This window comes from Phallusia mammillata, chromosome 2 (genome assembly GCF_965637545.1).
Source record: "Phallusia mammillata chromosome 2, kaPhaMamm4.hap1.1, whole genome shotgun sequence".
Lineage (NCBI taxonomy): Eukaryota > Metazoa > Chordata > Ascidiacea > Phlebobranchia > Ascidiidae > Phallusia > Phallusia mammillata.
Genome location: NC_137253.1, coordinates 29,153,548 through 29,439,357, shown reverse-complemented (window position 1 = coordinate 29,439,357; position 285,810 = coordinate 29,153,548). Strand labels below are relative to the sequence as shown.

Genomic DNA, 285,810 nt, shown 5'->3' with positions numbered 1-285,810 from the left:
ATACGAAGCGCTGATCGTACGGTTTAATTTTGCGCAATGATTTAAACAGGAAACATCGCCGGCGTATGTCGCTTATGGCCTCGCCTCGCAGATTTATTTGCAAAGCACTGAAGGCCAGCAACGTAGCCTTTTCGTTTATGACCTTGGTAGCACCCACCGTGAGGTCTTGATGACCTGAGAAATTCATTACACACGGCATTTTGATCCTGATTCGCAGTATTGCTCGTGAAAATCGATTATTTCCAAATGCCGCGACTTCTACGACTTAACCACTGTTCGTCAGGCAGCTGCGTGTTTTTATCGTTTTGCAGTGTATATATTATTTTTACAGGGATCCCTGTCATTCTGCGGCGTCATTTTAGCAGCCAAACAGAGATATTTAATATTTTTTTTACTCATCTTAAACCTCAGCCTCCATTTTATACATCTACACTGGTATTAAAATCACTTTAAAAAAATAAAACACAATTTGGAGTAGATGGGATTCGAACCCACGACCCCTTGGTTTGTGGCTCATCGTACCTGAGTTTCGGTGAGCTGGAGCGAGGTTGCGACTTCGAAGCGCTTCGGCCTTGAGAGATACTTATTCAGCTTGAACTGTCTTTCGAGCTCCAAGAGCTGCTGTGACGTAAATGCAGTTCGCGGGCGTCGGGATTTGCTCAGCAGACCCGGGTGAGCGACACCTAACGGAAGAAAAATATAGTTTTTACTGGTTTGGTTGAAATTAGACAAAAAAACGCCGTTTGCACTACGTAAAAATGTCTTTGTGTTTTTTTTCCTTTAAGTTAGCTTTTTTCCACTTTAAAATTATAATGTGCCTAATCTTTGTGGTAATTGAAAAAGCGAGAAGAGTTTCCAAATTGACAGCAGAGAACGAAATTAGCTGGAATCATAAATAAACATTTTTCCCAAGAAATTTGTTCCGGTGGTGATTGGGTCGCAAATCGAAAGTAAAATAGGATTGCATGACACAAGATTTACGTCTTCATTAGAATAGCGTGCGCACTCAGGATATATGAGCATTGCCGTTATGTTGAACAAATTGTCAAATAAAACAACCCTGCCGTTTATTTATCGCCTCAATCGTAAAACGAAAATAAACAGGGCTAAATTTTGATTAAACCGCCAAAAACATATTGTTACAACATTTTCGTGTTGACTTTGAGGGGAGGGGGGATTAAAATGTAAGATGAAAGCTTATCTTGGCGCAAGTAGGATCGAAAATCTACTTTCGTATTCGACCGTGTGATTGACACTTTAAGGAGCGAACGCGTAACACTCTACCGTTGCCCGTATAATCAGCGTTTTCTATTGCCCATATTACACATGTGTCACACTTACGCACTTACGGACATACTGTCAAGCTGTTAGGCCTTAAATAAACGGAACAAGCTATTAGGCCTTAAATAAACGGAACAAGCTATTGATTTACCCATTTTTGCAAGATTTTTTGCGGCATTTAAACTGAAAACAGCGAAAATGGCAACATATGATGGAATATTTTTACAGTGTTTGTTACCTATCACATTGCAATGCAACGTTTTGCAGAAAAATGTTAAATACAAATCTACATTGAGCAAGATCATCTTGCAATTATATCGCAAAAGTTGCAAAATCGTTCAAACATTTCGAAACTGCGGTCACCTTTGGCAAAAAACTTTAATATTTTAAACAAGCATTACTACTTTGTTTCGAATTTAAAAAACATGGCGGATTTGGTAAGAAAATTAGTTTGTTAAAATCAGCGCAGAATAAGGAGAGCGGTGTTTTATCACTTAGCTGGATCGAAAGCGTAATTGGCACGTATCCCAATCCTCTTAAGTGTCATATTTGTCGGGTATTTGTGCCAACATGTTTCCTGTGCCAATAAATCGATCGAAAATTCTGGCTACACTCGAGCGCTAAACAGACTTGTTTAGATTATCAACCCAAACAGAGAAAAACGCTGATTGGACTCTTAGTTTACGCACGATTTCATCACTTTTCCGCTCGATTTGCGCCAATTTCTGCCTTGTTTTCAACTCATAAGCTTTTTCGCCTCTGTTTGGTCACAACGATTTCTGTATGAATGTTTGCGAATGGGAGTACGCCTAATTAGACAAAATCAATTTGACTTGTGTTTGTCACACCATTGGAGATTGCCTAATTGATCTGTTACAGATTTGTCAATTTTCGTGATTGATGAACAGATATTTCGACAACGCGTGTCTAAAACGCCTTTTGCGGCATTTGGTATTTTAAAAAGCGCAAACAATTTTGCTATAGCACTTTTCGCACAAAAAATAATTTTGTTTTTTTTTTAAATACGAAAATAAAAGCATTCTATTTGAAGTTTAATATTGTGCGAACAAGCCAAATATTATCAGAGTGAAATTAATAGTATTTTGGTGAACAACTTGTACTGTATAATAAAACAGATTGAAAAAGTCCATTATATTTTTCAAATTAATAATTATTACATGTTGACAAAAATTGTTGCACTGACTTTGAATGCAATTTCAGTGTCTCACCTTATAGTTTAACTCATTAGTTTTTTTAACACTGTAAAAAGTGCATAGGTGTTTCGGTAAAAATAAAAACCATTTATTTCACCCAGCTTGAGTTGTCTGTGATCACGTGGGTGTCAGTTTGAAATCGCCAGAATTTTAACAATACAAATCCCTTGCGTTTGAAGCGACGGCCCAATTTCAACCCCTAGCCCAGCGCCATACTTTGCTCGATCGTGACAAAATGTCCACTAATCTAATTAGCAAGAAAGTGACGGTATTTGTTGTGGCATATGTTGGGTTTTGACCAACTGTTGGTCCTCAGTGGCAGAATTGCTTTGTTATAATTTGACACCCCAGCGCAATGCGACAAATTAATTACCATGCTAAGTCGTTTCCACCTTGATTAGCTATGATCGTGCGAATTACTGCTATCAGACAATTAACGAAAAAGTTTGTTTAATATAGTTCTTGCAAAATAAGTTTTTTGGGACATAAGTTATATGCTTTTTATTTTATTTTATCGGATATTGTTTAGATTTTTTGCGAATGGGCATTGTTATGTAAATTTGAAACGTTTTTTTGAAAGGTGTATCATATTTGCGACGTACAATTATTTGCCAGAAAATTGGCCTCAAAATCTTTAAATTTTGATGGAATTTGGACTTTTTTGAGCATTTTTGGACATTTAATGGAAGCATAAATCAAGAATATTTTTACTTTTTTCAAATTCAAAAGTAAAATTTTGTGAAATTTACCTGCAAACTCACTGAGGCTTCTCAACATCGCTTCATTCCATATTGGGATTTGGGATCGGAAGGGATTCACGGCATACGATGTCGGAAGAGGAACGGGCGGAAATCTTCCCCCCATGGAGTAAGGAAAACCAAAATGACCTCCTGGAAGATGATGTGGAAGAGCTCCTCCCGGTAGGAAAGATTCCACCGGAGGATGGGAGTAAAATCCCATTGTAATCGGATTCGATTCTTCTCTTTGAAGATGGGATGACTGTGATCCCGGGGAGTGGGAGCCGGATGGAGATTGCAGAGGAGATGAGGAGGATGGGGATACAGAGGAAGGCATTGCGAGATCTGGGGAATTTTTTGCAAGGTTTAAACTTGAGTAGTTGTGATGGAATGATCCCGGGGATGTCGAAGAGTACATAGGGATCGGTCTTGAGATTCTCTCCCTTTCAAAACTGCTCTTGGATGCTGTTGGGAGCAAACTGTGATGTGGATAGTTCTGAAGCAGTGAAGGGAGTTTAATTTTTTCTGCATCTGATGACTTTGGGGCATCGTTTCTCAACAAAGCATCTATAGAAAAGCTCGTAGTTTTCGGTTCAGGCTCGCTCTTGAATCCGGGGCGGCAGAACCTGCTCAAATCCGCGGCGTTGGCGTCCCTCTGAGGAGATATGTCGGATTGCGGAGACACAGAAAGTCTTCTAGACGCGGAGGATTTTGCGTCCGTATCAGAGTCATAGGCGTTTTTTATTTCCGGCGGAGATCCGAATCTGGCTTCGGAAACCGACGCAGAGGCTGTGACGTCATCATCATGACGTAATCTGACGACGAAAGGCGTGTTGGATGTGCTTAGCATCATAGCTATACTGGTTGAAATTAGTTAGAAAAGTTGAAAAAAATCTAAACAGCGAAAAAACAAAAAAACATTTGTAACTTTTTCAAGTCAAAAATAATATTGTCGAAAATTATGTTTAAAATCAATAAATTGTAATCTTCCTTAAAATAATATTAATTTTGGCAAGCTGGTTCAAATTATAACATTTCTCAAACTGATATAAATTCCTCGCTAGTAGTTTGAAACGTAAGGATATTCAACTGACGATAAACTTGGAATCTTCGCTGTTGCGCGGGCGCTAATGTTGACATACGTATTCGATTTGTCAAACAATATGGCGGATTTGCTTAATCTGACGTTAGCCAACCTTTTCCAACCAGCTGACATGCGGTAGTTTTTAAACTGGTTCATGTCTGTTCATACACAGCGATTTCTAAAAGTTACTAATTTCACGCCTAAAGTTTTGTATCTTATTTAACTTATAGTATCTGTATCGTGTATACAGAATTGATTTTGCGATGTTTTTCTCAAATTTTGCAAAGACAAACTTTGTCTGGCCTGACAATAATCAAGTAAAATTTAATTAAATAATGCCTTGAGTCATACCTAAACGACCTCCAAAAGCGTAAAAAAACATTATAGTCGAAGTTACACCAATCTACACAACTCAGTATTTCAAAATACCAAGTAACTTTTCAAAAATCTTAACTTGTTGCTTCCAACTGCATTAATAACTGTTTTCAAAACCTAACAACTTGGTCATATATGTACCTACGTTTTTTCTCAATTCACTTATAACTGTCGTCTTTCTCTTAATTAACCCACTACGTCCAAGCAAACTAATTGATCGGTGCTCGGCCGCTCAACCAGCCAACGAATGATGGTTTGCCGTCGAGCAGTCCGCTTTATCAAGTCGCGAACACGGTTTCAGCGACTTTTTCGCCTCTCGAGTGAAAGGGCCAATATGGCGCTGCGTCGGAAGGTGAAATGAAATTGACCCTGCGGGATAACATAGCGATCGACGAGCCATTGTTTGTCTTTGAATTAGAAATGGGAAATTGCACTTGTTGTCGATTTCTTTGCATTGATTTGTCACAGTTTGTCATTGTCCTAACGACTTTTGTGTTTCGGAAGTGGTCTAACATACATTTGAGCACATGTTTGGTTTACTTTATGTTTACATGTCTGTATTGCGTTTTAAAGTATTTTAAAGTTTCATGTTTAAATTGATTTTTGGTACCTTAGTTGAAAACATAGGTTCGTTAATATTTTCGGGTTGATTCATTTGACTGTCGTCTATATTCAAATCAATGAGCTTAAATTTACTTCTTTATCAAAGGATTAAGTGTGATTTACGTTTCGTGTCAATTACTTAGAAAAGTCATGAAACTGTTTTTTTTCTAAGTCCTTTAAATTGCTGATAATTTTCATCCGTATTTGGCGGACTGTATTGATTTGGTTGAACTCTATAAGCTTTGTTCTAGAACACAAAACGCTCAACCTTTTGACTTATGCTTGTCATATTATTATTTTTACACCTTTTTACTATTGACATATTGTCACATTTTGGTTCCTATTTAGTTAAAACATGGTAAAATTGAGAACATGGACCTATGTCAACATCCAGACGAAATTTTTTTTTTGTTTATAAAATATTAAGGATATCTTGTCTCCATACAAAAACATTAAGTGTCAATTACCCTAAATTTCAAACTAGCTTCATTCTTCTCTCCAAGAACAACTTGTTGTCACTTTCACTTCATCTCGGCGTTAAGTGTTTGCATTAACAGATAAGCTGGCAGATGTGTTCGGTAATTGTTTGTAAGCTGGTCAAGCGAGTGACCACTACGATTGACCGCTGTTTTCTATTATCACTCAGCCAAGCGAATTCAGGGGTCAAATTTATTTGCACGTTCGTCTTGTGATCTGTCGCGGCTAATTTGCTTAACAATGGTCTGTTTGTAATTAATTGTGTTTGTGTGAATTTGTCGTGTTTTGAAGTTTGTTCTTTTCTGGTTATTTTTTAGGAAGCCCTAAAGTTTTGGGTTTTAGCTTGCACAAATATAAAAATGTACATTACAGATGTTTGTTTTTGCGAAAAAAATCATACCTCCCTAATTCACAAACACTTTTTCAGCAATACTTAATTGAACAAAAATTATGTTTTTGTATTTTATTTTGATAACATAATTAAATCCATACTTTTTATTGTTATACTATTCTTATCTTTACATACCCCCTATCTTTACATATTCCATTGTTTAAAATCTATTGTTACCCTTAAAAACGGATACATTTCATTTTAATTGTGTCTTATTGTTAAACAACAATTACACACATCGCAGAACAATAAAACTGTTCCTTGTCACTTGCAGGTGTTACGTTACAAACCTGCCATTGTTACGTAGAGCAAACAGACAAAGACGCCGGGAGAGGGCTGCAAGTGTAAACAGAAAGTGACACCTGAATTGTGGCACGTGACCTGACGAAACAATAGGCGATGCGGCACGTGACCAGGTACGTAACAATAACTTACATTGTGAGGTGACAAAAAGCGGAAACGCATTTGTTACATTTTTTGTTTGTATTAAGGCACGTGGGGTATCCCGCTATGTTTTGGTTTAATTACGCAAATTAGGAAATTTGGTATGTTGTGACAAAAGCGTTTGTTGATTAAAGCAAAAGGTATTCGCTGCTATCATGCAAATTGTTTTAGCGATTTTGTGTGTGAGTTTTAAAGTGTCAGTATTGTTAGATAGTGAATACTAATTAGTATTATTTCAGGGAAAATGCTAATTATATGGGACTGATGTTATGTAGACTTCATTACCATCTTACAAAAGACTAAAAAATGATGATTACATTGTACGTTAAAGTGTTTTTTTTTAGTTTTGAGTAAACCCGTTTTTCAAAAAAATATACATGTACAAATAAATAAACAATCGAAAGGTAACTTAACGCAATAAGTTACCATCAGTGAAAAACAATTTGCTGTGGTAATCCCGAAATTGTGTCACTGACACAACGGGACCCTTAGCGAGTGGAATTAACCGCGCATCAGCTGATCAGTTTCCAGCCAATCACAAATCGTCACGTCGCTTTAACAGACCTCCAGTTCCCCGAACCTCAATCTGCTAATTAAAAATCCGCCAAAAGAGAAGCCTACTCACTTACAATCAATCCCAACTCTAATCTGTTGCTTAATTAAGCAAAGCAAAAAGGCTCTAACAGCCCTACTGATAGCTTTAGTCGCTTCATTTGATAAATCAATGGCCGCCGGTCGCCAGAAATCGATTTTCGGTCGCTAGTTGCTAATTGGAACGCTTGAGTAAATGCGGTATTTTGTCAACGCTTATTCCCTAAGGTGCACTTGGCAATGAACTAATTGAATTATCGCCTTCAGGAACTGGTTTCTTCCGATCGAAGAACAATGAAAGCCATTGCGGTTTTCTGGAACACGACCGCTTCTAATTTGGGTTATTATCTGCGCCAGATTGCGGGAAATACCCGAAGGTGATAGTCGACTGCTTTTACGATGTATAGAGGGACATACGGGCAATTAATTCTAATTAGAAATGCGGACTTGAAAAGTGGTTGTAAGCAGGCCCGAATCTTAAAGTACAAGCCCGAGATGAGGTCTAAACTCAAATTTTTCAAAAAGTCTAAAATAGGCCCAAAAGTTGGTGAAACCGGGTCACAAATGATATTGGGTGTAAAGTCAGGCCCGATTTAAGTCATTTTTTAGAACTTTGTGCGATTTATATTAGAGTGTGTCATTATTGTTGATCCGCAAGAACGCTTTAGGGCTGATGCTAGTAATGAGTTTTCGCTATAAATGCATATTCTTAATTGTTATCGGGTGTAAAATTTTATATCAAGGCTCTGTGAAGCTAAGGCGACGATTATTTGCGGTCTGAAAACAGTAGCCGTTATTTTTCTGTGCTCGTAAAACCGTCCATTCTGGGTTTGTGCGAATGTACCAACTTCAAAGAAGTACCGAAATGTAGAACAATATTCTTTATTTATATAACGGACATTTTAAACCAAATTTATTATTGGCATACAAGTACGTTTAAGGAAGTTATTTTTGACGTTAAAATGGATCATTTATCAACGTTTTACTAGTTTCCACCTTTGTATAAGCTTGTATTCATACGACTAATAATTTGCAACAATAATACACATCAAATAAATTATAATAATCCACAGGTTAGTATTAGACGCAACCACTTGACAAAATGCATCAAGTTTTTATCCTAAAATAATTTTGTAGTTGTTAACCTACCATACTTCTGGAACACGTAATTAAAAACCTTAAGTTTGCATAATGTCATTTCTCCGTGCTGTTAGCGAATGTGAACTCATGCAATGAATGGAGATCATTGTTCACCGGACAAACAACGAATTGATACAACAGCGACCGTAACTGCGGCGCCTTTCTCTCGCTCGGTGTGTCACAATGTTGATTTGCAAGTTACCTTGTGGCGTGTAAAACGTGCTCCAAGCCCTTGGCGATCCGTGGCTCACTTTCGGGGGGATTTTCGACGTTGCAAAATGGGTAGGGGCAATAAAGAGCTTAAGCACAAAAAATTCAAAAATATTAAGTTAAAACTCTACTTGTTTTGTGTTTATGTGTGCAACAAAAAACAAAACAAAACAAAAACTTTCGTAAGACGATACATTTTGATGAAGTGCTTAACGGACTAGTTCTGAAGTTTCCAATTAGACTTTGTTTGTGGTGACAACTGCGTCGCAAAATTTTGAGGGAACAATAATGTCTGAATTTTTTAATGCAGTTTGACAAAGTTTGTAGACGTAGGTTTGCAGTGCAGTGTTTCTTAACCTCAAATAACTTCGTAAAAGGTTTTTCGTAAGTTTATGACCATCTATAGCCACATAAAATTGTGCTTGTGCTCAATACTATATTGTTTTCGGTAAATCACTTTTTAATGTTCGCTAGTGGTTGTGTTAAGGTGGAATAGTCAGACGTATTAAAAAGCATTGTTTTTAGTGTAATGGGTTTTAGTGTAAATTGAAAACCACGAAATAAATACAAACCCTAACCTATACCTATACCCAAATCAAAAAAATACTTTGCCCGAACTAATTGTATAGTTGTCAATTAATCACGTCTATTGCATCCAAGGTCCTAAATAGGGAGTCAAAACGCATCGGCGTGTGTATTGTCGCTCCATTGTGACGTTACAGTAAAGAACAAACAGAGCGTTCCAAAGTAAAAAAGTCAAATCGTACCCTTGGGATCGTGTGTTACGTCAAGGTAGCGAGCAAACACGAAACACCTGAACAACCCGTGCTAATGAGTCACATAGCCTTTTAAGATTGGACGTGACATAATAGCTGATTCCCTGTCGGACTATGGCGTTATCGGGTCGGCAGGAGCGCCGTGCCACCCTGTAATTTCACCCTAACGTGCTTTTTGCCGATGAGCCCCCTGGTAATATATCGGGTTATCGCTTCGCTTTGAGTGAGGCGACTTCATTAAGGCCCAGAGTGGTTGATCAGCACTACTGCGGGTTTTATTCTGTTAGGGTTTGGACGTTGGAAGTCTGGAGCCTTGTAAGAAGAAATTCCATGTTCAAAGGATCACATATACACGTCCACTTGTAAAAATGTATATTTTTCGAGTATTTCAATCAAAGCGCCGTTTACAACAGTCTCAACAGTTTACACATGGAAAAAAAAACATAAGAATTTTAAAAAACATAAAAGTAAAAATTTCAAACTGTTATGTAATTTTAAACTACTTTAAAATCTATTTTAAAGCAACCAATCAAGTCCCGTATAATGGTCAAGTTCATATTGTTGTATGCCATTTTCTGATTTAATTTATAAACCAACTAAGTTTTTACCCATACCTCATTGTTTACAAACAAATTTAAATATTTGAAATCTCATCAAAGTCATTTCCCGCCAAAACTTAACTGTTATTTATAAGTTTGAAACTAAACCTTAGGAAATCAAACTGAGCTACAAATATACTTGTTATGAAACAATCGATCGTTTGTTACGACACCATCACTGGAGTAGAGCGATAAGTTCGTGGATAATGAGCAATTAGAACGATACATTTCAAAACATCGTTAAATTTATGCCGGTTTTGTGTATTAACATCGTATGTTGATCTGTCATTCAAAATTTGCTGAATAAGCATTCTGTGGTTTAGAATAATGTCTGAAACCAATTGAATCTCGCTCCCGTAGTAGGCGAAACAGTCTACGTTTAAATAAGTGTTGGTACGAGTATACGTGTACTCTTTGAATACTCGGTACTGGCTTGTTACTGCTTATTGGAGTTAAGTGGGTAACAGTAGAGCTGTCAAAAACTCGGTTAAATTTGACAAATTTTTAAATAAGGATCGCACTTTTGAAGTGATATGGGGTCCTCTCGGCACTCAACCAATGCAAATTATACCACGAAATACCCGTTACAGCAAGTTAAACGTTACTTGTTTTTAGTTTCACATTAAAAAGTTAATATTCGGCTAAAATATATCTAGGTTGAAATTGATACTCGAATTAATCAGAGTTTTCTGCGGGAGCCACACACCTAATAAGTTTTGACGAAAAACAGTGTTTGGCTAAATTTTTGTCACGAAAAAAATAATCAACCCCCAAAGTTGGTAAAGTCCTGTTGGTTATCTGGTCAGAATTTATTTTACTGATCTCTGGAAGCAAATTCATAATTCCAATGCCAACAAAACATCCTCACCGACTTTTTGGGAAGGCGTGTTTTGGCGCTAGTTAATCATGTGATGATTTAGCCTGTCGTGATTGGCCGACTACTTCGGCGAAATATTGTGTAAACACAGATGGTGCGTCGCTGACCGAATGATGGAAAATAATCGACGCGTGATAAGGTTTTAAATCTCCGCAACGAGTTTATCGAAGGTTAACGTAGCACAACATACCAGAAATGTGCCATAGCTTCTCCCACCTGTGCCTATAGAGTGTACGTTGATTTGTAGATGATTAATGACGACAGCAGCTGCTAACTATGGGGCGATTGTTCGTGTGGGAACAAGCAAGTCGGTGTGTTGGTACGTTTTTGCACGAGGAAATAGAGAATGTTTTGTCAATTAGCTGTGTGTACTTCAAATTGTGTATTGTGACAACAAATGGGAAAACTGCTAACGTTTCTTTTTTTTTTCGAGATGAATTTGAACTAGAAATTTCATTTAATGTTACAAACGCAAGTTCAAAATATATCATTCCTGCACTCTTAAATTGTGTAAAAATAAGTTATAAAAAACTGTGCGCTGCATACCAAGCGAGAATTTTAGGTTTATATACATAACACATACAGTCATACACAATATCACCATAAACTTTTTTTAATCTAAATTTCCTGGTGTGCTCTTACGAAAAATAAGCGCTGAAGTGTCGGTAAGGCGTTCAACTTTCGCATGTAATCACAATACGATTGATTGCGTTACAATATGTAACCAGTCTTAGCGGGGGAGTTAGGGCAAATCCAGCAATCCATTACGGCTTACTTGAATCCCTACAACACCTGCTAGAGGTCCCGCAAGCACGTTCGACTGTTGTTTCTGCGATAAGAATGGAGGTATTAGCTGCCGTATCGCATCAATTAGTTGTTTGCCTTCAAAAGTCGCCCGAGCCGGCAATGTTTTATCGCTTTAACGAACGTGCTTTTGCTTGGTTGGTGATTCCCGTCTACAGCTAGACACAGGTGTGTCATGATAGGATGTCCAAACACTGGTGCTTTCGAGCCGATTGTCACTTAATTGATACATTTGTTTGTTTAATTTGTTTCCGATTTGAGATATATGCACGTGCTGTGTTTTGCTCACTGTGTATTCATGCATAACATGTGCTCACTCCCTGCCTTTGAACATTTTAATGTTGTGAATTTTTTCCTAGTTTAGCGAAAGTTTAATCCTATTATGCCGCTATTATTGCATTTATCGCGTAAAAACGCTTGGAAAGCAAATTGTCAAAAAATTACCAAACAATTCTGTAGAAACGAAATTAGGCCCATAAATTTACTTTATTACAAAAGAAAAATTAAATATATACCAATCGATAAAACCCGAAAAATTATATGTATATATGCATCCCGGTATATATTACAAACGAGCTTTCTTTGGGTACTAAATATTGGGTACTAAATATATGCGGCTGGTGGTCATCGAGAGTCATAAACGGTTTAAGTTGCTACACCTAATACTCTAACCACTAAACCACCCGGTTTTAAGCCCTTTGCACCCCAATTAACGTAAGCGAATGACCCAACATCCCACAGGGGGGAAGACAAAACCAATTGCAACATAAACTCGTCTCGTTTACCAAAGGTCGCAGATCCTAATGTGATCATCCAATCATGTTTAGCCAAGTGGCATCGTCGTACTGGCTGTAATTTTGACCAACAGGTCGTGCCCTTGTCCTGTCAGTATATTAGTAATTTTGACGTTGCCGTCAAGTGATTAATGACTTGTCCACAAGCGGTTAGGGCCAGTGCAATGCTGGCTTATTAAGGATTTCTTCTCGTAAGTTTGAGAGCCGTCACCTGTGCTACTATTGTGAATCACGTTCGAGTTGAAGTACCTAATTTGCCTTGTGTGTAGTGAGCAATTAATAAGTCTATTTCATTATGACTTTCATTAGCGAATAAGTTTTGTGCCAACAGTAGCTAATTTTGTGGCGCCGTTGTGACAATACTTTGACTAATACTACTCGAAACACGTGACATAGACAGCCAATCAGATTCACAATCCGTTTTGCAAACCGGTTTTGTGCTGTATTTTGTGGCTTCTTTTTCATGTTAGCTTAAACTTACAACATAAACTATTGCATGATTGAGGTTTTCGCGTTGGTTTAATATAAGAGCTAATTTTAGTTTGAAATTTTTCAGAAGCATTTGTCCAGACACATTTAGCTAAGCAATAATCATGGATTAATGTATGTCGCATTGGGCCAACTAATCTGTAAAGTGTCTGTCGTCCTTATAAAATTTACGTTACAAGCTAAAAAAGGACAAAAATTATGGTCCAAGTGCAAAATGTTCTAAACATTGCGAAAAAAACAATGTAAACTTTTTGTTCGCATAGGTATGCCGAGATAATGGCAAGCAAAGATACGAGTGTTTTTCTTCTTTTTCTAGGAGTTTATCCCCAATTGCTTCTTTACTGTCCTCTAACGGGAAGTTGCCTTTCTCAAACGCGTCACCAGGTGGCCCTCACACCACACGAATGGCCTGACACAGTGCGAAAACGTGTGACTAGGGCAGGAACATGGCTGACTCATATACAGACATAAAAAAATTCATCAGGATTCGTCCTGGGTTCGAACCAGTGATGCACCAAAGTTTCGGTTGGCCGAAACATTTCGGCCAAATACGCTGTTTTCCGATGTTTCGGTTTTGGCCCAAAAATTCGGCCGAAACCGAACTTTTTGGTTGCATGGAATTAATGCGTAAACTATCATAACTATATGTTGCATCTATAAAGTACGAGTCACGTTGTCCGCAAAATATTAGAAGTTTAGTAAAGCTTTGTAAAAGTGAACTTGGTTTGTCATAATTGAATTCACTTGCATCAACAACACAAGGTTCAGTTGAAAACATCCATAAGAACGGGATTTTAGGTTCGGCCTGATTCGGCCGAAATTCCAGGAGGGTCCCAAAGCCGAATATTCGGTTTCGGCCCGAATCTTTTTAGGCTGGTTCAGTGCATCACTAGTTCGAACCCCGTGAAAAAAGAAAACGTGTAACCAGAGTCCGACGCCAAATACCTAATCCTATTAACTTACAATTAGAGTTATATTTTCATTAACAGTTTAAACTTGATATAACCTGGTAATGGAACGCGCATAAAACGGAATAAACATCGAAAGCAATGACAATTAAATTCAAAGAGACAGTGTGTGCAAAAAGATATTAACAAAAAGAAATTCAACAACAAAAAGAACACTAGGAACTGCAACAAAATAAAACGACACCAAACTTGACAATATCTAGAACTATATCAACAAAGTAAAAGGCCGCTCTGTCTTAACATCAAAACTTTAAACCGCCTGTTTTTATAATGCTTCTATTAACCAAGTTATAGTGCTTTCACCAGGCCAAACCTGTGCATCAGTGTTAAGCCCTCAACACGTAAATTGTGGAAACAAAATGTTTTCGACCAACACGAATATTTGAAATACTATGTTTGGCAAGTGTTACATTGTGAAAAATTGTAAGTAACACATTTATGGTAATCTACATAATAGGGCCATTTCAATGCTAAAAAACACAAAACGTGGTAACCTGTACATTGTGGTCTATTTTTTTATTCACTAAGGTACGAGTTACTGTTTAAAAGGCTTCTTCGCATAATTCTTCGCATATAAAATAAAAAAGTTATTTGAAACACAATTGGTGGTAACAAGACTTCAAACATTCCGCAACTACAGCGGGCATCTCCAAAACATAGGACGTTGCGGTAGATTAAGAGCTCCTCTCACTGCCAGGCACGTGATTCTGGCTACACCAATGACGTCATCCTTTGCGTTTAACTTGCATGGTCACGTGGCAGTTATTCTTTCGCCTTGGCCACCAAATTGCTCTCTATTTCCGCATGCTTTCGCGTAATCACTGGGGTGAAGCGTGTTGTTTCCTGAAAACAGTTGTTTTAGAGAATTAATGACGTCACAATTTGGGCAATGACGTCACTATGTTGGCAAATCTATCATCGTGTGTTTTTTTTACTTTGAGGCATGCATTTTACTGTAGCCCGAAATAGGGCAAAAATTTAATTCGCCTACTAAACATCTTCTGTTGAGAAGAAATCACATTTCGACGGTATATAAGAGTTTTTTTGCAACTTCCTAGCTTTAATGCACGAACCACACCACAGACAACACAAAAACACAAACGTGGAAGCTGTACGTTGACAGTTATTAGGTTTCCATGCATTTGTTAGCCACTACACCGAAATACCTGTTTTCTTTTTCTCTGTAATTTGTAACATGCGAAAATGTGAACAGGATTCGAAAATTTAAGATTAACAATACAAGGTAAAGATCAATCACTATTTTTTTGTTTTCTGTGCTTCCTATACAGTCGCACAAATGTAATCTAATTTTAATTGACCACTTGACCAACATATATATAACTTATATAAGTTTGCAACTTCAGTATTTCTGGAATTTGACACTAATAAGTGGTTGTCAAATTTAGTTGGATATTTGAGATAATACAAATCCTGGTATTCACAGCCTTATTATGAAATAGTATCAAGTATAACCCCACCTGTATTGAAGGGACCATCGAGTTTGAATTACCCAATCCGTTGCCAGCCGCCAACTGTAAAAAAACGATTTTAGATTTTTGAAAAAATATTTATTAAAGTAAATGATATGTTAGAATGGACTGGCTATTTTTTGCCACGAATCTGCGATATGTGGACATAATATACCTCTTACTACCGTAGTGCGAGGAAAAAGATGACCTTTACTTTTGCATCGTTATTTAAAGTACGCGGTTATGGAAATTAGAAAATTAGATAAATGAATGTATATATCAATTACTGCGCCGGTTTTCACATCGGGTTTGCCAAGCGTTTTTGCGCAAATTCCCGGAAGTCAGACATCGCGGACCTGCGTTCAATAAAATAAACAATGTGTGGTGCAAGTAAACTCATATAACGCATCAGTCATCATGACACTAATACCGTGTATTGGAGGCACAGAGTTGTTTTGCTTTAACAAATGCTTAGAGGTGATAATAGTCAATGACGTTTGCACTGTGTTTCTTATGCCAATCTTACATATTGCATTTTTTTATGAGCAGCCCGATAACAAACGCCTTACGGACCGGTATGTGTCGAATTATGTTTAAGATAGCGGAAACTGTGTTAACAAGAGTGGGTTTCTAACTAGTTTCACATCATTGGTTATTTGTGTTGGTACTTACAGGCCCCTTTCTTCTCCTGATCGTTGAGCCGAGACTGTTGTTTTCTGATGATTTGATCAATCTGTCGAAAAGTATCAAAATATTATTAGAAAGTCTTCTAACTAAATATAGCAACAAAGTGTACTTAGTTCCTCAATATGGAGACAGTTTTCAATTAAATTATGTGTTGCTTTGGAAGTTGAACGTATTTGCGCATAGTTTTAAAAGGTAAACTTTTTGTGCTTTGTCCACCCACTCATTCTAATGTAGAAAAGTAGCTAGCTAAATTTAACTATTATTGTCAACAAACCATGGTTCAATCTAATAAAAGCACGAAATTTCGAGTTAGAATGCTAATCGCATGCAGCATAACATATAATATACTTGAACTGGTATTTTTAGGTTAGTGCGTGTAGAAAAATTAAGCCTCGAATGAGTTCCAATCTTTACTATCCGTATCCAATCGTAATTGCCGAAACTTTTTGAAGCAAGTATCTGGTTATTGTCTGTCTTTAAATAGAAAACCTCAAAATATACGTTTTCGTGGTCCGGTCGTGCACTGATGAATATTGTTTATCCTGTTGAAGTATGTTTTTGAAATCACCAGTTCTTATCAAAACTGACGCTACGGGTAATAGCTTTTTCTGTAACAATTTACCACAAAAAAAGTGATTTTAGCGGCAACTAATTGTCAACCGCTGAACAATTAGCAATCGTTTTTGATGATAAGCACACCGTCGGTTGCTGTAGCCATACACTAAAAAAAATGGGTCAACAGTACCAAAAACTGTTGGATTTTTGTCAAGGAGGAATTTAGGTTTGTTTGTGGTGTCACCCAACAAATATTTTTTGGTAAATTACGCCCCAACAAACCAGCCTGTGGGTAAGTCCACCTAATGACATTTTTTGGTTGAACGTTTCTCTATTTTGGAGTATTTATGATCCTCGTTTTTTAATTAGGTACTAATTTTACGTTGTCATCACTCAGTAACTTCATTGCGGAAGTTAAACTTGCAAACTTTTATTAAAACACCACAATTAAAGTGGCACACACACAATGAAAGGTGCCAACCGTATTGCACGCCAAACTAATGCTTTAAAAGCCCAATACCATAAAAGCCAAACTTCTTTTACCTTTTCTTTAAACCAGAACAGCACACAATCCTGGATAAGAACGCCATGTATCCTTGTCTGTATACGGGGTTGGTCACTCCGTATATGATGAAGTTCATGCAGGAATTGGTCAAAGCGAGGTAACCACAAACCTGTAACAAATATGCGCAAATTTGAAACATAAATCTTAAGACTTAGTGTCATTTGTAATAACCAAACGGAAGTCACAGTTTTGAAAAGTCAACAAAAAACAGCCAATATAGTTATGTTAAGTATAGTTTATCAAAGAGTTGTCAAAATTTAGGGATCAATTTTAAATTGTATCTGATGAGAAGTAAATTAGAAAAAAATGTGCCTTGTTATATATTTGTTAAACATGATTTGTCAACGAGTTGTCGAAATGTCGAAAGAAGTAATTTAGAAAAAATGTACCTTATCTGCTACTGGATTTGAATTCGGCCCGAAAACTATACTCATAATTCCATAGGGTGTCCAGGACACAAGAAACACCACAGTCGTAATGAAGAGGGTTTTGAGAAGGTTTATATCACGTTGTACTGATTTTTGATACTGGTTCATGTTGCCCGCCGTCTTGCTGATATCTCGAACCCATTTGCCCTGTTCTCTTGCAGTGCTGAACACACAAAAAAAACATATATTTGTCAGGAAAAGTAATTGCTTGTGATTTGACTTTAGGCGGGATTATCACCAAGCCTGTGTGGTTCAGTTGGGGTTGTAAGTCCCGGAAAGGCTTCTGCTGTGAGTTCGAATCCCATCCCAGGTAGATTTTTCGGGAGTGCAACTTACAGTATTGGTGTGATGTCTAACAGACCTGGCGTAAAGTAATTTGTAGGGGCTGGCCCCAGTAATGAACACATGTTTGCCTTACTTCTACAAAAAAGGGAACTCCTTTTTACAAACGCTAGTTGTTGCGCAACTTACAACAGATGTAACACCTGCGTTTGTAACACCCAAAACACGTGATGTTTTAAGCTCACTTAACTTACGGCTTGGCCTAAAAAACTAAACGACCCAGATGAATACGTCTCATCATGTCGACCGGTGTTGTTGTAGCAACAAAACGCTCAAGTGCCACTACACTTTGTGGTTTACCGGTATCGGAAATAGCATTTTCGGTTGGTCACGGTGGCGTGAATTTTGTGCGCTTTGCATTTGAAAAATGTGTTTATAATACAATCTCGATTTTGGAAACTGCGTGTTATACAAGGCCGATGATTTAATTACTGTTAACAGTTGGTTAAGCGGTGCTTTTTAACCTTACAATTCACCAGGCTATGTTTTGCCCCAGCATATTTTTTTGCATCCTCACGAAACATTTATGTTCATAAAACAGAAAACAAATGAAAAACATTTTTGTGTTTCGTAAGGCGGCTGCGGCATCCCGTAAAATTTCACGGACTCATTTAAGACTGCATGCTCGGTGAATACTTGGTTTAGAGCTATCCAGTTATAATCATCTTTGACACTTTTGTAATTCTTATTCCAACGCACAAGTGTTATAGCTTTTATTCAGGTGATAAAAAATTACCATTGCCTAACCTTCTATTGGTAACCAGCTGACTATAAACATTATAGAACATATAATTTTTTTAGTTTGTAGAATTAGAGTAGAAACGAAGTCTTAGCAATCAAACACTAAACATGTTGACAAAAACATCTGTAAATTGACAATAAACTCCTATTTACCGTTTAGCTATGTTTATTGTACAAAATTGATTTTTAGTGCAATTTCATTCGTCTTTTTGGACGAATTTTATGCTTTAAAACCTGACATAGTCACGTATTTGTTGTTAACATACACACAGCCGTACTTACTTGTAAAGTTTAACATAGCAGACGATCAGGCCGCAGAGGGGAACAAATATTGCGAAGAAAACGGCGAATATTGAATAGGAGATTGACACTTCATCCGACCATGTACACACTTGCATTTTCCTGTCGTACCTGAAAAGCAATTATATAACTTGCCTAATCATTTGTGGGATATAACACCTTGCCTGCTAAGCCGATCAATGGTTATCTAATTGTGTTTTTGCAACGGAGTTGTAAGTCGGGCCGGGATATTCGGGTTCAGGGTCAAGTTTGGACAAACTGGCTTGATTTGGGCTTGACTTTACACTCATTTGTGCCGCAATGGTTACCAACATTCAGACCTAAGACGGGCTGCTTAGTTAAAAACAGATTCGGCCGACAACACTGGTTTGAAAGGCTACGGGTTCTAATCCAATATTATGTGTATTTTTTTTAAATTGGAACCGTTAAATAGCAGTTATAACATTTTTTATGAGTGGGTTGCTTTAGCTTGTCTGTTACGACTGTGTTGTCTGTATATAGCGGCAAAGTGGCACAAAAATAGTATCCAAACTGGAAACATCTTGCGTAACGCTGAATGGGGACCCCCAACGGTGGAACGCGCCGTTAACGCAACTGCAGTGTACGTATAGGCCTAAGCCTTCAATGATATTGTAATAAAAAACCAAGCCCTATTCGGAGAGCACACAAATATTATTTGACCTTGAGTGTGCTAATCTAAGAAAAACCGCGCGGCCAAACTGAATTTATTCCAGTGGTAAAGACGAGATAAACAATAAATGCTGTAAGTTTCTAATATTATGGGCGCAGTTGCAATGTCATGGGTTTTGTTGACTTATGTAACCTTGCTAGTGTGTGCAGCATGTCTGGCATATATATTATTTATGACTACGACTGCAATGGTTTATCTTGTATGTGTCTATCAATCTACTTCATGCACCAGTTGTTAAAGGTGGTTGTATGCATAGTGCTTGTCCGATATATTCGAAAACATATTTTTTAAACCGGCTGTTTTTACTGTCCTTCACTAAATAAATTACTTTAGTTTTCTGGGAATTCGATTACTTTGCTTGAATTACTTTCGAATGTTAGCAGATGTCGTATGACGCAATGTTAATGTATGTGCGTTAAAACGACGTATCACTTGATAACGTTTGGAAAAATTTGTAAAAATTGGGGAAGGACTAAATTATGCAGTAGTATGGAAAATTCAGGACTTTCGGTTCTTATGCAATAAGTTGGGTTCAGCTGGAGTTCATAAAATCCTTACATTAATTTTGTTTCGGTTTTGAATGAACGACTATAGGAGATTTAACCTTTATGTTGTGTAGGACTGTAGGTGATTTATTTGACAAACTTCTATTGACACGCTTAGGAAACCATAATAAAGTACAATTATTAAAGCTTAGTTTTTATTTTTGCAAAGTTTGCAAATTAGTTTATTTTTTTCAAAATTCTTATTTAGGGGAAAGCGGGGTATAATGGGACACTTAAGCGGAAACCGTCGTAGCTTCGTTAACACTGGTAATATTGAACCCAAACTTACCTGACAGGTAGTTTAATCTATCTCCTACAGAAACCAACCCAAATAGCCAAGCTTTACTTTACAAACAACAAGTTATTTTAAATTTCCCAAGGGTCCATTTTTTCCCATTTTGCCCCATGGGTGGGGTAAAATGAGGTTTTGTCAAACTGCACTAAAACGAAAAAGAACAAAACACACAAAATAGCAACAAATTGTTTTTTGCATTTAAAAACAAAGTATTTGCGAAAAACAACAACAAATCCAACCAATGAACACTTTTTTTCAGTAACAGGCCTAATCACTGACATAAATCGCAAATATAGCGAATACACCTTTCACACTCATCAACTCCAGCACACGAGTAATGTGCCCACCTATGACAGATACAGCAACAAATCCATCCTTCTGTAGAAGTGGAATATAATTCCTCACAAAATAAGCAGGCTGCATCTTCTTCCTGATCAACTTTCACATTGTTTGCAGCTTTTTTATACTTCAAAGACTTCTTGCAGTGTTTTCCTTTTTTAGGTTGTTTTTCTTTGTTTGGTGTTTGTAACTTCAGCTTTGACAGGTAAGGGGAGCTAGTTAAAATACTTGTTGAACCTCTCTTTCTTTTTTTTCTAATAGTTGTTTGTTTGACTTTTGGAATTGGCATCACATCACAAATAGATTGGGCAAATGACAAATCAAGATTTGATGTAGTATCAGTGATACTGGCCGCATTGTCCATGTTTGGCTCAGCATTTAGCACTAGGTTATTTGAAGGCAGATCTTCTAGAGGTGTTGTGACTGAAGGAGTGGTTATCGTAGATGGGATAATATCAGTGGTTGTCGAGGGGGCATAATCTGCCTCATCGAAGACATTTTCATTTACTGGCCAAATACCGGTTGTTTTGAATCCATTAATAGCAGTACGCATAGTTGCTGCTTGCAAAAATGCCTCACTGACCAGCTTTGCTATTTGAAAAGCAGATACTACTCTACCCGGATTGCTTCTTAACCACTGTTTGACCATTTGAGCATAATAAGTGCTCAGTGGCTTCATAAAGCTCACATCAAGAGGCTGCAGCCGATGAGTGCAATGCGGTGGAAAACAAAGCATTATGACTCCATTGTTCTTAGCCAAATCAATAACGTCAATGTTCATCGTATGTGTGGAATGACCATCAAGTAATAACAAAACTTTAGAGTTCAGTGAAGCATGACTAAATATAATAAATTTTTTCATCCATTCAACAAATAGATCTGACTGCATCCATCCTGAGGGGTGGCATGTTGCCCATGCCCCAGACATTGCACCATCCATAAGCTCTGGTTTCATCCGCTTTCTGGGGAATATAAACATGGGTGGCATGTACTTTCCATCTGCGCACATGCATAATTCCAAGGTAATGGTTTGGCCTCTTTCTGCTGATGTTAATGTACCGACTTGGCGTTTACCTTTAATTGAAATTATTTTGGATAGGGACTTTGGTACGCTTGTTACACCTGTTTCATCACAATTATAAATTGAACCAGCCGTTAACTGATTTTCTTCAATAACTTTAACTAACAATGCAAAAAATTTGCCCACAACTACTTTGTTGAAACCAGCAGCACGAGCAGCAGATGTAGCTTCAGGTTTACGAACAGAGAGGCTTTGGTGTCTTTTTAAAAATCCTCGAAGCCAATCTTTGCCGGCTAAGCCAGTGTTTTGATTAAATTTGTTTTCTATGTTGTTTCTTTTAGCAACTTGAAATGCTAGTCCACGAAGTTCTTTTGGAGTAAGACCAAACAGTGATGCTTCCAAAATTTTGACATATTTAACCAATTGCTTTTCTTGTACAACAGAAAAAATTGGTCTGTATCTTCCAAGTTCTGCAAAATTTTAGTATTGGTAACATTTAAAAAACACAGTGACAGTGAAAAGTAACCTAACATTAATCGGTAAATGCAGCTGATATACTGAAAAATCTGGGATAGTATGTCTAGATCTAAATATCATGATCTGTTACAGTCATACCTTTCCTGCATGCTGTATTTAATGTCTGGCTTTTTCGGAACCATGACACCCTTCTTTCAAGTGTACTTTTTGGAATATGGAAACTTTCTGATGCTTCTCTGTAGCTCATATGTTTGTTTGTCACCTCTAATACTGCTGATTGCATGGCTTGCTTGGACCAGTTTTGCCTATTAGTTTTTCTTTTATATATTCTTGCCATGGTGGTTGTCTAATAAAAATACGAACTGCAATAGCTTACATTTAAATAAAAAATAATACAATTTCCAAATCCTAAACCAATTCTTTGTTTCTCAACTGTTTAGCAGCTAGCCAGCTATGCTATACCAATAAAAATACTACATTGCTTGCCATTGTAATAGCCGAAAACAATAAATATGGGTTAGTTGTATTGCAATACCACAGTGGGGTAAAATGAAGTGGGGTACTTCATTTTGCCCCCCGCCTGTACTGAACAGAAAAAGCTTTCACAAAAAATATTAGTAACTGGAAAACTTTTTGATTCATTACCAATTATTTTGTCTCAGCACTAACCAGTCCAAAATAAAGAATTTTTATTTCTAAACTGTGTATGTCTTGGGAAAAAAAGGATCAAACTTATGTCACTCATTTTAAGAAACAGGCTATTTTTAATTTTTTTGCTCCAAACTTTTTAAAGAACCGCCTAAATCAAAATCTTTCTTTGACAAGATTGATACTCAAAATGGCCGCCTAAACACAGATTCGGCGCACGGTGGCGTAAGTAGGTCGCCTAAAAACGGTCAACTTCATTTTACCTCACCACCTCATTTTACCCCGCTCTCCCCCCTACTAAACATTTTTTGTTTTTTTACAAACTTTCCAATTTTTTAGAACAACAAGCATTATATTTTCCCTGTTATTTTTTACCAAAATATATTACTTGCTATTTTTTAGAATTCAACTGCTCCCCGAGTAAAAATAAAAATTCGACTTACCCGACAGCGCTCCATCCAGCGACAGTGGGAACAGTTAGGAGGACCGCGTAAAACCACGTGGCAAAAACCAAGAGACGAATTCGGGTTTTTGAGAAGACCTTCGGATATTGGTGATGGTGAACAATAGCAACATACCTAAAAACAGGTAACTCTTAGATTTTGGTAGTAGATATTGATACATTTTTGGGTTTGTTGTATTTTGTGTAGGCACTGGGAGTTAATATGCAATAAGTTTATCTAAACTTGCTATGAAACTAGATTAAGATTTTTCGACACGACTTTTTATGCTTACATGCCACGCTAAAGCCTTGAAGGTAATTGATAGTTGCATGGTTAAACGTGCCTAACGGTTTGCAACAAGAGCAAAACAAGAATCAAAGATTGAAAAAGTCAAAATAAAGCCGTAATACACACAACTAAAACGTAGGTATTAAGCTATATATTTTCGAAACTTATGACCGCGTGTGGCCCGCGCAACGAATGCACTCAAGTATTTATACATTCTTTTTTGTAGTGACAAAGCCCCGGGTTGTATCGAGTTTTAATTCTAACATTGCGTGTTGGGTGTTTGTCTTTACAATCGAGCAAGGCCTAGCATTTTCTTACTCTTAAAAATTGATTGTACATATGTACTCAACTAACATAAACCACATCACACCAGGCCCATTAATAGCAGCATATACCACATTAAGCCGGGCTCCCAAGCATTCCCAAGCGGCAAAGCATATATGCTAGGCTAGAAAATCTAATCCCAGACACGAGTACATGTTCATAGTTGTTAACTTGCGCAACGTTCAAACAGTCCGATTAAAACATAGATTCATTATCTTTCTAGCGCGCAGAAAATCCTGATTTTCTAAGCCAGTATTTTCAACCCCGAGTGGACACGAAAGAGTCCGCAAAAGGTTTTTGTGAGTTCGCCATTGTTTTGAGGCATAAATATTCTGACACTGAAAAAGTTAGGGAAACACTGGTATTATAGCTTACCTGTTTGCGGCAATAGCGAATAAGTTGCTGAGCGAAACGGTGCACAAGACTGTAACGAGAAAACCCACAACCTGACAACTAGTTTCGGTAAAAATATTTCCTTTTTGAAACACTGCTGCGATAACCGACGGAATTGCGAAACCGGTAACCTGCAAAAACGAAAATAAAACCACTTAAAGAATAATCAAAAAGTGCTGCATTTTTTAAGCTTTTAAATTTTTCTCGTACAATGAAAGATTTGGCATTCTTAATTCTTTTAGAATAAGGAACTTAAATTCTTGGTAACTTTCCGCACAAATTTTACCCTAATTAAAACACACGAGTAAGATCTGACAAATAACGACAAAACTTACCAACAAATCGGCGAATGCGAGGTTTACCAGAAACATGTTTCCATATTTATTAATCCGTCTCAGTAGTACAATAGAGAATATGAGCACAAGGTTGCCTACCGTGCCGACCACGGACACGAGGCTTAAATATACGACTTCCACTATAACCAACTCCAACGGTTGATCACAGAAGGGACTGACTGTTGTGTCGCATGCAAGGCTTGTATTTGTAACAGTTGCGTTCATATTTATGTTTCTTATCAACAATAATTGACTAAATTGACCTCTGCGAATAAAACAAAGGTTATAATTTTGGATTATACAACAAAAAAGATGTGAACCCCGTAGATTTAATTTAATTCCTTTCTTCTGGAAAAGTATATCACACTGCAAAAAATCTTGCATTTGTAACATTTAGGCTCACATTTACGTTTCATATTGACATTTATTACCTTAATATTCTACTGCAAAAATATAGATACATCATTTGGTTAAGTCAGCTACAGTATAGGTGGTAGATCCCATTATCACATTACTACATTGTACAACGTACAAAATGGTATTTGTAACAGTTATTTTCATATTCGCGTTTCTCGACAATAATTGTATTATCCCTGTGTAAACAATGCAGAAAGTTTAAAAAAATCTCTTCAAATTTTTAAAAGCGTATATATTTTAAGTATTACACTACAAAAAACATATAAAACATCTCAACATTATTGTTATTAATTCCCAACCGCAGTTTCAATAAAGAACGAGTTCAATGAACACGCCGTCATGAAAACGTAGTTCTATTTATAGAATATAGGAAACAAGGTTAAGGAAAAGGTTTGTGGTAAACCGTAACCAACAATCACCACAGTTTACCACAAATATTCAAGTATGCGGGATGTAAAGGTTTTCTCCGTGTTCCATATGTTACAATGCATTTAAGAATAATGCAATATTTATGCTTAACAGTACAAACGTTCAAAAAAGTCGTAGCATTTATAAAGCGAGTCATGTAAAACGTTACATATTATAACATATGTTACAATGTTTTGGCTTAGTCCAAAATGGAGCGTACACATTGGTCATCCCCAATTCCATATGCTGACATGGTGCTTATGTCAATTAGAGATAATACTAAAATTACTTGTGTTTTCAGATTTTAGAATTTGTGCCAACAAAAACAGCGCACAGTTAAGGCATTTTTGGTACATAAGTCACCACACGGTTGCACAAAATAGAGCATTTCAAATTTAAACGGGTCGGCGTCAAGCCAACTTCTAAATGTTAGCTGTGCGTACACGCATGTCACGAATATGTAACCTACGTCTATACAATGCAGATAGGAAATACCGGTCATTTACTATCTGTTGTAAACTGGTCAGTTTAGTTTCATCACACGCTGTATAACATCCGTCCATTCACTCAACTTCCTTTTTAAACTGTTTACTTATACTGCATTAAAATGACCTTTCCCTCTTGCGGCTTATCTATCTTGGTTAAATCTTACATTTTAGTGTTTATGTATGTAACTCAGTAGTTCTCAAACTCGGTTTTCGGGGCCGCATGCGGCTCCCAACTACTTATTCTGCGGCTCGCACCTGACCTCAGAAAACCACCAAAGATTGCTATTTTAGCTTTTAAAGTCATAATCTTTAGTGATTTTCTTAAGGTTTGGTTTTTTTGCGGCTCCCTACACACTTAAAAAATACCATTTGGCCCCGACAATAAAAAAGTTTGAGAACCACTGATTGTAACTTACTATGTAACGTTCAAAGCCGCACACATAAGGTACTGATAATTACTCAGCTTCGTACTAAACTTGCATGAAATTACTTTAGCTTGTTAGAGGACAACCTTTCGTATATTCATCCTAGGTTTGTTATAGGTAGGCCCTATTCAACATGAGCACTGGCATTGTAATTGCTTTAAATCTGTTGTTTTTGTGCCTATTGTATGGCATCCTTTTAGATTTATATCATATGCTACCAATAATTAAAACACCGAGGAGTTATAGTTAGGTCTACTCATTTTAGGTCACTACACCTTAAACATTACATGCCAGTCAGCTCTTAAACAAGCACTACAAACGCATAACACCGGCCTTATTACAAACCAAAGCCTCTGTTACCGATTTGCTTTGTGAGGAGATGTCTGCTCCAAGACCCTTTCTTAACGCTGGCACGCAACATAGACCAAAACGCGGCAATAACTGCGCATGACAAACATTGCTTCATAGACATTCATCGAAACTGGCAGATTGTCACAAGGCCGATATTGACTTGTGTTGTCATCTCTCAAACCGATGACCCTAAACATTGCGACGTGTCATTGAAATTGAGAAGGCAATCGACTGTAACCACCTCAAACACCCCGCGTCAAAACAACAACTAAAGACAGAACCGCAAATTTAAACTATAATTTTTGCCATGGTTGCTGTTCTATATCATGAGACGAACTACCTTATGGGTTTTGACCACTGAACGTTAACACAAACTAACTTTTAGTAAAATTAAATATTTTGTCGTAAAAGTACACCTGAAATATGTCAGTTAGCAATATGCCCGTTAGACAACAATTTTTTTCTGGGCTTGAACATTTATGCTTGCGCTTTCGTCTGAATAAACCCGATTCTAAGTAACAATTAGAAATAGGTTTGCAAGGCTTACCACGCGTATCTACCGACAACATAACGAAAGCAATTTTTTTCTATCATAAATTTTTGCGAACCTGTGGCATGGAGCGGGTATTTTGCACTTGACTGAAGACACAATTGCCCCAAAACAAAAGGCGTAAGTCCTAGGTATTTGCTACAGAGTTAAGCTGATAACTTAAGTTTATGACTTAACTCAAATTAAAACCTACATTCCGATTTTTTTGCTCAGTTCGAAAACGACTCTTTGTTTAGAGCAGTGGTTCCCAAACTTTTTTCTTTTAAGGCGCATTTTAGAAAAAAACAAAAATTATTTGGCGCACTTCGAACATTTGAATAAATTTTTTAGCTGACAAAGGCACAAACTATGAGGTCATAAAGCCGCTATACAGGTCACTCTCATAGTTAAATAGCATCTCAGAGACGTGGAGCATGTTGGCCTAGTGGTCTAAGCACCTGGTACTACTACTCTACTTGATTGATTTTAATTTCTATATTTTTTGCGGCACACCTAATTACATCTCGCGGCACACAAGTGCGCCGCGGCGCATAGTTTGGGAACCACTGGTTTAGAGTATCAAAATTTCAGATCAAAAACATTTCTTTGGGGGCGTAAACACTCCATAAGCAAACTAAAACAATCTCGTATTTCCACTACATGTGCTGTAACCCAACATCATAACCAAAAACAAAGTCCACAAAACAGATGTTTTTTTTCCGTAACCTTATATACCTATGATTCAGAAACCAGGAGGCTTTTACCTTATTACCATCGATTAAAATTATTTATGTTCAATTTGGAAGACTACAAAAGGCGTACACCTGGTCTAGAAATTAGTACACGGGTCACAGGCACGCGAAAGGTCGTGTTGTCTGTGGAACGCGACTCCAAAGGCGTGCTGTTCGCGGAATACGATAACGTTGATTAAGCAATCCTGGTCCTGTTACATAGATTTCGTCGAATGCTTGGTTAAGAGGGCGAAACCTGTTAAGTGTAAAAGGGAGAAAATTTCAAAAACTTATCTCCTGATGCGAGTTATGTAGTTTTTTTTTTACAATTTTGTAAAAATACAATCCAGAATTGTAATTCGAGCCGGGTTTTTAGGTCAGGTTCAGGTTTGGCGAGTTTTAGTTAAATCGGGTTAATTCGGACCTGGTTCAAACTCGGCCATGTTTGTGTCCTTATCTTACTTCGCCAAATCTTTACTTCGGGCTTAAAATACAAAAAATTGGGTTTAAGCAAAAATAAAACCATACAACTCTATGTTGCAATGCATTTATAATGGATCCTAAAAGTAAAAATATATAGATTCCGAATTTTCTTTTTGACAGAAATTGTTTCGGCAACTATTATATTTGAGTCAATCGCACAGCCTTTGACATTTCTTCGTTACTTTTCTTAAATCACAAAGTTTCTTAACAATTGCGAACACACGAGTACTTTCACTTGAAGGGTAGAAAAAAAATTGTAATTTGCGGCACCGAAATTGTCTGAACCGGGTACTTACGCATCAGCTGTAAGCGAACCAAACTCAAATAATTGCAGCTATGCCAAAGATAAATTCAAAACACGAAACATTTTGCAAAGCGCCACTTTTTCAAAATCTGTAACAAAGTTTTTATGTTTAAATCAACTTCAATTAAAACTTTAACACATTGCCCGAGTTCTAAACCAAATAAGTGAAGCAAAACTTTCTATGATTAAGGGATTTTTTCGTAAACATCCGTTATGAGCAACGCTGCTTCAGCCCCGAAACGCTCTTTAAAGGGGAACCGAAAGTGCGTTTAAAATAAATCGAAAACCATGTTTGAAACTAAACCAAACCAAACGCATAACTTTAAATTACCCAACTTTAAATTATTTCAAATGTAGTTTTGATTTATTATTTCGTACTATTTGTTTTAAAACAAATTTTTAAGTTTTCCTTTGAAGTCACACAACCATTACGATCGGAGCGTTTCTTTTATCACAAAGCACATCCGTTCCGAATGATGGCGAACAACACGTATAATGCGCCACCCCAGAAGTTAGATGTATTACTTCCTGTGACGTCATACACGATTATACGACATGGTTTGCCTCGCATTCAGAAATGTCACGTAAAGTGCAAGACAAACACAAGATTGCTGTTAATGTCAATGGCTTTGTTTTTTTAGTTGATTGACTTCTCGATACAAATGGTTTAGCTATGAACTTTGATTAAAATAAAACTGTTGCATTTGGCGTCAATGCACAATCAGTCAGCTCTACGCGATATATGTATAAATATATATGTTTCTCCCAATTAAATTCTTCAGGTCTTTATTCAAATGGAATCAATTGAATTAAAGGCCTAACCGTTCCAATGCTTTATCGTTGCAAAAAAACGGGTAGGCTACATATAACTTTTATCCAACCGTCGTTAAAAAAGTAAATAAAAAAAATAATCATATATTCTTGTGAGAAAAGCAAAAACGCACCGGTATATTAGACCCTCGCCCCTCTTGATATATAACTTATTTTCTTTTTTGAGTGATATTTTAGCGGTCATACTTTTATGCCAATAACGTTTATTAGAGACTTAAAAGTTACACCAAAACTGCGTTTGTCGCTGGGTTCAAAATTTTTGCCGTGATTTTTAATGGAGCTTCTGACACAAAACAAATTGCTGCAAATCTTTTTTTACTTTCATTAAAGACAAGAAATTGCAGACTCGCAGACCGACAGACAGATCTTTCAATTCACTCCAATTTATGTCTCAATCCTTTACAATTTCTTGCAACACAATAGTGGTTTAATGCAATATTGAGTTCGACATAAAGTCGATTTGGCTCCTTGAATAATGCAAATTCTCATCAATATTCACCTTTTCGCGGTAACTGGGTCGAATTCGGGTATTTTGGATTCGAAATAGTCCGAATTGGATCGTTGATTTCGTCGGATCAACGTCGTTGTTGCCGAGACCGTTGTCCCTGGACTTAAACCCGCTTTTTGCCAGAAATAGGACCAAGAAGCTTTTGCTTCACGTAGGTGACTTTGAACCTTGTATGGATTCAAACTCAATATTCTCTGGTATTAATCCTAAAACCGAGGATAAAATGTCCGATTTTTCGTAAAATCATGAAAATGTTTTGAGAGTTAATAAAAACCAAACTGTCGGAGAACTTGTTAAATACATCTTGCAGACGTTTCAATAAATTGCTGTTCATTTGAATTAAACCACTTTTTTGAAGTCCGTATATAGTGTTCTTATTTTGCACTTTATTTCTATATAACTCGTAGAGTAGCGTTTTCCAAAATGTGTTACGCGAATAGCTTTTGTAAGTATTACGCCAGGTTGCTTTAGTTGACGAGTTTCAAGAGTTTCATCAAAATAATATAATCAGCATTAACTTTAAAATTGTACATTGTGCAATCTTCAACCAAACTGTTTTTTATTCACGTAGCTCACATTGTCAAAATAAGACAAAAGCTAAGGGAATGGTCAATCGTGTTTGTTTAGTTTCCCTTGTTTGTTTAGACCACATTTTAAATTCATTTGATACAAAAACGTATTTAATTGAACTGCTATTAGTGAAAAGCAATGGAAGACAGAACTGGGATTAGAACCACAAACCTCATAATCACTAACCAACGGAAAACTTCCAAGGCCTATTTTTACACAACAGCTAAACTTTAAACGCACCTGTCCGCCTCTTTTATCCCACGTAAAGTTGACCTCCACGGTCACTTGCGTTAGCGTAAGCCGCAAAATTCTTCGCAAATTCTATCAACGCGTGCTTTTGAATCAGTGGTTCTCAACCTTGTACTGATCGCGTACTACTTGACAACTTTTTCTATCGTTGCGTACCACCTAAACCATGTTTGAATGTGTAGACCAAGAGATAGCTCCACTTTTCTTTGACTGGAACAGTGTATTCTAATACCAACAAGGTTAGCAATTCCAAAAGAATTTTCAAGACTTTTTGCCCCAACCAGGACTGGCCATTTGGTCAGTTACGTTGCATTTCCTGTTCTGACTTGAATTAGTTATAGCAGAAAACTACTCGCGTACTACCTTAAAAGTTCCAGCTTCCCACTAGTTGTATGCGTACCACTAATTGAGAAACACTGTTTTGAAAAACTCCTTGCCTTCACTTTAAGCGTTACGTTGTAGTTGATTCACGTTTTGAAAAATTAAGAATTGTTTCTAAGAAACGGAATCAGTACATGTAGATAATTGGGATATATAGATATTTCGCCTTAAAGACTTTTCCAGTTCCTGTGGTATTATAGGAACTGGACAAGTCAATTAGCCGAAATTTGTATTTCAGTTAACTACATTGGCCGATTCTATGGAAACGAATTTTCAGTTTTAGTTTTTTTGTTTACAAAAATACATTGATCGTCAATGACCATGTTGCCAGTTGAAGTTGGTTTAGGTCTTTTTATGTGTCTTGTGGGGGCAGTTACGTCACCTGAGTTCATTATGGGCGGCGATATTGGTCTAATTCGACGTTGGTTATTATTTTAGCGCAGATAAAGCTGAATTGCGATTCTAGCAGTATTTTACAACCACGAACGTTTAAAGTTTGTTTAAGCTCGACCTTAGGGGCGGATAATTCTACAGTGACAAATTTTGCAATGAAAAAAAATCTAGAATAAAAAATAATATAATACTATACAGTATAAAAAGGTTTTTGCAAGGATACGTCCAAAAGACTTTGCATTATGCCTAGCCTTTTTTTCGTGGATAGTTAGTCGACCAACAGCTATTAAATTCCTCCGAAAAACTGTTTGTGACTAAACGCTTCTTTACATCTCCAACAGCTAACAACGATCTTATGTGCGTTGTGTACTGTTTCATACACACACACACACACTTAAACAATAACACTAAATTACAAACCGCCCAGATAACAAAAAGTCAACTTTCATGAGTTAAAGGCTCCAACACAACTACAAATATCACCAAATATCAAACAATGTACTTTTCCTTAATCCTGCTTTCGTTACTACGTTCTCTCTAAATCAAATACGACTACATATCATCTGCCTGTAGCGCATGTTATATATATACGAAGGCCTTTTTACTTTCAATCCGCCTTGCACGCAACGCATGATAAACGGATGAGCGTAACGGAAACTTCACGACACGAATCTACAGCTATTTATCACTGCATCTATAGCTGACGATTATAGAACTTGGTTTGGTCATCGTGTGACCTTTCAAGTCACGTGATCATAATTGTTGACGCAGCGACGTCATTTCCCACGTGGCCCGAAAGTCCCTTGTGACATCACAGCGGATGCAAGACGTGACGTTAAAAGCGTAGACATGATTTTTATCACGCCTTTAGAAGTTCGTCCCTTGCCTTTCAAGATAATTTTGTTCTAATAGAACTGATGTTATTATTGTTCGTAGAAAAACGGAAATTCAGTTCTGGTCAGACTGTTTGTCCTAAATTTATTAGAAAAAAAGCTTCTTAATGTGGGCGGGGGCCTCTCATCTATGGGCGTTTAGTAAAATTCGGTTAAGAGTTTATTTCCTTTGGTGAAAGAATACATAGCGACACAATTACAGAAAATAAACACCAGAATAGCCACGTTGAAACGTTATGGAGCGCAAGAACGGTGGAGGGCGTCATTCGTGGATCATGACTAAACGCGCTGCAGCTACACCGTATGATAGTGTGTATGTTACATAAACTTTTATCATCTGAAAACAACCAATAACAAACTGTTAAATGGGTGAAGAGTGACTCGGCAATAAAAGTTTGGACCTACAATAACAGCTTTTGTCGTATCATGTCATACAAGCCTAATTTACAGGTTTTACACATTATTATGCGAATATTTAAAAGTTGATACTCAATTTATTCAACACTGTGAGCAGTACAAAAAAAATTTCTTTCATGTTGGAATAAAGCGCGCAGTGCTTTTTTAAGGTGTTTTCAAATTTCTCCAGCGGTTTCCCAAAATTTGGACTTGCAACTACAACTACAGTTTTTGGTATTTAAATGAAACACTTGCGGTCTCTTAAAACTACTTAGCGGTCACCCAAACCAAACCTTAAAAAAAACCTGAAAGCGCGATTGATGTATGGATGACAAAACTTTATTTGTTAGGGGAAGTTACGCTTGTTTGAGAGTTTCCGCTGCAAAGCGTACTTGCGTTAAAGGCACGCACTTGATGCTTCGTGCGGTCAACCATAGAGCGGGGGGTTAAGCATTAATGCAGGGGGCTTTGGTGAAAACGTGACCTGGTTTACATTTAGAGTATCAAAATCTTATTGTGGATATTCTACAAAGTCGTGGGGGGTATTTCACAGCATGTGCCTCCACACACTTACACTATTTTTTTAAAAAATCGCCGATTTTTTTTCTGTTTATCATTTTTTTAAAAGATAGTAAACGTTAAACAAATGTTCAATGAAGTTTAAATAAACTCAACTTACAACCTTTGATTTTTTAAACCTAAAACGGAGTTTTCCAATCTTTTTAGGCTTACTCGCAAGCGATTTTTTTGGCCTTTCGGGATGGGTTCGGGCTTGGGCTTGGGTTTCTTGAAAAAAAAAACGGGCTGGATTCGGGCATGACTTTACACTCTGTGTCATTAATTTCAATAAATTTAACTATCTAAGTAGCCAGTTGCTGGACCTGACCTCATATCGAACAGCCCTATAAAACGGCTTGTTTGAGACCAATTTACTATTGTATATGTTGTCTTGGTCTTTCGTAAGGACATAATGTATAGACCTGTCAATCAAACCTTCGGGTCGAAACTGACTTTTCAAAAAAAAACGTTTAGGGTTCGGGCCGGGTTTCGGGTTATGACCGGGTTTCGGGCTTCAATTTCAGGCCAATTTACAACTCTGAGCGAAATATCGAAACAACATATTGACAACCTCTATGCGTTAGATACGACACGTACCATCGAAAAAGAGATGTGTCGATGTCATGTACATCAAAATTCTGTCATCAAGTCGAAAACATAAGATAATAGTTTTGCTCTTCGAGTACGAAATTTGAAAATCTTTCACTGCGCGCTATAATGTGCCGTGATGCAGTACTTGTGACAAAAATAGCGAGTAACACTTTCTCAGTAAAATCTGCTGCGGTTGGCGTGTTTCGCATTTACTCGACACCAGTGTACTCTGGCTCTTCTAGGCAAAAAGCATGTAAGATTTTCATAATGTCTGATTTGACATGATACGTTCGGCTAAACGTTGCACTGCTGAATTTTTCTTCCAAATTGTCTAATAACGACAAACATATTCATACTGGGATCAGCCCTGAAGCGTCGATGCAGACCAGCGATCACGGCATACATGTCGATAAATCATAGTACGTCAGGCCTGTTAAAAGCTGTTTCGGTACACGCCTTTAACAGGCCTGGCGTACTATGATTTGTCTAATAAACAAATATTTTCTGCCACGCCGAGTATAAGTAAAAAAAGCCCTTTGTCAAGACGAATCTGACACTCTTGTCCAATGTAGGCTAAATCTAGTTTACTCCACGAAAAATAAAACCGTAACCTGACTTGGTGTTTTATTTCTATTGACAACTCCAGGGCATTGCGACCTGGTCTGAATCCAGGTGCAATGTTCACGAACTTATGTTTGCATTTTCAAGGTTCCGACTTAAGATTTCATGCACTACGAACCGTATCTGGCACACACGCCGCCCACTATCACAACCTTTTCACCTCAGCATAAACGGCAAAGTGAACAACACTTCAAATCAATTGCGTTAGCAGCTAAGTCATAAACACAGTTGAATCACAACTGGACCAATAAAGTATATTTCTTTTGATTTTAAAACTAATGGTTGGTACAGAGCTTTCCCTCAGCATTTTTTGCGTAGCGTTTTTCATTCTAAAGCAAAAGCAACTTTTTTAAGTTAGAACAGAGCTTCAAAAACGTTTTTATACCTTTAGACACTAGGTTCGTCTACCCATTTTTCACAGAAAATCTGTACTACATACATTCGGAAATTGAGGGATACTAAAAGAGTTATACCTTCACGACAGAAATTTTTGAAATGTGTTTAAAAGTAATTATGACACATACTAGCAAAATGGCAAAGCATAATTTCATAGCAACTATATCACTTTTTTATCTCTGGTCAAATACATTAAACTTGCATGCCACTTGAAGGCCTTCGCTTACGACAAACAGTACGCGTACCACAGTTTGAAAACCACTGGTTTCAGTGGTTGATCCCCCCGTTGCACACGAATAAACGTTGGCACTGACCCCATTAAGAACCCATTTCGCCCATCAACTCATGCAAAGGGCGCCATGGTTCACTGGGTTGTCGTCTAGCAAGCCCTATCGGGTGAACTTAAGTTTCTACGAAAAGTGATTCTTGTTAACTGCAGTAAAAATAATCTCGAATTCACTACGGCCAAAAACGAAAACTTAAAGCATTTTATTGCGCACTCTTGAGTATATTCACAATTAAAATATGTCTACACTGCCTATACGGTCAATGTCTTGTCACCAACAGCACTAATGATGACACCTTATTGATCGAAAGTACATTGTTCACTGTATGTAGCTTATCTATAACCATGTAATGCAGGAGTGAGCAACCTGCGGCCCGCGGGCCAAATGCGGCCTTTCATTAAAGCTTGTGCGGCCCGCAGGATTTCAAAAGTACTGGCAAACGGGTCCAATTATTACATATTTTTGAGCTGATTAATGCGCCTGATGCTAGTTTTCTGCGATCTGGTAAAATGTGGCTAGAATCAAATACGAATTATACTTGTAGTTGAGCATATTTGGTAAGAAACAAAGCAAAATCACTTTGTGTGATGCACATGTGCGGCCCTCGATCCAATTTTGACATTTATAATTGGCCCTACAGTAAAAAAGGTTGGCCACCCCTGATGTAATGGCTCCATGCTCTCAGAAATTTGATTTTGACAAACCCTTGGCCGACCAACAAGCATCTAAATCAGTGAATTGTAAACGTTTTAACCTATAAGAAACGAACTTTTTATTTGGGCACAGACAAGGCTAATTTGCTTAAAAGTGATATTTTTTCACTGAAATACAATGGGTGATTTTCGGTTGGTGTCGTATTAGTTAAAAACGAGGTTCTAGCGTTGTCATGGAAACCCGCATTTTGTCATTAACCACTAAAACAGCGGTTCTCAACCAGTGGGCCATGGAAGCATTTTGATTGGGACACAGACCTATCAAATAGAAAGCTGTGTTTTAAGAATTTACTTTCATTTATGTCGCTACACTCAGTTTTACAAAAATATTGGCTTGGGGGGAAATTGAGAAGGGATGTAAATTAATTTGAATTTAACTATTTACGGTATAAAGTTACTTTGAGTTTCTGCAATACTTTATGTTTATGATGTAATAAACTACTTTGGGATTACAATAAAGCCAGACAATAGCAGCATATCCATTGTCCAACTACTCGGTCATAACTAAAAGTGCTTGATTAAAGAAGGGATAGTGCTGTTTTATGAATTTTTTTGCATTAAGTTATTTTGAACTCATAATCTGTTTTAAATATGCTCTGCTTTTTTCTAAACCTATTTTATAGTTGTTTTTTCTTTCATAAAAATTTACTGGGCCACCACTGCATAAAAATTTACTGGGCCACCACTGTTGAGAACCACTGCACTAAAACAATGAGGACTTCAAAAGGCGATTAAGTCTGACATGAAAATCACATACAATAAACAGTTAAAAGTATCACTGAATTGTAATTGGACCCGATACGGAAAGTGCAAGCCCCGAAGCCAATATTTTTAAATAAAGCCCAAAACGTAGATGTGACAGAGTGAAATTAAGACACTATTGTGGTCAAATATAAAATCAAGTTCTTGCAAAAAAGGCTCAAAATACCTGACCCGACTTCCAGCTTTGACTCGACAGTGGCGCTGTTAGGCATTGAACTCAACAAGCATAAACTTGGTGCTGTTCAAGTCATGGCCTGGCTATAAGCCTGATTGACAGCTCTGGCAGCATACAGCGCATGACGGATTCAGTCATCGCGTAGGCGCCACTAAATGCTAACATGTCCCTAAGGCACAACTTTCAAAACAATGCCAACTACGACGTCATAATTATAAAGTTTCATAGCAATTATCGCGTGGGTTATAAGTTGTAAACACTGTTACGCAATGGACTTTAATCCTGCTTCTTTCTTTGTTCTGTGCTGCCGCTGACAGTGAATTGAATTTGTGGGGCTTTCCGTTAGGCTATTTGCTATTTGTCTTATGTCATTAACGCATCTAAATGTAGTTTTAACTAGGCCGAATGGTCCGGCCCGCCTGGCCCATATACAAACATAAAAAAACGCCTAATAGGGATTCTTCCCCGGAAGCATGCTGGGTTCGAACCCCCTGAAAAAATGTAGTTTTAGACCGAATGCGTTCATTTATGTGACAATTTATATCGGTAACTTCGTTTAGTCTAGTGGTTCCAAACCTTTATCGACGAGTTCCATACTTTAAACCAAATTAAAACATTCCCATTCCTCTCCAATAAACTACATAGTAGATGATAACCCATACAAAGATAATTTAAAATTGGGTATTTTATCAACTTCTCAAGTCATATTCCCAGAGTTGAAGTGTCTGTTTACAAACCACACACACAGACTATCCAGTTCACAACTGCATGTTCATTTGAAGCAAGGCTTGCCATCGTGGGTTCGAATCCCACCGCATTCCACATTTTTAGCCTGCCTGCTGGTAGTTGTGTTTTTTTCGAGAGTTAAGAAACTGTCAATTGCAATCTACAAGTCTCAAACAAAGGTTAACAACGATTCACGGGGAACCACCAGGTACTTACCCGTTTCCGCCACTTGTCACAGCAAAAGATTAGAGACTCTTAAAACAACAAACAAAACTAATAACAGCACAATGGATTGGGTTGCTTCCCGCAGACCACAGCCACTAAAACAGACTCTCTCAGTCGGGGATTGGGTGCAAATATAATTCCACGAAAATTTTGCGAAAAAGGCGTGTTAAAGAAGTTTTGGGGTAAATTTCCGGAAGTAAAGTGGTTATAGAGAAAACTGAGGTTTAAAACATAGCAACAACAGAATTGTCACTTAATAATCGGTTACCAATTGAGAATGCTGTAGACTTCCGTAGTTAGAGCCGAACGTTTTTCATTCAAGGCAAAAAAAACAGAAGCTGCTTATTAATTATTTTTTCAAACAAAAACTTATTTCATTACCAACAGTGCCAAACAATTAAAAACACTACCTTGTACTAGCTTTTTAAAGAGCGTTACTCTAACGATTATAACTTTTTCGTTTCAAACACAAGTCTCTTAACTGCTTATGTTCGTACAACATATGTAGGTCTACTTCGGTAAACTACTGATTTCACCTAAAAGTGAAGACTCGCAAATAATCCATTTTCAAAATGTCGAAAAGAAGTTTAAGACTTGGGCATTAAGCTTATTTAAACCCCCAAAGACTCAAAGCAAACCCTTCACCAAGACAACATTTTCACAGTTTTTCCTGGCACTAAACTAACCAGCAGTACTACGACTTTTAACTGACAAAAAATGTTCCTGACAACTTCTTCAAACATCTTTTCTACCTCCTTACAGCAGCTGCTTTGCATCAAATATTACAATCTCGGCCTTGATGTACGTGAACCGACTGGATGTAGATTTGACTATATGAAACTTAACGGTTTGAACAAGCCCAAATTGTCACTTAAACTACGACCTACAGGCAATAAACGCTTGTAATAAATGGTGACCACCTTTTAATTGCGCCAAGGCCCGTAGCTCAATTAAACAGTCGTCTGACGATTGAGCCTCGTCGCTAAGTTTCGGCGAATCTTAGTGGGTTTGTGACGTAACAAACGAGTCTTTTATGCAAATGACGTCAGGATGTGTAGACTTTAATCGAAACACTTTAATTTTCGTTTGAAGTTTAGATTTTTGCCGGTATTAGAACGGAAGTGCGTTAACTAAACTGGCATAAACTACCCTATCTCTTAAAATAGTTACAAACCCGAATATACACGTAACTATATCACATGGCGTTTGTTGAAGCGTTAAAAAAGCAACGTTGGATTTTACAAACGGGATTCAATTTCGAAAACATGAATCTAAATAAGCTATACTTCAACCTTAACGACGTACTCTTTTCATTTTAACTGCAGATGTATTTCACAAATAAAAGCGTCGTGTCAATTGTAATGTCACTTAATTTTCGTCAATGATTTGTTTCGATGTTTTTGATTTTTACCTGTTTGTTACACTTAAAAAAAAAAATCTTATGTATTTTTTGCATTTGACATGATTTTTTTCAAAACAGCTACCTTAAATAAAATAAGCCAGAAGCACTGTACTGTATCAGGCCCAAAACGACATATATTTTACACAAAACACAACACATCTGTATCAAGTGTAATTTTGCCCTTGGACTCCACCTTTCAACCTTGACTTTGTACTATTGACCTTGAACTCAAGTTGACCTCTTTATAACCCCTGCAATTCTTGTGGCCAAATGTCACTACATTATGTTCACTAGAAGTTAAACTTCAGTTTCCGACATGTTTAACGTGGTGACGACATTTCCACGTGGTTAAAACGGCACATATACGTCACTTACTCATAAATGTTCCGAAAATGCGAAATGAATTCCAGGTAAAATAACTATACTGCTACTATTGGAAAATTATAAGGTGCTACATCTAGCAGTTCATTTAGGGTTCAGTTTGGTTTCCATAAGAGCCAGTTTTGACATCAAAATAGATGATGGATTGTCCGAGCAGCAGCCAAAAGTCGCTTTGAAAAGGATGTTGGTGCTGTAACCTAACTTGTAGACTATAAGTAGCAGTTCAGGAAGTCACATAATAACGACTTACTGGTGGTTTGACCTTTGATCTTTCGACCACTTACATAAAAGACATTTGCACTGAAAAGTTTTATGTAATATTAATAAATTCAAATTTGAATCGGTATCCGTCTTCAATCTTTAATGTTTGTTCAGAGAAACTAGGCTTTAAATTTTTATCGGATTTCAACAAAAATCTATCTATTTGAGGGCTTTTAACTTATTTCTACTAAAGCGCCATCACTAAACAGGTTCTTGTCAGGATCTCATCACTGAGCAGAATGTTCATGTCAATGCCGGTTTCGTTAAAGGCACATCGCAGGCAAGACGAACTGTGATTATACTTGACTATACGTGTTTTAACTGAACTGTTTTGAAATTCGCAATCGTTTATTGGGAGAAATGTTTAAGAACTCACCATAGAAAATGAATGCATGATCTACAGATGCATGATAAGATGACCCACCAGGAGTACTGCGATTTGTAAAATCGGTGACATTTTCGCTTTCCTTTTTCTGCATTAGTTACCAAAAGCGCCCGTTGATCGCCTGATACCATACATTACAAACATGGTTCTAACCACGAATCCATAATCTCCTTCCAAGCTTTTAAATTGGAGGAAATATCAAATACAAAACAGGACATGTTTTTCAAACTGCATTTTTTATCGGTGCAACGAACGGACAGTAAACAGTGTACAAACCAAGAAAGCTAAAAAGTAATCTACATTACAACGACAAGTTCTATTCACAGTATAAGGCACATTTAACAGGCAGTAATGCAGAATACACTATAAAGGAAGAATACTTCATACTACGTAAGAATAAACTTAATGCAGATGTAAAGCAGCATGAATATAAACATATCGAGCAGAGATAATATGGACAGACATCACAAAGCAAAAGGATGCGTAGTGACACCTAACGGTCATATTTTAGGGGTTTGGTGAGGCATGAGGCACTTAAGAAAATGCCTATGATTTTGCACATGAGCATGTGACTAAAGCTAAACCACTATTTATTGTGAAATGTCAGCAAAGCATTTCAACATCACGAGTAAAACAGGTTTCATAATGTAACAAAGCAGTCATGTTTAGAAATACACAAATTTCAACTAAAAAAGATTTTAGGACTACTTTGTTTTATGAAAACAAAACTAAAGGAGTTTCTGGTTTGAGCCAAATATGGAGATTGCACAAGAATTCTTCCGACAATTTAGTTTTGTGTCATACATTCAAGAATGTTACTTGAATTGAGTGCGCGCAAAATACAACACTTAAACATAGCAGCATTACAAAAAATGCTTTTGCTAGTTTTACCGCCACAAAGCCTTCGAAAACGTTTTGCCTATAACACTGGTAATAATCATAAGAATTGTTTTCAAACAACACAATGACAAAAGCCCGAAAAGAAACCTGTTTTTATAACGTGACACATTGTAATGTGAATTTGTTGAGCTTTTGCCTAATAGCGCTGGAATATCATAAAAATTGGCTGTGCGTCACGTTTTTTTTCCTGATATTTGATTTGATCTTATTTGTCTTTCGCCTTCCAGTAAAAGAATCTGCATTGATTTTAACACGAGGTAGGTGCCGTAGCGGCGCACGCGAGGTCCGTCCCAATCGGCCGCGTCGCCGTAACATTTTCCCCGCATACTGTTCGTCAAATGCCCGAGGCCGAGCGCTTCAATCATGGCGGCTTCTCGTGTAAAGGCTTCGCATGCCATCACGTTCTGAAAGACGTGCAGTGATATAACGCCACAGTTGGCCGACCAAATGTCGTGGATGTGTTGGATTTTTGAACTTGCTTTGGTGGTCTGAAATATAAAGAAACACACTTATGTAAAAATGAAGGTACGCCTATTGAAGGAGTAATACCGAATCAGCCGGTCATTAAGCATTTCTATATGGCAAGGCGTAAGCTAGAACAATCTACTGCGATGGGATTCGAACTCACGACCGGTACTCGCGCTCTACCAACTGAGCTACAGACTCAGCGGTGAGCCCATCGAAAGTCGAACCACAAACACCGCTGCCTGCCTTGCATGCTGCACATGTCAGTTTTATAATTTTTTTAGCCGCCTTAATAGGAATTGGTTGGGGTCAGGGAAATTATAACACCAAAAGGACCATGTTATAGTGTTACAATTGAGCAAAGCAGAATTTCTGAAAACTATGCATAATAACGTTTTCATCATATTTTGACTATTTAGTTATTCTTATTAAAAGGTCCTCATAGAACATAGATTTATAATTTCATGGTTTTTGTGCTTTTTAGTATCAATTCCCAAATTGGAAAAACACCAACTATTAGTTCTTGGCGGCAGAGGTGAAGATCTGTGATATTGTAGTTTAGTTCGCCGTTGCCATTCCAACAAACATTTTTTGTACGATCACAACGCTATAAAACAACCTACCGATTTTTTCAAGGCTTCTTTAAAATGAGCGTAGGGTCGCGACTTTTTTCCCTTTCCCACGTAAAACACAGCCCCAGAAAAAACTTTCAGGCACTCTGTTTCGGATAAATACTTCGCTCTGTTAGGCAGCTTGTTCGTTACTCTGAAAAACAACACAGGTTTTGTGATCCTGGGTTTGCAGTTCAAAAGCACAAGACTTTATACAGACTAAAAGCTATACTAAAAACAGTCACTGTACGCGCCAATGTTATGCCAAGATCACTTTTTGTACAGAAACCTCGGTTAATCCGGACCCGTTTGAAACAAAAAAATTGTCCGGATTATGCGAAGATCCGGATTAACCGATGTCGATTAGTTCAAGCCTTACCACATTACAAATCATTTGCACCTCAAGTTTTGTTCAAATCACGAAAATGGATTAACCGACGTTTACTATGTGGCTATTAAGTACAAACCGTGAAAGATACGATTTTTGTCACTTGTCTTAATGTGAAACTTGATCATTAACATGTACCCGTTTAGTGATTAAAAACGCAACGCTGTGAACATTTTCAAAACAACTTAGAACAACTTATTCTCAATCTAAAATTTATTTAAGTGTAGACGAGTGGACCTAACCAGCGTCCATAAAATGTTTACGTTTTAGTTGTGAAAGTGAAACCTTACCGCGGATCAAGTAGCAAATAATTGAAACTATCTTTCGTGGTTCCTCCCCTCCACTTTAAACCGGAAGTGGGATTGTCAAATTCGCTTCTGACGTCATGGTCATCGTCAATCACCGAATCGGGAAGCGGTTTTCCCAACAGCAAACTTCTCAATTCGTGAGAAAACAAGGCGTCTAAAAACAAATAAAGAAAATATAATGCCAGTTTTTGTTCGTTGAAAAAGTTTCTTATTAAAGTACAGACACGTGTAGGTTTTTACCCTGTTACTCCCAACAAACTGGAGTGTCGCTGGATGGCTACACTAGCCAATACGGCCGATCTCTCGTCACTAGCTGCACTGATGAGACCTTATAAGTCGAAACAGTGCAGTGCCTGCAGCTTAACATATTATTTGCTCGATGATTTAACATTCCTACATAGTTGTTTTGATAGTTTAATTTGTAATTGCGAATAAGTAAGCAAATAATTGGGCAAAATTAAATATATAAAAGTACTACATGAAAGACAACATCTAAAATAAAGAATTTACCTTTGTGTGTTGGTTGTCCTAGATGAATACCTCTTTCCAGGAGACACAGTCGCTTCATATACAAAGCACGTGCACACGAAATTGGTCCTGGCCTCTGACCATGACCTAACAACTTTTGTCTGACAAGACAAAACATGAAATTAAAACAAAACTAAACACACAAAGCATTAGGGAACCTTTTCAGTACTTGCTAAAACACAAACTGGCAACAATAACCATTGTTTGTAATAGTGATGTCACAATGACAGGAAAGGATCTAGTTACTCATTGTTTTTTTTATGTTAATTTCCACAAACATTATAAAAACTACGAATAAACGTCTTGTTGTAAACGGCTCTAAAATTACAAATGCTCCATTTTCCAATTTCGATGGTTTTGTTTAGAAAATAGAAGGGTGACTTAGCTCATTTTAAACAACTCACCCATTTTAGGGGGTTAGTGGGGTAACTGATGGGGTTTTACACCCAGAAGTATAAAATATGAAACCACAATGACCCAATCAACAGTTATGTAAAATTTTATCCAAATTGGCCAATGTTTAAAATTCTGACCACTAGAGTAGTTATTAGCAACATTCGTTAACGCTTCTGACGACATAAGGCTGTTAACATCCCTCTAACTGACATGTGCAAAAACGTCCATCAAGTAATGCACAAACACAAGTAGCGTATGCTCTGTTGCCTTTATTACACTATACACCACAGAAATATTTCGTTTATGGTGCACAGCAACATACAGAAACGTTTTACACTTTGGGGTCTAGCGGGGTAGATACTGGAGTTACCAAGTCAAGCTATTTCTACCTATCTGTGAAAGTTTTATCCAAATCCACCAAAGATTTCATGCCAAAAGTACATGGACAAACTTCAAAAGAAAAAAAACTGAGTGAAATCAAGATGCGTTCCCCGTCAGAGAAGGGTACCAATAATATTAACCATTAAATAAAGGTGTACTAATACAGAAATCGTCCTGACCCACACATGCTCAACAAACGATTCCAGTTACATATATTGACATTACTTAGCTGACAAATTCAGCACACACTTAAATCAGGCTGTGTATTTCTTATAACAAACCACTGCGTTTTGGCCCCAAAATATGGCATCATCGGTCCTAAACAGGAAATAAATAAATCACGATACAAAACGATAAAAATGTGAATTATGAAAAGAGTGGAAACGGATACAGGTATGTTGCAGTTAAAAGCCTACTGCTTCGGCTGCAACACCACTTCTGATGTGAGACAGAGCTTACGCGGGGAAAAACGATAAGATAATTGCGTTACCATAGGACGCAAGGAAAACAAAACAACACAAATCAGTGCCTCTTTTGAACGGTGCCTTGTGGACTACTTAAACTGTGGTAAAATTATTTGGCAATGTTAATAGTGGCATCAAGTTTTTCAAACCATTTGTCCTCGCTTATATTGAACAAGTGCATTTCGGGCTGCTCCAAGTTACACAAAAGCATTGTTCGATTCAGTTTTTTTTCTCTTTAAAACCGACGAGTGGTTGTGGTTGTTACGGTGAAGCATTGCTGCCGTGTCGTTTGAGACAGTTTGAGGCCGACACATACATTCAAAACCAACAACAAAGTGTTCAAACTTCGGCAAAACTTAACCTGTCGGAATTACGGTATGTACGTGACTACGTCCAGTCTCTGCAATCAAAACTACGTGGGCCAAACAAAGAACAAGTTTTCAACACATTGGAATGCACACAGGTCTACCTGAAATACACGCGACCTCTCTGTCTCAAACGACAGGGCAGCAATGCTCCACCATTACAACCACAACCACTCGTCGGTTTTGAAGAAAAACCCCGCAATCGAAAAATGCTTTCGTGTAACTTGGAGCAGCCCAAAATGCATTTGTTGGATATAAGCGTGGACAAATGGTTTGGTAAATTTGATGCTGCTATTAACATTGCCAAAATGATTTTACCACAGTTAAGTAGTCCACAAAGCACCGTTCAGAAGAGGCACTGATTTGTGTTGTTTTGTTTCCATTGCATCCTATGGTAATGCTCTTATCTTATCGATAAGTCTTACATCAGAAGTGTTGCAGCCATTGTAGTAGGGTTTTGGGTATTTTAACTGCAGCATACCTGTATCCGTTTTTATTCTTCTAATAATTTATATTTTTATCATTTCATATCATGATTTATTTATTTCCTGTTTATAGGACTGATAATGCCATATTTTTGGGCGAAAACGCAGTGGTTTGTTATAAGAAATACACAGACTGATTTGATTGTGCTGAATTTTTCAGCTTAAGTAATGTAATAATTAACCACTTGAGCCCTGCTTACAAGATAAGCGTTAGCTAAAAGTGTCCCACCTTATTTCATCGTTGGTAAGAACCTGTATATGTTTTGGGATTTCAACAGTTTCTTCTGAATCAGGATCATACTGGCATCCACTTATAACTTCATGTCCATCATCCAACAAAGACTACAACAAAACATATTTACATGATACTTTTAGAACAGAGTCCAAGGGACCATACCCCAAAAAACACTGGCTTACAGCAGGAATTTTTGCCCTCAAACATTTTTTTCTTACCAGCAACCATTACTTAATGAATTTTTATGAATATAAGCAAAAAGAGATTTACACACAAAATTTCTAGGCACTATTATATGTTGAGTCAAATTAATTTCGTAAATGGCCATCTCTATATATCACCTAACCTTCCAATCGTAGATCATTGTACTGTCGGATGAAACATCAAATGTTGCATCACAAGAGACAGAAAGTTTTATAGGAGGTGACAAAACTTCTTCCATCGAGCGAGGGCTGTAACTACATATTGGAAATGAAGTAAAAAGTAACAATTATGCTATAACAGGATGTATTAATTTTTTCCTGACCTTTTTGGGGGTATACATCGATGTTCGATAAGGGTACTTCCGTCAGAGTCAGAATAAACAAATATTTGGTCATCAGCTGTTCAGTGCAAAAAGGTTTAGTGTCCCCATTCCTACTAACATATATATACAGTAGATCAGCACTGCCATTTGGACCGAAAAATTTTCTAGTTAGGCCGAAGATCCAAATTAACTGATGGTGATTACAAAGATTAGTATAATTTTTACCACATTACAAATGATTTGACCACATTACAAATGATTTGACCACATTACAAATGACTCATGTTTGTCCGAATTAGGCTAAGATCTGGATTAACCGAGGTTTACCTGTTCAAATGTTATCAGAACCAAAAAGTTTCAAATAACCTGGGATCTTTAATTTCACATTAACAATGCGAAAAGGCTTTAATAGAGAAAATACCTAGATAAATTTGAACAGCTAGAGTAGACACACATGTGCTGTATTTACCTGATATTTGACTGACATCGAAACTTTCTGGGAGGGCATCAGTAAAATCCTCATGGCACGTTGACTGTAGCCTTTCACGAACTTTGCTTTGTTTGTTCATTGAAAACTTCTCAGGATGATGTTCAGGTTCAAACACATTCGATGGCATGGTGGCTATTTGTGTTTGATCATTACTGCACTCTAGTGGCAAAGTAGAGTCCGCAAAGGTAAAAAAAGAGTCATCTGAAATTGATAGCTCTGGTATTATTGTCTGTTGTTTCTTGTTACACGGTGATTCTGTTTCTTTTGTTTTCTTAGGCAGTAATTTGGCTTGAGATGATGGACTGGATTTCTCAACGTTCAATTTTGTAGCTTTTAACATTTGCTTACACCGTTCAGCTGAAATTACATCTAGAGCCGATACAGCTTGATTATTCTTATTCAAAGTTTTTTCATGCAAACTTTTCAGGCCACATGTATCACCTATTGTATCCGAAATCTGTGTTTGCTCATTGCTACACTCTAGTGGTACAGTTGATTCAGCAAAAGTAAATGAAGAGTCATTATTTTTTGACAATTCATGCTTACTTGAAGAATACAAGGGTGCGTTTGTAACATCATTAAACAACAATCTTGGTGTTGTTTCTGTTTTTTGTTCGCACCTTACTGGAGACGATAAACCAACTGGACTTGACTTGCAAATTTCCTTTTTTGTACCTCTTAACATATGCTGCCGTTGTTCTAAAGTGATAAAATTTCTTGGGGATCTCGTTTCTGAAGGAGATTGAGTAAAAGAGTGTGGACTTTTCAAAGAACTGCTATCTTTAGATAGTCCAGATATGCATTGGGGACTTTTACTGGGTTGTTTAGAAAATGACACAGTCTTATCACATATTTCCATGTTGTTGGGCCTTTTATGGGACTGAACAAATAAATAACAGTTGTCTGGTGATGTGACATCAATTCCTGCGTTGAATGATCCAGGATCTAAATAGATACGATCACCGGTACTTGGTTTAGCTGTGGGGAACTTTGATGAAGAACTGCAGTCAATAATAGGTAAATCTTGTTCATTTTTTACTTTTGAGTTGTGTTTTTTCACTTTTGGAGATAAAGTGCCAACTGAAATAAGTGATGTTTCAGTGTCTTGTTTAGAAATAAGTTGATCACGCCCAGATGGGGGTGTGGAGAAGCTCATTTCATTTTTAGAACCAGGAATTTGTGTCTTTAGCGTGATGTTATTATTGTAGTTAACAGGTGTTCCTTTCTTTATTTTGCCACAGTCATCACAGTAGTTTTGATATTTTAATCTGGCTGGATTGATTTGTTGTACTTCGAAAGCTGTGAAAATTATAAAAAAATGCAAAAGTAACTAAAAAGTGCCTAAAAGCTTTCATGACACCACAACTTACAAAATGGATCATTTGTTGATTCATTAAACTCGTCAAGAATGATCAGGCAGTTTTTATTGTCCTGTGCAAAACTAAACAACAACAAAAATTGTGATTAGGGGATTTGATGGTTTTAACTGTTAACAAGTGGTAAAAAACATTATCACTGAAAACATATATTTAACACTGCAACATTAGCATGATAAATTTGCTAACACAAAACTTAGTGAAAAAAAAGTCACATGATGGTGAAAGTTTCATGCAAGTGTAAAACCTGTATTTCTTACTATTTAGTGTCTCGTCCTTCTTTGTCTTGTATCGTCGGGTCAGCACCACATTGCAACAGAAGTTGAAGACAGTCAGCCTTTCCCCACTGTGCTGCAATATGTAGAGGTGTAAGGCCTTCCGTATCACTGTAAAAATGCATTATTATTTCATTTGATCTTTATGTATATATATATATATATATATATATATATATATGTCTGTAGCATTACTAGCTGCCATACCTGATAATTTTGAGTACACACTGATATTCAGTAATTAGTTCTGGTATTTTCGTAACTTTTTACAAATAGATTATTTTTTTAAAGATTTTTATTTCACAACATACAAAACATTTGGGTTTCCACTGTATTGAAGAATAAGCTTCACATATTTGTATGATGACGTTGAGTCTGCTCCCACAGCCAGATGGAAGGGAGTAATTCCATTTAGCAACAATCGATTTGGGTTTGCACCAGCTTCAAGTAGTTGCTTTACAAGCCTAAGAACAGTAATTTAAAGTATGGCAACATGATTTTGCTGGACAGAATACCATTAGATAGGAAATAATAAATTCTTATACTTAATAAACAAATAACTATCGTAAAATCACTGTAGTTGGTCTGCTGTATTTCTAGAAACTGCAAATTTCTGATCATATATACTAATTTTGTTGTTTTCTAGTTTAAATACATGTATATATTTTTCTTGAAATATATGTTTAATTTGCAAATGCCTGCAAATACAATATAGAAAGATTTGGTTAATGTTATCTATTGAGGTTTTTGTATTATTATTTGGACTATGGCTATGCAATAAATTTAAAAAACTTCATTACTTTATGCACACATGTAATACAGCTAAAGCTAAGAGAAGTTTGAGAACTATGTGGATAAGATTGAGATAAAAAGTTTTCGCAAATAAACAAAAACAACTTACATAAAGTTACTGTTTTGAATTGCATTAAACAGTTTGTCAGACTTCACTTGAGCACTCATCATTAGTTTTCCATTAAATACACAAAAGCAACAGAAAATATTTCTGCAAAAAACTAAGCAAAACATTTGCATTTCAGAAAAGCCATCCAAAATCCCGCGAAAGTTAAAACAAGATGAGCTCTAGGAAAAACACAGCGAGAACGTTTAAAAAATGCTCGCAGATGCAAAAACAATATATATTTCACTCACTAATCCTTTCCTTAAGGACAACAATTTTTTTTATCATTGAAAAAATCCAGCTTAACCAACTATCGTGAGTAAAAACTGCTCTATCATCTTACATAATTCCCGTCGAAAAAAGCACGTGCGTGTTTGTTTTTTGTTATTGCTAAAATGCGCCACAAATTGCCATGAAGGTCCACGAAAAAATGTCGCAGTCTAATTACCTTTTCTCTTTTTCTGTTTTGTTTAACACACATGTAGTCATTAGTCTAGCACATTTGTGTTTACAAAGCGGTCTAAACCAGTTAACGTTTTCTAATGAGGCAACTTGCGCAAAGTTTGCGCCGCAAACAGAGATCCAGTCACGGAATTGTAATAAACTATAAGCTTTGGTTCAAAGAATTATTTGTTTAATTAACACGCATTTTCTGTTGTATGGCTTTAGGATTTTACTCTGGTACACGATAACAAGTTGTAGATGAAAGAAAGCACAACGGGTTAGGCTATCTGCAGTATCCTGCAAATCCTGGGTCACTTACCCAAAGACCTAATTCGAACATATCTCACCAGTGACTTGAGTTGGCACGAAATATTACGTTCTGTTCAAATTTGTCGGACTTATGTGATTTAATTCGGCAGCACTTTCAAACTAGGGCTGGTGCTAGGCTTGTTTTATTAGACTAACCAGAACCTGCCAGTTCGACCACCTCTTTATGTATAAGCTATGGTTGTACTCCTGGTGTGATGCTAAAAAAAACTGGTTGTTTTTCAAGATCTCGTAATTTTGCTGACGTTTCGCCCACCAGAATAGCAGGGCTTCTTTAGAGCAGTGATTGAATGAAGGGAAATATTGCGAGCACACAAGCGAAAATGCGCAATAGCAGCGGGATATGATAAAATAATTTCATTAGAACAAAGGCTTTCCGTGAAGAGTTACGTGAGCAACAATGCAACAGTACGTACATAATTAATGTCCGATAGTTGGTGGGGAAGTTGGACGTAATATGTCGCGGAAAACAGGGCTTATGTTTTTGCAATCATATGTAAATTCTTTGGAAGTACTCCGCTAATGTGCCCAGAGGTTATAGAGGAGTTGGTTTCCCTCCTGGTCAAGAAACTTAAACAGCATTGCTCAAACATAGTAGAATCTGATTAGTTAAACTAGATTGAAGTCACCAACTGCCTAAGTCGAAAAATTCTAATAAAGAGAAATTCACCAGACATGCAAGCAAAACAGGGAGCTCGACGGCGAACGCATTATAAACCCAACGCAGTGTGTCGTTATGAGCTCACCGAGGATAAAAATTAAACAAACAACCTTTTATTGTTTTCATTCAACCTGAAACACAACAAAAACATATTGCGACTTATATTTTTACGGGTCAGGATACGCATGGCTGTGTCTGTGATTTTTATCAACTTTGGTTGTATTTTGTATTTCATTTGGTTGTATTTTTACGTTATTAACAGAAAAAACATTCAAATGATCAAATTGGTTGAGAAAGCATGTAAAAGTTTTTTGTGTGGATCAAAGGTCGCGTCGCACGTGTTTGAGATAAATTAGTTACAAAAACGTTCGGGGTCAGAATTTCAAAACTATAATAATTTTAATATTTCAGCAAAATTTATTTCTGTTGCCAACTGTGCATGGTCTGTTAACCAGACCTACCATCAATTAAAGAGCAACTTACAATTCACCCACAAACCATCCCGTTTGTTTATTATTTCAAAGTGTCCGCAAACTTTTGCTCCCTAATCGTTTTTTTTTTTCGCGCCACATCGACAATTCACACGCATGAATAGGCAAAACCAATCAGCGATCTTCTAATTTTTGGCGTGTCAAAGTCATTCCCAGCAAAGTCATTTGGTTCGTGGTTCGTGGCGTGCGGAGGTGGAAAGATTTAAAGGTAAATCTAAGTTCTATTCTTGTTAATTTTACCAAAGTAGGAAGATATATGACAATATTGTAAAGATAGCGAATATTTAAGCCGATATGTACACATTTTATCTGGAACTTAATTCATTTTAAATACTGGTTGTGTTGCACATTTAAACTGAATAATATGTATGTACTGTGAATACCTCGAATAACTAGCATTTGAAAGCGTTTTTTTTTACAAATCACAATTGCAGTTACAAAACTCACTGAACTAGCAACTATAGAAGCCAAAAAATACAGTTCACTATACTGGGCAGCGCAACGCGCTTTAGGCATTGTGACGTCACAAACCCGTGCGTGCTTTTTGAAATCGGCGCCGTTTTGTCAAATCTGCAAGGCGTGTTTATACTTACAGGGTTGGGGATTAATTGTTTTTTAGATTTGGTGCAGCATTTTAGACTGTACTTAACGGGTTACATTTATTGCAGAAAAGTAAGATCTTCTATTCTACGATCTCGTCAACCTTCATTCATCGTCAATATTCTTCAACTTCAAATATTAATTTGTATGTAAACATAGGAGTCTGTCGTGGGTCAACCGGGATTGCGGAACTGTTAGGCCTAACTTAGGCTAACTGGCACTAGGGTTGAGTGACCTATTCTTTGTCCGAGGAGGACCCGTAAAGGAAGTCTTCCTCGGTCAAAGAAAGGCCCAAGTCGGTAGGAGTGCTACTATGTCAGCAAGTTGGCGCTAGGGCTAGATACAGAGTAGCACTCTTTAACTAGGGTTAGGTTAGATAACGTAGGTGGGGTACGTTTGGGATTAACGCGCCATGTAGGGCCTTAGCTTAGATCGATTTCTAGTTAGATGTGGCGCGTTGCTAAATGGCTTTAGCTAAAATATAGGTGCGCATAGAAACACGGTCTGGGTACGGCCTCCACCGCATTGCATTGGCCGCGGTGTAGGCGGGGCCAGAGTAGGGACACAGCTACCCCCAATGATAGCTCAGGCTCGTGAGCTGGAGGGGGCCGGCATAGCATTTTGCCCGAAAAGTCCCGTGAGCCACCCCGTAGGGCGCAAACTGTTGTTAACTTTCCCAGCCCTGCCTTTGCGTAAAATCAGTGGGTCCTTGTGGGGGGACTCGAAGGGTCAGGGGCAGTGACGCGATGTTGCTGAGTTATACGCCTTAAAACGCAACTGCCCTTTCAAACAAACTTTTGCGCCTATGCTAACTGTAAAATTAGGGACGTTGTGAATTTTTTATCGGGTTTTGACCAGCTTGTATTATCCATGCTTGTACATCCGTTTCAAAGTTTTCTTTATTAAGAAGAGACTGCGAATTGGATATCAAGCATGTGATGTAACAATTCCTATTATTCGCGTAACAGTTTTTGCATTATGTTAAAATTTCGCATATTTAAAGCCCCAAACTCTCCCTTTAGCTGGTCAAACCCATTTTTGAGTGGATTTAGGCCTATTTATTACGACTAATATCAGTTTCGTTTTCCTGCTTGACCCGGTCATCCAGTCATTACGGGGCAATGACATTTTGGGTGGTTGTAAAACATGACAGACTCACCTTCTACTTTTCTAGGCTAATTTGCGGCGGATGTATGTAGGGCAGTTAGTTGAGGCAAGCTTGCGTTGTGTACTTTTACGTCGCGCGCGCAGGGACGATGACGGTTCCAACGTTTTTTCAGATACTTATTAAACGAAGCAGACGAACAACTTGTTTTTCTGTCGAAGTTTAACGATATTTCTACTGCTTCTAATGTAGTTATTTTCAAGTTTAGCATTTTTTATCACCAATTAACTAAAAGTGCAATTAGAATTTTCTGTCGTTTTCCCTCTTTCATCAACAAAACTGTGTGCGGAGTCCACTTTTTCTATCCTTTCATTTCTAGTTTAGGTAGACCAGTTCTTGGGGGGTGTTGTGCCTTTTTACATCAGCCGACAGGTTCTTCATGTTATTGTTGTGGTTTTTTTATCGCCCGTCGCTCGCTCTAACCATGCGAACCGCCATCGTCAAGCGTTAGAACAAGAAAATGTGTAGTTGTCAGGTTTTGCTGTTGTAGCCTTCAAAGTCGACTTATCTTAACTTAAGGTATGTTTCTTGTTGTTTGTCTTGTTATTTCAAAAAACTAATTTTGTTCTTGTTTTTCAGGGTTGGCATCCAATATTGTTTTTGTTGTAAATTTATGGAAATGTAAAAATATATATGTACATATATAAAAAACAATCATTTGCAAAACCATGGAATACATAACAGGGTGTATGAGGTATTTTGAAATTTGTGATTTAATTAACCTTCTGTTTTCTTTTACAGGTTCAAACTTGCTCTGTTTTGTTTTTCAGGTTTTTATATTTTTCCACAGGTTTAACAAACTGTTTTGTTTTTCAGGTTTCGGCAACTTTTTAAAATAATTAGATTTCTTAACAAGTACTGTTTTGTTTTTCAGGATTTAGGATTTTTTGAAACCTTTTCAAGGGGATAGGAACTCATAACATTAACTTATTTTGTTTTTCAGGTTTCAGTAACGTTATTTTTTTCTATTTCAGAGATAATAGGAAACTTTTTATTATTTTGCTTGTGGTTGTTAAACCAGCATTTTAATTTTAAGCATTTACGTTTTTTTGCAGACTTTACGATTGTTTATGACTTTAATACCTTAGTAAGAAGTGTTTTACAGTTTTCTGAATCGAGTAGGTTTTTTCAATAACTACGTTTTTGTCTCTTTTGCAGGTTTTACCAAATTTGTTTTTGTTTTTCAGCTTCCTAAGGCTTTTTTAGGTTAAAAAAATAGATTTTCTGTTTTTACAGGTTCCACTTCGTCAATTTTACTGTTAAAACTAAGAGTAATAAGGAAAAGCACTGGCCCTTTAAAAAAATCAAACGTAAGTATGCCAAACGTTTTTTAACTAGCTTTCATGTCCATAAACGTTTCAAATTTTGTTTTCCAGGATTGATAGTCATAGACCAAGTACACGCTGCAGCCGAGAATGACGTCATAAGTCGAGCAAGCTAACGACGACGACCATGACCATCTTCGTACAAAGGCAAAAGGTAACTAAAATATACTAATTTACGTAGGCCTAGCCGTTTTTCTTGCGTGGTCCTTCATTGTTGTAAGTTAATCTAGTTGTCTGCTTTTGTATTTCTCGTTTAAAACGTGTTTTGTCATTTTTTAGAAGCCATTTCACGCCACACCCGTGTCCGACGAACAGCAACCTTTCATCACGGGACTTTCCTATGACGTCACCACCGTCGTTCTTGCAACATCGAACTCAAAAGAGCATTTCTTCCTGCCATCGCAACTTCCTACGTCACACTGACGTAAACCATGTGACGTCACCGACTATCCGAAAGAGCATTTCATCTCCACTTTCAAGATTTACGTCACTGAGGGCATAAACATGACGTCATGAAACGATCCCGTTCAATCATCGGGGCCAGGCGACGTTATGCGAGGATCTGTCGCTCCTAGATCACGGGGACGTAGATTCCTGACGTCACGTTGACAATTGCAACCGATGGAAAAACTGTGGTTGGTAAAAATTTTGACTGAGCAGTACGAGATGCTATCGCAAGCGTTCACACAGTAACTCGCAAATATTAACACAGCGCGAGAAACTTATATGGTTTTCACAACAGCGCTACCTATGCAACGTATCGCCGTGTTTTGAGATGTGTTTTATCTGTGCCAGATACATGTTTAAATGTTGGTTTCGAAAACTACCATTTTGAACGGACAAAATGCATTATTTCACTTCTGTACGATGTTGTGTATGCGAAAGTCTATCTAACGTGCAATACTTTTAAGCTGTTATAATATTTTAGTCGTTTTATATTTGCATGTTAACTTACTTGTAACGTAATTTAATTTTACTCCTACATTCCCCTGTATTGTATCTAATTCGGGTTTTGATTATTGGTGTGTTGGTTTAATTTGTTGCCTTTTTTTGTTTGTTTTTGTGTCTTGGCAATGCCCACTTTAAATGTAAAGCATTTTTTTTGTTTCGTTATTCTCTGTTCTGGTCCCCTTGTTTCTGGGTTCTTGGCCGCTTACATATCTGAAGAAATATCTGGGTTGTCAAACCATTAAATGTTTATCATTCGGAAAATCGCTTTCAATTTATCATCGAAAATCCTCTCTTAATTACATTAGTAACGCTCTTTTATTGAACCGATTTAAACAAACCTTTTGCTACAAGGCTTAATGAAAGTAGTGTAACTCTCCTGACAAATGTGTTTTGTGCTGTTTAACGGATTCCACCAGTAATAACGGCATTTTATAATTTGGCTGTCATTCGTGCATTCATGCTTTTGTCATTCACAAGGCACCCATCCAAAACTAAACCCACCCAAAACCGGATTTTTCTTCAATTTTTTGGCGCCAAAAATCGAAAAAACGGAAAGACTATAGCCTTAGGGTTTTTTCAAAAATCGGGTCAAAATTTTGTCTCTCCGATTCCGGTTTAAACCGGTTTGGAGGTTCGGTAGGAGGCAGAAACCGGTCTAAACCAGTTTGAAACTGGAATATTCCGGTGAAAACCCACCCAAAACCGGATTTTTCTTCAATTTTTTGGCCCCGAAAATCGAAAAAACGGAAAGGCTATAGCCTTAGGGTTTTTTCAAAAATCGGGTCAAAATTTTGTCTCTCCGATTCCGGTTTAAACCGGTTTGGAGGTTCGGTAGGAGGCAGAAACCGGTCTAAACCAGTTTGAAACTGGAATATTCCGGTGAAAACCCACCCAAAACCGGATTTTTCTTCAATTTTTTGACCCCGAAAATCGAAAAAACGGAAAGGCTATAGCCTTAGGTTTTTTTAAAAAATCGGGTCAAAATTTTGTCTCTCCGATTCCGGTTTAAACCGGTTTGGAGGTTCGGTAGAAGGCAGAAACCGGTCTAAACCAGTTTGAAACTGGAATATTCCGGTGAAAACCCACCCAAAACCGGATTTTTCTTCAATTTTTTGACCCCGAAAATCGAAAAAACGGAAAGGCTATAGCCTTAGGTTTTTTTAAAAAAAATCGGGTCAAAATTTTGTCTCTCCGATTCCGGTTTAAACCGGTTTGGAGGTTTGGTAGAAGGCAGAAACCGGTCTAAACCAGTTTGAAACTGGAATATTCCGGTGAAAACCCACCCAAAACCGGATTTTTCTTCAATTTTTTGACCCCGAAAATCGAAAAAACGGAAAGGCTATAGCCTTAGGGTTTTTTCAAAAATCGGGTCAAAATTTTGTCTCTCCGATTCCGGTTTAAACCGGTTTGGAGGTTCGGTAGGAGGCAGAAACCGGTCTAAACCAGTTTGAAACTGGAATATTCCGGTGAAAACCCACCCCAAACCGGATTTTTCTTCAATTTTTTGACCCCCGAAAATCGAAAAAACGGAAAGGCTATAGCCTTAGGGTTTTTTCAAAAGTCGAGTCAAAATTTTGTCTCTCCGATTCCGGTTTAAACCGGTTTGGAGGTTCGGTAGAAGGCAGAAACCGGTCTAAACCAGTTTGAAACTGGAATATTCCGGTGAAAACCCACCCAAAACCGGATTTTTCTTCAATTTTTTGACCCCCGAAAATCGAAACAACGGAAAGGCTATAGCCTTAGGTTTTTTTTTAAAATCGGGTCAAAATTTTGTCTCTCCGATTCCGGTTTAAACCGGTTTGGAGGTTTGGTAGAAGGCAGAAACCGGTCTAAACCAGTTTGAAACTGGAATATTCCGGTGAAAACCCACCCAAAACCGGATTTTTCTTCAATTTTTTGACCCCGAAAATCGAAAAAACGGAAAGGGTATAGCCTTAGGGTTTTTTTAAAAATCGGGTCAAAATTTTGTCTCTCCGATTCCGGTTTAAACCGGTTTGGAGGTTCGGTAGAAGGCAGAAACCGGTCTAAACCAGTTTGAAACTGGAATATTCCGGTGAAAACCCACCCAAAACCGGATTTTTCTTCAATTTTTTGACCCCGAAAATCGAAAAAACGGAAAGGCTATAGCCTTAGGGTTTTTTCAAAAATCGGGTCAAAATTTTGTCTCTCCGATTCCGGTTTAAACCGGTTTGGAGGTTCGGTAGGAGGCAGAAACCGGTCTAAACCAGTTTGAAACTGGAATATTCCGGTGAAAACCCACCCAAAACCGGATTTTTCTTCAATTTTTTGACCCCGAAAATCGAAAAAACGGAAAGGCTATAGCCTTAGGTTTTTTTGAAAATCGGGTCAAAATTTTGTCTCTCCGATTCCGGTTTAAACCGGTTTGGAGGTTCGGTAGAAGGCAGAAACCGGTCTAAACCAGTTTGAAACTGGAATATTCCGGTGAAAACCCACCCAAAACCGGATTTTTCTTCAATTTTTTGACCCCGAAAATCGAAAAAACGGAAAGGCTATAGCCTTAGGGTTTTTTCAAAAATCGGGTCAAAATTTTGTCTCTCCGATTCCGGTTTAAACCGGTTTGGAGGTTCGGTAGGAGGCAGAAACCGGTCTAAACCAGTTTGAAACTGGAATATTCCGGTGAAAACCCACCCAAAACCGGATTTTTCTTCAATTTTTTGGCGCCAAAAATCGAAAAAACGGAAAGACTATAGCCTTAGGGTTTTTTCAAAAATCGGGTCAAAATTTTGTCTCTCCGATTCCGGTTTAAACCGGTTTGGAGGTTCGGTAGGAGGCAGAAACCGGTCTAAACCAGTTTGAAACTGGAATATTCCGGTGAAAACCCACCCAAAACCGGATTTTTCTTCAATTTTTTGGCCCCGAAAATCGAAAAAACGGAAAGGCTATAGCCTTAGGGTTTTTTCAAAAATCGGGTCAAAATTTTGTCTCTCCGATTCCGGTTTAAACCGGTTTGGAGGTTCGGTAGGAGGCAGAAACCGGTCTAAACCAGTTTGAAACTGGAATATTCCGGTGAAAACCCACCCAAAACCGGATTTTTCTTCAATTTTTTGACCCCGAAAATCGAAAAAACGGAAAGGCTATAGCCTTAGGTTTTTTTTAAAAATCGGGTCAAAATTTTGTCTCTCCGATTCCGGTTTAAACCGGTTTGGAGGTTCGGTAGAAGGCAGAAACCGGTCTAAACCAGTTTGAAACTGGAATATTCCGGTGAAAACCCACCCAAAACCGGATTTTTCTTCAATTTTTTGACCCCGAAAATCGAAAAAACGGAAAGGCTATAGCCTTAGGTTTTTTTAAAAAAAATCGGGTCAAAATTTTGTCTCTCCGATTCCGGTTTAAACCGGTTTGGAGGTTTGGTAGAAGGCAGAAACCGGTCTAAACCAGTTTGAAACTGGAATATTCCGGTGAAAACCCACCCAAAACCGGATTTTTCTTCAATTTTTTGACCCCGAAAATCGAAAAAACGGAAAGGCTATAGCCTTAGGGTTTTTTCAAAAATCGGGTCAAAATTTTGTCTCTCCGATTCCGGTTTAAACCGGTTTGGAGGTTCGGTAGGAGGCAGAAACCGGTCTAAACCAGTTTGAAACTGGAATATTCCGGTGAAAACCCACCCCAAACCGGATTTTTCTTCAATTTTTTGACCCCCGAAAATCGAAAAAACGGAAAGGCTATAGCCTTAGGGTTTTTTCAAAAGTCGAGTCAAAATTTTGTCTCTCCGATTCCGGTTTAAACCGGTTTGGAGGTTCGGTAGAAGGCAGAAACCGGTCTAAACCAGTTTGAAACTGGAATATTCCGGTGAAAACCCACCCAAAACCGGATTTTTCTTCAATTTTTTGACCCCCGAAAATCGAAACAACGGAAAGGCTATAGCCTTAGGTTTTTTTTTAAAATCGGGTCAAAATTTTGTCTCTCCGATTCCGGTTTAAACCGGTTTGGAGGTTTGGTAGAAGGCAGAAACCGGTCTAAACCAGTTTGAAACTGGAATATTCCGGTGAAAACCCACCCAAAACCGGATTTTTCTTCAATTTTTTGACCCCGAAAATCGAAAAAACGGAAAGGGTATAGCCTTAGGGTTTTTTCAAAAATCGAGTCAAAATTTTGTCTCTCCGATTCCGGTTTAAACCGGTTTGCCTTCTACCGAACCTAAAACTTAGTTGGCAATTTAGAGTAATCTTTCGTTGTATATTTTTCACCACACTATAGGCTGGTAGCCTTTAGCGAAGAAACGCAGTACTACATGACTATGGTTTCCTAACGTGCCTAAAAATAGAATTCCAAATGCCATCAGAACCTAACATTTTAAGTCCGTGCCAGGCCGAAAATTCGCTTTTTCCAATGTAAATTGATGTAGTATATTGACGTTTAACACCCTGTCCGACGTATAAATCGTCATGAACTCTCAAATTTAAAGTTTATCTTCTCTGATTTGATTCTGAACTATACTACATCGTTTCATTGAACAAAATAAAGCCTTTTCTTTGTTTGGAATTCTTTTCTTGCGATAAAAACAATGAAATACACATTAGACAAACTTATCATGCGTATTTATACTTGACATTTCTGCAACTAAATCTGAAAACATTTATTTCCACAGATACTAAAAATGTAATATTGTAATCTTTTAATGCTATATAAACGCACTACGTAATAGTATTTATTACTTTAATTTTAAATTAAATATATTTGTTAAGATATGTTTTTTCCTGTATTGTTTCCATGCGAATGTAAAAACAACAAGCTCTTGAAAAGTAAACGAAATTAGTAGTAATTGAATAAATATCATAAGTAAACGCATTTATAGAAAAGCTCATGATTTAGGTGACTCGGTATGCAACGTAAAGCATTAAGCATAGCATGGTGAAACGTAGTAAGTTAAATCAAAAATATACAAATACCAAAGAATGGATGCCAAAGCATATTACTAATTGCATGTAAAATATGTTTGTGTTAAGATGTGTTTTTCGTATATTATTGTTTGCATGCAAATGTAAATACAATAAGCTTTCAAGAAGCAAAACGAAACATCAGAAATAAACTGGCGAACATATATGAAAGAAAGACTGGAGAAATATCGGTTTAATATCGTTGCGTTGTAATGATTATTGATAAGAGCTCTTATACAATAAACCACACTTGTGTTAAAAAAGGTCACAAAAAAGCTCAGTTGGTCCACACGGTATGCAAGGTAAAGAATTAAGCAAAACATGGTAGAATGAGAGCAGTAATGAGCAGTCAAAAAGAAATCAAAAACATGCTTTCAAATAACGGATGCACAAGCTTAATAACACGAAAGCAATTGTCTTGCGTACAAACCGTGAACTACAGCCAAACTAAAAAAATGCCAGAATCCACAGGAAAAAAATAGGAAAAAACACGTTAAACAGGAAAAAACACATTTGTCAGGGGAGTTGGATTACATATTATGCCTGGTAGCAAAAGGTTTGTTAAAATCGGTTAAATAATAGGTCGTTACTAATATCATTAAGGGAGAATTTTGTCATGATAAATTGAAGCGATTTTCCAAATGATAAACATTAAATGGTTGGCCAACCCAGACTTTTCTTGACCATAAGAACTACCAAGCGTTCTAAGCGGGCAAAAACAGATCTATACAAATGTATACAAAGAAAAAGAAACAAAAGCATGCTTTACATTTAAGGTGATCGTTGGCCAGGCACAAAAAACAAATTTAACCAACACAATAATAATCAAAACAGGATTTAGAAGCAATACAGGGGTATGTGAGAGTAAAAATGAATTACGTCGATTGAACACTCAAGTTAACATGCATATATGAAACGACTAAAATATTTTAACAGCTAGAAGTATAGCACGTTAGATAGGCTTCCGCATACACAACATCGTATAAAAGTTGAATAATGTTTTTTTTTTTTAAATGGTAATTTTCGAAACCAACATTTAAGCATGTATCTGGCACAGATAAAACACATCTCAAAAACACCTCGACACGTTGCATAGGTAGCGCTGTTGTTAAAACCAAATATGTCCGCATTTAACAATCCGCTATGTTATTGTTTGAGTTATTGTGTGAAAATGTGACGTCGAGAATCTACGTCACTGTGATGTAAGAGAAACAGATCCTCGTCATAACGTTGCCTGGGGCCGATGGCCGAATGGACCGTACCATGACGTCATGTTTATGCCGTCACAGTGACGTAAAATGTTGAAAACGTGGATGAAATGCTGAACTGGATTGTCAATGACGTCACGTGGTTTGCGTCACTGCAACGTAGGAAGTTGCGATGGCAGAAAGAGATGCTCTTTTTAGTTCGATGTTGCAAGAACGACGGTGATGACGTCATGGGAAAGTCCCGTATAGAAAATTGCTGTTCGTCGGTTACGAGTGAGTGCAGAAGACTTCTGAAGAATAACAAAATTAGTTTTATACGACAAATACAAAAACAGACAAATGAAGTATGTAAAATGAAGGACAATGGTCCCAAGTCGATAACCTAAATATGTCAATCAGTTCATTTTACCTTTTGCCTTTCTACGGATGGTCGTCGCTGTCGTCGTTTGCTTGCTCCACTTATTTATCGGCTGCAGCGTCTGCATCGTCTATGACATCATCCTGAAAAACAAATTTGAGACGTTTATGGACATGAAAGCTAGTAAAAAAACGTTTGGCATACTTACGTTTGATTTTGTAAAGGGTCAGTGCTTTTCCTTTCTACTATTAGTTTTAAAGGTCAAAATGACGAAGTGGAACCTGTAAAAACAGAAAATCTATTTTTTTTTCACAAAAAGCCTTAGAAAGCTGAAAAACAAAAACAAATTTGGTAAAACCTGCAAAAGAGACAAAAACGTTAGTTGTTAAAAACACTTATTCAGAAAACTGGTAAAACAATTAAAACTATTGTATTGAAGTAGTCAACAGCTTAACCTTATCTGAACAAAATAACTAAAAAATCTGCATTAAAATTAAAATGATTGTTTAACAACCTCAAGCAAAACAATAAAACATTTCCTAATATCTCTGAAATAGAAAAAAAAAACTTTCCTGAAACCTAAAAAACAAAACAAGTTAGTGTTGTGAGTTCCTATCCCCTTAAGTCATTTTATGTTTAAGGTTTCAAAAAATCCTAAACCCTGAAAAACAAAACAGTATTAGTTAAGGAATCTAATTATTTTAAAAAGTTGCAGAAACCTGAAAAACAAAACAGTTTGTTAAACCTGTGGAAAAATATAAAAATCTGAAAAACAAAACACAAGTTTGAACCTGTAAAAATACAAAAGGTTAATTGAATCACAAATTTCAAAATACCTTATAAATTCTATACTGTATTGCATGGTTTTGCAAAAGATTGTTTTTTATATTTTTTCCCTGAATTTCAAACAACAATATATGTGATGCCAAACCTGAAAAACAATAACAAAATTAGTGTTTTTTGAAATAACAAGACAAACAACAAGAAAAATTTAAGATAAGTCGACTTTGAAGGCTACAACAGCAAAACCTGACAACTACACATTTTCTCGTTCTAATACTTGACGATGGCGGTTCGCATGGTTAGAGCGAGCGACGGGCGATAAGAAAATACACAACAATAACATGAAGAACCTGTCGGCTGATGTCAAAAGGCACAACACCCCCCAAGATCTGGTCTACTTAACTAGAAATAAAAGGATAGAGTGTGGACTCCGCACACAGTTTTGTTGATGAAAGAGGGAAAACAACAGAGAAATCTAATTGCACTTTTAGTTAATGGTGATAAAAATACTAAACTTTAAATTAATTGCAACGGAAATTGTAGAAATATCGTACACTTAGACAAGTTGATCGTCTGCTTCTAAGTTTCTGAAAAAACGTTGGAACCGCCATCGTCCCTGCGCGCGCGACGTAAAAGTACACAATACAAGCTTGCCTCAACTAAATGCCCTGCACACATCCGCCGCAAATTAGCCTAGAAAAGTAGAAGGTGAGTCTGTCATGTTTTACAACCACTCAAATGTCATTGCCCCATAACGACTAGATGGCCGGGTCAAGCAGGAAAACGAAACTGAAATTAGTGGTAATAAATAGTCCTAAATCCACTCAAAAATGGGTTTGACCAGCAAAAGGGAGAGTTTGGGGCTTTAAATCAAAAAAATATTTTTTAAGTTTAATGCAAAAACTATTAGTGAAAAGACTTTGGAACGGATGTACATGCATGGATAATACAAGCTGGTCAAAACCCGATAAAAAAATCCACAACGTCCCTAATTTTACAGTTAGCATAGGCGCAGAAGTTTGTTTGAAAGGGATAGTGACGTTTTAATTCGTATAACTCAACAATAGTGTGTCACTGCCCCTGACCCTTCGAGTCCCCCCACAAGGACCCAATGTTTTTACGCATAGGTAGGGCTGGGGAAAAATTTAACAACAGTTTGCGCCCTACGGGGTGGCTCACGGGACTTTTCGGGCAAAATGCTATGCCGGCCCCCTCCAGCTCACGAGCCTGAGCTATCATTGGGGGTAGCTGTGTCCCTACTCTGACCCCGCCTACACCGCGGCCAATGCAATGCGGTGGAAGCCGTACCCAGACCGTGTTTCTATGCGCACCTATATTTTAGCTAAAGCCATTTAGCAACGTGCCACACCTAACTAGAAATCGATCTAAGCTAAGGCCCTACGTGGCGCGTTAATCCCAAACGTACCCCACCTATGTCATCTAACCTAACCCTAGTTAAAAAGTGCTACTCCATGGTTCTAGCCCTAGCGCCAACTTGCTGACAATAGTAGCACTCCTACCGACTTGGACCATTCTTTGACCGAGAAGGACTTCCTCTACGGGCCCAACTCGAAAAAAGAATAGGTCACTCAACCCTAGCGCCAGTTAACCTAAGTTAGGCCTAACAGTTCCGCAATCCCGGTTGACCCACGACAGACTCCTATGTTTACATACAAATTAATATTTGAAGTTGAAGAATATTGATGATGAATGAAGGTTGACGAGATCATGGAATAGAAGGTCTTTTGTTTCTGCAACAAAAGTAACCGTTAAGCACAGTGTATGCACCAAATGTAGAAAACAATTAATCCCCAACCCTTTAAGCATAAACACGCCTTGCAGATTTGACAAAACGGCGCCGATTTCATAAAGCGCACCCGGGTTTGTGACGTCACAATGCCTAAAGCGCGTTGCGCTGCCCAGTATAGTGAAGTGTATTTTTTGGCGTTTATAGTTGCTTGTTGAGTTAGCTTTGTAACTTAAACATAACAAAGCTACACTTTGCAGATAAAGACTTTGCTGCTAATTAACCGATTAACAGTTCAAACAGGCAACGCGAACAGTCTATACCAGTGGTTCCCAACCTTTCGTGGACCGTGGCCCCCTAAAAGTAACTTTTGGGCTTCATGGCCCCCCTCAAGTAACCCTACAGGACCTGTGGCCCCCCTAAAAATGTAAATGGAAATCTCGTGTTGAAATTTGGTACTAATTTCGGCTTTAAACAGGTTCAGTAGCGTAAATAAGAATCTGTATTTGTAAAAAACCTCACTATAGACAAATAGTATGTGAAATAGTCGATTAAATTGGGGAATGATGTTAAAAAGAAAATGGTTTTTAGTGGGTGTTTCTGGTGAATCTACGCCCGTGGCCCCCCGGACCACAGCTCGTGGCCCCCTTGGGGGGCCAAGGGCCCTGGTTGGGAACCACTGGTCTATACAGTGAATTAGGTTGCGGATAAAATGTGTACATTTAGATTTAAATATCCGCATGCTTTGCAATATTGTTACAACAATTGCTACTTTTGTAAAGTTAACAAGAATAAAACTTGGATTTACCTTCTAGATCTTTCCACCTCCGCACGCCACGAAACCACGAACCAAATGACTTTGCTGGGAATTACTTTGGCACGCTAGAAAGCCGAAGATCACTGATTGGTTGTGCCTATTCATGCGTGTAAATTGTCGATGTGGCGCGAAAAAAAAAACGATTAGGGAGCAAAAGTTTGAGGAAATTTTGAAACAATAAACAATCTGTATGGTTTTAGGCAGGGTTGGTAACCAGTAACTAGTCCTATTAGCGTCTTAGGTCAAGTCTAAAGAGGTTCGACGCCTCAAGTCTGTTTCGGGCGGGTTTCGCCTGAATATTTCAGTTTCAAACTGGTTTTGACCGCTTTCTTCCTCCTAGGGTGTGATCACATACGGCCACGTGGTATATTATTGACATAGAAATTATGTAATACTGTATGTTTATAAACGCTACGCTAGCTTTGCTATGCACAGCGCTACAATAGGTCCGTTATTTCGAATAAAATACCCGAATATTGTGTGCCTCACAGGTTAAGAATCTCAAACCATGATATTAATCTCAAGGCAAAAGCTATTGCTTCCTTTCTTGAATACAAGGCAATGCACTTTACTTCCACAAGAACGTGACATTGAGAAACTTGCCTGATTTCACGCTTCGAGGTGATTCATGTGTCCAGGTTTTTTTTAAGGTTTGGTTTGGGTGACCGCTAAGTAGTTTTAAGAGACCGCAAGTGTTTCATTTAAATACCAAAAACTGTAGTTGTAGTTGCAAGTCCAAATTTTGGGAAACCGCTGGAGAAATTTTGGGGACCGTTTCGGTCCCCCAAAACACCTTAAAAAAACACGGAATGTGTCGTATGCGAAATTATAAACAGTGCCCAGTTATATTAATCGTTATGTTGCACTAAAACTGTTGGTCTCTGCATCACAACAATGTGTAAAGCTGACTGTTTCCAATGAACAAGTCAGGCATCAAACATCTATTTTCAAATAAATCAAAGTAAATGCGCCACCAAAATTGTAAACTTTGTCATGTGATGTTTCTTTAAGGTGATTTATCTTTGTGATGAATTTTAATACACTTGAAATTATAGTTTAGTTATCAGAGGCGATTTCTTGTATATAGCTGATGTTTGAAGTATTTGTGCTTTAGCACCAAAAAGCTTTTTGCAAAGTAATTACTGCGTCAAGAAACTTACAGGCCACAATGCATGATATCTCTTAAAGCAAACTGTTTTTATTTTGTTTCTTAGGATAATTTATTTTTGTGACAAATTTTAACGCTTAAAATCACATTTTACTTGTCAAAGGTGGTTTCTTATAAATAGATGATGTTTAAACTATCTGGTCTGTTCGTCTTATCAGGAAGAACTGATCGTTTCTGTGGTCCAGCCATCTCATGTTATTGTGGTAAGAAAATAATACGCGGTCATCGGTTTTCGTTGCTCTGTATATTTTCATTTCGGACGTACATGGCATCGTCGTTTCCCAATAAAGAAAGGACCACAAATTACCAAAAATGATGACCAAAATGGGCTATTACATAACTTTTGACTTTCCTTATCCAGCCTTAAACAGGTAGATTGACGGCTCGTGGTGATTTGTGCATAGAAGTACGAATGATTTCGGTGGGATAAAGGAGTTATTTTATGTAAATTGCCATTTTGTAACTGTATGTCCAACCATGCTTAAAAGTGTGTAGATAGCAAGTGCCTCGAACAGGCCTACCTTACAATACATAAACCATATGTCTGTGTGCAGTACGTACGTAGCTCTATAATATGCCCAAAAAGTAATTACAAAGTTAGTTTTTTTGGTAAGCTAGCTTTTTTACAATGGTGTATAAAATAGGTGATTTTTTAAGAGTATATTTAACATTGAAAAACATTAGTTGACCGTCCTTAAAATTTGGAGATATAGGCCTACGTAGCTTGCTTTAACAGCATCTGTAAGCATGTAGTGCAAAAACTACCATAAGATTCATGATAGTCAGAGTGATTCTATCTTACAGTTTGCGGTGGGCTACATTTATGTGTAGAGTAAAGAAAATTAAGAAAGACTTCAGCATTGTCCCACACAACAAGCATTTCGCGACACATATGACTCAATGGGTAAGAAAACATTCCTAACCTCCCTAATAAGCTTAAACAGGCAAGGGTCTTGTCGTTCTTGCTTCACAGCGTCTTATTTGCCCCTCAAATCGATGGTAATCAGGTTTTCGCAGACCCATAGTCGCCATAGCTAGCTTCGAAACGCTGAAGGCACCAGCACATTATTATCGGCGAAAATCTATAAGCTCGCCAACGCCTGTGCCCTGCTTTGATCCGCAATATCTCTTTAAACTTCACAATTCACTTCAAAGCGTTTACCCGCAAAAATATGAAAATTTAGGTTTCCTGAAAGTGAGAATTACGAAATACAAGCCTAAAATGTTGAAGTTACGGCCTGAGGAAACTATTCGTTTAAGTTATGATTCACAACAAATTGTTAAATTTAGAGCGGTATTTATATTTGCCCTGAAAGCGTTTTCAATTATTTGATTAGTCTTCAAAATTTGTTCATTTTATTTGTACCAATTGAGCGGGCACACTATGCTAATTACGTGCTGGTGTTTAATTACCTTTTTCATTTGTTTATCGTGCACTGTACTTCTCGCATTCAGTGTTATTTATCCTAAAGAAGGCGACCTGTATGGGACGTTGAAACGGCGAAATTAGTTTTTGGAAACACTGCAAACTTTTTGTTTAGACTTTTTTCCGTGAAATTTCGCGTGACGATTGATTTCATCGATGCTCAACTTGTCTAAAATCGCGTTTTCCAGCGAGCTTATTGCCTCCTAAGCTCTAGGCAATGTGACATTTCACAAGGATAGCCATTAACTTCATCGCCGGTGTCTGTTTATTGTTCCAAAGCTGATAAACATGAAACTATACGATTCTTTAATACATTTGAAAGACCCGATAGACGCCCATGAGTGACGCAATCTGCTCAGAATCTCAGTTAATATTAAGATTTGGTAAAGTAGTTGGATTTGTGGGTTGACAATTTAGCATGAGTAACTGTCAAAACGTAGTCTAACTTTGTGTTCGTAACTGCTTCTTTTTTCTTGCTTGGTTAAAAAACATTTTTGGTAACTATTTTAGGATTTAAGTTATATGTTTTTTTTTGCTGTATACAATCACTATATTTAACATGCAGTTTTGGCTTTGTGAACAAGGCTTACATGTTCTACGTAAAAGTCAACAAAGGTTTTTGAAACTTTAACATGCTCCCTTGCACTTTCAAACTTCTCAGTACTAATAATTGAAATACTGAAAAATAATATTCTTGCAAAATAATGCGTTTACTTTTTAATAGTGAAATTCTAAATGTTTTACACCTAAAAAAACATTTTCTTTCTTTCAAATATTGACAGCCTTGCTCACTTGTTGGAACGTAGTGTATTTTAATGCGAAAAAAAGAAAACTGAAAAATACTAAAAAATGAACGAGGACAATAAACGAAAAATATTTGAAAACAAATAAATGAAAAAAAAACGAAAAACAAAGAAAAGAACCAACGACCTTTCGATGACCTTCAATTCAAATGGAATGTGATTTGGGGAGAAACGAGTTCCAAAATGTGCTGAATCAGCAAATCGATTTTCACTTGCTGTGTTTTTTGCATAAGGATTGAGGTAATGGGTTAATGCAAGGTATACGGGTCAAAATATAACCCCTGAATATACAATGACATGACGCGACGTTCTTTAAAGCAAGAAAAATTATACATTTTAACCTGGTTTGTGGGATTACAAAAACGTGGATTAAGAGACATTTTTCTCCATAATTTGGCTTTAGGATAAGTCGATATTTTTGCTGGTTGACCTGTGACAAAAACGTTTGTCAAATTTCTACGGGTTTTCACTTTTTCGTCGCATTGTCGCGGGGCAATTACGTTCACGTCACCTTGTTCAACGATCGAGTAAAAGAAACAAACAGAAGGAAGATGCCGCGGGCAGCAAGCACGATTCGAGAATGATACGCGGCATATTGGCGCCGCGATTGTTATGCTGGGGTTAGGAAAGGCGGGCTCAACTTTTTTGTTATCCCACGAAAAACGCGAAAAATTTGTATCAGCAAAATGCTTGCATGTGCAGGATTGAAACCGTGATGACGTAACAAAGTGGACATGACGTCATACGTGATGACGTCACTCACGATAATAATCTCTCGGTGAAAGAACGAGCAGCAAAATATTTTAACAAGAGCAGCAGCAAAATATGATGGGGCGTCAGGAAATTCACCGGGGTAAATGGGGGTCTGGGTGGGTGACCGGCCCCACGCAGGTGTTAGGGAGCAAGTGGGGTGATGTAAGCAGGTAGTGGGCTGCGCTGTATAACTTAAATCGACATTTATCGGGTTTCTTGAAGTGCAACGTCGGCTATCACGTGGCTGGAATCGTTCGAAAACCAGTTTGTTGGTGAGTCCGCCTTGCGCGTGACGTCATAGTTTCACGTGACTGTTGGAATGACGCAAGATTTACAAGTAGGCTGAACGCCACGCAAAGCGCCAGCATTGTTGACGTCACTGAGACGCGCGCCCCCGAACCCGTTCCAGAGGGGGTAGGGGTGATTTCCGTGGGGCAGTCCCGCCGACTGTTGGGGTCAGTGGGCTCCCAAAGTTTAACGACCTCTAGCGAGACGCCAGGAGCGTTCCCTCTTAACGCGTGCATTCTTCTCACATCTTCCAAAGCTGCTCGAGCTGCTAAGGTAAAGTTGACATCGCCAGTCGTTACGAGGTCGAAAACACACGAGTCAAAATAAAAGTTTGAGGAGACGGCGTCTTTATTCGCGCAAGGCGTGGTATGGCCGCCTTCTGATGATCTGGTTTGCCGTCGTGACTTCTTCCTCCTACCGCGTCGTCTCCTCTGCATCTCGTGATCCTCATCCCTAGCTCGCCGCGTTCCTTGCTTCCCGCTGGTCGAGTCCGGGATCAGGGAAGAGAATGATGCACGATTTTTGGAGGCGTCACCTCCGATACTTGCTCCTCCATCAAGGATAGGGTATTGCACTGTTCCTGTAACAGCGAGGATAATTTCCTTACACTTCTTTCTCGCTTCCAGCTCTGTAAACATTCTCTCAGTTCCCGTTACTGTTTTATCCGGAGGAGCTAAGAGTTCAAGACCCGTTTCTAGTTCATTGACCTCCGATGGAGTGGTTTCTGGCTCTTTCCTATCATCCGTTATTGTTTCTAGATGTTGGGATGGTGAGATCTTTTCCGAGGTTGTGCATCCCACAACACAAAGTTGGGTTTGAGATCCGATCCCATGGACAAACTCTTCAGGCATTTGTATTGCAAACGTAAGAAAACGTCCGACTCTTCGTATAATCACGGTGGTATCAATGAATTTCGCCTCGATTTCAACGTGTTTTCCGGCGCGGACTTCTTTAATATTAACACTCCCAGTGCTCACTGAGCCGTCGGTGAAGGCACGAGGAAGACTTTTACTTGTCGCCGAGTAATGTCGTCTTCCAGCGCATTTTCCTGCCTCTTTAATGAGGACCGTGATCTGCCAGTAAACAAACTTCGTTAAATACTCATTCAAATAAAATTTTATCAGTTTTTTTTATTCAAATAGAGCTATTTGAGATCCTTTTTTTAGAACTTATTACGGTCCTTCTTAAAATAGACCTTTTTCTGCATATTATTCGAAAAAAACTTTGAAATCTATTAGCTTTTTATTTATATGGAACTTTTTTTGATCGCCTGTCTATAACGAAACGAAATTTGCACGAAGCGTTAATTTGCTCAACCCCCAAAATATCCAGTTTATCTATAATATGACAACACTAATATTGACAATTTCACACGCATCTATTTGTGCCTCACTTGAATCATGGATTTTAGTAGTTAAAGTAGATATTATTTTTGCAAAGCCCTTAAAATTCCCAAACCAGAGAATAGCGACACCTAATTCGGTAGCTCAACAGTAAACTTTCCCATTCTAATGAACAACAAAAATTCTCAGTTGAAACATTGGTCTAAAAGGTCACGATTTGACATTGATCAGCATTAACCAACAACTGCTAAGTACAACGAATAACTGCACATAAGTAAGGTGCAAAACAAGACCAAACACTTCATATAGAACCACATTGACCTGAACACACAACACCAGCCGCCGGTATTTCACCGCAAAATTAAACTTCTTTTACGCTTGAAGGGCTGGGAAAATTCAACACGGAAGCTTTAGGGCAGATTGCGTGCGAAAATCGGGAAATATCAACAAGGTTGTCCTGAGTCAATTCTGTGCTGTTTTGGGCGACCACGGATTAGGGGCAATGTGGTTTGTGGCGGGACAACCAGAAATGTCGTAGCCCGCGTGGTACGAATATTTTTGGTAACCCTAGCATGGTTTACCCTTTGCAACGGCGACTTTAGGATCGTATATAAGTCGAGGATTGGCTCCCAAACTACCAAGTTGTTGACTAAATCTTTGAGGGAAATGTTATGTGTAAAAATACGAACAATGCCAACTCTGTGTACAAGGTTTGTTAAAAGTAAATTGTCAAGCGTCTATTGCAGAAACTATCTGTCCCTGTCACATCACCACTCACAAACGTACATTTAAAAACATCCTTAAAAGTAAGACACTTTTCAACTTGACAAACAGTATTTAAAAGTAGTGTCGTTAGGAAGAAGATTTATTGGTTTTAGACATTTTTAAAAAAATGGTAGAGATAATTGACTTGAAAAACGTTCTTTAGTGTCCGCTTAGACGAGAGAAAATGTGGATCTTTTGAAGTGTGAAACATTACGCTATACTTCATTGCACAACTAAAAACCCATATAATCGGCAAAGTTAAAGACCATATCCCAACACAAATGCCATCCACGCGCTGTGCTGCACACATATGCCAAAAGAATTCGCTTCTAAAACAGACCAAAAAAGAGAAGAAGCTTCAAGTATTTTCCTCCACTAACCACAAAAGCCCACAGTCTACACTACAGCGTAAGCAAAGTGCTTTGCTGCGCGTTAGAGCGTTGCGTTGTTTACAGTCGGCCGAGCAAAAGATGCCCCAAAATTGTGTTGCGGCCGTTTCAAATGTGTGTGCTCGCAGCGCAAGGAAACCAGTGGCACAAAGCACATCACTCAGCACTCAGCATGTTCACTGCAAACGTTTTCACGCCTCTACTAGACGAGTTTCAGTAGTTTTTACCACAGCTTGGTAGCCACACAGCAGGTTACGTTTGTAGGGCGGTACACAAAATGTTGTTCACAGGTGCTTATCGGAACTTATAAAAGAATGTACAAAATCAAATTAGATTTTAACACCTAAATATGGCCACCAATTTCGGATGTATGTTAAATTTCCCTTCATTTGATAGTTTGTTTGACTTTTGCATTTCTGAACAAAGGTACCATAAACCCATGAAAGCCACAATCCTATTAATGTAGTTTTCAAACAAATGCCTCCATACCATGTTCTTTTGATGGGCACCTATTTGCCACAAAACCAATACAACTCGAGTTATATCACATAAACCGCACACACAACAAAATATCGTTCCCCATTCCTTTTGTTTAAGCACAACCAAACGATAAACGAGCTGCTACAGCACAAGAGCCAGTCCTCTTTAATCCAGCGCATTGCATAACGGACATACCCAAATCTAAACGACCCTTGAACGGTGATTAATCCCAGGTCGCCACTTCACTAGCAGGCCCAACGATGACAAATTTACGCGCGTTCGGTTCAAGATGTACTCCACTAACGGGCCTGCTATCGCTACAGCGGGCGTCAACACACCTCAGTTACGTCATAAGTGCGCATGAGCACCCCCTCGTGGCAATTGAGAGTGCGGAGTTGGGTGCTAACTTCACACCGACGGCTTGTATAAGCTTTTGAGGGGTTTGGCACGGATGTTCTGAAGTGTGTTTTTAGTATTGCAGCTATAGTGCAGTGCACAATGGGTGTTGCTGTTGCCAGTGTTATGCAACCAAATGTTGGCATTTGAAAACCAAATGTTGCTAGTGTTATGCAACCAAATGTTGGCATTTTGAGTCTGGCATTGAAAGGAAATACGCACATTAGCTCAACTAAGCCAGTTTTAAAGCGTGACAGGATGACATAAGTGCAATAAAACCAAAGTGTTGATGATGAATGATATTTGTACTTAAACGTAGGCTGTACCTTGTAGGTTATACCTTGTATGGCACTTTTAGCTTATTCTCAAAACACACATAAACACATTTAAACCTTTGTAAATGAATGCCAATTTTAAGTTAAATCAGTAAAGTTCCCAAATCACTATACGTGATGCCAAACTCCTAATTCCAACCAATCCAAGGCGCATATTTCCCATGTAAACCAAAATTAAACTAAAGGACCTCCTCTTCAGGCCTAGTATTACAAACCTGTCTAGCCCCGCAATCAACCCAATGACGATACACCTTCGACTCGTCAATTGACTGCTTTGAGGCTTATTATCTTTATTCGTAAATCGACACCTTTTGATTGTGTTCAACCCAAGAATATACAACATTCCCTGTGTATGGCGTAACATGATCTAAGGAATTCAAGCCAATATTGCAGAGTCTCTCAGGCACAAAGTCTGGACATCTGCGAAGGTTTAATTAATTTCGTTTTTTGCGAAACGCTGGTAGCAACACCTGTGCTCTTCGCATAAACACAGGTGAACAGGTGCGCTGGCGTAATCGCAGAACGTATGTTATTACTGTCCATGAATACATGCGATTGTGACTATGTTTGTTCGGCGTTTGTTTTAAGATGTGTCAAACCAGTTTAAACAGCTGGGTGAAAACGGTTTCTTAATCACGTTTCCCATAAAGTTTACGATTACAATACGTTGGTTCACTATTTGTTTTGTATGTTTCTTTTCCAGAAGGCTCCTATAAGGTGTTTGTTGCAAGGTAATTGTAATCATTGTATTTTGGTAACTTTTGTTATTCGAAACGGCAGCAAAAACATATTTTTGGCCAACAAATAAAGCTTCCATTGATCTCAAACACCTTCTGTTTACTTTGCAAATTGCCAGAACTAAAAGCAACGAACAAAATATGACGTTAAAGGTTCGAAAAAATGCGTATGTTAAACCCTCGAACAACCCACAGTCGTTAATCTTACGGCACGCAAAACGAAAACAATCTGACAGCAAGCCCTTAAATTTCCGACAAGCCAACACCATGTAACAATGTACCATGTTTCAAGTCACCACTTAACTTAATGCACAGTAACAGTGTCAGACACGCATGAACTAACACACAAGTGCCAGGGTGTCATAGCTTTAATTAAGCGCATTTAGGGTTTGATTTATTGCGACCCAATTCCCAGGTTCCTATTCCCCGAAGTAGGGTAAATGACACCCCAGAAATAGACAGCCACTGGGCTAATGACGTGGCTAGAGTGGGTGAGTCGGAACTTGCCCCAAAAGCAAATAAATGAGACAGGCTACGGAGCCACATTTGCAGCAGTCATGTCTGGGGGCAAGGGTCTCAGTAAACATTGGTCAGTAAACCCAAATTTGTACAAAATAGTCGCAGCTAGTAGGGTGATGGCTTGACTCATATTGCCATTGCACATACGCATGGGTCTAAAAAATAGATTATTTTACCCATATCTGACATTATTATTATTTTATAATAGGCAGAAACAAACGGCTGGTAACACGCAAAGTTGGTCAGTATCATTTCACAGGAAAAAGTTTTTCGAGGTGGCACTTAAATTAAACTTTTTGTCCATATCTGTTGTTTTCCTATTCAAACGTTTGACATTTTTACACTGTTAACACACCAGGTGTACTTGAGCATTTTTGTCAAACGTCGCACCATTTGGCGTAATTGAACGTTTCAAAAAGCCACTTCATTATACACACAGAATTACATGCATGCAGCACATTTCACCGACGTTAACAACATGTACCACGAACAAAAGGTTTGTTTAAGTTTAATCCGAGATCGCTACCACATCCGGGCCTTCAACACGTGCACTATTGGAAAATTACAACCCGTCAAAACGTAATTACATCTTTGCACCCGGAACGCCGTTACCAATGGCCTGGTGCTTCGACATTCCAACCAAGCCCGGCAATTAATACACTTGAAATCAAAACGAATCTCGTAACGTACAAGGTATTCAGTGCCAAATGCGCCGCATTGATTTCAAAGTTGTTGACGCAAAGGTGGGTCTTCACTTGCGGTCACGTGGGTTGTCATGACGACAGCGCCAGATCAAAGCAGCCGGCTGATAGTTACAAAGTTAAGTACATCAAGGCATGCGTTATTTTGGGTTTTTGTTGCTCATTGACGACGGACTGTGTTGGCCAGGAAAGGAAGTAAGACAGTTGACAAATCGTGTCGGAAAGAGTTACGGAAACCGAGAATGATTTGCTCTTAATACACTATTTGCCAAAGCTATGAACAATCGGCTACGATATACCAGTAAAACAAATGGAAACACCACTTCACACATGTAACCATGGATTAAATTGTTTTGTTTTAAACGAAAATATTTCTTTAAAAGATTGATCAAGTTTTGACTTATTATTTTTTTAAAAACAAGGATTTTCGTAACTTCAAAACGACATGCTTTTTTCGAATATATACCGTTATTATATTTTTATAGCGTACATTGACTTTCAATTGAGTTTTTAGAGCGGTTAAATGAGTGCCGTACTTTTCAAAACATAGTGATTAATCATCATAGTAAGACACCAATTCTGCTAAACCACATTAAAGTTTCCCAATGCAATAAACCACAGGTAGTATGGCGCCGCGGCTCAGCAGTTTATTCAGCTCCTAAATGACTTGTATATTGCTGGGCGGGTACAGGAGCACTTTCGCATAGAGTGAGCGCCACTACCTTGTTGGAGTTCAATATTTGCGGACCCTTACGCGCCTAGCTCATTGTTTGAACACTGATCACTTGCTAAATATCACTCCTGCGTTTTAACTGAGGAAAGGAAAGGTTTTAATAGCCATGGACCCCTGAATGTTGGATCAATATTTGTCGTGTGTTGTTACGGAACACCGGTAAACTATTACTGTATGTTGAACATGGACATTTTTGTCCCTCCTTATCATGCTCCATCCTATAAGGTCAACCAACGGTTCAATATTTTTATAGTTTGTTTGAACTTTACCTTAATCTAGTCTTTCCGAACAGTAAAGTGTTTATAATTAGAGTATATTAGAGAAGAAACTCTCATGTTATCCTAGAACAAATAAAATGGACTTTCATTAACAAGTTTGGTTAACAAAGAGGAAATCTTGTGACAGGCAAAACACATATCACCGCACATTTGCATTTGAGATAGTGAAGCAAATGCGCTCTACCCTTCTTAAACATATTACTAGCCCCATACCACAAAAGCTATCAAAATACAGTAGCTTGAAACAAGCTGTGTAAGAAATGACATCATTCACTTTTTGAAACCACTTGGTGAAACGCTGTATCCAAAAACATATTCTTTAGTAGCACATTGTTTGTATAGGCCGGAATACACAACTACAGTTAATAACGTAACTCCACGCAACTGACCAAACCAACCCGACATTATGGTATTCGCGATTACGTGAGCAGGTCAATAAAAAACCCAAGGCTTTTCCGAATTCAAAATCCCGCAGTTGATTAAATTCAGATGAGTAGATAGGAGAGCATACAATTGGTTGCCCAGCTTATCATAGGCATCCGGTGGAAACCATGAAAGCCGACGAAAGGGGAAAAACCTTAGTGTGCCATACGATGATTGTAATTGCTCGGTACACAATTGCTGAACAATCTCTTAGATCTGATCGAAGGGCAAATAGTGAGGCTGGATTGAACGCTTTGGAAAATCTAAAGCTGATTCCCACTTCGTTAATGGTTAACTATAGCTTGGAGCAGTTGTTTGGCGGCATATGGCCTAAAATAGGTGTTCCACAGGGTTCGAACCTAGGTCCCCTATTGTGAATTCCAATCATAGTTTTTGTGAACAACAATATATGTCGCAACCAACTTTCTGGTGTGGGAGTTACAACTTACGGTGACCAAAGGTAATATCTACTAATTTGCAGACAGTTATTATCCGGTTTAGTATGAAAATCAACACATGTTCGGAAGGGATTAATACAAATAAAATGTTAATTTGCATTCGAAACATCAGTATCCAGCAATTATTGTGCACATTTTTAAGGCGAGGCAAATCCACATATTTTCTTAACTGTCAGGCAAGAGGTTTAAGAAACAATTAATTACGTCCAATTAACGAGTTTCTTAACATGACATTGGTAAGTTCCGGTATTTGCTGGCCACAAAATGTCAAAACAACGTGTCGGTCATAAATTTTGCACCAGAAAGGCACCAGCCGGATTTTGTGCAGTTTGCAAACCTACAACCAAGACATAGTAACCGAAAAAACGCAACAGCAAACAACAAACAAAGCAGCAATAAAGTTATCATACCGCGACGACCTTATACGAAGCAAGCCAGTGACAAACATGGTCAACAACGTGGTGAGCTCTAAGCACGAGGAAATGTTGATTGTCATCTTAAGGTCCAGGACACGCCAGAGCAAACAAGCGGGAAAAGACGTTTCCTACCGGCACGACGACTTACGGCGCCATCGTATGTTGGCTTGGCAGTTAAGAACTTGATTACTGTCGCACGACCCGGTTTTATCACTGCTAGCTTGTAAAAAATGAGCTGAGGCCCCGAGGGCCGCATGTTTATCGGTGCCCGGGGTTTCGCACCTTCTACGTGGAGATTTTTAATAGTGTTACCTACATTGCAGAGTGTATTCCAGGTGCGCAGCAAATAGTCACGCGTAAAACACCACCGTATGAACACTGGTTCACAAACTGTGGGCCAGAAAAACGTTTTCAGCCACATAGCAATTTGAACTCAAAGATTTTCAAAACTTGACAGCATGTAAAACATCGAAAACCGATTTTGTCTAAATATTTGCGTATTGAAACAAAAAGTTTTTGAAAATTTTGGAACCATTTCTTAAGAAAAAACAAAACAGAAGACCGTGTACGATCTTGTTCGACTAATACCTGGATCTTGGACACAAAAGTGCAACACGTCCTAACAAACTGCCTGATGCAGAACTCAGAGTTATCAACCAACCAGAAAACACACTCTTAAATTTCTTACCTTAGTGGTAACAGTGGCCGACGAACCTTCCTTGACCGGTACGTTGGTTGCCATGACGACCATGTAATCGTTGTTGATGAGGGGCCAAGTGCCCTCCACTTTGCACGTGAAAAAGCTGTCGTCGAAAGTTCTCAAATGCGGATCCCCAAACATTCCACAGTGTCTGTACTTTGCTTTTCCACTGTACGTGCAAGCACTCCCCTCTTGCGCCACCGGGGCTGTTTCGGGGGTTGGGGTCCGCCTGGTTGTCTTGGTTACTGCTGGGGCGCTAGTGGTCGAGTTGTAGAATAAAGTGGTCGGTAGCGAAGTAGGTGTGGTTGAGCGCGCCTCATGTATGTTGTAACAATCCTTGTCGAACGTTCGTCTACTTATCTGTTCCATTCCATGAAAGGGAAGGCATCCTACGAATAAGGGAAGAGAAATTCAGATTTCATTGATTCGAATCCTAAAAAATACGAATCTTAAAACGTTTTTCTTAAAAAAGTACTTTGGAAGTTGTATTCGAATTCGTGAGTACTCAAATGAGATGAAACCAAAACAATCTAAGTACTATACAGACGCAATCCTATGTCCGTTGTTATTTTAATGTACAATAAAATCGTACCTATGCAGCGCTTTTGAGTGTCTTTCAGACACCGCATGTATCTCTTGATGGACCGGCAATGCCTCACGAAAGTCGGTCCCGGGTTTTTGGCGGTTTCGTGAGATGGAAACCGGAGCCGGCGTTGGAAACGGTTGTATTTGGACACACAGTGTTGAAATCGGCAGTTCCTCTGGCAAGCGTCGACTGTTGAAATATAAATTAGTCGATTTGTTATTTCTTTGTGGTTACAATACAGATATGTGATACAGTACAGAGATACAGTATAATGCATAGTGATACTTGGTAATTTTGACCAAGGTCAAAAGCTATACAAAACAGTTGTGGACGTAAAAAAGAGCTGTTGTGTTCAGACTTTGAAGACGCTTTTTGGGCGACTCATATAAAGCATGGAATTTTAGACAGTGATAAATTTTGTTTCAAGACCTAACTATTTAAAATTTCGTAGTTGCCTCAAGTCATTGTAGACTACTTCGTAAAACGGCAAAGCCTGGCTCTGAAATTAGGTTGAGGAAAGGCAAGTGGCGGGCAATAAAACGGACGCGGACGTCGAAAAAACAAACAAGTGTTTGTGATAAAGTTATCGGGGCGGGAGGCGTAACGCCCGCAGGGCTGGGCCGGTGCATCTGCGGCAAACAAGGCTGTGAGTGGCAGGTCAACAATTCTACGTGCCTGGAATAGCAGGAACGGCACGAAGTCACGAACCCACCGACCAAACTGAGCGAGTGACAAGAATCGGTGAACAAATATTCCACTCATTCGAACCGACGCAAATAAGCCGAAATCGCCAATGCTCACGTGTTGCTATTGGTATAACTCGAAAACTTTTGGCGGCCGCTCGGGTTTTGAAGCTATTTAGGGCATTCAATGGATCAAATAAGACTTTAGCAAGCCTTGCTGGTTTTATTTTAAGGGTAGGTTTTGCTAACGTCTCAAACACGATGTTTTTAAGGATTTTTGGATTAAAGGATATCCTTTACATACTTTCCATCTTTTACAATAGGCATTACCTTTAATAATGCGGCGAACATTTTAGTACGCTTGTGGAATCTAAAGAATTTATAATGGAGGCAAAATAGCGCGTTTTACATGCTGTTCCAAAACAATTACATGAGTATGAAGTTTTTATAATGTATGCTACAAGCACAAAACAATGCTGTACTTTAAAACTTGAATATTGCGAATATCCTGCAAGTCATATACCCAAAGTAAACACTCGTATTGCAGTCTTAAAACCGGTTTAGGAAATTTATGAGTTCAATTTGAGCATATTCGGTGTATAATAAAGTGCTTTTAAAGTTTAGTAATCGACCTGCAAACATTCAACCATGACCCTAAGCAGCAGACAAAAGATTTTTACTGAAGCCCAAAATGCCCCTAACCACGAAAGACCTTTCAGTTGAACCCGCCAAAATTAATATTTGCAATTCGCCTTTGTAGCCGATCACATCAAACAAAATAAATTGCCTCCAAATCCGGTTTACTAAAGTCGGAATAGATGTGTGTTGAAACTTATTCTTTTGATTTGTAGTAATCGATCAACTGTACCAAGTTCCTTTGTGCAAAATATTACCATTCGATTGATCTAAGACTGTGAGTAAACTGAAGATATAAAGCGCAATTGTTCTTTTTTGGTACAGTTTGTTTTTTATCGGATATGGGCCAAAATTTAATATTTTTGTCTTTGGATAAATGATACAACAAACCGGTTAATACTACATACGTTCAAAATTAGCACTTAAAGTAGTGTTGTAAAAACACGCAAAATTTATGTACACATTTCATAGTGTCAAGCAGTACTAATAGAAAAGTAGATTATAAGCTAATATCAATGGGTAAAACAGTTACAACATACGACCTAACTTAAAGTGAAAACAGGGCTTGACAAATGTCATTTTAGGTTTACATGTACGTGTTGCTTTGCTTTTTATCCTAAAGTTAAATTGTATTAAATTGTAGATATACTCCAATCAACGTATTTCCTTTTAGGATTTTATACCAACTGAGTGCAACAAGTTTTGTCATAGATTATAATATTTTGTCACATTTTGAACGTAGGTAGTCAGGATTATAAAATGCCGCTTGTAGACACCAGAAACGTGAGAATGTCCAGCGATGCCGAAAATTACGGTATTCGGTTGCCATGGTACCCGAAGAAGAGGAGAGCGTAAAGTGGCGGTTTATGACGTCAAACGGGAGATGTTTTTGAAGTCTGAGATGAGAGGATTTCGAGGAACAGGACAAAAACATAAGTGACAAAAAGTATACGTGCAATGCCTTACGTTCATTATGCCGCTGAATTTTGTGACCTAGATTCACGTGTGTGATTAAATATACCAAACTGTTTTCTGTATACGCAAAAATTTTGATATCTGTGTGAATATGAACACAAAGTCTTATTTGACAAATCCAAGAACCGTATTTTTTCAGAAAAGCTTTCCAGCAATTGGTACCTTACAGCGATTTGCGGTAATAACAGTTATATAGGCGCATAGTAATAGTCCAAACGTCATACACACAAGGTGGTCACGGTTGTATGTAGACTTGCAGACAGAGATGCGACAGTATAATATCCAGACAAAACGCTACAATGAGAATACAGAGTTCCACAAATCAACACACCACCCACCCTATGTGCGTATTCCACAGCAAAAAGGTCATACGAGGAACAAATCAATCATTCAAGTATTGCGACACGTCATACGGCTTTCAACAAATTTACCCACAAGGCTATAGGTGCGTCATTGCCCCAAGGTGTGGTCCAAACGGCGTCCTGGACCGGACATTTGGTCGCGTGGCCCAATTATGACCCATTCTTTTCAATTGTAGCGTGGTGCCGTTGTCAGGCTGTATATTATTGGCCCAGTTTGATTGTTTCAGCAAATTTAACGGTATTAAATATTGTTTGTTGATGTTATGCACTGGCCGTGAAAAGGGGGCTTCTTTCTTCACCCCGGAATTAGGATTAGCCGGAAAATTTGATTTGGACCAACGAAATTGGTTTCCTATCTCTTTTTAAGTCTGGTAAGGAAACGGAAACAGGTTTTTAAAATACATAAAAATCGTTATTGCTGAACTGGAGTTTTTTCGAGGAGGGTTTGGAGTTAAAACAATGAAGTCAAGAGGCGCGAAACATTAATGTATGCTGAGCGTATGGATAAGGGGGTACAAATAAAAAGGATGTAGGCTACGCCACCGCAATGTGGTTTTGTCTAATAAATATTTTATAATCACAGGGTTCATTGCAAATCCAAATGCAAGGAGCTGTACCCTTAAAACACAACCGCGCACTAAGCTCTTGCCTATTTGAACACACAAGCGTCAGTACAGCAATATGGGTAACTTAGTAGCAGAAGTTTAATTTGTATTCTTTACATATATCCACCTAAGGTAGCTTTTGCATGTAAAGTATGTTTTCTGTTGCTTAAATTTCTTGTGTGCAACGGAGCGTAGGGTCACCCTTCCTATAAGGTTCAACTTTCGAGTAAGATTAATTAAGGGGCGCTCAAGTGTGAAAAATTCGATACTTCTGTGGTGTTCGTCTTGTTTGAGGGCAATTAAAAGATCGACAGGCATACCTGGGCTTAACTATGAGGCAAAACGACAACACGAACAGTCACCAGAAAATGTTGCCTCTTTTAGTTGTATCATAACACATAGTTCACTCTAAAGACATTTTCCAATTACATCTTAATGCTATGGTTTGATTATATTGGCATGCCCCTGGATTTCAGCCTAGTTTGACTTGATTTGACTTTGTAAAATTCTATGTTTTAAACGAACAGTTTGAACCACCAAATCCTTCTGTAATTTAATTTTCAGACAAATCTTCGGCTACTGATAACTGCCCAGTGGCACAGTTCAAAACACGTGCATCATTTATACACATTTTCAATAACGCATGCTTGTCTAATCAGCATATTTCCTAAGACTTTCCAAGTTAAATACAAGGTGTATTTTTCAAACATTACATCACAGAGGGAATCCATCATTCGCAAAACACGCGAGCCACTTCCAGAGACACGCGGTAAACAAATTTTAAGCCCACCTTTTCCGCACGGGGCCTCTGCACACCTTTGACAACAGACCGCTGCGACCAAGCGCCCCGTCATTATGTAACAAAACACCATGTACACTCAACACAATTAACTACCAACGCAAGAAACCGGCTTGAGCCCGTTAAAGTGGTTTAAGACACGCTTCAAGCAGATAAAAGCGATTTTAAAGGATTGTTTAGCCTAGTTTAAACGTTCCAGGCGTTGATTATTTGAAGTTAGTTGTGAATTAATATTATTTAACAGTTAAAAAATTATCTGTTTTAATACAGAATTTAAAAAAATGCTCTACGATTTAAAAAAGTTTTCTAACCAGTTTCCCACACTTATGCAGAAAATAAGTAAGAACTATGTTAAAAACATGTTTTACAGTCGTTTTGTAACCAAGTTCAAATGTAACACAGCGACCGAAAAGATATAAATGCGATCTGAAAATCTTGGCCAAATTTCACTGCTACAAGTTTCTTTACACAACTGCTAGTTTTTGCCAAGACTCACCTGAAAGTATGAGCGACGCGACGATCAGGAAAAGTACAAAAAGGTTTGAAATACTGAAATGCGTCGACCCAGCCTCAGTAGGACCAGCCCGCATAATCGAAGTCCATTTAGACCGGTAGTGCTTTTGCCTCCTCTTGTCAGGACGTGCAAGCGGACTGTGGTGACGCGATAAACAGGTGATGACGTCACTTAGTGTGTCAGCGGGGTTACTTGAGGTCGTTCTGTGGAGAGAAAATAAGGTCTGTGGTGAGATGCGTTGAACAGGCAAGAGCAAAAAGTTTGTTTTTCTTGGTACACCCCGAGGGCGCGGTTGCTATTTAGAATCACAAATGAAACGCTGAGGTTGGTTTTTTGTACTTGGATTCTGTGGACTCCTAGAGCTCTCCAGCAAACCTATGTAAAGTTATGTATGGTGTACATTCAAATTGCATAGCGTTCCTAAAGCTTGGCCCACTTGGAATACCACAAATTCTCGTGTTAATTCATACAAAAATGCGCAAAAACCACGAAATTGTTACGACCAACAGCTCAACGACCACTAAGTCAAGATATAAAGAAGGGAAACTGTCTGTAATACGCTTGAACTTATAGCCTCTATTAAATGATCTCATTACAAAGACACACATAAAACGAACCACACTGTTGTATGAGACGAGTTTTAAATTCTTTTTCTGACTCGTAAATTGTTGTTTGGAACCTGGTGTTGACCTTGACCCGCGCATGGCCTTGAGTTATACCATATACGGCCGCGGGCACAGTATGTTGCGGTAGGATTTTGTCAGTTCAAGTGTAAAAAGGATTTTACGTTCCAACAAGCCTGAAACCGTTTATTCTCAGTAATCTCATACTTGTTAACATTTCAAACCAAGTATCAAATTGCCGAGGCATCTTCAGTGCCTTATTCAAATAGAATTGAAAAATACATATATTTCATGCAAATTCATTTCTGTTACTTGAAAAATGTTTTAGTTATTTATTGTCATAAACATTAATCGGCAATGACCATGCTTTTAGGTTGGAGAGTCTGATGTTATTCGGTATAATCACCCTAAGTTTCAAATTATATTTTTATTCATATTTACAACAAAATAGAAGATCTGATTTCGTCCTTGCTCGTATTATCAAAATCATAATTTAACCGATGCAAGAAACCAGCACAGTATACAAAATAAATACGGCAAACATTTAAAACTCAGGATGTGGTTTGGCAATCACCTCGTTATGTCGGTAACCAAATCCACTTAACCATCAGGTTATTAGACCCAAATCGGCGCATGCGAGAAGCCAAGAAATGCAATGTAGCAAGTAGTTACCTAATTAGGGTGGCAAAGGCGAAAATGTGCGTAATAGATTAGTTAATCAATCGGGTTTTAACTGTCAAAAAGGTGAAAAAAATTGACCAGGTATTGAATGTTACAGCAATATTAGACAAATTACCAAATCATTGTAAGAAAACGACATTTTAAAACTTTTTGCAGAGATGCTAACTGCAAAAATTGCAATAAAACAATTCTAACGTTTTCAAATATGCCAAAAGCCAGGGTGACTGGGCAATAAAGCATAAATTTGCACCGAATCTTTCACAAATTGGCGTTTGAGAAAAGGGCCAAAAATTGACCAACCTTTACAAAGGCAAATTTTGGCGTACCCTGCGGGCACCGCTCAAGCACTTGTATTAGCGAATGCTTATCTTTCGGTCTCGGCTAGCCACAAGCCTCAGTGAACAAACTTTTGGCCAAAAATGAAATTGCCAAACCAAAACGAGACAGTACGTTTCAAACCGGCTACAACATGTATTCAGAACTTATAAAGTTTCGCCTTTTAAGACTTCTTACATTGTTACGGAATGTATATAAGCTAAAACCTTGGCTTCGTTTTCATGTAACATTACATTGCAGGTATAACCCTTATTGTGCCCTAAATCGCCCCCATACCTGACATATGTAATGTTCTTTTGAAGATTAGACGCCAGTCACGAAGTCTTAGGAGACAAATCCCTTAACTTTAGCGCACAGTTCAACCCACGTGCATATACAAGTGCTTGAAAAAGTTTTCTGAGCGTCCCTGTCGCGCCAAACAAGGGGCGAAGTTCATGGTGCTACAACTTAAACATTTTGACCCCAATGTTGGTACATCCGGCCCACAAAAGGGCGGAAGTTACATAGCGCGGAACCAGAATATTTTTTGTCACGCGAGGGTGTGATAACCTGCATACTTTTCACTTCTCGTTTTTTTGCTTTTGTAGCAAATATTCATACTTTTTAACAAATTTCTTTCATAAGGTTTTATTTGTTCAAATCGAAATTGCTGTTGAAATTTCCGCAAAGAGTAAGGTTTGATCAAAACATAACTGCCAAAAAATGCATGCTATTGCAGATGGCATATTTCTAAATCATTGTTGTCATCATCAGTCCAAACCCTTTTAGTTTTGTTGTTTGTGAAGTTGCGGACCATGTCTTTTTATTCCGACACATCATTTTTAATCCGCATCGGGTCAACAGGTTATGTTTATTTCAACTTATTTCAACATCTACAGAAACGAACGTAACGAAAGTGCAGGGCCGTAATTTCGTCACATAGAAACTGACGATCACTTTCACTTCGCAGGTGTTTCACTGCGTCAACAAAAAGACGCAAAATATCAACGAGAATTCAGCGCACACCTGCCAAACTCGGGGTAATGATCGGGTTCACAGGGCAGCTATTATCTGATGATGTACCGTCAAAAGTACAGCCTTTGTGCACCTGTATTGATCAAGACGGAGGGGTTGTATTTTTAGAGCGATTGTTTGGGAGGAAGAAATGCTTTGGAAGATTGTAAAATGCCCATTTATGTGTTGTTTTGAAATTAGAAAATACATGGGTATTCCAGAAAACCGTAAACAAGTAGGCATTTTTAGGAAGTTTCAAACGCAAAAAAACTGTTACCTTCATTTTAACTTCATGTGTAAAGCCGATTTTAAACCTTTAAACGGTTCTTCACACTTTAAAAGCATTTTGTGCCCATCAGCACTTATAACAGAAGCTTTCATTTTGTCAATCGTTGGGACGCAAAGCAGCGACAGACTATTAGAAAGTCAACCTTCTCTCGTGGAAGCTTTGCAGCAAGCTTTTTGCCCGGGGCACAAAATCGTCTTCACACCTTATACCTGAAGCGTCAACAAACAACTCGAAGCAGCACACCTGTTGAGCGCACGCACTCGCCAAACCGCGTTAGTTTATTTACACCAACGACCAAATGACGGATTGAGTTGACAGCTTCGCTCGCAACAGTATCAGCTTAACTTCGCTGCCACCGCGGTTTAACATTAAAGGCAATTTTCGCGCAACTACCAGCAGCTTTACGCGGCGAGATGAATACGAGTTCTGTTGACGCAGCTGTCCGATGCGAGTTAATACGAAAATATGATCCGCAATATGACTCTACGCGTAATCCCAAAAACGCACGAACTGTGACACTATTGAAAAATGGAGGCATAAGTCACTTTGACTTCGTAATCAATTTTGAGAACTGAAATGAAAATGTTGATTTTCAACTGTAATCCCGAACCAGTAAAAAATGCAGTCTGTTTTATATTTTGTGATTTTTTCAAAACAGCGCACCGAAGAATACACGACATAATACTTATAGGGCGTGTCAAAACTAACAGTGCACTGGCAAAATTCTTTTGAACCGGTTTAAAAATCGCAAACCGGTTCGGACCGGATAATTTGCCCAAACCGGAACAAAACCCGAACCCGAAAATATACATTTTTAAAAACCTGAACCGAACCCGAACCCTTAAAACAAAACCAAGTGAACCCGAACCGAACCCAAACCCATATGACAAGCGGTTCGACTCCCTGGGTTAGACCTTCTATATTATCTAATGCGAAGTAATAGCTACCGACCTACAAAAATAATAAAGATGATGGCGTTAACGGTGCGAAGAAGCACTATCGCTTGATATTCGCATCTGATTACATCCCATTAACAATACGGGGGTCGCATGATGCCCAAGAACCAGGTGCAAAAGACATTACCGGCCTCGTATGATAGCGTCGTAGCTCTTTGCGAAGACTCAAATTTAGGTTTTCAAGGCAGGTATTTTCGGCTTACCCTCTGAGAAGCAAGTGACATTTTCACAATCACACAGTGCGACTGGAAACGACACGCTTTGATGCAACTTGTGATCAAACGGTTTTCCCGAACAGTTAGAGAAATTCGAAATGAGCACCTTTGCCTATGTGCTTATTTCCCTACGGGAGGTGTAAATTAAAATGTCCCCACCTTGTCATTTACTTTATGAAATGAAAGAGCAATGAAAATTGTCCAGGTGTCACTATATCTACATCTGTCAAAACAGGTGTTACATTCTACTAACAATATAAGGTCCATTATAAAGTTATTTGAAAATGTCAAAGATTGGCACATGTTAGCTTCAGGAAAATAGCTTAAATTTACACCTCGAATTAAAGACCAATCTTTCATGATATTACGAGCAAATCAAATTCTTTTTTACACACATAAAAGCAGCTCACAACAAGTAACCTAATCATGGTTCGTTTACTAAACAACGAGACACAAAATATTATAACACAAGTTTAAATACTGTGTAGTCATTATACCAGTCAACATCCAACCGAAATAATCCAATTTTAACCTAACAATGTCCCTTGGCACTGCAAGCCTTGTATTTCACCATGATCAACTGAATTGTGCTCACAAAATCGAATTACTAAACCTTTGAAGTTTGGTCCACTGTTACTGGACTAAAAGCTGATGCACCAAACACAAGAACTCGGTCATCGGAAACCACAAAGGCCGTTTCGCGTTATCACCAACACGTAGAGGTCCCTTGGGGCTGCTGGGCTCGATCCCAAACAAATTTACTTATCAAAGAACACGGAGTTGGTATTACGGAGGGAAGCTGCTGTCGACAGATGGGGGAATTGCGGTCTTTCGGCAAGCTGCAAGTCGTGACTAAACGAGTTCGGAAACTCTTATAAGGCCCCGGCAGCTGTACATCGCACTCGGTGTTAATACCCTTATGTATAGAACATTCCAATCACAACGCGGCAAGGAGCACAGTATAACACCAAGTGAACTTGAACATAGAATTCGTCATTTGAACACAGTTTGCGGTCGGAACTATGACGTCATTGATGTGGTTTGACGTCATTTGTCGAAACATGAAGTCATTTGTCTCTTGGGGATCGCAAGGCAGAACTTTTGTGTCTCTTTAGAGTCATGTTCAACTATTTTCAATGATATCGTATAAGTTCAATAGTTCGCAGTCAAAGTTTTGAAGCTTAGAAAAAATGGGATTCACTTTTGGGACTTAGGTTCAACGACTTTTATTTGATAACATATTTGTCAACGTAGGTGCATTGCTATGAGGAAAACACCTTGGGATTCCCTATCAGTACTTAATTGCCTTACACTAAAGCCCAGGAAACAAAGTAAAAGGTGTCGAAAAGCGCTGATTAAGTTAGGCCCAGAACGTTGGGTAAAGTAAACCGAGAAGCGACTAGATTGTCTCGAAACCCGATATCCGTGAGTTTGGCAAGTTTGTAGCGACCCTGGCCAAGTCAACGTCTGCTCGCACAAAGCTTGCCCTGGATCATGTAACCATGTCCCAAATGCAGGTGTCGTTTTGTAACTACCTGTGCTCGTATCCAGGCTACAAGTCAGGCTTTGTAGCTTTGCAAAAAGGTCATGGTTTAGTCAGCAACGTGTCCGCCCGGCTAGGGGTCAAATTTAACTTTAACGCTTGGCTGCCGTTTGACTGGAAATGAACGCAAATGCCTAGATTGAAACCTCCATGACCAAATATTACAAACAATGTCATGCAAAGAAAGCTGCCTATGACACTACCAGCGATATTGGTGATAGTGATTTTAACAGAAACGGAATCTGACATAAACAAACGTTCAGGTTTCAGCTGAACGCGTTTGCCGAGAAAAGCTCATGTAAACAGGTCAACGAGTCCATTGCACGCAGACTTTGCCAGAAACCGCCGTTGTTTACAAACAACACAAACTAATTTGCAGTAATATTTGTTTCAACGAAACATAATCGTCCCATTGTTTTGTACAAAAACAACCAGTTAATTTGGCCGTTTGTGTGTATCCTCCTCGTTGAGGCATGCAGAATTGGGAGCTTTTGCTGGTTAGGTAACAAAACTTGGCATTTCCTTTTGACAGGAGTCAGTAAATCAACCGAACGCGCAGGGCGAATATACCAACTGCACTTCGACAAGACATGGATACGGTAATTTACCACAATACTAAGCGTTCTTCGTTTAGCTGAAATTTTTAGCAAATATGCGGAGTCAAATATAATGTAATATGCGTGAGTTGGTATAAACAACGGAATAAGTTACATGTTTTAGGTTATATATCACGAAAAACCAATAAGGTTGTGATATAAGTGAAAGGTGATTACAGGTAGCTTATCATATTAGATGATATTAGTGAAGAAAATCAAATACCGACATACAAGTTCTTAATGAACGGTTCCATCTGGGTTTTCAGCAACGCAAAACTACTTCATTCGGCGTTTTCAATCACTAAACCTCAATCACTTGCAGTCAAATGTTGACAGCAAATGCGGAGCAGCTATTCGAGCTATTTGTTAACCGGCAGGCGTTAGGGGAAAGCGCCAAGCAGTAGTAAGATGGAACACAGCAAGTAATCCTACCCAGATGTATTATCCAGGGCCGTGAAAGGCACAATTGTTCAAATGCGCGTTGTTGGATGATGCGTGCGCTCCCAGTTTAAACAAATTCCACTTAGAAAAGCCGATGCCACCTTTTCAAACACACGTGCCAAACCACTATCCGAAAGGGATGCTACAGCACTTCAGAGGCTCATGCCATTGAGCATTTAAAGCCAGAAAACAAACTCAGGTAACCTAAAGACTCTTAAATCATAAATATGCGTTCACAGAGCAGCTTAACGTGGTAAAAATGATGGCACAAACATTAAAACACAGGTATAAATAGCTGAAAAGGTATGTTGATTTCTAACGAAAAACGTTTAAAAAACGTGCTTTTACAGAAATCGTCATGAACCAATCTGCGAACAATAACTTAAAATACAATATGCGTGTGGTGGCCATAAAAATGTTTTTTTGGCTGCCAAAATGTCTTTGGGACATTAGGTGAGTTAGGACATTACCGGCAATCTGACAAGACAGACAAGATTAGCTCTGACAACCGTAACCACAGCATGTAATTAATGGCTAACCAGTCAAACCTAAAGCCCACGAAGACAAACACAGATTTTCCGTATTTCACCGAAGTATAACCGCAGCCATGCACTCGCTCCAGTCCTCAACTTTACGCGTGTCAATCAAGTCTTGACAACAAGCGCTGGGCAGGGTTCGCGAGCGCTTGGTTGAGATTTATAGAATTAAAAATGGCGGACAGATAATTAACCACTGAGCGCGTTGAATTGCGTCATAATGAGTTAGGCAATAAATGGCGCGCTTCCGCGATTTAAGGGAGTGTCTGAAACCGTTTTTCTCCACTGTGTAATGATTCTTTGAAACTGAACGCTGGAGGAAGCAACTTACAGATAAAATCTAAGAAATGGCTTTATACAAAAGAGAAAAATTAGCGTGTTGGTAACGACGGATAGGACAGCTGTTAAAAATTGATTTAACATCGACGTGTATAACACTGTGTTTAAATTACAAATATTATTAAATAACCTTAGACATTGGTTGTTTTTAACATATTTTACGCTTAATGACAAAGTCGCCTGGCTTTATGTCCGTTTCTCTACATCAAGAGCCGACACAAACAACCACATATTTTACAGCATGAAAACAACTCAACAAAATTAGTTCGTACGTTTAAGTCCCCACTTAACGTAACTTCGCCCGTTTCGTGTAGTGGACACACTTAGAAGCTGAGGTACTGGCTCGTTTTGCCCGGAGTACCAAGTAGCAGGCAACGTAACCACTTTGAAGCTGAAACAAGAGTATCTCGACCCGCTGTTCTGCGCAAAACGTTCGCACTTCTCAGTACCCATTGAACAACTCAAGCGCCCGTTAACAATAAATCTGACTCTGTGGTAGAACAATGCTAAGTAGTTGGAGTTTTACCGTGGTCAACATATTTTGCTGTTTATAACGGTAAATAGATACAACATGTTTGAAATGTTTCAGTCACTTTAGTTGCAAAATATTTTCTTACTAATGCTTGACTACAATTTTTTTTTCCAATAATTTATATAACACAACCCGATTGGAAAAATTATATACCCATTTCTGCTTATTTGGCTTTCCACATTACTCCAAACATATTTTTCGCATACTTTAAAGTATACGCCCTTTCGTTTAGCCTACATTTTGACATTGACCAAAACGACATTGTGACAGTTTTGGGTCTGGTGGGTCAGCAAGATCAGTCGAGCACAACCGACCACCTTGTAAGGTTTTGTTTTGCTTCGCTTAAGTTGGAAAATACATTGTGGCCAAGTGAGCCGTTTCTGGCACGGCGGCACGCAAAAAACACCGAGTGACGTGCAAGATAGGTTCAGTTCGAGTTAAACAACACATTTTCTTGAAAGCAGGTTTTTGTAGTGACAGGGTTATCACAGTATTGAGCAAATTTGTTCTAATTCTTACCAACGAGTTAAAGGCACTAAACCTCCAAAAGTCTATAACCGCCGTGCCTTTAAACAAATGTACCGGATCGTAAAAAACTTACTCACAAAGCCCGTATTGCAAATAGCAATCATGCAAATTTACAAACCAGGACTCTATTGGCCAGTGAAAGAGAATTACAGACACAGAATTCAAAACAGACGGTGAAAAATCGTGTAAACTATCACTACGAATCTTCACGACGGATTAAAATATATCCTATTGAAAACTTTAATTTACCGTGAAACAGTAAAGTCCTGGGATTGGGTCGACGCATTCCAACTGGCTTGAATTATTTTGTACAGGTTGACCACACGGCTATCCTCTGTCAGGCGGAAAATGACGGGATTAGGACGAATCCCTGCAGCAGCAATAAGTCCACTGGGCTGCCTTTGATCCAGCAGCTAATATTGCTTTAACACGAGACAGGTGACAGCAGAAAAATCCAGTTTCTCGCTTTTATGTTTTAGGTTTTTTGAGTCGCATCGTCACTAAAGTAAGTTCCTTGAAGATAAATTAATCAATTATTTATCGCGTACCGTATGTTCCAAACTTTCTACATAATCTGCCAAATTAATACTTCACTTTGATGCAAGTATGTTGATTAGCTAAACTGGATACATTGAATAAAAAGTTTCCTGGGCTTTACTTGGTCTGACTGTCTTATCGCGTGAGTAGTAAGACACACAAGATCGAGCGGTCGGATAACATTTTGCCGGAAACCGACTATCGCTTCACGGCCGAAGAAAATCGAAAGCTGAATTGGTCTGAACTATTACTTTACGTAATAATATGCAAGCTACCGAACAGCTGAATAAATAATTGAGTTACCTCAAAATAAAAAAGCCTTTTTACACATTGCCTCGAAACTACGACTAACGCAAAAACTAAAAACTACCAAATAACTGACGCTTAGACAGTTAAGACATAGAGACTTCTAGCAGTGTAATATAAGATACACTGTGGTTCTGTGGTATTTGACTGTTATGCGCATTACCCGTTGGTTTACACATTGCAAATAAGCCAGAACGTTAGCGTTTTCTTTATCGTTTACAAACCTGTTGACAATATCAATATAGTAGACTATATTTTAACTTTCTTTTGTTGTTACTAATTTTATGTTCAAGTCTACAACTGAAATTTTAGGCCTGACACCATGTTCAGTTGACGAAACTAACTGAAAACCGAACCAGCACAGCCTTCAGCTTGAATCATTATCGCAGTACACAACTGTGTGGTCTTTCAAACGTCTCAGACCCTTCAACACTTAGTGACACGACTGATAACGCCTTGGGTACGGTATACTGGCTGGGTTACAGCTGTTTGCGCCTTATAAAACTTCATTAAACTGCATTTTCTAACCTAGCACCGTACACTAGCACGTTGAACGCAGAATCAAGCCATCTCTTCCCCACACACCTGCAACAACTACCCCGCTCTCTTTCTCTTGTCGTGATGGTTTACGTCACAAACGATCATTCTCTCTCCGCTCTTCCTCCTTTCTCTTTCCATCTCCGGCGCTCTCTTTGGCGCATTGTGCGTTTCACGCTTGCCGCGCGGCAAACTAACTGGGCCGAAGCACCTGAGATCAAATTTTGTTTGCTTGCTCGTAGATGAACGAAGTCGTCTCTCAACGGACGGGGCAAGGGATTAAACCGACGACTGGTAGCCAATATAGTTTGTTTATGTAGTACCGCGGTCCGTTTAGTTAAACAAGGAAAACATGGGTAATAAAAATAAGTTGATTTGACCACCGAACTCAGTTTATAGAGTTCAAATTTCAAGCGGACTAGCAGATTTACGATACAAATTGATTAAATATTAAACCATTAAACTAATTGTTCTAGTCCTAGCACTCTTACTTACAGGACCATTGTAGTACGAAACGTGCTATGACAAACAAACCACAAATAGCCTAAAAATAAAAAACAAAACAAGAATGAATTAACTCTTTTTGGGCAAAAAGAGTTGACTTATTGACCAATTTAAATATCTAACTAAAAATCGAATCAACCACGTTTCACTAATTGAACGAAATACTGACCAAAAAATCAGTTCGAATAGAAAAAGGTAAAATGATCATTTTTTGTTTGCAAGTCATTTGTAACCCGACACCGCTGTTGGTCAGCGCAAGTTGCTTCAATGCGGGATAAAGATTAACGCCCGGGTTCTGTCTGTGTAAACTTTGACCACAAATCCAAAACTCTGCACTGGTCAGTGGGTTGCTGCCTGGGCTAGTATTGTTGTGTGACCGACCGAACAAAAATGCAAATACAGGCATTCGCCGCAATGCTTCTTCGACAAATAAAAACGAGCTGATAAATTGCCAAACTTAAGGCTTTCATACAAATGTCAAAGCTTTTTTTTAAAGTTCTCTGCATTTTTGTGTATGTGTTTTTGCATTTGTAATGTTTTCGCCACTGCTCCACTTCACGCTTTCAGATAATTTGGATGCTTACAAAAGCGAAATGGTCTTGTCAAACAATAAAATACAGCGACTAATCACTGTTTTACCCTAAGTATCGAAAAATGGATTTCGCAAAACACATTAAAAAAATCATTGTCATAGTTTTTTATCCGTAAAAACCTGTAAAGACATAGAACAAAAATATGGGATAGCATTGTAGTTGACCTCTTTTTAGCTACTGTACCAACACACAAACAGATCGTAGCATTTAGATTTCAGTTCTGCCGTTCGTTGGGTTGCGAATTTACGCGACAACCGACGCTAAACCAACGCATACCGGTAAAATAACAAGTCGTAAGGCTTGGGCAATCAAAACACACCAAGCAGACATTCGTAGCTGCTTTCTTGGGTCGAATATAGGCGACGAAATCTACGCCACAACCAGCCGAGTGCTTATTAAATATTTGTCCACCTGGCTGGTTTTTCGGGTGTCAACACAGAAAGGCCAAAACTCTCTAGGTTTTGGGAGTGCTAGTTTCAATTGGCGTGGATCGGATTAAGCTTAAGTATCACCCTTTTTAGAAAGAGGAGATTTTTAGAAAGCGTGCGCTTTTAATACGTTATGAGCTTACTTAAATTCGTATCGGACGGTTGGAATTCTTGCCACACAGCTAAGCATGAATTCGAAACGATTGCCTGAAAGTGTTGTTATGGGTTACCTTGGAGCCCAATAAGTGCCGAAAATTGATTCGAAAAGTGACCTTTGAGGTGCGCAAAAAAATAAATTGCAGTTTTTTTAATCTACACTCAAACGAGCTAAAATTCATTTCTCCTTTGTTGGAAGATGTAGCCCAACTCCAAATCCTCCTAAACGTGAAGGACAATATCTTGGAATTCAAATCAAAATTGCGTGGAAATGGGTGGTTTTTACTTGTTGAACGTTGACCTAATAACAGAATCTTTTCTCACACTAAACAATGTAGGCGATTATTCGACATCAGCGCTTTACGAATAAGCAAACACCAAATTCATTGCAAGTAAAATAGCAAGTGTCATAAAAACCGCTTTTCCACGGCCCGTGATCTTTACACAGGGGCTCTTTGCGCAAAACCGGCTTTGTAGAAAAGCAGTAAAACGTTAAAAACTGCCAGCTCAAGTAAAAAGGCCCGGATAAAATTTCGCCACATACCGGAAAAAGCTTTCTCTACTCCGCACTAAAAGCGAGAACAAAAGTGGTAAACAATATAGTAAGGTTACACAACTGAAGTTGAAATAGGATTTCGCGTCGTTAAGTTTATATTACTTATGTCCGTACAAATAAGGAACGCTGATACTGCTTCGGTAAACAATTTTTACGACGATCTACGTAGTGAAATAGTTGTAACAATGATTACCCTGCTTTTAAGATTTTGCTTTTGGTTTTTTAGTAACGTTCGGGATCAAAATGTTTTCCAAAGCTATAACTGCCAGAAAAACATAAAATGTAGTAAAAATACCGAACCTTTCAATCGAACTGGCTTAGTGATTTTTGCGCTTAAGGCTACGTTTGGAAAATGGTATGATGCATTCATGCAAGGGTCAAGGGTGTACCAAGAAAAGATGATTTAGAAATAACGACTTTGAAACCATCTTTATTTGGTATAGATAATATATTTAACTCATCTTCGGTTTAGGGTTTAAAGTTTTGAAACGAGTTTTGGCTCTCAGTTTTAATTTGTGTTTATAGTTTTGCATCGATCTTTATATGCAAAATGGCGATTTGAATTTCATCAAACAATGCAAAGCTATTAACTTTACTAGGTTACGTTTCGCTAATTGCAAAATCCACTTACCGAAACATGATGGAAAATCGTTTTACGTCCAACAAAGTTTTTTTCTCACGATAATTTGCAATTTCTTCGTCGTCTCTTAAACAGCATTTCAGGTCATTTACATACAGATCTGGTAAAAACAACAAAACATACATTTTAAAACTTTGTAATCTAAGTTATTGTCGCAACCAAAAAGGCACACTTAATTATACTGGACAAAGTTTTATCACGAAAAGTTATAGTCCACAAAAGTTATCTTTCATAGCGTCTTCGATTTTTACATTTCTGGACTCATACAAAAAAATCAAGAAGATATTACGGGTAAATCTAGCAAATTGCATTACTTTTAAACTGGGGTCCAGCAGTCATACCACAAGACAAGTGCCGAAGCTCATATTGCAATTCATACATATATATAAAGCACGAATGCCAACCGAAAACATTTCGCAGCTGGCCTGGCCAAGACACAGGTGCTCGACAACAAGCGGAAAAAGCTTTAATTAAAAAATCTCGCCAGGATACTCTGACATCACGTTTTGATCATTGTGACGTAACAAGGCGCGTGTTTGCATGGTTATTGTTGAGGCCGCGACAGGGTGATCTCTAAGTCCTGCGCAAATATTAGGGAATGCCGTTTCGCGATCTGTTCAATCGCGCGCGTTGATTGTTACGTCACAGACAAAATATTATTTGCACAGCAATGGTTTAGATTAAAGAAATGCGTAATTTCTAGCATTTTGAATGCCATAAAAAGAGGCCGTTTTTTGCCTAATTAAGCATACAAACTTCGTGTAGGTTTGCACAGCCATATCCCTTTATATATGCACACACACAAAATTACTCGAACCTTTTACTAGTGCTGTGATATTCCTAACACGTGGAGGCTAATTTTAAAGAAAGATAAAGAAACCTCTACAGTTGAATCCACGTCTCAAATAATTTCAAAACTAAACACTTTTTGTAAAGCTGCCAACAGAAAACCTTTTTTGGAAAAAAAAACTTTAAAACTCCCTTGTGTCAAAGTAGATGCCCCAACTCCTTGACCCCCAGGTCACCCACACATTTTTCGCACCTTTCTTGTTTACAACTGTCCAAAAGTCCCGTGTGAACCAAACTGTGACTTCATAAAGCATTCGGAAACGCCTTTCAGCGATGACAATGAGCTTCGCGCCACTAGACAACGTGGAACAATTAAAAGGAGATGAGCTGACTAGTTAAGCGTTAAAATTAATTAGGAGAGACCAGACAGTCGCGAGAATTGCGATTCCCATACCACCAAGCCTATTTGTCGTTTATTTGTGTTCGCAGTGTTTAAGAGGAAACTTTATGTATTCATTCGTAACAACAATTTCTTAAAATATTTTGATAATTTAAATTGTCTTCTCCGTTAAAATATTCTCTGAATTAGAACTGTGCATAATTTCTTACTAACTTTAACCTGCCTTCACATGCAGTGCTGAAGTACACAAATTAGTCATAAATGCTTTTCTAATTCTATGTGAAAATCAGTCTCGCATTTTCTGCTGGTAACACCAACGACAAAAAGTACCAAAATCCTGCGTTTTTTGCCTACTATCTTTATACTACACTCTCAAAACCTAATCGCCCCGGCTAAAAATCACATATACTGTACCAAATACGCACACAAAATTGAAATAGGCCATGAAAAATCCTAACTTAGTTTTCAACACCAGAACAGCCAAAAATCGTCGAAAAAAATCGTTCTAGGTTTCTGGATAAATCAGTTACTGCCTGAAGGTGGTCAAACACTGCGCAACAGCCCGCACGCGCCCCTTTAATGCTGACAAACGGGCAGGTAGCGATCAAAAACCAACGGCGAAAGGGGAAAATTAAAATTAATTTAAAGCACCAGAAAGACGGGCACCTGCACTGATGGCGTGGATAAACGACTTCCTACGAGCTATTCAAACTTTCGATTGCCGATCGATTCAGCATCGCTTCCAGGGGTCCTAGTTGACGAAAGATTTTTCTTCTTGTCGACCTGTATCCGTCGTTGTCGTCAATCGACAAGTTAGCAATGAAACGTATTCGAACTTCTTGTACAAAAAAGCACACTCAAGTGGGGTAGAAATTACTAGCGAAGAAATTAATGATGCTTTTTGTCAGGTTTGTATACACTGTATATGTTTGTTTGAAGGACGAAAGATGGAAAGGTGTTAGAATGATTAATTTACTGTAACAAATAATGACTTTTTAGCACTTTTTGGGCGGTTATATCGCGATGGCGCGTATATCATTAAAGATCGAAAACCTTACAACTACAAAACTGGTATGTAACTCTTTTACTCGTAAAGTGTAAGCAATCAAATAGCGTTCTAAACATATCAAACACAATCACTCTTTTATCACAGCAATTACAACTATGTAAACGTCAATTTAGCACATTGTCAATTTTCCAAACTTACAACATATGTAATTTACACTTAATATACTGACTTACTCCGACTTTTCAAACTGCCTTCGACCCTTTTTCAATCAATACACAAAACCTGAGAGTAAATTTGAAGTCGTTTGCTATTTTCAAGCATTTGTCCCTGAAATCAAACCTTCGCCGGAACGTAGTCTAGTGTCACATAAGTACATCTATTTCTTCTTAACGAATCTTCGTTCTAAGCATAGGCTGTAATAAAGTGTTTTACTTTTATCATTAGAACAGCGTTTTTGCGCGAAATTCTGCAGCACCTGATAGCGCATCTTCTTTAACAAATCAAATCAAACAAAAAATTGCTGGAGGTCTCAAAATCGTCAAGCAAAATGAAACCTAAGTTAACGTTCCAATCCAATCCAATGAGTCAATATTATCACAGCTGGAATTGGCAGTGCCACAACGGCATGATCACGCCTGCTATTAAAACTTTACTGTCAGCCCAAACGAGCAAGGCAAAAATACGATCAGTGTAATGTGGACTGAGTTGATCCGACAAATATTTCACCCCGTCGTAACATCTGGCTTGTTGTAATTTAATTAGTTAGATTGGGTGGTGAGATGCTAGTGGTGGTTGTATGTCACGTACAGACGACATGGGCCGCTGTGCTGGAAGTTTTTGTGTAATATCGTTTGTCATTTAAGCGACAGAGATATGAGACAAGGGGCGTTGGTCCGCGAATACCCTGATTTCGCCGATTAAAAATTTTCCGATGTCGCCTAGCAGCTGCAAATCTCTTTTGTGTATCTATAGATGACCTTGCACTTAGTGATAGTCACATTGCAGCTGTACTTTAAGTGGGGACCAACTGTTGTTTTAAGTTAGAAAAACGAATGCCAGAAAATTACGAGAAAATAAATTCAAATCACGTAAGCTAAGATAAACCTTTTCGCTGGTGAACAACTGAACGAAATCCGCCTTGAGCTTAAACGTATGCCTCAGACAATTTTACGTCGATATAGATCACGACACTTGTTCGCTATTTCTACCTTTTACGTAGTTTAGCAGGGCTTGTAAAAATCTATTGCTTGGCAATTTGACTACTAAACTCGGATTTCCATTAACAACGTCCTTATCTTCTCTACTAACTGGTTTAAGCCTGCACAGCTAAGCTTATTTACTGTAACAGTTTATGACGGTTTTCGTATTTTAATTAAACTATTTTTGCTTACCTAGGCAATAAAACACAACTACACTATACTTTCTCCTTAATCTGGCCTAATTTTACAACCAATGCAGTTTGTTCTCTAGGGGTGCACATTTAAATATGCTTACGTCATTAACAGGAAATTACGTCACTGACTTTTAAATAAAACATGACGCAGTAATATATCGTTTAGCGTACAACATTGCAACAACCACCTTAAACAGATATGCCATAATCGCGTATTAGGTTTTCGTAATCGGTTTTCACAAATTCAATGTCCGTGACTTACACGAAAGTTCCATTAATGGTGTCTCGGCGCTTATTCGTAGGCTAAACGGCAGGTGTTAATTATGTGACTTGCGCATAAGGAATTTCGAAGTATGTTTAATGATATGTTCAAGGCGTCATGAATAAACAAATCAGTTCGGGAGAAACTATATTTATTTTACTTTTAACTTAAGAAGAACACATACCTTTATCAGGGCTCTCGCGCAATTTTTGTTTATAAATTCCATGACGTTTCCAACACTTATTAAGAAAAAAAAACCAAATTTCCATAACCCTAATCGAAAAAAATCAAGCAATTTCCACAATGAAACTAGTAAAGAGGCTTTGGTATATGTAGCCAATTTCCCATACTTGCAACGAATATACAAACGTTACGTAATTTGAAATTCCTACCTCTATCTGGCATTTTCAGGCGCTAAATTCCATACTTTTTCATAGACTTTTGCAAAAGTTGTTTTTTTTCAAAACTTTTCCTGGCTTTTTAAATTTTTAATTTTTTTAAACAAATTTAAATTCCATAACCTTTCTAGGTTTTCCATACCCGCGGGAACCCTGCTTTATATTTCGTGACTCAATTTGCAAATAAAGTGCTATATAATGCACCCATAGAGTCCCATATATATACATGCATATAAACACGGAGTAAAATCGGGCACATCGTTGTAACTCCAAAAACTAAGCTTCAAATAATAAATCTCCTCTTATTATACTTTCAGTCTTCAGCCTTTGGTCAATACGTCAAAACGTATCTAGAGCTAAATCTGATTCGACTAATTTCAGACACACCTAAAATTTTAAACATTTCCGGCTTCTGTACAGAAACTAATTATCGAAAAGCAGGTGCGATCTTATTACTGGTTCCGCTTGACAAAAATCTTTCACTTTAATTTTCTTTCATCTAAATCTTCACCTTGTTAACAAACACATCTAATTGAATCTAGCCCTAATGTGAAACTAATTGCAACAGTAATTGATTCTAAGATAAGAATGTGGTTTAGAAGTTTTCACAATCAACTGCAATATTTGTTGTTGCTTATTTCGCGTTTGCGTGTCAGGGCGACCACCAATCTACATATTTCTGCATCACACGATCTGGTAGTACCGTCTTCCGAAACAACACACAAGTGCACCTGTTACCAAAATCACGTCACGCAAACTCCAAAAGCGCCAAATTAAAGGTAAACCGCACAAAATAAAAAACTTTTCCATCACACTTCCTACAAATACATCCAAAACCGTTTCAGTATAGTTTAAGCCTTTCGATTTTAAAGTTAACTGAAACCAAAAATTGTTTCACAACAAATATACACAAAACTTCACGAGTCGATTTTATGTCAACAAGTTCACCTTTAAGTTACCTAAATGCCAGTGCAAGAGGGAACAAGTTTGCCCCCTGTTCTAGTGTTTTGGGAAGCGACAGCCCTGACTAATTCGCCCAGCCTGTCAACGCCAGGTAACCCGTGTCTGAAATAGGCCACTACCGTCTTGCCATGGAGCAGCTATAATCACACCATTCCCGGTCGGCGAAGCACATCCAAATGTCTTCGTGTTCTAATTCAGGAAATTCCTAATTCGATTTTTATTTCCATGCGTAAATTTTACCATTTGAAGGTCGACAAACTCAGTCTCAATTTCACACAAACAAAAGAACTTTTGTCGAAAATGCTGTTTGATAGATATCATTGTATCTTCGAAACCTGGCAGCCAAAATGACACTAACCAAAAATGCGTCCTCAGATATATATTACTCGTTGTACCCAAAACTTGATTATTTTAGCCTGGTGACTCGAAAGACTTCGTCAAATTTGAAAAAAGGGATTCAAAATGCGACACTTTTGAATTTTGCTTGAAAATTTATATCTTGATCTCAACGTTTCATTTACTCTAAGAAAAGGAGTAAAAATACGACACTTTGGAAAAACAGTATCAAGTTTTTTTATTATAGCATATTTATGGTTATTCATAAACCTACATAACTACTCAAAAGCGTTATTGCTACAACCAAATAATTAAGAATTGTTTCGCAACTTCCTGTGGCATTTGCAATGTAAATCTCGTAACAATTCTTGTCCAACGCAACTCCCGTCTATAACTAGTGACCAAAGAGCAAACAAAATTTTTAATACGGCCTGTAATAGAAAAAAATATTTTTCTTTCGGTGACTTAAACTCAATAGATTTAAAACTGGAATGCCAGTAAGAAAAACACAATGTCTTGATGTAAAGTGGATACGTAGTATTCGCTTGTAACCCCATGTGGGTGTTATCATGTTACCCACTTACCCCAAAACGTAGAACCCCTTACCCACACTCAAAAAGCCAGTTCCCAGGCATGTTTGTAACTCAAAAGCCCGCAAAACTCATTTTTGTGCACATAAACATTTTCATCAGAAGGATTTTTAACAAGCTGTCCATGCAAGGCTTCTGTTACACGTTTAGGAGAGTTTGCTGCGAAAAACCATGAACACTGAGGTAGCAGTCAATATGCCTGGGAACATACGACGAAAGAGGCAATCGGAAACATTGTTTACGTCTCGTTTCGCCAAGTCCGACGAGCACCGCGCGTAACTCTACGAGGCTACAAAGGGTCGGCAACTCATCAGCGTTCAAAACATCCTAACGTTACCCTTGTTGCCGTTTCACTCATTTTCGGCTTAAAATCACTCGAGAACTGATTCGTTATGGGATTTTCAGCAACCCGTGAAGTTCGTTCGAGTCCCACAGGGTTCCATTTGACGCCCACGTATCACTAACAAACTTCAACACCCTGATTGCGGTTAAAGTGAGAAATGGATATTGGGGTACTGGGTTGACAACCGGTGTATTTCTCACAGTCAGGTGTTAGGACACAAACAATGTTTCACAACTTTCGCATGGTACGTCATTGTGCAAATAAGTGCGCAGTATTTTTGTCTTTAACCATTTTCCATCATTCGTTAAAAGATCATAATGGTACCTTTAAAAACAGACAAGCAAAAACATCACGTTTCTTTCTTCTAAATCTATGGTGAATAACTTAAAACGATTGCAAACCGCAGCAAACAGCATTCTTTGTAATACACAAGCACAAAATGCATAAAAAACACATTACTTGCCCCTGTAAACTGCTGTACAAAAGCATCTCCACATTAACTACATACTGGTCTACTCTACACGATACCAACCCTTGAACACGGACTGAGATCATCAATACATGTGACATATGAGCTTCTGTGTTTTAAATTAGATTTCAGGCTACAACTGAGTTAGCAGAACCTCGTCCAAGCCGGTTTGAGATTCTTCATTCTGTCAATCGGTCTTTCAGCCTGGGATATGTTTACCAAGGGCGCAAAAGACAGAGAAAGTGGGCCCGTCGATACCCAATGCGCTGCAGGACCAGCTGGACAAACTCGAAAATCGCTGGGTTTGCAAATAGAAGCACACAGCGGGTGTCAATCTCAAACACTAATTGGACGATTCCATATGGCGCAATTAGTTTTATTCGGATTAAAACAATGTACTGTTACCAATTATTGTAGCTTATCTTCAAAAAAAAAAATGAAACCACAAACGACGAAAATTGCGACGTCATGCGCCAAACGAACTTAAAAGCTAAAAAATAGACGTAATTAGCTGCAAATAAATCAATTTTGCTTGACTATTTATATCTTGATCTCCTCAGCGTTTCGTTTACAATAAGAAACACAACGAATTGGTTCAAACTTTGGTTATAGGATAAGGACATTTATGCCTCGCCCCAAATATGTTATTTTAAGACAACAACATCAAAAACAGAAAATGCAAGTTATTACCTAAAACCAATAGCAACCATATAACCAAGTAAATCCTTGCCTGATACAGCTGCTGTATTATGAGATCAACACCAACAATACAATGTCAAAATCAATAGAAATCTACTTTAACGGTCATTTTGCATGTCTTGCAAGTAAAATACGGCGCCGCATTGTCTGCCTTCGTCTAAATACAAACACTATTACAAAAAAGTACACAACATAAAGCCCGAACCACGTGATCAAACACGTTATGAAGTAACAATTACATGTTTTCCATGTATAGTAAGATTGAGCACTATAGCACATGGCTACTCAAATGCAACACGTCTTAGCCTATATTTTGGTTATAGCAAGTGTTGAGAATCGGGGTCAAAAATGAAAGCTTAAACTGGGCACTATATTGGGTACAACGTCATACAGAATGCATTTTATCTGGTTTCGCAAGATTGCTTCGTAAGGTAATGATTTAAAATTCAGTTTATCACATCACAGGAACAATTATGCGCAAACAATCGCCGCTTAATTGTATAGTGGAATAATCGACCATTTTTACGTCACAGTTGAACAATCCGAAGTTTCTGAATACACTTAAGATTTTGACAAGACTTTAGGTTGCTCGCAGCCTTAAAACTGCCTCTATATAACAATGTTCAAATAATTAACACATAAATGAAAGTGAACATAATGCCGCAATCGTAAGACTGATCGGAACTAGCGGTCAATTAATTCCATTTGCGTTTTGATCGGCAATTAATTGATGGAATTATGTTAGATTTATTTGCGAGAGATACATTAAATTTTTAAAATTAAGGTCATTTGCTCGAAATCAGAACGCAAATAGCTATAGAGTATAGATCCTAGTATAACCGGCTAATCCTGCTTAAAAATCACTACAATTGGCAAAAGTCATTAATTCTGTCAAAAAGTGCTACAGTTACAGTTACACCACATCTGGCAGCTGTAGATGGCTGACAAATTATTAGGCTTTAGGTACCACCGTACCACACTGTGGCCTGGGCAAATCTTACTTCTGTATTAAGAAATTCCATGCTATGTGGTAAATTGCATTTCGAAAATGGCAAAAAATAAAACATTTTTTTCGATGCACAAAAAGTCTATGCAATACAATTGGCGAGAACATACGTAAACAAGCAACTAGGCTACACTACAGTCTAGGCTGCTAATTCTCAAACGCAATGCTGCTAATTCTCAAACGCAATGCTGCAAATTATCACTAAGATTGTAAGTCTGCCAGAAGGAACCAACAGCTAAGCAATGGTCCATTTGTCAAAAAAACGAAAGACGCGTAAAATATGCGTTAAATTAAATCCCTTCCTTCAAAAATTGTTGATTCGTTTCGCGCCTTCTACTAATACGCTGGAAAATTTGGTCTTCTTAGATTGACTATGGCACAAAACGGCACGACATACAGGGAAAGGCGTGAAAGCTGCTCCACGGGGGGCAAGTTTAATGCTCTGCACTGTGGAAAAGACTTCGGATGAAAAATTGGTGAACAAGAAAATTTTTACGCTGCGGGAAGTCGATGCCCTAAGATCCGACAGGAACTGCGCGAAAATCGATTAAATTCGCGATGAGTTGGTTGCTTTCGCTAACGGCGTCTTCTGTGACCTTTTCACATGACCCCGTTTTAGTAGGAAAAGACAATATTTTTCAACTCACAAAAATGAGGGTTTGGTAGGGTGAATTTCGTTCTTAACAAAGACCGTATTTCAGAGCATTTTTAAACATTTACAAATAGTTTAAGGCATGTTTGGTTGGTGTGCTAGGTACAAATCACTTTTACAATAAACCGGCAAAACCTCTATTATAAACCGAGACACAAAAGTGTTGTCGAAACAAAGAGAAATATTTGGTGCCGAAATAAAGATTTGCTGACAAATCCAAATCCAAAAGCCAAAGACAAGGCCTGCGTCATGTAAACAATAATGGTGAACTAAATTTCACCTACAATACCCAGAGCTTTCATCATTTGACAAACCACCTCCAAAACAGGATCAAACGAACTGACTTCATCTTAATAAACGTCACCAAATATCATCAGAGGTTGGATGAGGCGAGACGATTCAGCGGAGCAGCGGGCGGTAATTATACGGCAGCAGCACAGCGGGTAGCTTAATTTGTCCGGATCCAAGGCAATTTTACGCGGCGCTATCTTGTTTGGTTTCATGGGAAATAAGACTAATGCCAATAGAAGAGTTAATGCTGCCAGAAAAATCACCCTTGACGAATATTAAACGCGACGCGAAAGCGCTGGGAAACCTTAAAAGTTGCTGCTTTTTACCCCGACCCGGTGACGCTGTCCAGATCACGACTGTGACGTCACAAACACGTTATTCGATGCGCGTTTTATCGCCGTTTCGAGTCAAAACAACACAGCAACACGAGTGAAACAAGACTGTTGAAACATTTTTTATACAGCTGTTGCTGTAAACGTTTACGAATTGTTTAAAATCTGCAATAAAATCGCGTGATGACAGCAAAAAAAACGAAACCATGTTGATGAATAATTACAAGTTGTAATTCGAGGCTAATTGGAAGTATGTTAGCTACTTACCTGAATTCATAAATATTATAAATTAGCTTATTAGTGAACAAGTTTCGACCCAATCATTACTAATTTTCTGTTCTTCTAACGGTTTCGCCAGGTGTTACAGTAACGAAATGCCGCAAATATAAAACCATCGCGAAGTTGCTAGTTACCACATCGAGCCCACCAAAATCGACATAACAAACGTTGAAGCCACCAGCGGCTTTAAACCACCAAATATATAAAATGACGATTAGGCCAAAGACAACGAACAAAATATAGATCCATGCACAATATTGTTTACAGCATTATAAACGTTGTTATATGTACGAGTATTGTGTTGTGTAATAATAATAAGCGTAAATATTGCAAAACCAGACAAGTGCGTGAGAAACCAAAAACGCGAAAAATGTTACAAAACCCACAAAAGCCGCCTGTCGCCATACTGCACTTCTATGACACCAACAGGCCTAAACCACTTGATCTAAGTCGTACGAGTCAAATCGACCCCACGGTATCTAATCACTTAATCAAGATCTCAAATAGATATATCGTTTACCCCTTAACTTCGTAGCCGGTACTGCTTAAATGCATTTGTGTTGCTAACCTACTTCATGCACAAGATATCAGGTTCTCATTGCACACGTCGATTTACGCAAGCCCATTGTGTAGTACAAGGTCTGCTGTTTTTGATTATCCTATCAGCTTTTCCATCCAACACTTGTAAAGGCCATGGGTTCTTGTAATGGGTTACGACTATCAAAGGCGTTGGTGGCTGGGTTGTTCTTGGAATTGCAATAGTTGTGAAGGGGCTAAATGCAATGCCACAAACCCCGCTTTGCGACGCACATTTTTGGTTTGGACTTTAGTCGGAAAGGTGCACTGCAAAGGGTCCTGTCAGCAATCATCGCTTTTGACTTGATAAAACAGAAATCGTTTCGCACCTTTTTTATTTTCATTTCACGTGACTCAAGTGGATATAAACGGGTGTAACTTATGTGGCTTTTATATCACTGATGATGACATGAGCGTTTGAAAAATAAAGCATGTCGCCTTTTACGTCTATTTGGCCGTTTTTATCATTAAACTTATGAACAGATCCGTATAGTGTTCCAAACAGAAATATATGTGGCAAAATTGACAAAATGAATAACCCTACAAGTTAAATACAAATCTACCCACAATTTTCCCAATCAAGAGACATGAAAAGATATTATTTAAAATCAGGTTTGGTATTTTCTGTTTAAGATGCATTACTCACTGAATTAAAACAGAGTTTGCAATCTTATTCATGTTGATGCAGTATTGATATTGATTTTGGACTCGGCAAACTCCAAAAAACGCAAGTATATTCTGTTCTGTGTAGAACACTTTAAAATTTTAGATGATTAATGATGTTGTGGTTTCATAAAGCCCCTTCGAGATCCGAAAAACGTGTTTAAGTGCACAGGAGTATTGCTTTGGCCAAAAAGAAGGCTAAACTTTCGCTTGAAATTTGCCGTGACTGTTCCATGCTCAGTGACCTTTAAACCTGGGGCGAACTTTGACCTTTTAAGGCTGGCCTAATGCGATTTGGATTAACACCAAGCCATGGGTACCAACATTGGTCCCCGCTTCTTGGCACGTTCCTAAAGGTCTTATACTACCCCTAAAATATTTCGAGCGCCTATTGTTTCGCTGTCTATAGTATTATAATTGCAGCTTATGCGCTAAACAATGGGGCCATTTAAGTCAGAGTTTGTGCACGATTTCAGGTTCTTAAATTTTGTTTTTGAAGAAACGTGACCGTTTATGATTATTGGATTTGGTTAAATATTTTAGTTTTGCTTACTACAGGGGTTAGAGCTTTGTCTGCCGACGATATTATGCGTACTGCAAACAGTCAATCCAAATACGGTTAATTTATGCTTAGGAGTAGGAGTGAAACCTATTATGAGGGCTTCTAAACGCATCAAGTGTCAGTTTAGAATAGATGAATGTTGGAACAAAGTTTGTGTTTAGTATTTAAAACAGCCTGACAACACTTCACAATAATTTCCAAATTTACAACAATGCAAATATGACATCGTACCTTAACACCTAATTTGTATCAGTGTGTTAAAGCAAGTCACTGGTTGTACAGTCGGGGTGTTCATCTCAAGTTTGTTTTGTAAGAACGATTTTGACATTATCCTAATGAAGGCGCCTTTAATGCTTGTCAAAACGTCGGTTACTTTGAAATACGCCTACTGAATAAGGAACACTGATAATCCATTTTCGTTGCAGTGAAACTAACCTTCAATTTACACAGGCACGCTACTTTGGTTTTAGGGGCGAACGCATGCCCAAAACCCGGTCTTAGTGCCGCGATTGGCTAATCAGGTTAAAATCATTGATAAAATCTAAGAGTTGTTTGCTCAACAGACAATACTTGGCAACTTGGGTTTCGTGTGTGAAATTAACATGCGCCTAATACCCCGGTTTTCCTTGTGTAAAATGTCAACTTTGTTGATTTGTTGACGTCTTGGGAAACAAAGCTTAAGGGCAATTAGATTAATTAGTAAGTCTAAGGCACGCGAAACCAATTTATCGTGCTTGCAGTTTTACTTGCCAGAATTCTGTTGTGGTACTAGGTGCGACCGCAAATTGCTCCTAAGGGTTTCTGACATTTTGAGCACTGTTTTCACATCACAGAGCAATTAGAAACGGTCTAGACGTGAAACGCACTTTTAACAAACAAGGCATACGACTTAGCTATATATATATCGTAAGTCTATTACCCTACTTCTGCTTTACGAGTATTAGTATGGCTTTTCAACAAGCAAAAGAAATACGCAAAAAGTTGGTAATTTTCATTTTTCAGCCATAATTCAAATACCATTGAACAAACATTGTTTATCTTAGCTAGAAAATTAAAAAAAAATCATAAATCATTTTTTTTTACACTGTCTATCATTCTTTGTTTAAACCAATAACTTTCGCACTTCTTATCATACAAAGATATAAGCACTCTTTTGAATCCCTACCTAATTCGTTAAAATACTAAAATCTAGTCGGATTCTTAAGTCAAACCGATGATTTAATGAAGTCGCCATCCTATACTCGTACCTTGTTCAACGATTTTTGCGAAAACATTTTCCACATCGCCCTTTTCGTGCAAATTTTATCTTAATGAGGTCAGGTCCAGCTATTTTGCCAGCAGGGCACGAACCCCACAGCTGCCAATACAAACGCCGACTTCGACCCCCCGGACTTGACAGTGAGAAAATCCTTGCGCACAACAAAAAGTCTGTACAGCTTTAAAAGACTAAAAAGTCAATGTCAAGGTTTCATGCTTTGACAACAAACAACTTTTGCAGCTAATTAAGGAAAAAAATAGGATGGCGTGGAACCTGATTCACAGGTTGTAAGTTTTGAGCATATTTTGGGCAAAACTGACCTCAATCTTCGTCGCTTTGTGCTGTGTCTCTTACTTTTGCAGAATTGCTGTCAAGTATCGGTATCCAATACTTACTGTCAACGTAACTTAAAAAATACCACAGTGTTTACCAAAAAATGTTATCCAAACACCAAGAACGCTCTTCTCAAAAGTTGAGTTTTTAAATTTAAGTTCCGAATTCCAGCAAAATATTTGAGTATATGATGTCGGAATGATTCATTCGAAAAAATCCTTTATCCACTTGATTTATATAATCCTTGCGTCTGATAGTACCATTACAAAACCACAACCAATATTCTTTACAAACTTCTAAACCGCAAAAACAACTGTACTCTACATTGCCACTTGCCTGCTGTAGAAGTAAGCACAAATCACAACTTTCAAACCAGCCAGTTGTTTTGTTTCCAATGTTCATTCGAACAAGCCTTAGTGACGTCACAAACGAAATTGTTTCGTGTGAACAGTGGCAGAACACCTGGGCTGTACGCCTGTTGAGTACTAGAGTGTCCACAGCCTTCTTGTTGACACCTCGGCTCTGTAAGACAAAGGGTTTCCACTTAAAAACACACGGAACTGTCAAGTGCTTGGGAAACCGGGGTGCTGAGCAGTGCTTTGTTTTTGTAATTATTCCTGCTTTAGCCCGCAGAAGTGCTCAGTTTAAGGAACACGGGTTTAAGATATGAACCGAAATAGGCATACTGTTAACAAATTTGTAGCTCATCCAGCAGTTTTTATTATAATATGCCGACGTTTAGATGTCCCACAAGAGACATCTTGACTTAAATTGAAAACACAAAGTTGTTATAACTCAACAAGGAAGATGAGACACACAATACGTTTTTTACGAAGGTGTCTCGTATGGGACATCGAAACGTCGGCATATTATAATAAAAACTGCTGGAAAGGCTACAAATTTGTTAATACATTGTACCTGGCAGCAACAGTTTATTTATCAATAGCAATTTTTAGGTTTGTTTTTTTGTGCCACACGTCTTTAAAATGCTTTTTACCCTTAATTAGTACATGTGTTGAAAACCACTTTCAAAAGATGTTTTGTCATCTCAAAAAGATGTTTCGTGCTTATGGCTGTACACAAAACCTGTCAAGACCAATAAGTGTCTGTGTTGACACATCTTACAGCAAAATGACGAATCATGTATCCAAAATCAAAATTTTACCAGCGCTTTTGAATGACACCCTCTGATGAGGAACATCGATGTCAACGTACGATAAGCGTGATATCATTATGACGTCAAACCCCGGTCCAGGTGTCGCGATGTCACGCTTGTCGAGGGAAGGGAGGCGATAATAAAGGACCGGTTCATTAATAATAGATGACAATACGAAAACACTGTGTTGTGCCATCACCAAGCCAGGTGCGAAGACAGGTATGTGTGGTTTCTTCAGGCGGAAGACTCATTCGTATTCCGTGTTTTGTTTGTGTTGGACTGGGGAGTTGTACACCGCTAAAATAAGAGGGATTTGGTGTTTAAGCTTTTTGTATAAAACCTAGATTGGTTTGCAGCTTAAAGATCGCTATTTAACATGTTTAAAGCAAATTTATATGTAGCGTAATTCTTGCGGTGTTGACAAATAGCTGACGTCATACAACCGTGACGTCACATAAATTTAAAAAATGTTTCATTTGACCCGGTGCTGTAAATCCTGGGTAAAAAAACTTTTAATGTTGCGCTTAAATCGAAATCGAAAATGAGAAAATTGTCAATGTACGAAATGCTTTTCTTGCACACAAAAACTATTTTTCCAGAAAATTAATTCAAACTTTTTTGCACCAAGTTTTGTTAATAAATCTTGTCATTTTTGACAAAGGCATAAGCCAGAATATTGTACAGAAGAATTAACCAAAAACTTTAATGTTTGAACAAATGAATCATAAAAATTGCCAGAAATATTCTCCCGTCTTACGACAGTTGAATCACCCAACCAGCCCTAGTAAACACGTGATTGTGACGTCACACAGCGATAACACGTGGTTTGGGCGTCTGAATTTACGATTAGAAACGGGAGTCATGTTTGTCGCTCGTAAAAATGATGGCCTTCGCAAACAATAGCGCATGTGGTTCAAGCTGGGACCATTTGGACTGCGGTGTATGTTGTGTAAAGAAGATTTAGGAATTAGGCGAAAGATAATTCTATTCGGTTGTGATGTTCATTTGTTCATTTGGGAGAGTTTGCTTTGCACAAAATCGGCAATCAATTAGATAGAAATTATTCAAAATAAAAGTAAATCAATTCACTCCAATTTCCAGACAATTTTGTTTTCCTAGTTTTTGAGTTTACTTTATGACAAAAACTATTAAAAAACTATTAATCCCATTTGGTAAGATAAACACATTTTTTTTCATCCAACCCGCTCGGGCAAAAAAGCAACGGGGAATTTTAAGTCGTTACCTTGGCGACATGGTTTACTCGCAGACAAGAATGATTCGGCACAAAATAAAAAATATTCCAGCGTCGGCTTGCTTCACAATGCGAGTTTTGCGTGCAAAATCTACTTCACCTTTCGTGCGATCAACGAATCAAGTCTCACCGTCATTATGACGTCACGCAACTAACGTCATAATAAGTGCTGTAGCCTAAGGTATTTGTCTCGCCGTTGTTGACCAGACAGGCTGCTTCAACTTTTGACCCAAACTTCTATTTTTTTAATGTTATCATTTTATTGAGCACCTAGTTTTGTGTTCAGTGGCTTGAGTTGCGCATTTTTCTTCACATTTTATTGTCAAGCTGACGTTTTGTAACAAATTGATTGCGTTTGAGTGGGTTTAACTAAGGACATTGGGGCAAATAAGCTCTTGCAGCAAAAAATACAAGCACAAAATCAGGTGAGCATATGTGTTACTGATAATAAAACTGCTATTAAACAATTCAGGTCAGCAAAAAGTCTGGCATTTAACAATATACATCTTGTTATGCCGTGATAGGTATATAGTCAGCATAAACGTTTGTGACGATTTTAGAATTAAAAATACTTCGTGCATTTCGTACATGTTCATTAAATAAATCAACACCAATTAAAACTCAATAATGCCCATATATGTCCAATCTACACTGTCCAAACGCAATTCCCCTCTAACCCCATTTAAAGTCCCAAACATTTTTCCGAGCAAAGCGAAAGAAATCCTTCGCAATCAGGTTGCACTTGTGTGTGCAGCGGTGCGTGAAGGCTCCTTAGGTCACATGTTTCCACTTTGTAGCGACGAATCAGATGCGCGTGGGAACGTATTTGAAGTTTCCACCCGGGGTCAGCGGCTTCAACTCGCGAGAGGTCACGTGGAAAAATGAACTGACAAGCTGCGTCACGTGACAAGTGTCTAATAATGATGTTGCGGTCGGCTACCGCTGGGATAAATGGAAAAAAATAGTTGGTGTTGTTTTTGCTCGAGATAACAGTAATACCTGGGATTATACACGAGCCTTGCATGAAAGCACTACACTGGAAATAGATAATATCTATGTTTTGGGCACTTGAAGATACTGTTAACCGTGCTTTAAATGGGGTAAAACACCCTGAATGGAATTTAAATAAATGAGCACTTTTCTTGCGGTATGGGAATTCATTTTTTTCATATAGGAGATTTTTAGTGTTTTTTTCCTTTGGCATTATGGCCACTTCCTTGTTTGGTCAAAACATTTTGGTAAACATTTCATTTTTTTGTTTTATGCTTGCTGTGTTTGTTGTAACGTCCCTCAACGGTTTACTACCAATTCTCACGTACATTGTCTGTGTAGAAAAAGTTTTTTGTTTTGTTTTACCTTTATCTTTACGCCAATTTGTCTTTCAAGATATATCAGTGAACTAATGATGGCGTCTCGTATGGAACGTCGAAACGTGGATTCTTTATCATAAAAACTGCTGGAAGAGCAATACTCGTTTATACATTACGCCTGGCAACAACAGCTGATTTATTTGTTAACCCTTTTAAAGTTTCACTAAATACCACTCAAATGCATGCTCCAAAATTTGAGCCAACGTTTTGATTGGAGCTGGAGTGTTAGCGTGATATGTTTTCGACGCATATATTCGTTTTTTTACCTTTCGACAACCTCGTTCCATACCTTTAGCTACAACACAACAACTGTCGAGGCCACCCTCTCAATTTAGGGGTTAGGTGAAAATACAAGTTAGACACTCTAGTGGTGGGAATCAACACTGAAATAGGGTGTTAGTTGTTTTGCAAACGTTCCCGAAGTTCGGCCTCCGCGGCTCTTAAACCCCAAATTACCGCCCGGGAAAAGTGGCGACCTATGCTTTTTACCCACAAGCAGAAACTAACCTCTACAAGCAACAAAAAGGTTATTATGGGTGGCTGCGAGTTATGTCAGTACCACAGGTTAAAGTTTCCATGTGTTTTTTCATCCTTCTTTCCCGGGTTACAGCAAGTTTGGGGGATTATGTACTTCGTGACAGGGAAGGTTACGACTTGGGCTTGGTCGCTAGCGCCTGGTTATTTGCTTTACACTTAGTGTGGGCTTAATTTGGCTTCCTGTTGAAATACCGATGGGTTGACGGGACCTTGCAATTTTTCTAAACTCAAAGCCTTTTGACGTCCTTGTGTATTTGACTTTGTTCTTCATATGTGTATAAATATCTTGTGCAGCAAAGCAAGATTAATTTGACAACAACTTCTGAGCAAATTTCAAATCTAATCAAATAATCAAAAACGCAACGCTGGGTTAAAATTCAATCATAGATCAACAAATTGAAACAATCAAAAATAGTTTTTGACAGGGTTTGGCAGAGACCCAATTAAAACCACCTGAGTGGTTACGGCCAAACCAAAACACCTATTTTATATTTGCAACTTAATACAGATGTTTTGTCGGCCAAACACGGATAATTTCTTTCAAACCAACGTCTAGTTATTTAAAACAAGAAAATTTAATCAATAATTTCCGCATAACGAACCCCAAAATCATTTTTCATCAAAGGCAACCACCCCGGGGTAAATTAAATTCCCCAAATAGCCCTATTGTCATTTAGAAGCGAATCCCTCAGACCTGGTATTGAAACTCGGTTATTTTTTCGACCACCCACCTTTCGTGTTGATGTTTCGTGATCACTCAACCGTAACGGGTGGCTTTATTCACCTCGAATCACGTGGTTTGCAGCAGAGTAACAGGTGCACTGATCATCAGGACCACCAACGATCGAATTTTCAGCTATTTATGATGTAATAGATGTTGTCGTGGAGACCGGTTTTGTAAAGTGCACTGTTGAACGTTATGCGGTTTGCACTGGAAATTAAAAATATGTTTTTTTGTAATTTTCATCATGAAAGAAATTATCGTTGAATTTCAGCATAAAGATTTTGTTGCTGTGTTTAAACTACAACCAAGATTAAAGACACATTGCAATTTAACAAAGCAAAAATACATAAAATTCATAGATAGAAACTTGTGATCGTTTTGTTTGAACGGTTTTAGCATATTCCGATTTATTGTCTTGATATTATTAAACACCCTCTAAAAAAGTAAACCCTTTTAAAAAAAAATAAAGGAAATTAATAAGGGGCTTTAAAGAAATAGATTTTTTCAAGACCAAGCTTTGCTAAAAGCAAATTTTTGGACAAAAACAGGAACTACAGCAACGCGGCAACACAGCTGCAGAACAAAATAGCGAATTTCTTCTTACCCAACAAGAGACCACCAGCAAGTTCGGAGCGCACGACCAATTCATCAACACAAAACCGTTTGTTGATATTTTATTTAATAGATGAGCGGTCACAAGTGAATGTTGACGTCAATCGTGGATGTTATTCTACAACGCATTGGATTCATTGGCACTGTGGCGCTCCGTTTCAGCTGAAAAGAAATCATTCTTCGGAATAGAGCTCATTGTTTGCGTCTGAAGGCGATGAAAGCTTAAGCGTGCCGATATTAAAAAGTGAACCTTGGGGGCAATAGTTCAAGCTACTGGGTTAGAATTGTTGCAAACAGTCGGCAATTCTATTTTCAAAGCACAAAGTTTCGGTTAAACGATAAACTGTTCAATCGTTTTGTTAATACCTTGTCCAAAAGTATATACAATTTGTACGGTATTATACAACGTAATGTAATATGCACACCAGTCCTGTAATGTTTATTTGTTAATGCTGGATAAAACCTTTGTAATTCGGTGGGACACATCAAGCTAAAGCGCATAGGGACACAAAAGCACTTCATCGTTCACACTTACAGTATTTTATTGAGATATTTGTGTTTGTGTGAGCAGTCGCCGACTGTCATGTTGTTATGTTGTTTCGGAAAGCATTGTCATGTTTTTGTTAAATAGATTTGTAAGTCGACAGTGCTATTGCTGCACACAGGCTCCACGCACTGTTATGTACAGTATTCCATGCAACCCTCAGTACATGGCTGTGTTGGCGTTGTCCCACAAAAAACGTTTTATTAGTAAACGCTATCGTTTTCGTTTTAACAACCAAGGTTTTACAATAGCATATGGAACACATTCGAATACAGCTGCCTCTTTTTTGTATACATTTGAATTGTTATTACAGACCACAGCTCTGTGGTGCAAAAATCTATTTTTGAAAACAAACATAAGCATTACTCTGCCAGGAGCAAAAAAGTCATTTTAACGTAAACAGAAACACAATTGGTTATTATTGTAGCTTTCACACTGTATTGAAGCTCTACCTGTCAATCAAAATCGGCAGGTCACAGAGAGTAAGTCACGTGGTCTCAGGGCTGGTGTAACGTAACCCTGAAAAGCAAAAACGTGTCAAATTAGATCACACTCACAAATATATTCCCTGTGTAGTTTTTTTAACCTGAAGATGACAGTAGTAGGCTATATGTAGTAATTTTAATATGTTTTGAACAAAACTATTAGCTTGGTCTTAAAACTTGATATGACTGTATAGTCTAATTGTGTCTTTATGTCGGAATTTAAATAAAAATACTTGTTTTAATGCTTTACCCTATAGCTACATTAAATATTTGCCAGCCCCACTAAAATCAAACCAAATTGGATTCCCACTAATTGTAAACCAGTTCTCTTTTCCAATTACCACTCTATACACAGTGGTTACAACATTCCAGTAGCTTTCACGTGCGAATCAAGCCACCCATCAAGTACTCACATTCCACAGGATTAAAGCCCCAAATGGCGCTACAACGAGGAACACCTGTTTTGTCGAGTTGAGTCAGTCGTTTCCCATCAAAAAATCGGCCAAGGAAACCGGTTTTTATTACGATACAGTGTTATCAAAGCGGCCACCAGCCATTGTGTTGGCCCTCGAAAGGTGTAAAGTACTATGGTTCTCACACCTAGGAACAAAAGGCCATCAGGTCGCCTAGGTGTTCGATGTCAGGATTGGCTTAAAAGTTTTCTGGTTGGGCTGTCTTGCATTTCTCGACCTTTGACAATCTCGCACGAATATCTGTAGAGGCTTGGCCGGTGTCAGTTTTTCTGTTTGTGGTGATTCTGTCGAAACAAAGTACCAGCGCAAGTGAGTTTGTTTACTGGTATATGTGGGAGAAATCCAATTGAAGTTATTTTGGGAGAGCGGTGGGAAGTAATAACGACGCCATTTTACCAAACTCTAATAAAATTGTGAAATATGCTTTGAAAATAAGCTTATGATTTTTTTGCCTTGTTACTGTGCTAAAAAGATTTTTTCGCCATTTTTACATGAATGATAATAATGATTATAGATGTTGTTTAATAATGTGGAATTTTCTCTTGTCAGTAAATAATTAAATCTGGTTCATTGGCGCCACTAGTGATCAATTGCTAAACCTTAATATTTTCTATCAAAGTTCTAACCAAGTCTTCTAATACACAAATTACTGAATCGGCAATTTAACCCCTGCAAGCAAGATTTAACAGTTGCAAATGCCACTCCTTTTTTTACGAATAAAAAAATAATTGCAAAAATTAGGAAGTTTGTGGTCAATGATGTTTCACGCTGCTCACGCATAGTACAATTCCATTAATAAAAAGATATACATGTTTTGTGTCGTTACGTAATTGGAATAACTAACAGAATTTTCATGGTCCGTTCAAATATTTGTCCACCGATTTTGGTTTGGACATTTAATGCAGCGGACAAATCTTTTGACACCAACCGACGCTAGTGCCATGTAAAGCCTAATCCTGTACAGCCACCATTTTAGCAGTATCAAAGGGCACGTCAGGCAGAAAAAAAGAGGAAAAATTTGTGTCATTTCGGTGGCTCAGATTTCACTGACAAAAACTCGCACCTGCGACGCATATCATGTGACAAGCCAACCTTTTTCATTTCTTAAGCAAGAGGAATCCGTCGATAACCGTCAAGCCGTTTTTCGCGCATTATTATCACTGACACCGTTTACCATTCGCACCTGCAGGCCCACGGCGCTGGTTAAAGGGCCAAGCGGTCACAGAAGCTCATTTATCGCTGTTTGACATTTGACCTGGCGCCTGCAACTAAGGTCACTCATTGGAAACAAGGTCAATGCAAAAGGTCGCCTTCTAAACGTGCCGAGATCAAAATGCAATGCATTTTACTATGCAAGTGCTGTAAGCCTCGTTTGCACAGGGATGGGTTCGTCTTTAATTACCAGGATTTTGGCTGGCTAATTTTTGAACTTATGTTTGTTACTTCGAATACCGCGCTGTTTTACATACAAAACAAGTTGTTTAATTCACTTTAGGCAGTCATCCATGCCATTCATTCCAAAGCTTTTAAAGTAGTTCTGTCTTTAAACCTCAAAACCTTGCACAAACCTCGCGTAAAATCCGCTATATGGGTGCCTAACGGCCAGTTGTAATCGGGCCTGAACCCGAGAAGTACAAGCCCGAAACTCTGCCAAAACAAATTTTAGGTGCCTCCTCAGTTCATGTATGTCTAACAAGACAGTAGGGGGAATTTTTTAGGCTGCTAAAGATCAATAGCGGTCTACATTACGTGTGTGATGTATTCGAACATCTTGATACACCAGAATAAAGTGCTACAGTGTAAATTTTTACGCATCTAAGCCTACTACAAATAAAAAAAGCGTGCACAACAAAAACTGCGTGGATAGAAATAGAGTGAAGCACACACATCAAAAAAGCACGAGTGTTTCGACATAAAAATACAGTGACGTTGATGAAAAATTAGAAAATACAGTGAAAAATGTGTAACAAAAAATAAATTTGCTATGTAATGTACAACTTTTAAACTGCTACAATAAAAAACGGCTTAACATATATTATATAGCGATTTATATCTTTAATGGAAGATTCATTGGTTTGGTTTACCTAAGGCCAGTTAGTATAGAGTGTACAAAACATAATATAAAAAATACCCATAGAAATCAAAAGGAAAACATGCTCACGTGGCCACCAAGTGTCAGTGAAGTTAAACAAAAAATTTCGCGTGTCATTTTTCAATTATTATCAGAGAAAATATTACAAAGATGTGCAATTTCAACTAACGAGGAATGATTAATTCGATGGCTGCGTTTTCTGCTTGTGACAAACAACAACAAAAACCGACAAGAACAAAAACAAGCACACAGCAACATTGCACAAACACAAAGGAAAATTTGCTTGCAGTGCAAAACCCAAAGTGAACTTTACTGCCATCTTGCGGAAGTTGATTACTGCGGGGAGCGCAACCTTAAACAGACAAAAATATTTGAAAGGGTGTTTGGTAGAAAGAGTTTAGTTTTTGTGCCCGGGAAGGACAATACATACATTTGCGCAGCTTTACAGGGTTAGCTAACCAGCTTTCAAAAGCCAACCAAATTAATCGTACAAACCGATATAGTATTTTTAAATTTGAAAAACTGAAAGCAGAATCATTTACAATTTTTATTTTGCAGTGTTACTTATAAATATTTTTATCAAATTGAAAGTTCCCTTTGCACCACATCGGATTTTTTTGCAGAGGTATAATGCACAACTTCTTAGATAACAGACGTTAGGTTTTTCAATCTTATCTGGGTTTTATAATTCTGTCAATGCTTTGGATTTATCTGTAGTTCATTTTTATTTATTTTCAAAGCAGAATTTCAAAATGTACCTTTGACTTTCACCAAAATGTACCTATGAAACAATATTTCACAAGCAAGGTTTAAACCGAAAACCACTCACCTTTCAGTGAAGCAAAAACAAACCAGTGATAGAAAAAGAAATAAAATAAAACTTCAAAATAACACAAACCTTCTTTGCACATCAGAGAGTCGAATCTGTACGTTGTTGAGTCGGTTCCTTACCGTCACCTCATCCAGTTGTGGATCACGTGACTCAAGTCGACCATGAAGGTCATCTGCCTCACGTGACAAGGTCACGAACTCTGCGTTGAGTGTGTCGGAGTCGCTGATATCAGGATAAGTTGAACTTCTAGTGTCTGGGCGTCTGAAGTAAGAAAAAAATTAGGTTTAGTTTGTAGACAAAAAATATATAAAACAATCTTTATCTGATTAGTATCGAAGAGAAAAGCAACAAGACTGGAAATATACACATTTTCTTTGACATAACAGTAGCAACTATCAACAAACCGGCATAAACGAGCAGAAAAAAAAGTGGAAGGCAGTAAAAAATAAACCGGCAGATCTCTCTATAAACTGCCTTTTAAAATTATATGAGCGAATTCAAGCAAGCAACAAACATATTGGGTTTTCCACATTTTTTTAAGGACATGTTTGAAACTGGAATCTCAACTCACCTGACAGATTGTGATGTAGAAGGTGTTGGTGGTGCCAAGGTTGACAATTTCTTGTCAATTTCATCCAAAGTTCCGTCTCCTTTTGCCTGTAAACAACACACGATGCAATAAACATCTGAGCCAATGTCTTAAAATTGTGGATATGTAACGTTTTGTTCCATTCTGCATGATACATAATATTTGAAAATAAACATATTGTGTTACGGCATTTGCTTTAATTGTGGTAAATAGAGTCGTTTTGGTAACAACTTTTACAATAAAAATGTAATGTAAGTTATGAAACTTTAAAATGTATTATTTCGAGGTAATATCATCGTAAAACATTTTTTCATCTTTCCTCAACATTTTTGTCTATATTTTGTTTTGTTTAGTAAATTTTTAATTATTTTTTTAACAATTTGTACAAGATTATCACACCTCCGTTAAAACCACCAACCTTTACAATAACTCACGCAAATAAAATGACACCATAGTTCTAAATCAACTTTACAAACCTGGTTCAATTTCGTTTCAATATTTCCGAGTTCCTGTCTCACAGTTGAACTCACAGCAGTTTGAGAATATTTAGCCAACCTCTCATCTACCGCCCTCTTGTGGAACGAGCGAGACTCATCGACACCTTTACGATCCGGCAACTTCACATCCAACACGTCATCAGTGATGTCACGTTTTGCAACGTCATGCGCACCTACGCCACGAAGTAAAATTGTGTTGATATTCGTAAGTTAGGCCAATACCAGTGTTTTTTTTCTTCCTTTTTTAAAGTGGGTTTTAATTTGCTACGCTGTTGGTAATATTAATTTTTCTTTATTAAAACCTTATAATTGCATTTTTTACATAATTTATTTGGTTTTATATTTTTGCACAAATTAAAACCACAGTAAACCTCGGTTAAACCGGATTCGGTTAATCCGGATCTTCACCTAATCCGGACAAAACTTGAGGTACAAATGATTTGTAATGTGGTAAGGCTTGAACTAATCGACATCCGTTAACCCGGATCTTCGCCTAATCCGGGCAAATTTTTGGTCCAAACTGGTCCGAATTAACCAAGATTTACTGTACTAACAAGTGAGTTGCGTATAACGTACGGATTTTATCATAATTTCATTAGATTTCTTCAAAACATCGACAAAAAACGTTTCGGTTTGCTGTGGTAAATCTATCATTCAATTAATGTAACATTTATCCTTCCTATCACAACTTCAATAACCAACGCATTATTTATAATTGTCATGTTATCAAGTTCCATTCACCTTGTTCAAATTTGCCAGGTTCTCCTCTGTATCTTGCAAAGAACAGATCATCACTGAGAGCGGCGAGACATTGGTAAAATTCCTCGATAAAAGTTGATGATCCGTCGTTGTTCAGTTCACTGCAAGCGATGTGCGCCATTGTGTGCACCAGCAAAAGTGAAAGACGACCCACTGAATCGGTGTGAAGACGCTCACGCTTGATGTAAAGAATTCCGTTGCCCTCGTCAAAGCTGAAAACGACAATTGGTAAGTGAAAAAATGTCTATGTTAAAAATTCTGTGTTAAAAGAAAAAAATAATGCCTGCATGCGTTATGGGTAATGTAAACCCACTGAAAGCTTGTACTAAGACGGCTATGTGTTAGACTTCCTTGGATTCTTTTACGTGTTTTGATTTTGTTAGTATACAAACTCTAAACATGTAATTGCTACGCAAATAGAAAATGTTTTGGAAACACTGTTTCTTAAAATGAAATTAAAAAAACACTGAAATTATTTGGAAGCTATTGTATTTGCTGTTAGCAAAAAACATATAGGAAACACTTTTTATAAAGTCACTAAAAAGTTCGAGAAACACTGTTCCTAACTTCTATAAAAACGTTTTTGAAACTCTGTTCTAAAAATCATTGAAAACGTTTGAGAAAAAAGGTTTTAAAATTTATTTTACTTTTTTGTTCCTAATATTAAAAACCTTGGGCAAACAATTGTTATTACAACCGATGCTCAATAAACCAAAAAAAAAATTAACGGCGGTGTTAGTTTTTATGTAGAATTTCGATTCTCACCAGAACGACCCGCGGAAAGCGTTACTCTGTAGGTCCGGACGAGCTGGAACTCTCTCAGCGACCAACAAATTCACCGGCGGATGAGAGGTTCGTCGAGTGCGGAGGAGGGCAAGGATAAATGTACCGAATTTGTAGGCGACAAGTTCACGAACAGTGAGATCGGATAAAGGTGTTGGGATAAGTTCAGTGTCTCTACTGTTGATATCTGAAAAAAATTTGTAAACATGGTTTAGTGCAGGAATTTCAACAAGATACCATTATGCAATTATGTCTATTTTTTTAACAGTCCATATTTCCATAGTTATTGCATAATAAATGCTCTTTATGAGAAAAAGACAAAAAAACAATACTTTAAGAAACCTAAATGTACACAAATATATTAGGGCCCATTGTTCATTTTTTAATGCAGGAAACATGATTCAGGTATCATTTAATTATAAAATTTATACAGTCTTACAACGGTTTACAAAGTTTGTGACCAGTTCGTTCTGTATATATAATAGTTTTAGTGGTAAGGTATACTCGTATATAGGGTATCGTTTAAAGGTGGCCTTTGTTCTTGCAGGTACCTTCGTTAATAATATTTAACCACTCATGGTTTCTTATAACCGACAGTTTTTGCTGCAGTACAAATCTATTATAATAGATAAATAATTATTTATTATTTGCATAACAAGCGAAGTAAGTGTCCTTTTGTGGAACGTTGATCTTAAACTGATTTCTACTAGGTGATAAGTTGCTTGCTGGCTAGGTGTACCTGGTCCTGTGAATACGGATGCAGATGAGCCACCATCCGTCCTCTTCTCATTATGGAGGACTTCTCGGATCTCTTGCAGAGTGTGGAAGAGAGGAGAGGACGCCAACATCTTGTGCATGTCATCCTCACTAAATTTATCATCAACAAACATTGATGATTTGCAACATTAAAGCAGTTAGGTTATCAAGTTTATAGAGCTCTTCTGGTAATTGTTGGAATATAAACTTGATGTTATGCCTGGCAGCAATAGCTTATACAGTTAGGTTATGTCTGAAAGCACCAAATTTGTACCAGGTTCTTCTGTACGTAATATACAGTTTCGCCGACCATTTGTTGTTTTGTTACCGTTTACTGTTGCTGTATTTACTGCAACATATTACTGTTGAATCACAATCGTTTAAATTTCATACGTTTTTAAATGACAGAGCGGGTGGGATTTAAACCATCAACCCATTGTTTACGATCGCAGCAGTACACATCTTACAACACTGGTAGAAAACTAGTAAACATTGACACCAGTGGAAAATTCTCACCTCATTGCAGGCATAGCTGCTACAGCACCAGGATAAGGTACCATCTGTACGTTTGGATCATACTGAGCTGCTGCAAGCATTGGAGCTTGTGTAACGATTGGTGGAGCATCTGTGTGCATATGTTTATTGGTTAGTTGGTTAGTTGGTTACACGGTGAACCCAGAAGCTCCCGTGCATATTCAACTACACTTTATGAGCAAAGAAAACGCCATAAAAATCTTAATCAAGGTAAGCAAACAAAAAAGAGTTTAAAGCGTATTTGAAACAAAAAATTCAGTTTCGCTCTGGTCATGAAACAGAAGTAATAGACCGGTACCTATTTTGTGCAATGACATTTGGACAACCTGGGCTTCAACAAAACGATTTTAAGACAATTAGATTTTCCAAAAAAAGACAAAATATACCACAATCACCTGTTTGAGTAAGATCTTGTTCCTTGAGAATCGGGATTTCGTCAAGCTCTTCCTTCTTCCTCTGATCCTTCTCTTGCAACATCCGGGATGTTTCTTGCATCTCGTCCACCTGAGAAAAGAAGTTTAATAAGAATGTCCAACATTTTAGAAGTAAAACTAGGTAGGCTACGATATCGGTAGGAATTAAAAAAATGACGTGAAACATAAAAGGTACTCACCTGTTTTTCTTTGACTTTCTGCATTTCAGCTTTTTGTTTGTCTTCGAATGTTTTCCGGTTTTCAGATGTTTCTTGTCGCAATTCAGCTTTCTTGGCCTGAAATATTAATTAATTTGATAAACATCACGCAATTTTAAAGTTATAAAGTTTGAAGTTAAGTTAAGTTATAAAGTTTTAACTTTAAATTCATTTCCTACCGCCAGTTTTTCCTTTCTCATCTTCTTCATCCTCTCCTGGAGCTTGCTCTGCATCCGGAGTCTCTCCTGATCCATCTTGTTTGTCAGATTTTCAACATCTTTCTCATGCTGAAAATTCCAGGAACATTTAAGCATTACGGATTCTTACAATGTCAAGTCAACACAAATCAAGAATACACGATACACAGCCTTTAAAGTTTTTTTTTTAGATTTCTTTGTGAGAGTTATTTTACAGCAATTAATTTTGGCACGAAGTGGCAGCGACGTTGCGTGCGAAAAAACCTTTGCAATACTGTGGATTTGTATTTACGAAACGCATGGATGATGTTTTTACGAAAAGAATTTGCTTGATTTTAATATGGATGATGTTTTTAATCACCTGATCAAGGATTCGCTTCTGTTCCTCTTCACTTGCTCCAGCAGCAGCTGCTCTGTCAAGTTCCTCCTTCATTTTCTGTCTCTTGTCCTAGATAAATAAAAGAACAGTTATGCATAAATCCATGAAAAGGATTTTTTTGCGTAATGACTTTATGCTTTCCTGTTCTTTACTGTTTCTGTAATACTTGATCGACAATTATTACTGCTGTGCTACAATGACAATTTGCCACTAAATATTGAAAAAATATTACCCAATTTTTTTTTAAATTGTTACAAATTATAAACCGCTTTTATGGAATTAGGTTGGCGTATATCTTAGCATTATCTTCAGGCGAAAAGCTTCTTAAAAAAATGAGAAAAGTAATGATGGAATAAAAGAGCTCGGTCTACAAAAGTTAAACTGGCCCCCAGAAGGCTAATTTACCACCATTTGGGGTTCAACAAAGCATCCAAATTTAGTTGCTTAGATCAGCAAAATTATAATTTTAAGCACACTTTGGGGTGAATTTTCAGTTTGTTAATCCAACTTGTAAATTTTAGCATAAAAAAAATCTGCAAAGAGGTAAACAAAAAAAAAAGATTCTTGTGGATAATTCTGAAACAAAACCTTGAGGAGTTTCTCTTTTCTCTTGGCAAGTGTGCTGAGTGTCTTCTCAGCTTTCATCTTCTCTTGCTCTGTTTCTTCTTCCAGTTGATCCTCAAACTCCTTCATGGCTTCGGCAATCCTCTTCTTCTCTTCATCTTCGAGTTCCATCCTCTCTTGTGCAAACTTCTTCTCAGCCGCATCCCGCTCCTAAAGACGAAGACTTAGTAATTCGGATCACAACATAAACAAAGAGAAAGTCTTGTATGGCTAATTTGTTTAGTAGGAAAAAAAATCGCACAAAAATGTCAACAATTTTACATAAAAAAAGTGTTTCAAGTTAAATTTGTCAAATTGTTTTGCAGTTTGATAATTTTTCTCATTTGTATGACCAACCCTTCGTAATTTTACCTGCCAAACGAATTTTTTTACGCACAATGTTTCAACAACAGATATAAATCTTTTTCTCGATATTTTTTACGGTTCCAACCTTTTCGAGCTGTTCTTTCACTTCTTCTAACCTCTTAGCGGTCTTATCGGCGTCGGCGGCAGATTTTTGTTGGGAAGCACTAGGAGCAAGTTCACGCAGAGCTTCGGCGAACTCCTACAAGAACAACAAAAAAGTTTGTCTTTCACCTTCTTTTTAGTGTAATGACAAGGTCGTCGAACTTCTAACTTACTACAGTACTTAGTTTTGGAAATAAAATCCCTGCCGACCACTTGCATTGCCAAAATTCTCATTAATTATGTTCAAGAACTTCCCATAACCATACCATTAACCAAAACTTAAATTGTCTGCTAAAATACTCGAGCATGTTTGCTGACAGTAAATTAGGTACAAACAGTAATTACAAAAATACCTGGTAATGTTTTTCTTTCAGGTCAAGTTTGGCTTGAGAATAATCCAGTTTCCATTCTCCAGTGACCGAAGCTTCGATATCCTTACGTGCTTTCTTGTTCTTCTTGTCCAGTGAACTACAAAAAAACGCAGAAAAGGATTTTATGGATTGTCCCATTATGTACAATAGGTTCAGTTATTAAACAGACAAAAAGATGCGAAAACCCAAATGGTCTGGTTTGGAAAAACAAGCATCTTTAAAGAATAGACAAGACAAATAAAATGCTGTATAAAAGCCAAAACATTAAACAGTGAGAATAAAATAAGTATTTGTGAAAAGTTTTTGAACCAACCTTATTAAACCATTAGGAACAAATTTGGCATATAACATAGAAAATTGCACATGTTAACTGGTTTCAATGAAGATTTATCTTAAGTTTTATTGTACAATCAGAATTAGTTGTTACACACCTCAACTCAGCTTTGTGTTGTTCCAAGAGATCCGCTTTTCGTCTTGCAAGTTCATCACCTGACAATCCCTCAGCTTCAAGTTTCTGCATTTCGGCTTCGTGTCTCAGGAGCTAAATTTTAAACAGTGACAAAATTAAGGAAAACTCAAATTGATACTTTCATTGACTGACTTTAAAACAGCAAAAATGGCCAAGTGTTCTACGTTTCTTCGAAATATTGCATTCGTTACGTTACTTTCGAATAATATCATAGCACGCCAGACCCATTAAAAGCGTGATACCGAATCAAGCCAAAGGTTCCCATACGGCAAGACACAGGCTACAAAATCTAGCGTGCGCTGGGATTCAAACCCAATGCATTGTTAGTTCCAAAGTGGCTGAGATAAATACATTCATACTGGGATCAGCCCTGAAGCGACTCTGATTTATAAATGAGTATGCCGTGATCGCTGGCCAACATGGACGCTTCGGGGCTGATCCCAGTACGAATGTATATATCTTAGTTACTTTGGAATTAACAATGCATTTTAAGCGTAACATATGAAGGAGTGGACATACATGCAAACATAAGATGTAGTTTTGGCTTTCAAATGTTATACAGTTTTATTCACTAACCATTGCGTCTCTCTCAGCTTGGTATTGTTCCATAACAGTTTTCAGCGCTTCTTCCAACATAATCTTTTTCTTCAGGGCCCATTCAGCCTCAAGATCTTTCAATTCCTAAAAATGTCGCATTTTGTTATTGTACCTTATTAATGTGGCAATCCGATTTTAATTGTTCGGTGTTGTACCTGAGCGTGTCGCTTCTCCAAAACCTTCTGTATAATCTTCTCGCTAGTTTGGGATCCATTTTTCTCGATTCCTTCAATGATTGCGGCGCGTTCAGCCTCCTTCATCTAAAAAACAAAACATTACATAAGTGTTTTTTTTTTGCATTTTAACACAATAATATAGACATGGTTTGTAGTTTTAAATAAACATTGGAATGAGAAAAAACAATGCATTAAAATAGTTTCGAAAAATATGCTTATATTTAAGTCATCTTAAATACATGTGCCAAATCAATCATTTTTTATGAATTAGTGTTTGTTTAAACTTATGACCTGTTTGACACTTTTGATACTTTTTGGAATTCACATTTCAAACTTCTGAAAACAAACTAATATTGCGACTGAAACTCAACCATTTAACTTACGGTCTTCGCTTGTACTTGTGACATTTCCTTCCTCTGTTCAACTTCTTCTCTTGCTTTCTCAATCTCCTGGCGACTTCGAAGTGCTCCAGTTTTCCTCATGCGACGAGCAGCGAGTTTCTCACGGAGTGCGGCTCTCTGTCGGTTTTGTTGTTTGCTCAAAGCCTGCTCGATTTCGTCGATTTCTTGCTGGTGAGCGGCAAGCAGCTGAAGAAATGTTCATTGGTAAGTGAATGGTTTGACATCAAGCAATATTAATGGTTTAAAAACAACCAGATATGGATGGTTCAAAACAAACAGACACGTATGGTAAAAAAAACAACCGTCCGCGGATGGTTTGGAAGCAACCACATATAAATGGCTCAAAATTGACCAAATTTGGATGGTAAAATCAACCAGACAAGGAGGGTGAAAAAACAACCAGACGCGGACGGTTAGGGAACAGTTATACATAAATGGTTCAGAATTAACCAAAATTTAGGTGGTTTAAAATCAACCAGAAGTGGGTGGCTTAAAAACAACCAGACCTGGATGGTTTGGGAACAACCACACGAAAACCACTCGAACGCAAACACACATAAATGGTTTAGTGTAAGCAACTTGTTTCTGATGGTTCAGAACCAACCACATTTAAATGGTTTAGAAACAACTAGATATGGATAGTTAAAAACAATCAGATATAAGTGGTTTGGGAGCAACAACACAAAACTAATTTGGAAGCAGGCTTACATGAATGATTTGGAAGCAACCGGATGGTTTAGCTAGAACTTTGCAACTACAACAAATCAGAAAACCGCCACAATCTAAATCACACGACCAACCTGTTGCACTTGTTCGTCAGATAGATCGGTTCTTGCTCTCGCTTCTGTCTCATGTTTGGCCTTGGTTTCCCGCAGAGCTTTCTCCGCTTCCTCCTTCAACTTTCGCTCCAAGGCTTCCTCGTCTTCTTTCTCTCTCTTGTCCAAATCAGCAGCAAGTCTCTCAGTTTCAGCAGTTTGTTGTTCATCTGTTTCAGTGAGAAGTCGGGATTGTTCGCGAGCCAGAGCCTAATAAATTTTGTGGTTTTCATTTTTTTTACTAACATTACTGCACCAAAGGTCTAAACGTTGTAATTTTTATACAGATATATTTGTTTAAACTTCCTTGGTCTTTGTATTGTGTTTACAAAACGTGTGTTTCACCGTAATGATTTGCACAAGCAACTTAAAGTTACTTATTTGAAGGTTATAAGCAAGTTAGGCAAACCTGACTGGTAATAGTTCGTACTACGATATTGATACAGCTTGCTTTACGGGGCTGTAGCCTATTATTTTTTTCAATTTTACAAGTTTTAGAGTCATTCTTCAGGGCATTGTCCAAATACTGAAATGAGTAATTTTAAAATCGAAAAATTGGTAACAAAACTTTGAGCAAAAAACTTTGCACTAATCCAGTTCATTGGTTTTTGTCTTTATTTGCTTTGTAGTCATTGCAACTATATTGTCAATTCTCTGCTATGCTAAACTTTCGTTAAGTAAAATTTTATGTTACAACGAAATATTTGACCATACACATAAAACAATCTAAACAGGACAAGGAATCTAACTTACTTGAACTTCTAGGTTTTCAGCAGCTTGTACTTCCGGAATATCGAGTCCTCCGTATTTTTGTTCCGCATCCTTAAGAGCTTCCTGCTCCTCCTGGAATTTACCAAGCTCCTTCAATCTTCGCTTTTCCTCCTCGGATTTCAATTTCTTCATCCTTTCTTCGTTCAGCTTCTGTATCTCGGCGGCTTTGCGAGCCCGTTTGGCAGCAAGTTTGGCCTGAAAAAAGCAAAATGGAAAGTTGGACAAGTATACCAAATATTTTTAGCTTTTTATTATTATGATGGTTTCCATCGTAACTGCAACAATGCGCTGTTAAATTTTCGTTAAACTCGAGGATTGTGCCATTGAGCTGCTCTTAAAAACGACGACACTCACTTAAACCCTCACCAAACATTTGGAGAATTGGTAAAACTCTTGAAATATTAAATAACTAAAGTCCGGTCTGTCATAAAAGGGAAAAATGTTTAAACTTTTGTAATCTTGCCCGGGGTCACAGTAGAAATTTTTGAACTTTAGTAACCTTGAAATCTTGCATTTGTTTTCCGCGTTTCATCCTGACCACGTGATCAAAGTTGTCCGCCTCTCTTCTGTAACGCTCCAGTAACTCTTGTTGTGCGATTGGCTCCATTCCGTGTTTTTCACCAAGCTGTAAAAAAGTTTGGAAATTTCAGCATTTTCGAATAGCTGTAGCTTTGAAAACAACACGTGAAAAATCATTGTAATCGATGTTACTTTTTTGTCTTTGCCATTTTTTTTATTAATTTAAGGATTTTTGCTTTTGTCTTACTGTGGAACGAAATTCATCAAAATGTGAAAATACTTTACTAAAATATAAATAAATGATTTATGTACACTTTCGGGAACCAAGTTATTCTTTATTTACAACGCTACAAAACCTAAGCTACTCCTTTAAATTTCTATTATACCTCGTTTATGATTTCTGTGTGGAGTTGTTTAAGAGCTTCCTCGTGTTCTGATTGGACAGACTCGATTACGTTCCGCTCCATTGCCGCCAGTTCCGCGTCCAATTCAGCCGACAGGGCGCCACGCTCCACTGCGTGTCGTTCCTCCATCTCAGGAGTGACGTCATCCTACGTCACATGACGTCAAAATGACCATAAAATGTAAAATCTTCCACTTTGTACTCAAGCCCTCTTGTCACTGAGTTAGTGACTTTCTTAGTCGAAGTGCGAATATATAACAGAATGTTTTATTGATGAAATGTTAACTTACCGCTTCTGATTTTTCTTGTTCTTGTTTTTCTTTCAGTTTCTTTATGCGTTTGCGCTTTCTTTCAGCCATTCTATCACGAAGAGCCTTGATCTGAAAACACAAGACCATCGTTATCAACGCATTTTTGCATTTACTATTCAAAATGGTATTGTATCAATAAATGTAAGTGCTGTTTCAGAAATTTTTCATTGTTGCAAAACAATACGGATCATTTTCTGGAACCCGTTTTTATCGTAAACTAAAAATGCTACTGTTGCTTTTTTATAAACATCGTAGTCTTCTTTCCAGTATTTGAAATTAAGTATTTTCTCAGTCGTTTAAGTGTTACCTGCATCTCTCTCTTCTTCTCCATCCGGTCATGAAGATCCTTCTCCTGGTTGAGGATCTCCATCCTTACTTGCTCCCGCACATCATCAGTGATCAATCCACTGTCCACCATTGAGTTCTAAAGAACAACAAGTGTATGTGTTATGGAAAAAATGCTTTTTTTAATGTCAGGTGTGTAGGTGGTAAGAAAAAACAGCAATGCATTTTACCTCATTTTAACAAAGAATTAAAGGGAAAAAAAGTACCATACTATTTACTTGTGTCATCAACAATATTTTGACAAGAAAACCATTGTCAAATGTTAAAGTTACTTTTATGCATACTGCATCTTGAATATACTGTATTGCAGGGGTCGGCAACCTTTCAGGCGACGCGTTCCAATTTACTTGTTATTTCCTTGTGGCAATGGCTTCGCGTGCCAACGTTTTTCTAACTAATAGTGTTTCGTGCCAGTAGATAACAATAATAAAAAGAAAGCAGAGTGTTTTGTACATGTAAGGCTGAATTTAACAACAATGGCATGATAACAACTATGAACAAGCAGTGTAACAGGTTAAAATGTTACTTCAATATAAACAGGGCAAATCGGTTGGCGTGCCAGGAAAAACCACCTCGCGTGCCAAGGGGTTGCAGACCCCAGCTGTATTGTATTTTAAATTTATTCAGCATGTATACTTTGCCTACTATCGCAACTGCTATGATGCCGGTTCGTATAATCAACCTCTTTATATTTACCAGTTCATCATCAAAGGTCTTGGACAATTTGATTCCTTCGTTGGCTCCGAGAGCATCAGCCTCTTCCTTGGATGCGAGAGCGCTTTCTTCCAGGATGGCAGCTTCCAATTGCTTCTCCAGGATCACCAAGTCCTCATCACTGCTCTCTGTGGCGTCTCCATCTGTTTCGTCTGAAAGTGTAGTAAATATAATATTTAATATTGTGTAGGTATGGTTTATTAATCCTTTCAAATTAGGGTGAAAAACAACCAAAAATAGGTGCAGAGAAAAGGAACGAAATCGGAGTGGAAAAGTGGAGCAAGAGAGGGAAAGCGATAAAGATGAAGAGAGGGAGAGCGAGAAAGAGGGAGAACAGGAGACGAAGGAAAAGCGAGGATGCAATCAATACATCAACTATAAAAAAGAGAAAGAGAGAGAGGGAAAAAGTTACAAAAAGAGAAAGTGAAGAGAGAGGGATACATAAAAATGTAAAAAAATGATTATTTGGTTAGTTGTCAACCTGGTAGTCCAGCTTCTTTGCATTGTTTCTGGTGTTCACGCTTCAGTTGATCGGCTCTCTCTCGCCTCTTAGCGGCCAATTGTTCTTTGAGTTCGTTCATTTGACGTTGTCGTTCTTTACTCAAAGCACCAAGCGCCCCTTCCATGTCCTTTTCATGTTCAGCAAGTAGTGCGCTCATCTAACATGGAAGATTAACTTTAAAAATATCTAAGAACGTTGCTTCATTTTATATCAATGCATTAGATGTGCGTGTCTCATTACTTGGTGTTTTGCAAAAAAATTTGCATGTAATAACTTTTTGGTTTCCACACAGTATTAAATTTCCCCAGAGAACACCATTTAATAAAACAGTTACGGAAGAGTTTGTTTTACATTCAAACAAGAATAAAAACAAATTCTTTGTTCCGACGATGACAAGTTTCCGTGGATTTAAGCTTACCTCCTCCTCGCTTAAATCTCCTTGCATACGGAAAGCCAATTTGTCCTGAAGATCTTTCATCAAGTTTTGCTTCTGAGCGTCTTGTTTGATGATCAGGTTGCTCATCGCCTCTCGCTCATCCGCTAAAAGTTCACGGTCCAGATCAATCTTGTCTGATTGTTGAGCTTTAATCAGATCTGTCTGGCCCTGTGCCTTCCACTCATCCATTCCTGAGCCGCTCTGGATTAAATTGAATTATTATTTTGTTGATTATGATGTCTATGGACTTAAAAATAGACTTGGGATGAATAAAATAGTTTGATACACAAGGAAAATGTTTTAAATTCTTCTATTTTTTGTGACAAAGTTGTTTAAAAGCTTATGTCGTAAAATATGTTATCCAACTTTAAGTTAAAACTGATATTACTTCAATTAGTGAATTGTTGCGCAAACACAATTTTATTCTGTTAATGTCCTGACATTTTAAACTAGTTTTTTGCGTGTGTGGAAGTATTTTAATCTTAGTTGCATTTGCTTCATTTGTATCAATATAACATCGTTACGAAAGCTTTACCTTTTTGCCAAATTCTTTGGTAGCTGTGGATTTGCTTTCAAGTCCTTGCAACCTTCGTCTGGCGTCTTCTATAACTTCATCAGACACAGTAATCTGTAAAAATGTCAAAACACCTCAAAAACTTGACCCACACCTAAACAGTAGCTTAAACAATGCGAAAATTTCAGAGCGTTTGTATGCATTGAATATATGCTCTTGTGTAAGATTTAACATTCCCTGTTGATATTATTGCTGTAAAGTTTAGCAACGTAATATAATGATAAAAACGACAAAAACTTGAAACATATTTTCACATTCACTACTGATTACAGTTTAAAGTTTACACACCTTGCCAGAATTAAGTTTGCTGATGAGAACCTCCAGAGATCTGAGAAGTTCTTTTTCTCTCAGTGAAGATCCACCTTAAACACAAACGTAAGTTTGACAATTAAATTCAACATCTTTCTTCGCAAAACATCTTTGACCAGAGGTCGACAAACTCGGCACGCATGCCAAGATTCGCCCTCGAGGTAATTTTTCAAGGCAAACCAAACGATTAGCGTGTTTATATTGAGGAATTTATTTTAACTGGTTGCTTGTTTTTAGTTGTTTATCATTCAAAAGTCTTAATATCCAGTCTACACGTACAAATCTATGCAGTCTGTTTACGATTGATATCACCTGGCACAAACCACTATTAAAATGTTTACCACATGGAAATATCAAGTACGCCTAACTTAGACGTTATCAGTTCGAACCTGCAAGTCGAAGTTCCCTTTGTAATCCGTCCATCTGTAGTGAAGTATTAACCACAGTGGGTCCGCCATCACCACCAGCTCTTAACCTTTCAGCTCTCTCAAGTTCAGAAACGTCTAACTTGTTCAACATTTTCTACAGCAAAATCAAAACAATGTATGTCAAATAACAAGTAACAGACAAAAGCACATCCTGATATCATCAGAGTTTTTGCATTTGCACAAATATTTGTGTAAGAAACCTACTACATGCATTTGCAATACATAATAATAAGTATTGCAGTGATTGGTCCGTGCGGGTGACAAAAGCATAACAGTTGAAATTTTACTATCTTTTCGTCAACCAAATCGCTGGTAAAGAACTCTTTTACAGGACTGAGAGTGATTATACTGAACAATATCAGACCGACCGTAAGAAAATAAGAAAAAAAAATGAAAAAGCAAAAGCAGTCAATGAATTTACATGGAATACATACATTTCGCCTAACTGACATTTTCAGTTCCTTATTCAACGAATCTAATTCTACAGAGCATCACAGAACACAAAGAGCCATAGTGTATAGCAAAAACAGCTAACCAGCGGTTTTGTGCTCGACGTTGTTAATTTTTTTTTGTAATTTGTGTGAACAAAAAACTACTTTATGTTAAACCGCCAACCTTTAATCCTTCTGTCTGGTTGCTGATTTTCTCATAGAAACCTTGTAAGCTGTCTTGATGTTTGTCAAGTTGCGAAGAAAGATGAAGATTTTGATCTTCCAGTTTGTCATACAAAGTTCGAACATTAAAGTCCTCCAGTAATTGAACATCTGCAAAATAAAGACAACCACATGAAAAAAGTGAATTCCGCAAATCATGTTGGTTTGAAATAATCCAAATACCAACCTTTTTTGACAACATCTTCAGACCCTTCAGCTTCTCCTCGTTCCCTGATCAGACCAAGTCCGCTACTGTGTACAACATTAATGTGTTGTTTTTGTGGGATTTACATTTCAGAAAACAACATAAATAATAGGTATATCGTACATGATTTTATTTTGTACACATTGCTCAAAAAACATTTCTGTCTATTACGTCTGTATTAAAACATTCGACATGTCTGAAACACCAGAAAATAAAAAAAATCTACTTTTTAGCTTGACTTAACTTAAATTTAAGCAATAATTGTATTCACTCTAGAAGTTTTTTTGTTTCTACAAAGAAACTAAACAAAAAGAAAACTATTCGAAAACAACAGTAAAAATAAAATGTACTCAAATAATAATCTGTTATTAACCGATCAGTTGGCAAAATTTTTTGTTGGGGTCAAATTCTGCGAATTTCAAGTACAATCCAGTTTGTCACATAAAATATACAAACTACTGCTTGCTAGGCTAGAGTTCCCTCTACAAGGGCTACAATTTATATTCACTTTGCAACTACAAAGAGCACTAACCTTGACTGAGATGCAACGTGTACCAATGCCTTCTCAGGTGGCACGTATGGTTCACCCACTGCTCTGTAGCGAGGTTTCCAGTATCGCATCGGGTAGATCCCCGCGTCACGTGGCCTCCACACAATAATCGCAATCACAAGTACGATCACGCACAAGGCGAAGAGACCGAGCAAGACTGAAAGTGGAAGGAATTAGCTAACTTTAAGGATACTGATTTTATTTGAATAAGAAACCGGGCATGTAATTTTGGAAAAAAAACAGTCAGAGACGAACCTAGTTAATTGCATACCGACAAAAGGCATATTTTGTTTAATTGCATAAGGATAGCAAAATCGTAGCGTAATTTAACAAAGCTTGATAAATTGGTTATTCGATTAACCAGATTTGTCTGTGTTTCCAAGTTTTTCAATTTACATTTGTTTCTTGGAAACATGTTTCCATATTTAGTTAGTTGGGAAGAGTTTGAAAAAAACAAGTTTGGCAATAATAATGCATGTGGAAATGGTATTTAACATAATTTGTGTGCACTTGTGTTAGAAAACTAATTTTCTTTCTAAATTTTTTTCACTTATAATGGAAAACGAACAGTCTCATTAAACAGACGAAAAAACAATGACACTGGTCTTACTGGCAATTAAAGCCCAATTGGGCGCAAGATTGGTCACCGGTTGCTTGGCAACGCCCAATGAAGCCAGACTGATGGTGGTGGTTGGTTGGACTCTCTGGTCTGGACAAACAAGGCCTGAAACACAAATATTAGCGTTTAAAACCATACATAGAAAAAATCAAAATATATAGAATTTAAACACTGCCGTGCAATCTTGCTACCAATTAGGTTTTTCTCAGTGTTTAATTCTACATAGGATTAATCGATGACGTGTTGTCTCAGTTTTGGGATTCGAATATTCGAATAAATGCTTCCTAATAAATGTCAGATTGCATCTTTGAAATTACTAAGAGTGAAAAATATGGTGTGCGACGGTAATATAAATATGCTGCATAACGAGAAAAAAAAGTTAAAAGACTTCTTTAGTTCGGCCAAATCAAGCATGCCTTGTAGTATTTTAAAACCGATTAGAAACTAAAAAAGCTGATTAAGATTTTCAGTTGACTTCCCCTGAAAAAAAGGTCCGGTCACAAAGTACGAATTGAACTTAAGAAACACTTACTGATGTCCAGAACGTTGATAATAGTTTGATGGTCAGAGTTCTGCGAGTCGGCAAAAACGTAGATACCGGATTGCGTGAAGATGTAAGCAAAGTTTTCAACTGTCAAATTACCCTGGACTACGTATGACTGGAGTTGCCTGTAAAGATGTACGAAACAGTTAAATCAGTAATTTTAAGTTAATTGGTAAAAATAAGTAGTTTTAGTAATTTTAGTGAATCAGTAAAAATCAGTTAAATCAGTAATTTCAGTTAATTAGTAAAAAAAGTTAAATCAGTAATTTTAGTTAATTAGTAAAAAAAGTAGTTTTAGTAATTTTAGTGAATCAGTAAAAATCAGTCAAATCAGTAATTTTAGTTAATTAGTAAAAAAGTTAAATCAGTAATTTGAGTTAATTAGTAAAAAAAGTTAAATCAGTAATAAGGTTTCCATATAAAATAATACTTTTAACTGTGGCAAAGAGCCCTGCACATACAAAATGAAAGTTCAAACTGATTCTGTCCATAGATACAAAGTTATCACGGTTTACATAACAGCTCAGATTTGAAAAGTATCACACCAAAACCCGGCCGAAACTCATAATGTTAAGCTCAAAATAGGAAAGTTAAATTTACTAAAATGAGATTGGACACAAATGTTACCTGATGCAAAATCAGACCCAAATTAATCGCGTTTTATTTGAACCAAAGTCCGAACCAGGCCCGACTGACAACAAACAAAAATATATTATATCTAAGACAAAAACAACTTAACTTTACCTGAAAGGTCCGTAGTCAAATGACGGGTTCGTGTTGTAGAGATGGTTTTTCACGTAAATCGGATAATTGCTAAGATTTCGATTTGCTGGGTTCAGATTGATGTTGAAAATAACCATTTCGCTCAACTACAAAAGAAAAACACGATTTGCAAATATTCTTACAAAGAACACTTGCAAAAAATACAAACCTGCATGCAAATTACAGGGGAAAAGATGGCATCGGGCACGACCACTGTAGCATTGGTTGTTGGCACTGTAACTGCTGCAGTTGATTGTAGGAGTCTGATAAAAAAAGGCTTAGGGAGCTGGACTAGGAAGGTGTGATTCGGTTTAGTTATTCTTGCAAGTAAAATTTTAAAATTATAAAAACGTTCCCTTTTTTACCAGTATTTATAAAAATCTACCATGCCAAAATATAGGCTTAGGTCTATTAAAATTTAAAGTCAGTTTGGGGGGTAAGCAGGGCGAATAGAAAGTAACATAATGTTTTACATTGCACCAACCATTGAAGAACAAAAATGCTGGGTCTTTAATTAATACAATATTATCGCCTATTTTTAAACTGTAACGTTTTCTGGGCCAGGGGGTTAATTGCTGTATCAGGCAGAGTCAAAATTAGCCAATTTCGGACGCCTATTGAAAGCACCAAACAATGTAAGTCCATTTCTGGTGAGGGTAGTCATAAATGTCCTACAGTAAGTTGTTACGTCATTTATTAATGACGTCATACCAGCTTGCTTGACGAAACTATAGTGATTAGTATGATATTGTTAGTATATTTTGTTTCATAATTACGCGTAATACACAAAGATTAAATCTTTAAGCACGTTAAAGGTACCACTATTTTAACAGACCTGCGTCCAAAGAAACTTGACACAGAGTCGTCATCTTCTGAGGGAAAATCCCCATACAAAGACCGTCTCTTTCTTGCCACAGCATTCCCATAAGCGTCATTGATCTGCTGCTGAATACTTCCATTCACAAAATTTTCCGCTGCAGTCTGAGTGGTAGGGAGAGCCCCGAACATTCCCTCTTGCGCTACAAGTGAAGGTTTTTGTTTAAACTTATCGTATTAGAAATGTTAGCGTATTTGTTACAAAGAAACCTATTTAAATGTGATTTAATAATGGCGTCAATGAAAATTAAATAAGGAACTTCAATGATTAAAATTATGGATGCAGTTTCAACCACGCAGTAGAAATTTTGTTTTTAATGCCTTATTAATGTTGTATTAACAGACAGAGAGCAGTTTATTTTTTTACAATACAGTAATGTAACAAAATCTATGTGTGACTAAACCAGGGGTGTCCAAACTTTTTTTAAGGGTCAGTTTTTATCAGGTTGACGACCGAGGGCCAACGTTTTTTTTTAAGTCTTTAACCGGACAATTATAACACAAAATATACGGCATTCAAGGAATATTGGGATTTTGTTGCGTCAGCGCCATGCATACTTTCTTTTTACTGGTAAATAAAGGTCCTTGGAAAAACTTTTGCCTGAAGTTGCAACAACCCAAAACTTAATTCAAATTATGGCGGGCCATGCGCAATAAAAATTGAAACAACAGCTGCGAGCCACCGGAAATGCCGTCGCAGGCCGCACTTTTGGACACCCCTGGACCAAACAAAAGTTGGATGGTTTTTTACTTGATTTGATTTATGCATCGCTTGGAATCACAAACTTTCCCGACACTTTTCATCAAATATTTCTTAACTTTGTGCAAAGAAACTTTTCAAATACCATTTTTTCCACTTGACCGTTCATTCTACTTACTTGCTGCAACCATCAAAGTATTGCCAGGAGTTACTGCGCTGTTGGTTGGTCCGAACGAATTCGGGACTACAACGCTTGTTACCTCACCAGTAGCAACGTTGGTTGTTCCAACACTCAATACGCCAGTTGAACTGTCAAGTGAGGCAGCATTCTAGAAAGTTAAATATAAATTTTCAGTAAAAATAATGTGTCTGATTGCTTGGCTAGCCTTGCTTTTTAATCGTGTCAAACGTGGTGTAAACAATCGCGTTTTGACTGCTTAAAATCTTGACCACTTTTTTTGTTTGCACCCTATTAGACTTTCGTAGATATACTTTTTCCCCAAAATTTCTTTTAATACAGCAGTTACGCCAAAATAATACAAATTTTGCCCCCCTCTATATTAAGCTACAATTAAACCCTGAATAAAACAATTCATTAAAAGCTACAAAATATAACTTCCAAAATTTGAATATTGTTTAACATTTTGCAAGAAAATCTTATACCGCAACGCTTGGCCTATTAAATGCGTTGCACCCAATTAAGCTAGGCCTTGCCACATGGAAGTGCTTGGAAAACTGACTAGATTCGGTATGACTCCTGTAAAAGACATGGAGCACTATGATTGATATTTAAATGTGTCGTGATTGCTGGTCAATATGAATGCTTCAGGGCTGATCCCAGTAATGAATTCACGTCCATATATGCATACTTACTGTGTAACACCCAGTTGAACATGTGATTTCCTCCGGGAAAGTAACGGTGTCGCAAATACAAGTCCCTAAGTCTGTGTCAAAAGTACCGGAGCCACCAGTGGCGCTGCAAGTTCCGGTACAATCGACACCGCTCGGTGCAACGCATGTCCGCGTGGTACTCGATCTCGCCTGGTCCCCAGCGCACCTGTCGTCGACAATAGGCTGGCACGAATATTGAGAGTTCCCTGAAATATTTAAATGTTTGATTAAGCTAAACCGTCCAAAATGGTATCAAGTTTTTGGTAAACTGAATAGCAAGCTTAAAGCGTAAAACATACCCAAATTTAAGGTAAAATTATGGCTAAAACGCATTCAGTAGGAATTTTTAGTATCCTTTATAATATTACACACTGCAGGTATAACTCCGAAATATTTATACTTTATCGTTATGAAATGGCTTCACTACGAAAAAATATCGCTAAATACATTAGAATCATATGTAAGTAGCCATTATCGTGGTATACGGCATAACAAACAATAATGGTGTGTATAAAAATGTTGATATTTTAGTAACTATAGATACATTACGAGTAGATTTGAAGAGACCAAAATGCCTCTTTGAGTATACTATAGCTTCAATAATTTTTGACAACAGTTTTGTCGAGACGTTTAAAAATAAAAAATACAATTCAATGACAATTTTGCTTTTAGCAAAGCTATTTATTTTCAAAAAAATTGTCTTGTTTTGTCTTTGAGTTCGATTTTACCTTCATCTTGGAGCTGATCGGCTTCGTCGTAATAAACGTATCCAGTCATGCAGATGCAAGAACCGTCGCTAGGTTGAAAACCTCGATTGAAACCTAACAGAAAAGTACAAACATCTTTTCTTGACGAAATGACATACAAAACGGTAAAATAAAACAAAAACACTACAACCATACAAATGTATTCCAAAAAAACTAAAATAATATTTGAACATGAAACGTTTAGGTTTGTAAAATTGTGACATTACATCGCCTAATTGTTCTATTATACGTTTACATATCAATATTTTACAGTAATGGCTGTATTTCAATAAGAATACCTACTACAATGCTACCAGCTATTTCCATTTGTCTACATTAGTTATGACAAGATTTGATCTTACAACTTTGAGATGACCAAAATCGATGTTACTTTACTCACCAACGCATGTGCACTCAGTAGCGCCGACAGTGGATGATGCGAAACTGCCACAAGTGAAACATGCGGTCTGTCCCTCCAAGTTGTTGTACATTCCTGGTTGGCACGACTGGCATACGGAAAATTCGGACCCAGCCTGGGCCCCATACGTTCCAGCTGGGCATGGGATTGGAGCTCCAGTGACCCCGCCCACTTCGGTGACGCCCCCTTCTGGGCAGTAGTAACCGTTAGGACATGGGTTCTCCTGGTAGTTCCCGGTGCCTAAAATGTGAAAAATAGTTTGTTTAGTTTTCTGTATAAAGTGTGCAATGCTATACGCGAAAAGACTTTATTTTCTGTTAGAGTAAAAGACTTTATTTTCTGTCAGTGTAAAAGACTATATTTCCAGTTTATTGGCATCTGGATGCTTATATTTTTCTTTAAAAAGTATGAAAAAAATGCAGTAAAATTTTGTTTCGTGTTGAAAGCACGTATAGTAATGAATCTAATGATGTAACTTTTCTAATTACTTTAGCAAATATAACCGTTTCAAACATTTCCCGTTTTAGGGGCTTGTGGGTGAACCGCTGAGCTATTCCGCGTCAAACTTTGGGAGGATTTGAGTTGCACAAGTAACTACCGGATGTTTGAGTTTGAAAAAGTTTTAAACAGTTTTTGTTGACCAAACGGGTTGAACAAACCAGCGTTAGACAGAAAAAAATATTGACAAAAACAAAAAGTCCATTTCCAGAAAGAGGACCAATAAATAGCCGTTTACGCAAGTTTTTAAATAAAAGCACCATTTTCTAATAAGAAGATAATTGTAAACACAGACCTGCAGGGCAGAAATATCCGGGTGGGCAGGGCAGGCACTTGTCTTCTTCAGACGAGTTTCGGTATGAACCAGTAGGACACATCATGCAAGCGACATTGAGTTCACTACGAAGTCCCGAGATGTTGAGAGGCTGGTAACCGATGTCGCAGGTTAGGGGATCCCCCGTTCCGTTGGGACAATAGAACGGATACTCGCATATTGTGAAGGTAGAAGAACCGTTAGGACAGTAGTAACCTAAACAGATTGTTGGTTATTAAAGCCATTTCCTCCGAAAAACACATAAAAGTATATTTCTTAGCCTTAAGTACTTTGTTTTATGATGGTTGTATTCGACCCTTAGTAACCCTTAGTAGAATAAAATGGTCCCAAAACTTAGTAAAATAAGTTAAACACTTTTGTCATACCCTTTAATGCGACTACTTGGCCTTAGGCACGCGATCGAACCCAGGATAAAAAATACGTCTTTGGAGAATAAATTTCTCCCTTTTAAGCAAACCCACCTGCAGGGCAAACTGTGGCCACGCTCGTCTTTTCCAAGCAGTAAAATCCCGGTGGACAAGTCATTGGAACAGCGCTACCTTCCGGACATAAGTAACCTGGCTCGCATGGGATTCCGTTGATGTTTGTGGCTCCTAAAAGTAATGACAATATTTGTAAGATTGAAACAGTTAAGTACAATCAAATAGTACAACATTGGAGTTAAGCTGAGTCGTTAGTATGTAATTGTTACGTCATAGTTGTGTGGCGACATAATGATTTGGCCATGATTGGCCGAGCGCCGAGCATTAATAAGACATACTTGTTGTTGCACCATATAGATAGACATACACATCATGTAATAAGCTATTGCTGCCAGGCATAATGTATGACCAAGTATTGCTCATCCAGCAATTTTATTGTAAACAATCGACGTTTCGACGTCCTATACAAGACGCCTTCATCAAGATAATGACATAACTTGGTGAAATTTGTCTTGCAAGTTATGTCATTATCCTGATGAAGGCGTCTTGTATAGGACGTCGAAACGTCGATTGTTTACAATAAAACTGCTGGATGAGCAATACTTGGTCATACACATCATGTGATACTCATTATATCATATTGCAGAAAAACAGTCTATTGCAGAAAAACAGTTATATTATATTGCAGAAAACAGAAAAAACAAAAATGTTTAAAAAACACTCGGTAAAAACTAAATCATGTCTTGATCGAGTTATAGCACATGTTTATACACTGTAAAATACCTTATAAATAAGATATGTTGGGAAAAAAGATAAGATACACGAGCAATGGGTTTAACAAATTAACAGTGAAGTGAAAATATACAAACCTGTAGTGAATGGATCAGGGCAGTAGTAACCCCCAGTGCATGGAGCACAATCAGTCACATTCTTAGCACTTGGAATATCTCGCATTGTTCCACCAGGGCACTTTTCAGGATCTTGCCCGCCTATATAAATAAGTTGCATTAAACACAACAACATAATTGAAGTTAAAAAACCCAAGACATATAATTTGAATAGGCTAAAAAAAATTCCACATAAACATATTAAAACTATACGAGCGTGTACAAATTACAGACACATTGACAATACGAACCTCCGATACAATAATATCCCAATGCACAGCCTGAAGAACTAAAATTGGTCAATCCAGTTTCGTTGCACCAATAACCAGGTGGACATGGAAGACAATCTTCAGGGTCGGTAGCACCTAAATAATCGTTTCAAATTTAAGCTTGATACATAAAAACCTTTGAAACATTCCTTGAGATCTTAATTATTTCACAGTACCAAAAAATAGTTGTTTTTAAATTATGGTACTAATTACACCTTTTTTTCAAATTTTTTTTTTCTCCGAGGGTATATACTTAAATCAGTCGAACAAAATCCCTAAATAATAAAAATGAGGGACAATGCGAGTTCGCGTACATAAGCAACTTTTATCGCCACAAACGTTTGTTTTAGGGATTAGGAACATGCGACTTTGCGGTCTACTTATGATCTGCTTGACTATCTTAAGTGGTCCGTAACATAACACCAAACACTTAGCACATTCGTGGCCTTGTTTGGGAATAATCCCTTGAGATGATTTCGTCGGCATTCGCGATTTAACATTGAACGTTAAACGGTCTTAAAACTTGGGTATTCCTTTAAAGATGAAAATCAGTTTATGACCGGTTGGTAATGTTGTGTAATTCTTGCGGCTCGCTGTATTACATAGGCTCCCACTCCAGGCCTATATGGTGTGTTATTACCTGGTAAGCTTCTGTACTTGTTGGCTGGGCAGGGTTGAGGTCCAGCATTAGCCGTACAATCCGAATCGTTGATTCCTCTGCAGTAATGGCCGGGAGGACACGGGTAAGCCATTGGGTCGCCTTCTCTACACCATGAGCCATTAGGACAAAACATACAGTCGGATAATTTACTGGCACCTGTAAAGAAACAAACGTGAATAAATCTGTACTAATGGACCAAGCATCGTACTAAGATGAAGTTCGCAAGTTTAGAGCTGTTTGACAGTTCCTAATAAAACCTTAATTGGAAAACGTTTCCATGGCAGAATGTTGATAATTTTCAGTTACATCAGAAAAAAAAACAGATTAATAAAAAAATGTCTATGTATTTCTGTGAAATAACATTTGACAGTTTTCTACAGAAATATGGGAAAAATGCACTTTCATCAACAAAATTTATTTTTTTCTGCAATCAACCCTTACCTGGGTTAGCCCTTAAAGTGTTTTCTGGGCAGGGTGTGGGATTTGCAATTCCAGTTGGGCAGTAGAATCCGGCAGGACAAGGTCCAACACACGTTTCTGTACCTCCACATGGTATGAGAGTGGTAGAAGTGCCGGTTGGTGTGAAGGCCCGGTTCGCACAGAAGTAACCCTCGTTACAATCACCCTGTCATCAAAGTATGTGTATAAAATAGGCAAAAAAACATTTTAAGTGCTTGAAGTACACGAATGTATTTAGGATTTTATTTTTTAATAAGTGTTATATCAACGATTATTACTTTAAATATTATTTTAGACAGAAAGGATATTTTAGTCAAGATACCATTAATATTGTGTGTTGCATTTTAAACAAATTCGAACATTTGAACAGAAAGGTTACTGCAGACTCGTTTTTATTTGTGTTATACTATTTTCATTATTCCTAAAAAATCGAAATTTTAAAACAAATTACGAAACGTTAATTATCACGCTTTTCCATTGGCGCAGTATTTTAACAATGTAAGCAGTTTAAAAAGTCAATTTTAAGGTTACATAAAACAGTCTAACATATAACATACAATAATTGATTAAGGACAAAACAATTAAATAACCTGCTTACCCGTATTTCTCCACCCGTACAATACTTCCCAGGTGGGCATGATTGACATTGAGCTTCTGTTTGTAAACCCACATCTCCTGCGCCAGTGTAGGTTCCGTTCGGACATGGTATTGGATAGGGAGTGGCTAGTTTAAAATTTGAGTTAAAAATGTTTGTTGTTTGTAGTTTTAAACAAGGTAATGTATGACTACATAAACTTATAATTTGATATATTTGGCAAACAACTTGTATTTATCGCGTAAGCTTTCAGTGAGCTTCTTTTATGGTCCGTGTATTTTAGGAGGCAAAATATTATTCGAATTACTTCAAATTTAAGATGTGACATTATTATTTATGATTCAAATATAATCAGTAGAATAATTTACTGAGTAAAAATCTTCTGTATAAAGGCGCCCTTGTTGGAAAATTTAAAACACTATGTTGCAAACGTTTTAACAATTGCTGTCGTAACCATCCATTTTTTTACTAATAGGTCAACGACTACATATACCGTAAGCTGTGCTGGCCAAAAGAGTTAGTTCTATGGAGAATAAAATTCTGTTTTCAAAACGGTGTTGCAAAAGAACTACGTCGGACGTTCAAACATACACAACTAAATAATATCTGCTTGAACAGCCTAAATAGACGTAAAAGTGACACGACCTAAAACCGTAGCCGTATGTAGTGTTGCCAAACAAAACTATTAACTATTTACTTAGTATCCTGTTTTTTGATAAGATTTATCTTACCTTCAGGACAGTAACTGAAAGGTGGGCATTCAATTTCTCCGCCAGACAAAGCATCTTGACAATAAAAGCCTGGTCTGCATTTGTCGCAAGCGCAGGTTCGTATGCTGGGTTGGTATGTACCTGAAGTAACAACGGGATTAAAAAAGTTTGTTTTTTATTTGAAGAAATATTTAAACAATGCCAAGTTTTAAAGAAGTTATGAACGGAAAAGCCCTGTTTTGTGACAAGATGCACAAAAAATAAACTACGTTACTAAAATACCCTTTCCTGAAAAGCAACCATTTTATCAGATACTTGAAAAAAGTAAAATAAAACGCTTTAAAATGAGTTTACAAAAAAAACTGAAATTCATAAAACCTTCCAAAAAAGTAAATGCAATTAAGATTTGTTTTTTAGACGTGGTTCAAAGTAAATATAATGACATATAAAAACATCTTGATAAAGCATGCAAGATGAGGGATTGAAAAATACCAACCCGTGGTACAAGGCTGAGGTTGAGATGACCCTTCAGGACAAAAGTGGCCGATCGGACATGAAAACTGGTCAGGGTTGTTATTTGAAGTTGTGTTTCCGGGACAGAATGAACCACACTGGCATGGATTTGTTGGTTCGGATTGGCCTTGGTTTTCACAATAGAATCCCTGGAAAAAACATTATGAATTTTGTAGACAGAAAACCCTTTCGCTTGGGTAAGCGTTTGTCAGTCTTGTTATTGTATTTTTACGAATTTTATTTTGCCAGTAATGCCATAACCAAAAATCATTAAATGCGAGATAATAAATAAATGTTTGTTGTTGTGGTCCCAAATTGGCCAAGTGATTGTAATTTGGCCAAAAAATAACGCTTTTAACTATTATTTTATTTTTAATTATTTCTCTGTAAAAAAACGTCTGTAAATTCGAAACAAAAATCAGAGGCTTAACAATATGCTTTTTTTCTGTCACAAAACAGCGTGGTTTAAATTGTGCTAAAACCAGTTTTGAAAGCTACAAGAAAATAGCAATATCGGCTTTCAACTGAAAGAATAAGATTTTGAAAACTACATCCCTCTTTTTCCTAAAAACGTTAGCAGCCAACCCACCGGTGAACAAGTTGTGCAATCAGCCTCTGCTGCAGCCCCAGTAACGTTGCGCATGGTTCCAGTAGGGCAGAGGGTCGGACCAGTTGCCCCAGCGAGACAGTAGCGACCCACTGGGCACGGCCCGTTGTAGGGGGAACTCCCTAAAGGTGGTGTACCGGGTGTGGGGGTATCACTGCCCAATTCACAAAAGTAGCCGGCCTCACAATCGCCTGTTAAAAAGAGAATACACGCAACAATTTTAATGAAACAGTAAACGGGTTACATAGATAAAAAATGGTGGTGCTTAGTATAGTTTACAACTAAACTTCTTCTAAAAATTGCTTGCATTTGCCTATGTAGGCGTTATGTTGGTCGAAATTCAAACACTAAAAAAACGAATTATTCAGTTATTGGTATGATCGGCTATTAGATTGAAGCGTCCGTGTTTCAGAAATGTACTGTTGCGTTCATTATTGCATATCTTGTCCACCGAAAAGAGACTTTTAAAAACAAAGTTTAACTAACTCAGAAACTGATGGCAAGGACCAATCAATGTGGATACAACAAAGATGACCCGTTGTAAAGCCCAAAGCTTGCAACTGACCTGCTGGTGTAACAAGGCCAGTTTCGTTGCAGAATTTTCCTGAAGAGCATGGAAGACACTCACTAGAGGTCGCTGCGTTCACGTTTTTTTCGTTAAACGTGGATTTCGGGCAAGGTTCGGGAATCGAAGTGTTACCAGGACAGAAGTGACCTGAAGATGTGTGGAAAATTTAAAATATGGATAAGGCAAATAGCTTGTAAAGTTGGTTTGTAAATAATGTTACTGTGACTTATAGCCAACCTATACAACATGAAAATATTAACCAATCACATCACTGGGTTTGTTCACGTGATCAAGTTCGTTTACTCAAGTATCATTTGAATGGTAGGAGAAATAGTAATTGTTTGAAATTCCATCAAAGCAAAGTTATTTCTGCGTTTTTTGGTGTTTTCTTCACAAACAGAAGGTAACAATGCTAATAAATAAACCGATTGCCAAATATTTACTAAAAAAACTTTTATTCTTTTTTTTAAATCGTTTAATCCTGTTTTTCATACCCAACAGACAGTCCTCTTCTGCACTCATATTAAAGTTGGGACACATTTTTCCAGCTGAGCAAAACAAACATTCGGAATTTCCTCCTGTGCTGAAAGAACCGGGGGCGCACCCAAGTGGGGTTGGCGTTCCCATGGGGCAGTGGAACCCAGCCGGACATGGGTAACCGCTAGTATCACTGGGTGCTGAAATGCTGGCCCGACCAACACAAATGAATCTAAATAAACGGGAGTTTGAAAAAGTTTTTGTTCGGGTTTTCAGATAGATAAGATTTCATAAAAAAAAGAAATTAAAAAAAATGTTAATTTGCTTTGTAGTTGTGCGCCGTAAGTGATCTAGATTATATTCGTCACAAATATTTAGACTAAATTGCATTGAAGAGCGTAAACTAAACAGAATTTCCGTTTAATTGCATCACAGATAAACAAGTGGGTAAAAAAATAGAAAAAAATTGGCAACACAATGCAAGGCCTTAAATCAGCAAAAAATACAAGCCAATGGGTTTATGTATAAAACATCACAAGGTTTTGGAAATTACTATTATTTATTTGTCAGGCTAAAAAAAACAATAGCAATGCGTTTCTTGTGATGTCTTATACACAGATATTGCCTTGTGTATATTTTTGCTTTTTTGTTTTGGGTAGATTTTGTTTTGGGGAGAAAAATTTGTGAGTAAGATTTTACTGAGTTTTGTTTTCGTATTAGTATTAAGAAAGATGTTACTAAAGCCTATTAAAAGAAGTTATCTCCAAATCTTGAAGCAATAAATAAAAACTAAAAAAACAGAAGCAAATAACAAATATAAACACCTACCCAGGGTCACATTCGGGCAATATAGTGGAGTCCGTCAAGCCAGGAGTTGGACAATATTTTCCAGGCGGACAAGACAGACAGTAGGTGGAATCTCTACTACCGTTCTGCTCATTGTAAGTTCCAGCAGGACAGATTTGTGGCAAATCCGGACCAGTACAGAAATACCCAGGTGGACAGATGCTATTTCCAGTAAGAACTGTAAATAAATTGTAGGTCACGTAAGTTATGAATTACGAAGCGTGTCGTTGTGTAAAAAACGTTTCTTTACCACCATTTAGTTATATGTATTGTTTATGTCGTATTTATTAAGGTTATGGTTTAAATATCAATTGATGCCAAAAGGCAGCGTTGTCAAAGAAAAGTTGTTTGTATTCTATGTCATGTTTGTATTCTATTTGAATAAGTTAAGATGAACATAAATTCATAACTGGGATCAGCCCTGAAGCGTCTATGCAGACCAGCGATCACGGCACACTCATATATAAATCACAGTACGCCAGGCCCATTGAAGGCGCTATACCGAATCAGCCGGTCACCAAGCATTCACCACCATATGGCAAGGCGTAGGCTAGAAAAAGGCTAGTCCCGGAAAGACTCCTGTCGTGGGTTCGAATCCCACCGCAGGCTAGATTTTTCTAGCCTACGCCTTGCCATATGGTGGTGAATGCTTGGTGATTGGCTGATTCGGTATAGCGCCTTCAATGGGCCTGGCGTACTGTGATCTATTTGAATAAGCTTATCATTTAAACACCACCAGGTGACCTTTAAAATGGAAGTGACATAGCCTATTGTAGGTAGTCAAAGATAACTGTGTTTAACGTTGTGAAAGTTTAGGTACATGTAAAGTTAAAAATTTAAAAGTTATGACATAAATACCAATTGATGCCATGGAAGTGGCTTGCTATGTTTAACTTTGTCAAAGATCGGTTATGTGTAATGTTTATGTTCTATTTTTGAATAGGGGTATGATTAAAACATCTATGAATATCATGAAAATGAAATGGACCTACTGTCGTTTTAAAATTTCGTTCTATGTAATATTTATTTTTTTGTAAGGTTTTGATTTCGACACCTATTAATTCCAATAAAAGTAGAAGCGACTTACTGCCTGTAACGTTGTCAAAGATAGGGTCTCCTTCTTTGGCGCCCTCTGTGCAGTAGTAACCAGGGAAACAATCCCCGCTAGTGTTTGCGGCACCACCAAGACAGTATTGTCCTACAACAGAAAACAAAATTTTCTACAAAGCAAAACGGAAAAACTGTTTAATGTTTTTGGACTAAATTAATATCTATACAACATATGTCTGCAGCACATTTATTTAATTATTCTTACATTGTTACATGAAGTAGTAACAGTTAACATACCTGCTGGACATTTTGTGCAGAGCGACTCACTGGATAACGTTGGAGCAGAACCAAATGTACCTGCAGGGCACGGACGGACATACGTGGTACCGGTCGGACAGTAGAAGCCTTGTGGACATGGCTCTGGATCAAGATTACCTAAAACCAAATATACAATGCAATAGCATGGCTAATACTCCACAAAAGTGTCTGCAAAAAATTGGAAAAGAATACTTTAATTCTAGGGGCGTATATGCGATTCTGCATTTTTTAAGCGTATTTTCAAACAAATAGAGTAAAACTTACACTAGAATAAGCGATAACTTTTTGAAAAACTTGCATTTTATACAATTTATGAGCAATTTGACAGTATATATGTTCTTTTTGTACCATTTCTACAAACTTGCTTTTTTCCACGTGTCACAATTAAGTTTGCGTTAAACTAAATCGCTTTGTTACAAATTTACAAGCAGAACACCAACAGTTATATTCATTTTTACCTACGTTTACTTTTCTATTCGAATAAGGAATAGTACAAGTGTCCACTACTTACCATCGTTGGGGTCACAGATGCGTCCACTGGGGCAAGGGCTGCAGCTTGATCTGCCCTGGTTTGGTTGATAAGTACCAAGTTCGCAGACGGTTTGATTTTTCGAACCCTCCACACAGTAATGCTGGGTCTCACATATTACTTGGTCGGGACGGTCGCTGCCTTCAGGACAGTAGTAACCCGCTGTGCAGTTTGCGAATGGTAGAACGTTACCTTCCCCTGTGTATGGAAAAGATGATGTTGAAACTTACAATATTACTTCTGTAATACTATTTGACTTCAATAAATGAGATACACAAAAAATAACAACAGTACACTCATACGAATTCGACATTCCTACAGCAGATGCCACAGCAGTTATATACCCTCAATATTTAACAAATCATTATATTTCTAATTTACAAAGTAGCCACCTGAAAAAGTATATCGAGTAACCAATTTAACTCAACTAGGATATACAATAATTTGTCAAGGTATACATATTTTGTTAGATTAAACAAACGACAACATCAATATCTATGATGAAAATACGGTGTACTGATAAATGTTTTCAATATAAAACGATAAACTAACATTTGAACTAAATTTTGTCTAATCAAATCTTTACACAGTGAGTGAAAATCTAAAATTCCTTTTCAATCAAAGCAATAGCTCAGAGCAAAAAGGTTTACCTGGACAATAGGAACCAGCAATGCATGGTAAACAATCTGATCGCAGTTTGTTATTATAAGTAGAGCTGTAAGTTCCTGCTGGACAAGCTACAGGAGTTCCAGTTCCTTCTTCACAATAATGACCAGGTGTGCAATCCATTTCCGTCTGACTTGTACTGAACAAAAATGTTAAATGCATTAACTAAAGTTAGTAGTATGTGGAGAATTATATTCGATTAAACTCAATCAAAATCACAATTACACCTTTTTCAAATATCTTACACAATGTTTTCTATGCTTTAACTGGAAAATCTCATTTATGTCCAGTTTAGTGATAAACTTGTTTGGACAAAACACAAGTGTAGTGATAAAAGTATAACTTAAACTAACTCCAAACTGTTCATAAAAAAATCTAAGGTATAGTTACAACGGTCACATGAAAATGTTTAAATTTCTTTAAGCTCCATTAATGCAAAGTTAAACCACATTTCACCAAACACAACAACTTCAAAAACGTAAAAAAATGTTTTCGAAACTTAAGAACCTTACAACATTAAAAAATCACAATATATTGTACACCAAGTAGTTATATTGAAGCTAGTCTAATGTTACCTGCCGTAGTCGCAGTAATAGCCTGCTGAACAGTTTCCTCTTGGCGCAGACATTTCGAAATCGGGACAATATGTTCCCAAGTCGCACGGTATCGGTTGCGGGGAACCACGCCGACAATAGTAACCTAAAAAAATGTTACTAAATTTGTAAAGCAAATGAATTAGGTGAAGTGTTACCTAATGCATCAAAAATAGGGGGCCTGTGATAAATGAAATCGTTAAACATATTTTACAAAACTATTTTGTAAAAAAACGTTGTTTGTTTACCACTATTTTTTACTGTTTGAATAAGATTAGTGTAATTAAGAGGAAAATGAAGCACGTTTGCCCACAGTTGTAAAAAACGTTGTTACCACCATTTATATGGAATGTTTTGTTTTCTATTTGAATAAGGTTCATGTAATGTTCAGGAAAAAAGCGTTTTCCCTACCTGGCATGCACATTCCACCAGTGGTATCAGCCAAGCTTGGACAAACGCATTCAGATGGTGTTGTGCAAGTAACGTTGCTAAAAAATACGTTAAGTTATAGTTCAACTAAATATGATGTACTTAGAAATGGAAATCGTGAATATACTGGAATACAAAAGCACATGTTGCTACCATAACAAAAAATAACAAATATAATTGAATCAAATATAATAAACTATTTTAAATATGTATGTCAACTTGTATTTGTGTTACTATGGATAATAGAGAAATAGTCGTTAACATTTGTTGTACACTACAGAATGTTTCAGACTTAATATTAGAAAAATAATAATTTATGCATAAAAGATAAATAAATGAAAAAAAAACTAGAAAGGTGGATTTCTGATATACTTCCATTTACTACACACATTATTTGATCTACACATATGATTGTTTTTGCAAGCAAAACCGAATAGGTCCCCACCGGTGTGTTTGTGCGGATTTACGGTAAACAAATATTCCGGTTGTTTTTAGATTCTTAGAAAAACTTTCAGAAAGCATTAACCCAACTTTAGGAGGATTAAATCCGGATTAATAACTAATATATATTTAAATTTGAATAAATTTGAAGCACTCTTTCTTTACCAAACCAGCGTTACAAACCAGCGTAAAAAAATTTACGTTTTGGGGGGCTGTCGGTGAACCGCTGAGTCATTCGGGGTAAAACTTTTGGAGGATCAAGTTCGGATTAATAACTAACATCTATTTTAATTTAAAGCACTCTTTCTTGAACAAACGCGTATAACAAACCTGCGTCAGACAGAAAAACGAAAAAAAAACGGACAAAAACAATATAATATGTTCATGGAAAACTTTATTCATAAAAGATAAAAAAAATTTATAAAAAATTGGAAAATCAGTAAATTACCTTCCTGTTCCGGGATCAGTCCCATACACAACCGGTCTTTTCGAGTCTGATCCACCAGAGCAATAAAATCCAGGATCACATACATCAGTTGGTTCGGAGTTTCCGCTTCCCTCGCAATATTTACCTGCTGTGCACTGTAAGCAGCTCGATATAGAACCTTGCTCTGTAAAAAAATGTTTTCAAATTTCATTGTATTACTAGATTTTCATAATAAAAAAAAATGTCTTTGGTTACATTTGGAAAGAAATATGTTTGGAAACCCGATTTTTTGTGTGTTTCGTTTATTGATAAAAATGGGAAGAATTTATATAACTCTTTACTTTAGTATTAACACTTACGTTTTAATCGGCTAATACAAAAATGAATTGGAATAAAACGCAACTATAGACGACAATATCTATAAATTATTTCTAATTTAAAACCGCAAAAAAGTTTACTTTCGGCTATTTCTATTTCACTATTATTAACTTTGCGCATTTTAATATTTCCAATAGAAATGAGTCAAGTCAATACCCAAGTACATGGAACGAATTTGGATTTCGGAAAAGCGTTAAAAGTGATACAGAGGTCAGATTAAAACACAGCAACACCATTGATTTTGCAAAGATAATCGAGGCCTGGATTAAATTTTCCCAGATGATTGAAAAACTTATGAATATCCTGGTAACAAACCTGTTTCGTTGTTAAAAGTTCCAGCTGGACAGGGGAATTCCCTTTCAGCTTTAGTTCCACCTGGGCAGTAATGACCGGCGATGCATGACAATGGGGTAATAGTGTTCCCAGGACAATAAAAACCTAAAAAAAGATCACTTGCAACTGAAGTGTAGGTTTTTGCCTGACAACCAAGCGACCCAGTTGTACTAAAGTGCTCGGTACAAAGTGACCCAGATTTTGTGCTCGGTTCTTGACTAAGTATTTCTTGACAATATTATTACGGTTTCAAACAAATGGTCGTAAGACTTTCAGTCATAATTGTGCCGAAATTTTACACCATTAAAACTAATTTTCGGTCTTAATTCGAGAAATAAAAATCGGATTTGGGACTTACCAAAGTGCATTAGTCACAAAACATATTATACCTTGTGTACAGTTGGGACACAATTCTTTCTGTATTCCACTTGCGAATGTTCCAGGTGGACAAGGCTCCTCTTGACCGTTTGGACACTGGAAGCCAGGCTGACATGGACCGCCCGATCCCTGGAAACAATTAGTTTAAGGTTTAGAGTGCATCATGTAAAACAAAAATAAAAAAATGTTCATTACACGTAACACAGCGAAAGTGACGCGGATAAAAGAGAAGGCATAATAAAAGCAGCAAAAAATAACTGCAAAGAGCAAATTTGGGAGAAAATCAAAAAAATGTTAATAAATGTGTAAAAAAAAAAACAGAAGCAAAAAAACAACTTAGTGAGCAGTTTAGTAACAAATCAAGTTATTAATTGGTAATGACTTCCTCTTATCTCATGTGCTGTTTATTTGTTATACGTTTAGGTAAGAAATTTTAAACTTTCTCACATCGTGTAGGTTTTGCAAGTCAATGCTTTTATTTGGTGGAATTTTATATGCGTGAAAATTTCTACTTGACTCACCGTGTTTGTGCCGTTGTTCGGGTTTTTCACGTTAACACCGATGATGCAGTTGTAACCCGGGTCACATGACCCCGTCACGCTTGGTTGGCCAGGGTTTTCACAGTACGACCCGGCGGTACATTGTGTGCATTCGTTTTCAGTGCTCAATCCGTATACCGGGTTGAATGTACCTAAATAAACAAATGAACAAATACAGCTTAAAACGCAACACTATCCTGACTTTTCAGTTAGTTCGTCCCTCTCATTTTTCACTTATTGTCTTCAAACGTTCAAATTTGGCATTAAAAACTTGTTTTCGAGAACATTTTTTGCACATAGTTCTACCGGATGTAATCAGTTCTACCGGATGTACAAACAATGCCCCATTGTAACGTCACAAGTAACCGACATGTCATTCCTAATGGACATCGCCGATTGCAACAACAAACTTTGTTTCCCAAATCGCCAAATCTCCACTAAACCATTCTGCATGATCACTTATCAGTTATCACCTAAGCCCTGGTATTTGTTATCAAAGTATTTAATATGGGTTAAATACAAGAATATATAGCACTACTGTACTATTGCTATGCCACGAAACAGGCTTTAAAAACTAATTTGCAAAATTTATAATCAACAGCACCAAATTATATCTACAACACAATATTAACCATCCTCACCAGCAGGGCATTTTTGCCAATCCGCGCCAGTACCGTCCAAGCAATAATATCCCATCGGACAGGGCTGGGGATTAATTTCGGAGTCGACGCAAAAAGATCCTGCAGGACAGGACCTACATACATCAGCATTGCTAGTGTTCGAGTAAGTTCCGTTTGTACAGGGCAGTGGAGAAGGCGATTTAGGTGGACAGAAGTGACCAGGAGGGCAGTCGTGTTGTGTAGGTGTGCTGGCGTTTCCATCACAGTAATACCTTTCCCAACAATCACCTGTTAAAGATAAGTTCGGTGAGTTTGGAAAAAAAGGAGTAAACTGGGACCCATTTTCGACAAACAAGTTATTTTTTTGCTGAACTGCATCTATTTTATACATTAGATATATAAGCGTAACGTATGACAATGAGATATAGTTGTAATTCGGGAGCGGTTTAGGCTTATGTTTGACTAAAACAGGCCAGGTTTTGCACTCCCCATACATTTGTCGCAATTTTAAAAGTTAAAATTATACACTTTTCTTACTTAAAAACTTTCAAAGCAAATACAGGAAACCTCGATTAAACCAGATTCGATTAATCCGGCAAATGTTTCGGTTTAAACGGGTCCGAGTTAACCGAGGTATACTGTACAAACGTTTAGTGAAGTTAAACTCATTAATCGCCAAATGGTTAAAATCGGTAAAACTCACAATACATTACTCCCAGGCGAACGAAATTTAAAGCATGTTCAAAAATTAGATATCTATGTAAATACCAAGGTTTGTAAGCGAAACTGCTAAGAGAGTTACCTGAAAGTCCGGAAGATCCAGTTCCATTACAGAATGAACCAGGATCACATGGTGAACAGTCATCTAATGATTTTCCCTGTGGGTCGGGATTGTAAGTTCCTGAAATGACAAAAGGTTGTTAAAAGTTAAACATCAACACAACCCTTATCATGTGCGTTTCTTGTCTTTTTCCCATCTTGTAAAGTAAAGCAACACAGGATAGTGTTTTCTCGGCGTTCAAATTTAGATTAAACATATTCAGTATAAGCAAGACTTTTAAAACACGTTTACTAGACGTTAAACTGAATCTAATTGAATGGGTTTTGTGTGAAATATTCGTTATGGAAAATATTTTCCTGGCAATGAAATCAGTTGAAAAATATAGTGTAATATAAGCTTATATATTTCGCGTTATTGGCATCTTCAGTTCCTTATTTAAAAAACACCGTATACAGTTATTTAATTTAGTGCACATGGTGATGCGGCCGAAATATTTCAATTCAAACTGCATTTTTTCTTTTTATACACATATGTCTATGTAGCCAGACACTTTTTCATAAATTATGGGTTTTAATTTTTCGAGGTCGTATTACCTGATGGGCACGCAGTGGGGGTGCTGCTGTTAGCTGGACAATAACTTCCACTCGGACAAATGTCACCAAAACTCTCACTTGATGGATTGGGCAGCGATGACTTTCCACTACAGAAAAATCCTGAAAACACATTCACAAGAGTGTAAATCTACGTGACAGTTTATGAAAACTTTAATGTTTCTTTGTTGCGACGTTTTTTCGTATAAAACAATGAAGTTGGCTGTTTGTTTTAGTGTCACTATACACAAGAAGCTGGTGTTTTCAAATATAGTTTGTCACATTAACAAGGCGAGTTTCTACCGCATTTTCTGTATCGACGTCCAATTCAACCAAAAATCGGAACAACCACAGTTCAGTGTAAACATTAATGAAAAACAAGAAAGGGGGGCAACATGTAACTGTAAAACGTGTTTCAATTTATCAAAAACCGCTGATGAAGGCAACTTGAATAGCAATTTGAAACATCTGTCCGAAAATACAATTGCCAGAAGTAGTTTTTTCGGTATATACTATCCCTGACAAAACAGTTTCTTTGCTACAATGAAAATATTGTCAGACACACTCACAATAAAGCAAATCCATTCAAAAACTTGTCGTACCTGCTAAGCACACGCTAGTGGGTTCTGAAAGTCTCTCTGTTGCGCAGTATTGGCCGGGGTCACAATCCAAGCATTCGTTCTCACTTTCCAGCTTCCAGCCAGGGTTGTAAGTTCCCTTTGGACAGGGTGTCGGTTGTGTGGAATTGAGCGGACAGTAGGTTCCTGCGTAAAGAGCGCAATTATTCGTTATGTATGAAAAGTGAACCTTCAGTGAGAGTGGGTGGATTTAAAGGTATCAAAAAGTGCATGCGGTGGCCTGTTTTGTAATTGCAAGGGCGCTGTAATGCTAACAAACATTGCAATGGTACATGTACAACCAAGATTTAACAACTCAAAGATATAGGAAATAGTACTTCGACATGTAGCAATTATGAACACAAAAACACTTTCTTATGTTGCTGTGTCACAGTAAATAAGCTTACAGTCAGTTTTTTTATTATATGCATAGATGTGATACTGTGTTGTTTAAATTATGTTTTTCTTAAAACTACCTTCATTATTCTCAACGTAAAATGGAAAACAGAAAGACCAGAGACTTCGGTTGATGCAAATCTGTTCAGCAGCAAGCAGAGAAGATCATTACACACATACCTGGAGGACACTCATTGGCAGTTGCGTTGATCGAATTTCCAGGACAGTAATAACCAGCAAAGCATGGCGCAGTTGGAGAAGTTTGATTGGTGCTGTCACAGTAAAAACCTGCAGGAAAATACTTACGTGTTACTGCTAAAATGACGGAAAGGCTTTAGTGCGTGAATTTGTGCCCCCTTTTTTGTTTACAAATGCAATCTGCTTCTTGAAAACTATTTCAGTGTTTGTTTGTTTTTTCTTTTTTTAGATGATTTGGGATTACACCGTGTTTTGGAAAATGACATTGTCATGATATTCGAAATACATATTTTTCATATTTGTTTACATGACTAAATATTTGCTTGCAAGTCTTATTCCATATGCAATATGTTACCACACTTTTTTGAAAAATATAAAGTCTTTGAAGGTGCTGTCTGCTAGAAGGGAGATATTTCTTATGATAAACAGTCTCCATTTTGTTTTGACAGTCAAATGGAAAAAAGCTCTAACATATAATCGTGTTTACCCACCTCCATCGCAAGAAACACAATCCTCAGGTCGAACTCGTCCAGGTTGATCGCTATAAGTTCCCTCCAAGCAAGGAAATTCGTTCTTGTACCTATAAAGTAATGATGATATTTATGTAAGGGTAAAATCTAAGTTTATGGTTAGAAATTCAAACGACATTATAAAAGCACAAAGTCAATAAATGATAAATAAGCTACAGCAGACAGTGCACACTTTTCAACCGATAAGGTCTCATCAGTGTAGTTGGTGACGTATGTGGTAGACTAGACTGGCTAATATATGTCTTGTCACCAGCTGCACTGATGAGACCTTGCAGCTCGAAACAATGTGCACTTCATGCAGCTTTCTTATTAAACGACATTCATTTGACAAAAAGGCCACCAGTCTGTGAATAAAATAGTAGCAAGGCATTACAATAACTTTTGGACACACAAAAGAAAAAACTGTGAGATTGGGGAGTTGTACCTTGTGCCATTGGGACAGTAGAAACCGGGCGGGCAGGTTTGCGGGATGACAACTCCCAAGTAGCCAGCATCAATAGCTTCAAGCGAATCACAGTAGCTACCTGAATGAAAAAATGCAATCAAATTAACGACATATTACTTAAGATATTCATGCATAATAAACTGTATGTAGAAACAGTGCTGCGCTGGGATTCAAACCCACGACAGAAACTTGGGAGGCTCGTGTTCATGATACGAATCATTTTGATATTGTTTTTTGATTCTTTACGCACCTTCAGGGCAATTCAAGCAATCGCTCATTCCTGGATCGGGCTGATAAAATCCCGAGGGACAGGGCACGGGCTGATCGCTACCCAGAGGACATTTTGCACCGTTGGGGCAACCATCAGGACAACTGTTCTTCGAACCAGACAAGCAGTAACAGCCAGGCTAAAAATAATGTTAAGTATTTTAAAGTAAGACTGAAATTTTGCCAGTTTGGTTTTCAGTTTACTTAATTTGGAACAGTTTCTAAACGAGTAAAACATTGTTCAAATTTTCATAAAATATAATTTTGTTGGATCAAAAATGTTTTGCAGTGTTATTATATTGCTAAAATTATCCAGAGATTGTAAAATGAAGACTTTAGACGTAAATACTATTTTATCACCTTGTTGCTTGTTAAACGCCATTTATACAATGTCTAATTTTTATTCAAGTGAAATTCAAAATTAGAAGCTTTAGTGGATACAGCCCTGAATGCAACCAATATACTGTTTCAAGACGTTTAGATTAGAGATGCCCTTCATATGTACTATGACGTAGTACTTACGTCACATTGGTTTGGAGGAGCGGAGTTGCTTGTTCCAGGGCAGTACCACCCTGCAGTGCAGTTCAGACAATATTCTTCGCTTGGGTTTGACGTGTTGCCGGAGAAGCTACCTATGAATATGAAACACCAGTGTCAAATAGTTGTGAAAAATTTTGGCTGTAACGTTTGGTGAAGACAGCCCTAACGAGAAATAACAGACTTTTTTATTTTAGATAATTGTACAATTTCACAATTGGAATATTGTCGTAAAAGTCCCTTTTGAACGTTTCGTCTGCTTATAAATCATTTTATTTCTGGGCCACAGCAAAAAAATCAAATCCAAGCTATAAAAAGTGTAAAAATTAGTCAAGTTTAGACTACACACAAAATAGTAAAGCCTTAATTGTAAAAAGCAAAATTTAAAACGGACACTATTAAACTGGCAAAAAATGCTCATTATACTGCAAGTATATATACATGATGACAAAAAATTGATCATTTTTCTCGAACCTTCTGGGCATGGCGTTGGGGAGGAGCTGTTTTGTGGGCAGTAGTGACCAGTTGGACATTCGTCACCATATGTCTGTGTTACAGGGGTGGCTGTAATACTTCCTCCTGTGCAATAATGGCCAGCAAGACACGGTCCTGACACCTCAAACAGTTCATCACGGTCACAGTAGTAGCCTGTGATGTAAACACAGAAAATTTACAAAGTTACAAAACACTTTACAATGCACCAACAACTTAAAGTATGGAACTTATGAGTAATGTAGTTTAGTAAGCATAGACGTTTATTTCAATTTTAATTTTGAACCGCTGGGTGAATCAGAGATCAACATTTTTAAAGACCACCTTCGAATAACTAGTTTTTTGAGGTGTTTAAATTTAAACATGTTTAAATCACTCCATTTTGACCAAACGTTTGGAACAAACTAGTGTTGGAAAGTATAAAGTCAATTTAACTGCTGTTTTTATATAAGAATTGATTAAGGTTGGTAAAATGTATTCATTTTTTCCCAAAACAAGGGAGCATACTTTTAAACAATAATAATTATTTCCGAATGATGTCAAATCCCATACAAAATTCCCAATGCCTCACAATTTTATTATAAACCATTAATTGTTATTCTCTCAACTAAAAAAAACATTAATTTGCTATAAATCAATAGTATTACAATGAAAATTTGCCTAAAATTCATCGTTTTTGCATAAAAATCGTCGGTACCTTATTCAAATAGAATCAAAAGTCCAATCAACCAATTTAACTTAAAGTGAAGCACACAAATAGACAACTTACCAGCAGTACATGGTATTGGTGCCGGGGAACCCTCTGGACAGAACTGACCAGCCAGACATCGACCCCCTATATCGCCATCTAACGGACAAGCACAGCTCGATGAATCGTTGAAACCAACAATAGTTGGCTTTTCCATCCATGACCCTAACTTGCAGTACCTGAAGTAAATAAAATAAAGAGTAATTTTTTTTTATTTGACACCAAGTTTTGTTTGCAACCGACAAAGCAAATTTCTTTTTAATTTTGGAATGTTTTAAACGTTAAATGACGCAATATCTGAGGTTTATTCTGCATAAGATTCATCAACTGTCAAATGGCAATAAGCGTCCTTGGCTGTTACTTACAGAAATAGAAGAGCACAATACAGCCTTATAACATGTTAACAAAGAAAAGGTGAGTGATAATACTGAATAATATCAGAACCTTAAACAGGCAGCATGATCATTGACAATCGCTGTTTATGCGAATAAACAACTTGGAATGGAAAATATTTTCCATCAGGCAATGAATTTACATGGAATATTTGTATTTCGCCTAACTGATATTTTCAGTTCCTTATTTAAATAGAATTCTGTTACTTAAAAAATATTTTCCAATCTCAGTTAACGAAGGAAAGGCTTACGTGCTGAAAATTAAATAAACACAACTGTACAGTTCATTAGCGCAATTTGTGTAAAACGGATCACCATAAAATTAACTAAACATCTATTGATAATACTCACAAAAAATTGCCTCAAAAATTAATGTCGGACATTGTTTTCATAATTTTGATGGCACAACACTGTGTTCGTGATGATTTAAACATGGCTATAATACTTTTTTTTTAAATGCTACGTTTAGTAACGTACCATCCTGGAGCACACGGTCCCCTCGGGTTTTCCATCGCTCTGTCAGGACAATACCAACCAGGAGGGCAAAATTTACAGTCGCTTTCACTTTCTCCAGCTGAAAAATAACGGAGTAGTTTCAAAATTGAGTTTATCGTTATAATGTTAGTTGTTTATATCATAGTTTTCTTGACCAAAATGCAAAAACTATTCAATAGCAATAATCTGACACCAATAAATCAACAACTATAAACGTGAATTCATTACTGGGATCAACCCTGGATACTCATCAGTAAAATCTAGTACGGTGGGTATTTTAGAGACGTTATACAGAATCAAGTCGGTTTTCTTGACTGTGATATTAATGTAAGTTTTAAAGTGTACATTTTTTACAATTTGGTCATTAAATGCGTAGATACAGAAAATCCATACCAGCGTGTTCTAGCTGCTATTGATAAACTTTAGCCTACTACTTTCATGCCCTATACTTTGTTCTACCGCAGACAATACATGATTGCTGGTAGTTAAACGACCAAACACCATTTAATAAACTTACCAGTTTGGTTGTTGTATGTTCCATTGTTGCAAGTAGCAGGAGCTGCCGATCTTGCCACACAGTAATGACCGAACGGACACTCGTACGTTGTGTTAGATCCAGTCGGACAATACTGACCAGCAGGACAGTCGAAACATAAAGGCATGGCGGTGTTAGGTGCGTACGTGCCACCATCACAAGGCGTAGGCATGCTGCTGTTAGTTGGGCAGTAGGAACCTCTGGGACATGGACCACCAGTAGATGTTATCTAAAACAATAAAATTTGATCAGTTTATTTCTGTTTTGGTTGTTTTAATGCCTAGTCCCTGTTTAATAACGCGATTGATGTCCCAAAATGCCAACAACAGTTTCAAACATACCGTAAAAAAACGTTTCCAAAACGGCCAAACATAAACTTAAAATCGACAAAATAGGTAATTTTTGTAATTTTGGACAATTTGTAAACAGCTCAAATACGAAAGCCAGCAAAACAATTTGAACCGTATTATATACAAGGCTATTTTTTATACGTTCTACAACTTTGGCAAAATATACAATCAAAAGAAAAAAAACAAATAAAATTAAATTCACTAATCAAAACACATTTTTATTGGAGCTATGGGGCATTATCTCACCGAACAAAACACACACAAATATTTGTTACAATATCAACCAAATAACTTACATTTGCGGGGGCTGCATCTGTTTCTCCACCCGTGCAGTAATAACCTTCAGTACATGGTCCAGTTGGGGCGTCCAACCCACTTGTATTGCAGTAAGACCCAGCAGTGCAAAGCGAGCAATTGTCACAACTCACAGACAAAATTGAAGGGTTGAATGTTCCAGCATTGCAAGGGTTAGGCTCGCCAGTTTCTGAAAAGGTAAAGGTTTAGTGTTTGTTATGTTGAGAGGATGAATGAAAATTGAGTATGTAGTACCTTCGGGGCAGAAAAAGCCGGCAGGACACGGCCCAGCGTCACCTTGAGCGCCCACTGGTGGATTTGGTACCTCTGATGCGTTTCGGCAGTAATAGCCAGGATAACATTTGCCTAAAAAAACAAAAAAGGACATTTTTATGTGTCACGACATGTTTACAGTTATAGGTGACAATTTAGAAATGCCCTAAGTAAAATTATTCATTCCAATGATGTTCTTAAAAATAAAATAAAAAAGTTTTTTTTAAACACAGAATATAAAATTTAATGTCATGTAAAAGCAGATTGGTCTTTGTTTATTACAAAAAAAAATTCCAGTCAATGGAAAGTAAATATTTATGTAACAAGACTATAGCATGTTGTTGTTTCATTTTTATTTTATTGTTGTTTTTATTCTTTTACAGAAACCGACGATACCAATAAGGGATATGTATTTCTTGAGTTTTTATCGACTGGTGGCAACCTTGTTTCCATGTTAAGATTAATACTTAAAAAAACAGTGATATTCGACAAGTATGCTGCCTAGATACTGTTCTAAGTAATGTAACAGGAGGACGTATTAAATCACAAGTGCATGCAAAGTTACTGGTCATAAACAAAACGTACCTGCAGGAGCACTGGCGCTTATATTTGGACAGAACATTCCAGGTGTACATGGGTTGCAATCTCCAAGTTGTGTGGCGCCCGATTTACCGTTGAAGGTTCCTGCTGGACACGGGGTGGCAGTAGACTGACCTTCGGGGCAGTAAAATCCCTTTGGACAGGCCTGAGGAAAAAGTCAAGAAAAATGGGGGAATAGTTAATAATTGATAAATGGAAAATGTAAGTAATGGTGAACGTACACACGTACTGGGATCAAGCCTGAAGCGTCTATGCAGACCAGCGATCAAGGCATACTCATTTATAAATTGTAGTACGCGAGGCCCATTAAAGGCGTTATACCAAATTAAACCGGTCTCCCAAGCATTAGTTGGCAGCAATATGTTAAATTTATGTATCGTTAGTTACGTAACAACACGCAACTAGATATTTCTATCAGGCAATTTTCCAATAATTCAAAATCAAATTATGTAACAAGGCTTTACCAAAGAAGCAAGTTATATAGGCAACAATAGTATGCAAGGTATGTGCTTTTTGCCGCGGTTTAGTGCTTACCGCTCAAGCATGAAATAGGCTAGAGTTACTGACTGCATGAACCACATCAAACAAAAGTTTGCTTAATATCGATAGGTGGGGCAAAGAGCATCAGAATTTTTTTATGAATATGATGGCAGTTAAGGGTGTTTGATGGCATTTAAACAACAATAAAACTAATTTCAAATATTTAGTTCCTATCCCTATTTCTGTGTACAGTGTTGGGTAATTTAATAGTTCTGCTCTTTATGTCACGTATCGGTAAATTAGCAACATTTAGTCTGATGTGAGTGTTAGCAGCTCTACTATGAAAGCAACTCGAAAATCTGCTTACTTCAATATTTGTTCCGTTGCAGAAGCTTCCAGCCGAACAGTTGGTGCAAGTTGATTGAAGTTCAGTGCTTGTGTAGGAACCAATAGGGCAGGGTAGAGGATCGGCCACTCCCTCTGGACATTTGTAACCAACCGGACACTTAAACTCTGGACACAAAACAATCAATCGTTTATCAAATATGTAAAGGACGGTGACCAACAGACAAACTGCAAACTAATCCTACAGAAGTAAATCATGCGTTTTACTCACAATGAGTCCGCAGTCGCGCTACTTTTTTATTGCAAGTCTGTTGAATCAATTTTTAATTGATTGTTTAAGTTGGGGAACTGGGAGTTGGGAGTTATTTCACTGATGACAAAATACTTCAATTTTGAGCACTCGTTAAATGGCGTTTATAAGTTCAACAAGCACGTGATTGTAAAAACCGTTTTAGTTTTTACCAAAATGCTATAAAATATCCTACTACGCGTGGTTTTTTATTTGAACATATGTGCGTTTTTCGAAAATTATTTTCTGTAATCTTGACACAATCATAAACTGTCAATCCAATACAGAATTATAGGGGCACCAAAGTACAAACCCGAAACAAATTAAAACATAAAGCTGCTAAAACAGGTTTAAAACTTACAAGCTTAGAAACACAAGGCGGTTAGACTAACCACTTGACCAACTTGGTGATCTTAGCGACAAAGTTTCATAATTAGGGGCACTTGTTGTGGTCAAATGACACAAAAGCGCTAATACTGACCTGTATCACTAGTGGAGCCTTCAGGACAGTAGTAACCCGCTGAACAGTTGCCTGATGGGCCTGGAAGTTGTGTGCTTCCGCAGTAACTACCGCCATCGCAGGGCAGACACCAATCAATAGATTTTCCCTCTGAAATATAAAATTCATATGTTGGTTTGTGCAGTAGTTGATTTTGTTGGAAGGAATAGGCGATATTTTCGATTGTACGAGAGAAATGTGAAAAAAAACTTCCTACTATAATAGACACTTCAGCTCTGGAAATATAACGCATGAAGTTAATAAAAAAACAATTTTAAATGATCTTTGTAGAGTTTAGCACAGTGGCTCTCAAACGTTTTTTGTTGCGACGCCTCTGGAAAAGTTTTCTAATCTTGCGACGCACCAGCAAATAAAAGTTAATGAGGAAACTTATTATTAAAGTTGTGTTTATTGATACAACCACAAAAAGCCACGAAACGGAATTATTCTGCGACGCCCTTGGAAAATTGAAACGACGCACCAGGGCGTCGCGACGCACAGTTTGAGAACTACTGGTTTAGCATCTACTGCAGTCTATTGGGGCGGAATTCGTGGACGAGGTTGGGAACCACTGCGTTAGTATGTGCTTATGTCCAGTGCTGAAAGGTGTTAATTGAATTTGCCAGTTTGTTTAACTATAATTATTTAAAGTCAAATTGAAAACAAAAACAAATTGAAAACATATTTTAATCCATTTCAATAAATTCCCTGATTCAAAAGTTTGTTCTAAAAAAAATTCTGATATAATTTGATCGTTTTTCGTCAACGTAAAAAAACAGGCTGTTTGTCTTTCACGAGAATACTCGCAATACAATTATGTTTCTGATGCAAAAAACCAACAACATTTTCTGTTCAAACGTTAAACATAAAGTCAAACGTACCTTCACTTGGATTGTAAGTCCCATTTGGACACTGGTAAATCACAGGATCCCCTTCAAGACAATATCTTCCTTTAGGACAGGGGCCAGAAAAGGTAGTAGTTGTAACTGGGGTAGGGGATTCTGCCCCTTGTATACAGTAAAACCCAGCAGAGCAGTTGCCTTTTGGTTGGGAAAGACCCTCTTCGTCACAGAACATACCCCCAGTACAGGCGGTACACTGGGTCATGTTTTGAAGTTTCTGCGCGCCACCGAATGTACCGATCGGACAACCGTGCTCTGTACGGTATTTGGTACCATTCGGGCAGAAGTAGCCGAAATCGCAAGGAGTTGGCACAGAGACTCCTGTGGTAAATATAAATGGATTTTGATGTAAACTGAATTTATCGAAAAGCATAGGTCTTGTTCTACATCTTGTTCTACATGGATATCAACAATACTTTAGGTCTTATTCTGGATTATAAGAAGCATGGACAATATATCTACCAAAAGAGCATTACAAACTGTTTTTTCAAGAAAATAAGAGTACTCATTATAACATTTTAACTCTTAAAAAGTCTGCTTAAGCAACTGTTGCAAAAAGCAAATATCGGTTTATAATGCGTCGGAAACAATAAACAACACGGTTCTGTTTTATATAGTGCAATGCGGTTCAACCAATACTCTATGCAAACGGTGATCGATATTGTTGTCTTTGGTGTTGCTAAAAAGTTGCACAAAAATATCGATCAAAATAGTGTGCAAACCAGTTATATCATTATTTTTATGACTGTTTTACTTACCTAAATATGAAAACAGGTTTCCAAAGAAACAGAATTAGTCGATAATGGTTAAGAATATATATTTTGCTTATTGGCATCGTCAGTTCTTGCCATTAGGCGAAATATACATTCTTAACCGTTATCGACTGATGATCGTCGTTAAGTATGTTGCCTGTCAGAGGGTCAGATACCGCTCAATCAATTGATTTTAAGTTTACTTACCTACAATGACACCAGTAGTGTTGATGGCTTCGCAATAATAACCAGCAGGACAAGGATCGCATGTGCTCTGTAAAACAAAACCTGTATGTCAAGCAATCCGTAGATGGTGTCAAATTATGTTATTACCGTATTCAAATTGAATCATAAACGGATATTAAAAAAACTTTATTATCGAATTTACATACAATAGTTAACATAGACACACTTTCACAGTAAAGACACTTAAAATTGTATACCAACTGCAACTGAACAAAGAGGGGCCTTGCAAGCTCATAGTATTCACACAGAACAATCAGTCATGCATGAGTAAATAAACATCTAATAAATTCAGTTTGGGATAAAATTTAACGTCAACATATAGTACTTTGCGACTGGTGAATGAGCAAGAAATTGAAAATCCATATAAGTTTTCTTTTTGGAATTCAACATTATTGAAAACCACCCCTGAGGCCAAACAATTTAAGTTTAGTTGTGGTGTCAATATGCAACTCACATTTATGACAACTTAAAAATATAGTTCGTTTCTGGGTATTTTTATACCTGTCCCTTTAACGCTTGGTACTGTCCGCTCTCGCATGGCACTGGACTCCCCACACCGCCAGGACATTTGTGACCACTCGGACATAAGTATTCGGGAGGTGCGCTGACATTTTGACCTTCAGGGCAGTAATAGTTTTCGGCGCAAGGCCCAGAACGGACGTCCATACCACCGACACAGTAGTAACCTAAAACACAGTGTTTGTAGATTCTTAATTGAAATATTAAAAGGCGTGCTTACTAAAAAAATCTAATCACAAAGCAAATCAAATCTAGGAGTTAACCAATGTGATTAAATAGTGGTTACAAAAATGCTTTCGTCCTGGAAGGTTAGACATATATTTTATGAAACCTCTGTTTGGAACATATTCAAAGGTTTTAAATTACCTAAGCAATAAAGTGAAAGCAAGCATGTAGGTGAGGAACACTGGAACGGTTTAAATTGCTTAGCCACAGGACAAAAAAATAATATAAACGCAACTGTATTAAGAAAAAAACTGTACCTTCTGTACAAATGCTGCAGTCGGATTGAGCTTTGTTCTGTGTACGATTGCTGAACGTGCCAGGGTCACATGGTACGGGGCTAGGGCTTCCCTCAATGCAGTAGAACCCGGCTCTGTCGAAAACAGAAAACGACAAAAAGTTTAAAAAACTAGAGATACAAATGATTTGTAATGTGGTAAGGCTTTAACCAATCGACATCGGTTAATCCGGATCTTCGCCTAATCTGAGATTTTTTTGGTCCGAACGGGTCTGGATTAACCTAGGTTTACTGTACATTCAAAAAAATTAGGCAGGTAAAATAAAATCGAAGCAACTGAGACAATCGTAAAACTAAGACAAACCGAACCGTAATGTTTCATTGTAACGTGTTGTAACAAGAAAATTAATAATATGCTCACAATTAAAAACATATAATTCACTAATTTGGATTCAGAAAGCATGTCCTGTAATATTATAGTATGTAATGTTTTATAGTTAGGAAAACTATACACGGACTTGAAAAGTAATTCTATATACACCAGTACCTTGGCAGTAATGTTTATGCTTAAATGTTTTATAGGTTTTCTAAATCTGGAATTATTACAAAATCAACTTCCCTACATCTGAGGTGCTGGATATGAATTATATCAAATACTATAGAAAGAACTCACGGGCATTCGTTCCCTGTTATCCCGTCAGTCGGAGTTGGTGAACTCGATCCGTTGGCGCAGTAGAACCCAGCAGAACACAAAGCGGTCGGTGTGTTTTCTAAACCTGGCGTTTCGCAATACCAACCTAAAAGACACACAAACGTTTTTGTTTATCAGAGAGTGTATAAAAAATGCTGTACTATTACATCTGAAAAACCTGTTGCAAAACAATGTAGCTATGTCTAATCTTCAAAGCTTTTGCAAGTAATAGGCTAAAAAACCTAGCCTACGGTGGGATTCGAACCCACGACAATACCCTTATCTTGACTTATACTCTACCAACTGAGCTACAACAGGTTTAGTGGTGACCCCGTATAATTTCGAATCACAAGCACCGTTGCCTGTCCCGTATGCTGGCAAGGCTACAAAATAATGTGAACCACTGACCTGGCGTGCAGATTTGAGGTTCGACGGATCCTTCAGGGCAAAAGGACCCGGGTTGACACCTGCCACCTGTCTGGTTGACGTCATCACGAACCGGACACAAACATGACGTATCGGTAACTAAAAACAAAAACATCAGACGCGTTTACATGAAGTAAGTTTTTAGTGGTGAAACATGGAATTTTGAACAAAAGTTTTACGACCGAAAAATATAACTTTGGATACCAATTTGAATTAAAATGAAAATTGATAACGAAAACAGGTGTTTTCTTGTCTGGCAAACAAGGGATACAGAAGTTTTAATAACCTTTGAAAAAAATTACAGCATTTTTTAAAAGCTTGTCAAAACATAAAAAACCTACACGGAAAGTTATCTTCAAAACCTAAAGCAACAAACTTCTACCACATATTAATGCACTTAAAAAAACATAAAAAAGCAGGAGGGTCAAAATAGTGGACTTACATGGTGGTATGACGAGATCTGATGGTGTAGATGTGAAGGCGCATGTTGTGCAATACCAACCTGCCGCACAATTACCAACTGGAGCTGACAACCCAGAATCGTTACAGAATTGTCCTAAAAACAGAAAAATATGGAACGTAAATATAAAATAATCTACTGTTATAGAAAAAAAAAATAAAACTAACTGGATACACAAACTAGTGTATGAAACCGAATCCAACTGGTGTCCCCACACTACCACATATAACTAAGCATAGGCTAACAATTTTAACTCGTAGTGTGCTTCTAACCCACGACGGAACTATAGAGGCTTAGTTGTAAGACTACCGAAAGTTGAACTACTGCCACATATGCTGTACATATCAACTTCGCAGTAGTAGATCAAAGCTGGTATGGTCGAACTGGAGATCCTTCTACTACGAAACCTTGTATACAACTACTTTGGCACGACCATTGTCGATTTGTTACATAAATAAAAAAACTAAGTACAGAAAAAACAAGATAAATACTACAAAAAAACTTAAGAAAAATCCCACCAATTCAGGTTAGACACAAGAATACAAAAACTCAATGTCACTGTACCTGGACTGCATGGCGTGCAATCCCTGAGACTCTGAAGGTTCAGAGAATCTCCGAAAGTTCCTGGTGGACAGGGATGGTCGTACATGTCCTTGGTTCCGTTGGGACAGTAGTAGCCTTGCGGGCAGTCGTTTCCAATATAATCTGTGGAGTTCGCCGGACAGTAATACCTGTGTGAAGTAAATAGTTGCTAAAAGTGGTGCAAAAACATAATTTGCTTAGTTCGATTATGGCAGGGGTCACCAAACTACGGCCCGCGGGCCTGATCCGGCCCTCGAGGTCATTTCATCCGACCCGCGACCACATTTTTGGTTTGTCACATCGTATTGATAACTTTGTAGGATTCAAAAGTTAATCTACTCCTTCAGAAAGTTTTCCTGTCGCGATGTGTAGAAATGATATTACCAGTCACATAGGATTATAACTCCCATGATTGATTCGAATGATTCAAAGCCAGTTTGTTATGTCACAGACATGACTGCAAGTGTTAAGTGTGCGCAAACAATTCCCTTCTTTTGTTACTTGTGACGTTACATAAGCATTGCTCTTAAGATGAGACTTACTATACAAGCTAACAGTCCTATCACCAGATTTTTAATGGAATTATAGAAAGACCGTATCTCGGCCCCCACATAAAAATCGCACCGTGGGCAAGGTTTGGAAAGACGGCGCTAAGAGCATGTGAACTATGCGGCCCGCGCAAATCGCTATTAAAACCTATGCGGCCCGCGCAAATCGCTGTTAAAACCTATCCGGCCCGCAGTGAAAAAAGTTTGGTGACCCCTGGATTATGGAAAAGTGAAAAATAGTAAAACATTTTTACATGTAGTGTAATGCCATAAAAGTTTTTAACGAACGTTATATATTATATTGTATCGCCCATACACACATAATAGTCTATTGCATTGTCTTTTTATATGGCTATGTGTATATTATGTGTGTATTGTCTACTTGGAGCGACCAAAGGTGTGGGTGTTATATCGCTCAGAATTATAAGCCCTGTGTTAATATAAAACCCATTTGTTTCATTACAGTCAATGGCACAGTCTGATTTTAAGTAATCGGGGTCACCAATAAATCCCGTAAACTTTAATCCCTTTTTCACTCTTATGACCTAATGTTATCAATCGGGGTCACCAATAACACCAGCAAATGTAAATCCCTATTCTGCTTTATCACTTACCCTTCCATACACTGGAAGCATTCCTGTTGTTTATCTAAGTTGTTGTAGGTACCAGCGGCGCATTGATGAGGCTGAGAGGAACCGGCAGGACATTGGAAACCATTGGGACACGGTGCACCTGTGATGCCGTCGTTTGGCATTGAAGTCGCTGCACCACCGATACAGTAATATCCCCCAGAGCAGTTGTTGGTTGGTTCTGCACTGCCACTCTCGCAGTATTGGCCAGGCGGGCAGGAATCGCAGTCAGCCTACAAATGTAAACAATGATTTTAATAAAAAGACTAATAAAGAGTTACTGTTAGCCAAACTCTTACAAACGACAAGACGATTTTTAAGAAATTTGGAAAACGTTTTTTTTTATAAAACTTCATGCCTGAACTGCTTTCAAACTAATAAAACATGTAAATTGTTCAAATCAACGCGGCCTTTTAGGAAGGTGCTTCGAAAAGGTTGTTAAATAATCAAAAAATTGAATTTCTGGTATTTAAAATGAAGCTACTAATGGGTGGGACACACAAACCAATGGTTTAAGACTTGGTTTGTAATCTAATGGTGCATATTGTTCTGACCTGTTTTCCACCACCCGGTCTGCTTAAGTAAGTTCCAGCATCACAAGGTTGCTCAGTTGGTGTTCCAGCTGGACAGTAAAAACCGGGAGAACATAAACCATTGATCCCTGTGGATTGGTAGTAAAAAAAAACGGATTATGTGTTGAAATTCTGAATATTGGTATGGAAAAATTAAATCCCAAAGGGTTGATTTCCTACAAAAACGTGCATAATCAACAAATTAGTGAAAAGCTTTGTGTGTGCCAAAACGCATATAACGTGGTTAAAAAACACCATAATATTTTTTTTACTTGTGTGAAAAACAGACTTCACTTCACAATATATGGCAATCTTTAACAATACACAGTATTTTAAAATAACAACATTGGTACTGTAGCACATGTTTTGGTACAATTGGTAAACGCTTAAAACAACAATATATACAGGAGCTCGTTGCTAGACACCTTAAAGATTACAAGATATACAGGCAATCGCTCTTTACATCAAGTGGTATTGGTCAACTTAAACAACCACACAATCAGCATCCTAACTTACCATCAGTGCCATCAGGTGCCTGCATGGAGCTACCATTCTTACAGTAGTAGGTTTCGTCGCAGTCACCAGTCCAAGTGGTTGCGTTAGGTTGACTGCAGAATTTGCCGGGATTGCAGGGAGTGCACTGGTCTTGTCTTTCGAGACTTTCCACATTACTGTATGTTCCAGGTGGACAGGATGACCAATCATAACCGGTGCTCTCGGGACAAAAGAATCCTAAAATAATGTTTCCAATGTAAGGTTTTTGTGCTAAAAAGCTATGGAATGGATCATTGCCACTTCACAACACTGGTTAAACCAGGTTAAGCTGTCTATATTTTATCAAGAGCATTTTTAAGCTACGAATGGTCGTTTTGACTTATAGAGACAACGAGGAACCAAGTAGGCTCTGTTTGTGACCGAATAGTTATAAATCACCTTCAAAAGCAACATTATCAGCAAACGAACTTTTTCCTGCATAATTTAACCGCAAAAACATCAAATTTTGAACTACTCATGATGTATAAATATCTAAAGGTTGGTATTGAGACACGTATATATGTTCCAAAACCTCAATCATATTCCAATAATCATAATATGTGTAGTACAAATTTCCCAAACACATCATCAAAACACTGTGTGGTAAGTTACAATGATGTTTTCTGTCCAGCCCACCACTAAGTCTATCAACTAGCTACAGCCATGAGAGACCTACTCAAAAAATCATAGGCCCTTAATCTGTATGATGAAAAAATGCCCATCAAAATGGACAGATTTAAAGCATAAAACTGGACTTGAAATCGAGTAGATGAAACAGAGCAATTTAAAGTATAAAACTAGAATGGTGGCTTTCTGATATACTACCATTTTAAATATTCTATACGATATTTACCAATTTACTATACACATCATTTTATCTACCTGTATGATTGTTTTTGTAAACAAAAACGAATGGGTCCCCACAAACATGTCTGTGCGGATTTACGGCAAACAAATGTTGCGGTGATTTTTAGATTTTTAAGGACAAATTTTTAGAATGCATTAACCCAACAATAAAAAAATTTTGTTCATATTCTTTTTGCACTATTATTGTCATATAATTACAAAAACTTTGAAAAAGAACAAAAAAAATAATTTCAATTGATTCTCTTGCTTTGACCCAGATATTGTGGTCCAAGGTCTTCAACCTTTTTTTAAAAAACCGTAACAGTTGTGTTACAGACACTTTAAATCAAAAAGCAATTTGCTACAAGTGTATACATAACAAATTGTTTTTCATTTAACTTTGTTTTGCAAAACAAGTACCATTGACCTGTAGTAACCTCTCAGGGTGCACACGCCAAACGACTGTTTGACCTTTTGACACCGTTTTCAATAGAACGCAGTCGTTGGTGTTCAACAACACCGTTTAACCTATTTTATACATGCCTTGAGTATTGATTTCTAAATCGATTGCAAAAAAACGCTACGTTATGACGAAAGAAAGTTCTGAACTGTGTTAGTGATACCTACTAGTTGACCTTAAGTAACCCGTGGCCATGCGACGGCCAACCTGACAACGAGCATTTAAAAAAAACATTTATCTTGCAAAAATGTCAAGTTTATTTTTTCATCTTCATTTTTATTAACAAAATTTTGCTTGACATATACCAGGGGTGGGCAACATACGGCCCGCGGGCCGGATCCGGCCCGCGACGGGATTTTGAGCGGCCCGCAGTCAGTTTCTGGTCTTGCATGATAATGTGGCCCACGGCCACAGTCTTCCGCAATCCCCTAATACTTGCTTACTGCGTCAAATTATAGTTGTAACGGACAGTAACGGTCCCCACTAGCAAAAAACTTTCCCGCCGTTGTAACCATTGCACCATACGTCCATTGTTACGACATAACTGCCAACCTTGTTTGGCCTGCTTTCTCGGTTTTCTTTCTTTCCACAGGTGTAGCCTAGTTAGTGTTTCAGCAGTACCTAAGTCTGTGGTGTATGCATTAAATTTGCTGTGGTGAATAATTTTATGTTATATCAGTTAGATTGTTTGGACTTTATTGTATTTGTGATGTTCTTGAATGTATTTGGTTTAGGTGCTCAAAAATCCGTTTTAAATCACTGGATAAATACGCGATTATTATATCGATTCAGGAATCCGGCCCGCCAAGTACTTCATTTTCCCATATCAGGCCCGCCGACTGGAGAAGTTGCCCGCCCCTGACATATACGAAACCGAAGCACGCTTATTAGGTTTAAATCACATCATAGGTGTGAAACCTTTGCCAAAACTGAAAATCTGAGTGATAACTTAATAAAACGAAATAGCATTGCTGTGCAAAACAGCTGATTTCTAATCACCGAAACGACGTCTCGTAAAACGTCTGTCCGACGTCAAGCTGAGCCCTCCTGCTATCGTAAACCAATGAGTTACTCTCTTGGGACGTCTGCCTACAGTGTCTTTCTTGACCAAACCAGCGTTAAAAATTTTTACGTTTCGGGGGCCTGTGGGTGAACCGCTGGGTAATTTGGGGTCAAACTTCAGGTGGACTAAGTTTGGATTAATATCTAATATTTGTCAAAATTTCAATAAATTTAAAACACTCTTTCTTGACCAAACGAGCGTTACAAACCAGCGTTAGACAGAAAAAAGAAATAAGAAAAAAAGAAAAAAAAATACGGACAAAAACAATATGTGTCCCCTTCAGGGATGGGGACCCATAACTACCAGGCTTGACATAGATCCTGACCTTGTGGACATGCCAACGGGGTAATTCCATCTACACAATAGGATCCGGCAGGACACGGCATACACGAAGATTGGAGTATATCTGTACTGTAACTTCCATCCTCACATGGGACAGGCTGGGATGTGCCTTTCTTGCAGTAGTGACCGATTGTGCAGTTGAAATCGGGAGATGATGGCTTAATGTTTTTACCAGGACAGTAATACCTAAACAAAAATTTGAATCGACTTGGTCCTTACTTTAAACGTGTTTCATTTACAACTATTTTAGACGTGCATACAGTTATGTTAATTGATCATCTTTTTGTGATTCTATTTAAATAGGGACTATCAAAATACAGAATAGGCGTTTTCGGTACTGTATTAGGTTTTCAGACTTAACAGCTATATGTCTTTGTCTCCAAACATAGAACATGGCTATTCTAGAAAGTTCTAGAACAGTGATCAAATAGCCAATAAGAAAAATTTGTATCAGCACCACTGTTTGAATAAGGGATTGCAAGTTAAACCATTTATCAACAAATCATAGTACGCCAGGCCCATTAAAGGCGCTATGCTGAACCAGGCCGGACTCCTAAACATTCCCTTATGGCATGGTACTGAATAGAAAAATCTAGCCTGCGGTGGGTTTCGAACCCACAACAAAAGTTATTTCCGGACTAGCACTCCATTTTATCTTTCCTATTCATTCATTTATCAACAACTATGCATACAAATGCATTACTAAATCAGCTATTGGGGCACCAACTTGCTCAGGTATATATGTATCTAGTAATCTTATCATATGCGTACTCTGACTCATATATGATTGTGTCGTGATCACTGGTCTGTATAAACGCTTCAGAGCCAATCCCAGCAATGAATTCCTGTTTATAGTTTGTTTATAGTTAAATATTATTACCACTAACCTTGCGTCGCATTGGTCAGTTGGCTCTTTCAGCCCAACAGTCTCACAATAATATCCCGGTGTACAATCTGCACATTCTGACTGTGCACCTTTTCCAGTTTCGTTGTTAAAAGTTCCTATCGGGCAGTCAGCTCCAGTGGGTGTACCTATGAAGATCAAAGTGTTAAACATCTTTCGTGAAACAGTTTAAGACCCCTCGGCGGTATTATGATGTGTTAAAACGGAATAAATGTGCAAGTTTTGTCACATATATCTTACGTTTGTAGTATAACCAAGTTAGTCACAATTCCGTAAAATTGGCTACTTCTAAAATGAAATCAACCAAAAGTTGATAAACTGCAATACATTAAATTTAACTGTTGCTGCCAGGCATAATAAATGAACTAATTAATGTTTTTCTGGCAAATGTATTGTTTTAACCGACGTTTAAACATCCTATCCACGTCGCCTTCATCAGAGTGACAACATTATAAAAAAATTAAACACCTTTCAATTTTAAACAGAAAAACGGTCGATACAGGCCGGTATTAGAAAATAAGGTTTTGAGTTTATGACTTTCTGTGAAACACTACATGTCACCTAACAATTAAACATCACACCGTTGGTCCTTTTAAATTGACACTGTTTTGTTATTTTTCACTTTTTAAACAGACAATCAGAAAACTTTTACCATTTAAAAAAAAAGTAATCATTTATGTAAGGCCAATAATTCGTTTAATCCGACTTACTTTTCGTAATATGCTATGGGGTTTCAAAACAATTAGAGTCACAGTTGCACAGTTGGTGAATTTACAACTTAAAACCAATCGTACCTTCTACACAGTATTTTCCCTTTGGACATTCGTCGCCTGTTACTCCGTCAGTTGGGTTAGAGACATTCGCACCAGACACACATAAATAGCCGGCAGCACACGGGTATGAATCAACTGCGTTTAAAACAAGCAATTACTTGTATTCGGTTAAGCTTTAACCTTAACCGTTAAGGCATAATAGGTGAAGATTAGTTCCGAAATTATTTGCTATTTGCCTCCTCCTTGCTTTTAAACACTATAGTTTGGGATAAAGTGCACCCATACTATGACACTTAACCATATGTCCATAAACCAAACAAAAGAGTTCTAAAACAGAAAGTGCAATGTAAAACATTATTATCAAAACGTTTAAATTATTACCAAAGTTTTTACTATTAAACTATTACTTAAATAAAGTTAGAATTTGATTCAATAACAAGATAGTAAATAGTAAATATATTTTTAACGCGTAAAGATGCATCAAAAACATCCATGATTACTTTCCAACTCTTTTCGCAATCTAAAAACAATAATACCATTTTCTTGCCTACCTGTATCTAATCCAATCCCTTGAATTCCGCAATACCGCCCTTGTGGACATTCATCACATTGATCAGCACTTTGTAAGTTCATTCTGGCACCGTAAGTTCCAACAGGACATAAAAACTCAGTAGACGACTTGGTTCCGTTGGGGCAGAAACTGCCGTAAGGACAATCAAATGTAAAACCGTCAGTGATCGGCCCATCCGCCTTGCTGCAGTAGAAACCTGTTAAAAAAATAAAGTAGGAAACACTGATGTGGTAAACGTTTTTTTAATGTGTCAAACAAATGTGGTACTACAAATCTAGTTAATTACACACGGAAAAATATATGTTCCGTTTTATTGCATCCTTTCATTCATAAAAAACTCTTATTTTTTGCACATTCTGAAGAAAAGCCTTAACGCTTGATAAACAGGATGTGCTATCAATCAAATTCGATTCGTTTAAAATTGGTCATCTTTTGTGTATTAAAGCAAAACAGTGAACTACATTTTGGGGTAGGTTGTCAGTCAAAAATAATACAAACGAATTCACCTAATTGCATAATCAGTATAATTGTCCCTATGAAATTTTGTAATTCCCAACCGTAACAATTGTTTTAAAAAATCGTCCAGTTTAATGCATATACATAATGTTCCCAATTGCCCGAAAATCGTGGCGATGAGATACTTTAAAATTTAACTATACAAAATAAACACATAACAGCAAAACAGCACAAGTCATTCGACGACCTATTTTGAAAAATCGCATTATGTGCTATAAAAACCCAGACTTACCAGCTGGACAAAGCTTGCAAGTAGCCTGTTGAGCAACATCTTGGTAGTAACCGGATTCGCAAAGTGCCGGTTCCGGGGAGCCCAGTGGACACATGTGACCCGGGGTGCAAGCAAAAGTGGTTGCATTCGCGCTACGTTCCGGGCAGTAGTAACCTAAAAAGGGAAAGTTTAATGAGCTCTTCTGGCAAATGTGATTTTGTTCCGACGTTTCGACGTCCTATACAGGTCGTCCTCATCAGGGTAAATAACACTGAATGCGACTAGTACAGTGCACGATAAACATAGGAAAAAAGAATGGAACGCAAGCACGTCACAACGCAACCGCGCGATAACAAATGGAAATCTAAAAAGGGAAAATTTAGATAAGATACCAGTATTGCCCAAGCACTGGCTTTGCTGTTATACCGTCGAAATCCTACTAATACTATAAATTCTATGGGACAAACATTGGGTGCAAATACCGATAGGTGGCGTAATAAGCAAGGGCTCCAATCTAAAGATTAAATAAAAACTGATAACATTTGGGTTAATTGAGATTGAAGTGAAGACTATGAAAAAAAACATTAAAACTAACTTAAATGATGATTTCATGACCCTATACCCCTGTCTAAAGGTTAATTTAATACCTGTGCTCTTTACGCCACCAATCGGCCTTTATCAAACATTTTTATGATTTGAGTTACGATGTTAGTAGGCTTAGCCATAGATAATCAAAGAATATGTAAGATTTCAACTGTTGGTGACGAAAACATGGTTCTGACCTGGTGGGCATAAGTCGGTGTAATCCACTTGTCCAAGATTTGGGCAAAAGTATCCGGCAGGACAGTTCATGCAGTCGGCAATCGATACTCCACCGGTTCCGTTATTGTATGTCCCAGCCGGACAAAGCTTGCCGAGGGTAGATCCCCTTTCTAATTAACAAAACAGAAAGTTAATATACGACTTTTATGTAGAAAACTATTTGTTTTATTAGCGAAGCAATTACTCGGCGTTGAAATGTAATGTGTCTTTTTTACCTAATACTGCTGCATAACTGAAAAGTGTAGAATCCTGATAAAATTTTAGAGACAAAATAAAAAAATAAATAAAAAGATGCATATTATAAGCATACTGGTTACTAATACTGGTTCTAATGGCTAAGTTTTATTTTGACAAAAAACTCATTTACTATAAAGTTTGTTTGGAAAAATAAAATTCGTAAAAAAGTAGATTGATCTGGAAAAATTGTGTTGTTACGCCGCACCGTGAAAAACGATAAACTTTTCACGTTAAATATTGAGATAACAAAAACCTTAAAAATAATTACTTACCACAGTAACTTCCAGCTGGACAAACATTGCCAGTTACTCCGTCTCTGGGATCAGGTCGGGTTGCTTTGGATTCGCAGTAAAAACCGGGATCGCATAAACTAGTTGGTGCCCATAAACCTAGAAATATGAAATCGTAACTAAAAAAATCCTAAAACTGCATGACATAACGCAATATTGTGGCCAAAATTTCTTTTTTAAAGTTTTTTCATATTTTTTATATTTTAGTTTGTTTTAAAGTAAAGACAGAAAAAATGTTTTTTTAAAATTAAATACAGACTAAAAAAAATGTTTTGCCTTGGACCCTGCAGTAATTCTTTGCTAACCGTTTTTCTTTTTTTAAAGTTAAAATACCTGTCTTTTGTATCACAAATAAACTTACATAACCAACCACTAACACAAATATCAAAATAATAAAAATATACGCAAACTCTACATACAACCACACACAAATTACAAGGTCCATTTTCAAAAGCACATTTTACCAGCAGTGTCGCAATAGCTCCCTCCAGTGCATGGTTCTGGCGTTCCAGTAGCTTGTTCACAGAAATAACCAACAGGGCATTCTCCTGCTGTGTCGTTGGCCGGGCACAGACAATCACCATCAGTGAAGTTAGAGTAACTGCTAGGTCGGGGTGAAGAGGCTCTTGTCAGACAATAGAAACCTATTTGGTACAAACATACAAATTTAGTAAAAACATACTAACATAGGAAAACATACCAATTAAGGTACTGACCAATATAGCAAAGAAGTGGATTTAATAAAATTTTGTTAAACGCTTTAGAGTTAGACCATTCAGTCACATTCTTATCAAAGATTACGGGGTTCGAATACCAGTCTATGCCTCGCCAAAATGGAGATGTTTTTGAAAACAGGCGTGATTGCTAGCCTGCATGAACGCCTTAGATCTAAACCCAGTAATCTCTGCACCTAAGCCAGTGGTTCTCAACTGGTGGTCCATGATGACTTTTTGGGTGGTCCACAGGACGTTAATATATTTTGTGTTAAATCGGAAATAGGCTAGTTTTATATAATTTATTGACTATTCAGTCCGAAAAAAGCTTGTCCAAGTTATTGGCCATTTGTTGTTATCTGTTATCTCTCCTTAAAATAAAATTATGTATTAAAAGAATATATTTCAAGCCAACATGCTTGTTGTGGATGCTTTTTTAATCTAACAATTGACTGGTCCATGATACTTATTTGGTTGGACTGGTGGTCAATGACCTGAAATGAGTTGAGAACCACTGATCTAAGCTAATTAACAAATGGTTATAACTAAAAGAAACTAAAATTCGCCAAGCTTTTCTTCAGTTAAGAAGCGATTATCCGATTTTACAAATAGGAGGATTGCGATTAAACGGAATCATGGATACGTGCCTTGGTCGCAATCTCCTGAAACGCCGGCTGTCCCGTTTCCAATACAGTATTTTCCAGGATCACAAGCTCTGCAAACTTCTTCGTTAATCGCTTGCTCAGTTACACCGTAAGTGCCGGGAGGACAAGGAAAGTCTTGATAATCAGATGTACCTGGACACAAATAACACAGACAATAGTTAGATACCCCTTTCAGAAAATGTTCTTGTAATACATGATCATATAAATGACAAATAAAAGAATACGACACTGGTCTCTTATTGCCTAATTTTACTTTTAATTTTATGTATGTTTATATTGGATATTTTAAAGACAGCATCACCTGGCTCGTTGCTTGGTAAGTTAGATAAGGACTATAATGAACCTTATGACAGATACATTAATTTATAAAAAACATTATTCACTCGATTTCCAATGCTGTCATTGAGAAGTATATTTATCTAAAATTTCAAGGGCCGTTTCTCCAAGGAATAGCTTCATGTTTTCACGGGATTAAACTTTTCTCTGTTCTATTTTTGAATTTAATTCATTCTTTTTTTGTCTTTTTCGACAATATCGACACACATTAGCAGTTAAAGTCAGTTTTTTCACATTAAATAAGTTTTTAAACATGAATAGCCGGACAAAAAAGAATGTAGCTCCTGAAAAAAACTTACCATTGGGACAGTAGTAGCCTTTGGGACACACATACGCTGTAGGATCTTGTGTTGCGTTAGGGCAGTAGAAACCAGCTTGGCATTGTATGCACTCGGCAAGACCTTCTACGTTGCTATAACTACCTGCACTGCAGTCAAGCGGGAGAGTGGCGCCGCCTGGGCAGTATTTGCCAATTGGGCAAAGGCTGTCTGTAACAAAAAAGAATACCAGGTTATAATTAGGTGACTATTACGGGAAATTCGTGTACACTTTGTAGTTAATGGAAATGAGTATGATTTTGGCTGCGATCAAAGACAAAAATACTAAAAGATTTAGGTTACAATTGTGAATTATGTTTATCTTAAATTAAATTTATTTGCCTGCCTTACTTAACTAATGCAAAACTGATCATTTAAAAAAATATTCACTGTGGTATATTTAAATTAGGAATAACTTTCTTTTCTATTTGAACACTTTTCATTCTGTTTCAAATTAAATTTATTTCTTTGCCTCACTGAACTAACGCAAAACTGATCCTTTTAAGTAAATTTATATTAAATTAAATTAAGAAATAATATTTTATTCTATTTGAATTAATAATATTCTATTTTTTTTTAATAAGTGCATACATACAGAAAGGTTTGTACCTGCGGGTGCTGAAGTATTAGCTCTTCCACTACAGAAAAAGCCAGGATCACAATCTGCAGTTGGTGTTGTCAAATTACTTGTCTCGCAATACTTGCCTGGTGGACAAGGTTGGCACTCGGATTCCGATATTAGTTCTTGCTGTTTAAACGCATAAGGCAAGTTTAACAAGTTTATCCAATCAAAATTTTTAAATAAAAGTAACAAGCAAAAAATGTGCATTAGAAGTAACAAGCATAGTCATCTAACTGCTGAAAAAGAGAATTTATTTGTGCACGCTTTTTACACTCTAAAAATTATTTTTAGTAAAAATGTATTTAACTGATTTATACTAAATTGCACCTGACCAGAAGATTTAGAAAATAGTGTGACGTCACAGCGCTAAGAATGACGTCATCAATTATTGCCTGCCATAATTGACAGAATATGTTTAGAGTTCCTCTCATAAACAATACTTCTACATTTTTTCTACAAAAATTTAGACAAAAATAGTTGTTTTTCTCATACCAGTTCATTAAACGTTCCGGGGGGACATGGGGTTGGCACATCGGTACCCTGTATGCAATATGACCCAGGGGGGCATATGCCACCCACGCCCGTGTTGGGAACAGTCCCTGGATTGCTGACGTCCACACCGTATCTGTAGAAAATTACATTTGACTTTACCTTTGTGGGCTTGGTACGTGACAACTGTTTTATGTCAAAGGTAAAACAACAAAAAAGGTACTATATGTTTTTTTTCTATTTAAATAAGATAGTGATAACGCCTATTACTTAGATTAAATATATCTATCTAGGCCTACACATAAAAAACGGTTGATGACATCTGATTCGTCAAAGTTGTCAGTCTGTTATAGTAAGTTAAACATTTCTTTATGTCGATTGGTTAAAAAGAAATCTAGTGTATTGTAGTGAAAAGTCAACAAAACAACTTACTGGCAATAGTATCCAGCATCACATAACAGATAAGGGGCTGTCAGGTTAAACTCGTTGCAGTAATGACCTGTAACATAAATCAAGGTTAAGCTCAAGAAAATTCTAATTAAAAACTAACTTTAAATGATGTCTTTAACTGAGGATGCAAAATTCAGTTTTTTACGTTTTTGCTCGTAAAAGGAAAACTGTATTAACCATCATGGTATATGACATTGTTATTATATTGCTATTAATTCAAATATATAACTAACCTGTACACAATACCTAAACAATCAGATTTAGATAGAATTTTAGTTTTCCATTTCAAGTTTTTCACAAAAAAACATTTTTTTTGTTTGAAAACATTTTATCCGCATTTTAAAACCGTTTTTTTTTTCTTGTATTTTTATAAGTATTAATATCAAACGGGGCGAACCACAGGCATTCGAATGTCTAGTGACCAACATTATAAGTGTTTCAAACCTTTATCGCATTGTTTGCAGTCAGTGATGTTTGCCATTCCCGTTACGTCGCCATATGTACCGAAGGGACATCGGCCTGGGTCGTTACCTGTTCCTTCTGGACAGTAGAAGCCCATCGGACAGTCAGTTCGGTTGTTGTAACCTAAATAAATCAGTATGGTTACAGTACAAGGTACACTTATCAACAGCAAACAGTAAAGTGGCATAGGTACAATATATAAAAGCAATCAAGCCACTACATGCCAATAAATGTTAAGTAGGCTACAGGCAGTGCCTACAAGTGTTTCGACCCATACGGCCATAATCAGTGCAGCTGGCTACCGTAGCCATTTAATAACACTCCAGTTTGTTGGGAGCAGCAGGCTGAAATACCATGTCTCACCAATTCTGTCAATACAGCCTAAGTTTTGTTATCAACTGCACTGATTAGACCAATACAGTATGCACTGTCTACAACTTACTTATATATTATACTACTTATACGTCCGTGTATACAGTTTTATCACTAACAATGGCCTTGGATTTTCAAAAGCAACTAAAAATCGACACTTAAGTATTACCGGTGCATTGTTCTCCAGGTCGACATATTTGACAATCCGCTGCCTGCTCCACGTTTTGGAAAGTCCCAGGGGGACAAGGTACGCGGTCCCCGCTTCTTGTGGGGCAATGGTACCCCTCTGTACATGCCCCACCCCATGTTGCATCAGCTGGAGGAGTTGTAGCGGTGGCACCGTTTCGACAGTAGTAACCTAAAAGTTTACTATTGAAGTGAGATTGAACGAATAAAAAATGTTAAGTAGGGCAAGGTTAAGAAACAACAAGGGTGACTTTCTACATGTTTGCTAATTTTTTTGTACTACTCATTTTTTAATGATTAATCTAATACAACATCATATACAGCAGCATGGTCCAAAACTAAGAGACTAAAGGGCCATATTAGGGTTACTTTTGGTAAATACTTGGTGGGCCGCAAAGGAGAAACTATTTTGAATGAAAAAACTTGAGTTTGCCATTCCAATTGAGTTTATGTTTTGGAACCTAAATATTATTACCACACTAAGCATATCTGCTAGCACTCAGTTACAACCGTTTTAAAGTTCCTACAAGTGGCGATGTTTGCAACGAAACGAAAAAATCAAGCGGAAAATTATGTGTAAACTAGTTTGTCCATTAATTTTTGACAATTGAACCTCCTTACCTGCGTCACAGTCAGCATTTGGTTCGTGTAGACCGGGTTCTGTGCAAGCTCGTCCTGGGTCGCAATTAGAACAATAACTGCGGTCCAGGGCCCCTGTTACGTTGTTGTATGTTCCTACACACAAAAAAAACAGGTTTTGCAAAATATAAACTCTGTATTACATTCTTGTTAGCGGCCCCAAATTCTGCCCAAACCCGAAAGCACATGCCAGAAATCCGGCCAAAATTCTTTTGTACAAGTCAGAAATCGGCCTGCACACGATTTGCCTAAAAACAAAGCCCAATTGAGCTCCAAAGTTGGTTTCATTGCAGAACCACAGATGTGGGGGGATGTGAAGTCAGGCCCGAATCCAGCCCGTTTTATTAAAACTCAAGCCCAAACCCGGCCGAATTTCAAAAGCAGCCAAAAACCAGGCCCAAATCAAAGAAGCCAGAAACCAGGCAAAAATCAAGTTTGTTTGAGATCAAAGCCTAAACTAAGGCCAAAAGTTGGTTTATTTCCAGTACGAATGTGGCCGAGTGTGATGTCAGGTCCAAATCAAGCCAGTTTTGCTTAAACTTAAGCCCAAACCTGGCCCAAAAAGTCCAACGCGACTTAAAACTCTGTTGCGCACATCTACTGGGTTAACGAAAAGCAAGATTTAATACAAGATAACTGATAAAAAGGAAATGATAAAACTACATAATAAATTCGTATCTACCACTCGATAACTTTACCTATAGGGCATGGAGTTGAGTATGGTGACGGGGTACCAGCCTCACAATAATATCCTTTGGGACATGGACCACCGATTGATGGTTCCGAACCATTTGGAGTCCCAGTTGTGGAACCGAATCCGCACCAGAAGCCAGGCTCACATGTTGTGTTGTAGGTCGCTTGACCAATCTGGAAAAGTAAAAGCAAACCTTGCTTGGTATATGCGAGAATTTCTTACGGGTGTATAATAGGAAAAGTAATGAAGCCTTTTGTTATTTGTCGAATGTTGGCTTCAGTTGGAAGAACTTATTGAACTTAAATAAATGTCTCTATATTGCTTCCCAAACTTTTTTTGCCCACGACCATCTAAATAACCAATAAATTCTAATTTCGTTATTTTGTAAAATATATGTTTAAACCTTTTTTAGGGTAAAGGGGTTAAATATATTTGCACTTTTTAGTTGGCCCCTTTAAAAACAAAATTGGCGTGATTACAACTTTGGCAAACACTGCGAGAATGCATGTTATGTACCTCATTGATTTTAACTTGAGCAAACCCAAACGCACTAAACTAGGTATTTCGACTTTTCATCGGGGTTGATCATACCATAGGTTATGAAAGTAAGCACATTTCCAGTACACAAGCACAATGCAACAGGGTATCTTTGACGACTAAATATATGTACAAAAAGAGTTTTTGCGCAACACTGGCTTTGTACATTTTTTTTACAAAAAGTTTATGCGACATTTTTATTAATAGTTTTAAGGGTATAAACGGGTATGACTTATGTAGCCTCGTAGCACTAATAACGGCATGGGCAACAATAAAAAAACATGTCATTTATGAGCCTATTAGGCCGTTGTATTCGTCATTGAAATTGAGAGCCCAATTTACATAATATTTGGTAGCCACAGTTGATGTGTTCTGATCAGGTGCAAATTAGATCACATTTTTGCATCGATAAAGTAATTACCTCGCTGCAGTAGTAACCTGCCTGACATGGGTTACAATCTTCAACCCCAACCTGACCTTCTTCGTCGTTGTACGTTCCCTAAAAAGATTTTAAAAAGTTAAAAAAGGTAACAAGTTGACAAAGTTGCGACGTACGAAACAATGTATATATGGTGATAATAAGTACTTCAGAAATGGTAAGGTTTTAATATTTGCCAAAAGCGTTTGTTTATCAAAATGTACTTTACAGTATAAAATCAAAAAGCTGATACAAAGATAAGTTAGCTGCAGATAATGCACAATCTTTCGACTTGCAAGGCTTGGATTTTTAACGCATAGAGTCCCAACAAACTTACGTCACAAACCCTCGCTATGACAGCCTAAAAGGCAAGTGTCTTGTCACCAGCTGCACTGATGATAACTAAAAGGTCGAAGACGGCTATTTAAAACAAATCGAAAAACAAAAAAATATCTTGGAATGTGCTTGGTGCAATAAAGAGGGATGTGCAAATTTTACTTACCCTGTCACACGGATGTTGCATTGATGATCTCTGTGGACAATAGTATCCTGGCTCACATGGGATAGGAGTAACTGTACCCTCATTCGGACAGTACTGACCAGCAGGACACTCTTTACACGAGGCTTCGTTGTAGCCGCTAGTGAAATAGCCTGGAAAGTAAACAAATGTGAAAACAGTAAAAAAAGGTACAAGAGTATGAATAACGAAAGAAGGGGGGGATGCAAAAAAATAAGCGAGAGAGAGAGAGAACGAAAACGAGGAAGAGAGAAAAAACGAGTAAGTTAAAGAGAGAGAAAGAGGGAGAGAGAGAGAGAGAGAGAGAGACGAGAAAACGAGAATAAAAAAAGGAAAGGCAAGGTGCCCAAAAGATAAATGGAGAATTAAGTAAGAAAAATTGCAGGCAGACAAAATAACAAATAGGCTAATATCACAACGACACCTACCACAGCTGCATATGGTTTGATTTGCGGAGCCTTCTTTTGCATAATACCCTGGCTCTGCTGGTTTGTCTGTTGGAGTACTGGCTCCCCCAATGCAATAAGATCCAGCGGCACAATCTCCCGTGATTCCAGCGGCGTTTTCGCCTGAACAGAACTTGCCCGGTGGACAGGCGGTGCAGTTCAACTCTGAGGTGGCCACTGTAGAAACGACATAGGTGTTTAAAACAATTGAGAAGCAAATGCTTAACCAGTTTTGACTCAGTGATCGTGGACATTAACATGCCTGCTATAAGGGGGACATATATTGTGCATTGCATTTACATTTACGTGTTCAAAAGTGTTGAAAACAATAACGTAGTTCATAATGAACAAATACGTACAGAAATTTCGTTTTTTCTTCTATAACTAATCGGAAGCTACAACAGACAATAACATGTGTCGTAGCTAAATTAAGAACAAAAAAGCCATTAATGTAACAAAAAGTCTAGTCAGCATGTAACGGAAAAACTGCTGTGATGATCAAATCGACATTTCGCTTTAGTGGTGCTAACTAAAGTAATTTTCTTAAATGCCTGTTAAGTCTAAAAACTTGCATTTGTACGGTACAAGCAGCTTATAAAATATAAAAAAACCTGAGAACTGGGTTTACACATCTTAAACAAGATATTAAGTGCAAAAAAGTATGCTCAAAAAGTTACGTTGATGAATACAACGGCAATAGTTGGTATCCAACTTCCAAGTTTTTCTTTGCAATTATCCAGAATATGCGATAATATGGAGCTTTGTAAGATAGGATAGATTAGGAATGCATAAACTCTATGCAATTAACCAGAATATGCGATTACATCAAGGTTTGTAAAAAGGAAGTTAGGGGTGTACAAACCCTATGCAATTAACCAGCATATGTAATTAACCATCATGCATTTAACCAGATTTGCATGCAAATAATAGCTCATGCTGTTCTGGTATATATGTTTATTATATGCCCTAACTAAACATAAACCTACTTTCATATGGAGAGTACGATCCAGGTTCACAAGCTCTTGGCGCTGGGCTTCCAGCGGGACAGTAGCCACCAGGAGGACATATATCTCCCATTGAACCACCGTTAGGAGTCTGTCAAAAACAACACAAAAAGCAATAGCCTGGTTCAAAGCTTTACAAGAAAATAACTTACAGGTGTATTGGAGCCCTGGACACAGTAGTAACCGGCGTCACAGTCATCAGTTGGGATTATATTGCCTGCACCAAGGCAATACTTTCCACCCAGACATGGCGTGCATTCAGTTGACGTCTTGGTGCCAGTTTGGTTTCCGAAAGTTCCAGCAGGACACGGCTCGGGGGACGACCTCCCAGGTGTACAGTAGTTCCCCTAATATTGGGACACAAGTAAAATTGGTATGTGATATATGGAAACGTTGCAAAAACAAATTTAAAATCTTGAGCCTGTGTTATCATGTAGAACACAGCAAACGAGGATTGTAGTTTTAACCAATATTTTTTTCTAAAACATTAGGTATTTAAAGCAGTGGTCGGCAACGGCTGGTCCGACGCCTGGTACTGGTCAGCGAGGGGTGCATTACCGGACCGTGTAATTTTTCAGGTTTGATGCTATAAAACATTTTGCCCATGTATCCCGGGGATGATAAACTATTTTAAGCGTTTTTATTGCTAAATATTTGTAGTTTTTTTAAGACTGGTCCGCGATAAAATTTTTGTTTCAAAAACGGTCCGCAGTGCAAAAAAGGTTGCCGACCCCTGCCCTAAAGGTTTATCCAAAGCGGTTAAAATCGAAACTTTGACCAAAATCTCTTTATCTTACCTACTCTTCACTATATCTCAATATCTTTAACATGATACACAAAAAAACATATTTATTACCATTTTTACAGGACAGTATTTTGGAAATGACATACAAGACATAAGAATAAAGTGTAAACTTACAAGTGTACATTCTGTAGGATTTGATGTTCCACTTGCTGGGCAGTATTTACCAGACGGGCATTTCACGCAACTGTCAGCCGATACTGCTGCTGTATTGTTGAGATATGTACCGGCGGGACAAGCATAAGTAAAGCGATCTCCTGTTTTCGGAAGACAGTAGTAACCCGGTGGACACATGCCAGCCTATATAATAAAAACACTATTATTGTTGTAGTTCATGTTGTAGTGAGAAAAATCTAAACGAAAGGCAGAAGAACAACAGCACACGATGGCATAAGCATACAAGTAAAGTAACAGAAAAACAGACATAGGTACGTAGAACAGACATATTAAAAAAAAAAACATCTTACACAAGTTATACAAGCACACACCTACGAAGCACTCACAGACGGATACAGACACACAACACAGCAACAGACAAGTCGAATAAAAAATTATTAAGATATATGTGTAAATGCGGAAATATTGAAATTTTGCTTAGACCAGTGGTTCTTAAGCGGTGGGAAATTTCCCACTAGTGGGAAAATTGATGTTTTCAGAGGGAAATTATGTAAGTCAGGTAACCAAACTCGGGCCCAAGGGTCGAACCCGACTTTGAATTAATCATTGAAAGTTACTTTCCTAACATTTTTCCGCAACAACATGTTAGATTAATTTCAGTAAGGCTTACAAGACACATACAAATCCAAAGTCCGTTTGTTACATCACAGACAAGACTAAAAGTATCAATGACTTTGCTATTGTGCGCGAATCAAATCCTTTCCTTTGTTGATTGTGATGCAATAAATGACTATTGCAAGCAGAGGAAACTCTTTAATATATTCAAAAAACTTTAATCTCTCACAGAAGCACTATTTAAACCAAATAAGATTGCAGTATACCTTTGGAGTTTCGGACCAAATCGATTCACGAAATTATTTCGATTAAAGAATATTTCTTTGTTAACGTAGGGCACAAAACATCAGTATAAAAAAAACAGAGGGGGAAATTCGAAGTTGGTGGTTGACTTTAGTGGGAAACCACACCAAAAAGATTAAGAACCACTGGCTTAGACGATCAGGAATTATCACCAGCAGACAAACAACAACAATGACACACACACACACACACACACACACACACATACATTTACAAACAGACATACACAAACACGTACAAACACACATACACTGGTACATATATTGACACACATACACACATACAGACACACAAACACGCACACAGACACACACACAAACAGGTCCATACACAAACATAAGCTCCTAATAGACAAACCTACCGGACTTGTTAGGTTGGTGACGTCACAATACCATCCTTCCGTACAATCTGTGCAGTTTGTTTCCGATTTCAAACCAGTCTTATCACTATACGTGCCATTGGGGCAGGGTTTCGGATAGGCAGCCTAAAAAAACCGGTTTGTACACAACAAAGCATATAAATGTAAAGGCTTGTTTGCAAACATATACTTTAGAAGCTTTATATCAGTCTGTTTGTTGCATTTTTCATCCCAATATTTTTTTATCTTGATTTCAACATATTCTTTTGGGTGACAATATGGGATAGCAAACAAATTGCTTTGCTTTCTACAAAACGCGCATCTCTTTACAAATCCGATACGTAAATAACAAAAAAAGCTTTACTGTCCTAAAAACAAATGTTCCCAGGCTTACATCAGTTGGACGGCTAGGTGTTGAAACGATTTTACTTAACCAACTTACCACACTGCCACGTTCGCAGTAGAATCCAGCCGGACATGATGAGTTGTAAAGGTTGGGAGCTTGTGCGCTACCAGGAGGACAATGCATTCCTGGGGGACAGGTTTTATTTGAAAGAAGCGCATCGGTCGTCATATCTTCGTCGCAATAGTGGCCAGCAGTACATAATGTGCAGTTTGACTGCCCCGGACCCTGAAGTATTGGATGGTTTTTACACCAGAAATCGTGGACATAATGCAAATGCCGCGGGGTTGTATCCCCATTTACTAGGGGTGGCGAGGCCTTTCGATAAGCATGAAAAAATGAAATGTTTATCAGCAATAACAAAATAAAAAAACATCTGAAAGCAATAAAACAGTCAAGCCATTTGATTTAAAGTTTTGGGTTCCATTATGACCATAACAATAGAATTGCTTTATTGCCATAGCTCCTCGTTGGAAAACTAACGTCAAAACGCTAGGTAAAGCGTGTCAGTGTGTTGTAAACAGACACTTTATGTATGAAAACTGAACGGACCAGCAAGCTTAGACTCTTTATCTTTGCCGGAGTGAGAGGTTATTCTTGTAATTATTAAATACATAAGAATTTTTTTAAGGGGGGTCGCGAGTTACATTTGGTTGCTAAAATGGGTCGCGGGATGAAAAAGGATGAAAATAACTGGTCTATAGGATTTTTACTTTTTGTATGGTGGATTTGATACAAGTATATAACAGCAGTCTAAACGCCAATTTAATTTAGACAGTTGTTGCTATAGAAACTAAGCTACATCGGATTAATGTGCGCGTAAATCTAAAGATGTAGAAAACACGTCACTCCGTGCTTGGTAAGCTAGCTTTAGAAAAAAATGTGTAAAGTTTGTAAAATGTAAATATTTATATTTAACATTAAAAACAATTGTAGGGAGTCATAGAATCATAGAAGGCCAGGCCTATTAAAAGCGTAACACCGAATTAGCCGGTCTCTGATCCAAGTAGGAATATATTCATCTTACCCATGTAGGGATGTCATTAATGTTTAAGCGACATAAGCAAATTTTAGTAAATAGATTAACTTACCGAAAAGTACCCCTTTCCACACGGCTGAGGGTCGGCCGTTCCGTTGGTTGGACAAAAGTAACCACTAGTACAAGTTGTACAAGATGCGTCGCTTTCCGCAGCAGGGTTTTCATTAAACGTGCCACTTTGATCAAAAATTAAAATAGTCAACAATGAAAAAAGGAAAATGATGACGTATAATACTTTCCCAAGTTTATACCACGGTAACAAAAGATTTTAACAAAGGGCCACAGCGTTTTACTTCATATGCACCCGAGGTCACCTAAGGGTGAGTTTACCAACATGGGAGAATTGGATTTATAAAAACTATTCGTATTGGAGTTTTTTGTTTGGTTTGGAGACTTTTCGGTAAAAATCAGGTATTCTGAGAATTTTTTTTTATGTAAAATATACTTGTTTAGTGTGAGCTAAACCTAAGCTTAAGTTTGACAAATTGCGTGATGAAAAGAAAACAGCTCGAGTGTTTGGAAACAAGGACCTCAGCGGGTAGCGGACCGTATCCTAATGTCTCTTTATGGTTACTTTTTATGACTAGCAAAACCTAAGGCTCACGTCTTTTGTTATTTCGCTAGGAAAAATAAACATAGCGCCAAAGTTCATTCTCAAGGCAGAAAAAAAAACATACCAAAATTGTTATGGTATGAACCAACTTTAACGACGTAACTTACGCAGGGCAGGGTTCCGGTTCGCTGGTTCCCTCACCACAGAAGAAACCAGGCAAACAATCGTCACAATCTTCCTTCCGAACGTTGCCAGTCTGATTGGAGAATAAACCAGAGGAACAAGGATATTCCGTGGCATATTTTGTGCCTAAAACAAAAGGTGTGTCAAATTTGTTCTACAATCAAATTTAGTTAACTTGTGTTCGTTTATGTATGGCTGATTTCAATGTTTGAGTGATTTTGTGTATGTGGTAAGATGGTTGACCTCTTACTCTAACTTGGTTAGTTCATTTGTTGTTAAGTTGACTTTTGTGACTTACCTATGTGAAATACTTTGTATATGTTTTATTTTATGGTTTGCAATAACGTGTTTAGATTCTCATATTACGACAGGCCTAAGAGGGCGTTATACCGAGATAAACCGATGTGCCTAACATTTCTACCAACGTTTCGACGTCCTATACAGGTCGCCTTCATCAGGGTAAATAACAACTGAATGCGCGTAGTAAAGTGCACGATAAGCAAAGGAAAACAGAATTTAACGCTCGTCACAAGGCAACGAAAACACTGTGCGATAACGAGTGATTGGGCCTCTGAACTACGCGCATTCAATGTTATTTACCCTGATGAAGGCGACCTGCATTGGACATCGAAAAGTCGTTATAGAAATACTAAAGAGAATAGCTCTATACATTTGGTACAGTCCATTTATGTGACTAATGCTTCCATCCTTTATACTATACCTCTGTTTACTTATGATAACTTCATATAAGTTATAATACACTGTTAATGTATGCAACACGTACCGGGTGGACAGTAATAACCAGCTGGACATGGGCCATTCGGTTCGGTGCTGCCATTTACACAGTAGGAACCCCTAGGGCATTCCCAGCATTCATCAAGGTAAGCAAGGTTGGTTCTGTTGGAGTAGGAACCAGCAGGACATGGCCACTGGGTGGGGTACTGAGTCGAATTCTTGCAGTAATAACCAGGTGCACATGCACTTTTTTGTTGTATGGTGCCGCCAGTACCTAAGTCGAACAAATTTATTAGTAAACAGGGAATTTCTGGAACAAGATATATTTAAACCGAACCAAAGTTGTTTTTTGACATACAGACTAATTTTTACACGAAATTCTTCTCATATTTTGTGTTGAAAAATTTATGGAAATTAAAAAAAAAAATTCCTAATCTTATTACAGAAAATATTATTTAGAAGCATAATTTGACAGTTAGTAATTAAAAGGTCAAACATTTCAACTTAAAATTTGACATAGCAAAGTTATCTAAGCCGATTTCGAGATATTAAACGAAAACCAATGCTCTTCTAAAATAAGATAAATCCATTTTTCCACACTTTGATACTCATCTTTTTGTTCATAGAGTTATTAATTACAAATTCTAAATAAAACGTAAGAGTCGAACCTTCCAAACAGGCGAATCTGATTGGACAAGGATCGCATTGTTCAGGTGCTGTAAGGTTGAAGAAATCAGTGAAGGTTCCTGCTGAACATGGATTTGCATTGGCTAGGGCAGTTCCCGATGGACAGTAGTGTCTGGATAAATCAAAAGGACAAGATAGTGAGATGAACGTTAATTCACAACTCCCCTACTACCAAGCTGACATGTAGAACATATGAGACAAGCAACGGTGCTTGTGATTCGACTTTCAGCGGATTCTCCACTGAGCCTGTGTAGCTCAGTTGGTAGATCGCGAGACCCAAAAAGTCTCCTTTTGTGGGTTCGAATCCCACCGCAGGAAACATTTTTCGGGATAGACATAGGACAAAACAACAGTAGGATCCATAAACCGGTATACAACTAGATTCTTAGATTCAGAACAGAAGCAACATACCGAATCTAGAACTTAAAACCAGATTTTAAACAGGAAAAAATGAACCGGTTGGCAACTAGATGTTAAATCGAATTATAAAACTAACTTCGATATTTGTTCAAAAAAGGAACAAACCGGTTTACATACAGATTTTAAAACAGAAGTATGGGAAAATTGCCGTCAAGAAAGCCATTCAAAGTTATAGAGTCGTTTTACAAGTAGATACTAAAACCCGACGCTAATCTAGATACTACACGAGAAGCAGGATAATAAAAAATCGGGTACAAGAGGCAGAAAGTAAACAAAAAAGTTATGACCGGTTCACAACTAGACACTACAACACGAAACGCTGTTTTATCTCCAACATTCTACACAAAAAATATCGCATGGAGCTTCTACCATACCCTGGATCACAAGGCTGGTCAGGTTGAGTGAGGGCTGTTGTTGTACATGCCATCCCCGCCAAACACGGCTGACAACTGCCATTTGACGGTTGTCTGATGTCAGGCTGGTATGTCCCACTTGGACAGGCCAAAGGATCGGTTGTACCTGCCTCACATGTGTATCCAGCAGGACAATCAACACACGCCGAAGCCACTGTAATGCAACGGGTATGTTTTAGGTAGTGCTTTATAAAGGGAAGAGCTATTTGGGTTCTTCTAGATGTACATTTATGTTACTCATGAGTCAAGCTTTTACGCCTTGGACCAGTGGTTTCCGACCTTTATCGACGATTTTCTCACTCAATAATTCAAAACATTTTTTATTCCTCCCCAATAGACTACCCAGTGGATGCTAAACCATACAAAGATCATTTAAAATTGGGTCTTTTATCAACTTCACAGGTTATATTTCCAGAGCTTATGTGTCTATTTACAAAACACATCAAAAAATTAGTAGGTTCCTCCTCTAAGTTTTAAAATTCTCCGGTTTGGAACCACTGCCTCAGATACAACATTTTTTGCCAAAGTCTGACAAAGTTTTGTTACATAAGTCACCAAAACGAACGATCCTTCAAAAAAAGTCAAGTTCCCGTGCTATTATTCCGTGGTTTTCAACAAACACCGAAAATAATTTACTTTAAATTAGGGATAGTTTCTTAGAGCGCTTTTTTGTATAACTCTTTTCACGACCCAGCTGTATGCAATCGGGTGTCAGTGATATGAGGCATTATAGTCGCTGATAATTACATGAGCGTTTGACAAAATTTTTGATAATGTCGCTGCCATACCTCTTGCGCCCTCCTCGGCTGTATATGTGCCAGCAACACATGGCACTGCGGGCTGGACACCTGCGTCGTGTGACGTTCCGGCTGGACAGTAGTGACCTCGTGGACATGGTTGACCGGGTTTTGCAGACCCTGCAACAAGAACATTTGTGTGTTGGTCAAACGTTAAATGTCTTTGAAATGAAACAGTGCCATTTTCCGTTGATCGCAACGTTTTTATTTTCTGTTTTTTTCATATTCTTTCAGCAATAACGTACCATAAGGAAACATGGAAGTTGAAAGAATGTGCTTTTTGACATTGATACAAACTCAAAAATATAATTCCACGAACTCAGCATTGGTTAACGTTGGGTTTTAGGTAAAAATGAAGTATGTGATACAAAATTATTACCATTGAGCTTCTAAACACCATGCACTTTAGGATTTAAAAAAATATTATTTATCTCAAATACAAAACATATTTGCAATTATCTGTTTTAGCATTATGTAGGCACTAAAATAAGTCTATTAAAGGTCATCAAAAATATATAGAGAAAACGTCCCCAACCTAAATAAACACTTTTTAACACTTATTTCGACAATTAAAATCTGTTCTAATGTCTTATTAAGACCACACTAAAGTAATTTCAACTTTAAACGGTTTAATATAGACGTAATTTGGAGAAAAAATGTCTTAATCGAACCTGGTGGACAGTATCTGCCCTCAGGACACGTTAAACATGCAACAGTATCATCTGACTGCCCAACGTAGGGACCAAATGTACCACCGGGACATGGGAACTGGTTTTGACGTTCTGTTTTCGCCGGGCAGTAAGCGCCTCTTGGACAATAATTGGCCACTCCTGGGTGACCTTCGGTTCCTTCTTCACAGAAGTAACCTGCAAAAAATATTAGGAAAATAATAAAATCTATACAAAAACGTAGTAAATGTTTGATTAAAATTATCGATGAAATCCCCTAGTACGTAAAGCAAAGGATTGTGGCGATTTAGGGTATTCATGACTGCAGGAAATTTCAGAGTAAAAATACTTGAATCCTGGTAAATTGATTCTGGGAATCATTCCTAGTTTTATTGCCATTGTTGCAACGATTTCCACCTTTCATGATTCTATTTGAATAAGACACTAAAGATGCTTTTTAGCGAAATTAATTCGTTCTTAATAACCCGGTGAACTGATTTTAATCTGGAAATAAACATTTTTCAATGTGTGACAAAAAAATACTTGAAGTAAGATTTTGCATATTTGACAAGTGAAGACAGATTCGCCGATTACCAACCTGAAGCACAGGCTGATTGCTGCAGTCTGTTATGACATTGTTTGAGAAAAAAATGATTAGGTTACCATTGGAGTCTAAACAAATTGTGAACTTGTTTGTAAGTTTCACAAATCTATGAAACAATTTGTTAACTACAAACAAGCTCACTAAAACTTTACATTAACATAGTACAGACAGCACATAAATAGTAAACTACAACAGGCAATGTCACTTGTCAGAAATTTGAAAAAGAAAACATCTTTTAAGACAGGGGTGGGGAACCTTTGTCACTGTAGGGCCAATTATAAATGTCAAAGTTGGATCGCAGGCCGCACATGTGCATAACACAAAGTGATTTTGCTTTGTTTCTTACCAAATATGCTTAACTACAAGTATAATTCGTATTTGATTCTATTTTGCCAGATCGTAGAAAACTAGCAACAGGCGCATTATTCAGTTATATGTAATAATTGGAAAAATATGTAATAATTGGACTCGTTTGCCAGTACTTTTGAAATCCAAGCGTCTCTGCGGGCCGCAGGTTGCCCACTCCTGTTTTAAGAAAACTAAGAATGGAAAGTATTTTTCAAGTAACGAAATCTGACGATGAATATCTTGGAATGTATATATTTCGCCTAATAGCATCTTTAGTTCCCATAAAAACCACAGCATAAACGATGATCAACGAAGGGCCAGATAATATTCAGTTTTAATACTCTCTCTTAAGATACGGTTTTTTTTAAACAAAAACACAAACTATTAAGCAAACTGTTTGATACAAATAATAATAAACACAAGTTCGTTACCTTCAGGGCAGTCTGTGCAATCAGTGGAGGCACTAAGTTGTGGGGCTGCACCATAAGTGCCAGCTGGACATGGTGTAGGTATAGTTGTAGTTCCGTCACAGTAAGAGCCTGTTTATACCAAGAACACACAGCAATTTAGTTCAGAAATCTAACAGTATGACTGGTAACTGTTACGGTCAACTTTTGTAATAAAAGGTTCAAAAAAAGGTCAACGTTTGAAAAAAAAACGGTTTAAAAATGTGAATCTGACCTCATTAAGTAGAACTTTTAAACACTTGTTAAGTATAAACATAATAATGTTACGAAAAGAAAACAAGTTTAAATGTATTTTTCAAGTTTAAATCATACCAAAACTTCGCCCCAATCAATCTAATCCTAAAATAGGAATGAACTTCTAAAAGAAATTTTCGAATCTTGATAATTACCGATTGGGCAGATTCCATCTGATGGATTGGGTGTGGTGCTTCCGGTAGGACATATAAACCCAGTGTCACATGGATCACATACGATAGCTGCGGCCGCTGAGTATGTTCCTGTAAAAAAGAGCAAATTTAAAATTGAATCAGTAACACAAATAAAACAAATCAAAATTATCATGCCAAAAGCGGCAAGAAAAACGGTTTGATTGTACAAATAACAGTCACACTTTACGTTAAAACGGAAAATATAATACAAACGGAAAATATATATAATAACGTTAAAACGGAAACGGTTTTCAGTTTTGCAACATTTTTTACAAAGCGAGCAATAATAGTAATCGATGAAATGTTTGCAACAAGTGTATTTACCACGCACATGTTGTGCTAATAATTACGCTTTCGTTCTCCAAAAAAACACTGACCAAAATGTAAACTCAAACTTTTGCAAGTACAGATTTCAATTGACGTTACCTTGCGGGCATACAGCAGGTACTGATGTCTTTGTGCTGCATTCGTAACCAGCAGGACACTCAGTGCATGCCGTTTGTCGACCGACACTGTAAAAACCATCCAAACAGGCGGTTCCAGTAGCGTTGGTAAAAGGGCATTCCTCGCCTGCTGGACAATCTGTACATTTCTGCAAAAACATTAAAAGATAATAGCTGCCGTCGTAAACTGTAAATGGTGAGAATTGGATTCGGACATTAGAGGATGACAAGAGTACTATGACATTATCTCAACAAACAATTTTATATCATTGTTGTGTTACTTTTAAGGGCTAACACACAATAATAGAAACAAACACTTCATACAATATGCCATATTACAACATAGCATAGAAACGTTGATGCTATTTTTTGAAAGATATTTGAAAACATTCTAAAGAGTCGGTTTCTATCGTAGTAAACGACACAGTTCCCATGCGATATTATAATCTTTCTTGGCCTAAAAACTAAAATACGTTACTAAAATTGATATTCGAAAAGAATCGAAACAGTTTATTTTTTTTACTTTACGGCATAGTCTATGATCAATATATGAAATCGAATATTAGTTCCTCATTTAAAATGTTACTCTGAAACAGATTTTCAAAAAGATTCGAAACACCTTATGCCACGCAATCGAATCTTTTAACTTTTAATGTGAAATCGAATCTCTTTAACTTTATTAAACTATAAAACTATTCTTAAACTGACATTAGGATTGTTCCGAAAACCCGGTATATATTTTATACCGGATCTTATCTGATATTCGAATAGATTCGAAACAAGTCAACCGAAACCTACATCGCTCTTTGCGTCGGAATAGGTTCCGGGTGGACAGGCGACAACATAAGCTGCAAATGGAAGTGGGCAAGCGAATCCTGCCATACAATCTGTACATGTGGTTTGCCCTCCACTGCTGTACGTTCCAAGGGCACAATCAGTCTGACCGCCATCTGCTGCGTTCGCTGTTGGACAAGCGTAACCCGCCGCACAACGGGTGCATACCTGGAAAAAGTAAAGTTATGTTGTAAATTTTAAGCAGAAAACTACTTTCGGGAATTTATTTATTAAGACTACCTAAAACAGCAGACAATATATACTATGTTAAGAAGCAGTGTTGAATACATGAACAATATTAAAAATTTCTAACTGTTTAATTGAGCACATACCAGTTGGAAATATGAATGCAAAGATCAGGGTTTTATATCTTTGCCAAACTTTTATGCAAACAAGGCAGTGGAAATTTTTAACTGAAAAAATATTTTTTTTGTACCAGCTATAGAGCTGAAGGCAGGCAATTTAAAACAGCGAATTTTAAATAGTAGTAATACACCAGAAACACTAAAAAACGTGAAAAAATCAATGGTTTAATTGAACAAGATAAAAAAAAATTCGGTTTATATTGGGTTTGAGAACATTAATTGTTGATGTGTTTTCGATTTAAAAATCAATTGTCAAACCTTCTAGTATGACCTTAATTCCCAAAACCCGGCTTCAAGTTTATTAATACAGCCAGAGTCTGTTTCCTTGGTTGGTAAAAAAACTTACAGTCTGTCCAGCTCCCGAAAAAGTTCCGTTGCCGCATTCCACCGTGGCATCAGAATTGGTGTAAGGACAAGCGAATCCCGCGACACAAGGTGTGCAAACTCCATCCCCACTTAAAGCATACTCGCCCTGAAGATACAAAAACAAAAGGTAGTAAAACCAATGCCTATTAGTTGATTAAGATTGTTCCGAAAGGTTTTTTAATTTGTCTGCTGCCATGAATTTCGAACACGCGTTGTTAGCTAGTTACCTAACCAGACACATGTCAAGCCAGAGTGAAACGTTCTTCATTTTGCTTTCAGAAATGTTAAAAACAGCAGTGATTCAATTAAATCCTGTGACTGCTGTGCGTCTAAGTTCTTCTTGTTCTAACAAACCAACTTAAAGAAACAAAAATCACAATATATATTTTTGTCTATATATATTCACTTGTGGAACACGTGTCCATATATTGACACTGGTTTCTGACATGAATTCCAAACATTTGTTTTTAACTAGTTTCCTAACCAGGCACGTGTCAAGCCACGGCGAGACACAATTTAAACACCAATGCCTTGGCGGGTATTAGACCGCAACAAGAAATTACTGTGCCATCGAATCGGGGTTGTAAGTCGGGTCGGGTTCAGGCTAAAACCGACTTGTTATAGGCCTGACCATTAACTCGGCTTCATTTGTGGCATAATTTCACCAACTTTCGGGCCTAAATTGGACTTTGGATCCGATACCCATTTTCGGCCCTTTCACCTCTGCAATTGTTTTCTATTATCGGACAAATATGGACCGTTAGAGCACAATACAGCGCATGGGAAACTTGGTCTATAGTTTGTATAAATGACTATACGCAGTCTAGGAAAATGTTATCGGAATATTGACTACGTGTAATATGGAATACAAAGTTAAGGAATGGTGCTATTACTATAAGGCCCGGTCCTCGACGATTTTTAAGCAGACACCTAACCCCGAGATCCTATTATGCAAGTTGAAATAATAATTTAAAAAGCAGCAACATAGTGTAGTTATCATTGAAACAAAATAGTCCCATGCTTATAACTGCAATGAACATTCATTATTTTATAAAGTCCGGTTCCCTAAATGATACCTAGCTTAAACATGGTTACAATTAACACCAGTTAGCAACACCCTTGATTGAACTATCTTTGCACATGTTAAGGGAGTTATAATTTCACCAATATCAAAAACTGCAATACTGACCGGAAGACAATAAGCATTGGCACTTCCGTCCGGTTGGTCACATGACATTCCTGCTGGACACTCCGTACATTCCGATTGACCAGCGTTGGAGTAGAAGCCAGAACCACAAGGTATTTCGTCAGCAGTGGTAGTCGATGGACACGAAGATCCAGGCGGACAAATTGTGCACACAGTTTGATTTTCAAGCGCATACGTTCCTGCAAGTCAAAAAGGCATTTGTATGTTGTATTGAGGTAATCTAGCAATACGCTAAAACGGACGTTTGTAAAAAATGGTTTGGTTATCTGTTTGGGTTATAATATAGTTAGGTGATTTTACTCTTTTTGTAATCATTGACCCAAACGTTGAATGCAAGACGTCACAAATATCTGACGTAACCATAGGCGCCGACTTTCAATTTTTTCCGGGTATGCCATATTATATGACGTCACAAAATGACGTCACGAAATTTCAAATTCGAATCCTGTGGCCACATATGACGTTAATTCTTGCAGTATATGAGTTTACACAACGTAATTCAACTACCAGGCACTTCTGCTTCTGTCGCAATTCAACGCATGTTTGTGCGCTGTATACAGTGTTATAACACTGCGTTACACATTGTAAAAAATTGGACCCATTTACCGAAATTACGTTGAGGCGGAACAATAAAGATAAAATAAATTTTGCTCGGACATCACCTTACGCCACAAATTACTGTAATGTTTAACATATATTTTCTCTGTAATATATAACTATCACAAAAAAGATTTGTTTTCACGCAACAAAGCACTCATAAAAATCGTTTTAAACGTTTTAAAGTCGCTTGTTTCATTTAAAACGTGTTGCATATTTAAGTGAGTTGTTTGTGACGCGTTATTAAATTTAAAGTTAGTGTACTTCAAACGATGTCCTAAACTGCCAGAAACTTTCGATAAGCTAACACGTTAATTTTAGGAAAAGTACCAACCTATACGTTTGTGACGTAACAACAAGCTTTGTTTTTTCGGTTGAAACTAGAGTACTAGACAGTCGTTGTCCTTGCGGTAAAAGCTGTCAGAACAAAGATTGGACTGTATTCTAAAGTTTTTTAACACGTGGTTATTGACGTTTCACCCGGGACAGGGGCGTTTGCCCTCCTCCCGCAAGCGAACGCCAACCTTTGTTGTGCTTTTTACCACCTTTAATGTTTAAATTCCAATCCTTATTGAAGACGTTACAATTGTAATAAATGCGAAAAATTAATGGGCTGTGAAACAATGAACGCGATTGAAATCAATTGTTTATGTTACGTATTGGTTCGTATTACAATAATTTCTATAAACGCATGACTAACGTTGGTCTAATTCTCGGGTATGCGGCATACCCGAGGTTTTCGTTCGGGTATGCCAGGCATTCCCGGCATACCCGTGTTCGGCGCCTATGGACGTAACAACAAATTCGGTTCAGTAAAAGATTCTGTTTTGTTTTGTAAAATTTTTTGTATTGGTATATCTTACAATAGTGCGCTTTTGTGACAAAGGCGTACATGCAAACGTAATGAGATGAATACATTCCGACTGGGATCAGCCCTCAAGCATCCATGCCGACCATCGATAACGGCATACACATTGATAAGTACGCCAGGCCCTTTGAAGGCGTTATACCGAATCAAGCTTGTCTAACTCGGTACGAAGCCTTTAACAGACCTGGCGTACTAAAATGCAAACGTAGTAGAGGATACAATGCATTTGTAATAAAGTCCTACCGTTTAGACATGGTATAACCACAGCTTGATGCGTATATGGACACGCAGAACCGGCCGGACAAGCTGAACAGTCGGATTGGCCGAGAATTGAAAAAGTCCCAGCATCACATAATGTTGCTTCGCTCTAAAAAGCAACAAAATCAACCGAAGTAATCGTCTTTGTAGAACTTTCCATACGGTGCCATTGTAGAATTTGTTTCGTTTTTTTATTTTAAATTTTTGATTATAGCTTAAAGCGTATACATCAGTGGTGTCCAAATTGTCGAGTGTGTTCCTATAAGGGCGTGCGATTGTAGTTCAACGTTTTTCTATTATTTTTATTGTTTTGTTTATGTCAAACATAAATAGGATCGAAAATCAAAACATAAATAGGATCGAAAATCAATGACTTATCTACAATGCTTTCTTTTCTACAATGCTTTATGACTGACAATTTTAGTTCACAAAAATTGTAAATTCACCCACCCCACTACAACTGACTCCAGCGGGACACGCAATGCATTCAGATTCCCCAACAGGTTGGTAACTTCCGTCAGGACAACTGAATGGCAATTCCCTGTGTAAAACAAATTGATAACACTGTTACTTCTGAAGGGTTTACTCCCACTATACATGGATCTGTTTATAAGTTTAATAAGGAACATAACGGCCCACATAACGCAAAAAGGACATGCTATATTTTCGGACGTTTCGGCAAATATGCCATCATCAGAATATAAGACTTTATCCGGTTTACATTCAAAACCGAAAAAAAGTTCAGAGATTAATTCCATGGCGTTTAAACCCTGACAGGCGAGTGGAAAGGTGTAAAACAGAAATGCCTATACAAAAACAAAGTGTAAACTTACGTGGAGTCTTGGCAAATTTTTCCGCTCGGGCATTCAGAACACGTGGTTTGTCCAGTTAATCCGTTCGTAGTTGAACCAAACGCACACTTTAACGGAGCTGCCGCGGGGTTCACGCAGATAAAACCTGTGAATGTTAACATGGAGATTCTTAATTGTTCAGCAAATATAGCCCACATCTTTAAAAACAGCTGGTTGTTAAGATGTTGTGTACGAAATATCGGCAAATTTAAGGCAAAGGGCCTCATCCTAGCACGTTATAAGCGCAAATAATAATAAAATGTCCGCTAAAGGTTCCAAGCGGGCCTTAAATTGATCCCCGAACCCGAAAGTGCAAGCCCAAAACAAGACCCACATTCGATTATTTTTAACAAAAATCCGAATCAAATCCGAACGTTAGTAAAAATGCGACAAAACTAACGCCAAATGCAAAGTCAAGCAAGAATCAAGCTTGTTTAATTGCAACTTAACGCCAAAACGGACACGAGAAGCCCGGCCCGAGTTACAAATCCTTTTTTGAAATTGAAACACATGCGCAGACATTATTTTAGTCCAATGTTAAGGTAGGAATCCTTCATAGTAGTTTCGTTAACAAGTTTACCACAAATTTTAGAAGTAGTAGATATCAGAAGAAAGAAAAACCATGCTTGCGGAGAAATGTGGTAAATTGGATGCAATTTAACTTACGATTCTTGAACAGTATACTATTCTGAATTGCCTAACCCTAGCTATGTGCATAGCGTAGATATAACAACAAAAAATACCAATGTCTACATACCGACTGGACATTCGTAACATGTGCCGTTGCCAGCATAACTGTATTCCCCAGTCACACAAGCTAGTGGGTCGATAGTTTGGTCTTGACATTGAGATCCCGCTGGACAGGCAAGACAGGTTGGTTCGCCCTTCATAAACAGATAAGTATTATTACTGGGGGCATTATTGCATAAAAGTTATAGGTTTTTAATCAGTTGCCATTGAGTTGTATGCAGAAAACAAAATCACCTGAAACCATTGTAAATAAAAAGTGGTTAAAATTATGAAAAAAGTTTTTAACTGGGGTAAATTAAATCCAGGGGCGTAAATATAAAAAGTATTTCAAATCTTACAATATTTGTTAAACTCTAACACAATAACTTTACACAACTCAAGCATTTAAAAGAGTTACAACTTACAACTAGCAAAAATACAAGTTCTTGAAAAAACAACTAGTATTTTGTTTATAATCATACCAGTTAAATGACAAATTTAAACAGAGTTATAACTATCATCCAATAGATAAACATAACAAAATCCTACCTGCAATGAATATTGTCCTTCATCGCAATTAACCGGTGAAAGGGAAGGGTCAAGACAGGACTGACCTCCAGGACAATCATCACATATAGTTGCATTTCCAGTTGAAAATGTACCTGGTGTGCATGGAACAAAAGCTGATGTTGTAGGGCAGTAGAATCCACCAGGACAACCCATGCAATGGAACTGAAATATATGAGAAACATTTTTTTTTCTGAATTCAAAAAACGAAATGGCATGGCAAAAAACACCACAAAAGTGAACTACATATAAACAAATCCTTGAAAAACTTGTAAATGTAAATCAAACACAACAAATGAAATAAATAACAATAGATTAATACAAATGTAAAATTGTGCACACATGCAAAAAAATCTTAACATTTTTGAATATTAAAAGTTGTTTATGGAAAAAGGCCATTTAGTTTCCCCCTCCGCCCCTCAAAAAAATAAAATGAATTCCCTTAGCATTGAAAATATTAAATTGACAAACGAAAATATATTTCATAAAAAAATCTTTTCTAAAACTTTAGGACATAGTCTTGGGCAGACACTAAAATGAATGTAAAATGAGATAAAAGTCTAACTTACATCTCCAGTAAAGCTATATTCCCCTCCTGAACATGGCTGTGGTGCAGCAGTAACATTCATACAAGATGATCCAGCAGGACAGGTTTGACAGAATGATGCACCTGTTGCCCCATTAGTATGAGTTCCTAAATCAAAATGCTGAGATTACAATTCGGTTCATTATACTAAAAACGGTGTATAGATAAATTAGTTACAAATCACAACAAATAATGTAAATAGTAAGTGTAACGCCACAGACATTACTGTTTAATGACTACAACTACGTTTTGACAATTACTTTTGTCATTATCAGGTCGTCAGAATAGAAGGCATGCAACTAGGTGCCGCACACTGATTTTAATTCTGATGACCTGATGAGACAAAAGTAATTGTCGAAACGTAGTCATGTTTTATACACAAACACTGGCTCTGATTTTTTTGCTCAGATTATTTCAAAACCATGCATAGTGTACCTTTATTAGTTTAGTTTTAACATATATATTACGATAAAAATGAAATAATATTCATAGCAATTAGTACGAAGTCTTTAGCTTTACAATCAATTTACAACAACAACCTAAAAATATCAAGTTTAAAGAGCTCTTCTGGCAAATGTGATTATAATCATTAATCTCTGGTACAATAATCACATTTGCCAGAAGAGCTCTTTAAACTTGATACTATGCCTGGCAGCAATAGCTTATATAAACCTAAAAATATATAATCCCCTCAAAAATTAACAATAATAGTAAAAATAATTTTCAACAAACTGCCTTTGAGAAGATTTGGGGGTTTTATGCATAAAAAAACAAACCTTCACTGCAGCTTGTGCACATATCTTCACCAACATTTGAAAAAGTTCCAGCAGGACACTCTACAGGTGAACCAGATGAACACTCAGATCCTGCAGGACAGGGAGTGCAAACTGATGCCTTTGCAGCGCTGTATGTTCCACTTTGGCATGGCTAAATTGACAAACAGATTGATTTATGTTAAAATGGAATTGGTTAAAACTAGGTTATTCATAAAATATGCCAAACTGTTTAAGTTTTGTCTTAAACCAAAAAAAACATTGTACTATACAAAAAATGTACCCAATTATACTGAGTTTAGTTGTATGAAAAAATATAATTTTTGTGCAATATGCAAAACAAGTAGATTTTCAATTTTACATAAAAAGAGAGCAAAAAATTAAATTTCAACAATATAATAACGTACCAAGCAAGTGACTTGCCCTAAAACACTGTATTGTCCAGCAACACAATCTTCAGGGGGACTAGCTGGATTCAAACACTGTTGACCTGTTACAAGAAAATATATACATTGAAAATAATTTATGCCCGCTCCAAGACTGATGTATTTTTTGGATTCGGTATGAGCTGTAGTTTTATTCAAACAAAAACAAAATGGTTAACCACTTTTGTGGTTTTAACACAACCATTTTACAATAATTTTGTCATTTTTCAAATAATTTAAAAACAAATTACAAATTTAAGAAGATTGTAGCCAAATGTAAAAAATGCACACGATAAAATTTGTATTAGTATATTTCCTTTTACCTTGTGGGCAAGGTCTACACGATGACTGGCCAGTTGTATCTTGATATGTGCTGTTAACACATGGTGCAGGTGGGGCACTGTAGCCAATGCAGTAAAATCCAGCAGGACAGTCCATACATGATGAATCAGTCGAATTGTAGAAGGTCCCAGCCTGATGCAACAAATACAATAACAGGAAAAGATATTAAACAAAATCTACATTTTACAGTAATGTATAAATTCTTAAAAGACAAAATGAGTAACATAATACACCATGTGAAATTTAGGAGTCATAATTTTTATGTATGAAATCCTTTTATCAATTTTCAAAGCATTATTGTTTGGCAAAGAAGCAATAAATCTGTTTTTCTTTAATGAAGCTTCATTGCCAACTATAGTTAAAAACAAAATATATGGTTTCTTGAAATAGTCTGTTTTAGTGCCGAATGTCGTAAGAAAGTGAAATTGGTTTAATATGCCTTCATAAAAATCTTTTAAACTGAAAATAATATAACTGTTTACGGCCTGCACAAAACACAACTTTCCAATTTTTACTTAACTCTTATTTTTTTCCTTGCATTTTCTGCATCATATTTCTAATGTAAAGGCTTTTAAGTTTTACAAAATATATGATTTAATGAAATAGGGAATAAAACTTACAGCACATGGGACAGTGGTTCCTGTGCTTGCATCATAATATGTTCCAACTTCTGTTCCAGAACACACCACAGAACCAGGGTGACTGAAAACGTTCAGCAAAATGATAAAAATAAATAAAAGCCCACAGCGCATGTTCAAACTGTGTAGTTTGCTCATTCTTGGAATTCAGACTTTTTACATTGTTGCAAATGATTAAGTATAATTTACTTAAATCTGTGAATACAAAATACTTAAACTGCCAGTTTGAAAAATATTTTTTTTACTACACAATGTTGAAACTTAAAATTTATGATTAAATAGAATATGTGACATGAATAAAACAACTTACCAAAAAAATTTTAGAAGATGTTTAAAAAAACGTCAATGTAAATTTTTATGTAAAGTGAAGAAAAGTGCCTTGTTTTGTAACTCAAATGGAAAAATTTTGTGAACATTTAAATGGGTTTTGTAGTGTATGTTACCAAGTTAGCCATCACAATCACGCACAAACAAGTAGTAATTTAACCATGTCAAACATAGAGTTGCCAATGCAAAGACAAAACAAAGCATGTGGTTTTGATGGATTACAAAGTAGCTTTATTTGCCCCACGGAGGGACAAGCCCCCACAAGTCATTGTGGTCCGGCTTGCTGTGGCGACAGTAGACAGGTTTTCTGTGTGTTATGGACACTGCTATTGAAACAGCGGAGAGTGCTAAGTAAGAGAACAAAACTTTTGGGCCTCTGAGCCAACAGAAATGACTCCTCTCTACGAAAAATCGACAAACATTGTTTGCACAATTTATGACTGTTTTCTCACCATGCCGATCCACTGACGTCAAACACTAGGGACTCACTTACGATTTGGGTTTATCACCTCAAAGTCAAAAGCATTAAATTAAAGTCATGCTTCAAATCTGAAATGATGCATAACACAAAAATTGCCATTTTTTACATAAAACTACTAAAAAAAGGTTTTATATTAAAGCTTATTATGTACGGCATCAATAACCATGATTGAGATTTTGTCACATCAAAGGAAAAAGGGACGAATTAAAAAGCTAATTGTGCATTTTTTTAAAAACTGTATGCCACAAATCAAAACCAAAAATTCATAAAATCAATAAAAACAGTCTTTTTATTTGAATTTAACTTTTGATTAAGCATCTCTTTGACATTATTACCCTTTATAAGTAAGATAGTTACAAACATTGAAAATGTCAATCTTTTACAAATCTATGATATATTGCTTTAGTATGTTTTTCAACAATTTGACTAGTGTCACACTACGATTTGTCAAACATGCCACAAAAATGGAGCACAAAAACCTTACAATTACACCAAATGCGAAAGTTATTGATAGTTTTTATTACAGACAATCAACTATCCTTCTTTTAGTACACCCCAATAGTATCAAAGTAAGGAAGCAACAAGTGTTCTAATTTACAATCTAAAGCAATTTATGAAACTGAAACTGGTTTAAAATGCCTTCATAAATAATCTGGTAAACTCAAAAACATATGATCACTTTGGCCTTGAACAAAACACACCTTTCAAAATTATTACCGACTCTGATTTTTTGTTACATTTTCTGCATGATATTCCTAAGGTGAAGGCATTCGTATCATAACACTACGGAGCATCTAATGACCGTTATCAGGCACTCAAGCCAGAATCAAATGAGATTTCTCAAGTTAAACATTAATCCAGTCCGCAAACATACTTTCACTGTCTTCCGACAACCCAGTCAACAAAATCTATTTGTCTACACGAAATTGGGGCCCAGTGAAGGCCAGAAATGAAATTGCGCCAAGACAAGGAATGAACAATGGACTAATAATATGCTTGGGGTTTTGAAAGGTGTTAGTCTGTGCAAGGGACCAGAAATTTATTCTTTTGTTGTCATGTTGTGTCATATGTTACTGTCTGAGTGGTAACAGGTTATGTTGGTGGTTGACTTTTGTTTGTCAGTTGTAAAGCATGCCAAAAACTTTAGACAAAGAAATTGGGCAAATTAAACAGAAAATAGGGCCATCTATTGCTTACAAACAGATTAGTTTTGATTTAGTCAAAACAAATAGTTATTTCAGCTACATGTGTGGTATATAAAGCTTTAATTTCAGTTGGCTAAAACATTTTGGCTTTTATAATAACAAAAAGAGGATTCAGTAAAAAATATCTTATGAGATAAAGTTAGGGTTGTAACGTTATTATACCTGAAAAGCCCAGTATCACAGGGTACTGGATCAGAAGCAGGATCTTGACATGTACGATCTGCAGGACAGACAGTGCAAACTGTACTTCCATTTGCTGTAGTGTATTCACCCCTTGCACACGCTGCACAATATAAGAAAGTAAAGCAAATGATATTATCAGCAGAAATGAATTTTTATTAGATCAAAACTTTTGTCAAGTTTGGTTTAGCAACAAACTATTGGCCATAAAAATATAATATAATGGGTATTTAAAGTTACAATTAAATATTGTTGTCTTGATTTTGTTAAAAAGCTCTAAGAAAGTGTTGGGGCTTATATAAACACTATTAATTACATATTTGGGGTTTACATCAAAATTGCTAAAAAACGTTTTGGTGCATGTAGTATTTCAACCTTGAAAAATATTTATCAGCATTAAAAGTTCTTTTTAAAAAAGGGGTTGTCAATTAAAATTCAGTGCTCAGACCTGTGCAAATGCTTATTCCGATGCCACTGTAAGTACCAGGAGGACAAATTTCTGGTTCAACGTGAACCTGAAGGCAACTGAAACCACCGGGACATGGATAACACTGTGTTTCATTCGCGTTCATATTGTAAGTTCCATCTTCACACTCCTTGCACTGTGACAAACCTGAAAAATTTTAAATGGTAAACTGCAAACAAAATTAGACCCCGTGCTTTAATAGACAATTAACAAGAATATTTTGTAACAATAAACATATTTGCTAAATTTGAGCATACCCTAAAAGCATGCCACTAAAATACGATTGGTTTAGATGTGCCACAAACGTTTAAACGTTGTACTGGAACAGCAACAACATATGTTGCTGATCAATTGGTCTTACAAGCAATGACTAATAATAAAGTAGTTAAAAAAAAAGTAAAAAAAAATGTAACCATTTCATTGAGGAAAATTTAGGAAAAAACTTGCAAATCAACAGGAGAGGGGAACATGCCATAATATTTATTAGAAATTTTTACTAATATAAACTGTTTAATCAAATGGTTTGGTTAAGTGCACAAATGATATACATTGCCAAATAATTTAAGTGTGTTTGCTGACAACAACTTGAATGCCAAAGAGAACAAACACACTCTTCACAAAGTCACAACAGAACAGATCAGTCAGGATAATTCTATTGTTAAGTAATTTGATCAGGTGACAATAGCTTTTCGGGGAAATTGATTTGGGTATTGTGCTGTTACAATGGGGTGTTTTCCATGAGAGACCAATACAAATAAACAACAAACTGCTTTTTGCTATGTCCCAAGATAATGAAATTTCACCTAGTTTTTTGACATCACAAAAGTATTATGACACAACTTTGAATTAAATAAGGCCAAACAGTGGAATTGGCAAATAAACCTTGTTGCAACCGAAAACACATTTTTTTAAATGGCTCAAATTTACATGATTAGATACCTTATGTCCTTTAGACACTTATTTAATAAACTAAAAGCAATTCTTGTTTTGGGGAAAATAGTGTGGTGCCATTCTTAACAGGTAAATGGTTTTCACCAAGATTTTATCACAGCGTAATTAAAACATTTACAATCATCCTAATCATTGTCAGATTTATAATCATAAAAGTCTGAAGCCTATTTTACACATATATAGAAACAACAGCAAATTTGTGAGCATGGGCCAGTACAAAAAGTACAACCTAAAAAAGTTTAGAATATTATGAAAGGCATTCCCTTCATCATTTTCCCCCACACAGACTCATAACGCCTTAAAATCCCACAACAATGGTGTCTAAAAAATCAGATTTCAACGCCACTTGAACAAAACCAACAAAACCTACCCACAATATCACTGTATTTGCCTGGCCAGCATACAGTAGGTTCCACAGATGCGGCAGGACATTCATGCCCTACTGTACAATTTTGGCAAATCACAGATGCATTTTCGCTAGCATAGCTCCCTGCCTCACACAATGTGCATTCGATTAAGCCTTCCATGGATGCATATGACCCTGGGTTGCATGGAATTGGCATGTCTGGGTCAGGACACTTGTGGCCAGCAGGACATGGCTGTATTCGGAAATATAATAAAAGCGTACATTAGGTTCTGAAACAATTAAACTAAATTGAAAATCTTTTTAACCATGTCTATAAACTTATGTTTTATACAAAAAAAAATCTGAATAATTAGTTTAAAGGCCAATTTTCACATTTAAAGCCAGTTTTAATTATATCAGATCATCTTCTATAAAGCCATACCATTAAACAATTTTCATCCAAAAACCTTTTTTCCTGTTTAATGCTATGTATTTTTTTATGAATCAAGTTTACACAATATTACATAAACTCATGGCCACTTAAAATTATTTTTTGCTTACCAAGCACTGAGTGTTATCAGAATTAGCATATCGTCCGAGCACACACATGTCACAGTCAGCTTGTCCAGAGTTAGCAACTGTCCCAATCGAACATTTTATTGGCTCAGTTGATCCAGTATTGGGGCATTTATGACCTGCTGGGCACTGTGTGCAATTGTCCTGACCAGGTTCACTCTAAAAACAACAATATTTTAAGGAATTGTGCCATTAAACAACAGTCAAGGAAAAAACCAAGACCATAGAATTAATTTTGGCCAATTTTTAAAGTAAAATACGAAATTATTTCCATTTCTGTAAAAAAAACTGTAATAACATAACACAGTAATTTTTTAAACATTCATATGATAACTTAATATTTTAAACATTAAAAAAAACAAAGTGGTATTTTATTTCAAGAAACCTGATATGTTCCAAGTTGGCAATTAATACATGATGGTGATCCTGACAATGAATAAGTTCCAATTTCGCAAGCAACTGGCAAATCAGATGGGATTGGACATCTTGAACCTTATAAAAACAAATCGTAGGTAATACTGAATCATTTTTGCTTAGATACGCTTGGATTAGATAGGAATACAGCTTCATGGTTGGTTGTTTTTTAAGTAGTTTACAGCCAATGTTCAACATGATTAGGCATAACATAAAGCTACAACAATGTTTCACTAGAAAATACATTTTAGGGACTACATCTGTTTAATCAATGCATAACTACATTTTTAGTTGTTGTTTTTTCATTTTTTTACAATTTTAGTTTTTTAATTCAAATACAAATTTCAACAAAAATTACATATTTACATGATAAAAAAGGGCTTGACAACTATGTTCATTACTATTTTAGTATGTCATTGTTTGGTTAAAAATATTTTTGTTCAATTACCTGCTGGACATAGAATACAGGATGGCTGACTGCTCGAATTTTGGTAATATCCTTCTGCACACTGAGTGCAGTTTGATGAACCACGAATGCTGAAAGTTCCAGGGAGACAATCCAGGAATGTTTTACTTGCAAAGTCTGAAAACAGAATAAGAAATTAATTCAAAAAAACCTGGCAGTTATGTTTATTATTTTTTTTTTTAAGTCTGAGGATAGTGATCCTAAAAACAACAATGTTATCAAATTATAACAGGAAATTGAGTAAAGAAAATTAATTTTTCAACATAACATCAACATTCATAAGCATTACACATTTCTAACAAAGAGTGTCAAAAACTACCTTAAAAAACAATGCCAAAAAACATATTTATAAATACAATTGAGCAAAACAGACTTAAGAATAACATAAAAAGCAATTTTTATGGTAGTTCATCATATAGTATAGTAAACGATAGAATAATTAGAAGCAATGTGTTTACCAGGGCAGTAATGACCAGCAGGACATGCCAGACAGCTTTTCGAACCACTGGCAGAATATGAGCCTGGTGAGCATCTTTGACATTCTGTTCCATTGAAAAGATACCAGCCTGCCTCACACCCCTTCAAATACCAAAAAGTTTACATAACAAACTGTTCACCAGTCTGTAAAAAAAGTTAGTGGTTTATACAGTTTTATATTTAATTAACATCATAAAAAGTTTTTTTTTCCATTGGATAATTGTTTACAAGAGCAAAAATTGTACAGAAACTGATAAAAAACAGAATCAATACATAAAGTGGATTAATTCTTGTTTTATCATTTTGGTGCAGGTTTAGTAAGTAGCTTTCACAGACATATCCATTATCATTTTTTAAAGCATCCAATTTCTTTTCATTGTAACTAATTTGGAACAGCAAATTGTTACATATATATGTAATTTGTTTTTACAATTTCAACAGGATCTGATGAAGCGTTGGAGCAAAGATATCCTTCAGGACATGGAAGACAACTTGATTGACCAGGTTGGGGGTTGTAAGTCAATCCATCAATACAAGCAGTGCATGTTAATGCCCTTGCCAAGCTGAGGAAAAGTGGAGATTGGTAAAACTTTGTTTATTTATTTCGAAAGTTTTTTCATGTAAAACTTTTTATGGAAATGCTTTCGAGTAATCCTTTATAAAAGCCAACATACACACACCTTATAGTTCCTGCTGAACACTGTATGGGTTCGTTGCCTGCACAGTGGTGCCCAGCAGGACATTCCTAAAAGAAAAGAAAAACATTTAACAGTCACTGTAAAGTAGCATTTGTTAAGCATAACACATAATAACATCATCTTCTTAAGCATTATAAACTCATGCAAAAAACTATGAAGTTTATTATAAAATTTTAAGTGAAAGGGAATTGTGCATAAACTTACTATACAGCTGGACTGGGCTGTTCCATTTGCGTAGTAACCATCTGGACATGAAGTACAAGTCTCAGAGCCAGCTTGACTGTATGTCCCAGTAACACATGGTTCAGGTTCTAAAGCAGGGTTAGGACAGCTGTGTCCAGCAAGACAAATTGTACATGCAACGTTGATATCAGAGACAGAATAATATCCTGCTAGACAGGACACACATATTGTAGATCGCACTGTTGAGTACGTGCCATTACTACATGGTACTGGATTGCTTGCTGGATCAGAGCATTCATGTCCTGCTGGGCAATCTATACATGCTGAAGATGATGGTGTGTTTGCATACTGTCCAAGGTCGCAAGGAGTACAAGCACTTTCGCCTTGTCTTGAGTAGAATCCTGCTGTGCATGGATCTGGGTGTACCGACCCTTTACCAGCTCTGTAACAATTCAAAGTGCCTAATTGTTGGCTTAAACTTTGGTTTATAAACAACTGATTGCATTCCATTTAATCTGCAGATAACTTGAATGATGACATGTAAAAAATAGCACCATTTTGCAATGAATTGATTTAGGGGATGATATTTCGGGAAGTTTAAGAAATGTTAAGACAGCATAATCAGGGTTTTACATCTTGTTTACAGTTGAGGTGTTTCTTTAAATTTCTTGACTTTATTTTCCTACATCAAAAACATGGCACAAATCAAATAACAAATTTACTAACATTTGTGGGCATTGGTGTCCAGCAGGGCAAATTGTGCAAAATTCCAGGCCACTGTTGTTAGCAAAAGTCCCTCCAGTACATGGAAAGGTTTGGTTACTGTAGCTTGGACAGCTGGTGAAAACAATAACAAAACAGTTTCATTCAGTGAAATCTGATATCAAATTGCAGAACACTGTTAAGAGAGAAGGAAAAGAGAATAGAAGAGATACTTATGTCTGGGACAGGATAACAGTATGGGACCTTAGATTACATTTGGCACAGCAGTAAACATACCTAAAGCTTCTCATAATATTGTAGTTTAGGAAAAATATATAAAAATATTTAACTTAAAAGAACAATCATTTGTAGCAAAGCTGGCCCACATGTTATTAAAACAATTACAAGGAAATATAAGTTGTTGATTCTTTTCGGAAAGTTGTTATATACCAAAATACATGCCCATCTATACAGCCTACCACAGTATAGTACTTTCAACCAGATCCAAAGCACTTAAGGGGTTTTCGATTGCCACTTAAATTACAGACTATTGTTGTTAGGGTTTGGAAAGTCACTTACAAAGCAAACGTTCACTAGTTAAACGTACTTGTGCCCTGCTCACCATTCACTCAATACAACTTCACATAATTGTGTGTGAAAAAGTAATTTAAACAGGTTAAAATATGATTAAATCTAACAATAATCAAACCATTTTAGTACCTTTTCACATTATTACACACACAAAAAATTTTAATGTAAGCTTTGGGTGCAACTTTTTTAACATATGGTGCAAAAATGGTATGACATTTGGAAAGTTGGTAGTTGCTGTCAAACAAAAGAAAACTTACAAAAATCCTGGCTGACAATCGACACAAACACCCGATGACTCATTAATGTATTGTCCACCACCGCATACTGTACAGTCAAAATCACCAGATTCTAAAAAAGCAATAACAAACTATACAGAAAAGCTTCAAAACAATTTCAAGCAAAATTCCCCTGGGGTAAATGAAATGAAAAGCTAACAAATATACATTATATCATAAACAAGAAGAAAAGTGTCTCACTTTTAAACAACTTATTGTTGTTTGTTTAGGTATTCCAGTCTATTACATTGTACAACACATTCTTTAAGCCAAAAACCTTTAATAGCAGAGTAATTTGTCTCTTTACAGAAATACCAAGTACTTACGTGAAAACGTAACTGGCAGGAATAAAGTCAAGCCTGATAAAACTAAAAATCCACAAATTGTTTTCATCTTACTACTTTAGGTTTTAGATAGTCATGATTTATTCACAGTGAAAAAGTTTGAAAACACAAATTATCTAGACTGTAAAAAAACTTAAAACAAAATATATTTGGTCAAAATTTAAAGAGGGTAAATACATTGTCACAAGTTAAAAAAAAGCGGTGCATAAAATAAAAACAAAAATAAAGTTAAGTACGGCATTATATCCTAATGCAGACCTATTTCTTAATCACAGTTGTTTTAAAAACAAACGTAGTTACTAGTTTATCTAAAATATTTTATTTAAAAAAAACCTAACTACAATACAATACAATGTGTCGCTAATTACTAGGCATGTTCATAAAGTCACCATTATTTGCTTCGTTAGGTCGAATATAGATCACTTGTAAATAAAACACTTTCTGTATTAACTATAATAACTTCCTCATTAATGCCAAAAACTTCCGCCAATTCAAAAAGCAAATTGTTTTACAGGCACATCACACATGGCCCATTTCTTGAACAATCGGACCTCCAACTGTGGCCGCCGTTCAGCGATTTCAAACAATGGCGCCGTTCGACAATTTGCGCCGGGCAAAATATAACGCATTTGTAAGTAAGCGAGTCGATTATCACAACAGGTAATTTTCCCCGCACACCGGTAATATTATTGTTACAACACAGATGATCTATTCATTGCATGTATGTCATCACATATCCTACTATGATGTCATATTCAATGGTTAGTGAGTGGTTTGAGTTAGGGATTGAACTTACAAAGCCCGTGACCGGTTTATTTTGACAAGGCATGGAGGGAAAATAATTTCTAAACATGTCTTCGATTTCTGCCGACCAGCTCGGTGACGCACCGGCAACTACGTCATCGGGCATTAGCCAACGAAGGTAAAGTTTGTGACATCATGACAGTTTTGTGCACTCAGAAATATTAGTTGTTACTGTTTACTATATGGCTTTTTGCATATTTGTGGTTACACATTTTAAACGAGCGTTTTTCCCATTGCCTTGCAGGGTTTTAAGATCAGGCTAGTTTAGTTGGGTCCAACTCTAAATATTCATTACCATATTGAATATATGAAAATAATAAAATAATAAGAACAGTATCAGTATGAAAAACTAAACACGAAATAATGAAAAAGGTAGAAACGTGTTGTGGTGTGTACTGACTACTGATCAGGTGGTAGCGGGGTCAGGGAATCACACTCGTTTTTAAGATAAGGTCAAGAAACCCTGGTTTAGATTTATATTGTTTTATAGGGGTTTAATATTGTTAGAAAGTCCAGATTTGGTAAAAAGTAACGCCGTGCTACCACTTCAAAAAACTAATGAATTTCAACCATGGCCTGATAGACACTGTTGTGCAAAAGGTGGACAAATCTGTATCGTTTGGTTTTCAGTGCGTTTTCCGAAAGTTTCAGACGTTTTAGTCTCGCAGGACTCATAAAGATTCCACGGAAAAGTATTAACAGCATTAAGGTAAATGTTGCTGCATTGTTCCCTTCAAATCAATAAGTGTAGCTGCAGCGCGCGTTTAGTCATGTACCACCAACTGTCACATCCACTGTTTTTGCGCTCCATAACGTTTAAACGTTGTGCAGCTGTTTCCGGCTTGATGTTTTTTTTTACTGAATTTGTGTCGCTATGTGTTCTTTACCAAGCGAAATTTCCTCAACTAAACACTTTTGCCAACTTAACGTAGAAGATATAGCTTATACACCTGGTTTACAGTTTCAATTTAAAATGTCAATCCGAATTAACAGCTGCGCGTTTATAGATTACGTATTTGTGCAATAGAAGTTCAGGGTAATTTCTTGTGCGCTTTTGTTGCAGGAACGTTTATCTAAACTTCGTCAGGGATCCTCCCTGAAACGTACATCAATATCCGATACAGCTCTTTTGCGCCCCCAACGGAGTGTCGGCGCCAGAGTTGCACGATCAATTGCCAGCACAAAAAGGTGAGTCCAACTGCGAATTGGCCACAAAGAAACTTGGCCGAAAGGTTCGAACCCGTGAAGTAACCACAAAACACCAGTTCCGAAATGTGCGTTTGAGTTAAGTTTATTTCGCTTGGTGAAAGAAACCACAGCAACACACTTGACTTAAACAGTCACAAAGCCGGAAATAGATGCGCAACTTTAAAACGCTGTGGGCGCGAAATAGTGGAGGGGACAATTGGTGGATAATGGCTGAACATGCTGCAGCTACAACGTATTACAAGGCGAGCAAAACATTCATGAAGAGCACAAAAGTTTCAAATGTTTAAAAAAAATATGATGTGATACAGAATTTTATTTTGATACACTCTCCTGAACAAATGATATTGTGTGAAAACTTATACGTTTGGTTTTTCAGCGCAGTGGGTGTGGCAACAAGAACAATTCCATTCACAAAATGGTCGCGAAAGTTATACGGGAGCGAAAAGGCGGTAAGTCGAATAGTTTCTTGTTTTTTTAGTTTCATAGTATGTTCATCGAACACCAAAGGCAAAAGTAAAGCAAAAGGTTTTATTTAACACACCAAAGGCAAAAAAGATGTTTTATCTGACACACCAAAGGCAAAAATAAAAAATATGTTTATCTAACATCCAAAGGCAAAAGTAAGAAGTTTCATAGCAACGACGATTATCTAATTTTTTTCGTGGGCTCAGCAGACAAAAAAATTGTGAATCTAGGTCCAAAACGAACATCTGAAGATGTTAATGGCTGGAACATTTATCATTCATCCATTCAGCAACTTCAGGTTTGGATGGGATTTATGTTCAGCAATTCTGATCCTTGCTAATATTATTATCATTCCCATGGACCTCGCCTTTTCAGGGTAAGTCTTACATATGTATGCGCTTATGTATGGCCGCGCGATCCACTTCAAGAACCTTTAGATCAGTGGTCGGCAACCGTCGGTCCGCGGCCCGCTGCCGTCCCCGAGAAGTTCGTTTCCGGGCCGTATTTTTCAGGGAAAATACTTTAAAACATTTTGCCCGTGTATCCCTGGGATGATAAACTAATTTAGGCGTTTTTATTGCTAAATTTATGTAGTTTTTTGAAGGCCGGTCGGCGATAACATTTCAGTTTCGAAAACGGTCTACAGTGCGAAAAAGGTTACCGACCCCTGATTTAGATTATTGTTGCAAAATGCTCAGCGCAAACGGCTTTGTGATCACAAGGTTGTGGGTTTAAATCGCGCCCTGACCAACTGTATTTCCTTGAGCAAGAAACTTAAAGTGACATTGCTCCAACCCATTGGGAACTGATTGGCCAAACTAAATTGAAGTCACCAACCGCCTCAAAGACATAAATTCAAATGAAACATAATTCAGAGGACTTACAATAATGAGACTAAACCTAGATAATACCAGAGACTGACTTAAAAAACAGCAAGATCAAAAGACCAAAAAGTTTACAAGCATATGTTAAATGTTTCACAAAATCTATACCTAGTGAGTGCCCCCTCTTGCCCCTAGCAAGTGCCCCCTCTTGCCCCTACGTGGCTGCGCCCATGATCACAACATATAGTACCTCGTTGTTGGAAGTCCTTGCGCGTGTTCTATGCATTTAGAACTGACATGTCCAAACGCATACACAATAGCGATAAAAAAGCTTTTTGTTTTTGCAGAGACAAGCAAGATGAGGGAAGTATGGCGTTCAAGGTCATCTCGGACGTTTGGTTTTTAATCGACATCATTTTTAACTTTCGCACGGGGATCGCAACTCACGGAAGCGACAGCACAACTATTGAACTTGACTCCAAGAAGATTGCGAAAAAGTAACTAAAGAAAGTTCGGTGGATAGCTGTTTAAAAAAAAGTGGTAACCACCTGTTAATTGCTATGTACAGTTGTTCAAAGTGGTAAAGTATATCTATATGTACAGTAAATCACGGTAAATCCGGACCCGTTTGGACCCAAAAAGATAAAAATTAATTGCTATTTTACAATTTTGATTCTAGCATACAAGTGTAGCATAGTTCTAATGCAGTTTGGATACAAACCAGCATTATATCAACGTGACATTGTCCAACATTCTAAAACTGCTCCAGCTTTAAATGTTGGGCCTTTTTTGTTTTAAGATACATCTGCAGCTGGTTTATCGTTGATTTCATTGCTGCATTTCCACTAGATTTTGTCACTTCTCTCTTCTATCAGAGCAAATCGGCAATGGCTATCCGGACTCTGCGAAGCGTTAAGGTTTTCTCATTGGTCAGAGTTGCCAGGTTGCCAAGGTAACTGGATGCTATAAATGAATTAAAAGTAACTAGTATGGCTATGTGTTAATTTTTATTCGAACGAAAGAAGGAACTATTTTGGTAAATATTTTTGAAAAAAGGCATTAAAAAAATCATGTAAAGTAAATGTGTAAATGATATTTTTGGAAAAGTGTATTTATATCTGGCAGTGTTTATTCTCACATGAGCCCATAACGTTTTTTTTTAAGTACGACGTTGCATGTTTGGTTCTATTTGGTTCCATTTCATTTCACTCTAAGCAAACTTTTTGCAGACTTGTTCGAGGTCTTCATCACTGGGAGGAGATTTTCAACCTTCAGTATGACATGGCAGTATCACTTCTACGTCTCGCATACCTAATATTCATTATATTCATTGTATGCCACTGGAACGGCTGTCTGCAGGTATGAAGTCAATGTATGACTTAACCCTTTACTGGTCGAAAAATAGTTCTATCAGACATGGTGTAATAGTGATTATAGTTGAGTTGATTGGAGTTGGATTTGAATTTTTTGCTCCTGTTGAGAGATTTGAATGCCGGTTGTCGATCGGATTTCATTCGGGATTAACAGTTCTGAAAAAAATGTTAAAAAAGTTGTAAGGCAGAATTGGGGCCCGGCACCAGAATCCTGCGGAAATTAAAGCCCAAATAAATTTGCCAGGATGGGATTACGACTCACTTGGTGCCTACGCATAAGTTTACCCTCGAGTCAAACCTGCTTTATTTAATAGGTCGAACTCAAAAAAAAACCTTCACTTTGTTTTCCCCTTTATACAGTATTAAGGGCCGCATAGTAAATGACAGAACACAAATTAAAAAAACGTCGTTTCGTATTCACAAAAACTCTTTACAATCCCACAATAGTGATATCAGTATGGAATACTAAAGGATTCTAAACTTGTCTTTGCTTTGTTAACAGTACATGGTCCCGATGCTTTACGATTTCCCCAACGATACCTGGGTGGGAATTAGGGGGCTGGATCACCCCAATGTCTCGTGGTGGGAAGCGTACTCCTGGTCGCTCTTTAAAAGTACCAGTCAAATGTTGTGCATAGGTAAGCTTATCCGAGCAAAGCAAGACACCATTTGGATAAGTTTGGTTGCTAGCAATTATGATGGAAGTATTATACTACTAATTAATCGAAAAGTACACATAGGGTGTTTTCTGGTTTTTAACGATGGTTGGTTAAAAAAACACAATTATTATTAAAATTGCTTTCTATTTGAATAAGAAACTGACTGACGATGCTATAAAAGCGATATATATAGATGTTAAATCATTAAGGACGAATGATTTAATGATTTTCATGTAACTTACATGAATATACCTTGTGTGATTTTTTCTTACATCAGACTGTACAGTGTGTGCGAAAAAGTAAACCAACAAATAAATCAATAAAAGTAAAAAAACATATATGCAACTGTTACAATTTAAAATTGATTTTGCCTACTATCCTAATGATTGAAATTTGCAAGTTAAATTCATTGCGAATAAATACCTTTTAGTTGACATGTTTTTCCTTAAGGTTACAGTGAAATAATCCCATTGGGTCTCATTGATCTGTGGATGACGATGTTGAGTCAAATCACCGGTGCTATTCTGTTTGGAATTTTCATCAGTAATGCAATCAACCTTATGGAGGAAATGGACGCCACGAAGCACGCTTACAAGGCGAAAGTATCGGAGGTAATTAAGTGACATTAAGGCTTATTATCCTGCCAAAGCTGGGGCCTGTTTTAATGCAATCGTACGTGCCTAAACCTATTAACAAAATTACGGTCTAGAAATTTAATCTAAGTCAAATTATAGACGAATCCGGTTAATCGCAAAAACAAAGATTTTGTTTATGCAATTAACCGATTAATCGGAGGTTATTCGTAACAAATGACCAAGGTTGGGATTTACGATCACTATGTAGTTAGAAGAATTATGCAACTAACCGGATTCGTATTTTAACATGAAATTGTTTATCACTGGTCTTGATTAAGCAAAGTCCGCAACGTCTAAATTTTAATAAACTCCAAACTATTTCAAAAACACGAAAGAATATTTCATTTTTTTAACATGCGATTTTTGTATTTCTGCATTATAGATTCAAGAGTATTTGGCTTTTCGACGCATCCCAATTAAGATGAGACGTAGAATTCTCGATTACTTTGAAGTCAGATACGGGGTTAGCATTTACCGAAACTCAAAATATTTAAATTCATTTTATTAATATTTTTATGATTCAACATTTAAGCAAATTACACTTGTGATTTTTTATGAATAAGATCAAAGATACAAATTTACCGTAACGTCAAAATTAAAATTTGGCAAAAGAGCACGTGCGTATAGGGAATTAAGAAAGACCGAAACGTATCAGCATTTGTATACTGTTTTAGTACTCCAAAGTGCCTAGCTTTGCTTCGATTGCCACCCACTACCTTTCCAACGCTGAATTGGGGATACGGAAGTGCTTATAGCGCTACCAAAAGGTTAAGCCTGGTACAGAACACACGACTAATCTTGATTCAATACTTATCTGAACTCCACGTACAGGGCTAATTCGGATGATGTTTTTTGCATCAATTGTAAATTTACGGTCAATGATATTTTTCAAGGGCAAACTCTTTGACGAGAAACAGATTCTCGCGGAACTGAGCCCCGTCCTGCGTAATGACGTCATCATGTTTTGCACTTCTGATCTCATCCACTCGGTGACGCTGTTTGATGACGTCAGCGAAGATTTTGTCGCAGACTTAGGGGCAAAAATGGTGTTCACTGTTTATACCCCGGACGAGGTTTGATTTTCCACTGATATTTGTACGCAATGGTAATAATTAGCATCAACGCATTGTACTACTGCTAGTCAGGAAATCCATGTACCATATACTCCAGTTTAAATCAACCGTTCTTGTTAGAGAAATTTCTGGAATGCAAGAAACAGGTTCATTGTAAATCATTGTAAGACATACAACTCTAAAATGAATCATGAGCATGCTGAGTATATGATGCATTATTGTGGTGTGGTTTAAACCAATAACCCCTGCAGTCACTCTGATGGTGACCATATATCATATTGGCAGGAAAAAATTATGTAATACAAACAGAAAGGATTGCAGTCACATTTTTTTTATCTAATCGAGAAATAAGTAATAATTTCTTGGGATGCTTTTATGCCGGACGGCCTGTAATTAAACCTAGATAATGTTATATTTTGCCTACCCTTTGTTTCGTGATTTGCCTTACAGAGGTGCAAGTGGCCATACAACAATTGGGGTCCGAAGTCGAAAGTATAAGCCTGAAACCCGACAGAAACCGTATTTTTTACAAGCCAAGCCCGTGTTAGCTTCGAAAGTTGATGAAACCGCGGCAACAATAATGCTAAGTGTAAACTAAAACCCGAACCCCTGCCCGACTTGTAACGCTAGTGCCTTGTCCAGATACAAATATGAACAAACTGTATTTTGCAGACTGTTGTTAAGGAGGGTGATATTGCTTTTGCGATGTTTTTCGTTGTCCGTGGAGAGCTTAAGATCACGGCACAAGATGGAAGTTACATGAGACAAATAAGCGACGGAATGCACTTTGGAGAAACTTGCCTTCTCAACAGCGGATTAAGAAGAGCTGCTTCAGCTAAGGCTGTTACCAACGTCCATATGTACACGCTGACAAGGGTGGATTTTCATGAGGTAACCCAAGAAAAAAAAACTGTTTTTTTTAAGTCTAAAACTATGAAAAAGAACTTTTTTCGAATTTTTGTAACTTTGTCGTATGTCAGGTTTGGTTTCAATTTCGCTTTTACGACAAGCTTGATGCATGGTTCCTTTAACAATGGGTTATCAAAAATACAAAATCCCCATATGATAGTCATTTTCTTTTTTAATGCATCAGCTGCCTTATCAACAAGAAAACTTCACATAAGTTTTTACATAATGTAATCTAAGGGTTTTTTGTTCTAACATTAGGGAAAATTAAGATATTGGACTCATATAAGCAACTTACAATTTTACATTTCTTAATTTACATAGCTTTTTGGGGGCAAAATCTGGACAATACACCTTGTTGACAACTTTGTAATTGCTTATGATAAAAATTGTGCTTGTTTGATTGACAGGTTGCAAACATGCACACCGACGACAAAAAGCGAATTGAAACCAGATTCTCGAAACTTCGCGAAAGGACTTCGCAGTATGACTTCATAAAGCGATGTGTGTCGAACAATAAACAAGCTTAATCTTTGACCAGAAGAATTTTTCATGAAAATAAAAGATCTGCTTATTGCCTGGAATGGATTGCGCGGCGCTATCTCGGTATACAAGCGGCTTAAGAGTGCAAAATACAAGCGGCGGAGAAATTTGAAGCCACGACAGGAGCCTTTCCGGGACTCGCACTCCACCACACTTTCTGTTTGCGTAAATAGAACGGGAAATACATGCAGAGTTCCATAAAGCACTCTTAAGCCAAGGCAACACCACAAACTAAGCCCGTAGTAGGGGAGTTGGGTCTTTGATCAGGTACGATAAACAAACACTCATACAGACCAGTGATTCGGCACAACCAGGGTTGCCATCGACATGGACGCGAAAATAAGGACAACCGAAAAATTAAATTTACATGCGAAACGAAATAGCCGTTTTCGTCTAAATCGTTGCATTGATGCGAGCCATGACATATCACATGCCGTATATTTTGCCGGAAACAATCTGTTCCAGCAACTCCCTGTTTGTAAAAAAATACTTCGTGCATCTCATGACAGCTCAGATCATAGGTTTACTTTTACCTGTAGCAGGGAATTAACCGTCATTTCACCAAGTTTGTTCCTTGTAATTGTTAAAAATAAGACAAAACAAGGTCATTTCTTAGAAATAAGGACAATAGATTTTACTAAAACATTGCTCATCAAGAGAAGGGCAAATCTTAGAAATAAGGACGGTATGGCAACCCTGGTTATAACACCTTCAATAGGTCTGTCGTACTATGGTCTGCCTTTAAAGAAACATACACCAATTTTAAGGTACGTATCTTAGCAATAGCAACGAAAAAACCGTGGGGAAAATGGAGGACATCTGAGATGTTTGCAGCATAGACTCGTAACGTACCGTACAGTTCTAGGTTGGTGCCCACATATATTCGCAACGCAGAGTGTAGGCTACTGTCTGTGACATGCTTATAATCATTAACATAAAAACAAAGCAAAAATAGCAATTAACAAACAAATCGCAAATGCGCACAGTGCAACACATACAAATAAACGAAAATACCTAAATAAAGAACCTAAGCAACAAGGTTCTGCTGAACGATTTTTGACCAGTAATAGGGAGTGTAAACCATGTGCTGCAATGGCAGTCTATACCGAACGGGGTGTGGGGGAGTCAAGGATTCACTGAAGTAACAGCTGTGTAAGAAACAAAGCGTGCAGTGATGTGTTGTGAAGTGACAGCTTGACAAAGGTTTTAAATAAGGTTGAGGTTGAGTTATATTCTGGGATTGTTTCAACTTATTGTTATTTTTGGGGTCCTGTGGGTCAGCATGCTCGATTCGTGAAGTTTTTCGCGCCAAAATGGAGTCAATGGAGAAGTCTGATCGTTTTCTCTTCATGGGCATTTTTATCCGGACCTCCGAGGTATTCTCGCATTCGGAAACGGATTCTGTAGCTTTGCAAGAAGCTAGATCTTGTTCTGAAACCGAGTGATTTCGGGTTGTAGGATTTATAGTTTCGGTGCTAGGCATCTTGTTGTCCAAGTTTGCAACATTTATTTCGTAGTTCTCAAACAATGCGAAGGTATTTTCCGAGTCTTCAGCAAATGTCCAAAAGTTTCCTGACAACAATAAAAGGATTTTAGCATGTTGCTTCCGAAAAGAGAAATTATTCTTTATTTTAATGCTACTAAACTGAACGGTTTCGATACCTTTTCCTGGGGGATCATCACGGGACCTCGGAATCTTTACGAAACAGGAATTCAGGGAAAGGTTGTGACGAATCGAATTCTGCCATGCTTTCTGTTTGCGCCGGTAAAACGGGAACTTCTCCGAAATAAACCTAAAACACATACAGACGAGTTCCATAAAACACTCCAAGTCTAAAGTCTAAATCAGTGGTTCTTAACCTTTTTGGTGTGGTTTCCCACTAAAGTCAACCGCCAACTTCGAATTTCCCCCCTGTTTTTGAAATCGTGTTTTGTGCCCTACGTTAACAAAAAATATTCTTTGAAAGAAATAATTTTGTGAAGCGATTTGGTCTGGAACTCCAAAGGTATACTGCAATCTTATTTAGTTTAAATAGTGCTCCTGTAAGAGATTAACGTTTTTGGGATATTGAAGAGTCTTCTTTTGCTTGCAATAGTCATTTATTGCATCACAAACAACAAAGGAAAGGCAGTCGGGCCCGAGTGTGGTTACCTGACTTACATAATTTCCCTCTAAAAACATTTATTTCACACCGGTTAAGAACCACTGGTCTAAATCAAGGTAAAATCCCAAGACTGTAAGCACGTCCATTTGTTTTGGAAGCAAAGTCCGAATTAGGCCCGATAGTTAATAAAATTGCGACACGAGTGTAAAGTCGGTACAAATCAAACCCGTTTTACAATCTTTAGCTCAAGCATAGCCCGAAAAGCCTTTGCCCGAATATATAGTCAAGCCTGTAACCGGAAAAGCGTTGCCCGGATAGCAATTATGCAACAACCAGCAAGCGGCTGCGAAATTGTGCATAAACCTACGTGTAAATTCCATTTAAAGTTTGTCGTTTATTCTCACTGCTACGGATGGCCATCGCAATGAGCGCAATGTAGGAATACGGAGGTCGAACGTCCGTAACTTTAGACCACCTTTCCACAGCCTTCACCGCCGCTTGGTATTCGGCTTCAGTCACATCCGACGGTGAAGAAGAACTATTGGCCAAAAATGTATTTGCATCTGTGAAGATAAATGTCAGCTTAAACACATCATGTAAAAGTTTAATGCACCTATTTAAACAGTAATTTTATTTGTTTAAAATTCGAATGAAATATTTTAAACCACGGGTCTACAAAAAGGGATCGTTGACTGTAAAAAATGCTTTTTCAACTCTTGAGCTTTTTAGCTAACAACAGCTGCTAAGCTAAATTGGTGAAAGGAAATGTTTGATAACTTACATGGTATCTCGTGCAATTACATAGCTGAAGGTGTTAAAAGTCTCAAAGTAGGTTTATTTTCAACTGTTGTTTATTGTTTTAAAACGAAAGTTGTTTGTTTAATTGCGGGCACTCGGTCAAAAACAACTCTTTCCAAGGTCTACTAAATACGCTACTTTTCCTTCTAAATCTTTATGACTGCCTTTTTGCAGACGTTTATACTAAATGAGTTGTTGCTTGGAATATGAAAAGACTTACAATAATAGTGACTTACCAGTTTCAGACGATGCTTTGCAATCTTCATCCATTTTACCAATTTCTGTTCAAGTATACACGTATGAAAGTTGAAACATCTGTGAGCCGGCGTAAGCTTCTCATCTGTACCACTACAGTAGACCACCCAACGCGTATAACCCCGGGCGCTGTGATTCATGTTGACGCTTCGAGCCTCAGCGCCGAGATAACGCGCTTGATCAAATAGCGCATTTGTAAAATGACATAATAAACAGTAAAATGACAGACACACTGTGTGGGTGCGTGCAAAGTATGTGTAAAACACAAGTTGTCCAACCTATTGTTACGCAATAGATCATCATGGACGCCATTTTGTGTCCAAAATAATACAGCGGGCATAAGAAAAAACAGAAAAATTCTTTGCAAAAATCTTCTGGTTGTAAAATTCAGTCAATTTATGTGTTTTTTTCTTATACCCGCTGTATTATGTTGGACAGAAGAGGCTTTTGCACACGCTTAAACGACCTTTACCGCAACAAAAAATCTTTCGAAAATGCTTTAAAGTGAAAATTATCCACAAAAAAACTATCTCGCGTCAGCTATTGATTGACGATCTGATATATTTTTCACATATAATCCTACAAAATTTGAAACATTAAAAAATGCCGTGTTTGCTGTGGTGACTGTTAACAATATGTCACAAGCGACTTTAGATATGCTTTCAAATGGAAGTATAAAATTTGCGCTAAATTTGGATGCAACTTGATTACAATGCAGCGAAGGCGTTTGTTTTTCCCTGAGGCCAAAACCTGTCTTGGCAGTCCTGTCAAGATCACGATCAAGCGATAAGAGGTTTTCAGGTTTATCAAACTGGGTGGTCGAACTGTTCGTGTCAAGTTGTAACACTTGGTGTATCGTGGCGTCATACTGCTTGGTATACGAAAAATGTAGGTACGCTGTTTATTGAATGAAAAACTCAACAAAGTGGGCCCTTTCAAACAGTGGTGGGATTTAAATTTTTTGACAGCCGGTTCTATCACAAAAGTTATATTTTTTAGCCGGTTCTGTTACAAAAAGTCCATTGACAGTTACCAGTATTGCTAACCGGTTCGCTGATCTCATAAAATTTCGTGCGACGGTTCTAAAGAACCGGCGCGAACCGGCTGAATCCCACCACTGCTTGTAAACCTACAAAAAGTAATAGACACAAAACAAAAGGGTGTCACAAGAAAAATAAAAAAATTTTGTTACCAATAACCAATTTTGTATCCATATTTTGACAACCCCTCCTCTAGAACAGGGCTACTCAAACTTTCTTGCTCTGCGACCCCATTTTAAAAAGTAATTTCTACGCGACTCCTTGATGGGTAAAGCCCAGGGGTTCACAACCTTTTCGCTATGACGACCGCATCACCGATATTTATTTCACCAATGGCCACCTGCTTGCTTGTGTTTTAAAATTTCTGATGTTAAGAAATACCTATATAATACACAGATTGACAGTCTTAGCTTTTGTGACGTCATAATCTACAAAATGACGCTTGCGGTATCTGCTTTTCTGCATTGTTTGCACACAGTAGGCATAAAAAAGTCAGTTTGAGAAACCCTACTCTAGAAAGTACCTATTTTAAGCTTCTTTTCCGTAATTTTAATTCTGTTTTTGTTTTTAAAAATTTACTATTTTTTGTGTTTTTAATTTTAGGGACACAAAATAACAAGCCAGGAGGCTCTGGATTAAAATTTAACTGACGGGAAATTCCCTGTTTAGTAGCATCACCGTTGGAACAAAAATTTAAAATTGTGGAAAAACTCGAATGGACAAAATTAAAAGAACTGACGTTTTGTTTCATCCCCCAGGGAGGTAAATTAACTTTTTTTGTACATTCCAATACGTATCATAAATTAAACATTTTTTAGCAATCCTTTTCCGAACCCTTCTGCACCCGCTACGTTCTATCATCCTTCGAATTCGCAATCCAAGTTTGATGGCAGCAAGATCGTTTTAACGTAAGTTTTTAATCATGGTTCTTTACTAAAAGTATGGAAAAAATCAGTTACTTCTAGGGACCTAAATATCTACTGTAAATGCCTGTGTGATTTGTATTTATTTATTATTTAATTTTTTCCGAATTTCTAGCCGCCTAAATTAAAATGTACGTTTATTTTGATTTAATACTGCCATTAAAACATCATATGATGCATGCTAAATCTTTTGTTATTGAAATTATTGAAACATTACGTGCTGCATGCTAAGTTTTTTGAAGTGACACATTTTCAGATGTTAGCATTTTTCGGCTTGAATGAGGCTATTTTTTACTCAGGCCTGAAAAAAGAAAGAGATTTGATGTAAAGGATAATGAAAGCTACACTCCTTTGAATTATTCCTTCTCTGAGGTTAATGAAGCTGACACTGATAGTGATAAAACAGAGGCATGTATGAGCGCAGATCTTTTAATTTAAAGGTTGAATATTAATTCTACATAATTCCTTTTTCAATTCAATTCAATCGTTTATTTTTACCCACAAACGCAAATAATAAATTGAACAGTAAAGTGACAATTAACCTTTCGGTTTTCGAGTCAAGATGCCCCCCCAAAAAAACTTTTTGATGTACTTTGAGTTGGCACTTTTTTCATAGACTGAAATCAGTGACGTACAAAGCCAGTCACAGGAGGCAGAATCCTTGAGACTCATACTAGATGAAGCTTGGTCATCACGATCAAATCTTTCAAAACAAGGTACACACATACAAGTCTAACAACATTTTACTTCAAATAATCTTATCACAAATTTTGTTTTAAAGACATCTCACATGCCAGCTCCAATCTCACTAAAACAAGAAGCACAGCATCATCAGGTTCATCACAAAGTAGGTAATGCTTTGACAACTAAAGTAATATGTTGGTTTGCATTTATTGTATATTTTTACCATTTTACAGGTAGTCTGACTAATAGAATTTCATCGTCGAGCCTTTCTATCCAATCACTTCCACCAAAGACACCAGCACCTGAAATGTCATCAACTCAAGACTCTAATCGATCAACCAACATTTCTGTGTATGTTAGGCAGATGGTTTAATCTCAAATCTTTTAGTCTTAGTGACTAATGTGACTTCTTTGTTTGTTGGTGTTTTTAGCTTGCTTGATCGGTTTAGACATGGAAAGCCCAGACCCAGAAGTGAACGAAAGCAACATGATAAGCCACCTGTAGTATTTTCCAAGCCTCCACTATCAATGGACCGGAGACAGAGGGAGTATGACTGGAAAGATGAACACACAGAAAAATCTGGTGGGCATCATATCTCTTACTTATGTGTTTGTGCCTTGCCAAATATTATTGTTGCAAACTAGTATTCATCCCCTAGTACCCCCAAAGGAAGTAGTTGTCCTGATTTAAGTAAAACAGGCACGAAATGAATGAATTCAGTGAGTCAGTGACACACAAAGTATAAACTCAAGTCATTCTAGTCAAATTAGACAAAATCAAAACTCTTCATTTTTGGTGGACAACCTTTTGGATTTAGTAGTTGAGCAAGCATTGTCATTTACTAACAAAAATGATAGCCAAAGTGCCGGTGTGGTTTACATGTTAAAGAACGTGCAAAAACTGTTAGCAAAATAAAAAAATATTGTTGTTGTGTGTAAGTTCAAACAATTTCACTTAAAAATAAGTAAAAGTTTTAATGTACCTTGTATCATTCACATTTGAATGTTTGCAAAACAGGCTTTGATTCAACAAAAAGTACCACAGAGACCGAGTTTGACAATGTTGTAGATGAGGACAGTTTTATGGAGCTGCAAAAAAGGGTAGATGAAATTTTGCATCGAAGGTAAGACAAGCTATATTATATAAATGTTATTATGCAATACTTCGATCTTAACTTTTACATTTTGCCCAGTGAACCTACACCTATAAAAGTACCAGACAAACAACAAGAATCAAAGCCTATTCCTCCAAAAGAATTTTCATCCTATGGTGGTACAAGAACTCCATCAATGTTAGGTCCTCATGTCTCACCAAACCCACAACAGCAATTAAATTCAACACCTGACTCTTCAAAGACAACTGGTAAATTATACTACAGTGATATTTATCACCATACTTATTGTTAATATTACCAATGACTTTTTTCTTTATAGTTACAAGTCCAACCATTTTAGGTTTATGGTACATAAATGTTTATCTTTTCAACAGAATTTCGAAAGCCACAGCCTGTTTCTGTGGGTTATCCAAACCCAGTACCTCCTCCACAATCATCAAACAGTGATGTTTCTTCCCCATCGAGTGATCAGAATAAAGATGACATTCTTTATCAGTGGAGGTTGAGGAGAAAGATGGAAATGGCACAAAAGGAGACACACACTACTGGTTTGTACACAATTCAATATTGTACCAACATAAGCACCTAAATTTGTCAATTAAAAACTGTTTTATTTTTTGATAATTGTTATGCAGGTTATTCATGTCCAAAAACATCTGTTCAACAGCAGTTCGTTCCAGCTGAGCGCCCTTTTGCTTATAAAACACCAAACATGCAACATCAGCTACCAACTGCTGGTCCAACCAGTCAACCACCATTCTACCATGGTCTCAATATACAACAACCCCCGCATTTTGGTCCAACCAACCAGCAAACGTTCTACCCTAACCCCGTTGGTCAACAACCAACCCCCAATATTGGTTTCACCAACCATCAACCATGCCAATCTGGTCAAATAAACCAATCCCCATATTTACATGAACCAGTTAGAAACCAGCAACCACCATATATACTACAACAACCACTTGCAGCCCATCAAACGGCACCAACAGGGCACTACCAGCCTTGTCAACAGCAAATGCCATACAATATGGCTGTGCAACAAAATTATCCAGATTCAGGGAGTGGTCCTTTGGTACATCCTACATCCCAGAGAAGTGTTATGGTAGCAGCAGTAGATACAACGTGTGCAGAAACCCAGACCACACCTAAGTCTTCCAGATGCTCATCAACTTCTGTGGTTGAGTTAGAAATGAAGGAGTCTCCAATTGCCTTGCAAAGGTGCCTAGTGATAAAAACTGACGACTAAATATGGTGTTTAAAATGCATTAACCTGGCTCTATGTGTGATGTTGTTTTCAAGGGTTACCATCATTGATGCAAATAAATCAAGAAAACCTGAATCTAAGTCTTCCATAGCTACATTATCTCCTGAAAGCATAAGGACTTCAACATCTAGCACTTGGAGTGAAAGAAAATCGAATACATCCAAGTTAAAGTAAGTTAGGTCTAGCCCTTGGCATTAAGTTGGATTGATTTCTGAAATTATTTACCGCTTTTTTTGCTGCCAGAAAAAAAGCAAAGGGAAAGCCTAAGCAACCACAGCAATCTCCTACAACAACTGTAGTCAAAAAAGTAAGCTTGTAGCGACTTCAATACTGTTTGTTTTCTTGTATGCATCAAAGCGGGCTACTTGCCCTTATTTTAACTCTATTTAAATGTATGTTTTGTGATGCTCTATCTCTGACATGGCTCACAAAAAACATGGTGCCGCACAAAACATTGGGACAACAAAAATGCATTCTAATTGGAATACAACATTACTTGGTCATGAAACAGGCCTAATTTTTTTCTCGAGCATCAAAGGTGTTTTAAATTTTTTTAGGTGATTGGTTCAAGGTTGTTTGACACCAGTTTAACATCTACACCACAAAAACTTGACACAACAGATGAAACCACTGTGAAATCTCATTCCAGTGGTGTACCTGACCAAGAACAGCAGTCATTTAGTACTGTTCGATCTTCTGATGACAGCAACGCTTTCAGTGAAAACAAATCTGATAAAAGTTCTGCAGTTTGTCCCAAAGAAACAGAACCAAAATCCTCATCAAAAGACAGTCAACATTCTGAAGAGCCTGGTGACTTCCAAGATGTATTACAACAGCTTCTTGGAAGTAATTATCTTCTTCCTCACTTTTAATGTTGTTTAGCACACATCACTAAATAAGTTTTTTGTTGGTTATGTATGCTGGGTAGTTATTAATAAAAATTGGCACATGATTCACAGTTCTAAAAGTCTCTAAAAACAAGGCATCGTGACCTTTTAACATTTCTTATTTTAATTCGAAATTATCATGATTCTAATAATTACTGTGAAACACTGGGATCAAATGAACCAACAGCTGTTTTGCTCTGGTTTAAAGCAAGGCCAACAATAATTCCCACGAAAAAATCACAGTTGTTTTTGCACCTTAACTTTTAATATCCATTGTAGGTATTAAGTCGGAAGAAACAGATTTTCAAGATGATCCAGTTATGACATCACTTAGAAGTCAAAGAGAAGCACTTTTGGCCCAACTTAGGTATGTCCATGTGACTTTTACAGTTTGGTAAAAACTGACTTGGCAATTGTTTTGTTTGCAGAGAAATTGATGAAAAACTTTATATGGATGATACATTGACATCTTGAAACCTGCTTCTCAGCCCATATATAATTTTTATTGTCTTGAAATATTTTTCTGTTGGTTATACTTGAATAGAAGTATTTTTATCAAAAACATGTTGTTTTCTTATCGTGTTTGGTTGTTAGACACAAGACACCAAAGTTTTGGTTTGGTTGAAGTCCTATGTTTTAAAACGAAACCTTTTTCATTTTCAAATGCATGAAATCATTGGTTAAAAATTCATAAACCAACTAATTCTTGTCTCTCTGCAAACACACGTCAAGATATTAGCAAAATAGTAGGTGTTTTATTCAGCCTACAAATTGTAGTTTGAGTGTATCATAAATTTGTTTAGTGCATTTAACAAAATGGTTATGGTTAGTTTAATTCATCTTCCAAAAAGGGCATTTTAGGTTGGTTTTCAGGCACTTTTTGTGGTGGTGCATCACTCATAGTAACATACAACCAAAATCTATTAATGCCTGATTGGAATTGTCCATTACAGCTCATGAAGACACAATTTATTAAAATGTACGGTTTATTCAGTAGCAAATTCACGATTTCATACACTAGGACAAACACAGCTTCAAGAGTGAACTTTATTCAGCACGTTCCAAACATGCATTTGACAAAATTAATTCACTCCTAAGCATCATGATTATTCAGGGTTGATTTTGGTGTCAATATCATTGACTCGGCAATGGAAGATTACCAAAGTGATGCATTGCTTTTTGTACAGAATCATATGTAAGATTGTAAGCTGGATGTACTGCAACCTATGGACAAAGGAGATTAATAAAAGGCCTTATGTTAGAATTTGTGGGTCATTGGTGGTCAATGTAAGACAGCATATAGGTCAGTGGTCCCCAATCTAGGTTTTGTAGCACCCTGGAGTCTTTGAGATGGTCTGAAGGCTCAAGGAATGCAAAAAAATATATTTTTTTGAAGATTAATCAGAAAACCAAAATCAATGGGTGGATGGACAATAATTCAATAGTAGAACTTGTATTTTGTGGTAAAGAGTCTCAACTTTTAATTGAAGGTTGTTTAAAAACTGAACTGAAATGGCATACTTACCAAAACATTAGTTTTTGGACCAACGTGAATAGCATGATTATTTGGACAATGTTGTGATGAAGATAAACCGCTCAGTGCATAACAAGTGTGATAATAATCCCTAGATCTGAAACAAAAGATTTTAGCTTGTATTGTTGCCTACAAAAAACATGCAGTCGGCAATTCTCACTTTCCAGGCTTGTCAATTAAGCCACCAAAGGAACATTGACAACAGTGAAGAACATAGTGTTGTAGAGCCATCTGATCATATAACCATGTTTCCTGGAGAAAACAAACAAACAAACAATATGTTGGAATGATTTTATTTCGTTTGGTGAAACAAATCTTAGCAACAAAATTACACTAAAATATTTACTGACCCAGAAATGTTAAAAACGTGTGATTGGTTGTATAGTACTGAAGGTTTTTATTCAGAAGCAAATTTCAATGAATTCTGAATTTAAGTTATTGATTGAAAATGAAATTGAACATTTGGGGAGCTCTGGGTAAACCACTGGGTCAACTAGGGTAAAAATATAAAGGAATCAACACCAGACAATAATCAGTCAAATACATAGATTTTAAAAGTTTAAAGCACTCTTTATTGTTTAATTAGAAGAAACACACCCACATTATAGAGATAACAAAAGGACAAAACGATATGTGCTCTTTAGGAAAAGTGGAATGTAAATGGCTACCAACAACAATGGGTCAGGATATCAAAAACTGAGAAGAGTAATCCTGGGAATGAGGTACTTTTTTAAATAATTACATTTTTTTTACTATGAACCAATTCTGCATAAACAAACCATTATTGACAGACTTTTCTTTAAGAGCAAAGTAAAATTGTCACCTGAGCTTCAGCTACTTCGCCTTCCACTCCTCCTTCTTGTTCCAAAGTATTGTGGATGAGAGGAAGGAGTCCGCCTTGCCAGAATGAATAACAAGCATCCACAAGTTTGTTTGTTCTGCCCTAATGAAACATAACCACTTTGTTTCATTGTTTTCTAAACCTGAAGTTTTCACCTGTCTAATGTTATTGAATCAAAAACAACAACAAAATACCTTCCTTGTTAGGGTTTGTGGTGACCTGCCAAAAATGGTAAACTCACAAAGTTACCAAAAAAGCATATTGAGCACACAAGGATGTGCAGTCAGATTCCTAACATGCACTTCTTGAAGTCGTGTTTTTGAAATATTGAGGAGACAGAGTCACGATATTATGGCAACTGTCACTTTTAAGTCAATTTTGTTTAAAAACAGCAATAAATTGTGCAAGGGCAACACAAAGGCATAGTTTTTCGTTTGAGTTTGAGAATTTTAAACGAAAACATAAACTTGCCTTTTATATCTATTTACTCAATGATAGTAAAATTGGGTCATGTTGAAATAAAAAGGTACATGGTTTCGATGTATTTACACATCACATTCCGTCATAGTAAAGTAGAAAGCAAATGTAAAAATGTCAGTAAATTCTTTGAATTAAAAACTTACTTGAAATCCTCCTTCCATTTTCATTTGTTTATTAGTGACCCATCTCAGCATTCGGTCAGTGTCCACCAGCTTGTAATGGTCAAGAATCACAAGGGCAGCATATCCGCAAAACGTGTAACCTCCATGTGCTTCGGCACCTGGACAGCCACCCATTCCCCCTTCATAAGTCTGGCACCTGTTAATTTAAAATAATACAAAAAAGAAAAATGTGAAACAAATGCCAATTTAAAAAATAAAACAAGGCAATATACCACAGTGCGCCAGGCCCATTGAAGGCATTATACCAAAGCTTCCTGGCATACTGTTATTTATGTTTAATTGTGCACTGATCACAGGTTATGATATTATGTTATCCTAAAATAAAAATCTGGCCATGATCTAACAGGGGCTGTGTTTTCCTGAGCAAGAAAATTGGGTTTGAGCGAATCTCTTTTTATTCAGTTTTTTTTACTCTAGCTGTTGGTAACCTCAATTTAAGCAATTCCACTCAAGTTTCTTTGGACTTGCAATGAAGCACTGGCTCAAAGACAGGTTCATTGTGAGCATGACATATTCTAAAAACAACCCACCCATCAAAGGCAAAAATGAAACAAATAAACAAGGGCGTTTCATAAATGGGTCCACAGTCAAATGTTACAAGAATCAACTTTAGATATATATGTATATCAATAATGTGTGTGAATTTGAAAATGTTCCGATCACTTTTTCAAGACAAAGCAAAAAAAACAAATCATACTGTGCAGACTAAAGGACGTATATTGTATGGAAAAGTATGTATACCTATCAGGACCCATAATAATAGAACACTATTTGTACAAAATATTACTTTATTGCTTCAATCTTTCTAAACCAACTAATATACTTTTAGGAATTCTTGTATAGTTCTATACAACAAGCATTACCAAACCAATTTTTTCTTTACCTAACAAGCCATTGTACAGAATTGTTGAACAGTTCCAGATCCTCATTTAGCAAACCAGTCAATGAAGCAGCAGACACAGCACAGTAAATACTCCTTGTGTCAGTTTCACCATCATCGTGCATTGTAAAACTTCCATCTGCTTGTCTCATGCGCCAAAGAAACTCAAGAAGGGTGTTTCTGAATCAAACAGTCAAAATAAACTTTAACAACTTTCCTCAATGTTGAGCTTGAGTTGTAAACACAAAACTGACTGCAAAAACAGTTATATATATACTTTAAAAACATCAGCAGCTCTTAAAAATAAATCATCTCGAATCATGCCTTTGAATTTTGCTGGGTTATTATACATATTTATACTATGTTGTAGCGACCTCACTATCGTGTTCGTAAAGCTTCAACCCCTTCAATGTCATTAATTTGTTTGTAGCTATTCTAATGCTGATTTTTTTTCTAAAGAGTTAATTAGGTATCCTTTTCAGTTTTGCAACTTCTCAAAACTATTGAATCCAAATAAATCATAACATCTATTGCTTATTAATGTGACATATATTACAATTGCAAAAATTATTATTGATCAAATATGAGTGTACATACCGGTTGATGGTGTTGTATGCCTCTTCAGTTTGTAAGCAACTAAGACAATTGACAGCAGCATATGTGGGTGCAAGATGAGCAATTTGTCCAGGTCCACCACCAAAACCACCTTTCGGATGTTGGCACTTGCCAAGAAACTTGCAAATTCTATGAAATCACACAACTTTAATGTATAAGATTTGGCTGTTTGAACCAATGCCAATTGCGCACAGAGGTGGTAAAAAATCATTTGAATCTTGGTTATAATTATACGTGGACCTTAACCCCATAGTACAAGCTGAAACCCAGCCAAAATTTCAGTTTTAAAACAAAACCTTAATATGGACTGAAAGTTGGCAAATAATAAAGTCAGGCCTGCATCAAGCATGTTTTAGTCAAACTTTGGCAAACTTGACCTGAAACGCCTGTCCTACTTTGTATTTACTTTACAGCACAACTAAAAGCTGTTTTTTGGTCAACACAAGACATTCAAGCATTGAATCTACTGGTACACACCAATACAGCGGACTTGGTGGAAGCACAAATGTTTGGGGAATTTATCAATAGATATATTTACATCACTGTTTGTGTTTAAAGAAAAAAATGCAGATAAATGTTAAAATTAGGATTTCAAAAGAATTTTTTTTGCAAGTTAAGTTTTTGTCATAAAAGGAAAACATAGATTATGAAATACACAATCACAGATTAGGGTATTACCTTGATTTCATGACTCCGGGGATTTCTTCTTCCAACAAGTTAAGACTGTGAACTATCCAATAACATAACCAGGGTCGACTTGCATCCAAGCACTTTAAAACATAAATAATTAAAATTTAAAATCCATTATTGCACGACATTCCGGTGACAAATGTAAGCATACCTCATAGGATTTTGATAACATGTTAAGTCCTTTCAGAAGATAATCTATATGTCTGTCTCTGGTCAAAAATATTCTGCAAAACATCGTCGTTTTGTGACAAGCCAACAGTTAAATTGGTGTTTTTAGTTCGTGGCACAAACATCAAAAGTTTTTTTTAATTTTTCATATTTGGAATTTATTTTGCTAACTCACTGTACTTATATTATATTTTGCACAAAAAAACATCTTAGTGCTTCTAATGGCACAAAATGGCATTGTGTACCAAAAGACAGAAATTATTTTCAACACTTACTCTGGCTGTATGTCCATTAACTCCTCAAAATCTTTGAACTTTTTCATGACATTATGTTCAACACCTTCCTGTGAATATGAATAATGACTGTAGTTATTTTTTAAAAACATTTTACTGAACACAGGGAATACAAATTACAAACCTGTTCAATACTGGAATATGTTGCCAGTCCTTCATCGTCATTTAGTTTCATGTCACCATCTCCTTTTTCTAACCAGTCCATTTTGAAGTTCACGTTTTGTAAGATTTTTTATTTGTAATACCTTTTGACACAAAAAAGTGACAACTTATAAATCATTATTGCCAAAACTTTTTTTCACATAAAATGTTTATTTGATAACAAAACTTTAATGTATTTGACCTCACAAACTTTAATGGAAAAAAGTCTAAGAAAAAAGCATTCTCATGTTCGTGATACTTTTGTGCCTTAAAAAAAAGTAATCTCATGTTATTTTAAAGGCGTGTTATATGAGCTATCTGAAACCCAATAGACTTGTGTTCCTTTTACAAGTTTACCAATGACATCAACAATAACAACCGCAAGCAATCACAACCAACCGAGACGCGAAAAACGCAAATAACATGTGCAGCTGCAGCATTCATGCGCGAGTTGCTGTCACGCTTCGGTGATTTGTCACACGTGAGTTGTGAAAGAAAAATATTAGTGTTTCTATGGTTATCAACACGCTTGTTGTGCGCTGTTAATGGTCATGAAGTCGAAAAGATTGCTTTTGAACGTAAATATATTTAGGAGTCCAAGACAAGGACTAGTAACAAAAGTAGCTTGATAAAAAACACTCACATGGATTTGCAGCCTTTGTAACAATCGGTGTAGGTTTTTATGAACAGTACAATTCAAATTCAACTGTATGCAATGGTTATTTACTATTTGTTATATTGTTATAATGCTGCACTTATTATGTTTTTTTGTGACCAAAAGTCTGTCATTTTACTACTTCCTGTTCAAAGCCTGGTAAGACATGTTTTTTTTTTGCTTTTGCTACAGGCCAGCAAAAACCCTAAATGATAATGGAAACCTTAAATAATAGAAATATTGAAGACCTTGCATCTTCAGTTGTTCGTGAATTCCTCAGCAGGAAAAAATGCTCTGGAACTTTGCAACTCATGGACAAGGAGATACCGAGAACAGATGGCAGTGTTAACAACAGACTAAAACTGGCCCAAAGCCTCAAAATTGAAAGCTGGATGAAATCCAACAAGACCAAAGAGGATCCTCTTAGGACTATGCTTGAAATTATCATATGGAATATATTAATGAAACAGTCTGACTCAAACAAGTCCGGTGTTACAAATAATGTTTTTCAATTGCAGCATAAGAGTCTTGATAACTCGTTGAACAAACAGAGTGCTGTTAAAACACAGACTCCGGTAGAGACTGTCACACTCAATGAAGTGACATCGGTGGATATTACGGACTTTGAATCATCGGAAACAGACATGGATGATCTAGTAGCAAAGCCAAGAAAAATGCAAATGGACCAACAATTTGCATTTTCAAGTTTGTCAAGTAGAAATATTCTTGATGGTGATTTAAGTTCACAACGAATAAAGCAACCTTATCCTGTAAGCAGTAGTGCCTCCAAAAAGAAGGCTACTTCAGTTTTTGAAATGTTGTCTGCAAGTCCTGAAAAGGCCATCACTGCTAAACAGCAAGAGATTCCTGAGCCAGCTTCAACCTTTCCTTGGGACATGCCGAAAAGCAAACACACAACAAAATACAAAGAAAAAAAGAAGCTGTCTACAGAACAGAACATTCAATCTTTAAATGTTTTAGATTTAAGTCTGTGTGACAATGAGCCTCTAAATGACACAATCTATAGCTGGAAGGATGTAGAACTTGTTCAGGAAATGCGCATACTTGTGCTCGGCTCTGTGAAAGGCAGTTACCCAAAAGAGTGGTTGAACCAAAACTTCACTTTTTGTGAGTGTACAGATGGAAGGCCAAATACATTGAGGTTTGGCATTGTCCAGCAGAAAGGTGGACCATGTGGAGTTCTTGCTGCTGTCCAGGCTACTGTTGTAAAGCATTTGTTGTTTGCAAACAATGGCATAAAACCTGAAGTATCTGATTTAAATGTAATCAGCATTGAAAGAAACAAAAGCCTTGTTGAAGCCATTACTGAGATAATATGGAGAGCTAGCGACAATTCGACAGCATATTTAGCTGTGGCAAAAATGGGTTGTGATTTTATTGCATCTGCAGGATATCAACCAGACAACTTTTCTGAAAATATTACTTTGCTACAGTTTAATACATGCGAAAATCTTCAGAGGGGCGTACAAGAAAACATAAAGTGCTACCTTCAAGGAAAAGGAGCATGTCTGTTGCTGCTGTACTCTGTGATTTTGTCAAGAGGCGTTCAAAGGGTAAGGTCTGACATGGATGAAGTAAATGGAAAACTCATGGGAGCCCATAATTATTGTACACAGGAAATGGTGAACCTTTTATTAACTGGCCGAGCAACATCAAATGCTTTTGATCATGGCATTAAACTGGAAGAGAATACATTTCTCAAAGGTTTGCATGCTCGTAGTGACATTGGTTTTTTGTCACTCTTCGAACACTATGGCTCCTGTCAGATTGGGGATTACTACAAAACTCCAAAGTACCCAATTTGGGTTGTGTGCAGTGAAAGTCATTTTACCATTCTGTTTTCACTTGACAGAAGCATTGTTGCCAACAGTAAAGACAGTGGGCCATTTGATCTTATTTATTATGATGGTTTGGCAAACCAAGATGAATTTATACAACTAACTGTTAATCCAAGGTTCCCAGTCAGCAATAACTGTTCAAGTGGTGATTTGGTACCTCCACTTGAGCACTGTATACGTACTAAATGGCCAAAAGCCACAATAGATTGGAATGATACTGACCCCATTTTATGAGTTTCAACCAGATGCAATGAAACTTATTGAATTTGAAGCATTTTAGATAATGTATTTATTAGCTTATCATTGCCTAAATTGAGCAATCCATGTGAAAATCTAGAAGGTATTGCAATCCAAGTTATTTGCTTTTTTTCTGATGATGTTCGTTTTAGAAATATTCCAGAATAACCTTGTTATGTAGGTTGCACATGTTACATATTTCATAGCAAGTATTTAATAGATTTGTTTTGCATCTGTAATTTTATGCAATTGAAACATTGTCTTCTGTAATTTCATTTGCACTATTCTTGTCATTAAGTACTTTTGTAGTTTATTTTAGTGAAAACACTGATACATTATTTTGCAGCTATAGGCTATAATCTACATATTTAAATTTTGATCTTAAACTTTTACATTTATTTACCATGGATTTACAGTCGAAAAAGATTGGATTTATCGGAGGTGGTGAAATGGCATATGCAATTGCAGTAGGAATGAAAGCTGGTATGTAAACATTGATATTAATGTACAGTATTTGGAAACTGATTTTAAAGTAATGTTCATGATGCTGATGTGATACTTTATAGATAGTCAAAAAAGTAACTGTCCAAAGCCAGATAATACAAAATCACTGAATATATGAAGTAGTGCTTAGCCTTAAAACAACTAGTATGTTGCGCAGAATAAGTTTTTTTCTGTGTTTGACCTTACTCTATTGACATCCATATCAGTTTTAAATGACATTGTAAATGTTTATATATATTCATTGTTATGTGATACTGTGTAATAGAATATAGGCCTTTGTTAATCTTAACTTTTTGTGATTATTTCTTCTGTGTGTTATTACAAATTCTTCAATGAATGGTCTGTGCATAATTACCTGCTGAACATTAAATAATTAATGTTAAAAAACTGTCATTAGAATAAAACCACAAACTGTTGCAATTTATTGTTTAGGTGGGATTAAACCATCACAAATCACAGTCAGCAACCCATCTGCTGGAAAATTTAAACGTTTCCAAACTGAAGGAATGAACACTACACACAACAACATGGAAATAATGGACACATGTGAAATTGTTTTAATCTGCATAAAACCACAGGTTTAAAAATGACATTCTGAAATAAAATTTATTTATTATGTAATTATGTTTTTTTTCATAGATATTTCCAGTCTTAGTAGAGGAATTAAAAAGTCACCCAAAACGCTGTGAAAATCAACTTATAATTTCAATTGTTGGTGGATTAGTTAGTGAAACACTAGAAAAGGTATGAATGTATTTTAAGCGTTTTTTTTATGTATGTGTAAGGCATTGTTCTGTACTAATTAATATTATATGTTATAATTTAGTCACAAAACACATGTAACTCTTATGCATTATTTTCGACATATTTTAACAAAAATAAAACAAACGCTAAATGTTTAGTTGGGATCAATTTGTTGTCAAGCCAAATTAAAAAGATTTTTTTTAATAATGTCAACTATGTCTATATGCAATAAAAAATCTGCTTTTTTTGTTAAATGAACTTTTGCTAATCGGAATCACGGTGACAAAGCCTAACAATGTCAAATATTTTTAATTTGAAGGTATTCGACTGGGCAAGAGTGATTCGAACGGTGCCTAACACTCCCTGCAAGGTCCAAGAAGGAATCCTGCTTTACTGCAAAAGTAAAACCTCCACTGATGAAGACATGGCGACTGTAAAATCGCTGTTCTCTGCATGTGCTGAATGTCTTGTGCTTCCTGAACGCTTAATGGACGCAGGACAAGCCATCAGTGGCTGCGGAGTGGCCTATGTATGTGCTTTATTATACATTAATAGTGAAAATAAAAAATTTGTATTAATATGTGTATTTGTAATTTGGATGTTTTAGTATTAAGTATGATGATCATCAAATAAGTTTTTTTGCATTGGGAAACGAATAAGATGCTTCTAACATGACTAACCATGGTTTGACTTTGTGGATAATAGCAAATTTAACATGTTGCTTAATATTCTTAGATTTACACAGCCCTTGATGCATTAGCTGATGGAGGTGTTAAGATGGGTCTGCCAAGAGCCACTGCCTTAACCCTGGCTGCAAAGACTTGCGCTGTAAGTTTAAACCTTAAAACTGCAGTTTGTGTTTATAACCATTTTTTTTAACAAATGTTCCATGTCCTGTTCATTAGCCTAGTCGGTTGTCAAGAAATTAAGGGACGCAGTTTTGTATCGTATTATGGTTTAAAGTTTTACTTTTAGTGGTAATCCCCATACTCCCATGATCTCCCTCAACCTGTAGTTCCCAAACTGCAATACCAGTAACAATTATAATCTTTAAGTTGGTTTGCAAGCTTACGTTTTTTGACCATTAAAACAGCATAATTAGCATGAACTTATATACTGTGTTGTGCATTAACTATTTTAATCACATTTCACATGTTTATGAAGCAACAACAAATTAATGTGGTATGCACAAAAAACACAAAAATGTTCAAGAGGTATGCTGATAGAAAAAGTTAGGAAACCACTGTCCTAAACAATCACCCATTTTTACTGTTTTGTATTGAAGTACAACTAGCATAAAAGTATTTATTTCCACACAGGGAGCAGGGAACATGTATTTACAAACTCAACAACACCCGGGGGTTCTGAAAGATGCAGTAACATCGCCCGGTGGAATTACAATCTGCGCTTTACATGCTTTGGACAAAGGTGGATTTAGAGCAGCATTGATTGATGCAGTTGAAGTCGCGACAAACAAATCACTGGAAATTGGTGCAAAGAAATAGTAAATGTTGTGCGCAGGAGGTTGTTTTTTGGTGCTTAAGTATACTCGTATGCAATCATGAATCATTTTTCATCTTGCCAAAAGCCTAAAAAAAGTTCCAATCATTTGAAAACAAGAGTGTCAAACATTGCATATGTTAAAAAGGAGCATTTAAGTGTGCTTGATTGAGGGTTTATTAGGACCAGTTTCAATAAGTAACTGAACAAAAAGCTGCTTTTGTTACCAGTGTAAGTACAGCTTGTAAAGTTTTCATATCTTCACAACTCTTCTTTTCTGAGCTCGCCTTCGTTGCACTGATTAAGCATAGTTGCCCGTTTCTTTAGCATCTTAGCAATGGCTTTCATTTCAGCCTCCTCTTCTTCGTATGAGGAGTGTGTAGGACGAGGCATATCTGGTCTGTATTGGTCATTAACAATATACAACCAGTATACACAGCTCATGAAGTCGATCGAGCCCATCATTTCGGTGGCAAACGGGAAAGAATCGTAGCTTATTTCTTGATTTTTGATATTTGGTATCAATGCAGTCATTGTGGGTACACGGAGATTTGTAATGGGCTCTCCATCGGAGAAAATGTCTTTGAAAATATCTTGGTCGTCATCAGTTCGGAATATCGCGAAACGAAAATAGTCTTTGAACATATAAGCTAGCACACGATAGTAGGCTAAAAACAGTTTCCCTACATCCTTGGACTCGGCTATAGCAAATACTGGGATTTGAGGTGTAGCGGACAGATACGCAAAGTACATGAATTCTTCGCGTTCTTTCATACTACTGAGTACAACTTCTTCAGACGGAAGACCCTTCAGGACATGTTTGATAGCCATCCCAGTATTTTCGCATACTTTGTACTTTCTTTTCATTTTTTCGCCGCCGTGTGGAAATACAACACCTATGTTTTGAGTGTTGATCGTCACTGCAATCTTGGCCTCAATTTGAGCTGATAATCCAATCTCTCGCATTAGCATAACGCTTCCGTGTTGTTTGACTTCGGCAAAGAGAATCGCGCCTTTCCAGAAGTTAGCGAGAGATCTCCAAGACGTTTCTGAAAAGTAGATGACAGTTACGAACAAACTTGTTTGCAAAGATTCTCTTTTGTGTGTCAGGTAACATATTGCACGTTAATAGAGATCTAAAATATTAAAAATATACACATAGCAAATGGAATAACTTTTGTTGTTCGACACGAAGTATGTCATTACCCAGTGGTGGGATTCCAATTTTTTGTCAGACGGTTCTATCACAAAAGTCATATTTTTCAGTCGGTTCTGTTACAAAAAGTATATTGACAATAACCAGCAAAGCTAACCGGTTCGGTGATCTCATAAAATTTCGTGAGACGGTTCTGTAGAACCAGTGCGAACCGGCTGAATCCCACCACTGTCACTACCATATTTGAACAAAATACCACAGATCCTAACCCACAATTTAGGTCACAAATGCACCAAGTATTTAATAATAACAAGGACCATTTTGTAAACTTAATTAATAGCTAAAACAGTCAGGCAATTATCCGAATTTGAATTAGATTGTTTACCAGCTAATAACGATTAAATAGCAGCGCGTTCGTCATTTATCCACTGTTAATAAGTACATCTTAAAGTTTTGCAGCTGTTTCTCAATTGAAACTCGTTTTTATTAGGCATTAAAAACTTACCCAGAGTTCCATTTGTGAATACAATCACCCAAGTATCTCGGCTCTGAATTACAGTTTCCTTGAAGTTTTTGTGATTGAGGCAGCGATATATTTCAGGAATTTCACCAGGCGAAGGCAATCCCCAATGTGTCATATCGTAAGTAGCTTTTTCGTCGTATTTCGTGTCTGTAGTTGCAGATGCAGCCATTGCGAAACGACACAGACTAACGCAAAGTAATATCCTAAACAACATCTTTTCCCCTTACAACCGATCCAACACCTCTTTACTGATATTCGCTTGGACGCATACTGCACTGATAACGATGCTTTATGTATGTGGTGTTGCGTAGCTTGGCGACGTGTACAGATCTTTCCTGGTATTGTTAAATAGTCTGGGTCTAATATGACATGCAGCTGTTCCTATTATCTAACATTTGGAATGCACAACAATGCAAATGCCTTTTTACAAAGGATTTGCAAACGGATGCTCTGTTATTGTGGTTTAATACAGGAACTTTATGTAGGCTGTGTTTATTGAGGTGTTTGATAATTTTAACACCTTTCAAAGTGTGCTACCTCGTGTACAACATGGAATATAAAGTGTTGTAAGTTATAACATATTCAGGTTTCAAAAACTTGAAAAAAGTCACAAAGTTATGTTACTTTTATAAACCAAAGATTAATGGTTATGCTCAAAATGAAAGTTTTCAACATCCAAAACAGTATATAAATAACTGCACAAAAAGTAACCACGAGTGATCAATCATAAACCTCTGTTTCATAGCAGCAATCCAAGTTGTTTGACATTTTAAACATAGTCAGGTTTCAAAAACTTAATGAAAGTCAGAAATTTGTATTATTTTTGTAGAACCAAACATTAATGGTCATGCAAAATCAATACCAATATTTTACACCCAAAGCAGTAACTACACAGTTGCACAAAAGGTAGCAAGGATTGGCCAATCGTAAATCCCTGTTTCATAGCAGCAAACAAGTTCAATTTTAGTATTGGGTACCAAACCCAAACAGCACAAAAGTATAAACTCCTAGCTGTTGTAGGGATAATGACTTAGAAACTAAAATTGCAAGGTTTTTGCTAGGATTGTCTGTGATTAGTTTGATGCAAAAGTGATTGCAAATTGTCATCATTCCATTTCTTTTCCAGTTCCTTCATTGTTTCTTTGGTATTTCCATTGTCCTGTAAACAATATGATGTTATTGATAATAAATTTATTACAGTACAATCAAAACATGATAGTAAAAGCAAAAAATGTATGAAGTACAAGCTGATAATAATATTTTCATGTTTGAAAGTCAGTAAAAAAACATTTAGATGATTTCACAACTTCCATTATGTTGTTTCTCAATACAGCGAAGCTAAAGATTTGGACATGTATCTCATATGTTGCACACTGACAAGAGTACATAAGTTTTATTGAAAATTGTTTATGTGTGCATGTAAACGATGATTATCACTTATCTCATGTGCTGCAACTTGTTTTTAGGTAGTTAAAAGTTTGATTATGTACTATTTGCATCGGAACATCAATACAGTTTGTACAAAATAGTCACAGTCAAAAATTGTGGATTTGAAAAAGCATATATAATACACAAATAACAACAATACAAACTGAATATTTATTATGAACCAGTTCACTGTAAAAGTCAAATTTTGAATCAAACAATAAGCAAACCTGTTCAATATCAGGTAATTCTTCCAGTGGGACATCAATATCTTCAAGTGGCAGTTTGTCAGAAACCCAATCTTCGTCAAGGATGTCAATTAAATGACCTTCAATTTTAGCTTCTCCGTCCATTATGACAATTGACAACACCTCAAAATCTAATTGTTTATGTTTAGCACCTTGGTAGACAATATCCCACTTCAAATACAAATTAACAAAGTTTTTGATCTTACATTTAGGTTTTATGTTTAAATAAAATTGAAGCTGCCTAAAGTGCCTTTTTTCTTGAACTAGGTTACATACAGTTTTTGAGAACGTTATATGCATGAACCAACACACTCAAATAAAATTACGGACAAATTACACAACGCTTCAATGTTTGACATTTTGTGCGTGCTGCGTACCAAATTTTGCAATAACCTAGAAATTTTTTTTTTTTTTTCACGGGGTTCGAACCCAGGACTCTCCCGGGGACGAATCCCGATCAGGGTTTTTATGTCTGTATATGGGTCAGGCGCGCCGGACCATTCGGCCAAGTTCCTGCCCATAACCTAGAATTTTTTTTTGCAATAACCTAGAAAGCGTTAAAAGCGCCCACTTACGACAGACATGTTGATATTTTATCCACCGCCAGGTGGTGATCCAGAGTGTTTTGATTTTGCGACACGTGCGTTGCAGTTGAATCGAAGTCGAACAACCAAATAAAGCAGCCAAACTCGTTACCAGTAGTTACCGGTACCGGTTGTAGTAAGTGAAATATTAAACATAAAAAATGCTAATAAATCTTGAACGAAAGGTTTTGGTTGTTAGAATAAAAGTAAAGGGTTTAGGAACTTTAGGGAAAGCGAGGGAGATTCTAGTTTAAACTTTAAATATAGTGCATTGCATGTCTTTTATCACTTGTTCATTTATAGTTTCAGCAAACAATAGTTATGTCGCTTTACATTAGATCAAAAAATGCATTAGTTGAAACTTATAAACGAATTAGCTCCGATTATGTGTCAGCTGCAAAAGACCTTTTGTCCGATATTAAAAGTCGTCCTTTTAAAGCTTTTATTTATACTGGAGCCTTTACCAGTGGAGTAATTGCATACAAAACTGTTCCTACCAAGGAAAACTACATCTCAACGGTGGTTGAATGTTCGAATGATCTTCTATTGCAAGCTGATGGAACACGAAATAAGGACACTGACAACTATATTCAGTCTATACTTCTGCACCGCGCCAAAGATCGCCTCTTTTACCGAAATTTAGGCTTGTTTTCAATTATGTACCATAATAATCATGGGAATATAACCAAAAACTACAGAGCTCAATGCAAATACACAAACCCAAGGTGGATTCATTTTCACAAGCGTGTGATAGATGTTGGATTTCTGGGTCGTTGGTGGAAAATAAACTATATGATGACGGATTATGACATTGACTTTGAGGAGCTTCCTAAAGAGTTTACGAATGTTTTTGAGAGATACATCGATCACTTGAAAAGACTGTTTGGTTATTCTTATTACAACCATCTTATGGCGCAACCGGAAAAGCCAAAACCTTTTGTTTATACTAAAGCAAGTGATGAAACTTGAAATGTGGTTTTGTAATATATTTAAAATTTATTGAAATTTATTACCCATTGCAGTTTATTATTGCGATGTTGATATTTTTCAGTTTTGTTGGATTTTGCAATCTTATGGCTGTGTTACAGATATAAATTATACCAAATTCACAGTTTACATTGTTTCTGAATGTTGTAATGAATCAGCTTTGAGCAAATGTTTTTTTCTGTAGAAAGGTTTTAAAAATATGCTGTAGGTATTAGAACAAATAATGTTAATTTCAGTAAAATGCTTATTAATTATTTCGTGTATTCTGGCATCAGCCTATGGGTTGTATCTGGAGGGAAGACTAAAAACTACAGAGGTATATCGGTTTATACACTTAAATAGGTCAAAATACTCTAAAATTCCTGCTACCACAATCACTAGTTTTTAATATGTGATTTTTTAACACATCAATCAATCTGTATGTCTTTTTTTGCTTTAGGAATTGTATAAAACATTTCCATTTTACAGAAATAAAGGCTTTATGTATCTTGGTACAACTGTGAAAAATAAAACAAATTTTCTCTTTACAATGTTTTTTTCCGAATTAAAATAATTATTAATCTATTTTAAAAAAGTAACTGAAATTTGTCTTTTTTATAGGATTGGACTTTTCTCAGTCGATTTTGTTTTCTGTCAGACCTTGGTAGGATGCAGTTCAAATTTACATATCCATATGTAAGTAACAAAAAATTTAACAAAAAACACTGTAATTTTACAAAAAAACTTAGATTTATTTTCTTTACAGAAAGACTGTTGTAACAATATCTTGCTGTACTTTGATGATGGGGTCCAGTGGCCACAAGTATACAAAAATAATTCCAAGGTGACAAATTAATTCGGACATTAACAAATAAAAATCCTAAAGTTTATACCAGTGGTTTCTGACGTTTTTGGTGCTGATACTCCTAAGTTTGTAAGTTTATATAGACTCTTATCTATAGTGACTGACATAGGTGAATGGGATAGTAATAAGGGACATGAGATTCTAAAGTATAATTAACAGCTGTGTTACTTATTTATTGGCATTTTTTATTGTGTGTTTTTTAAAAACTTTGTAAATCATACTAAACCATTACTTTTCATAAAAAGACCTAAATGAGCATTTTTTGACATTTTATCTTGCATCCCATCCATTTGCACTCTTGCCATATACGCTGTGTTAGCACAAATATATTCCGATGTTCATTTTTCTCAATGTAAAAAATATGTAAGATGTTTTGGGCAGCATATTTTAAATAAATGAGGGTGTAACTTAGGTTTAAACCTGTTGCAAATGTGCATTTAAACTAGGGGACACAAAATTGGGTGTAAGGGTATAAACAAGTGGTTCTCAAACTCGGGTTTTGGGGTCGCATGCGGCTCCCAACTACTTATTTTGCGGCTCGCACCAGACCTCAGAAAACCACCAAACATTGCTATTTTAGCTTTCAACGTCATAATCTTTAGTTATTTTCTAAAGGTTTCATTTTTTGCGGCTCCCTACACACTTAAAAAATACCATTTGGCCCCAACAATAAAAAAGTTTGAGAACCGCTGGTATAAACTATGTGTAAGGGTATAAACTATTTAAACCATCTTTAAAAATGGGTGTGTAGAAACAAGCAATGAGTTTCTGGAATCTTTTCACAATTTTCCATCACAGCGTACTTGAGTGGTTTTAAGTGATAGACACCCCTGCACTTGAAGCTCTTGTAAAAGTGAATTCTCTTGAGCCTGTTATTGTTACTCGCCATTGAAATGAGGTTGTTTGTGAATTCTTTACCTCATGGCTATTTTGTTTTTCACAAATTGAAACTATCCCCCATTGGTATTTTAAAGTCAACACTTTCGATTATTGCGAATTCTTTTATTTTTCTGTCAGTAAAAAAAACTACTTTGGACTGAGTAAATTTTGATGTTTTTTTTTTCTTTTTTAGGAACAATATACACGGACTTGAAGAGTAATTTAATCATAAACATAACTGTCAAAGAACTTGTGTATATTGACGATCTGCACTGATGATGACAACAGTGATTGTTAAAACGTCTGCATAATGTATTCTTTATGTACAAGTTTTTTGGCAGTTATCTTTATTTTTGTGTCATTAAAACAATTCTGCTTTGAACTGTTTTTTCATTCGAGTAAATTTTACCGTGTTGCATACATTGTTTTAACAGTTCCAAAACATGTATTAACTTATTAATGAAATGTGCAACTGTTTGCAGAACTGCTACCAAAAGGAAGCTATTTTAGAATCAGAAAACAACCAGATTATAAATCTTACAACCAGCTATCTATGGAGTGGATGCAAAGTTAGTATTTTTTTCATTATTTCACCAATAAATGTTGCAAAGCATGGAGTGTGAAGTTGTTTAAACCAGGGAGTCGAACCGCTTGTCATATGGGTTCAGGTTCGGTTCGGGTTTACTTGGTTTTGTTTTTAGGGGTTCGGGTTCGGTTCAGGTTTTTAAAAATGTATATTTTCGGGTTCGGGTTTTGTTCCGGTTTGGGCAAAATAACCGGTCCGAACCGGTTTGCGGTTTTTAAACCGGTTCACATTTTTATTCGTTTCAATTTAATTCTACCCATCATCTACCTGGTCTTATCAAACTCCAAAATAATTTTGCCCGTGCACTGTTATTCTTGACACGCCCTGTAAGTGTTATCTCGCGTATTCTTCAGTGCGCTGTTTTGAAAAAAATCACAAAATAAACAACAGACTGCATTTTTTACTGGTTCGGTTCTGGTTCGGGTCCAACGCCAAACAAAATATGGGGTTCAACTCCGGTTCGGGTGTTTAGAAAATCGTAATTAGCGGTTCGGGTTCGGTTCGGGTTTAATGAAATTTCCCGCTCAAACCGGTTTACGAGTTCGGGTTCAGTTCCGGTTCGACTCCCTGGTTTAAACAATTTCTGACTCCAACATCACTGTTAAAAAATGTTCCAAATCTTACTCTAACCATAAACAAAGCCTTTATGCCCTTTTACAAATTTTCTCTGTTTTTTACAAAGTTGGCTGAAAGTTAAAGCCAAGATGTTACAAACCTAAATGTTAAAAAAAACTTTAAATATACAAACAATTTTAATTTTAAAATTGTCATTCAATCTGGTACCTCTTCAAATAATATTATACTGTGGGAATACACCATATAAAAACAAGAAACAATATTTCCAACTGCTGTTATTCATGCGTAAATTTTTAAACAGAGATCCAACTACAGCAGTGATGACTCAGCAATTTTGCATTGTGACGGGGGTCGCAGCTTTCGATCTATGCATGAAAGATGGTGGTACATTGCAATCAGCAACTGCAAAGGTTACCTGCTTTCTATCTTACATTTTTTACAAAATTACTGATTGTATTAAAAAAATCTAGTCTTTTCAAAAAAAATTTCAAAGGATTTTCATTGATTAAATACAGGTCCAGTTTGCAAATCTTGGTAAAATCTTTTCAAAAACATATTTTTAAACATTTTTTTTTCCAAATCTAGCTTTGTAATTTTGGTTTTAAAATTATGGATGTTAGTTTATTTGTACTAGAAAAAACTTGGTAATGGTTTGTTATTGTTTTGAACAACTCTAGGTGGACTCAAGGGAAAAGGAATTGACCTTATGTATGAAATGAAACTGACAAATGGCCATTCATTTTGGACAGAGCATTTTTCTGCTGATGAATTTGGTTTGTACAAAAAGTCTTTCATCATCTTTTTTTATAACAGGTTGCAAATTTATATATGTTTCTTGTGTATTGATATTTCTTTGCAGGCATACTGGAAACTGATCTTTTCTTTTTAATCATGTTCACTCTTATGCTTGTTGCTGCTGTCTATGTAGCAGGTAAATGTGTTTTTCCATTATTCTTGCATGTTTGTAAGCTATATAACAAAGTAATGTGTTTTTAAGGGTACCTTTATGACCGACAGCTTTTTCATACAACTTACAAGATGTTTTTGTGTTGTTTGGTATTAGAAGGTAACTACAAACAGATCTTATATTTGATCATATAAGTACTGTATCAACAAGTAAAAAAACCCAACGTTGCAACTTGTGTTTTTTATATTATAGTGTTCAGTCTTTTGCTGCGCTGTGTCGCCTTAGGAACATTTGCTGCTGACGGTGTAGGGAATGCAGGCCTGAAGTTGATTGGTGAGCTTCATAAACTCTGGGCTATTAAATTGACGTAACTGACTCTTGTTTGAAAAATGCTGCCTAGGAAAAGGTTATTTTAAACAAGTAATTTTTACCTGTTAAAATTCCACTTTTTCCTTATTACAAAGAATTTTTTTTCCTTATTACATTATTTCTAGTTATCAATTATATACTATTTTCTGGTTGAGTTTGTTTCAGTCAGAGTCATTGCAAAACATTTTTCCCAAATGCTTTGTAATAAAAGTAATCAATTGTATTTTCAGGTGACATTCTTGGTGCCACAGCTGAACTATTGTTTCTTCTACTTTTGCTACTTCTCGGAAAAGGTTTCACAATTACTCGGGGAAATCTAACTTACACAGGAACTATTAAGATGTCTGTGTTTATCACAATATTCGCTGTCATTGATACCGTTTTGTTCCTGTATGAATATGTGGTAAAGATGTTTTATAAAATATGTTATTTTTTGCTAATGTGGCTAATAGATTTGCTAATAAAACAAATTCTTTTTCATTCCAATTTTCAATTTCAATTTATGTTTCAATTGAAAAACAAATCAAAATGGATAAAATGGACTAAAATGCATTTTGTAATGAGAAAATATGTTGGACAAATGAGAAAAATAATTTCACATTTTTAACACAGTTTGATATTTGTTTAGCTTTTTGATCCTGGTCTGGTATTGTATGTTTACGAATCACCAGCTGGTTATGGTCTCATCGCTCTTCGAATTGCTGCCTGGTTTTGGTTTGCATATGGAATTGTCTTCACAATGAAGCACTACCCAGAGAAGGGGGGATTCTATGTTCCATTGTTTTTCATCTACAGCATATGGTAGGAGAATGCATAATAACTATGTACAGTCTGAAGTTGAAACGTTTTCCTGATAAAACTTCTTACTCAACCAAGTTTTTTAGAGTCAGATTTGGCAGAATGTTAAAGTTTAAGCAGTTGACGCATGCTTTTCTGCCAGGCCGTTGCAAACTGTGTTACAGATTATAATCAGGTTTACAGTTTGTAAACACAGCGTAGTTGGAAGGAAGTAGGTCATCCCAACCTGTTTGTAATTTTTTTTCAAGATTAGGCAAAGATGCGGATTAACCGATGTCGATTAGTTTAAGTCTTGCCGTGCTACAAATCATTTGACTTGGTAGAATGTTTTCGCAATGTAGCTATCTAACATAATACCGTCAATCTTAAAAATGTTAATTTGCTATTTTGGGGATTGTAAGTCTATGAACAAATATTGTTGCCTTAACCTTTAGGTTTTACGCTGTTCCAATCATGGTACTTGTCGCCACTTATGCTATTCCGAGGTACATGAGGTCGAAGGTTGTAAATGGACTTCAAAGATGTATTGATTTTCTAGCTTATGCTGTCTTCCTGGTAATGAAAATTCCTCATATTTCTACATCAATTATATTTTAATTTTTAATATTTTTTTGACTAATCCTACTGGGCGAGAAAATTAAAAAAAAAATATATTCCAGTTTGTGCTAGAAATTGAGCATAAAATGATTACCACAATCAGTTATATAAGCTAGGTTGAGCATTAACATTGTAATACATGTTTATCAAACGCATCTACATTAAACTGTAGTGACGTATTTTCGCTATCTTTAAGACTCTGACGCGCCCTCAAGCGGCGAACAAAAACTTTCCTTATCACGTGCGCACTTCCCAAATCGACGTCGCCGTGGTGATGGCCAATGGGAGAGCTCGAACGACGTGCAACTTTCCACACAGCGTGTACGCCGAACACCAGAGCACCAATAGTAATCGACCACAATCGTTCGATATGTTTACTGTACAAACCAATGTTGCTGCAACAACTTCATGTACTGTGACGAGACCCCGATGCCAACCTGACAATGTAAGTCAGTAGTTTTTTAACTTTCAGTTAAGGCGGCCTGGTGTGTACTTTTCGATTGCACAGTGAACTTTGGTTAATCCAGGCCCGTTTGGAACGAAGAGTTTCTCCGGATTAGGCGAAGATTCGGATTAACCGATGTCGATTAGTTAAAGCCTTATCATATTACAAATCATTGGTACCTCGAGTTTTGTCCGAATTAGGCGAAGAAACGGTTTAACCAAATAAACATGCTCCTGTTTCAATTTTACCCTTTTAAGCAACAACATGTATAGCATTAGATTTAAGCAACGCGCCAATTTACCAAATTCGGTTTCCGTGTTATTACTTAGTTAGTGGACCACGTTTCTTTCATGAGCCCTGGTATACACACAAGCTTCCTTACCACACTGTGAGCAACATTAGTCATACATGTATGAGTTAGTGCGCCATTTAGATGTTTTTGTGTCTATATAATGTGGGCATTTGCAAACGCATAGCTAAGGGGTAACAGTTGCTTCTGACAGGCTTGTTTCAGTGACCGTCCATCTTTGGGCTTTAGGGATGAATTTTGCTAAAAACATACACTGTGTATTATCGGTTGTTTCAAGGGCATCAAAGCACATATTTTTCCATAAACCAAGGACCATCAAAGATTTTCAAAACAAACCATATTTACTTATGATTTACAGGATATAGACCCACCTCCTTATTCTGCATCGACACCAGACGAAAATACCGTACAACAGATCGCTACTAGGTCTTCCGAAATACCGTTGGGCCTTAAAGTTAAACTTGAAAGTGATGAAGAATGAAATGTTACCTACTTTTTCGCACTGCATTTACCTATCTCAAGTTTTGCCTTTGTTTAGTTTCATTTAGCTGCTGTGCAATTAGTTCCACTGTGTATTTTTACATCATTAGTTTCATAGTGTTACTCTATTTTTCACTGCCTTGATGCTTTGTATTTTCACTGTAGTTTTTACGTGTTTCACTTTTAGAAATCATCTTTTAGTTTTTAATGTGGCGCTTCCACCATACTGCCTACAAAGTTCCATGTAGCATTGTGTTGTTATGAATAAAAATGTTGCGTATTCATAGAAAAAAATGCCTTAAAGTTTTTAACCTGTTAGGTCTGGTGTAACATTTGTTGCTTGTTTGTTTTGACCGAATGAGACTAAAAGAATTAAAAACTAGTTATTATGAAACTCTATTGTGAAGCCTTCTTGACGATTTGTAAATGAAAGTGCGCGAGCCTGTTGCGCCAAATAATTGGCCATTTCGGCGACTAACAGGGTTTTGAAGTATTAGATTGCTTGAAACATTGGAAGGTGAAAAAGCAACAAAAGTTTAATCATGTTAGGTGAATATTTGTCCCTTAAACTGTGGTATTTGGTCAAATTTGCAAAGTTTAATCTAAGATACTTAAAGGCGTACGAAACTATTGGGTAGGGTTTTTATAACGGTGGTTTCGTTGCCTGTCGAACCCCACGTTCTTTCGCTAGCATTGGTCGTTGGCTTCTGGAACCTTTTCGAACTGGTCCACTAACTTTTCCTCTAGTCGTGTTTCCATTCACAATGCGACAAATACACGTAGCAATAGAAAAGTATCCGGGTGGTACCCGATCGCCGATTACTCTTGTGAGGTGTCATCACATAAAGCTTTATAACACGGTGTAGCTGGAGCGGTTAGAGTTGCAACATTGTGCAACTATTTCCGGCTTGGGGATTGTTTTAGGTGCAATTGTGTCCAGTGGTGGGATTCAAATATTTTGTCAGTCGTTTCTATCACAAAGGTCATATTTTCCAGTCGTTTTCCAGCAAAGCTAACCGGTTCGCTGATCTCATAAAAAACTTCGTTAAACGGTTCTACAGAACCGGTGCGAACCGGCTGAATCCCACCACTGATTGCGTCGCTATGTTTTATTTTAGCAAGTGAATAAACTCAACTCAAGTAAATTTTTATCCATAGAAATCATTTCATATTGTTTATGATTTCTATCCATATGATTTTTTTTTACAAATGTTTGGTTTGTTTTGTTGTTTCGTGTTTGTAAAACCCGTTTGTTTCGGCTTCGGCTGCAAGAAGCAAAGCCGTAGTAGTTTAGGCTTTTAACAAATTCAATGTGTCGCTTAATTTAAGTACAATTTTTTTAAAGTAATCATTAATGGTGCTTACCGCCAGTGCCAACTGTCAACCAACCAACACTTTTAAGTTTTAACCCTTCAAAAAACACATCAGGACTCAGGAGGAGTCACTCAGCTCAGCAGCACCATGTGCATTAACGTTCAATAGGGATGGTGGACAAAGCCCTATATAACATATTATTTATCAATTTTAGAAATGGTAAATCCACAAATAATTTAGGATTGGACTGATTATAGGTTTTAAGAAGCAATGTTCTCTCATTTGAGAGTAATCCTACAACGTGGACAAAGTATGTAATGCCTTTTCTAATGTTTATAATGATAAATGTTTTTGTGTAACGTATTTATCAATCTATCTGTAGGTTTTATTGCCAATGCATATGCTTTTATTATACATACTATATATATATAATATTTTTCAGATTTTGTTGCCAGAAATCAAATAAGAAAAATGGCCAACTGGCATCGTCCCAATTTTTTGGGTGGAAAAGCTGAGCCTCATGGTACAAGACATTTTACTAGAACTCATGTCAAACCTTTTTTTACACTATTTAGGTACGTTTTTAACAAAAATATCTCTTTTGTAGAACTGGGAAAATCCTTGAGACAGCTCCTATATCGCGAAGGAGATATTGTTCTTTATATTGCAGGAACCCTTACCAGTAAGTAATTTTGCTGTCATTTGAGGAAATTGCATTATTGGACAAGAGTAGGCTACTGGTCAATGATTATCATGCTTCATTTACCAGTAATTGCCCAAAGATGTAAATGTGCAGAAACATCAGATTGATACATCTATTCAACAACCCCATTTAAAATGTATATATTAATAAAGCCAATGTTATCTTATATATATATATATATATATCTTATAAGATATAGTTTTTGTGACACTTGCATTATTAAACTAACATTTTCCATTTCATACTTTAGTTGCAATTTGATTATAAGTAAGACTTGATTACTATGGTTGTTTAAGAATTGTAGTAGTATTTTGTCATTGTTAACTAAATAAATCTAGTTCTTTAGAGCATTTAAATTATCATCAACTAAAAGGTTGTAGTTGTAAATAACTTGACATATTTTTTTCTAAAGCTTTTGCTGTGATCGTGGGCCTTGTAGTTTTTGCAACAGAAAATGAGAAAAAACGCAAAGCAAAGGCCGAATCTTATATATGGCATGCCCACTACAACTGCTACCCTTGTAAGTAATATTTAGGAGGACAGACCATTTTTTCATGAAGTGCTACTTAATTGACTCTTGGATTTATTGTAGCCCTTCATTACTCCTATATTTAAAAAACTTTTCTGCTATTACATGCATTACAAAATATGATTCCCTTGAAACAGTGGTTCTTAACCTGCAGTATGGGCACCAGTAGTGGCCTGCCATAGCTTTTCGAGTGGCTTTCTATTAAGCTCAATTAAAATCATGTGCAAAATTGTAACTCCAACTGATAAGTCCTAGTTTGTAACCAAATTCGTATGTGGACATTTTTTGAAATGGCTAACCTTGCTGGTTTCAGAAATATGGTCAATAAACATGGGCCCATCTCTTGGTCTACCATTTTAAACAGGGTATAGGTCAGTGGTTCTCAAACTTTTTTATTATCGGGGCCAAATGGTATTTTTTTAAGTGTGTAGGGAGCCGCAAAAAAACAAAACCTTGAACAAATCGCTGAAGATTATTACTTTGAAAGCTAAAATGTTTGGTGTTTTTCTGAGGTCTGGTGCGAGCCGCAGAATAAGTAGTTGGGAGCCGCATGCGGCCCCCAAAACCGAGTTTGAGAACCACTGGTATAGGTGATGCAGAGCAATGCAAAAAGTTGCCGGGTGGTGCATGCTCGGTATATGGTTGAGAACCACTGCTTTAAGACGTGTGATCTAGTATAAATTTAACCAAGACTACCTTTTTAAAGAGAAAGGAGGATGAGTGTGTGATGGGTCTTGGAAGTATTTTTCATACATTTATGATTAACAAACGATTGTTTTTACAGATCCTACGAGGGTAGACAATAAGCAGGATCAGGAATGATTTTTATTTTTTGTTTGTGTGAATAAAACTTTATGAAATGTATTTTGTGTGGCTCTGTACTACAAAAAAACCCTGGGAGTCTTTTTAAACTGTTTTAGTCTGTGACCCTTTCAAAAAATGATTTTTCAACGACCTTTTTGTTTGATACAGTAATGATTGGTAGTTCATTAATACTTTATTTTGTAAATGTAACACCATTTTTTGCATTTGTGTAAAAACCTTTTGGAGTAAATTGGCATTTACAATTGAGAACTGTTTTGCAAAAACAAAACAAATATAACAATCATTTACGTATGTAAACAAGAACACAAACTGTATAATACTCCCTGGGAACTTTTTTCTCAGCGAAACCGGAGGGCAGAAGGTATAAATAATATAATTTTGAGAGAAACTAAACTATTGGCCCATACATATTTCTGTAAAAACAAGGTCACATTACTACGTTGCAGTTCATAAGTTTTTTTAAAGGGCCCTGACAGTGACGCTGTGACTTTTTCTACATTTTAGCTATTTGGAATTGCCATACTTCGGGGATTCCGTATCACTAATTTTTGTGTCCTATCATTTGTCGTTTTCGAGATATTCAATCTAACAATAAGCTCTCGGGCGACACAACTGATTGAACCAAAGTAAATTTTTAGTTGACAGATGTTGGGTGTTTTGTTGTTTACAAAAGGTATTGTTACTGTATACAGTCTCTATTACTGACTATCTAACCATGAGCTGAATAAGAAGATAGTTATGCTCTTGTGGGAGATATTGTAGGCTATTCGTTTGAACAACAGTACCAAGAGGATGAACTGAGCGTGGACTAACCACACCCAAAAAACGTCAGGGTTTCGTTGCCAGCATCATGCGTCGTAATCAAAGTTTGCAGTACTTTTCCTTCTGACGAGTATGTTGGATTTAAGGGTCCGAAACTTGTATGATTTCGGTCAAAAATACACAGTAACAACGTTAGGTCAACAAATATCTATGCAGCTGGACCACTTCATCGGTTGAACGATCAAAGTTGCTGCACAATGGCGGTGGTATTTCAACAGCCTTCCACTTTTCTTGATACTGTGACCATAGTGTACTATGCTGTGACCACGTTGCTCAATCTGTCTGTCCCAAGCGTTCAAGAAACTGCTTGGCATATTCTTAAAATTTATTTAAAATATTGTTCAAAATACAATTAAAGAATTTCACCTACTTCAAATAACTGCAGTACATATAAGACATAAAACAACATTTTACCTCACATGGGCTGCTGCTCTTTTATAGCTCTTATGAAATTGATTTTCTTTGTGCTTTGGAAAACAAACCTTATTTTGGGATTTTCCTTCAACCAACAAATGTTTATTTCCACAATTTTCATTGTGGTGCATTGCTGCCAAAAGTATCTGTAACAGTAAAACATGGTAGTAATCTGTAACCATAAAACAGACCAACACATGTGTTTGCATATGCTTTTAACCCAGGGTCCAAACTCTTTGCAACAAGCTTTGTTAGAAACTGCTATCAGTTTCTTCTTGATTCCTAATTTCAACACAAAAAAATATACTGGTGTATGCTCATCCTATATTTCTAACATACCTTTCGCTACATGCCAAACATCAAAATAATGTTTTGTTTCCACCATTTTCTTCATGAGATTCAAATTGGGGCCAACTATTTATGTTGTAACTGGTTTCACAATCAACTTTTCCTATGTATGTCTGTACTCCTGTGCAACACAATCAAAGATTAACTTTAAATATCCCCAGTAATTGACTCTTTGCGTTTACACAAGACACCTTTATCATCAAGCTTGTTTGTTTGACATGCTTTTGAAGAGACAGAGATGTTGAATTCAACCTGTGTGGCAGTATCTTTGTATGTGGGATTTACAGTTGATATCTGCAATATGTAATGGTTCAACTTTAGTAATAGTGCAATAGATAACAGCCTTAGTTAGTGCAATCAATTTTGCACAAAGGTAAACTTGCCGGTGAAACTTTTTCCACACCAGAGTCTTCTGTTATGACAGAATGTTCAGCAATCTGCAATATTTTTTGCATAACCACATATCTCTTGTTATCACCAAGTAAATGGCATGATAACAAACTGATTTAGTATAACTTAACGGTAATATTAAAGACTATGATGTTAAATAAGATTAGGTCAGAAAACATTTATCTAATGCATACCATACGCCGAGTGGCTACTTTTCTTGAAGCTGCTCTCATTGGCATATCTTGCTGAAGAAGACTATTACCATGAATACATGGAATAGCATTTGGCTTTAGCACCAGAACTTTTGCCATACCCCTGTCATACTGCATTTTATTTGTGAAACTTTCATCCAAGAAATGAAGGCTACAAAGAACACTACATTTTGTTGGTCCATTCCACTTTCTCTTCACGTTAACAAATTCAATCCACGCTGAACGAACTCGCTTTGTACTTGGAAAGCGAAAAAGTGTCACATTGCTGGCCTTTTGATTTCCTCTCGAATTGCAACCATACACAGAACACACTGCAGGCATTTTTGCACACTTGAGTCTAAAATAAGAACAATTAAACACCAAATACTTTAACTGACTAACGTTTTTGGCGTCGCTGAACGTCTTAACAACCACAGGCAACAACAAATGAACGAAACGCTCCAAAGTTCCAAACCAAGTTGGTACGAGGTGACGTCACATTACGTTTGGACAATGTGACAAAATATCCGCAATGTGTCAGTGTTTTTAGATTTTAAACGTAAATATTTGACTAATAACATCGATTTTTGCAATTTTAAACCTGAAGTTGTGTTTGTAAAAATTCGGCAAAAACATATTAAAAAATAATTTTCCGGTGCCGGGAACTCACTGATCAAGAAAAAAAAGCCTTTTTCTAGATCAGTGCTCTCAATGCATGTCTGTTTGAACCGTTGTGAAAAACCGATTCGCTTCACTGATTAATTGACCCTAGTTACGTGTAAGCGGTAAGAGTTTGATTTTAGGAATTTCATGAAGTTTTACCAATTACAAAATGAATGGAATTCCTTCAGGGATTTTAATTCCATCTAAATCTCTACAACTTGTTGTTACATCTGTGTCCACTAAGGTAATTTTGAGGTGTACAAATACCCGTTTTCAAGTAGGATTTAAAAATTAAAATGTATCTAATTGAAAAAGGTTGACATTATGAAAAAAACTTGCAAAATGCATCTGGTGCAGTAATATTCTGAAAGAAGTAGTACTGAGAATACTGACAATGTTAATATGAAGCATTTTGTTGCTGTTTTAAAACAGGTTACTCAGCTGTATATTGCATCATCACAAAATGAAAGTTATCAAACAGGATCAAAATCATCAGAGAAAAAACTTATTGCCTGTGCACAAGACCTCACACAAACACTTAAAGCTTTTACTAAAGTAAGTACAGTTGCATTTTTAAACTTTAAAACGGACAAATTAATTCAATCACTTAATCATTTGGCCAACTTTTTATGCATTTAACTGGATTATGCAATTACCAAGACAGTTTTCCTATCGAATGGCCACGGTTGAGATTTATGATCCCAGTAAAATTAAATGAATTATGTGATTATTTAGATACGTCTGTAAAAAAATTCGTAAGGTCTTATCACCTTCTGAACTGTTTGAAGTTACTATTATTTTCAGTTTGCGCAATGCAATAAGGCTTATTGATCAACAATATAATTTGTGACAAACAAAAGTAAAATTGCATCTCAACAGATAGTAATTCAAACAACACCACTTGACTATCCTGATGACCCAGGAGTAGAGGAAGAAGTTAACAATGCTGCTAATAACTTACTACTGTCTGGTGATAACTTGTTGCTCAGCACACAGGTACCATTAATATTCCTTTGTAAGCTGCTGCTTATAATGTTTTTTTACACTACGGTTTGTATAGCTTACAGTTGGGGGCTGCTTATATTTTAATGTAATGTCATTATTATTTCTACCCCCTGAATTTTGTCTAAATTCACGAATCACAACTATAATCCATGTACAGTATAAGTCAGTATAGAGTGTACATTTGTGCACATAAAAAATAAAAACACCATTTTAATTTTCAAAATAGCAAAAATAACACACCAAAAAATGTTTTCACTGTTTTTTTATTATTTCAGATTCTTGTCTCTACAAATCCACCCACCAGTCAAACAGACCTGACATCATGTATTTCAAAACTGTTTCAGGTACAGTATCAAAACCTAATAAAAAAAGGACATTATTTATTATAAGGGCAAAATATGGCTATATAAAGGGTTTTCGATTTTGTTTTTGTTAAAATAAAAATCTATGTTTCTAGAACCTTTCATAAGTCTGATTTCAAAGATTCTAAACCTTTAGCATAATTAGCATTTAAATGTAAAGTTTTTTTTTTCATTCAGAGCTTGGTTATTCTATTGCTTTGTCTTGACAATGCAGAAGTTCGAAGGATTGTAAACCATGGTAAACAAGTGGAACAAAATCTGCAAAAACTTAAATTGTCCAAGTCAAAGCAGGAAACAATTGGTATGCTTTAATTCTGATTTGTCTAAGAGTTTCAGTTTTTTACAGCATTAGGGTACTGCTGAGCAGTGCTTTTTTCTAGCATGATTTCTCTACCAATTACATAACCTTATGTTCAAATTGAGTATGGCTTTACCTTGTTTTAGTAATAGGCCAAAGTGTGAATTTTTTGGTGATTCTTTTTGGCAGTTTGGAAGATTTGTTTTCTACACTTTCTTGGCTAGAATCTGCAGCCAAAAAATAAATTTTTCATGTTCATAGAGTTGGTAGCAATTGTAAGTTATTATGTGTAATCCCAATAAGTGGATAGTTTGAGATCTTTACAAGCTAAATGGAATATGTTTGTTAACTGAAACATGCTTTTGTACAAATACATATTGTAAGAACAGCGATTACATGAACTTTAAATAACAGCAGAAATTTTTGTTTTAGATTGTTACAAGCAACTTGGCCATTCAGTGACAACATTTTACAAGTCAAGTCAAAAGAGGTGCAGTGATTTGGTTATGCCAAAGCTGCAACAACAACTGGAAAAGTCCCTACTAAATCTAAAGCATTCAATGCCAATGCTTGCAACAGCACTGAACATGTCCATTAATTATCCTAAGAATAATGATGGATGGCAAAATAGAGAATTTGCTTGGCAGCAGGTAAAATGACAACAAATTTGAGTTGCACAATATTATTTATTTTTAAAATGAGTTTTACAATATTTTAAAGTTTGATTTTTTAAATTTTTTTGGGTTTAAATTTAACTATTAATTTTAGCAAATAGTCATTATTTTAGGAATTTGCATTATATATTGAAATATATTTTATCAGAACTGGATCCTTGCATTTAAATAAACTTTTTTGTAAAACAAAATAATAATTATTTGTTAGTTTGATCATAAAGTAAATACACCATATCAGCACTTTTTGATGTTGAACTGTTATATGATTTTTAAAGATTTAAGATATTTAAATGAAATTTAATCATGCTTAAAGTTTGTATGTTTTTTGTACAAACCTGAATTTATTTCTTTTGTTAACATGCTTTGACAGGTCAGCAAAGTGACCGCTGAAATACTGGACATTATTTGCTGTCCACTCAGGGAACTACCATCAATTGGAGTTATATCCCAACATGTACAAGCTATTGAGAGTATGTTGCATGTGGAAAGAAGAAATGTTTTATCCATGCTTCAAATTGAAACAACAGTACAATCATTGGTGCAGCAAATCATGCAACTTGTAATGTTTGCAAATGAAAGGTGAAATTATGATAGCATCATTTTGGCTTTTTTTGCAAATTATTAAACTTACAATTTAGATTTTTTTCTTTTTATGGAGGTTAAGTGACCTAAACATGTATGAAAATTGTTTACATAAAAATACTTTTTGTGTTCATAAATTTACATATTTTGTAGTTTGTAACTGATTTATATGATTGATGTTTTGTTCCCTGGATTTTAATGCAAAACAATCACAATTTAAATTTTACAGAAGCACAAATCATCAGTTGACTACAACAGCATTGGTGAAGGAGTCAAGTCACTTGCTTTACATGACCAGCAAACTCACACAGCACCAAACACCAACTGGAAATTCCCCGGATTTTGCGACAGTTTGCCGATCGATTTGTGGAAAAGGCAAAGTCCTCCATAAACTTTCAAACAAACTTATTACAAGTCTATTTTGTGAAAGTTTTTCTATAAGCACAGAACCTATGACAAACCTGGCTGCAATAGTTAAACAATGCGTAGCCGATTGTCCAGATCCAATCACAGAAGAAAAAGTCAAAATTTTGCATGAAACTTTCAAGTCACATGCAGAGGTTCAGCTTGAGTGTGCTAAGTTTGCTAGTAAATTATGCACAGATGCGGAAATGTTTTCCCAATTCCAATCATGTATTGGAAGCATGGAAAGCCTAATGAACCAGTTGGGCCATATGATTTCACATTTGCCATTAAATGATATTGGAGAAGAGATTGGTGAAGTTGAGGTGCAATGGAAAGAAGGAATAAAGAGTTTGATAAACTTCTGTCTGAAATGTATTGGACAAGAAACTCTGACAGCACATTTGGAAACAGATATGTTAAGGTACATTTGTGTAAAGTCCAGACAGCATAAATTGATCCCATTCTCCCATGAAGGCATATTAATTTTTCATGCTGCTAAGCCTGCCCTTTACAACAAGATAAATATTTCAACAATCATGTTGATGCAAAGAATGTTATAAAAATTACCTTCGAAACCCAAAAATATGTATTATTGGCAGGCAGCAAAAGGGAAAAATGGCACAGTAAGTGGTTAGGCTCAAAAAGATTGAAAAAAATCTATTTTTAGTGCGGTAAAATTGATTTCATTTTTATTGTCATGTTTTCTTTTGTTAAGGAAAAGGTCATAAATATGTGATAATTGTATCCAGTATTTTTCATAAGTGCAAAAATGTATTTTCTTGTTTTAGTAACTTCGAGCACTGCAATGAAGACATTGTGGATCTTGACGAATTAAAACTATCAGCTGATGTTATTTTGGCTACAGGAAAAGCAAAACTCCTTGCTATTGTGGCACAACAAATTGTGGATGAACATTCAGATCCAATCTTCAGAAATGGAGTTTTGGCTCACATTAGAAAACTACATGATGTACGTTTGTTTTATTTGGTAAACATTAGTGATGGACCAAAAAAACCTTTATTTGTAAGTTGGTATACATTACATACATTATACATTACTACTGTATTTAGGTTTGATGTTGACCATAACATATGGGATTTACGGAAACTTTAAGTAGAATACTAGAATCACCAGAAGAATGATTTTTTTTCCAGAAGCTTGTTTGTCACATAGCCAAAATTAATTTGTAAACATAACAACATATAATCTCTTTTTACACCATTTGATTGCAATGCTATAACATCCCTATAACTTCCATTTTTTTAAATTTTTAGTGTGTAGCTCGTGTAGTTGCCAGTGGCAACCACTTGATAGAAGATGTAGCTCGACTTCCATCCCAGGAGGGTTTTCTTGCTTCTGTCTCATCACTTCAAACTCAAGTAGCTAATGTAAATCTGTCACTGAGATCGAAGTGCAATCATCCAGAACTCACGAGCAAGGCTAGAAAGGGATTGAGAGACTTCACTGATCAAGACTTAATTTGTGGTAAATTTTTTTGTATTTTTATCATCGAAATGTATTAATACGGTTTTGATGTGTGTTTTTCTTATTTAAGCATAATATTCCATGCCTGCAATGGGATAGCTTTATGTACTTCATGTGCTACAGCCAAAACTTTAAACTTAACTACTACTCAACTGAAATAAACCCAACTCAACCATATTGTCATCAACTATATTATTAATATTGTCATTGAAATTTATTATTATGTATTTGATTGTGTGTTCTTTTTCTAATTTAAGCACGATATTCCATGCCCACAGTGGGATAGCATTATGTACTTCATGTGTTACTGCAAAAACTTAACTACTACTAAACTTAACTAAACCCAACTCAACTATAGTATTTAAAAATAAATACTTTTACCAAACATCCATACTTTTCTGGCTCAAGCCTGTCTTATTTTTCAGGCACAATAAAGGAAATGCATGCACTCAATCAAAAACTTGCAGCTCTTGGTTACCATGCCAACGTTGGGCCCCTTACATTTGAACAAGAAGATGGTAATGAAAATCAAACACAAGAAAGAAAAGCAAGTTCTGATGCAGCAAATTTACCAGAGTAAGTACAATTACTTGTTCATGTACATTAAAACACAAGTTAATTATATTAGTAAATCATGGCTTTTAAAATGTATTTTGTTACTTGGGAGGTAATAGCTAACAATAGTCTCTGTAATTTCAGATATTTTAGCCCATGTCTTGCCATACATGGTAATGCTCAAGAGACTAGCTTGGCTTAGCATAATATCTTTAATGTTCTTGGTGTACTATGGTTTAAAAATTAAGGGCAGATCTTGGTAATAAATGAAACATCACAACATCTTAGCTTACTTTTTAAGTAGATGATTTAGGATTTGACACAAAAATATCATGAACATTTTGGCTGTATAAAGTTTCATTACAACTAGGGCAGACAGTGATACGCTTCATCCCATTGTTGCTGACTTCATAGAAGCCGTTCACCAAGGTGCTACCCAAGATGTGGTTGACAACAAATTTAATATGGTAAGAAAAACAATTTAAAATTTACTTTGTTTCAAAAACACTCCACAACAGTCAAAATTAATCCATTTTACTATAAGAAAACAAAAGATTTTTGTCCACAACAATTTTGAAAAATAATGTGCTGAAAGGGTCACTATTGTTTTGTAGGTTTTATTTTCTTCATTTATTTTTGTTTGTAATTTTTAGGTGAAGCAAGCCAGTGAATTTCTGCAAACACTGGCAAATGAATGTGAATGTTGCTTGCAGTCATCCACAATTCGAATTAAGAATGTCGCCAACAACCCCAAATTTATTACGGTAAGTGGTGTGTTATGTAATACATTGGATTTCTGACTTGGTGATTGTTTTAATGCTATTGTGCAGCTTTGTTTTCTTTTACCAAGCAGAATAAACCCAACTTTAATAACTTTCTTACATTTGGCAAAAAGTTAGCACATTTTCTTTAATTGGAAGTTTTTTTATCATAAATCCAGTATATAGCATGGACCGTCAGACTATTAACCACTATCAATTCATACATAAAAAAATGGTTGTGTTTTATCATTAGGAATCCGAATCAGGCAGCAATTTAACTCCGATAGCAGATGGCACATTGGTGTGGCTAAAATCCCATTTAGAAACAACAAATGTCATGGAAGAAAAAGACAACATTGCAGATATGATGATGTGGAAATCCCTTGCAAAAACCTGGACCCAAAGCTTCAACATTTGCTTTGAATGTTGTCATCTGGCTTTAGAGCTACATACAATAGGTTTTAGGAAATTTATGGACCTTGACTACACTGACAATAATAAAGAAGCATTAGATGCATCAGCAAATTCTGAAACTCTGGTGGTATCAGGGACACAAGACCCACTGATTGCCTTGCGCCGGAATTGTGACACATACATAACCTTAGTGAGGGATATTGTTATGTTATCAAGGCAACAGAGTGCTGGAAGGTCAGATGAGAAGAAGTCCAGAAGCAGAGAGATGTTAAACACATTGCTGGAGGATTGTAAAAACTTGGCTGCTGATATTTTGCAGAAGGAAAATGTGAGTAAAACAATCCTTTAGTCTGTTTGCAAAATTGTGTTTTGTTAATTGTAGAACATCACATTGACATGTTACCAAAATAATGCACACAATCCTAAACATTTCTTTACCTAAAAACGTTTTATACTTTTGGGCTTTTTTCAATTTTAACTTCGAAAATGCATTTTTTTGTGTATCAGTTGTATAATATTAGGAGAAATCTGATTTATGTGACTGTTAACGATTTGGATTCATGTTACTGGGAATACTGTGTTATATGCAATAAAATTTGGACGCTTGCGTTCATGAACTATTTTGCCTTTTCTTTGTAATGCATTTTAGACCTTTTTGTGTGATATTTCTACAAACCTTAGATTAATGATTCTTTCTAAGATATGCAAAGTTACTCAATAGATATTAAAAACAGCCTGCTTGGGTAAAAACAATGACCTAAATACTGTAAATTTATCGATCAAAGCTTTTGTGTTGTTATATGCAGGTCATACAACAAATTCACAGAAAAGTTGAAGCTGGGTCTAGTAAAGTGGATAAATCTTGGCTTCAAATACATGCAGTCACATGTGCTTCCAAGGTCAGATATTTGCATGTCAATAAAAAAAGAAGATTTCGAAAGTAATTTTTTTTTGAAGCTCCGAAGATTTCACTGGACCACATTGTAATAATGAACAGCATGCTTTTTACAACCTTTTTTCACAATAGTTTTGCCATTACCAGTAAATGGAAAGAAAGTAAAGTTATCTATTTATCATTTAAAACAAGACATGGTAATTACTTGTATTATTATGGTAACCTAATCATCAATAAACTATATATTTTTTCTATTTACCAAATTCAAGGTCAATTTGCTGTCAAGAAAATGTAGTGAAGTGGCTGATCTGGTGTTGGGAGTAAGAAGTCTATGTTTCCCTGCTGAGAGCCTTTACAATTCTGATTCAACCAAATTGCTCAACTACAAGAGAAGAGCAAGAACTCTTACATCATCCATACTTAACAAAGTGAAGAAAACCTTGAATGCAAGTTCCCTGGAACTCAATGAATTTTCAAAGGTTAAGTAATTGATTGTGTGTTTCATTTATTAGGCAAAAAGGTACTAACCAAAATGTTTCACAGGTGACCAAAGTGAAGGACAGGATAGATGTGACTTGTGGCTCCATTGAAAAGATAATTGACTTTCTTGCACTGCACATGTAAGCTTTTGTGTCGCTTTCTTAAATTTTCCTATGATTAGAAATCCGGTCTTTTTCCTAAAAAATGCAAGTGGGAAATACCCAGGGATGGACTAAAACTGCAAATGTTCTGTTTGGTCGAAAACCGAGCATCTCAGGTTATTGCTCGGTGCTCGCCCTATGTATTGTGACGTCACAAACATTCCCAATTGCACGCTAGTTTTGTAGCTTTACAAGGTTAGTTACGTCACCAGTGGTGGCGTATTAAGCTGTACAGGCCCCAGCAGAACGCGTTTTTCCACCATCTAACGCAGTGGTCTTCAACCTTTTTAGCGAAATCGCCCCCTTTCTAGGGCCCTGGCTCAAAATCGCCTCCCATTATATTGGTATTTGGCCGCCAACAAAAATAGTTACAAGTAGAACACTGTTATCAATGCAAATATGGTTATCTTTTCACTCAGTTTAAGGTGTTGTAAAGTGTTACTGACCGTTAAGCGTTTTTTTTAAAACAAATGCAGTTTATTACTTCTTCGCAGGCCTTCAGAGCGACTGCTACATCGTCATGGCAACATTATTGATCACCTGATGTTTTTGCATTTGCGTTTCATCCTCGAGGTTTCTCGAGTCAGTTTGCTGGCCAAGCAGTTGGATTCCGGTTCTGCAAGCGTGCCAGGTTCGTAACAAAGTTGACTGCGACGTCACAAAGCCTTAAACGTATATTCGAATCCAGTATTGTTTGTGCTTTTTAGGTGGAAGCGTTCATGGAAATTCTTATCCTGCAGCACCAGAATCGTTTATCGAAGGTAGCCTTTCTGAGTGTGTGAAAGCTGTTATGCTTTGACTGCTAACAGTAGTTAAACGAAAAAAACACTAAACTGAGTTAACTGTTGTAGGTTTAATTGTTTAATTGTTGTATTTCTTAAATCACTTGGTAAGAACGTAGGTTAGTTGTTTCCTTATTTCCTAAACGGTTTTTTGATAGAAAGGTTTCCACGCCAATTTACAAAGCTTTTCATTGAAAAATTGCTGCTATAGATGAGTTGGATAAGATGAGAGGTGTGTTTATTTCGCTTTGTGAACACAGCGACACAATAGAACTAAAACAATCACCAAGCCGGAAATGACTGCGCAACGTTATAACGTTATGGAGGGCACAATTGGTGGACAGTAGCTGAATGCGCTGCAGATACACCGTATTAAAAGGCGTTTGGTGACCGGGGCTCACCAGGAAGTGAGGTTGGCGCATTGTGGGTAAACACGACTGGAGGGGTAACGTTGGTGGGAACAGTCGAGAGGGCCCTATTAACTAACCACCCGTGTTAGGGAAATGTACAGAAACTTACCAAACATTTTTTTATATTTTGTACAGATCCACAAAATACACTTACGTTTGATCAGCGCCTTAGCAACCTCGTTGAGGAAAGAAAACGAAGAGAAAGAGAGATGTTGTCAACCTTGTCATGTTAAATTGTACAAAGTAATAGTTTCTGCTCACAACTATACTGTTTGAATCTTGTAAATATTGCGCATTTCAACAATTGTGATTTTTGTACAATAATGTTGTATATTTGCACATTTTTGAAAATAAACTACGTTTTTCACGATGGACCAGTGTTTATTTCTGACACAGCCTATGTTCGACAGTATTTTTGAGGCCATATCTACACTTTTTCTTCACAAGGTTGAATTCTAATCTTGTCTCGGCTGCTTGTGTTTTCTGTGACCAAAAACTTTTAAGCGAGAGCAACCACTAATGAACGCTCTATACACATCTTTGAAGGTTTCCAAACTTCTTCTCGTTAATTTCTTTGATCAGGCCAGCGAAATCAAAATCTACCACGCTGCGTATTTGACTGTACAGTGGTTAACCAGACAAAATAATGTTATCTATGAATATTAAGTCGTCGGGTTGGAAAAGTGTATCTATTTTGAGCCTGGCTGCCTTTGTGACAATCGCCTTGGTTTTCAACTTGAGCGGTAATGTACAAACTAGAAACATTTTCCGAGTTCCTAATCGCGGTAATAAAGCAAGAAGGTAAGACGTCTTATCTGTAGGTATGGCATTTTGTCTTACTACACGTTCGTTCGCGTCTGCTACTACATCCGTAGGTGCCCATTCTTCTTAAATAACTTTAGCGGCGATCGCTTTGTCTCAAAGAAACCTCACACCTAAGCTAAGGTAATGTGTTTCAACAGGTTCTTTGCCCAGGAAACAATAAAGCCAGATCATGAGAAATCATCCAAAGTTGTCTGCGAGAGTGAGTAATAAATATTACCAAAGTTGTTCATTTTATTTGGCCTTTTGTTACTAAAACTGTTTAAAAAGGGTATTTTTAGTTTCCATTATGATTGGCGTTAGATCTTATGGATCCATACGCTTGCTGCTTGCAGCTACAGCCAGAGTTTAACAAAGACAGTATCATAAAAAACAAACTATAAAATAAATAAAAACTGAATAAACGTTCAATGATTTTAGTCGGTTAAATTCATTTCCACTACTTATATTTCGTGTTTTTGCAGCCTCGTACATCGGGTGCTATAAGAATTCGGCAAATATGCACAAAAATGTACTGAAGGTTAAATATCATTTCATGACCCCAGACTGGTGCATCTCATATTGCCAATCCAAGTAAGTTTTATAAAACTTATAAGTTAGTTTGTTGTTTGTGAAAAAAATGGTATCGTTGTTTGTGCTTGTGGCAAGTCGGAAACAAGCATTTTATAGTTTTATATTTTACTTTTGTGTGGCGAAAAACGCAACAAAATACCTTTCTTGCACAGACACATTTCACAGTAGGAATTTTAGCAAAACTCTGCATAATCGCGCACATAGTTATAAGTTTTTACGTGTTATATGTAAACACCTACATGTGACCTATAACAACATAAACGGTTTTCTACTTACGTTTTGTGTAAAAGATTTTTGTTGTTGTTGAATATATAGTCTAGAACAGGGCTACTCTTTCTTGCACTGCGACCCCAATTGGGGTCGCGACCCACATTTTGAGAAGCCCTGGTCTAGAAGTCCGCTTAATTAAAACTTTACGCGTGACGTAGAAGCTCGCACTTGCTCTAAAAATTGCACGTGGTTGCGACTAAACAATCTCGGGGAACTGATGCGGGTTTTGTGGGTTCGGTCTGAACATCACAAAACTAGCTCTTAATTAAACGGCAATGTTTTTAATAAGACAATGGAAAAGAAGAGTAAGAAAGAACATTTTTTGTTTGTCCGCTTACTAGATGTGAAAACTGACGACAGTCAAAAAAAGGGATAAAGAAATTATACATTGGTTTGTTTATCTCGACATGAAACGTGCCCACTTAGCAATGTATGTCTTTCGTCACCAGTCAAGTTCATTTGTTCACTATCGACTTGTGATCTATACCACATAAGTTCAGGTCTTTTTGAGTGCTATCACTTAAGTGAAGTCGAATTTTGCTTCCCTTAATGACTCGACCAGCTGCTTATGTTCCGACCAATTTGACGATGTGACTGACATTAGAAATGCTTCTGATAACTGCGGCATAGTTTGTGGTGGTACGAATTTGTTAAATGGGCCCCAACAAACTTGCGGAGGCGAAGATAGTGTTGAGGCATATTTCATTAAAGGAGATTGTGTTCGAGGTAATATATATATATATGTGTGTGTGTATGTGTGTGTGTGTGTGTGTGTGTGTGTGTGTGTGTGTGTGTGTGTGTGTGTGTGTGTGTGTGTGGGTGTGTGTGTGTGTGTGTGTGTGGGTGTGTGTGTGTGTGTGTGTGTGTGTGTGTGTGTGTGTGTGTGTGTGTGTGTGGGTGTGTGTGTGTGTGTGTGGGTGTGGGTGTGTGTGTGTGTGTGTGTGTGTGTGGGTGTGGGTGTGGGTGTGGGTGTGGGTGTGTGTGGGTGGGTGTGTGTGTGCAAAGTCCTAGTTCAAAGACACCGAGTTTTGAGACAGTTACCAATAACCGTCAGTTAACTGAAATCAACGCAAACAACAATTAACATGTACCATTTCATTTCTTCATTTAAACAACATTTTTTTTATCAAGGATCGTTTTGAACTCGAGTCCCGATTCCTGCAACTCATCCGGGACTGTTGAAGTTTTTCGGACGTTGGTGGAAGACAAAAGATGCGGCAACATCTGTCTTCTTCCAACGGGAAAACACCGGACGGTGCTTGCATCCTATCCTGGATCCGGAAATACATGGACCCGGTATTTGCTGGAGAAAGCTACTGGATACTACACCGGGAGTGTTTTTAATGATGACTCATTGAGAAAAATAGGTAAGAAATTGTTTGTCATAACACAAATGACAATTTGTTTATGATGCTTTATGAAACAAAAATACGTTTATTTTTCCCACAGTCAAGATTTAACAAGAGAAAATTAGTTTAGTAGCTGCAAAGTAAAATGTTTAAGTTCGTTTTCTGTTGTCGGTTTGTCGCAATAAACCAGTAATTTTATCAAAACAGTCCAAAGAAGCAGTAGCACGGTTCGAACAGCGGTCATTGCATCATTTGCACATCGAAATTTTAGGTTGTGTACCCCTGCTCCGAGCCAAACAGGCAGCTTAATTAAGTTAAGTATACAAAAGGTATTTTCCATGCAGCGAAAACTTCAGGTGGCCCAATAATACAGAAAATTCAGGTGGCCCAATAATATAGAAAATTTATTGTTTTGCAATACAGTCTATCTAGGTGAAATCACACTGATAAACGAAAACCGTACGAACATCATCAAAGACCATTCGTTCGGCGACAGAAACAACTATCAAGCCGGGATTTTGATCATTCGAAACCCATACAAGTCAATGGTATCTTTCTACAACTACATGAACAGCAAAAAAGACCGCCACATTACTTCAGCATCTGAGGAACAACTACAAAATGGTAGGATTATAATGTAGCAACCTGTTTTCCTTGTGAATGACATTACACCAATGATAACATCTGTAATAGACCCATACAAGCTTAAAAAGGAATTCCCAAGTTGCTTACCAAGAGCTCGGCAGCTTTAGGAATACAGCAGTCATTTGTAAATTGTTTGTGCAGTTCTAAAGGCTACAGTTTTCCTTAGAGTATTTTTTATAAAATGATGCTTCCAATGTAATAGAAAAACTCTTGATATACTCAGAAAAGACTAAATAAATTCAAATAGTGAATGAATCACATATACTTTGCAGCTGGTACTTGTGTAAAGATTATCATCCAAAATGCAAAGATCATTATCCACACTAATTTTGCTTGCAGAAATAAACAAATCTATGCTAAACCAAATTAGAAGCTGGAAGAACACGAACCTGATAGCGATGAGGCAAAAACATTTGCTGGTGATGTACTACGAAGACTTAGTGGACAATCCAATCTCAAGTGTGAGGAAGATGGTAGAGTTCCTTCCCAACCCTGTACTCCACCCGAATGACCTTGAGGAGAGACTTGCTTGCTTGAGTCAAGATACCACTGGTCTTGCGAGGCGTCCACCACGAAAACTCTCGCCAGAACTCTTTTCAAAACAACTAAGAAATGCAGTTAATAAGGCAGTTGAAGAAGTAAGAGAAAGATTACGTAAAATTGGGGTTCAAAAAGAGCTTCCACCCTACGAAAAGGGACCAGAGTTTGACTGGTGAAATGTGGCACACTTTTGTCCGCAACCAAATGTAGGCATTTGAAACTAAGCAACTGTGTGTTCCCTGTAGGCTGCAACAGTTTGTTAATGGGAACTAGACGCAATAAACTTTAGGTTGTAACAGTAATATTGCTTTGTTTGTAATTACCGTTACCTCATTTTGTTATTTCTTATTGAAAGCTATATTTTTTGTTCGGCCGGGTGAAAACCATGGTTTGCATCGCACGAAACATTAATTGCCTTTTATTGGCACTGCCAAAGACTCAGGAACCCCATTTGTGATTGATGTTTTTGTACTCTGTTTACACGTTCTTACTAAATGTAGGCTGCGTTTTGTACGTTATTGACAGGAAAAACGTATAAAAATATAAATAAAACGAAATTCGGTGATGTTGCCTTATCGACAAAAAAAAACAGTTAACATTATTGAGGTGGTAAAATTGTCCAAGCCATTGGTTTACACCTTATTTGTGCTGGCATACACATACTTACACAAAGCACCTAGTGCAAAAACCAATAGCAACAAACCGGTGGTTGTAAGAAATCTGGAAGAAATCAATTATTGGCAAGCAGTATCTGTATAACATTTCAATGCGTGACACATCTGAAAGTTGAATATGGACACAACGGTTTAACTGTGTGTAAGCATTCTAAAATCATAACTTTAAAAACAGAAATTTGAAATGATTTTAGTGTCTGTTGAAAGTTTTACCTATCACAAGTCCGAAGAAATTTGCTGGATTTCATTCTGATGCCAATAACATGACAAAAAGAAGCACTTTGTTTTCCTCGTTTTTACTTTTTAAATATAAACCACACATTGACTGGCGTATAATCCTATGCTAGTTTTGTAACCTATAAAAAACAGCGTTTGCTTAAAAACACAACAAACAGAACAAACATTTGCGCAAAAGTTAGCCAAGGAAGTACACAATAAAAAAGTACTGCACAACATGTAAAAACAACGTTTTTGTAACGACAGCAAAGGTAAATAATATTTTATTATTTGTTCTTATTGCTCCGAGACAGTGATTTTCAACAGATTGTCCATAATCACTTTTTGGGTAGTTGACAAAAAGTCCCATGTTTGGTGAAACGGCCAATAGAGCCGAGAAGTTGCCAGCTTATCGAAACATTTGTGAAACTTTGCCGATGGTGGAAGATTTAAACTGAGTTGTTACAATTTTTCGATACTTTTTCATTAATTTCTGATCACTGTTGTTGACTACATGCACAAAAATATTTCTTCGCCAAATGAACCAAGAAACAAATTATACGAGAATGTTTCTCTGGAAAAAATACCGTGGAATCATTTTGAAATATTTACAAGTTAAGAGTTCATAGCACAAACCTATAGCACAAAATTTTATGGTTGTTAAAAAATAACCACAACCTTGCAATAGCGTCCACCAGTCGCTTTATAACCCTTTTTACGAGCTTCAAACCAACGTAGCTCTCAAGAACGAATCCCGATCAGATTTTATATCTGGGTCAGGGGACCAGAATCGTTCGGCTGGACCAAGTTTTTCACAACTTAAACATAGAGTAAGAGATTAAACAGAGTAACTTAAACACAGGCTTGTAAAACCGAAGCGCTTTAGTGACTAAAAACCTTCAGCGAGATCAACCACTAACGGCGCTCCATACACATGTTTGAAGGCCTCGAAACTTCTTCTCGTTATTTGCCTTGACCAGGCCGGCGGAACCAAAATCAAACAATGCAGCCTATTTGACTGTACAGTGGTTAACCAGCCACAATAATGTTATCGACGAAATGGAAGTCGTCAGCTTGGAAAAGTGTATCTGTTTTGAGCCTTGCTACCTTTGTTACAATCGCCTTGGTTTTCAACTTAAGCGGTGATATACCAACTAGAAACTTATTCCGAGTGTCCAATCTCGGTAATGAAGCAAAAAGGTAAGATGGTTGTGTAAGTGGTGCCGTACTTAGGGCCATGGTTTAGTAAACGTTCTTGAAATGTTTTTCATGGGCCATTGATGTTTAAACCTGTAGTATTAGGCCATTTGAATAAATAAGCTGTCATAATCACTCAAGATTTGTATCCATTTTTGAAACAAATAGGGCACCAACGATTTTGGTTAAACATTTGAGCCAAGAAATGGAAAATATTTTGATCCAACCCCCCATGAAAACAGTTGCATGTCGTGGGTGCGAATAAGTTAGAAAGTATATTTTTTTTTGTGAAAATAGTTGATGATGTGGTTCTCATTGCTGTTATAATGCCACGCACGCACATTAGCAAACGCAAACTACCAGATGGTCACTGAAAAGGAAGTCATCTAGATTTTGTAACCGTTTTTGGTATAAGGTTTTATTTTTAAAGCGGCCAAAGATTAAAAAAATACCAAAAATGGCCAAAAAACATCCGGTTTAAAATATTCAGCATGATTCAATGTCTCTCAGCAGGGTGTATTTTTTTTGCCAAACTCGGTAAATTAATTTTGTTCAGATTTATAGGGGTCCGGGGTAAAAAGGATGAAACCATTGTAAGTAGGTAGTGTTACTTGTCGCATGATTTCGTTGCCCTACCAACGTTAGTGCATTGAAACTTAATTATTATCCAGACAGCACCACCATTGGTAAATTTACATGTCCGTGAATAGACTAGGCCTAAACTTGGGCCTAGCCTACTTTATGGGCCAAAAAGCCGTTGAGTTTACATGTCATGTGCGCAATGGTGCGTGACCGGATTGGCGAGTTTCCCGCGACACGGTTTATTGGTTTTAACCCCTTAACGCCGTATGTGACGAATTCGTCACACTGTGCCTTACACCAATTTTTACAGTGCGTTTGGTGTTTTTTGGGCGGAAAACGGTTGTCTCGAATTCGTCTCGTCCAACTTATTCATAAAACATCACATTTGACCACCTAGCCAGAAAAACTAAAATTTTATGTATTTCCGGATTTTGTATTCCAACATTAGCAGAAAAATTTTTTTTTCATGAAACTCGCTGTCACACTTTTTTAATTTTTATCAGTTATATGAGAAGAAAAAAATCGTGTGTACATACAAGATGAATGCCTATTCTACTGCGCAATTTTTTTCAAAAAAATTCAAAAGGTGTACAAAATATGGGGGGGTGAATGTCGTGTACCGAATTCGTCCCATTCGTCATTTGCGTCACGAAAGTACACGTAAATGGTCACGTGATCGCTAAAACATAAACACAATATTCTGGTCCTATACCAGTATTTATCAACTACATATTGTCATTTTGCACAATAATAAATAGTGGCATTGCAATGACAGCCAGTTACGTGTCAACCAATTACGTCATAACGGAAAATCTTCTGTATGACGTCATACTACCAAAACCCTAAAACATCGTAAAATCAAGTTTTTACGTTGTTTACCGAGAAAAAATACACATTTTTGGAAGCAAAACATAGTTTAGATTGAGGCAAACACAAGCGGTTGATGTGGTTTCATTCTTACGTTGTTTACGTGCAAGTTTTTGCAACCGGTTGCGTAATACTTGGCCATTGAATGAATTATTTTTTTAATTTTATTTGCTGGCATCACCTCTTTAACGTCATAACCATCGTGCTTTGTCCTAAACCCGAATGTTAATAACTGTGTTTTCACGAACAATTACACAGAGGTCTCCAACACAAGGTTTACCCCCACGCGTTGTGTGGCTCGACTATCGAAACTTGTTACATTTAGTACACCTGTTCTAGAACAAATCTATTTACTTTGCATTTTTCGTAAAATTGCATATTCCAAAATATCAAAATTTCTGGCGTCTGGGATGTTTCGTTTCGCTTTCACTAGAGACGCACAAAATGTAGGTTACGAGTATTGACAAGGCAATCTCAAAGTGGTTTTAAACGAAACAAAATTGACAAAAAACAACGGCATTTGAAATTTGTTATGACGTCATAGAAGTATATGACGTCATAAACCGATTTCGATATCGTCTTTGTCGATATATTTACGTAATAACACAAAACTTTTCATTGAAACCTAATAGTGTACGAATAACTACGAGATACATACGCGGAAATGTTTGCATTAGTTTAGTCTTTATGGACGAATGTGCCGAATTCGGTACAGCGGGCTAGCACCCCCCAAAATGCGATAAAAAAATTTTGGGGGTTCAAATATTTTTTCTTCTGCCCAAATGCTTTACAATACGCGTAACAAAGATTTTTTATTTTTAAAATATTTTTTAAATTCACATCAATTTTACCTTCGGTAGTAGGGCTGAATTTTTGTACAGGTTTGACTTTTTTAAAACTGCAGCATCATGTTCACACCCTGGGCACTTAATTGAAACATCTCGAAATCTAAAAAGAGACAATTATACTCCAATTGTATTTGTTACAGTATACATTTGGTTTGCAACATACCTGTATTGGTTATCAACAACAGCTTGTAACACCATTGATGGAAATCGTTTTCTGTTTATATAATCTCTTAGGCCTTCTTTAGGGGCTAGAATAGCAATGTGACATCCATCAATGGCACCAAATACTTGGGGAAAACCACATTTTTGAAAATTTTAATTTGCCATTTGTTGTGCCTCTGCATCATCCGGTAAGAAAATAAATTCATGTCGCCTTTTGACCAAAGCCCTGCAAAAACTACACAACAGGTTTGTACAAAAACACCATCACAGACATTACCCACCTCAGTACATAACGATGGACAGTAGACTTGTGAACACCAAAAGTATTACCTACAACCCTGTATTCACATGATGATGCTAACTTGTATAGAGCTATGGCTACTCTCATTTCCAATGAATTAGGTTGCCTAACCCATTTTTCATCTGGTTGATAAATACAAGTAAGATGACATATAAAAAAACACAATCATTACATACACTAAAATATAAATTTTACCTGGCTTCATGTCATCCTTTAACATGTTAACTAAACGGTTAAAGGTGGGTTCTCTGATTCTAAAGTTTTCAATCCATTCACTATCTGAAAATGATTTGAAAACCTTCGACCACCAGTTGGTTGACCTATAATTTACCACATTGTGAAAAGAATAAAATTATTTTTTGTGACAACTTTAGGTTCTGCCTATTACCTGTTACGCATCCAAAACCTTCTTGCTGGTTGTTGAAACCGTAAGAAGTGTGTAATCATGATTTGTTCTTTTCTTCTTCTCGGCTTTGTTTTTAAGAGCATTGCACACAAGAGCATATACAACAAAATACATTTGTGTATTATTATAATATTCTTTCTCATGTTCAAACAGCTTGTTTAGACAAAACTAGATGATTGTGACTCTTATTTCACCACCCTGCTTACAAAAGTAATACGTGAGAAAACACAATTGTAAGCTCACAGCACAAGTAGGAATAAAATAACTACCTAACTATAACTGATACTACTTGCGACAAGTAGATCACATATCTGCTCCGACTAGCATAAAACTTGAAAGCAGTTTAAAATTGGCAACTTCCACAATCTACAGACGACAATCGCCTCCAAACCTCAATTTGTGTAGTGCACACTTTAATTAGTTAGCAAAATTTAAAAATAATCAAGATTCGCTTGTTAAATTTTCACAGAAAAGAATCAAGAAGGTGAATGAAACAAAACAGACACTTTTTTTTGGCTAGGCCTAAACGCTTTAGTCCACCGGGTTTTGTAGGCCCAAAAAATCGTCGGTTTGGTCCTTGTAATTTTGCTGAGTCATGGTTCGATGACCATATTTGGAAAGTTAGGCCTAGTACTAGGCCCAAAATTTTGACATGTAAACGCAGTAAATGTTTGTCTATGTACCACACCCCCAAAAATAAATATAAGCGCAGTGGTGGGATTCAAACTTTTGTCAGCCGGTTCTATTACAAAAGTCATATTTTTTAGTCGGTTCTGTTACAAACAGTCATATTATTCGGCAAATAAACTGATTATTATATATACATACGGCAGGACTTCGTTTTACAAAGATAAATAAAAGGCAGTGCAAGGACAAACAATAAAATAAATAGCAAACGTAATCCAATAGCTCAATTATCCTAACAGCTATTGGTGAATTTTGTAGCACGTGTTTTGCGCTATATAAGGTCTTGCTTTCCGTTTAAAAAAACACTCTACACTCTGGCCTGAGTCCACAATAGCGTCGGGCCATTTTACCCACTTAACGGCCGCTCCCAACAATGATAAAATTTGTTTTTTTAGGAACATGTTCTCTCACTTCAGGACTTGCCGACAACTTCTTTCACTATCACATTATTTTGAACCAAACTATCTAACAACCTATTCTTGAGATTAAAGTTGTTGCTAGAACAGGATGTAACCCCAGGTTCCAGCGAATGGTACGAACCGGCTGAATCCCATCACTGCTAACTGCCACACTAAAAAGCAGCAGTCGGCTAATAATTTGTACTTATTTCAATTTTCAGACAAACAATCACAAAAAGAAAATTACGACAATTATAAAAATTAACACAATGTATACCTGTTACGTGCAAACTTGACCATTGCATATTTAAAAAACAACAACGCGTGAGCTACTTGGATCTTAAAATTCGATGTATCAGATAAATGCAAAAGTTCATTGACAATAACCAGTAATGCTAACCGGTCGCTGATCTCATAAAATTTCGTGAGACGGTTCTATAGAACCGGTGCGAACCGGCTGAATCCCACCACTGGATATAAGATAAATACCTATACGATTTAAGTTACCAGATTAACTATGGCAAGCGGCATTGTCGGTTTTGAGGGTATTATCGCATAGTTAAGATAGTGAGGAAACAAAAAGGTAACATAGGCGTATAACAGCTCAAATAGACGTAAAAAGCGACATGCTTTAATATTCAAACGTGTTGGCAAGTGCCCATGGCGCATCAGAGAGCTAGCAATAATTTAGGCAATGCGTGTTGCGTAATTAACGGATGATCTCTTGTGGAAACAGGAATAAAAGCGTGGAGGTGGAAGGGAAAAGTTGTGCGTGGAGTACAACGCTTCCTAAAAATAGGTCGGCGCGAACGTTGACTCATTTCCCATTCATAATTAACAGGAAAAGAAAAAACATGCAGCAAAAGTGCAAAGGTGGTCAAAACTCTTTATACTAACTTATTCGTAGTATTAAATGGATTGGTAGGTATGGCGTTTTGCCTTGCTACATGTTCGTTCGCGTCTGCTACTACATCCACAGGTGTCCATTCTTCTCAAATAACTTTAGCGGCGATCGCTTTGTGCCAAAGAAACCTCACACCTAAGCTAAGGTATTGTGTTTCAACAGGTTCTTTGCCCAGGAAGCAATAAAGCCAGATCATGCGAAAACATCCGAAGTGGTCTGCGAGAGTGAGTAATAACTATTATCAAAGTGGTTTTTATTTGTTTTGGTCTTTCGTAAAGCAATATACGTTTGAAATGGGTATTTTTAGTTTCCAATATGTTTGGTTTTAGATTTTATGCCCTT

At 37.0% G+C, this 285,810-nt stretch overlaps 19 protein-coding genes and 3 long non-coding RNA genes across 33 annotated transcripts in view; 9 read left to right on the top strand and 13 right to left on the bottom strand.

Annotated features, from left to right (window-relative positions):
- LOC145212573 (uncharacterized) overlaps positions 1–4,148 on the bottom strand; it is a 5,282-nt gene extending 1,134 nt beyond the window's left edge. Inside the window, exons 1-2 of the mRNA XM_080080741.1 lie at positions 3,245–4,148; positions 523–683 (exon numbers count right to left, since the gene is read on the bottom strand). Of these exons, the coding sequence (XP_079936867.1) occupies positions 523–683; positions 3,245–4,085 (1,002 nt within the window). The 5' untranslated portion in view covers positions 4,086–4,148. The remainder of the gene's footprint in view (positions 1–522; positions 684–3,244) is intronic.
- Positions 4,149–14,351: 10,203 nt separating this feature from the next.
- Positions 14,352–25,020, bottom strand: LOC145213744 (melatonin receptor type 1B-B-like). Of its 2 annotated transcripts, XM_080082131.1 has the most exons (10): positions 24,741–25,020; positions 24,388–24,536; positions 23,401–23,535; positions 18,924–19,052; positions 17,520–17,721; positions 17,109–17,239; positions 15,996–16,056; positions 15,333–15,386; positions 15,021–15,035; positions 14,352–14,697 (listed from the first exon to the last, which is right to left on the bottom strand). In XM_080082131.1, exons 1-10 carry the CDS (start codon positions 24,963–24,965, stop codon positions 14,617–14,619), a joined length of 1,182 nt encoding a protein of 393 aa, XP_079938257.1. In that variant the 5' UTR covers positions 24,966–25,020; the 3' UTR covers positions 14,352–14,616. The 2 variants fall into 2 exon arrangements, with proteins under 2 accessions (XP_079938257.1, XP_079938258.1); XM_080082132.1 differs by lacking the exon at positions 15,021–15,035.
- LOC145213745 (uncharacterized) lies at positions 20,519–22,403 on the bottom strand. The gene has a single exon (XM_080082133.1). It carries the CDS (start codon positions 21,818–21,820, stop codon positions 20,744–20,746), a length of 1,077 nt encoding a protein of 358 aa, XP_079938259.1. The 5' UTR covers positions 21,821–22,403; the 3' UTR covers positions 20,519–20,743.
- A 15,775-nt stretch (positions 25,021–40,795) lies between the features above and the next one.
- On the bottom strand, positions 40,796–49,853 carry LOC145214036 (uncharacterized). Its single transcript, XM_080082463.1, has 12 exons — positions 49,675–49,853; positions 49,085–49,237; positions 48,759–48,884; positions 48,493–48,563; positions 47,102–48,421; positions 46,633–46,708; positions 46,453–46,564; positions 46,101–46,213; positions 43,763–43,881; positions 43,235–43,406; positions 42,569–42,710; positions 40,796–41,968 (listed from the first exon to the last, which is right to left on the bottom strand). Exons 1-12 carry the CDS (start codon positions 49,803–49,805, stop codon positions 41,654–41,656), a joined length of 2,850 nt encoding a protein of 949 aa, XP_079938589.1. The 5' UTR covers positions 49,806–49,853; the 3' UTR covers positions 40,796–41,653.
- A 1,887-nt stretch (positions 49,854–51,740) lies between these two features.
- Positions 51,741–56,109, top strand: LOC145214861 (uncharacterized). The gene is made up of 4 exons (XR_013857144.1): positions 51,741–51,802; positions 52,263–54,669; positions 54,736–54,838; positions 54,964–56,109. It is a non-coding gene; the product is annotated as an uncharacterized LOC145214861 (long non-coding RNA).
- Positions 56,110–60,332: 4,223 nt separating this feature from the next.
- Positions 60,333–65,504, bottom strand: LOC145215048 (uncharacterized). Of its 4 annotated transcripts, XR_013857193.1 has the most exons (7): positions 65,438–65,504; positions 64,557–64,633; positions 62,936–63,030; positions 62,679–62,760; positions 62,308–62,380; positions 62,151–62,242; positions 60,333–62,031 (listed from the first exon to the last, which is right to left on the bottom strand). It is a non-coding gene; the product is annotated as an uncharacterized LOC145215048 (long non-coding RNA). The 4 variants fall into 4 exon arrangements; XR_013857194.1 differs by lacking the exon at positions 62,679–62,760 and having other exon boundaries at positions 65,438–65,503; XR_013857195.1 differs by lacking the exons at positions 62,679–62,760; positions 62,936–63,030; positions 64,557–64,633; positions 65,438–65,504 and adding an exon at positions 62,614–62,638.
- Positions 65,505–68,828: 3,324 nt separating this feature from the next.
- Positions 68,829–100,719, bottom strand: LOC145212496 (repulsive guidance molecule A-like). 2 transcript variants are annotated; one of them, XM_080080628.1, is made up of 6 exons: positions 100,620–100,719; positions 96,574–96,682; positions 83,700–83,920; positions 79,150–79,332; positions 78,546–78,946; positions 68,829–70,957 (listed from the first exon to the last, which is right to left on the bottom strand). In XM_080080628.1, the coding sequence occupies exons 1-6, from the start codon at positions 100,702–100,704 to the stop codon at positions 69,833–69,835; spliced, it is 2,124 nt and encodes a 707-aa protein (XP_079936754.1). In that variant the 5' UTR covers positions 100,705–100,719; the 3' UTR covers positions 68,829–69,832. The 2 variants fall into 2 exon arrangements, with proteins under 2 accessions (XP_079936754.1, XP_079936755.1); XM_080080629.1 differs by lacking the exon at positions 100,620–100,719 and adding an exon at positions 92,575–92,838 and having other exon boundaries at positions 96,574–96,609.
- A 14,649-nt stretch (positions 100,720–115,368) lies between these two features.
- Positions 115,369–218,165, bottom strand: LOC145215442 (uncharacterized). Its single transcript, XM_080084143.1, has 159 exons — positions 217,940–218,165; positions 217,596–217,686; positions 216,772–216,882; positions 216,067–216,487; positions 215,845–215,909; positions 215,595–215,727; positions 215,146–215,266; positions 214,670–214,804; positions 214,193–214,299; positions 213,793–213,966; positions 213,256–213,484; positions 211,917–212,081; positions 211,451–211,571; positions 209,258–209,339; positions 208,619–208,769; positions 208,278–208,360; positions 207,874–208,024; positions 207,081–207,205; positions 206,494–206,676; positions 205,973–206,099; positions 205,198–205,321; positions 204,815–204,905; positions 204,350–204,473; positions 202,624–202,820; positions 201,415–201,540; positions 200,668–200,871; positions 199,853–200,018; positions 199,388–199,495; positions 198,963–199,070; positions 197,583–197,777; positions 196,903–197,031; positions 196,076–196,268; positions 195,263–195,393; positions 194,644–194,868; positions 193,844–193,985; positions 193,176–193,299; positions 192,124–192,312; positions 191,685–191,807; positions 190,406–190,588; positions 189,639–189,833; positions 189,469–189,577; positions 188,465–188,659; positions 188,022–188,170; positions 187,523–187,600; positions 186,569–186,737; positions 185,853–185,966; positions 185,215–185,403; positions 184,656–184,796; positions 184,194–184,260; positions 183,765–183,897; positions 183,260–183,398; positions 182,633–182,821; positions 181,980–182,129; positions 181,084–181,263; positions 180,602–180,718; positions 180,053–180,202; positions 179,292–179,444; positions 178,524–178,739; positions 177,994–178,107; positions 177,183–177,327; positions 176,279–176,481; positions 173,567–173,782; positions 173,033–173,139; positions 172,464–172,711; positions 171,284–171,450; positions 170,702–170,815; positions 170,242–170,358; positions 169,816–169,939; positions 169,165–169,277; positions 168,665–168,849; positions 168,125–168,191; positions 167,145–167,486; positions 166,246–166,374; positions 165,498–165,643; positions 164,636–164,795; positions 164,033–164,143; positions 163,780–163,967; positions 163,116–163,362; positions 162,581–162,677; positions 161,733–161,890; positions 160,946–161,119; positions 160,457–160,566; positions 159,918–160,074; positions 159,647–159,746; positions 159,184–159,272; positions 158,675–158,782; positions 158,084–158,245; positions 157,485–157,604; positions 156,913–157,011; positions 156,132–156,398; positions 155,473–155,642; positions 154,963–155,080; positions 154,556–154,678; positions 153,884–154,046; positions 152,977–153,053; positions 152,548–152,671; positions 151,957–152,111; positions 151,289–151,504; positions 150,757–150,894; positions 150,497–150,607; positions 149,392–149,587; positions 148,581–148,795; positions 148,084–148,233; positions 147,501–147,709; positions 146,895–147,060; positions 146,420–146,539; positions 145,692–145,816; positions 145,076–145,259; positions 144,614–144,790; positions 143,956–144,069; positions 143,687–143,806; positions 142,857–142,988; positions 142,357–142,590; positions 141,546–141,803; positions 141,128–141,220; positions 140,382–140,605; positions 139,687–139,837; positions 138,768–138,951; positions 138,102–138,195; positions 137,915–138,039; positions 137,159–137,295; positions 136,618–136,731; positions 135,990–136,164; positions 135,440–135,504; positions 135,215–135,363; positions 134,561–134,693; positions 134,151–134,224; positions 133,824–133,916; positions 133,271–133,489; positions 132,832–133,009; positions 132,333–132,502; positions 131,599–131,715; positions 131,271–131,360; positions 130,964–131,128; positions 130,558–130,683; positions 130,041–130,253; positions 129,273–129,497; positions 128,455–128,658; positions 128,051–128,155; positions 127,875–127,979; positions 127,261–127,370; positions 126,812–126,926; positions 126,442–126,555; positions 125,976–126,161; positions 125,370–125,456; positions 124,991–125,098; positions 124,794–124,889; positions 124,576–124,684; positions 124,163–124,271; positions 123,630–123,757; positions 122,873–123,077; positions 122,090–122,319; positions 121,328–121,521; positions 120,834–120,919; positions 120,329–120,523; positions 117,466–117,622; positions 116,833–116,899; positions 115,829–115,998; positions 115,369–115,431 (listed from the first exon to the last, which is right to left on the bottom strand). Exons 1-156 carry the CDS (start codon positions 218,004–218,006, stop codon positions 117,517–117,519), a joined length of 23,142 nt encoding a protein of 7,713 aa, XP_079940269.1. The 5' UTR covers positions 218,007–218,165; the 3' UTR covers positions 115,369–115,431; positions 115,829–115,998; positions 116,833–116,899; positions 117,466–117,516.
- LOC145215443 (uncharacterized) lies at positions 119,080–119,997 on the bottom strand. The gene is made up of 2 exons (XR_013857306.1): positions 119,861–119,997; positions 119,080–119,782 (listed from the first exon to the last, which is right to left on the bottom strand). It is a non-coding gene; the product is annotated as an uncharacterized LOC145215443 (long non-coding RNA).
- Positions 218,126–226,600, top strand: LOC145215441 (potassium/sodium hyperpolarization-activated cyclic nucleotide-gated channel 2-like). The gene is made up of 15 exons (XM_080084142.1): positions 218,126–218,588; positions 218,661–218,879; positions 219,392–219,470; positions 219,825–219,949; positions 220,347–220,419; positions 220,666–220,811; positions 221,607–221,756; positions 222,059–222,211; positions 222,489–222,618; positions 223,135–223,270; positions 223,742–223,902; positions 224,309–224,389; positions 224,820–224,999; positions 225,672–225,890; positions 226,316–226,600. Exons 2-15 carry the CDS (start codon positions 218,809–218,811, stop codon positions 226,433–226,435), a joined length of 1,824 nt encoding a protein of 607 aa, XP_079940268.1. The 5' UTR covers positions 218,126–218,588; positions 218,661–218,808; the 3' UTR covers positions 226,436–226,600.
- Positions 226,601–227,441: 841 nt separating this feature from the next.
- On the bottom strand, positions 227,442–229,707 carry LOC145214338 (uncharacterized). Its single transcript, XM_080082848.1, has 4 exons — positions 229,588–229,707; positions 228,921–229,116; positions 228,111–228,241; positions 227,442–228,020 (listed from the first exon to the last, which is right to left on the bottom strand). Exons 1-4 carry the CDS (start codon positions 229,619–229,621, stop codon positions 227,476–227,478), a joined length of 906 nt encoding a protein of 301 aa, XP_079938974.1. The 5' UTR covers positions 229,622–229,707; the 3' UTR covers positions 227,442–227,475.
- Positions 229,708–231,278: 1,571 nt separating this feature from the next.
- Positions 231,279–236,747, top strand: LOC145212643 (uncharacterized). Of its 3 annotated transcripts, XM_080080842.1 has the most exons (16): positions 231,279–231,408; positions 231,465–231,554; positions 231,869–231,977; positions 232,186–232,285; positions 232,351–232,420; positions 232,491–232,604; positions 232,685–232,836; positions 233,272–233,377; positions 233,447–233,616; positions 233,743–233,916; positions 234,004–234,589; positions 234,671–234,805; positions 234,879–234,942; positions 235,193–235,481; positions 235,802–235,889; positions 235,951–236,747. In XM_080080842.1, exons 1-16 carry the CDS (start codon positions 231,362–231,364, stop codon positions 235,994–235,996), a joined length of 2,340 nt encoding a protein of 779 aa, XP_079936968.1. In that variant the 5' UTR covers positions 231,279–231,361; the 3' UTR covers positions 235,997–236,747. The 3 variants fall into 3 exon arrangements, with proteins under 3 accessions (XP_079936968.1, XP_079936969.1, XP_079936970.1); XM_080080843.1 differs by lacking the exons at positions 231,279–231,408; positions 231,465–231,554 and having other exon boundaries at positions 231,888–231,981; XM_080080844.1 differs by lacking the exons at positions 231,279–231,408; positions 231,465–231,554; positions 231,869–231,977 and having other exon boundaries at positions 232,487–232,604.
- Positions 236,491–241,475, bottom strand: LOC145212645 (protein farnesyltransferase subunit beta-like). Its single transcript, XM_080080846.1, has 11 exons — positions 241,330–241,475; positions 241,188–241,255; positions 240,896–240,968; positions 240,733–240,824; positions 240,037–240,183; positions 239,443–239,619; positions 238,521–238,695; positions 237,880–237,999; positions 237,217–237,308; positions 237,048–237,153; positions 236,491–236,746 (listed from the first exon to the last, which is right to left on the bottom strand). The coding sequence occupies exons 1-11, from the start codon at positions 241,408–241,410 to the stop codon at positions 236,657–236,659; spliced, it is 1,221 nt and encodes a 406-aa protein (XP_079936972.1). The 5' UTR covers positions 241,411–241,475; the 3' UTR covers positions 236,491–236,656.
- Positions 241,476–242,173: 698 nt separating this feature from the next.
- Positions 242,174–244,443, top strand: LOC145212644 (putative ubiquitin carboxyl-terminal hydrolase MINDY-4). The gene has a single exon (XM_080080845.1). The coding sequence runs from the start codon at positions 242,211–242,213 to the stop codon at positions 244,092–244,094; it is 1,884 nt and encodes a 627-aa protein (XP_079936971.1). The 5' UTR covers positions 242,174–242,210; the 3' UTR covers positions 244,095–244,443.
- Positions 244,444–244,490: 47 nt separating this feature from the next.
- On the top strand, positions 244,491–247,752 carry LOC145212647 (pyrroline-5-carboxylate reductase 3-like). Its single transcript, XM_080080849.1, has 6 exons — positions 244,491–244,580; positions 245,034–245,179; positions 245,241–245,345; positions 245,665–245,874; positions 246,081–246,173; positions 246,665–247,752. The coding sequence occupies exons 1-6, from the start codon at positions 244,502–244,504 to the stop codon at positions 246,848–246,850; spliced, it is 819 nt and encodes a 272-aa protein (XP_079936975.1). The 5' UTR covers positions 244,491–244,501; the 3' UTR covers positions 246,851–247,752.
- On the bottom strand, positions 246,607–248,826 carry LOC145212646 (uncharacterized). Its single transcript, XM_080080848.1, has 2 exons — positions 248,507–248,826; positions 246,607–247,894 (listed from the first exon to the last, which is right to left on the bottom strand). Exons 1-2 carry the CDS (start codon positions 248,736–248,738, stop codon positions 247,107–247,109), a joined length of 1,020 nt encoding a protein of 339 aa, XP_079936974.1. The 5' UTR covers positions 248,739–248,826; the 3' UTR covers positions 246,607–247,106.
- A 308-nt stretch (positions 248,827–249,134) lies between these two features.
- Positions 249,135–250,403, bottom strand: LOC145212648 (anaphase-promoting complex subunit 13-like). The gene is made up of 2 exons (XM_080080850.1): positions 250,180–250,403; positions 249,135–249,683 (listed from the first exon to the last, which is right to left on the bottom strand). Exons 1-2 carry the CDS (start codon positions 250,300–250,302, stop codon positions 249,582–249,584), a joined length of 225 nt encoding a protein of 74 aa, XP_079936976.1. The 5' UTR covers positions 250,303–250,403; the 3' UTR covers positions 249,135–249,581.
- Positions 250,404–250,964: 561 nt separating this feature from the next.
- On the top strand, positions 250,965–251,897 carry LOC145214609 (mitochondrial import inner membrane translocase subunit Tim29-like). Its single transcript, XM_080083169.1, has one exon. The coding sequence runs from the start codon at positions 251,103–251,105 to the stop codon at positions 251,748–251,750; it is 648 nt and encodes a 215-aa protein (XP_079939295.1). The 5' UTR covers positions 250,965–251,102; the 3' UTR covers positions 251,751–251,897.
- Positions 251,898–251,956: 59 nt separating this feature from the next.
- On the top strand, positions 251,957–258,948 carry LOC145214608 (transmembrane protein 145-like). Of its 2 annotated transcripts, XM_080083167.1 has the most exons (14): positions 251,957–252,084; positions 252,369–252,443; positions 252,514–252,591; positions 253,974–254,060; positions 254,955–255,063; positions 255,331–255,426; positions 255,513–255,584; positions 255,651–255,719; positions 255,813–255,893; positions 256,160–256,332; positions 256,558–256,730; positions 257,162–257,282; positions 257,521–257,769; positions 258,438–258,947. In XM_080083167.1, the coding sequence occupies exons 1-14, from the start codon at positions 251,992–251,994 to the stop codon at positions 258,558–258,560; spliced, it is 1,599 nt and encodes a 532-aa protein (XP_079939293.1). In that variant the 5' UTR covers positions 251,957–251,991; the 3' UTR covers positions 258,561–258,947. The 2 variants fall into 2 exon arrangements, with proteins under 2 accessions (XP_079939293.1, XP_079939294.1); XM_080083168.1 differs by lacking the exon at positions 255,651–255,719 and having other exon boundaries at positions 258,438–258,948.
- Positions 258,949–259,865: 917 nt separating this feature from the next.
- LOC145213829 (uncharacterized) lies at positions 259,866–261,969 on the top strand. The gene is made up of 5 exons (XM_080082235.1): positions 259,866–260,183; positions 260,316–260,396; positions 260,481–260,555; positions 260,989–261,096; positions 261,890–261,969. Exons 1-5 carry the CDS (start codon positions 260,144–260,146, stop codon positions 261,925–261,927), a joined length of 342 nt encoding a protein of 113 aa, XP_079938361.1. The 5' UTR covers positions 259,866–260,143; the 3' UTR covers positions 261,928–261,969.
- A 41-nt stretch (positions 261,970–262,010) lies between these two features.
- Positions 262,011–264,550, bottom strand: LOC145213827 (uncharacterized). 3 transcript variants are annotated; one of them, XR_013856898.1, is made up of 6 exons: positions 264,099–264,550; positions 263,898–263,951; positions 263,706–263,808; positions 263,506–263,635; positions 263,167–263,312; positions 262,011–263,069 (listed from the first exon to the last, which is right to left on the bottom strand). XR_013856898.1 is itself a non-coding variant. In XM_080082234.1 (4 exons), exons 1-4 carry the CDS (start codon positions 264,435–264,437, stop codon positions 263,526–263,528), a joined length of 606 nt encoding a protein of 201 aa, XP_079938360.1. In that variant the 5' UTR covers positions 264,438–264,550; the 3' UTR covers positions 263,320–263,525. The 3 variants fall into 3 exon arrangements, 1 of the variants encoding a protein (XP_079938360.1); XR_013856899.1 differs by lacking the exon at positions 263,898–263,951 and having other exon boundaries at positions 264,099–264,545; XM_080082234.1 differs by lacking the exons at positions 262,011–263,069; positions 263,167–263,312 and having other exon boundaries at positions 263,320–263,635.
- A 121-nt stretch (positions 264,551–264,671) lies between these two features.
- Positions 264,672–274,399, top strand: LOC145213826 (uncharacterized). 2 transcript variants are annotated; one of them, XM_080082233.1, is made up of 20 exons: positions 264,672–265,002; positions 265,191–265,313; positions 265,638–265,754; positions 266,039–266,107; positions 266,303–266,426; positions 266,856–267,073; positions 267,468–267,676; positions 267,909–268,505; positions 268,873–269,053; positions 269,359–269,569; positions 269,995–270,145; positions 270,495–270,591; positions 270,778–270,888; positions 271,139–271,627; positions 272,106–272,198; positions 272,464–272,673; positions 272,738–272,814; positions 273,330–273,466; positions 273,543–273,596; positions 274,163–274,399. In XM_080082233.1, exons 1-20 carry the CDS (start codon positions 264,928–264,930, stop codon positions 274,258–274,260), a joined length of 3,441 nt encoding a protein of 1,146 aa, XP_079938359.1. In that variant the 5' UTR covers positions 264,672–264,927; the 3' UTR covers positions 274,261–274,399. The 2 variants fall into 2 exon arrangements, with proteins under 2 accessions (XP_079938359.1, XP_079938358.1); XM_080082232.1 differs by having other exon boundaries at positions 270,480–270,591.
- Positions 274,400–285,810: the final 11,411 nt, after the last annotated feature.

What these genes read in the sequence shown, in the direction of transcription:
- LOC145214036 (XM_080082463.1), bottom strand. Translation starts at nt 49,805, where the DNA reads ATGCAAATGTTTTGCTTAGTTTTTTGCAGAAATATTTTCTGTTGCTTT. An exon ending in AGTGGAAACCCAAATGTTTT is followed by an intron (nt 48,885 to 49,084) that starts GTATGTTGTGAA and finishes GCATTTTTACAG; the next exon opens with TGATACGGAAGGCCTTACAC. An exon ending in GAAGGACGAGACACTAAATA is followed by an intron (nt 48,564 to 48,758) that starts GTAAGAAATACA and finishes GTTGTTGTTTAG; the next exon opens with TTTTGCACAGGACAATAAAA.
- LOC145212646 (XM_080080848.1), bottom strand. Translation starts at nt 248,738, where the DNA reads ATGTTGTTTAGGATATTACTTTGCGTTAGTCTGTGTCGTTTCGCAATG. An exon ending in ATTCACAAATGGAACTCTGG is followed by an intron (nt 247,895 to 248,506) that starts GTAAGTTTTTAA and finishes TCTACTTTTCAG; the next exon opens with AAACGTCTTGGAGATCTCTC.
- LOC145212643 (XM_080080842.1), top strand. Translation starts at nt 231,362, where the DNA reads ATGGACAAAATTAAAAGAACTGACGTTTTGTTTCATCCCCCAGGGAG. An exon ending in GATGAAATTTTGCATCGAAG is followed by an intron (nt 233,378 to 233,446) that starts GTAAGACAAGCT and finishes CATTTTGCCCAG; the next exon opens with TGAACCTACACCTATAAAAG. An exon ending in TCGAATACATCCAAGTTAAA is followed by an intron (nt 234,806 to 234,878) that starts GTAAGTTAGGTC and finishes TTTTGCTGCCAG; the next exon opens with AAAAAAAGCAAAGGGAAAGC.
- LOC145213744 (XM_080082131.1), bottom strand. Translation starts at nt 24,965, where the DNA reads ATGAACGCAACTGTTACAAATACAAGCCTTGCATGCGACACAACAGTC. An exon ending in GCTGGATGGAGCGCTGTCGG is followed by an intron (nt 19,053 to 23,400) that starts GTAAGTCGAATT and finishes ATTGCTTTTCAG; the next exon opens with GTACGACAGGAAAATGCAAG. An exon ending in TGTTCTGGTTTAAAGAAAAG is followed by an intron (nt 16,057 to 17,108) that starts GTAAAAGAAGTT and finishes ACTTTTCGACAG; the next exon opens with ATTGATCAAATCATCAGAAA.
- LOC145214338 (XM_080082848.1), bottom strand. Translation starts at nt 229,621, where the DNA reads ATGGATGAAGATTGCAAAGCATCGTCTGAAACTG. An exon ending in CAAAGCATCGTCTGAAACTG is followed by an intron (nt 229,117 to 229,587) that starts GTAAGTCACTAT and finishes TTATCTTCACAG; the next exon opens with ATGCAAATACATTTTTGGCC. An exon ending in ACTTTAAATGGAATTTACAC is followed by an intron (nt 228,242 to 228,920) that starts GTAGGTTTATGC and finishes TATGTGTTTTAG; the next exon opens with GTTTATTTCGGAGAAGTTCC.
- LOC145214609 (XM_080083169.1), top strand. Translation starts at nt 251,103, where the DNA reads ATGTCGCTTTACATTAGATCAAAAAATGCATTAGTTGAAACTTATAAA.
- LOC145212648 (XM_080080850.1), bottom strand. Translation starts at nt 250,302, where the DNA reads ATGGACGGAGAAGCTAAAATTGAAGGTCATTTAATTGACATCCTTGAC. An exon ending in AATTACCTGATATTGAACAG is followed by an intron (nt 249,684 to 250,179) that starts GTTTGCTTATTG and finishes TATTGTTTACAG; the next exon opens with GACAATGGAAATACCAAAGA.
- LOC145214608 (XM_080083167.1), top strand. Translation starts at nt 251,992, where the DNA reads ATGTTAATTTCAGTAAAATGCTTATTAATTATTTCGTGTATTCTGGCA. An exon ending in TGCAGGCCTGAAGTTGATTG is followed by an intron (nt 255,894 to 256,159) that starts GTGAGCTTCATA and finishes TTGTATTTTCAG; the next exon opens with GTGACATTCTTGGTGCCACA. An exon ending in CCCGATGCCAACCTGACAAT is followed by an intron (nt 257,770 to 258,437) that starts GTAAGTCAGTAG and finishes TATGATTTACAG; the next exon opens with GATATAGACCCACCTCCTTA.
- LOC145212644 (XM_080080845.1), top strand. Translation starts at nt 242,211, where the DNA reads ATGATAATGGAAACCTTAAATAATAGAAATATTGAAGACCTTGCATCT.
- LOC145212645 (XM_080080846.1), bottom strand. Translation starts at nt 241,410, where the DNA reads ATGGACTGGTTAGAAAAAGGAGATGGTGACATGAAACTAAATGACGAT. An exon ending in CCCGGAGTCATGAAATCAAG is followed by an intron (nt 240,184 to 240,732) that starts GTAATACCCTAA and finishes GTGATTTCATAG; the next exon opens with AATTTGCAAGTTTCTTGGCA. An exon ending in AAATGGAAGGAGGATTTCAA is followed by an intron (nt 238,000 to 238,520) that starts GTAAGTTTTTAA and finishes ATGTTTCATTAG; the next exon opens with GGCAGAACAAACAAACTTGT.
- LOC145215441 (XM_080084142.1), top strand. Translation starts at nt 218,809, where the DNA reads ATGTCTTCGATTTCTGCCGACCAGCTCGGTGACGCACCGGCAACTACG. An exon ending in ACTTTGAAGTCAGATACGGG is followed by an intron (nt 224,390 to 224,819) that starts GTTAGCATTTAC and finishes ATATTTTTCAAG; the next exon opens with GGCAAACTCTTTGACGAGAA. An exon ending in CAAGGGTGGATTTTCATGAG is followed by an intron (nt 225,891 to 226,315) that starts GTAACCCAAGAA and finishes TTTGATTGACAG; the next exon opens with GTTGCAAACATGCACACCGA.
- LOC145213745 (XM_080082133.1), bottom strand. Translation starts at nt 21,820, where the DNA reads ATGTGCGCAGATGGAAAGTACATGCCACCCATGTTTATATTCCCCAGA.
- LOC145212496 (XM_080080628.1), bottom strand. Translation starts at nt 100,704, where the DNA reads ATGGAAATTTGGTTTTTTTTTCTTAATAAGTGTTGGAAACGTCATGGA. An exon ending in GCGCGAGAGCCCTGATAAAG is followed by an intron (nt 96,683 to 100,619) that starts GTATGTGTTCTT and finishes TGTTTTTACCAG; the next exon opens with ATCTGTATGTAAATGACCTG. An exon ending in CACTCAAAAGCGCTGCATAG is followed by an intron (nt 78,947 to 79,149) that starts GTACGATTTTAT and finishes CCTTATTCGTAG; the next exon opens with GATGCCTTCCCTTTCATGGA.
- LOC145213826 (XM_080082232.1), top strand. Translation starts at nt 264,928, where the DNA reads ATGAATGGAATTCCTTCAGGGATTTTAATTCCATCTAAATCTCTACAA. An exon ending in AACTCAATGAATTTTCAAAG is followed by an intron (nt 272,674 to 272,737) that starts GTTAAGTAATTG and finishes AATGTTTCACAG; the next exon opens with GTGACCAAAGTGAAGGACAG. An exon ending in CGGTTCTGCAAGCGTGCCAG is followed by an intron (nt 273,467 to 273,542) that starts GTTCGTAACAAA and finishes TGTGCTTTTTAG; the next exon opens with GTGGAAGCGTTCATGGAAAT.
- LOC145213827 (XM_080082234.1), bottom strand. Translation starts at nt 264,437, where the DNA reads ATGCCTGCAGTGTGTTCTGTGTATGGTTGCAATTCGAGAGGAAATCAA. An exon ending in AAGTAGCCACTCGGCGTATG is followed by an intron (nt 263,952 to 264,098) that starts GTATGCATTAGA and finishes AAAATATTGCAG; the next exon opens with ATTGCTGAACATTCTGTCAT. An exon ending in AAACAAGCTTGATGATAAAG is followed by an intron (nt 263,636 to 263,705) that starts GTGTCTTGTGTA and finishes TGTGTTGCACAG; the next exon opens with GAGTACAGACATACATAGGA.
- LOC145213829 (XM_080082235.1), top strand. Translation starts at nt 260,144, where the DNA reads ATGTTCTCTCATTTGAGAGTAATCCTACAACGTGGACAAA. An exon ending in AATCCTACAACGTGGACAAA is followed by an intron (nt 260,184 to 260,315) that starts GTATGTAATGCC and finishes AATATTTTTCAG; the next exon opens with ATTTTGTTGCCAGAAATCAA. An exon ending in CCACTACAACTGCTACCCTT is followed by an intron (nt 261,097 to 261,889) that starts GTAAGTAATATT and finishes TTGTTTTTACAG; the next exon opens with ATCCTACGAGGGTAGACAAT.
- LOC145212647 (XM_080080849.1), top strand. Translation starts at nt 244,502, where the DNA reads ATGGATTTACAGTCGAAAAAGATTGGATTTATCGGAGGTGGTGAAATG. An exon ending in TGCAGTAGGAATGAAAGCTG is followed by an intron (nt 244,581 to 245,033) that starts GTATGTAAACAT and finishes TTTATTGTTTAG; the next exon opens with GTGGGATTAAACCATCACAA. An exon ending in GTGGCTGCGGAGTGGCCTAT is followed by an intron (nt 245,875 to 246,080) that starts GTATGTGCTTTA and finishes TAATATTCTTAG; the next exon opens with ATTTACACAGCCCTTGATGC.
- LOC145215442 (XM_080084143.1), bottom strand. Translation starts at nt 218,006, where the DNA reads ATGAAAACAATTTGTGGATTTTTAGTTTTATCAGGCTTGACTTTATTC. An exon ending in TGCTGGTCATTACTGCCCTG is followed by an intron (nt 214,805 to 215,145) that starts GTAAACACATTG and finishes TTCTGTTTTCAG; the next exon opens with ACTTTGCAAGTAAAACATTC. An exon ending in CCCCACTGCGTGCCCATCAG is followed by an intron (nt 157,012 to 157,484) that starts GTAATACGACCT and finishes TTGTCATTTCAG; the next exon opens with GAACTTACAATCCCGACCCA.